This window comes from Genypterus blacodes, unplaced genomic scaffold (genome assembly GCF_046128005.1).
Source record: "Genypterus blacodes isolate CSIRO-AG114 ecotype Tasmania unplaced genomic scaffold, CSIRO-AGI_Gbla_v1 ptg000019l_1, whole genome shotgun sequence".
NCBI classification, from domain to species: Eukaryota; Metazoa; Chordata; class Actinopteri; order Ophidiiformes; family Ophidiidae; genus Genypterus; species Genypterus blacodes.
The window spans coordinates 1,850,086-2,125,935 of NW_027466832.1; the positions used below are offsets into that span (position 1 = coordinate 1,850,086).

At 41.3% G+C, this 275,850-nt stretch overlaps 12 protein-coding genes and 2 pseudogenes across 24 annotated transcripts; 8 read left to right on the top strand and 6 right to left on the bottom strand.

Moving 5' to 3' along the window:
- Positions 1–12,064: 12,064 nt before the first annotated feature.
- Positions 12,065–18,460, top strand: hyi (hydroxypyruvate isomerase). Its single transcript, XM_076141568.1, has 8 exons — positions 12,065–12,534; positions 13,000–13,111; positions 14,041–14,159; positions 14,893–14,967; positions 17,775–17,824; positions 17,912–17,981; positions 18,085–18,219; positions 18,308–18,460. Exons 1-8 carry the CDS (start codon positions 12,273–12,275, stop codon positions 18,361–18,363), a joined length of 879 nt encoding a protein of 292 aa, XP_075997683.1. The 5' UTR covers positions 12,065–12,272; the 3' UTR covers positions 18,364–18,460.
- Positions 18,461–19,078: 618 nt separating this feature from the next.
- On the bottom strand, positions 19,079–107,742 carry szt2 (SZT2 subunit of KICSTOR complex). 7 transcript variants are annotated; one of them, XM_076141562.1, is made up of 75 exons: positions 107,604–107,742; positions 106,589–106,714; positions 106,070–106,243; positions 103,473–103,643; positions 102,933–103,055; positions 102,447–102,609; positions 100,004–100,110; positions 96,944–97,154; positions 96,373–96,543; positions 95,299–95,530; positions 94,760–94,889; positions 94,331–94,476; positions 93,560–93,712; positions 92,980–93,094; positions 92,511–92,716; positions 91,697–91,933; positions 89,100–89,178; positions 88,904–88,992; positions 88,305–88,473; positions 86,905–87,022; positions 86,632–86,745; positions 85,624–85,824; positions 85,380–85,474; positions 82,722–82,860; positions 81,787–82,086; positions 81,108–81,318; positions 80,799–80,846; positions 78,347–78,474; positions 77,075–77,342; positions 76,396–76,549; positions 76,167–76,259; positions 75,160–75,235; positions 74,582–74,872; positions 74,169–74,304; positions 73,133–73,237; positions 72,989–73,058; positions 72,623–72,808; positions 70,926–71,141; positions 68,998–69,235; positions 68,189–68,263; positions 66,515–66,653; positions 65,189–65,324; positions 64,269–64,389; positions 63,221–63,373; positions 61,426–61,528; positions 60,276–60,390; positions 59,825–59,912; positions 58,365–58,483; positions 58,033–58,197; positions 57,684–57,768; positions 52,173–52,346; positions 51,337–51,537; positions 50,977–51,176; positions 49,599–49,759; positions 49,109–49,206; positions 48,839–48,971; positions 48,106–48,236; positions 46,879–46,926; positions 43,245–43,366; positions 42,513–42,698; positions 35,539–35,806; positions 35,317–35,396; positions 34,732–34,857; positions 34,029–34,231; positions 31,619–31,715; positions 30,507–30,587; positions 30,246–30,320; positions 27,755–27,820; positions 25,822–26,035; positions 24,110–24,287; positions 23,846–23,968; positions 23,209–23,728; positions 22,097–22,207; positions 21,470–21,538; positions 19,079–21,374 (listed from the first exon to the last, which is right to left on the bottom strand). In XM_076141562.1, the coding sequence occupies exons 1-75, from the start codon at positions 107,625–107,627 to the stop codon at positions 21,231–21,233; spliced, it is 11,121 nt and encodes a 3,706-aa protein (XP_075997677.1). In that variant the 5' UTR covers positions 107,628–107,742; the 3' UTR covers positions 19,079–21,230. The 7 variants fall into 7 exon arrangements, with proteins under 7 accessions (XP_075997677.1, XP_075997676.1, XP_075997678.1 ...); XM_076141561.1 differs by having other exon boundaries at positions 85,380–85,477; XM_076141563.1 differs by lacking the exon at positions 80,799–80,846 and having other exon boundaries at positions 85,380–85,477.
- Positions 90,661–91,524, bottom strand: LOC142991487 (general transcription factor II-I repeat domain-containing protein 2-like; annotated as a pseudogene).
- A 2,088-nt stretch (positions 107,743–109,830) lies between the features above and the next one.
- Positions 109,831–114,951, top strand: ddx10 (DEAD (Asp-Glu-Ala-Asp) box polypeptide 10). Its single transcript, XM_076141483.1, has 3 exons — positions 109,831–110,619; positions 111,298–111,965; positions 112,803–114,951. Exons 1-3 carry the CDS (start codon positions 109,938–109,940, stop codon positions 113,976–113,978), a joined length of 2,526 nt encoding a protein of 841 aa, XP_075997598.1. The 5' UTR covers positions 109,831–109,937; the 3' UTR covers positions 113,979–114,951.
- A 773-nt stretch (positions 114,952–115,724) lies between these two features.
- On the top strand, positions 115,725–129,274 carry LOC142991417 (transcription initiation factor TFIID subunit 4-like). Its single transcript, XM_076141549.1, has 17 exons — positions 115,725–115,751; positions 116,382–116,493; positions 117,041–117,538; positions 118,146–118,267; positions 118,613–118,714; positions 119,532–119,663; positions 121,609–121,731; positions 122,107–122,196; positions 122,747–122,896; positions 123,543–123,675; positions 123,888–123,972; positions 125,059–125,219; positions 125,842–125,972; positions 126,497–126,622; positions 126,865–126,921; positions 128,176–128,283; positions 128,641–129,274. The coding sequence occupies exons 1-17, from the start codon at positions 115,725–115,727 to the stop codon at positions 128,764–128,766; spliced, it is 2,283 nt and encodes a 760-aa protein (XP_075997664.1). The 3' UTR covers positions 128,767–129,274.
- Positions 129,275–129,974: 700 nt separating this feature from the next.
- gemin4 (gem (nuclear organelle) associated protein 4) lies at positions 129,975–135,080 on the bottom strand. The gene is made up of 6 exons (XM_076141617.1): positions 134,935–135,080; positions 132,024–134,081; positions 131,684–131,837; positions 131,267–131,537; positions 130,387–131,082; positions 129,975–130,294 (listed from the first exon to the last, which is right to left on the bottom strand). Exons 1-6 carry the CDS (start codon positions 134,942–134,944, stop codon positions 130,073–130,075), a joined length of 3,411 nt encoding a protein of 1,136 aa, XP_075997732.1. The 5' UTR covers positions 134,945–135,080; the 3' UTR covers positions 129,975–130,072.
- Positions 135,081–136,508: 1,428 nt separating this feature from the next.
- Positions 136,509–153,146, bottom strand: LOC142991485 (F-box-like/WD repeat-containing protein TBL1XR1). Its single transcript, XM_076141662.1, has 16 exons — positions 152,944–153,146; positions 150,956–151,224; positions 147,082–147,183; positions 145,879–146,024; positions 145,510–145,735; positions 145,248–145,380; positions 144,875–145,016; positions 143,628–143,691; positions 143,251–143,348; positions 143,117–143,177; positions 142,306–142,427; positions 141,552–141,626; positions 140,263–140,390; positions 139,866–140,031; positions 138,490–138,591; positions 136,509–138,393 (listed from the first exon to the last, which is right to left on the bottom strand). Exons 3-16 carry the CDS (start codon positions 147,137–147,139, stop codon positions 138,367–138,369), a joined length of 1,548 nt encoding a protein of 515 aa, XP_075997777.1. The 5' UTR covers positions 147,140–147,183; positions 150,956–151,224; positions 152,944–153,146; the 3' UTR covers positions 136,509–138,366.
- A 7,047-nt stretch (positions 153,147–160,193) lies between these two features.
- On the top strand, positions 160,194–162,933 carry LOC142991462 (calcium-activated potassium channel subunit beta-2 pseudogene; annotated as a pseudogene).
- Positions 162,934–165,476: 2,543 nt separating this feature from the next.
- On the top strand, positions 165,477–178,797 carry mep1ba (meprin A subunit beta a). Its single transcript, XM_076141551.1, has 14 exons — positions 165,477–165,645; positions 165,896–165,923; positions 168,536–168,586; positions 168,669–168,712; positions 168,977–169,055; positions 169,141–169,258; positions 169,467–169,645; positions 169,997–170,215; positions 172,409–172,558; positions 173,987–174,202; positions 174,474–174,730; positions 174,818–175,028; positions 177,248–177,424; positions 178,580–178,797. Exons 1-14 carry the CDS (start codon positions 165,604–165,606, stop codon positions 178,795–178,797), a joined length of 1,989 nt encoding a protein of 662 aa, XP_075997666.1. The 5' UTR covers positions 165,477–165,603.
- An 11,565-nt stretch (positions 178,798–190,362) lies between these two features.
- Positions 190,363–202,270, bottom strand: uhmk1 (U2AF homology motif (UHM) kinase 1). Its single transcript, XM_076141484.1, has 9 exons — positions 201,502–202,270; positions 198,028–198,157; positions 197,070–197,256; positions 193,124–193,321; positions 192,557–192,651; positions 192,105–192,181; positions 191,922–192,020; positions 191,679–191,767; positions 190,363–191,166 (listed from the first exon to the last, which is right to left on the bottom strand). Exons 1-9 carry the CDS (start codon positions 201,806–201,808, stop codon positions 191,020–191,022), a joined length of 1,329 nt encoding a protein of 442 aa, XP_075997599.1. The 5' UTR covers positions 201,809–202,270; the 3' UTR covers positions 190,363–191,019.
- Positions 202,271–209,167: 6,897 nt separating this feature from the next.
- akr1a1b (aldo-keto reductase family 1, member A1b (aldehyde reductase)) lies at positions 209,168–217,328 on the top strand. Of its 2 annotated transcripts, none has more exons than XM_076141627.1 (9): positions 209,168–209,262; positions 210,302–210,397; positions 210,913–211,032; positions 211,982–212,133; positions 213,548–213,743; positions 214,965–215,164; positions 215,517–215,589; positions 215,856–215,942; positions 216,306–217,326. In XM_076141627.1, exons 2-9 carry the CDS (start codon positions 210,317–210,319, stop codon positions 216,369–216,371), a joined length of 975 nt encoding a protein of 324 aa, XP_075997742.1. In that variant the 5' UTR covers positions 209,168–209,262; positions 210,302–210,316; the 3' UTR covers positions 216,372–217,326. The 2 variants fall into 2 exon arrangements, with proteins under 2 accessions (XP_075997742.1, XP_075997743.1); XM_076141628.1 differs by having other exon boundaries at positions 209,247–209,331; positions 216,306–217,328.
- A 1,310-nt stretch (positions 217,329–218,638) lies between these two features.
- On the bottom strand, positions 218,639–226,263 carry cunh19orf44 (chromosome unknown C19orf44 homolog). 4 transcript variants are annotated; one of them, XM_076141666.1, is made up of 10 exons: positions 226,053–226,263; positions 225,802–225,969; positions 225,513–225,625; positions 224,764–225,058; positions 224,333–224,663; positions 223,835–223,911; positions 222,891–223,026; positions 221,620–221,706; positions 221,217–221,383; positions 218,639–220,016 (listed from the first exon to the last, which is right to left on the bottom strand). In XM_076141666.1, exons 1-10 carry the CDS (start codon positions 226,176–226,178, stop codon positions 219,930–219,932), a joined length of 1,587 nt encoding a protein of 528 aa, XP_075997781.1. In that variant the 5' UTR covers positions 226,179–226,263; the 3' UTR covers positions 218,639–219,929. The 4 variants fall into 4 exon arrangements, with proteins under 4 accessions (XP_075997781.1, XP_075997778.1, XP_075997779.1 ...); XM_076141663.1 differs by having other exon boundaries at positions 218,646–220,016; positions 222,522–223,026; XM_076141664.1 differs by having other exon boundaries at positions 218,647–220,016; positions 222,522–223,026; positions 224,764–225,055.
- Positions 226,264–227,514: 1,251 nt separating this feature from the next.
- Positions 227,515–235,452, top strand: rfc4 (replication factor C (activator 1) 4). 3 transcript variants are annotated; one of them, XM_076141488.1, is made up of 12 exons: positions 227,515–227,792; positions 228,066–228,124; positions 228,367–228,523; positions 228,622–228,700; positions 229,533–229,612; positions 230,165–230,284; positions 230,450–230,593; positions 233,226–233,346; positions 233,677–233,802; positions 233,921–234,001; positions 234,377–234,490; positions 235,258–235,452. In XM_076141488.1, exons 3-12 carry the CDS (start codon positions 228,408–228,410, stop codon positions 235,348–235,350), a joined length of 1,074 nt encoding a protein of 357 aa, XP_075997603.1. In that variant the 5' UTR covers positions 227,515–227,792; positions 228,066–228,124; positions 228,367–228,407; the 3' UTR covers positions 235,351–235,452. The 3 variants fall into 3 exon arrangements, with proteins under 3 accessions (XP_075997603.1, XP_075997600.1, XP_075997602.1); XM_076141485.1 differs by lacking the exon at positions 228,066–228,124; XM_076141487.1 differs by lacking the exon at positions 228,066–228,124 and having other exon boundaries at positions 228,378–228,523.
- A 3,289-nt stretch (positions 235,453–238,741) lies between these two features.
- b4galt6 (UDP-Gal:betaGlcNAc beta 1,4- galactosyltransferase, polypeptide 6) lies at positions 238,742–262,917 on the top strand. The gene is made up of 9 exons (XM_076141655.1): positions 238,742–239,401; positions 242,457–242,573; positions 243,807–243,920; positions 246,998–247,122; positions 247,748–247,864; positions 252,693–252,880; positions 255,575–255,697; positions 256,345–256,446; positions 257,566–262,917. The coding sequence occupies exons 1-9, from the start codon at positions 239,287–239,289 to the stop codon at positions 257,711–257,713; spliced, it is 1,149 nt and encodes a 382-aa protein (XP_075997770.1). The 5' UTR covers positions 238,742–239,286; the 3' UTR covers positions 257,714–262,917.
- The last annotated feature ends 12,933 nt before the right edge of the window (positions 262,918–275,850 follow it).

Consider the following 275,850-nt stretch of genomic DNA (forward strand, 5'->3'; position numbering starts at 1 on the left):
CATTAAAGGCTTTGATGTCTGCTAGTGCCAGTCTCACTCCAACTGTGTTTTCTTCCAGTGCTGTTATCCATTAGTTGGCAATCTTTTAGCCAGACACTATGACGAGGGCACATAGTGAGGCTGTGCCTGCCCTTTGGTTACTAGAGAGCATATGAATTCCTCCTTTTCTTCTTCTTGTTCTGTCTGCCTCTGTTGGTCAGTCTCTTTCCAGTCCTTTTTCCTCCTCTGAGGGTTTCTCCAGTCAACTTTCTACCCTTGAGGGTCATGCCTCTATTTCCCTCTGGTACTGCTGTACCTTCCAATTGCTCTCACATTACACCTCTAAGGTTCTGACTAAATGCCCTGTGTGCTCCAACTTCTCCAGGCTTTTGTGGTTGTTCATTGGCCTTCCTGGCATTCTTCCCCTAAATCAGTGGTCTCCAACAGATCACTCGCGAGCTAACAGTATGTACCAGTACATACATTTGACAACACGTTACTTGGTAAAGCTGTTAAATTTCTATCCAATCAAGTTCACAGACATACCACCCCCTTTTGTGACAAAAACGATTATAAGCCAATCAGCTGTCAGTTCAACAAATGACACTGCTGTCACGTTTGGTTACGTGACACCCTAACATTCTGCTAGCAAGCGCACACCTTGGAGATGACCTTGGAAAATAGCCCTGATAAAAGGCAACAAATATACTATTTTCATGAGGAATTAAAAAAAACTATGAATGTGAATAACAAGTGTGTGCCGTGTTTCCCTGTGAGAAACATTTGTTAAGCAGCAGCTCCTGGAATTCATTTGAGTGAGCTTGACACTGAAAATGTATACAGTAAAAAACAAGCTCATGTTGCTGAATTGAAGTGCATTTTGCTACAATGTGAGAGTGTTGGATATCAACATTTTGTAAATGTTCACACAGAAGACGCTTATCCAGCTGGTTTCATGGTTTGGGTGGAGGATCAGCCATGTGGACAAATGTTACTAATAATGTAAAACATTAGTAGCTCTCGGACACTTTTATTTTGTCAAAGTAGCTCTCAGAGACAAAAAGGTTGGAGACCACTGCTAAATGATAAAGCGTGGTTTCCAATTCCTGTGTCTCTGTTTGCAACCTGCTTATGTTTTTTTCTCAAATTCTTTTGCATACATTGCTAATTCGTCATCCCACTCCATGGCTCGGTGTGGTTGTCTTTCACTCACGTCTGTGATAAACCAGCTTTGAGTTTGCCAGTGTTGTTCTTTGTCTGCATTGTCTGCACTTGTTCTTTGCCTGTTAATATTGTTCTGTCTCTTGATGCTTCTTGTTCAATTCATCCTCACTTGCACTTGACTGTTCTGTGGCAGTACTGCAGCTTTGTGTTGCTTCTTTTTTTTTAATGTATTTTTATTGCCATGTTCTCACAACCTTCGGCAGCCGTGGCTTCCTACTGTCTCTGTTTCAATTGACTTGTACTTCATATTGCCTATTTTACCTCAGGGTCTAAGTTCTCCTTTTTCTCTCTCCCTCTGGCTCTCTGCCTCTCTATGAAAAAAGTTAAACAACAACAATAATAACAATCACACAACTTTCTTTCCTTTTCTCTCTCTCTCCTTTCAGTCCTCTCTCATTCATTAGAGCGATGTCAAAAACAGGTGAACGGACTCTTTCTCTCACTCCCTTATCTAGAGCAAGTTTGAAGTATGCACCCAGAGAATGCACAGAACAATTTGTTTAAGTTTAATGCCCAAACTGATGCATTTAACGAAAGAATAATAAAGAAGAAAACAACTTAGTAGGTGCTGTTTTACACACAGATGTAACTATATTTAGTGAAACCCTTACGCAAACTATAATTTCAAATGCAATAACCTACATATGCATTTTAAAATTCCCTGCCTACATTTGTAGACCTGAGGTGGATGTTGTGTGAGCATTAGAAGAGCAGAAGCCTTTTAAAAGTACACAAACCTCCAAGATAACACCACTTTGAAAAGAAAAATATTCGAATAAATGGAGAAGACTTTTTCCATCAACTGCACTTGTCCACCCACACGGAGAGCGGGGTTTGAACGGAAAGCTCAGATCTATCTATCTACAAATAACTTTTAAGTTCTTAAATGAATCAAATCATCCAGTGTCTCGGATCGTCTCACCTAACGCATACAAACATGATTTCATTAAGCATTGGGGATCCAAACAAAGACAGGTCTTTGTCTGGACATTTGTCACATCCTCCAGCTCTTTTGTCATTCACGAAAGTAACATGAAGAACACATGTTACCGCTCCGACGCCGAATCTTGACGTCGACTTGCTGTGTGTGTGTGTGTGTTAGATGCTCAGTTTACAGGAGGCTCATCCGTGTCACCCAGGATCACAACTGACATGACAGTTAAAATTACAAACAAACGAGGGAACATTTAAACTGGCACACTCACCATTTCTGGGCTTTCCTCGGTGTTCGGAAAGGTGTGGAAGGGAAGAGCAGCGAGGTCGAGTCCACACTTTCACAGTTCCTTCAGTTGCTTCAGTCCTGCCACATTGCAATAAATCCCCTGGGGGAGAGTGTAAATCAGATATATTTCCGTGATTAGGTGGCCGGATTGTTGTCTCCCTCTTCCTCACTGTTGATAAGTGCGGTCTCAGTCTGCCCGCCTGTCAGTCCGCTGCGGCTCCTCTGACAGAGCAGCATCACACAGCGCTCCGTCCCCACACGGAGCCTCGGGACCTGTCGGCCATACTCGTGCTTTTCCGGCAAACACTGTCTAGTCAAGGTCGAATGACATATAAGGGGTGATGCTGGAATTAGGAATAAAGGCACAGTTTTAATTTATACGAGGTTCCATGCATTTACTGTATGAGCTAAATAAACATCGAACAAAAAGTTCGGAAATTTGTGTTTGGTAGATTATTTCTCTGTTGTAACAATGCTTCTTGGCAATACATGTTATACCGTTGGAAAGCCTGTTTAGTCCCCTTTTCAATGGTGCCCCATGTGTAAGGACATGCATTTGTGGGATGAGCAGCACAGCTGAGTATGTGGGTTGTGCTCATGAAAAATTCGCCGAATCTTCTCTGCCGATGCCAAACAGCTTATTCTGATGTTGCTATTGACCCTTGTTTGGTGTTGTTTGGTGGATTGGATGATTGAAGTCTATCAGTAACAAGGAAGAAACAAGACGTATTGGCAATTTTACAATGTATTCATTTAACAAGGAGGAGGAGCCTCAGTAGCGTGTGGAAGAACCATACACAGCCACAACAGCCTGGCACCTCCTCCTCATGCTGGTCACCAGCCTGGTCACACACTGCTGATATTGAGATGAGATTCTGCAACCAGTTGCAATCCCATATCTCCACAGTCTGGGACCGAACTCCATCCTCCAAGATGACAATGCTCACCCCCACAGAGCGGGGTTTATCAGAGACTGGTTGAGGAGTGGAATTCCATCCCACAGCAGTGTGTGACCAGGCTGGTGACCAGCATGAGGAGGAGGTGCCAGGCTGTTGTGGCTGTGTATGGTTTTTCCACACGCCACTTTGGCTCCTGACTGTTTGTTAAAATTGCAAAATAGCCAACATGTCTTTTTTCTTCTTTGTTACTGATAGACTTTAATCATCCAATCCACCAAACAAGAGTCAATAGCAACAGTAGAATAAGCTGAAATTTTTCATGAGTGCAACCCACATACTCAGCTGTGCTGCTCATCCCACAAATGCATGTTTCTTACAAATGGGGCACCATTGAAAAGGGGACTAAACAGGCTTTCCAACGGTATAAAATGTATTGCCAAGAAGCATTGTTACAACAGAGAAATAATCTACCAAACACAAATTTCCGAACTTTTTATTCGACGTTTATAAGCCTAAGCGTATTCATCTAACACACCACCTCCCGGTAGGCATGAGGGTATATTTGTTTAATTATTCACAAATAAACAGTTTTGAACATGTATTTTTCAATATCACAAAATAAATTATTGGTTCACAAATAGAGAGCTGGAGAGCTGACATATTCCATCACTAATTTATTTATTAGCATCACAAACATCAATCATCCATTTGTTCAATTCAAAGCTTCAAACACCAAATCCATGGTCTCGATACAATCAGTGCCCGTTTTACATTTATTGTCCACTTGATGGCACAGTAGAGCAAATGAACCATTGTGAAGCTTCGGCCCGCGTATCGAGCAATTGGGAGGAAAGCTTCAACGCTTCATGAGGCTTCATCTCGCCATCACTAATAATTACTAAACGCCAGGGCAAAACAGTCAAAGCACAGCGTCACATTTCTTTAGAACCATTTAGAACCATTTTAGATCCAAAGTCTGGCTTCTTACCGGCTGCCTCTCCAGTGTTCATAGACGTGACAATTTCGCACAACATCCCAGTGTTCTCGCAGCGTCCAGCGCGGTGTTTTTTAAAGCATGTCCATTTCATTTTGCGTGATTAGACAACGGTCCTCTAGGGGGCGCTCTCGGCCCAACATGGTTAAGAATCACTGATCTAGAGCATCCTGACTGATCCAGACTATTCAATCTGAACCTCTCCCAGTACCCCGGTCTAATGTGCAATATGTAACATATTCATCAATTTGCAATTTTTGTACTTAGTTGTATTGTTGTACTTCTGTTAGCCTCTTTCTTTGTTAGTCTCTTATTCTTATTTAATGCCCTTTATTGCTTTGCACTATCCACTTTGCTGCTGTAACAATGTGAATTTCCCCATTGTGGGACAAATAAAGGATTATGTTATCTTACAAAAAGAGGCATGCAAGGCAATACACACAAAAAGTCATAAATTAGGGAAATAGCATGCAAGACAGAGGCGACTGGGTTGAGATGACAGATGGAGCGGCAGAGTCCTGATGGTGGAGAACCCCAGCGTCCCTCTGGGAAAGCAGTCTGCTAGCACTGAGACAATCACAGAGCCACGGAGGTGAAAAACAGCTGACCCATGGACCCCACACTCAAGGGTGTGGGACCCATGGGCCAGAGAGCTGATAAGTATAGACAAGAGACGTAGGATGAGAGGGTAAAGGTAGGATGGAGAGAGTAAATCAGCTACTGTGCCCCATCCTCTTACTACACTCACACTATCACTGACCAACAGTGTACAGTCTATATCAGCCCTGAACAGGGAGGCAGTGGCTCAGTGGGTAGTGCTTCCGCTTGGGAACCGGAGGGTTGCCGGTTCGAGCCCCTGCCGAGGTGCCCCTGAGCAAGGCACCGAACCCTCAATTGCTCCCCCCTCTGCGTAGGGTGGTAATGTAATGTAAGTCGCTTTGGATAAAAGCGTCTGCCAAATGCTCGTAATGTAATGTAATGTAACTAAACCTGGGTTGGCTAATCACTCTTCTGCAAGTAAGAGACTGTGATTCCTGCCCATTTAGCAGTTATGGAAATGCACTGAAAAGTGGTGCATCTTTAAAAATGTCTAGGGACCCTGCCCTGAGTGCAGGAAGTGCGTTCGAGAAAAAAATTGCGAAAAATGCTCTATTTCCAAAGGACTTCGTCTTGACCTTTGGGATGACAAGCAGGCCTGCCTGCTGAGATCTCAAAGATCGCACTGGAACGTAGTGGCAATAAGGTCAGAAAGATACACTGGAGCTAGGCCATGTAGTATCTTTCAGGTAAGAAGTAAGACCTTAAAGTCAGTGATAGGAAGCCAATGTAGCCATTCTAGGACTGGTGTGATTCAAGCCAGAAAAGAGGACATTACAATAATGCAGTCTGGAGGTGATAAATGCATGAATAAGGATTTCAGCATCTGCTTTGCTACGGAACGGTCTGATTCAGGCGATATTTCAGATATGGAAGTAGCAACCCGTGTCACATTATTAATGTGGCTGCTGAATGTTATGTCCTTGAAAAAAGTTACGCCAAGATTCTTTGGTCAGTGATGGGACCTTCGTCAAAATTAAATAGTAGGTTTGGAAATTTCACTCTCGGCTTCTTTGTCCCTCAGATCAGCGTTTCAGTTTGATTGAAGTTAAGAAGCAGACATTTTTTTGTCATCCAGCCTTCAACAGCTAGAAGGCAGAGGATCAGAGGAGGGAGACTATGGGGGGAACTGCACTCCTTGTGACAGCCACAAAACTCCCTGAGGATGGGGATGGGCTAGCTGAGCTATCCCTAGCAGGTACAGTCTTGTTTGGGTTGATGGCTATCTCAACGGGACCTGCCACTTCTAGCAACTGGCTATCCTGACTACACTGCCTCTCTTCGAGCAAGAGGATCTGTCTCTCTAACTCAAAGAGCTTAGAACAGCAAGAACAAGAGTTGGAGCAGGAGCGAGAAGGAGGAGGGGCCATACTTAGGAGCAAATAAACGATTTATGCTGTCCGCTGCTAGTGCTGCTAATACTGCTTAACACATCTTACGGCCCACGGGCCACATCCAGGCCGGTTGGGCATCCCTGTCTGGCCCGCGTGAGGTTAACTCGAAATTCCAAAATAAACATATTTTCTAATTTACATTACATTTACATTACGATCATTTGGCAGACGCTTTTATCCAAAGCGACTTACATTACAGTTACCACCCTTCGCAGAGGGGGGAGCAATTGAGGGTTCACCTCGGCAGGTGCCCCTGAGGGGGCTCGGCAGGGGCTCGAACCGGCAACCCTCCGGTTCCCAAGCGGAAGCTCTACCCACTGAGCCACTGCCTCCCTCATGCCTCCCTCCCTGTCTTTTCCTCATGCATAGACAAATGCTGCATTGCTTTTATTTTGAAGTTGTTTTTTATTCACGTAAATAATGACCCTTTACGTATATCAAGACGTGCGCATGATTGGATAGTTGTCACAAGCAGGTAACAAGACGACCTAGCCCTCAAAAATGTCCGCTCGTGCTAAAAAAAGAAAGGTAGATGCTGAATGCAGGGTTTTTAACAAAAATTGGACTGCTAAGTATTTATTTACTGAAGTCGGAGGTAAAGCCGTGTGTTTAGTTTGCGGGGAGCAGATCGCTGTGTTTAAGGACTACAATTTCAGTCGGCATTACGAGACGAAACACGCGGAGAAATACAAAAACTTGACTGATGCTGAAAGGGCACAGCATCGGAAGCTTTGCTAGCTAAGCAGCAAAAGCAGCAAGGCTTTTTTACCAAGCTTCACACATCCAGTGATGCAGCAACCAATGCCAGCTTTGTGATATCTAGGGGTTGGGTGATGTGTCGACGTAAATCAATTAGCCGATTACGTAAATACGTCGATTAAAAAAAACGTGCGCCGACGCGTCAGAATGATGTAAGATGGCTGCGCCAGGTGGAAGCATGGACGCAACGGCAGAACAAGCTACTCGCCCACGGTCGTCAAAAGTTTGGGAATACTTTATAAGTTACTAATTAATAAAGTGCTCTGTAAGCTCTGTAAAACCAAAATGGCGTTTCACGGCAGTACAACTGCGATGATGGAACACTTGAAAAGAAAGCATCCGGGTGCACTCTGTGAAGACAGCGGCAAGACGGAACCGTAAGCCCTGTTTCCTTTTTGTCCCCACTCACCAAGCACGATAATATAAATGGATTATGTAAATATTCGTGTTGAAAGTAATTTCTACACCGCTTCTAACATAACATTAGTAAGGAAATTGCTTAAACTAGAAAAAGAATCTATGTGTCACAGCAGTACTATTGAATTTGAGTCTATAGAAAGATAGACAGATAGATATAATATGCTTTGTGTCTCTTTTCAGGACGAGTGTGATGGACTTTTTCCACAAAAAAAACTCAATTCCATGCACACCCCAAATGGCTGCTGAGCTTTCTGGAAGCATCTTACAGATGATCATCAAAGACATGAGACCCCTTGCTATCATGGAGGGTCAAGGCGATGAGATGATCAACACATTTCACCCAGGGTATACACTTCCCTCCAGACGCCACTTTACGGATTTGATGGAGAAGAAATTTGAGGCTACTCTAGAGAGAGTGAAAGCAGATCTCAAACACGTCACATCAAAAATCACACTCACCACAGATGCTTGGACAAGTATTGCCACGGAGGCATACTTAGGAGTCACCTTCCACTTCATTAATGAGGATTGGAAGCTGACTTCATACAGTCTGACCACGATGCCACTTGTGGAGCGCCACACAGCAGAAAATATTGCTGACTGGATCGAAAAGGCAGCAGAGAAGTTTGGATTCTCCCTCAGTAATGTACTGGCCGTTGTACATGTGACAACGCCCTGAAGAAGGATCCCCAGATAAACAAGACACTTGGGGCTGCAAGGTGCCTTGTTGAGCATTTCTAGAAGAGTGAGTTGGCCAGCAGCAAGCTCAAAGACAAACAAAAGCAATTGGGCACAGCTGAGCATAAATTGATCCAGGATGTATCTGTAAGATGGAACAGTTCTTACTATACTATACTATACTATACTACAAAGGAGGGGGGAAAGGCAGTGTTGGAGCAAAATGACTCACCCACTAGTGGCCAGCCACAAGATTTAAAGACGCGGCAAAAGTCTGTGCTGGACGCATTGCTGGGCTCAGACTCAGAGGAGCACAGCAATGGGGAAGACGGACAGGAACTAGATGGTGTTGACAGTGAAATGGTGAGAAATTAGGTAATGTTGTATTTTGGTGAGCCATGTATTGCAAGGGATAAGAGCCCACTCCAATGGTGGAAGGAAAATGCAGTCAGATTTCCCACCCTGGCTATTTTGGCCAAATCCTACCTGTCTGTTCCTGCAACATCAACTCCATCTGAACGCCTCTTTTCAGCTGCTGGGAACATTGTGACAAAAAAAGAGAAAGCCTGACCTCAGAGCATGTAGACATGCTCACATTCCTTCACTGCAATGCCTTACAATGTTCTTACAGTCTCCCAGATTGTGCCTGGCTGTATTCAGTTACAAGTTTTAGTTATTCCTGTAAGTCTGTGTTGCATTATTTTTACTGCACAATTATTCCATTATTTATAATTACTTGAATTTTAAGTTTGTTTTTGTTGGATTCCTAAATGCAGGTTGTACTTGAAGACTTAATTAATTAACTAAGCACTTTATTTATTTTAACAAGCAGTTTCTTTTTTGTTGTGGAATAATGTAGTGCATACGTTTGTTTTGTTATATTGGTTTATAAAGAGAAGTTGGTTAAATAAAATATTGAAAAATCAAAGTTTTTGTATATTTATTTTGGGAAAATTGTTACTTACTGTATATTGAGTAAGAGAAAAAAATGTTCGTTAGATTAGTCGACTAATCAAAAAAATAATCTGTAGATTAATCGCCAAAAAAATAATCGTTAGGTGCAGCCCTAGTGATATCCCAAAATCGCTAAAAACAGCAAGCCATTCTCGGAGGGGGAGTTTGTCAAAGAGTGCTTGGTGGACTCTGCAGCACTAATATGCCCTGAAAAAAAAGAAGCATTTGAGCAATTCCCGCTGTCCAGGCGAACCGTGACGAGAAGGATCGAGGACATTGCGGGAAATCTGGAGCTTCAGCTGCAACGTGAAGTGGCAAGTTTTGACTTTTTCTCCTTGGCTTTGGGCGAGAGCTGTGATGTCCACGACACAGCCCAGTTACTCGTATTTGTCCGTGGGATAACGCCAGACTTCAAGATTACGGAGGAGCTGTCAGCAATGCGGTCGATGAAAGGGACGACGACATGGACCGATCTGTTGACGGAGGTTAATGCGTGCATGGACATGCTGGGACTGAAATGGGACAGACTGGACGGTTGTCCAAATCTTACAGGGAAAAATGTCGGACTTTTGAAACGTATGCATGATAAAGTGACTGAAATCGACGCAGATCAGAAATTTGTATTTTTGCATTGTATTATACACCAACATGTGTTGTGCAAGTCAGTGCTAAAAATTAACCACGTTATTGATGTTGTTCATCAGGGCACGGGCATTAAATCACAGACAGTTTGTCGCACTTTTGAAGGAGCATGAGACTGAGCATAGTGACACCGGCTCTCAGATGAGGACTGGATGGCAGATTTTGCATTTGCTGTTGATGTGAATGAACTAAACACCAAACTGCAAGGCAAGGCCCTTTTTGTTTATGAAATGCACAGCCTGGTGAAGGCTTTCATGAGAAATATGCAGTTTCTTTTAAGCCAACTGGAGAGCAACACTCTCATTCACATGCAAACCCTGAAAGAAGTCACACCATCAGCCGATCACCTCCGCAGGTACTCATCCATGTTAGGAGCATTGCATGGTTCAAGGCAATCTGAAGATCTCAGAACAATCGAGGATGAAATGCACATGATTTCCTCTCCCTTTACCTGCAGTGTGGATAATGCACCCAGTGATGTTCAGCTGGAACTCATTGACCTGCAGTCTGATGCAGTACTGGCAGAGCACTTTAAGTCAGGATCTCTGCTGGATTTCTACTCTTCTCTCAAGGAGGAGAACTTTCCAAACATGAGGAGACATGCTCAGAAGATGTTGGTTCTCTTTGGCTCTACCTACATATGTGAACAAACATTTTCATTGATGAAGTTTACGAAATCCAGGTATAGATCCTCTCTCACTGATGATCATCTGTCAGCTGTGCCTCGCATCTCCACCTCAGACATTCAACCTGACTTCGATGCACTTGTTAAAGCCCAGCAGAGACTAGATTTCTCTCACTGAACAAGAAAGAATAACTTTTAAACACTAAATGAGGTGGTTAGACTACAAATGTATGCATGTAAAGGCACCAGCACTAGCAGTGAACTATGGGACACTTTCTTTGGAAGCCTTTTTCTCAAGATCACAGTTCAGGGTTAGATGTTCAGTGACAGTTCAATATGATGTATCTTGCTTAATGTTTGGAGCACAAAGACAATATTGTGATGTCTTTAGAATGCTAAGAACCTCTTTCCAACAGTATATGAAACTCAATGTGTTTTGGAGTGAATGTGACTGAAAATGTTCACTAATATGAGTCACAAATGGTAAAAAACGTTCACATTTTGTTTACCATTGTTTTGGGAAATTTGATTGAATAAATGACATTTTTTGTAAGGCAACCTCATTTTTTCATTGCTTAATTATAACATACGCTTACCAGCTTGTCAAAACAATGCTATTTACTGCTTTTTATAAAGAAATACAGTTAATATTATGCAGAATTTAGTTCAGCCTTTTGGCCCTGCCCTCCACAATATTTTCTGTTTTACATGTGGCCCCATGGAAAAAATAATTGCCCACCCCGGCTTAATCCTTCTCAGATGAAAATTACATGTCCTTCAAACCTTATCTTTTGACTTCCGGGTGTGATTTACCTTATTGAGGTTTTTTTTGCTTCTGGTTTACTTTTATGTCGTGGTGGTCTTGTGTTGAGATGAGCAAATAAGCAAGTCTTTAACGGTGAGCCAGATGCACTCTGTGCTCTGTTTTTTACATTTATCTATATTTATATTTCTGTAATGTCATGTGTCAAGGAAATGTATTTATCTGATGGTGATAAAGAATTCAAGTCGAGCTTTGTCATTCTTGTTGTTTATTTCTGAGAAGGAATCAAAGTTTGGAGGGTGAGTGAACTTATGAGCAGGTCCCAGAAAAGATGGGGGTTCAAAGCTGTGGGCATGGTTAGGGAGTGACAGAATGGATTGTTGGCCTGCAGTACCTAGTTTATGATAACGTTGTAACTGAAGACACCTGTGTGATAACTCATAAATTTCATATCAGTTTGAGAAGTTTCAGTTATACAGTTCATGCATTTTATAGATCGGAAGAATACACAATGTTATAATTTTCCATTACATCATATGTTGTATGTATATTCACTTAGTGATAGAAATCTGTGTTGTCTCATTAGATCGCATGATGTCGTCATGGTTTTCAACTTCTTCTTTGGTGTTTATTGCGGTGTTTTACTGTTGAATCAGCATGTTTCCACAGCCTTTCTTTGAAACCCAGACGAAGCCTACGGGCGAAACTTTGTTAAATAAATTACTTATTGTATCTAGTGCTGTTCAAGAATGTTCAAAAATATGCTCTTCATAAATACGTTTAAATTGACATCCGGAAAAGTTAAGTCAAAGCAAAATCATTACCGGAAGACCAGTAAGCGGAATTGCGCATGCGTGGCGTCTGAGCAGGCGGCGTGCATCAGTCACGTGATAAGGCGTTTCTGGTCGGCTCTCAGTCGAATCAATAACAATAAGAGTTAGAGGGAGAAATGCGTAAGTAGTTGGAACTATTTTACTATTTTTATTATTATTTAGTTATTTTGTCTCTCCCTACAATCACTTTGTGCGTGGTTTCCATATTTGTCCCATGCATGTACTATATTTCGGCCGTGTTCTAACAAGAGACAACTTAGTTTTGTTTTGGTGGACGCAGTAGTACCTAATGTCGGCTGGTCAAAGTCCGGCAGAGTCGGTGAACTCCGGGCTGTGTGCTCGTAAATCAGAGATGGCTCCGCTCAGGTTCTGTGCGAACATTTCGTGGCTCTTCACCGAGCTTCCAGATTTCAGTCAGAGGATGTTCGCCGCTGCCAGCGCCGGGTTTCAGGCTGTGGAAGCAGCTTGGCCCTACGACTCCGACCTGCTGGAGCTGCAGAGAGCAAAGGAGGCTACCGGATTGAGGTTTGCCCTCATCAATACCCCGCCAGGTGACTAGAAGGTGACTTTGTTTAGGTGACTAAACAAAGCTGTTTTGTTTTTTAATTTTCCTCAGGATGAAGTAATGAATGTAAAGTATATATATACAGTGTGTCTCTATGTAATACCATAATGTAAAATATTTTACATAGTGAGTTCTGATAATTCTATTAGTCAATGGGACTGTTAAGTTCTAATAATCAATGATTGATTAAATGACATTGGCAATGACATGGCATTGATAGATGATTCATAGATGGATAGAGAGAATGTATTTAGTAATTTATCAATTAGCAAAAAATGGCTGGTTATACTCTTTGACTGGTAGTTAAGTAGTAAACAGTTTTTTCATTAATTTTTTTAAATCTATTTTTTAATTTGTAATAAATGATTGCCACATGTTGTAAATCAAATAAAGTAAGGTTATGATGATGGTAGTAACAACAATGATGCTGAAGAAGATGTCTGTGTCACAGGAGATATGAAAGCAAGCGATCTGGGTCTAGGAGCAGTTCCTGGGAGAGAGGCAGAGTTCAGACAAGGTCTGGATTTGGCTGTAAAGTATGCAAGAGCTCTGGACTGCAAGAGGTGAAGAACCTGTTCAGAATTTTGACGTATAAAGTCAAACCTTTTATACATTCAAAGAGGAAACCACAGGTCTGGAAAAAATGACTAATTTGTTTCAGGGAATATTTATTGTCACTTATCTACAAAGCTACATCACATGAAGATGGAGACAGGAAAACACAAGGTGGAAAGTGTTAGACTGCTGGTGTGTGGCCCATAACAGCAATGGCATTTGCCTTGGGCCCCAAACCAAGATGGTCCCCAGTACCTATAAATCGTCAATTTTATTTACATCAAATCAATAATTTATTTGAACTTACTCCTCCTTTTGCCTGAAAACCTGTGAAAATGGCCCAAACTTGGCTGAAACTTAAAATGTTTTAAAAAGTCCATCCTCTGTAAAACAGCTGACATGTATGGACTTGAATGTTTTCATGACCATAGTATGATAAGGTTCTATCTGCACCCATATCCTTTTAAGTCTATTACATTACGACCATTTGGCAGACGCTTTTATCCAAAGCGACTTACATTACATTACCACCTTTCGCAGAGGGGGGAGCAACTGAGGGGTCGGTGCCTTGCTCAGGGGCACCTTGGCAGGGACTCGAACCGGCGACCCTCCGGTTTCCAAGCGGAAGCACTACCCACTGAGCCACTGCCTCTATCTGACCTCTTACAACTTTTTAAAATACTAAACCCAGAAATTTGAAAAATGAAAAAATAAAAGAATATAAAGTTTCTATCACTGACAAAGTTTCTGTGTTTAACTCATTTGCAACCAAATTCCAGATAGAAACATATAAGACTGAGATGGAACAAACATTTTACAGCATATTAATTCAATTTGTTTTGTGATGACATACCATAGACTTACAGATTGTAATACACTTTGCTTGCTGGCACAGAGCAGCCTTGCCTAATGCATCTTTTCCATGTTACATTATCAGTATCCACCTGATGGCAGGAAGGATTCCTGTGGGGTCAGACAGATCTTCTGTTGCCAAGGAGATGGAGGCCGTTTTTGTACAGAATCTTACCTACGCTGCTGAAATTCTCTCAAAGGCAGGTGACACTATTTACTCAGCATCACGTAGTTTGGAGAAGCAGTGTCCCATACAAGAATTGAGTGAATTAAATACAAAGGAGATGTCCTGCATTGCATGACGCAAATGGGTGTCACACAAGATACTGATCATGGCGCTCATTCTCCTGCAGCGAGACAAGAAGTATTGCCTCATTCATTTACCTGAAGCGGTACTTATTCATATCGCTCCTCTTCCTATCCCGCGCCGCGCCGCCCACTTTGGGAACCACTGATTTCATCCGTATTTTCTCTTTGAGAAAATACGGATGAAATCAATAGTTTGGGATGAAATCAATAGTTAAGTGCTTAACCTTTGATCTCAATAACCTCTTTAAAATTGTTGCATTTATGCTGTTGTTCAGTATTACTATGATTGTTTTTATTCATATAGTACACAGGAGAGGAACACTGACAGCTCAGAAGCTTGTCTGGCAACCTTTCGAAATAACAAATTAACAACTTCAAATAACGTTAAGCTAAATACAGATCACACATCCTTTGAACAGATTTAATGTTTTCCCAAATTACATTTGCGCTTATCTTGCACAGTATTTGATCTAAACTTCAGACCTGTAATCCAGTATACAAAGGAAAGATTCACAATGATTGTGTCTGTATTATTGTGATTTACTTTGTGCTATCATTCTCAGTGTGAACAGCTGGTTGAGTTTCGATTCATGGACAATGGTTTAATTTCATTGTTGCTCACAGGAAGGAATCACTGGTTTGATTGAACCAATCAACACAAGGATCACAGATCACAGATACTTTCTGCATTCTCCTCATCAGGGTAAGACACTGAGACCAGCCAGTCAATATACCAGCCCGTTATATCATGTCACATTTCACCAGGCTGACAAGTGTTAATCGCATTGACTAATTTTTCGTTGACAACCGTTTTTCACACATCATAGTTTTCGTCATCACAATTAATGTTTATTTAGTTATCATCTCGTTTTCTCAAGACGATAACTAAATAAAAATTAATTCTGGTGACGAAAACTATGATGTGTTGACATTGTACATGAATAAAAACGAGACGAAAATGTTCGGGAGAGAAAAATTGGGAAGAGTACCAATCATTTGCCCTTAACCACCAACGGAGATCAAGAATATCCAATCAGAAGTGTGTTTGCAGTGATTCTGACTCTATTTTACCGACCAGCATGCTCAGTCAGCAATTCCAAGATTTTTCAGAGGGAAATCAAGCTGTCCTCAACTCCCGATGGATCAAGAAGTGGAAGCTAGTCTGCAATTACAACTTATTGAAATGCAGTATGATAATTCTCTGCAGAATCAGCTTCACTCCCTACCCGACCTCTACAAGAGCTTAGAAAGGGACAAGTTTCCTCTGTTGAGGCGGCACGCAAAAAGAATGATGAGATGTTTGGCTGAATACACAAATGTGAGCAAACATATTCTCTGTTAACTCTGAAAAAAAGAGAACCAAAACGGCCGACAGCCATCTCTGTGACGTCCTTCGCATCTCAACCACCAAACTTACTCCTGACCTGCTAGCCATCCTTCAGTCCAAAGCGCAGCAAGGCATTACTGCTCCCACTGAGTGGAATGCTTGAAATATTCCCATCCCCTTGCCACCTTATTTTTCACCCTTTATAGAGGGCTGTGAAGGGGGATCACCATCCTGACTAAGGAGCAATCTGAGGCTGCTGTTATGAGAATGTGCTGCCAACCATTTTCATAACAAAATAAATGAAAAAGCATTTATGGAAAGCTGGGATTAAGGCTGTTTTGTTCTTTAGGCATATTAAATTGAGGCAACATACTCCGCCTCTAGTTTTTTCTGTATTTGGCCCTAAGTGAAAAAAGTTTGGACACCCCTGCCTTAAGGATATTAAGACCTGGATGTCCTTTAGTTTTCTACTGCTTAACTCTGACAAAACAGAAGTTATTGTGCTTGGCCCTAAACATCTTAGATATACACTATCTAATGAGGTAGCCATCATGGATGACTTTACCCTTGCCTCTTGCGCCATTGTAAGAAATCTAGGAGTCATCTTTGATCAGGATCTGTAATTTAATTCACATTCTTTCACCTATGCAACATTGCAAAAATCAGGCACATTCTGTCAATAATGCAGAAAAACCTGTCCATGCATTTGTTACCTCTAGGCTGGACTATTGTAATTCATTATTATCAGGCACCCCTAATAAGTCCCTACAGACTCTCAAGTTGGTCCAGAATGCAGCTTCATGTGTTCTGACCAAAACTAGGAAAAGGTTTAATGGTCAGGCTCCATCTTACCTTAAAGAGCTCATAGCACCATATTACCACCCTAGAACACTGAGCTCCCAGAATGCAAGCTTACTTGTGGTTCCTAGTACCTCCAAATGTAGATTCGGTCCGCGGGGATTTGGTCTCTACGCTTACAGTTAGGGCTGGTCAGGCTTGCCTTTGACTAGCCCCTATTTATGCTGCTACAGGCCTAGACTGCTGGGGGACCTCCCATTATGCACTGAGCTCCTCTCTCCTCCTCCCCTCTCTATCCGTGCATATCCATGTCATTGCATTTCCACTGCATTCTGCTAGCTCTACTTCTTCCCCGGAGTTTTCTGTGTTCTCTCGTCTCACAGGTTGCTGTAGAAGCAGCTATGAGTATTAATATCATTGGTCATATTTATTTATATTTATTATTATTTCACTTTATTTATATTTTTTTATTGTTACTGTTCTCCTCTCTCTCTCTCTCTCTTTTTCTCTCACCCCAACCGGTCAAGGCAGATGGCTGCCCACCTAGGGCCCGGTTGTGCCTGAGGTTTTTTTCCTGTTAAATGGGAGTTTTTCCTTCCTGCTGTTTCCTTCCTGCTGTTAAGTGCTCGCTCATGGGGGAATGTTGGGCTTCTTTAAATACTCTTTATGTAAAGTGCCTTGAGATAATGTTTGTTGTGATTGGCACTATACAAATAAAATTTAATTGAAGAGAAAGGTAAAGCACAATACACTGTAGTCCTATTGTTGAGAGTCTCTCTACTGGGGCGGCAGTTCATGCAGGTAGTCGGTTGAAATTATGTTTTGTGACCATTAACTAACCTTATAATACTGAACCGTCATTAGGTTCTTAAACAATCTTTAAGTGTGTCAGCATAGCATTGTGTCACTGTAACCTGACTGAACATTAATCATAACTATCCATTTAGTCTAATCATCTAGTCTAGCCTTTTCTGCCTTATCTTTATCTATGTTGTGTATAAAATGACTGGGCAGCGAATCTTGTGAGACTTGGAGCTCAATGATGTGCTGAAATCAAAATCACAAGATTGTGCTCTTCCTGAGTGTATTTACAGACTGCCACCACACAACCAATGGGAACCTGACCATAAGGGTCTTTGTTGATATGGATATTCTCTATCCTCCAAGGATTAAAGACATACGTGTTAAGTTTTTGGAAGTTGAAGGTTTAAGGTTAAGGTTGTTTTTTTACTTATATACTATACTTATATGTAAAATGCAGTAAACTAATCCAATCCAGGTTGTTGTGAAACCTCAGTTTTTATATTTATGAAATGCTTATTGTAACGTAGTAAAAGTGTCTGATTAAAAGAATTACTGATCCAATAATCATTGTTTATCTGTAGCGGCTGCTATACTGGAAAAGGTTGGAAAAGACAATATTCAGCTACAGATGGTGTGTGCTTCAATATTTGAAAATTTATCTACAAAATACAAAAGCATGGTGAGGTTTTGAACTGAACAGATGTGTGAACTGTTTCAGGATATCTTTCACTGGCAAATAATGGATGGAAACCTGACACAAAACATACAGAAGTATTTCCCCCTTATTGGTGAGTAATGTAATGTAATGAGTAAGATAACATGTTTACAACTTCCAGACTATACAGGAGTAAGCACAGTATGTGGAGCCTTGGTAATGCGAGTCTCTCTCAGGTCATATCCAGGTCGCTCAGGTTCCAGAACGGAATGAGCCTGACAGTGCTGGAGAGATCGACTACAATTACGTGTTCAGGACACTGGAGAAACAGGGATACCGGGGTTACATTGGCTGCGAGTATAAGCCACAAGGTGAGCATCACTTTGATTTCCTGTGGAAACACATCCACACATTTTGGTTCAAGAAAAACCTTTTAATGGTGATTTCTGTCCATGTTAGGATCCACAAATGACGGCCTGGGCTGGGTGAAAGATTATTGGACACACAACAAATGAAGACCACCATAGTGTACGAAGTGTTCTGTTCTTCATTTGTCAATTTCTTTAACAAATGAGGCACTACTAATAAATATCATTAAATATACTATAAGTATATGCGTCACTTTGTGTTTACAATGGGACATATATTGAAATTCATGCATTTCCTGTGATGGAAATCATTAGACGGTAGCAGAGTAAATGGCAGTGTGAAAAGGAGAAAAATGGAGCAAAGAAACAGCAGGCGAGAAACACTAATAGTGGACAGGCAGGGACCACAACCATCATTTCTGAAAACAACAAATTCCACTGACGGATTCAAGAAGCTACAGAATCCAGAACCAGGGCCCAGCAGACAGTAAACTGGGATGAAAAGACCTGTCAACTATCCCTCACATGGGATGATGTCCTAAAATCACCAGACATTGCCATTTTCCCTCTTTCAGCAAAGCAGGCTGATTACAGAAAAAACTAAGTAAGTAAGTCAAAGTAAGAGACTTCAACCAAAGAGAAAACATTTTACAACTAAGCGTCTGATAAAGCTTTTTCAAGCATTAGATTTCCACCTCCACACACACACGTTCTCTGAGGATGCATGTTTATTCTTTCTCTGGACTTCACTACAGAGGTTTGTTATTGTATCATTTAGCGCTTTATTGCCATGTAGTGTGCAAGAAACACACTGTGCAGGAAACACACCAGACATCTGTCATGCTGCTGGATAAACACACACTGTTTCAGATTGTCATGTAATTACACTGCTTTATTCAGCATCTCATACATACCGTAAAAACTGTTCTATATATACATAATGTACATTATACAGTTAATTACAGTTCTAACTTACAGTTTACATTCTGCATGAATATCCAAACATGATTCTCTGAGGCCTGCTGCACTGCTTTACTTTATATCAACTGTAAAACTGAAAATACACATTTGGTTTCCTTCCAGTGAAAATGTGTCATTACGCAACTTTTGGACATTAAATGTATTATTTAGGTATTGCAATGGATATCAAAACTCTATACTTGTGTGATGTATGGGTCCTGCCTAATGCCTTCATGTGAAATGAAGAATGATTAGCAGTGATGATGTAAGTGGAACACATCACTGAACTCATCACTTCATGGTCGTGAGCAGGCTTCAACACTGAGCTTTAACTCGACTCAGGCACTTTCATTGCATATCAGAGCTGTTACAATTAACTTTTGTTTAAGTTTTGGGTGGCACAAAAGAACAAAGCAAACCAAGAAAGGCACTTGAAGGCAGCAGAAATGACAATGGGCTTCAAGTGGGCCACAAGTTTGATGCTTTTGACAACAAACAATCATCCCACTCTCTCTGCAGAGAAACTTCTGAGCCCTCACATTCACAAAAACACTGATGTGGTATGAAAAGCAAGCAAAGGCTATCAGAAGGCACAATATTCAGATAATTTTGACCTTTTTATGAATTTATGGAGTATGGAAGTTGTGCATTTATGTGCCTGAAGAATCACTAAATCCAAACTGCTGATAAACTTTGGACAACTCTTGGCAGAAGGATAGCAAGAAAAAAAAAAAAAAGAGGCAGTGACCGCTCCCCAAGATGCTGACTCGGCACAAGTAACACAGTATCTGTCTAGATCCTGACCCATGATGATGATGATGATGATGTCTTCAGGAGGTGGCCAGGTCTCATGCACATGCTCACAAAAAAGGCTTTGTGCTTCAGGCTGACTGGGAACCCAGAGGACTCCAGCTGAGCAGGGTATATGGCTTGTGATTTGGGTCAAGAATTAAATTGTTCCTGGTCTCAGGAGTTTAAAACAAGTCTAGGAACCGCCAATGAGAATTTGAACGAACCAGTTAAGCGCTAACTGGTTTTCAATGACTGCTGGCTCAATGGCCCCCACTGTTCTCTTCTGTCTGAAAACACGATCTGGCTAATAACATCTGTCTGGACTTGTATAAACATGCCTTCTAATGGATTCGGCCTGCAATGAGATTGGACTTCAGTGGACCATTCATATGTCCTCCATTTTGAAATCACTACTTTTTAGAGTGTGTCACTATCCACATTGCCAGTTCAAATCCGTATGTGTTCTGACAGGTGATACATTCAGATTAGATCTTGATATCGTTCAGATAGATTCAGAACATCTTGCCGGATTGCCATTGTGCTTGTCCCTGACTGCAGCAGCGCAGGTTCCTTGTATTCACGGAGCTACACCAGTTTTATCATTGGTGTTTTGGTGCCTTTATGACTCCCGTGTACATTGAGAAATTAATTGGTAACCAATCAGAGTTGAGCAGCATCCATGTCTTCATTCTTGAAAACATTTAAAATGTAACAGTGATCGTTAGTGCTGCTGTGTTTACAATCAATGACTGGAGGACATCATTGGAACTTTAACTCCATTGACAGTAAGAGAAAGTTATTGTTAAGGCTTAGACATATTGTCAGTAGACAATGAGGAAATAACTAATTTTAGTTTAAGTGAAGTCATTTTAAGCATAAGGGATTACTGGATTCTTTATTGATATAAGGTGAATACTGATTTTGTTTATCCATTATGATGAACATATGCTGTTGTATGGGCTTGGTTAAAGTTGAGCTGGGATAGACAGGACATGGACACGACTTTGACAGAGGGCTCCGGCTCAAATACATCATGGTATGTGTTGTTTGAGTAGAATCGACTCTTGGGTCTGGCTCGGGGTAAAAAATGTCAGTTTGAATTGAATGAAGTGAATTAGTAATGTAATAGGGGCATTCAATGGGGAGAAACTTTGCTGTGCTTTAGCCAGGGAAGGCTTTTCTCTTTCCTCCTGCTTCCCATGTGTTAACCCTAATCGCACAGCCATATGTTAGAGGTTTATCCATCCACTGAAGCACTGAGCTCATAAGAGTCCGGTCCACAGGTTATAGCAGGCCGTGTTGATGACAGACTCCAGGTGATGGTACATAGACACCAGCTGAGGTGGAGGGCTGTTACTGGCCTGCGTTTGCAATGATAGAGGCTCCCGAAAAACAACTTTGAGGCTCTGGTGGAGGATTTGAAAAACGAAAACAGTATTACAGTTAAATTAGCACAGATTATTGTGTAAATTCAAAACTAAGATACAGTATATCAACTTACTGTTTTTCCTGCTTGGGTGTCCAGAAAAACCATTACAAAACAGTCAGTGAACTTCTGGTTCAGAACCGCCTGAAATGAGATGATGAGTGAAGATGTTAAAGTACCACAGCACACACAAACACTGCAACAGTATAAGAAATATAGATATAACAATACATAACAAGTAAAGCAGCTAAAACATGGCAATGTATATGTATTATTAAGTTACTTATTTTACAAGAATATTTAAAAATTCAAGTTCTCTGAAAATCAAAGATGAAAAACCCTTTATGTTCACCAGAGTGAACATAAAGCCACAACACGATGGAAACCATTGGTGAGCCTTAAAAACAGGAAGACCACACTAGAGTTAGCTATAAAAACATCTAAAAAAGCCTGTAGTTTTGGAACAACATCCTATTGACAGATGAGACAGAGACAGAGATCAACTTGTACCAGAATGATGGGAAGAGAAGGTCTTACTTACTGAAATAAATTAACTTTTCCACGATATTTTAATTTATTGAGCAGCCCCTGTATACAGTATATACAAGACCTAATCCAATAGTAATAGTAATAAACATGTACAATCCAATGCCACACTAACACTTTTGGTTCACTAAAGAGAAAAGCAGATCATGTTCTGACCAGATACTGAATGCCATTGTCGTCAAAGTGTCGGCAGCTCTGAGGGAAGCGATTCAGCAGGACTTTGATCAGACTCTGGTACCAGCCGGGACTCATCGACAGGAAACAGTCCTAGACAAAAAAAAAAGGACACCAATGTATTCCACTGTTCAGGAGGACAAAATGCAATACATCATACCATTCAGAACCTCCAATAGGCTACACAGCATTCTCCCAGAGGAGCTGCTGTGCCACATTTAAGACATAGTCAGGGCTGTGCTGTGAAAAACATTTGTTGTATGACCAGCAGACTCCATCTTTTGGTTTGAAGATAAGCTGGTGAACCGGTTCCCCTCCTCTCAAAGTGACTGCTTTGAGCCAATGCAACTTGTTGTCCCTCATCGAAAGCTCACAACTTACTCCTTTGTAAGGTGGAAGCTTGTAATCTGTTATATATTTACTGAAAATAATTTATTGTTGACAAATTAATTACAAACCAATATACTGCGCAAAATTGAAATAAACAGGTGATCAATGAGGAATTAAATTACAGAATCCCTCAGAGCACGGTGGACAAGAGCTACGTGCCGTTAATAAAGCAGTCTCACAGGATTTCACAATTATTTTGTGGGATCCTGTAGACGAGCAGGCACCCTGTCCACCCAGCAGTAACGGCCTCACTGCTCTCCCACTATTCTAATGTGAAAGTAAAGAAATAAAAGTGTTAATGTCTCTGATTTCCCTCTCTTCTCATGTTTCATATTCATACTTTGTACAAATATTTGTTACCAACTTTTAAATTAAGTGAAATTAAATTAAACAAGATCAGGACTACTTCACTACCGTCACTACCACTTCCATGTTACTCAGACTTTAATAAAGCAACACTACACATGGGATGACTTGATGCTGAAAGAAAAGAAAAAGCTGAATGGGCCTCGGGAGCAGCTGTGAACCAATGCTTCCTCACACACCATTTTGTTTATCTTTACAAATTATGTGTCAAATCTGCGGAAATTCTGGGAAACTGTGCAGCATTGTGGAATATTGTGGCTTTTTGTTAAATTGGCATAAAGCCCCTTTATCGTGAAAAGCTGGAGGGATTGATGAAGGTAAAGTAAAAGTAAACTCACCAGTTGTGGGTCGATTTGGGCCACGGAACAGCTTTGAACAGCATCCAGCAGCTCCTCCAGCTCGCTGAATGACAGCTTGGTCAGCTTCAGCTTGTCCAGGTGCTCCCCGTGGAACAGCCTCTTCCACAGGTTATCTCTGCGACAGTGGCCCATGGCCTGATCCACGCTGGCCTGGATCTGCCTCCGCGCTGATGCCACCTCATTGTTGAGCAAGGGGAACAGAGGGGTGGGGTAGAGCGGCCCCTGAGTCTCTGCTCCACCCCCTGCTACCCCTACCAGAGGGTAAAACTCGTTGCCATCTCTCAGAGCCGGGGTGGCTGGCACTTCCGAAGTCGATTCTTCCCAGAGGTCCCGCTCAACGCTGCGGGAAACGCCGGCCTCTACTCGATCTAGGGGAACCCGGCCACCCAGCTCAGGAGGATCACGGTGGATCTGAGTGAGCTTCTTAAAGCGCCGCATGTCAGCTGTGAGCCGTGGGAATAGCTCTCTCTGACTGGTCATGATCACGTAGAACCGCAACCTGCACACACATGTACACGGTTATTTACTGCAATAAAATAATGACTTCAAACAGATTTCAGTGTTCACTAACTTACATATTGTGTCTGCTTTAATCCATTTTTTCATACGTCCTTACCTTAGCAAATGCCTCTCTCCGTCTGACTGCTCCTCAAATGGAGCAGCATTATGACAAACCACTAGAGAAACGTCAAAGTCGTCATGGTGATGGAGACCCTCCAGATCCTTGTAAGTGCCTGAGCTACAGTAGAATAAAATACATCAGCCCTTGTGTATTTATTCAGTTATTTAGAGGTGCTTTATTATATATATATATATATATATATATATATATATATATATATATATATATATATATATAAGCAGTTTCCTTTAGTTGTACCTGTTCCAAAGGGCCACAAGTGCGTACTCATGGTGGTCAGGCGTCCCTTTCTTGTTGTCTGTGTTGACTGCAGCCTTGGACATTCGGAGGGGCTTCATGCCATACGTGCTGGCGTGATCGGTGATGTAACTGTAGAGCTGGTGAGCTGTTATCATTCCCGTGGAGATGGAGAAGCTCCCTTATGTACAAAAAGATCAGAAAATAAATGATCCCAGCTCTACCTGCCCCTAAAAGCCCCGATGCAGAGACTTAAAGACCTCCTGAACAGCATCAGAACAGCAAAGACCAAAGATATTGAAGTCTCTGATTAAACTTACCTCTGACTGTGACAATGATTTTCATGATATATTTTTTGTTTAAGGACGTGATTAACCTTTTTTTTTTTTTACTAATTCTTACTGTTGAAGTGCAGAAGATAATTTAATTTCTCAAAGGCGAGTGTGGTTTGTTTTAGTACATTAGCCATTAGCATGGCGAATCAGGTACTTCACTTAGTCCTTTTGAAATCCTAAGTCCCTGCAGGATTTCAAGATTATTTTGTGATTTTTGCGATCAAATCAATTGATTTGCAGATTTTAATCAACTTTGTAGGAAATGTAATGTTAAAGTTTTGCAGTGTAGATTGAACAAATTGAACTAGATAAATTGTCCGATACATTATAATAATCTTATACAATGGGGAAGAAACACTCCTGAATCACACTTCAACTTCACTGTAATATGAAAGTAAAGAAACAAAGAGAAACAAAAAGTTAACGCCTGTTATTTCCCACTCCTTTGGCTTGAACAGCTTGAAGTTTATACACATATTTATGTACCAACATTATCTTAAAAGTTGTCTTTATGTAGTAAAATTATACTAAACATCACATTTTCTTCACCTCTGTGTTATGATCGCAATCAGCACTTGATACACACCACCGCCTCCACGTTACTTAGATTTAAATGCCTACAGTTTGTGCAGGTGGATTGGGTAACTTAAATTGCTGAATGTGCTTCAGGAGCAACCACAAATGCGTCTGCTCTCTGAGGAATGAAGTCCTATTCACACATGCAGAATATGCCAGAGTTGGTTCCAGCATGGGATCATGTGTGAATGGGTGCATCACTGATATGTTGGCACATTTTGAGCCCTGCTCAAGTAGGAATGCTGAGATAATGCTGGCATGGGTCTGTGGTGAATGAGTGAAGGAAATGTGCCGGCACGGTTACGCCCCTCTGACTGTAGACACTTTCTTGAACGTAGTGTTCTGATTCAAGTAGATCACGAAAAACTGTGTTTTGTGTTGAAGATTAAATACATTATGAGAGCAACGGCAGACAGCATACAGCTTTTCTACCATCAACATGTGAATCAAGGATTACTCTTTAAAATGAGGAAATATGCTAAAACAAATGCAGCTCAAGCTTTCTTGGCAAATTGTGCGGTAGGAGGAGGGCTATGCTTACCCAGGAATCGGCAGAGGCTTCCCCGAATTATGAATACTCCGAGGCGAAATGTGGGTGTTATTGCTGATTCTGAAAGAACCTTCCAGGCACTTAAGGTGGACTAGCTAGAGCAGCATTCTATCATGCTGCCAAGTCTGCAGTACCCCCGACTATATGATTGATTTGATTTCAATCTATGTCTCTGGTAGAGGCCTTAGATCCCCACGCAACGTGATCTATCTAAAACTGTGTCATGTTAAATATGTCAATATGAAATACTTTACCTTGGAAGACATGGTTGCGTCCAAACTTTGGAATATCTGGATGATGTCCGATAAAGTCATCCAGGAAGTCAGTGAGCTGGTAGCCCTGGCGTAGCGTCATTTGAGAGCCAACCAGATATTGGTGAACCACTCTCAGGTGGAAGTCGTAGCTAAATGAGTGAACGTGCATCAGGTCCCGCACTTTATCACATTCCTCAGTGAAGAGCATGGAAAGCTACAACAGAGGCAAGGACACACTCATTAATAGCTCAGAATGATCTGACAACCACAGAAGTTAAAGAAGCCATTTCCCAAATCCTATCGACAACTTATTAAAAAAAATCTAACCTGCAAAGCAACACCTTCCCTAAATGTTTGTCCATCTAATAATCTATGAGTAAACCTGTAACATTGGGCTGTTAGAACAGTTCCAAACTTTGACTTTGTATTCTAGAGTCATGTCCCTTACGGGCCTGCTGCTCTCCTACTCCCATCGCTCTTTGGCGAGAGGCGTTTGTAAGAACTTTGATATCAATCAAATTCATAAAAGCATCTTACTTAATCAAAACCAACAACAAAGACAAACTAACTCAATGCAAATGGATACATTGAGAGGCTGCAGCAATTACTCAACAATAGGAGTTTAGTGGGGAGTGATGTGCTGTTCCTGCATTTACTTTCATCTTGACCATTCGCCTGGAACAAATACAAATAGGGTTTATTTAATCAAACAGTCAGGGAAAATAAATGCACTGATTTTTCACTGGGTGGAAACTTTGGCAGCCACAGTGTCAGAGACCTTTCCACTCCAGCCAAAAGACTTGTCCAGACTGGCTGATCACGAGCAAAACCGCAGGGGGTTTCATCACCTTCCACCATCCCTCTGTTAGGACAGCGGGAGGAAATGACGAGAGCTCAGGTTGTTTAATTTTCTCTCTGTCCGCCTTGATATTCCTCAGACTTGCAAACAAATTAAGCATGACCTTTTAGCCAGGAAGATATTGGAGAAGTGTAGATTTCTTTAAGTAACATTTTTCATGGCTATTCTCCTCACTATCATTCATTTTTCCCCAATTTGAAATCCCCTATGATTGAACTTTTAGAAGCAAATGAAGGTCAAGGGGAATAAAAATAACCCACATGCTCTTAAAAAAAACAAATAGTGAGCGTGAGTCACAGGTCCTGTCTGCTGTGTTCAGAAACAGAGGTGAAAATAAGACGAATTACAGTAACCACATTCACAGGTGAAGCTGGAAATCATTGGCAACATCCAGGAAGCAAAGAATACACAATGCAAGTTGATTAAAAAAAGGATAAGATAAGTGATCTCAACACCACTTAAGTAGAATGAAATACTGAAATAATGTTTTTGTCACATCCAAGGAAAAGGGCCCCAAGAGGAGATTTACTGAGGATCAAAATTTGACTCAATGCAGAAATTAACAGTTTAAGCAGCATTCTGTCTGCCCCAACCAAAAATGCAAGAGGAAAAGCCAAGCATCTGAGAAAGCAGGGGACCATGATGGCCATACATCGATTGGACACCCACATCACCCCATTCATAAACAGGGAGACAGGCAGCCTGTTGGAAATCAAGGAAGAAAGGAAAATAGAGTTTGGCAGAGCTCAATCCAGGCCTGCAACTCAAACAATAATGCACACAAAAATGAAACCAAGTGAGATCTTGAATCCAGCTTAAACTGGTATTTGCTATTAGCGGTTACAGTCAAGCTCTCAGCTGAAATGGCTGCAGCTTCCACAGGATGAGGAGAGGAGACAGCACAGTTCATTAGACACAGAAACCATCCAATCCTCACACACACACACAAACAGAAAGAGATATAGATTTAGGAAGAAAGAGACCAGGACTGATGGCAGCAAGCAGAGCACTGAGGAGGGGTGAATGCTGATTGGGGGTGAGACACCCCTCCCCTTAAGAATGGATGGGACATACCGCACTGTCAGATACTGGGGTGGCATCTGGAAACGGCTTGCAACGAGGTTTGGTGAGGAGGCTGCCCTGATGGAGAGATGACATGAGGTGGGACTTGGCAGACACAGACAGACACTTGGACAGACGGAAGAGAGGAAAACAGAAGGAATACTACAAAAATAAAACAGAACACAGGTACTCGCACCTTAGAGCCACAGATCTCCATTTGATAAAGGCTGTTACTTGTATGACTATTTAAATACAGATATCTCCCCTCTGTGAATAATGATTTCCATCCATCCAGTGGTTACCCAACCACACACCACATTTGGCTAATAGTGCTTTTCTCTCAGCGCTTCAACCTTTTGCTACCCCTATTAAGTCACCATATCTTTTTTGAATGTGATGTAAGAAACACATGACCTTTTAGCCAATTTGACAACAGCACAAGGAAACAAACACCATCAAAACAACATTGAAAAACATCCTCCCCTGTGTGCGCTCCTCTACCATTCTGAAAACAGTTCACAGTCACAAGTGGAACAAAAAGGAAACCATGAGTGATGTGCTCACTGAATAGAGAATGAGGGGGAAAAGCAGGAAATGATTATGTAGGGTGTTGGTGGTGTTAGATTTCTGTTTGAAATACTAAAGAAAACACATGAAAGAGGTGGAGGACCATGACTCTGATGATGCAAAGGCGACACATGCACACAAATGATACATCTCTTTGCACAGAACAGTGTTCCATTAATGACATACCTCCAGTATGCCCATTTATTTGATGGTGAGATTTATGACAACATCATTAATGGAGTTGTCCCACAAAGTGAATACCTGTGCAGGTCTCATATGCAGTACTAAACTCACTTCTTTAGAGAAGCTTACATGTTCTCTATTTAGAAATAGAGCACTTGTCCATTGATGATAGGTCACTTTCCTAATGTCAGTCTTGTCTGTAACCTGCTCTGTGTCAGTGTGTTAGGAACAGTTGTGCCAAGATGTGCCTGAGGACCACAGATATGTTTTTAATGGTATTATTACAAATGTTAACAATTTGAATGAGTTTTTATGACTAAATGTTTAATAAAGCTTTGCCCTTGCTCATAATAATGTTTGTGCTGTGTGCTTTATGACCTTTTGGGGTTTCTGCATATTAAATTCTATGACTTACACTGAATAAAACAAACTTAATTATGGAGGTCACTAAGAATAAAAATAACAACAAATAAATTGCAAAAACACATATAACTAAACTGAAAATGAAAGAAATTGAAAATATTAAAATAAAAACTAAATAGCCTAAAACTAATTGATGCCAACACACATACTGCAGCTCAGAATGAGTCTAAAGTAGAATTAGTCACCTCTAATCCTGCCTGCACCATTGGCCACCTAAACCTTAGACAAACGGCATTATGAATGAGTTTACATTACACTGACAATTATTAAGTGTGGCGCTGACTAGTTAGTGTGATTTTCTTTATGAATGACCCCAATGTGTTTTTAAAATGAAAGTGCCTACATATGGAACTGAATCAGTCTTAAACATTTCATACTGAGTAAGATGTTAACATGCTAACGTAGCATAGCAAACTATTGATATTGCTACAGTGTAAACACCGCTATTCTTCTGCATGACGTTCTGCATTAAACAGTGTATGGTGCAGCACAATTTCACAAGCTTTAATTTGATGAAATGAGCTTTGTAGCCTAGATTAATCTAAACACATTCATAGGCACACTCATTGTCTGTAACTGTGGCATCTCACTGAGTGCTAAGGTCAAACCTCGAGAAAATCCTCCATGACACGACAGAGCTGGAGAGTTGCTGCAATCGGTACGCCTTAATAATAGAAATAGATATGCTTTCAATGAGATACATCTAGACATCACATCTAGACATGCAAGGATGTCATGTTCACTGGGTCCAGTTTTAATATACTGAGGAGAGGAGGGAAAGAGTGAAAGGGGGAAGACAACAGAGAACGACAACTCTATTAGCTAGACCGTGGGAGGTTGTGAATGGGCTGCTCTCACAAAAGAAGCACAAAGGAAAGAAAAACAACTAAAAGAATCACTACAGTAATGATGAAAGTTAACTTTTTGATTTCACATGAGCATCAAAAGCCACCTTGGATAACAGAGCCCCACCAACAGAAGAATCATTAACAGAAAATGAAAGAAAGGAGACACCACATCGTATTAGCAGCAACATTTAACCTCTTAGGGAGCATGTTTAGAAGACCACCTAGCAAACGGATAAGGAGATGGGTACAGTGGCTAGAACACAAGTAGAATTGCGGCAATGGCATTTTCTGTATCACTGTCTGTTCTATTCTGATCATGATCTCAATTTGTTCAGTTTCATTTTCTCTCTCATCATTTCCCAAACGCTTGGTCTCTTAATCTCTTTGGTGCGACCAAACCATCAAGCAACATCAAGAAGCAAGGTGTGCCAAAATGTCTCAAAAGTATGCAGCCTGAGAAAATGATCTGACAAGTATTTTACCTGGGAATTGACCGTCTGGCCCATGGGAATGCGGGAACACTCCAGAGCATACTGCTTCACACAGAAGTAACACCCCTGAGGGAGGGAGATTATTTAAATAAATAGGTCACAATGACAGTGTGGTTAACCAATTAATGGAACTAAATCAGACAACATTATTGAACATGGCAGTCCATTCAATCCTGATAGTGGGACAGGTTTAGTCTGAATGTTTGGGGAATTTGAAGTTTTCATGAAGTCAGACATTTATTTTCATCTCACCTGAAAAGCGAGTTCCATCAGCACAATCCCCCCTGGCAACGCCCTCTGAAGGTGATATGCTGTGCTGCCAGATGCTGCAGTCTGTGAAGTTCACAAATCTCATCACAACCGGTGTTGTACTTAAATCTGACATCTAATAGACATTATTTGAGCTGAAAATTAATCTAAAAAACACAGCACCCAGCAACAATGCATGAGAATAAATCTGCAAACAACCAAGTCAAGTCTGTACGAACCTGTGCTGCCTTGTTTTTACTTGACTTGACAAATGGTGCAACCTCTCTATGGTCTGCTTGATCTCCACTTAAACCATCCTGTCTATTCCTTAATTATGGCAACACTTTATTCAGACCAAGCACCTGCTAAACCTACAATGTGGGTCATCCAGGAAAGTTATTCTAGTTAAACTTATTCTAACTTTACTGAAAAACAAAATCAGATGAAACCAAGTAATTGATAATCAAAATATTCTGGAAGCAAAAGGGAAAATATGGAATTCGTACTACGCTCCTGAGATTTTTAAATCCAGATAGATAGATAGATAGATAGATAGATAGATAGATAGATAGATAGATAGATAGATAGATAGATAGATAGATAGATAGATAGATAGATAGATAGATAGATAGATAGATAGGTAGATAGATAGATAGATAGGTAGATAGGTAGATAGGTAGATAGGTAGATAGGCTTAGATCAGTGATCGTGTGAGTGTAGTGAGAGGACAGGGCACCTCTCCCCACACTATCCTGACCCTGACCCCAAAGGCCAGCTGGTTTCCAACTCTGTGGCTCATGAGCTGTCTCAACATTAGCCAGCTTCACAACCAGAGGGACACCGGGTGTGTCTACTAGCAGGGCTCTGTCTTTCTCTCTGACATCTGCTTGGTTTTCTCTGGAGTTTTTCCTCATATTCCTAGAGAGTTTTGGACGGAGTCAGGAATTTTCTGATGTTTCGGGCCTGTAAAGCCCTTTGAGACATTGTATGTGATATTGGGGTTTACAAATAAAGCTGACTTGACTTTGCTTTAACAAGGCGTTGTATATTTGGGCAGGCCAATGTCACAGCTTGACTAAAACCCTGTATGTCTCATCTTTGAGGTGAACACACACCTTAGGGCTGTCCTCGCTCTTCTGCTTCACGTAAGAAAAGGACATCCTGCCTTCTGATGACATGGAGCTCAGCATGGCAGCACGAGCCCGGGCGATGCTGTAAGAGATGGGATTGGGGTAGGGGGATGGTATAGAGGACAGGGGTCAATCAGGGTCTGAACAAACCAGAGAGTTTGAGAATCATATGCAGCGCAGATTAATGAGCAAAAACACTTGCATGTCACATAAATTTCACATCAATGTTGAATTCTTTATTGTTATTCTGTGGTGGTTCTCAGTCAACCAGGTCATGGTACCCAAGCAAAGTTTACTCCCCAGACACCACACAGTGTGAGTGAGCTGAGAGTGGAGGTGAGGCTGTTTAAATGCACTGTGACATCCACCAAGAAGCCCTCTGTGCAAAGACAGCCCAGCTTGGTGATCTGAGAACACTGTTATGAAAAATGTCAACATAATTCCAGCAGGAGGGCCCTACAATCACAATTCTGATGTGTGCTGGATAAGTTGTGGCTCCGTGCTGCAGCGGTTTTATTCCCTGAGATCGGAAATCGACCGTTTTTTGAAAGAGAAGGATCGACCTCTTCATGAGCTGAGTGACCTTCTATGGTTGGCAGACTTGGCTTTTTTAGTTGATCTTCCTGATCAATCAAGGCAGCGCAGTGCACGGCCAGCGGTGTGTGTGGCTCGGATCGTTTATTGGGGACGCTGTCCTTGGAGCGGCAGGAAGAGGAGAGGAAAGAGGAAAGAGCTTTTTGAGCGCGAAGTGGAGATAGCTGTGTGTATGGCTAAAGGTCACTGTACTTAGAGCCTTCAGATCCACAATGCAAAGCAGCACGTTCAAGAAATCTGAACAAGCAGCTCATACTGCCCTGAACTTTGAATCTGATCCATTCGCGCCTCAGAAAATAGGTGGAATTCCAGCTTCGACCCAAGGAGTTCCTGTGTTTCATGTGACTGGCACTAAGCGACAGGAAAGAGACTCCTTGAGCAGAGGGACTTGCTTGTACTGCAAGGGTGAACAAGCACTGGAGATGTGATCTTTATTGGAAAAAAAGAGCACATAATGAGATTGCCCTCTTCATGGAACAGGGAGTTTGTTTTGGATGTATGTGCATAGGGCACATGAGACAGGACTGCAGGAGGCAACTGCCATGTAAGGTATGCATCTCCAAGCATCCCAGCCTGCTTCACATTCACTCAAAAGATAAAGAACCAGTCAGGCATCAGACCATTGCCAATTCGGAAGCCACAGTGAGCATTTCTCCAGTGGCTGTTGTGACATCGTGAGGGGCTGTTCCCCCCGGATGTCCCTTTCAGGCAGTGCACGGGGGTGTCCATGCATACAAATCACAGAGGTTTCCAGCATAACAAGGTGCTTTTAATTCGCTTAACAAAAGGTGTCCGTGTACACAATGTAAGGTCTGTCCATAAACATCAAAAGTATCACAAGTAACAGGCGTTTCTGTCACCATCGAGGACCGTCCCCAGCTCTGGCCTCGTTTCCTTTCTGCCAGCAGCGAGGCTTCTTGCCGGAGCTTGGCTTTCAGAGCTCTCTGATCAGCCCTCCGTGCTCTCTCTATCTCTCTCAGTCTCTGCCTCTTGCCGTCCGCCTTTATGCTCCTGGCGATTACTCTCTGATGCGCCACAGGTGTGGCACGCTGTCCAGCCTCCCTGTAGTGGAGGCAACTGTGAACAGCCTGAGATTGCTGCAAGTCGCATTTCGGTTGTAGAGATGGAGGAATTGTGGGGGAAGCTTTTTCAAGTGGACTTCCCTGAGTCCAGTCAGCATGGAGAGGCTTGGAGACAGTTATTGAAGAAGATTACTCTTGCAAACGAACTTTGTGCCTGAGCTTCTGGCCGAGAGAAGCTTGAAGATCATTGCTGAAGGACAATGAGATTGAACTGTTTTCATATATTTCATGGATTAATTATATGTAATTTGTGTCATAATAATTAGGGGCGCTGAAGGTGTTTGCATTCTGTGACTTGGTCACATGATGGTGGGCGTGTGTCTTTGTGATTGCGTGTCCATGTGGGCATGCGTCTGTGTGATTGTGAGTGATTATTTGAACGGACGTTTGATCCGGCCCGCGAGACAGAACGGCATGCGGCTCACAAGCTCTTTGCCGGCTGACGTGTGGAGGTGCAAACTGACCTTCGTCATATGCTGCCAACCATTTTCATAACAAAATAAATGAAAACGCATTAATTGAAAGCTGTGATGTAGGCTGTTTAAGCATTTTCAATTCTAAGGGAAAATTTACCTACATTTGAATGATTTTGCTAACTTAAATAGACCAGAGGTGAGGCAATCTACCTCGCCTCTAGTGAATGGCCCAGTCCTTCATATATTTGACAAGGGGGGACACCTGACTAGTCTTCCTTGCCACACACACACACATAAACTGACCTGCGAGCTGGGGACTGAGGCCGGACCTGGACCAGAATGAAGCCCATGCTCTGCAGGTACTGAACGTACTGCTGAAGGAAGACACTTGAAATCTCCAGCAGCCAAGGCTCTTCTTTCAGGCGGCTTGGCAGCATGTCTGCCGAATCAGTGCTGTAGCTTCTGTCCCGACCTGACGCCATGGAGTCACTGGAGCGATGCCGCTTCTGGAGTAACATAAATAGTTGAGCATGCAACAACTTTAATTTACTATTGCTTGTACAAAAAGTAAGACGTATGAAAATATTGTTTTTGAGTATCAATCTGTGGCACACAGATATGCCTATATATATATATATATAAGTGTTGCTATAGTACATTGCTAAGTACATTCTCTGTTGACAGTCTATGAGGTAAAAATGCAGCAACAATATTAACTGAAATCACAAAGGGGTGTCCAATTTTAATTGTGAGTATAAAATGTATTATTAATTTATTACCAACATAATAAATAATAAATGTAAAATATGTGATAATAAACAGTGCAAGGGCATGATATCTTCTGTGTGTAATTTAAGCTGCACTGTGGCATATTCAAATACTGAAATACAGAACTTTGGATCCTGAATCACATAATAGGTGAGAAAATAATTCCGTTTTTAATATTATTTTGAGGACACATTGTGATCTTCCTGTTGCCTGCCTTGAGGTCTGACCACAGGTTTACCTTCACCAGAGGCAGCATTATCTGTTCTTCCTGAATCTGTTTGCGAAAAATGGGGTCGAAGAGAAGAGGAGTGGCACAGTAGTGGACCAGTCTGGACGACTGCTTCAGAGTTTCCAAGTCTGCCACCTGAAAAAAACGGATTGTGGAAAAAAATTTGACATGTGGCTTTGGTTGGTGATGCTGCTAGACAACTTTGTTGGTTCAAGTTTTCTCCACTGCAACACTATAATCGGAATCAACATTCAAGATTTTAGAATAGGCTGCTGAAAAACCAAGCTGATCAACAAAATGACAATTACAGTAAAATGATATAATATATATCATTATAAACAACAAAGCATACCCATTACTTCTTATTTAGGGGGTTGTTCTATTGTGTTTATCAGATTAGTGCAAATGTTTCGTAGTACAAAGTGCCTCCCAATGTAGTGCATGGTGAGTCATCCATCTGACACAGGCGAGGAAAAACACTGACTGAGCCTTTTGAGATAAATGTCGCATTGTCACAACAATAATGATATTGATCATATGAATAAAGGTGATTTAGTTATGCCTGTGTGTTGACCTAAGCGCAGCAAAACTCACTGAGATAGGCATGTTGGACTGGGCTGACCTCTGCTGCCATGTCACAAAAAGGTTCTCAATCTTCATCTGTTTCTCCATTTCTGTTGGTACAGTTAAAGCCATTAGTTCTCCTTTGAGAGGGTTCATTAAACAAAAAGTATGTTGCAGTACTGACAAAGCTAAAACTTTGAATACTACTACAAATAATAAGTGCTATTATCTTCAATATTATTGTCCTCATACCTCTTCGCTCAGCAGCTTTGATTTCCAATAGCTGGCAACCATGTTGGGCCACCACATCGCCTCCATCAGGAGCTCCTGCCAGAGCGCGGATGGTGCAGACATCCCTCAGTGCTTCATCGAAGGGCAGCAGCTCAGAGGGGAAGTGGAGTGGAGCAAGGCTTCGACCAGAGCTACCCAACCTCCCCTGCTCTTTACTGGGCAAGGGAGGAACTGGGCTCCGTAGCAATGCATCAGGCTCCATGGAGGGACTGAGGAATGGATTAGGATCCTGAAAGGAACAGAGACAAGGGGACAGACAGAAGGAAATTATTCAAATATATTGTGTCATTATTAGACAACAACTGATTGCTATTTTATAGAGCAGTTTCTAGTCACAAAAAAATAAACAAATTGTCTGCTTATGCCTTAAGAACTTAAGATGCATATCTATATATATAGATATATCTATATAGATATCTATATATAGATGCATCTTAAGTTCTTAAGGTATAAGATACATATATATATGCATCTTAAGTTCTTAAAGCATAAGAAGACAATTACAGTAAACATTTGAATAATCACTATAAAGAGGACAGTATATAAGTGGCAATTCTTTCTCCCTCCTGCCTGTCTCCCACATGTTCAATTATAAGAAAATAATTGAGTTTGCAGTGGAATTCCACGCAACCTGGTCATGTTCACCAATCTTGCACGAATTAACCAGTTTGGAGAGTTGATACATCGTACTGCTTTAAGAGGCAACATGAGTTTTGGAAAACATAATATTTCTCAAATATAAGTGTGTGTAGGTCAGTAATCGTTTGAGTGTGCATGCTCACTTGTTTACGCAAAACAGGGCAGCAAAAACACAAAACAGAGAAATAAGCAGTGAGCAGAAATTTCTTTTCTAAATTATGACGTGTTGATGGAGGAAATGTATTACCTCACCTTCCTCACACTAGTAGGGGAAGCAGTAAATTGGCCAATGGAAAGTTTAAGCTCAACATTCAAGACATTCATTCCGATTCATGTGTTTCAACATATATTTACTGGTTCTCAGTTAGTACCACAATGAATGAATTGTGTGCATCCCTGACTATAAATGGAGACAAAAAAGGGAGGTGTGGCCATTTGCATTAATTCCAATGACTGGGTAGATAATACTCATTCATTAATCGCATTCATGTAGCCCAAGGGAGTTCAGATGAAATTATTTGAATGACTCTTCATTCTTTTGATTCTCTTCTTTTTCATTTGTGTCTTGTTTACTTTTCTTCTTTTCTTTCTTCTTATATAAAATAACCTCTAAAACACTCCTTTAAATGCTCATGCATCATGGTATAACATCATGCCTGATGTTTTATTCATCTTACATATACATATGTATATACAGTTGCATTCAGAAATGGTCAACCCCCCAAAGATTGAAAGAATTTATCAATTTAAGTAATTTCAAAAAGCAAAATTCTGCTTTGGGCGACTTCTTTACGAGTTGAGTGATACATCAAATCAACACAGAAAATGCACAATGTAGTATTTGTGTGTAACAGTATATTCTGTTAAGATAGACATGTCACAATTATTCAACCCCTATGTTGTATTGTTGTTGTTAAAGCTTTCTGTCAGTTTTAATGGCCTAAAGTAGAGTTGAAACATAGTTAAGCCTTTGGGAACTCTATTATGATCCTTCATTTGCTTCAGCTGTGACGCAAATATAAACCCCAACTGTTGAATGTATTCAATGTGAGTTGATGGTGGGAAAGACAAAGGAGTTTCCACAAAAGCTGAGAGAGAACATTATATTATCACACCTGAAGGGCCTTGGGACAGAGACAGAAAAACTTATGGAACAGCTGCAAACCTGTCTGGCCGTGGAAGAAAGCCCAAAATGTCATCATGGGTACTCAGCAACTTAGTCAGGACAACTAAGAAAAAAAACCCCGTCAGTGCAAGACACCTACAGGGTGACGTGATGAAGGCTGGTACGTGACTAAGTGCTTCAGTGGCAACTATATGACGTGCACTGAATAAACAAGGACTTCATGGCTGGACTCCAAGACGCACTCCACTCTTGACCACAAGGAACATTAAAAGTTGACTAGAAAACACCAGGAGAAATTTGGACAAGACTACAGAGTTTCGGTAGACAGTTCTATGGACTGATGAAACCAAACTGGAACTGTTTGGACATATGGACTAGCGGTATTTCTGCCGTGCGAAAGGCTAGGCTTACCACAAGAAGAATACCATCCTCGTGGTCAAGCATGAAAGTGGGTCATTGATGATGTGGGGCTGTTTTTCTTTGGCAGGAACTGGCAATCTTGATTGCGTACCTGGCATCATGGATTCCCACAAATACCAGGCCATTTTAAAGAGAAACTTGATGCCTTCTATTGACAAATTAAACCTTGGGGGTGGCAGTAGCTCAGTCCATAGGGATTCAGCTTGGGAACCGGAGGGTCGCCGGTTCGAGTCCCGTATGGACCAAGTAAGTGGACTGGTAGCTGGTGAGTTGCCAGTTTGCCTCCAGGGCACTGCCGAGGCGCCCCTGAGCAAGGCAACCAACTGCTCTTCGGGCGCCGAAAAATGGCTGCCCTGCACCCCCTCTGTAGTGCATGTGTTTGTGAAGTCTGAAGCTGCAGGTTGAGCACATCGAGATGGCTCGTGATGTCACAGAGAATGCACTCGCAGAGCATTCTGGGATGTGTAGTATTAGCGGTGTATGCGCTATAAATCGGCGGGCCGGCTCTAATAGACATTTGAAATTATCTCGGCCCGCGGGCCTGAGTTTGACACCCCTGTCATAGGGTAAATACAGTTTTTTTTTGTGTGTGTGTGTGTGTGTGTGTGTGTGTGTGTGTACATACTCAGTATATACAGTATTTTCATGTAGATGAAGTGGTAGATACATCATCTACCCTGGTTCATGCTGAGAGGAACTCTTGGCAGAGCAGTTCAGGGCCTAGATGCCTCAGTGTGGCTGCATCGCGTTCACAGGCTGGAGGGTCAAACTGTGTACTGGTGCTTATCAGATGATGACAGATGATGCTCTGTTCGGGCAAATTTTCTGCTGCTCTGATTCTGCCTTCTGTCCCCATTCATTAGTGCCACAGTGATTAAGAGTGCAGTCATCTGAGGGAAAGGAAAAGTTTGGTTGTGTTGTTTTTGCTTTCAGCCTGTATTTTGCTATAGGGGAAAGGATAAAACAGCATCCCCCATTATTCTATAATAAATCACTGCTGCTGCTCATATTTCTGTATCATTACTATACTATAATCTATTTCTTGCATCCAATGACGGCAAATACGTAAGATAAACTATAGTCAGAATTAAAAGCAATGATGCGTGCCCCTGCAGAACGAAGAGAGAAAAGAAGAGAGAAAACTATGGTGTGTGCCTCTTTTATCACTCTCATCCCACCCCAACACATGTTTTGTTGACTTTTTGTTCAGGGGTCCAAGTGCTCTCTGAGTTGTCAAGCAGCTACGTCACAAAAAATCTCCAGTCTGCCCTCACCAACTCCCTGGTCTCCGAATTTCTGAGCAACGAATTAACTACTACACGTGTCTTATTAAGCTGTTTTCCTGAGCCTGTGACCATAATGTTGTGTTAGTTACACTTTGCATGTACGCCGTCTATCTCTTTTTCTCTCTTTTGCGTGAAATGAGGGACTCCCCAGTTTCTGCTCGGATCAGACCGATGTGCATTTAAACTTTCCCCCATGTACTGCCAGTTCCTTTTTGTGTCCTCGCGTTCACAAGGCCTGCGCATCATTGGAATTTCTGGGAATACGTTTTTCTGTGCAGCAGGGAGGCCTACATTCTTTTTGTATCTAGACAGGACTAGATACATTTCTGTACAAATTCTGTCTCCACCTTGAGACGTGATATTATGTCACTACTGGGCCACCTAAAGTTCGCCATGCACATCATAACCCAGGGCAATTCCTTAATTTCTCATCTTCTCACCCTAGCCCCCTCCGTTGAGACCCTCAGTGACTCTGTAATGCTGGACGACGGATGCCAATCAGTGTCTGGGCACAGTTGTTAAAATTTGAACGGTATCTCTTTCTTTTAGAAGAAGAAGAAGAAAACCCTTTTTAATCGCAGCGTTGAGACATTTTTATATTCAGAATACATGCATTTTTTCAAATATTTCAAGCAGTTTTATACAACACACAATGCAAATCACACACACACACACACCTCCAACTGTGCACCCCTCGTACACACATGCACCGAGGGGGGCACCGCAGGCAACCCTTCGGTTCCCAAGCCGAGTACCCTATGGACTGAGCCACTGCCGTCCCAAAGGTTTTAGAACAGGGCTAGGCTTTAGCACCCTGTCGTTCTCACTGTTACGACTATATCCAATAGTCATAGACAGTGTCATTTGGGGCGCTTCCTGGTCATGCAAACACGTCAGTTTTTGCTACAATACAGGCACAGTCTCAATTATAAACACAGGGCACTCGATATCGTCCCTCACTACCTATTCTTTCCAACATCCATATTCCAGGTAATTCTAACTGCATTACCGACTCTGTCATGATTCCAGTTTCAGCAACTTCGCCTCTGCTCGTCCGCCAGCGACCCAGTGTGCATCCCTGTCAGCTCTCAACCTAGATTAAACTTGTTCAATTCCCTTTTCACTTCAGCACACCAGTATATGAGGGGAGGCAGTGGCTCAGTGGGTAGAGCTTCCGCTTGGGAACCGGAGGGTCGCTGGTTCGAGCCCCTGCCGAGGTGCCCCTGAGCAAGGCACCGAACCTTCAATTGCTCCCCCCTCTGCGAAGGGTGGTAATGTGATGTAAGTTGCTTTGGATAAAAGCGTCTGCCAAATGCTTGTAATGTAATGTAATGTAATATGAGAATGGGTCTAGTTGCATCGACCATCAAATCTTACGACTTCACAAGGTCTCTATTCTGCAATTTTTCTTCCTCTCACAACATTGTGTTTTTTCTGGTACACATCTCAGCCATCTGCGTATTCATAGGGCTGAATTATATTCCTGAGCGTACACGTTCACATACAGCTGCAGACATGTTCACTGACAGAGGACGCAAAAGAGTCTTCTTGGAGGATGCGTTCCACACATGCGCAGTAGATTTAATGTATTTCAACAGAATCAGACATATTCCGATTTTTTTTTATGGTAGGCTGTTTTAACATTTCATAGCTAGACTGGATATGTATTGCAGATATATGTACTTTAATTCTTCTAAGTCAAAAGGTCTAAGTCTAAGTCTAAGTCAGGAGCCTCAGTAGCGTGTGGAAGAACCATACACAGCCACAACAGCCTGGCACCATCCTCCAAGATGACAATGCTCACCCCCACAGAGTGGGGTTTATCAGAGACCACCTCCAGAATTTGGGAGTAGAGAGAATGGAATGGCCTGCCAACAGTCCTGACCTCAACCCAATTGAACACTTGTGGGATCAGCTGGGGCGTGCTGTTTGTGCTAGAGTGACCAACACAACCACGTTGGCTGACTTGCGACAAATCCTGGTTGAGGAGTGGAATGCCATCCCACAGCAGTGTGTGACCAGGCTGGTGACCAGCATGAGGAGCAGGCTGGTAAGGTTCTTCCACACGCTACTGAGGCTCCTGACTGTTTGTTAATTGAATAAATTGTAAAATTGCCAATATGTCTTCTTTCTTCCTTGTTACTGATAGACTTCAATCATCCAATCCACCAAACAACACCAAACAAGAGTCAATAGCAACAGCAGAATAAGCTGTTTGACATTGGCAGAGAAGATTTGGCAAATTTTTCATGAGCGCAACCCACATACTCAGCTGTGCTGCTCATCCCACAGATCCATGCTCCTTACAAATGGGGAACCATTTAAAAGGGAACTAAACAGGCTTTCCAACAGTATAAAATGTATTGCCAAGAAGCATTGTTACAACAGAGAAATAATCTACCAAACACAAACTTTTAGTTCGATGATTATATACAGTATATATAACCTATATTCATTCATTCAGAATCAGTGAATCCACAACAACCACAAACCGGGAGCTGCCTACTTCCACCATCAAACTAATGGGCAGATGGTCTCTGCAGCATTTGCCTTGCCATCTGCATAAGTACGGACGAATTGCTTGGGACAACCCAGTCTTCAAATGAAAAAAAGTCTTAATGTTGTTTTGTTACACGAGCAGCACGACAACTATACAATATATAAACCTGCCCCTCTTGCACTATGTAAAGAACATTACCTGTCAGTAAAGGTGTACATTGTATACAGGAGATTGGCTCTAGCTTCGTAATTTTAGTGAATTCTTGCTTTATTTTTATCATTATCTATTGTTCCTGTTTTGTGACTTGTTCTCTGACACGTTTCCTTTGTGATTCATACAGTATCCCATCTTCCTATCCATCCAGCCTAAACCAATCTATAGTAATCCCTGCTCCTTCCATATTTACACAAGAAACAGTGTGTTAAGCCAAGGGCAACACCATAATGTTCCTTATCCAGATAGCATATAAGGGTGGAGGTAATAATCTCTTAACGGTGGGACGGATACTGAAACTGCTGATGAGGAATACACTCAAATTTCTCTGTGGGATACAACAGCTGCATGAGAACAGCCCCGGGACCTGCTGCCTCTTACAGTGCTGCGAATCCAGATGGTCTTTCTCCACAACTGACCCAAATCCCAACCGTCATTTCTGACTAGCTCTATCAGATGGCGTGACATTTGTTGTTTATTGACAATAAGGATGTGTGCCACAGAAGAGCACAGTGTCTGAATGTCACAACAATCTATGATAAATTGCTTCTTTGAAATCTTTCCTCACGTTACTGCTAGGGCTACAAAAAAAAAAAACTATCCTTGTGACCTACGGCGGAATAAATTGAAAATGATGAATTTGAGCAAATCCCTATAAGACGTAGTTTTGAGGCCTTTCTCACCCTGTTCCATTATTGCTATGGTAGTGACTTATTGACCGGCTATGTCTTTTTTTGAAACTTTGTTTTACCTGTTTGGAGTCCATTTCATGCACAGGTGCATCAGCAAAGCAGTAGTGATGAAAGAGGCCCATCTTCTGGTTGAGTAAACAGTGCACAACATGAGCTCTTGCATTCTGCCACTTGACAAGGCGGACCAGTTCACGGTTCAGAGATGCTCCGAGGTCCACCGACCAGTTGTAGCTGTACAGCGTCACCTAGCGCATAGAGATCTTACATTAATTATCTATATAGTGAAAATAAGTGCAGAGTATTTATTAGCCAAGCTGATAAATTCCGACCCACAATGTTTGAATAGCAAACACTGAAAGACCTGGTTTTGATATAATATGAAACAAGTGCGACTGAACAGGCATGAATGTTGTGTAAAAGAACATTTTGTTCAGATGTTCAAAACGACATAAAATGTGAGCAATTAAAACTTCAAATTGATCATATACATTTAAAAAATTCTAGTCTACTGTAGGTCCACAGGCACCACTGTTGTAGTAATAAACACAGTTTGCCCTTTTTCAAATAACCAAATCCCTTGTTTGCCATTTAGATCTTAAATAAAAAAATGTAGTGCAATAAGTGAAGGAAGTTCTAAATCTGCAGTATTTAATATAACTAACTGGTGGTTACTGCTTCTGACACACTAGCTGAATAATTCTACATGTAGTCGTAATATTATCAGAACACCCTCTTGTTGTCTGAAAAGCCTGAGTCACTTCAAGGGTTAACGGCTTAGAGCACAGGCTCACCTTCTTGTCCAGGATGGTGAAGAAGACGAACCTTTGGCGGGGAGCCATTCCTGCCACAGCTGGGTTGGGACTAAACCCATCACTCTGCTCCAGGGCCTCAAAGCGCTGGAAGCCCTTATGAGCTGGACAGAGGAAGGGGGAACTTACTGAGATGACAAGTCAACCTCAACCAAAGATGCACAACATGCAGAACAATCCCTCTAACAAACACTCACACAAGTCAGGATAGGTTTATCATCTGTTCCGTGTCTTTACATTATGACTATGACTTATTTTGATGTATAATGTAAGATATGGAAGTATGTTAAAGAAGAAAAGGGAAAAGGAAATATACATCAACAAAAGATAAGCAGACAGAGGCAAGTTACTTTTTTGCATTCCTTCATAAATCACTAGATTGTTTTTGCACAGACACCTAAATGTCATACATATGAACTGAACCCTAATTCTGTTTAGGAGGCATATTCGTAGATTAGAGGCAGTGAAAGCTAAGTACTAATTTGATGTTCTGATGCCCAATGTGTGTGAATGGATGATGAAAGCAGAAGATGACAGTGAGGTATTGGTCAATATCAGACATGGGTCAAATACTTTGACAAACTATTTTTTGTCCTGCTTAAATTGTCTTTGTGGGTAATAACAATTAGAATCAGACAAAAAGTATCCAAATAGAGAATAAAAGCAGTTAGATCTTATAATGATAATGTAATATGATCTTAGATCTTATACTGATAATAATCTTTGCAGACTTTGTTGTTTAATTTTGACAACTTAAACATTTTTTTTCAGCACTTGGAGCAAAGAACACAAATACTGAATATCTACACTTGAGTATTTGCTATTATGTTTTATGTTCATTTAGTTTAGTAAATAGGCTCAACACGATGTTACATCTTTTCCAATCGCAATAAGATGGCGATTTTACAAAAACAAATGACTTTCAGAAACTTAAGGGCAGAACTAGGTCACTTACACTAGGCTGTAGTGTAGTCCATCAACAGCACAAAGATAAGAGTAATGGCTTGTAAAATCTTTCGTTAGGCACTAAAGGCTATAGGGCTACTTTCCCTTAAAAGGCCCTGTATATATTTCTGCAAGAAAGTTACTTCATGTTATAGTACATGCAGCGAACTGTACAGTAGCTTTAAGAGGCTTTAAGATGTGTTCCATGGATGCAGTCAATGGTCCATTAAAAGACCTATGGACCTTGTAATTGAATGCCATTTTCAAAATCCTACAATGCTAGTGCCATATACTTCATATATTTAAATGAGTATTGATGCATTTCTTTATAAACATTGAGTCACATTATATGATATTGAGATAACATTTGTTGTGACATGTTGTGAAATAAAGTTGAATTGAAAAAGTTTAGATTTAGATTCTCCAAAGAGCAAGTTAGTGGAACTCTAAACATTATTCCATGTTCGCCCTTTATTGTGATTCATACAAAAGGCACTAATTACACCCAGAATGTCTTTCTCCCAATCCATCCAAAGACATGAAAAAAAATTATTTCTTCAGTATCATGCTGGATTTGTTACTTATCTCTGTGTGTGTGTGTGTGCTTGTGTTCTCCCTTATTTGGACGTAAAAAATATTTTATTTTATTTCTATTACACGATTTGTTAAGTTAAGTTCAGATTTAGATTGGAATATTTTATTCTTAAGCATTTTAATTTACATAATGAAGTGACAAGTATGAGTTTTACACGTATACTTGTATTTGCTGGAACTAGTGTCATCGATCCTACAAGTCTGATCCATCAACTCCTCCCGTGTCAGAAGAACACACTACAAACAAACAAAAATGTTTTCAAGGGTGACCCATGTCACAGAATGATTGTTTGTGATCTCTACAGTTCCCTGGCTCCCTATATGGCAGAGCTACTTTTTCGGCCAGGGACATATTTATTCACTTTAGGTGACAGGAAAACCTTTAGTTTTTTACTTAATGCACAAGGTGGGCAAAGACACATGTGTAGGGAACCCAATGTTAAATCTTGGGCGGAATATTACAAAGAAAAGAATCAATGTTTAATTTTCCACACAGTGATGTTAAATAGATTATTGAGGTCAGTCTCCAAGGAAAGCAAATGGGGACAGGAACTAAATGTTACCGGCGTGTGATAATTTCATTACGATCAACTAGCAGACGCTTTTATCCAAAGCGACTTACATTACATTACCACCCATTACAGATGGGGGAGCAATTGAGAGTTTGGTGCCTTGCTCAGGGGCACCTCGGCAGGGACTTGAACTGGCGACCCTCCGGTTCCAAAGCGAATGCTCTACCCACTGAGCTACTGCCGCCCTCAATGGACCATAATCTCCTTGCTATGATAAAAACATCAACTCGTCTCTGGACAGAATTTATCCGAACATCCATTCACCTCCATCTTACCAAGAATTGGAATAACGATACCTTTATGGACATTTTTCCACTGAAAAATAATTCAGGATTCCAAATATTTCCAGTTTCCGTTTTTTGGAGCAAGACTATAATATTGCAAAAAGTGATGTCGTGAAAATATATCAATAAGACCAAGAGCAGTTGTGTTATCATATTCTCTCAATTTCTTGTCATTTTGTTCCACACACGAACATCCCTCTTCTTCCCCAGCACCTTCTCCACAGGGTACAGGGTACAGAAATCATGAAGAATGAAATCTGTCAATTTTTGAGAAATTTACAATAGATCAACACTGCCTCCTTTGGAATTTTCATGTCATGCTATGTGTCCTGCCATCTTCAGTGATTAACTTTGTGTATTCATACTGTATGTAGATAAATGAGTTTGTGTTACAATTAATTGTTTTTAGGAAGTGAGTGAATGACTGGCTGAATAATTTTATTCACATTGAGAATAGTCCATTTATCAAATAATTAGAAAGATTAACAGAGATCTTATCTATAATACAGACAATTTACGTCAAATAACTGTTTTGTAGTATTTGTAGTTATTACGTCGAATAAGTTGGTAACATCTGCAAACCTGATCAGCAGCAACTTTCAAGATCCCTTCTGAGAGCTCACCTGCATCTTGTGAACCACACCAGTTACCAAAACAAGCTTTGACAACCAACTCTTGTAACATCCATGGAAACCTTCGTCTTCTGGTTTTACCTGCAAATCTCGCTAGCTATTGATCCTTGCCGGGTCAGTAGAGTGAGAGAGTTCTGTCAACCCCCTCACCAGCTGTGCTGTGGTCAGAGGACAACATTTCAGCAATACAGGTTTTGTGACCAACTGCATGAAATACTGGACCTCCAGAGATGATCTAAGGCCGGGGTGGCAAACCAGTCCAGCTCCAGGAGCCACAATAATATCGAACACCATTATGAAGAGCCACACTGTTACCAGACCATCAATGGCATTAAATGTTTAAACACAACATAAGAGTCATAGAGAAGAGGTGACGGAGAATAAATCAGGAGAGCAAGGTGCCAATGGAGTGCATTCTTGAGACAAGGAAGGAGTTGATGGGTCAAACTTCAAGGATCGATTACACTGGTAAGATGGAGCAAAGAGGAGTTTTTGCGTAAAATTCCAAACTATACATTTATCACCAGAATAACAGCTAATTAAACATCCCATCAGCATCAATCAGTGTGCAGCTGAAAGACAAACTTACGTGTGAACCTATTTAGCACTGGCGTGTTTTCCTCATCTGAACTGTCTTCTGTAGGTAAACAGAGATGGTACAAACACAGAGCTTGACACAAACTGATCAAAGCCAGACACTTAGAAAAATAACAAGTATGTTAGACAGTTGATAGCATGGACAAAGAAACAAAGCGAGAAGGGGCATGTTGGAAGCTCAGACACACGCATCTTCCACTACATTTATCATTATCAAACAAGTGTTGATAATATGCTGCTCACATTTTATTCACTCAACAATAACTCATTTTAGCCAATGTCTTTTTTGTTTCACTCTTATTTCGACTAGTTGCCGCATGGAAACCTCATGCTATTATGGTGAAATGTATAATTTCCATCATCTACGTACATATTACCAAAACTGATTTTCTAACCCTGACAAAATGTCATCAAGGAATAAAATTCTATTAATTTTGATAATTGGAAATTCATAATGTTATGACTTTAAAAATAAATCAAAGTTTTCTTATCTAGGTATTAATTAAATGAAATGAAATTAAATTAAAATTGAATAAAATTAAATGCTAATTTTTTTTCCACACTTCGAGAAATCTTTCATTTAAAAAAGCAGGTGAAATTACAAATGTGTTAATATAAATAGTGATTAATAAAATGGAATAGCTAAAATACAATGAATCACAGTTAGTATAGTATTTTAGATTTTAATTTAATAGTTTTATATTATAAGCTCTTGTGCTATCACATGCAGAAAATGAATGGAAATCTGTTTAAGTTCTTTTTGTTTGTTTTTTTATCTGTTATTTTGGTGAAAACCCTCAAAATATTCCTTAGTTAATGAAAATCTCTTCTGGAACCCGCACTCTGTTAATTTATCCCACTGACAATGTAAGGGGAGTCACTGTGGAAGTATTTCTGACAAATGGAAAAGTGAAACAATGTGAATATCAGAACAAACGGTAATAAGAGAGTTGCAATTTCTGTTTCCTTGTGGACAATGACAGAGACATTAGATTAACATTTTTCGAATTCTTTGGATATATTAGTCACCAGACTCAATTTCAATTTTGGAAGGATTGTCACAATTGCGGATGTGGAGTTTAAATGCTGAATGTAATGATGAAGCAAGTTCACTGAGCTGGAAAATCATTTTGTCCCCATTACTGACTCCATACATACTGAATCCGCTAAGCAGGACCAGCAGTTCAACAGTAGTTGAATGTGAATGGTTTACAGTTACCTAGCTCTGTGCTGCAGTGCCATTGATGGAAATTCCGTCCAATGAGAATGAAGGTCCTTGCAGCGTCTGGAACTTGGCTGAGATTCTGGTTCAGTGGCACTGGTACAAAGATGTCTCCAGCTGGGGGGCAGCTACAAACATTAAACGGATAGTTAGTATTTAGACTGATGTTTCTGAATTGGTGTTATTGTGTTTTTTACCCTTTTGCACAACAGGACATTTTTCAGAATTTAAAGAGCTTTGGTCCAAGCTTGTTACAGAGAGATTCAGCATTTACCTAGAGCCTGGAATCACTCATAATGCAAAGCAATGTCAAAAAAAAAAGTTTAAAACTCCCAAAAAGGGAGAGGGGAAAAAAATCAACAATGGCAATTCATGTGTTGTACGGTATCATGGTTGAGTGTCCATAATGGTATACCAGCGCCATCCGTGCTGTTATACCATTATGGACACTCAACCATGATAGTAGCATGGTCCCTCAGGATGAGAATGCACGTTGTGTTGCATAAATGACACAGCAGTCACAGAGTACACCTCACTTGTGCAAACTTCCTTGATATTCCCTGTATTCAAAGTGTGTTGGAAATGTGAGCAAGGAAGTCCCTGAAGGAAAGGCACATCGTTCTTAATCCAGATAGTTTCATGTATAGTAGTTTGAAAGAGAAGAACTGAATAGATGAATGCATGACCATGGGAGTGAATGATCATTCCAGACTGAGCAGAAAGCACCCACCTTGTCTTTTCAAACACCTTCACTGTTGTATCACTTGCCAGAGAACTGACCAGATTGACAATCTCGGCCAAGATGGATGGCAGCAGGAACTGTGAGGCAATGTCAGCTGTGCACTGCTGAATGGAGGGGCAGCCTATTTAACCAGTAGTCCGGCCGTAACAGAAAAGCAGAGGCACAGTTAATATCAAAGATCTCATTATTTTCTCATTTCAAAAACTTTTTTTTTTAACCCTCTGACACAGCTGAGAAGAACACAGAGTATAAACTGACCAAGTTTAGCCATATAGGTGATCCATGACTGGTAAGTGAACTGGTAGACTGGGTGGAGAGTTCCAATATCTCCCTCCTCCAACTGAGACACCTGCCTTCTGTTCAGCCACAACACAAGACAACACCCTCATTAAAATCAAATAAGATATATATGTATAGCCCAATACCACATACCATGTCTCAAAGGCCAAGGCAAGGAAAACTCCCAAAAACCTAAATGCCTTGAGAGAAAACCCTGGGAGAGGCAATAAAAAGAGACCCTTCCTCTCCACAGGTTTGGGATACTTATAAATTACATTCAAAGTGTAGTGGGAAAAAAAGTCTTCATTTAAAGATGGCAATAGAATTTGCCTTTTTGATTCTGTCTTGGTTTTTGGGAAAGTGAGCAAGCAACAGATCTTGGAAGTGGGCAGGAACATTGTTAAATAGTTATACGATTAGAGTGGTGTCAATAATACAGTTTGATAATCTGGTAGGTTTTGTTCCAAACCTCTGGGCCTGCTCATGTTCCGCAGCCTTCTCTTGGCTCCACTGCTGTTTAACATTCTCTGTCTTGTGTCGCCTTCGAGCTGCTCGGCCCTCTTCCCCCTTTTCTTGAACTATGTCGTCCGTTGTCTTTGGGCTGCCCAGTTCAGATGAATCTGGTTTGCTCTGCAAAAACACAGAAGAAACCTTAGTCCCTTTTCAATCACAAATAACATCCATTTTGCTAATGACTCTGCTAATGGCTTCAGTCAGTAAATAGTTCAAAGGTCTGCCTGAAAGCATTCATATGTTTCCATAGTAACCCGTTTGATCCCCTTTCATCAGTAAAGTACAAATACTAACCAAACCAGAAATCCAAAACACTATAAAATATAAAAAGGTAAAAGACAAGGCAAAACTATCTAAAAATCTGAAAGTGTTTCGAATTTTGAGAATCAATTTGCTATCCTGATGTCCTCACTATTTCTTTCAGTCTGAGGGACATCATTGCAAAACCTCTACTTCATTTACTTAGACATGGGAACAAGCAGCAGGGCATCATCTGAAGATATTGCCCAACACACTGGCTTGTGATGACTTCTACTATTACCTCAAATGTAGCTTGAAGCCAGATCCAGACATGCCTTAGAAGTGATCCATAAAACCGTCAAGCGATGCCTGAGCTGAGATCATTTGTTGTGACCACAGCGCAAAGCAACTAAATTGGCATTTCCATGATCTTCCATTATAACATAATAATATCTTATCTTATCTGCAGGTCACGACAGAAGGATCTGAGGTTCGGACCCCATTTGGAATGTTTATGAGACAACAAGTTAGCCAACTGTGGGGTTTGGGGGTCACAGAATAAGCATGGCTGGTGATGAACGCCACAACAACAGATGGTTACAGAACATATCTGGAAATAGGGCCGGCTGCAAATAACAGATTATTCATTTGTACAATAAAGGGACAGATTGCGTTAAAACCAGTGTCAAAACTCTAGGGGTAATAATGGACAGGTATCTTAGTTTCAGTGACCACATCAAATCTGTAATAAAAAAAAAAAGAATCTTTAATTTTGCACTTTCATACAATTATCTATTCTATCTAGTCTTCTTTTTAGCTTGTATTTTTTTGAGCCCTTTTTTTTTTTTTCTTTTATGTCGGTTTAGATGCTTCTTTTATTTTATTTTCTGTGAAGCAACATTGGATGACCTCTCTGTATGATAATGTGCTATACATATAAATTCACCTAGACTTCTGTCCTCTGTGGTTAGCTAGGTCTTAACCTGTTCACCCCCAATAAAGAACCGTATTACAGTTTTCAAAACAAAAGGTAGATTTTAAGTAGTGTACCATTTACCATTATAAAAGTTTTATGAACCTTTGGTGGAACTCACCAGTATATCCCAGAAGCTCCGGCGGGTGCTCTTGCCTGTGGGTGTGGTGGACTCAGGAGTGCTGATTCCAATCATGGGGGTGCTCCCTAAAGCCTGGGTTAAGGTGATGGGAGTAGGGCTGGTTTTACTGATGCGTGAGCCACTGCGCTGCCAGGGGCTATCCTTCACTGCTTTCACCTCTGCCAGAGGAAGCAAAAGTCCTGGAGATCCATGTAAGAAGAGGTGATCACGATCAAAATTGGTGACTACAAACATGTCGCACAAATAAATAATTTTAAATCCCTACCGACACAAATTTGTGATTTATTAAAAATGTCAGTCGGTAAACAAAGGAGCCTACAAATTTGGTGTTTGGCTTACCATCTTCTATCAAAGCTTTTGCAGAAGAGCAGAGGCCCCTCACACAAAGGGGATTGGGTAGGACTCTCAGCTCCATTATGACATCACAGAGTGCGTGACGTAGCGCCCCCTGCAACTTATCACTGAGCTGTAGTGGGCTGACGTTGCCTTGCTCCCAGATGTCAAACCGGACACAAAGCTGTGGCTCTGTCAAAAGACCAGCTGATAGAGAGATATTGTGTTTTAGTGTATATAATCTTATATATGGGCAGTTATTAATGATCACAACAAATGTAAAGTTATGAAACAGGATGACAGCATTAGTGTGGCTATGGAACTATTTGATTTGAAAACAAATAGATAAAACAATAACAACAAAAGAAAGAAACTTCATACAATAATGAAATACTGTATGAAGGATGTTACTGGTATAACAATGGGCTTTCTAGTGGGGAAATATAAGCTATCAATAACTCGCATTTGAACAACAGGAGAAATTTGCGCAGCGGTTGAACCCAAACATTTTGTTGACGGCGGCGATTCAAAATTTGCATTGCGATCTGACGGGGGGATTAGAATCACAGTATAATTGTTAATGTGACATCATCGAAAGAGTGTCTCCCGGGCCAGATCAAACAGCCTCGCAGGCCTGAGGTTCCTCACCCCCTGCTCTAGGTGATGAATTGGTTGCAATTAACAGCAGTTTAGAAAATGGTGAATATGAAGTGGAGGAATGTGTGTGTTGCATTCCCACTACTGTACATAATACAGGGTTTTCTAAATAACTAGCACTGATCACTGGTGCTGGTTAGACTCTGGCTATATCTGCTCAGTGTTGTTGAGAAGAGTGTGTGTACCTGAGTAAAGATTCATGGTATCCACTTTGACCACATTTGTGAGCTCAGCAAAATGGTCTGGCTGAAGGGGAATGGTGCAGCTCTCCTGTCTGCTTAGAGCGGCAGAGTCCTGGGCAGGGACTTGAATGGGCCGACCTTGTTCATCCACAAATGACAGTGCAATGCAGGCAATACCTGAATACAGGGGAGGGAATTTCTTTGTTTGTTAAAAACTTTCTCCTGAGGCATAAATACTGCGACACATCAACATGAACATCATTAACAGTGTACCAATGAGGCAAACACATTGTGATCATATAATGATGGGGTTCCTTTCCAGCAGATCTATCACATTTGTCTTCTGAGATGGCAGTATAAATGCGAAGGCCTTGCAGATCCACACAGGCATTATCAATGATTTTGGCAGATTTCACCACTTTCCAAGCTGAAACTTATGCTGCTTTAGAGTGGTGTTGGGAATTGGGGAGTACCAATTTTGCGAACTGCAATTGAACAGTTGATGAAGTCGTATTTACAAGTCATGAACTCTGGATTCCTGATAATACAACAGTTAACTGGTAACTTATTTACTCTATGGGCTAAGAGAAAAATGGCATCCACATTGATTAATGTTAAGTTTTGTTATCAATATATGTATGGTATTTTTTAGATAAAATATTTAGCTGTCTTGTCCATTTGGTATATACCACTCTGTTGAGCACACGGATGCAGCATATCCAATAAAAGAGTCAGGATGATAACCACCGATCACTTTCTATAAACAAACAGTCAATGTTTTTTTCCCCATCTGAGATTTGGAACAGGAATGTGATGTCAATCAATATCACGTGACACTGAAAGGCTGCTACTACTGATACTTCTTAGGCTTTGCAAGGATATGGCCGTATAGTTGTAAATTAAGACTATATCCCTATCCCTAAAAATGCATACATTATGTCCTTCCCAGGAGGGTTCCTCGTACATTTCTGTATTGGCTTCAGATTTCAGAACTACACAGCTTTTTGTCAAATCTTGGGTGGAAACATAAATAAGGCAAGCAGTCCTGCGGTGCAAAGTAAGTTATGTGGAGCCACTTTATACAAAAGACAGTGAACAAATGAGGAAATTCATGAGATAGTGCTACTGAAAGAAAAGTCAGACAGATAAAACACCTAACCGAGGGAGATTCCAGTTACAGCTACATTCCGTCATTCTTTAAAATCAGAAGAGGTCTAATTTTGCCAAAAAAAACACCTGTGTGGACACACAATGGGTACATAAGTATGGGTGTTAAAATGAACAAAGTAGAACCAAAAAAGTTTTGAGTGGATCTTTATATTAACATTTGACTATTCTGTTTTGCTTAAGGTCCCCATTGGCGCTGTGTGGTTTAGTAAGCAGTGCTATGCTTACAGCAGGAACAATGGCTATAACAGGCAGGCTGGACCAAAACAAAGAGGCATTTCAGAAATTGCAAAGTAAGTCTTGCCCATGCAAAGATGCTACTTCTGCTGCAAAAACACGCACACATTATAACCTACATATACAGTAGATTGAAAAGGTGCCTGTAAATTGTACATATAGCTCACTCATTTCTTAAGTCAGGAAGATGCCCAAAGAAGGACTACACAGGATTAATTCATCAATTCATGTAGTTCTTTTTAGAGGGATTAGACGTGTCTGTCATGAATACTACAGGATGCAACATCCTCACCTACCAATCAGAGAAGGGAGAGGATTTCATGCTAGAAGTTCAGATCAGAACATGCCTGAATTGTGAAAAGGGGTCTTGAGATCCAGCCTTGAAAAGGTCTCTGGTCATGTCCACCCTACATTTGAAAGTGCATCTTGTTCTATTTACTTCAGCTTTTTCATCCACACAGCACAGCAAATCACTCAAAACTGTTGTTTTTTTTTTTTAAAAGGAGTCAGTCCAAAAATGTTCATGATGGTAGAAAGTTAGTAGTTATGCATCATATAACCATTGCCAATAAAAAATAGTTTGGCAAAAATAAGTTTCAGAAATCACACACATCCACCTGACAAAAGAGTAATTTAAACCAAATATATTACTAAATGGAGATAAAGCAGTAATTCCTAAAACATCCTGGTCTATTACGCCATTAAATACACTGGTAAACTAAGTCAAACATGCATAAGGCTCACTCAACTGCACCGAGTCTGAATCGCCTGAAAATATTGCTGCTTCAAGAAATTATACAAAATTACTTGAATTAGAAAGTTTTCAGTTTATTCAAAATAAGCATATACTGGCTCACACCACATTTCATGCAACTTGAAGGTCCATGCCGGATTAAAAAGCAAATCAATGTGTAATATGCTATACTGAAAGAAGCCTTAACAGAGGAAAGTACAAGGAAAAGTGATACCTTAAAAAATAAAAACAGACCAAGAGCACAGCACACAGGGCCAACAGCAATGGCTTCAGTGATGAGAAAAGGGATAGTAATGGGGATATAGAATAGATGGTAATACCTCTGAACTGAGAGGGTGGAAAGAGTTGGTGAACCAGCTCCGACATGGTACCTGAGCCAACATGAAAGACACCCAATATATAGTATTAGGACCACTAGCACCATTAGCAAAGTTTAAAATAGTTTCGAAAATAATTTTAAAGCATCCAGTATGAATGCCTTAATTTCAACCCTGAAGCTAGTTCTTTCTGATGACAGCAATGAATTGCAAAGATAAAGGTAGTTGTGCCTTGCACATTAGGCCTGTTAAATACTAGAAAGCGCCGCATACGTGTTGAACAATGTCAGCTCAGAACTGTCAGCCATAGGTGTCCGACCCCCTGGTTTAGATCCTAGATTTGTTAATTTGTTGTTGATTTGTTAATTTGTTAATTATTTGACAAGAGATGCTTACTTCCATATCCGAAATATCAAATCAGACCGTTCCTTAGCAAAGCAGATGCTGTAACTCACTGGACATTAAGTTTTTTCTTTAACTCGAGAAAATCAAGTACACTATCAAAACATGCAAATTGCAATAGTTAGTTGCCTTTCTCCCACCAAGACACCAGGTTGTATTGTTGAATGTATGGAGTTTTAATAACAGAATTTTAGTGTGCATTTTGCTGGCATTGTTCCAGGCCTTTGACCTTATGTATAATTCCTATGTAGACCTTCAATATAAAAGTTTTAACCAGCTTGTACAAGCAGGTTATCACCGAGGCAGCTCAACATGGAGCGTTAACACCTAAAATATTATGTTGCCTTTGAGTGGTCATCAGAAGGTGGTACATACCAAGTAACAAAGTGGTACATATGACTTCAGTGCTTTTCAAGTGCTTTCGTTGAAGAAATAACAACAATGCTGTAGTATATAGATGGAGGTGCAGCAAATTGTAATACAGTTTTTGCTCTTTTATGTTAAGAGTAACATAGAACTCTCAACATGATGACCTTTTGTGCCATAGTGAAGGTGAACAGAGCAGTAATGTTTTTTTTAATTCTGTCTCAACAGGACAAAATATATTACATCAATATGGCTGTGATTAAAAACACTCATACACTGTCCAATATTGAGGATAAATTGGCTGGTTGGCTAAACCCAATTTGATTTTGATTAGCACAAAAGCATGCAATTAAATATTTCAGAGCAGCAATCCGTTGTGTCAGCAAGTCACAGTCAGCCTTCAGAGACTGTCCACTCTGCTGATCCAATGTGCTTTAATCAATTCAAATTCCGTAAACCTCTCAAAAACAGCCATGAAGGGACACTCAAGTGAACTCATAAACAGAGAAAATAATTGATAAATACTGCAGTTGTGGGCCAAATAACAATATCAGTACTTTTTTAGTGAGCAAATATATAGTGACCCAATAGTTTACAGATGTGAAATTTGACATTGTTTTGTTTAAAAATTGATCAGACAATTCTGGAGAGACATTTTTTGTCGTATAGGCTATGGATGGGGCAAAAATGAACACTGAGCTTTGTATAATTGCACTGGAAGTTCCTATTGCACACCTAGCCATTCGTGAAGAGGGAATCTCTCATGGAATTGCTTCCCCCGAGGTTTCTTCCTTTTTCCCTTATACATTGAGGTTTTCTCGGGAGTTTTTCCTTGTCTTCCTTGAGAGCTTTGGGCTGGGTCGGGAATTGTCCCCATGTTGTGGGTTTGTAAAGCCCTTTGAGACATTTTATGTGATATTGGGCTATGCAAATAAACTTGACGTGACTTTGCATCTGGCATTAACCAAACCATGTATCAGACGGCAGATATGGTTTTTCATGGTCATCAGTTAAGACAAGGTGTTATAGTATATTTGTTATTATATAAATGGAACTTTTGCGGTGTAAAAAAGTCTGGGGAGTGCTCACCGAAAACAATTCTGACTCTGAAGGTGCTAGACTGAAGCTCCAGGTTGAGCTGTATGTGATACTGATTGCCAGAAAAAACAAATCATAAAAACTCAATTTATCCAATCCCTAGAAAACCCTTCTACCTTCTAGAGCTGGTTTTGGCAAACTACGGCCCGCGGGCCACATGTGGCCCACTGCGCTTTATAATGCGGCCCGTCTAATATTGGTTCAAATTTGGACGGATCGCTGAAAAAATACCAGCCTGCTTAAACGGATCCAGGATAAGGTGAAAAGAGGAAAACTCTGAGCTAGATGTAATTTTCCTACATTGCATAATCCAGTGAGAATACAGTATTCCAGAGATTGATGAAAATAAAGCAGCCAACTTCCCAAGAACATCAACATCTCCCCTGTGTTCGCGACCACAGTCTGGGAGCCGAACAGGATAATGTTAACACAACACTTAACTAGTGTGTGAAGCGGCGCAGATCAAAAACATCAACAAGGGCGACTTGTCTCGGTGAAAACAGACAGATAACATGGATACAAACACATGGGGCCGTATTGTTATCTGGACACTTATTCTGCTGCTGCGGTATGGAGAGGTATTGCCTCATTCATTTGCCTCGTGCTTTATCTAAAAAGCAATGGTTAGTGAGGAGGGGCATTATTCTAAATTGCAAAGAGTGAATACAGAAGAAGAGCAGTCTGTGTGGGTTTTAAAATGAGCACACAAACTTGTGTGTTCTGAATTTACTGTTGGAGTAAAAAATGGGAAACAGGTCTGTCAGCATTTTCCATAATAGCAACAATGGGACAGAAGTGCCAAAGAAAAGAGCTGCAACTAAGCTGAACACTCCACAAGTATCTACACTTTTATCTTCCAATATATCTACAGATGAGTACAGCTCACCTCAGCAACCAACTGCCACCTCTCGCAATTGCTGTTGTGACATTGTCTACTTTGAGAAGCAATCCTTTGGCACATGAATTTGGCCTAACTCATCACAACTAGTATTGAATAAAATCCCATTTGGAACAAGGGGATGCCTGGGTGGAGCCGAGTTGGGATTGGGGAATGGCAATCAACAAAGCAGATTGAGGGTGAGCTGGAGGAAATGCACCTTGAATCAGTTTACTCGTTCCTAGTCTCGATGGAACCATGATTCAAAACTGTTAAATGACTGCGACTGTGATTACCTTTTCCTCCTGTCCCCTGGCCCCCAGGTTTATTGTAGAGGTAGATATCACCGTCAGACAACTCACTGCTCAAATGGAAGTAGTGCTACAGAGAGAACAGAAGAGGTGATCACCCCCTGGAAACCAACCACACAAGCCAGAATTTATTTCATACAATTCAATGACACATGTCAAAATGACTTTGGTTTCTGCGGAGCTGGGAGCAACAGGTCTAGGATTTATTTGTAACAACTTAAGCACAGCTGTATGTACTTGTAATTTAGTATTCTGATGGATAGCCATGAAGCAGTTTCAGATTAACCAAAGGATACATTTTGCATTTCGAATATTTTTGTCTCCTGGATTATACCTTAAAGTGGTGCGCAATATTGCTGTCCGTGTACTTGGGATGATGCAGGAAGATGAGAAGGTTTTGCCTGAGGTAGTGAGCCACTGCAGACAGCCAGGGAAGACAATAGTAGGGCAGGCTGAATTCCATCACCTCAGTAGCTGGAGAGCCTGATGGCTGGATAAACTGAGGACAGAATATGTGGGAGTGACATGCATAATCATTCAATTGTAAGCACCTCAGAGACTAAGAGAATACTAATGCAAAAATAAACACCAACAAGTCAAAAATCACATTGAAAAACATTGCTCTAAAACAAGTTTTTTCCTTTTTGAGACAAGAAAGAAAGTTACCTCCACATCAGCTGGTGTTAGCTTACAATTTCTAACAAGCATGACAGTGATTATATCCAAAGTGGTCTCATCCAGGCGCTTGCGTAGGACCTTGACAAGCTCATCTTTGATCTCTGGACCTGAATAGAAAATGACAAAACCTGTGGTGAGGTTTAGGGTTCTTCCTTTCTTCTAATGGGAATCTGGCAGTTCATACAACTGATTGGTAAACAAAACAATTAAACCCCAGGAACCCTCCCGCCCAAACATTCACACACCCACCCTGGCTGAGTGAAAAGTACAACTACAAATAACAGAATATAATGGCATTTAACATATCAGTCAGTATGTGTAGTTTGTGTATGTTTGTGAAAGAATTTATCAGTATGCATCCTAGCTGTGTATTTAATTTGACAAGGTTGAGAAAGAAAGAATGTGTGTGAATTGGAAATTTTTCATCACAATCACAGTTCAATAAAAACAAATGCAGATACAATTAATAGAGTCAATAAACCATGCCCGTATGTAATTTTATCGATTTGAACAATGGGTTGTGGCGATGAGTATAATAATCTAGCCAAGGTCATGAATCTTTCTCCGACGCCAAATTTCTTTAACACTGCAAATAAGTACCCTCATTCCACCCTGCAACATGCATTTTCAGTATCAAGAGAGATTACAATCCCAGGTAAAGTATTGGAGTGTGATGAATGGATATATTTACAAGAGTGCCAAGTATTAAAAAATATCCTTAATGAAACATTTAGATTTTCAGAAATAATACAATTTCTAAGCGAACAGCAATGTTGTTTGCCAAAACGTTGACGGGATTTATGCAGATCAACCAAACCATGAAGCTGATTGGGATAAAGTGCAGGGGTAAGAACAATTCAAGATTCAGTCGAGTACACAGGTTAAATCCCCTCTGACAATTAGCTAATGGGTATTCAAATGATGTATATAAGATTCTAAGTCATCTATAAAAGAATTCAACATCATCAAAATTGGAATGGACATTTACTAGTAATACTGGTTGGAATTAGCATTTATGTTACTATGAAAAGGTGTCTACCATTTTTAACAAAATAACATTAGTCGGTTAAAATTTGATTCTAATATATAAAATGGAAAATGTTCTAGATTTAGAATTAAAGTGACCTGGCCAATACAAGAAGGCTGGAGCCTGTGATGATCTTTGAGTTTGAAGTGAGTTTCTTGTCAAAATACCAGAACCACATATGCAGGAATTTAGATTGGCAGCATATAGTTATGTGTGAGTGATGAAAACAAATGTTTTATTTTAGTTTAAGCTTTGTTAATAGCTTTGTCAAAGCCATTTAATTTATGTTGTTTTTATGTCGTAATTTTATATGTATGCCACTGTCTATATTTGATCTACTCAATGTAATGAACATATACAATTATAAGCAAAAGCCACAACTTGTATTTTTCCAAGCCCTGAATATTTTCTGATCTCTCACCTGCGTTTCCCACTCCATGGACCAGTAGCAGGATGTGTTTGTCTACTTGTCCAACCGGTCGAGAGCTATCCAGAGAAGGCCTGGAGCTCTAATGGGAGACACACACACCAAAGATGTCTACAAATGTTTCTACTTCTAGGTTTATTTTTTATCATCTGGGAGGGGACTACAGGTGAGAACAACCACGGTGACCAAGCCTTTACATTTGTTTTAAATGTTCAAAAAGTGCATTGTTCCTCCTTTAAATAAATAAATGTAAAAGCCGTTACACATACAGAAGCAACAAGTTGTTTATCTCCACATCAGTGAATCAGACAAGACACAGAGGAGCACAGGGGTCAGAATTACTGCAGGGACACCAAAAATCTTCCTGCAAATTGTCTTCCTAAACTGGCATTTTATGGCCTCGTCTTTACTTTGTAATAAGTATGTGGTGTTTTGTTCATCTTACCACCAGGTCCTCCGAAAACAAGGGTTCTTGACTCCGTGCAAGTGCAGCAGATCGTTTTACGGGAAGGCTGCAGTCCATGTCAGAGTACTGTCCTGTCAGTGATGTTTCACAAAGTCTGGAAAAAAGAAAGGAAAGGAGGAAGAAGGAAGTCATTGGGTATTTTCTGACTAATTTCCAGGTGAAGAATGTGAGATTAAAGTGTATTTCTTCAAATATTGCATCAACCATTTACTTGTTTCACATGACATATCTCCTTTTGTTTTTTTCAAGTGTGAATGAGACAACACTCATTTAAGTTGTCAGAGGATGACATCCGAGTTAATTATGTGATTTGCAAACTTTCCCAAAGCCACATCAGCGTCAGATCAGCGTTTAACGATGGTTATTTTCTGAGGATAGATCCTCTGATATTTTAGTAACTGATTCCTTCATGTAATCTGCGTCTGTCAGCGGCTTTCTGTGCATTACAATCTTCTCAAATCGTTTTTCTTGATAGCTCTTTTACGTTCATTTCCAGTTTGGTACTTTTAAGTAAATGCTGCGTGTTTGTTCTGGAAACGTCTTTGACCGTTTTGCCTTTTTCTTCTTTTATTTATTATCATTTCTCTTCTCTTTTTGGAGTTATCCACAGATAGTGAGTCAGTTCAGTTCACATTTCTACACAGATGTGGAAATGTACGTACAATTAAAATCATTTCTAGATCTTGACAAGTTGTTTTATATATACTGTATTACTGTATTATTGTTGAATTTGGACATGTTTTACTAAAGAAATTTCAGGTTGTTTATACTATGTTTTGAAAAAGGATAGTTAAATAAAAGTAAACATCTGCAACATGAACTTGTACTTCTTTGCACTAAAACAAAGGGAAAACTTGGAGTTGTCCATTTACAGGTTATTTTGCTATGATTTTACTTATCCGACCCAATTGAGTTTAAATTGGGCTGAATATGGCCCCGGACAAAAATGAGTTTGACACCCCTGAACTAGACGTTACATTTTCTGATGTGCGGCTGCAGAAAGAATGTCTCTGAGCGTTGTTCCCCGACAGGATAATCTCCTCAAAACTCACTGGGTCAGATGCTGAAACAAAGTTTCAAAAGATGAATTCTATTAAAGAAGCAGAAAAAAAACCCCAAAAAAGGCTACCTGAGGTAGAAGACTGATTTAGTTGTACGCTCCTGGTACACAAACACATTCTTCCTGTTCACCACACAGAAAGAGTTCAGCACAGAACGCAGGGCTTGAATAGCTACAGAAGGGAGAGAAAAACAAAACATGATGACATATTGTTAACAGCTTCTTCACTGAATAAATCTAGCTGTATTAATAAAAGACACATGAGACAAGCACTTACCATTCTTTACTAGAAAACAGAATAATACTAATAATAATAATTACCCTTATAATAGTAATAATTATTTCTTGATAATCCCTGTTGAGCAATAAGAGCAGCACTTGGGATTTGTTCAGACGGCTCTAAAAAGAATTAACCCCTTTTTGGCAAACCTTGCTTCATAGTGCAGTGCAACCCTCAGGGGAAATGCGCATGATCTTGGAGTTGTATTTTTTGTAAGCAACACAGAATCAATGTTCATGCAATGTGTCAGCTGAAATTCCTAAAGAGAATCAAGTATGAACTGCAGATTCACGTATGGCAGGACAGAAGAGAGCTCTTGGCAAAGTGAAGCTGTAAATGTCATTGGGTTGGAGATCAACCTGTATCTTGCTAAACACTCAGTTAAGGACCTCATGTGTTTTACAGGAGACCCCATTTGTGTCTTTTGCATGTTTGTGGCTATACAAAGAATATTTCAGTCTACGAAATTACACAGCTACAGGCATTAACAGAGAGAGGATTTCATTACACCCATAGTCCTTACAACTGTCAGTCTGTACCGAAATTCCAGCATGATACTTCACTCCAGGCAAGATCTTTAACCGTCACATATACAAGTAAGTGGTTTCATTTCAACGGGAGCAAACCTTGAGTTGTTTGAGGATCAAAGGCAGAATGAGAGATAGGCTAAAGCCATTTGAACAGCACAGCATCAAATAATTTCTGTGACAGGCTTATTTTGCTAGTACTCCGTGAAATTGTCAGTACTTGTCACCTAATGGCTTTGGTGTGAGTTCTTTAGAGTCTGCCACTAAGCACAGCTCATAACAATGTGCTAGAGCCATTTGAAACACAATGAAATTGAAATTGAATCTTGTACTGTATTGATTCTGTGCATTCTTTCAGCTATTACAAGAACTATACTGAATTAAATCAAAATAAAAAATAACACTCTGGGATTTATAACTCAAATTTTCAAATAAAATGCTATCAAATGTATCAATTTTTTGCCTTGTCGCAGCATCAGATTCTAATGGGATTATTTCTGAAGCCAACACAAATTAACCTCAGGGACTCTAAATTTGGGGTCCCCAATTTCATTCATTAAGCCTGTATTTACTAACCCTGGTGACGTATATGAGCTCAGTCGTATGCTGTCCTATTGAGTGAAGAAATATAAGATAAATATTGCTCCAGAAAGATCAACAAAAAAATAAGTAACTTGATATGCTGGAATTATAAAAGATCAATCTGGAAGATTTAGGTCAGTATGACAAGTTTAAACTTGTATTCTGACTATACATCTATTCATCTCTCTATCAAACTGTGAATAGATGAAAAGTCAGTAGTTCATTTGTTTATGATTGGCTGCTAACATGTAACACTGGATCAGGGTCAAATGCAAAATGCGCGGAAATTGTCAACCAGCATGATAAAAATGTAAACTAATATTCAAAATTTGTATTAAGTTTTGCCCTCGGCGCATCAACAAAACAAGTGATTGTCAGTAAGATTTACTCTGTATGAGGTTCACTAAAACAGCCCTGAGTAATCCTGGGGGGCATGCCACTGTAAAAGAAACAAGTTTGCATTTGTGTCACTCACCCCTTTGCACCCCCATGTTGGGCCCCATCTTGAGGCGTGGATGAATGTGAATGATTGTCTTCCACACCACATCACAAGCAAAATGTCCAGGGATGAACTGCATGGTGGCAGCCAAGTAGTCTCTGGGCTGGTAGCTCTCCTCTGTGGTGTAATCTGTGGCAGAACATAATACTGTAGGAGTGAGAAGATGTATTTATGTGACACAACTGATACTACAATTGATCCAGAAGCTTCCAGAACGTTACAAAGGTTCCTTTACTTAACATATACAGATAATGAGATATTAATGAAATGTGTTTAATGTATCCCTCCCCGGAGACTAAGCATCCATTCAGTCTCCAATGAATGTTACAGCAGAAAGGACAACCTCAATCGACTGTCATCACCATCCAGACCTGGCCACAGGGGACTCCAACCCCAGTGACTGTCGTCCACACTCCAACAATGATCGTTGCAGCAGCCAGGAGAATCAACAATCTAGGTTGTCAGTCTGCATGGCTGTCATGTGCTGGTGTAAAAAGCAGCACAACAACACTGCATTCCACAAACACTGATGACAAGCCACTAAATCCACAAGACTGAAAGAACAAATACAAATGCCTTTAGAAACTGAAATGAAGTTGATAGTTTCTTGTTCTAAACCTACTCAAGAGGATGTCCCTGTACTATATTTGCTTCTCCTTGTCCCTTTTGTTAAATGTTCATGCTGTATGGAAGCCTTAGATACTTTACAGAAAAATAATATATGGACCGTGTGCAAATTATTCATGCACGTTGCATAAATAATAAATACATGCATGTATGATAATACAACAAAATGCCTCAGATTCCACTGCATCAAGTCCAAATTTCACAGTTTGTCACTTCATGCCTTTACAAAACACTAAAATACATGCCAAATGTATGTATTTTAGTATGCTTTGTACTCCACAGAGACACAGCAGAGAAAAGGCATGAAAAATGCAACTTCTAAATTGATTGAAATTTGTCTCTTCAGGGATTTCTGTCTTCATTCATTCAGTTGTTTTTGTTTGAGTGTCAGACTTACCATCTGAAGTGTTCATCCTCTGTCTGTACAGAGACTCGTTCTTCCAGATTTCTTCCTCGCTCTCAGCCACAAGCAGAGAGTTACATACGAGACTGTCGTGCAGGTCTTGCAGCAGCATGCGCTAGAAAGTACACAGGTATCAACCCAGTGAGTAAGTAAGTGCAGGTGTAGTAAGTAAGATTAGCAATGCACAATGAACTACACCACACATATACAGGATTAGGGCTGAAGTCTGTATGTATGCCACAATACAGTATATATGCATGAGCTGAAAATGCCAGGTTAGATAATTGTGTGTGGGTTAGGATTAGGGTTAGGCTTTCCACTAGTCAAATTTGGATTGCAGTGTCAGCAAACTTGATTGACATGCGCCATATGCATCAACTTTCTCACAAATAAACAAATGAAGGTTTAAACATGCTTACTATTGAATTGTGATGCATTTATTTTTGATAATGCGTGTTCATGATCCACTCAGGTAGATCGTTTTCAACGTTAGGTGGCCTAACCAAACTTGTGCACTTTGAGTTACAGTTAGCTTCTGGTCCTTACCAACAGCCATGGTGACGGTCAAAACACTGTATGATCTACCTGAGCATGCAATAATAAAACAATAATCTAAAGGAAAGTTTATGTAATCTTAACAAACTGGGCTTTAGTTGATTATGAGGGTTTTCTTAATTTCTTCTTCAAATTAGTCTGTTAGAGCAGCAACGGCTTAGTTCACAAATTTCAGAAGTCAATTCAAATCAATATATAACTTTAATATAATGTGATTTTAATGTGTTTTTTGGTATTCTGTCTCTCACTGTTTAAATAAACCTCCCATTACAATTATAGACCATCCACTTCAAATTCAAATCCGCAAGTGATCAAATACTGGAAATGCTGTGGATCTCAGTGTCATAAGTGGTTTTTACCTGATTGACTATTCGGCAGATCTCCCCAATCTTCCTCACCACCATGTGATGCAGCTGCAGGTATTCAGGCGCCACCGGCTCTTCATCCTTCTTTTCCAAATCCTCAGTGCTGTTTTCTTTACCTTCTGTGATGCTCCTACACATAGAACAACTCAATTGTCAAATGGGGTCCATTCATAGCTTGTATTCATCTGCTCATACAAACCACAGCTAGGACTAACAGCTCTTTTTTTACTAGGATCAAAACTAACCCGACTTAAGATGAAAAACTTCACAGACACACTCCAGTGGTACAATATAAGTTCTCATTTCAAAATAAATGATGATGTCTTGTAAGTTGCATTTAAAACTTAATCATCTTATTATAATAGGGTTGTTTGTCTTTCAAAGAACATCCTTTCCGAATACATGTTGCTTGAGTTAAAGGTAATTCAGATGATCTAAATTTACATGCGACGGCCCTGAAGTACCAAACACAACATTAAGAAAACACAACACCAAGAAAATGTTGTTCTCCTATGTGTTGTGTTTTGTTTAGTGTTGTTTTTTCACATTCCAAATGTTTTGTCTTATATTAATGGTTGTGACTCACAACAATAGTAGTGATAATACAACCGTCCTTCTTTCTCTCTATCTCTCATCTTTCTATATAAAAAATGATCTCCAAAATATCCTACAACTATATGCGCAATGTCATGTACAATGTTTGCTTCAATGGTTGTGACTCTTCACAGTTGCAAAGTGCCACATTGCCGCCTGCGCCAGAGAAACTGCTGAACGAACTGAAAGGTATGCCAATAATATCAATATCTGTAAAGGCAGGATTCAACTCTCTATGTTCCTCCAAGACATTTTTGGAGTAAGCCACAGATAGTGAGTCAGTTCAGCTCACATTTCTACACAGATGTGGAAATGTACGCACATTTAAAATCATTTCTAGATCTTGACAAGATGTTTTATACATACTGTATTACTGTTTATTGTTGAATTTGGACTTGTGTGGTGCAATATCCCAATTGCACCACTTGCCATGTGTTTTTAAGAGCTTTGCTTTGAAGAGAGCACAGTAGCAGCTGTATCTAATTGCTACCACTTGTGAGTAAAATGCAAATAGTTTTCTACAGATTAGGAATAGTTTGTTAAAGGAACAAATACACCTAGTTAAAATAAGATGCAATTAGTATCACTTGAGGTACTTTGAGACAGGGAAATCAGGAGAGGAGCAGACAAATTTAAGTTAGTGTGGAAATGTATAATGTGGATGTGTTTTGATTTAATCTGTATGTGAGGACATAAGTGGACTTTTACTAAATCTTTAAGTCTGACCTAGAATGGGAGTAGACCTTCACTCTATCATGGTGAATCTGAATAATCAACCAGAAGTCTGGCATCAGTGGTGATTGACACTCCTGCTCATCCAAAGTGGGGCTTTCACACTCCGAGTCACTGCTGCCTCCATCATAACCTGCAAACAACAAAAATTATTACGTTAACATTTTGGCAGGTTATGACAATGTACATACTTATGAGTGCAGTGTTGAATTCCGTTACGATAGATTGGTTTTATACTATCCTATTACTATTTTCATCTTCACAAACCTTTTTCCTTCATTCCTTCAGAAATACTTCAGTCAATCTTCAAACTATTCACCTTTTACAGTCGAATTTGTCAAACTACTTAAGTGATCGGCACATGAATTCTTAAGCTCTGTACTAAGCTCCATAAATATAAATACAGTGGTCCTTCGAGCACTAGGCCCAACGCCTCTGTGTCACAAGTTTCCTTGGATCATGGTGACCAAACACCGACTTGGACTTGAAAGCAGACATGGTTAATATGAAAGCCGCCATCAGGAAGGTTTGTCAACATGGTCGTGTTAGGTCTCTGCACTACCGGAGACGGTTGCTGACCTTAAAACTTAGCTGGCTAATCTGAGAGATAAAAATGAAGAACTGGAATGAAGGATGAGGAGATGTAATGTTTATATAATATTGAGGGGGTTGCAGTGGAGGGAGGCAGTGGCTCAGTGGGTAGTGCTTCCGCTTGGGAACCGGAGGGCTGCCGGTTCAAGCCCCTGCCGAGGTGCCCCTGAGCAAGGCACCGAACCCTCAATTGCTCCCCCCTCTGCGTAGGGTGGTAATGTAATGTAAGTCGCTTTGGATAAAAGCGTCTGCCAAATGCTCGTAATGTAATGTAATGTTGCAGAGGAACCGGGGTCAAGCTCCACTGCTTCAGTTTTGAAAACTATATAAATTTTGCATTTGGAGAAAGAAATCCTGGTTGACTGCTCGCAAAGAGGCCTTGCACCGGGAAAGTCTAATGGAAAACCCCAGGAAAAACCTCATTACTACCAGGACTATGTTGATGTACTCCCCCGATGCCAAGGGCAAGACCCACTTCGATACAAGAAATTTCATGCTCAACTCTCCCCACTATTGTTTCCTCAGAATCTTTTCTGTCCAACTCCACCACCCACTACGCGCCAGGCAGTTTTCTTATTAAAAAAGGATAAATATTATAATGAACAATCTCACTTTTGAACACCAATGTAAAAATCCTAGCTGATCGCATCCTTCCATCGATCATCTCACCTGATCAATCAGGCATCTTGCAAATATTCTTTCTCAAATATTTTTCTCATCTAGAAATAATCCTTTCGCTGGGCACTGAAAAAGCCTTTGAACAGTAAAAATGGGTTTTTTAATTTTTATACTATTTATATAGCCCTGAGAACATCCATCAGTATTAAAGGAATCCAGGAGAGATCATAGATCATAAAGTGTCACTGTTTGCCGATAAAATGCTGCTGTATATCTTTGATCCATCTCCATGTCTACCAAACTTGTATGGTTAACTCAGTAGTACAGGTCTGGTGGGTGGGGTGGTATATTCGGGATTGGTTTGCTGTTTGTATTTTATTTGTGTTCTGTATATTGTGAAAGTCTTTAATAAACAAACCTTGATATCATTTTCTAATTGAATCCCCCATCAAAGCTTACCCTGCATGTCAGAGTCCAGGCTGCCTTGGCTGGACACGATGCTCTGGACTCGACTTGGTCTGAGTTTTCCACAGCCTGAGGAATGAACATATTTGACATGTGATTCGGGCCTTACTATACAATCACCACTACAAATCGAAGCTCAGAACACTGATGAGCTCCATAGGTCACACACCCACAGGGCTCTTTTCCTCCATATCCTGAGTCAATAATACATGAATTGTAGACAAATGCCCTAGAAAGTGCAGAGGGTGATCCTTTCATTAAAAGTTTGCCAGTCCTGATAGATGTATCACTTTGGACAGGGAAAGGACTTCAGAAGTTTAGAACGGGCCTAACCTGTTCATTCCAACTGAATTTTTACAGTTATCATATAATTTTAAATGTATAAACACTATGTTTATCAAATACCAGAGAACTAATGTCCTTAATTAGATTTAGACACTTTTTTGATCATAAAGATGATCCACATCACTTCCGGTGTTGATCTGCAGGCAGGGCTTAATTTGTATAGGACTGCCTGAGAAATCGGTCCCAGGATGGAGGACTAGGAGGACTTGGCTTAATCTGAAAGGGAGGCCTGTCATTGGTAATTTTCCATGATTGGCTGTTGAAAAGAGTGTCCAAAAAGTTTTTTTTAAAGGGTAATAGGTGTGTATACAAAAACTATGACATTACTACCCTAAATAGAATAGATTTTAAACAGTCTTTGTAGCTTAAAGCATGTCAAAGATGGGTAGTAACACGATAACATGGCTGTGATTGCTGGTCATTGCTGGATTGTGTGATCCTTGTGTGTGCAGACTTACTGGGAGGGACTGACTGCATGGACTCAGATGAGGTCTTGGGTGGTGAGTAAGGCTCTGTGCAGTGCTCAGTCTGCAAGCGGGGGGTGCTAGACTGACATCTGTCCCCCACCTGGCTGACTGATCTGTACAAGCCAGTGTCCTCTGCCTCAGGCTTCATGGCGCTGACAGACTCACCGATTTCTGTGATCGCATCTCCGTGTGCATTAGCAGCAACACTGATGGATTTCTTCTCCTCACCCTGCAGGAGAACAAAGTTGCATTGAAAATAAGCAATATCTAAATAAACTTTTGAGTTTTTTTGATTACTAAGCTGAAGATTTAGTTTTTGTTGCTATGACTGTCTGGAATAAAAAGAAGATAATAGGAAGCTACGATGCATGACAACAATCAAAAGGGCCATAGCCATTGACTCAGTGGTTCCTAAACTTCTTCTTCCGCGCCCCCCTTATAAAGATCAGAAGTTTTTCGCAATATAATTATGAAATTCTGTGTTAAATGATGTGATCTCACTCCCCCCCATAAATACATACTGCATTAACCCAAACATGTTTCTCAGCTGTGTTGCTATTCTGTTGCCATTTCTGTTGAACAACACAACTACCTATATCACCACATGTCCAACCATGAGCTCTATGAAACTCTCCAATCAGGTTTCAGAGCACACCACAGTGACGAGACCACCCTTATCAAAATCACCAATGACCTCATCACTGCTGACGCCGGACACATCCGTATACTCATCCTCCTGAACCTTTTCCTCCTCAACCGCTTATCTCACCACCTAGGCATCATTGGAACTGCTCTCACGTGCTTTCAATCTTACCTCAAACAGGAAACAGTCTGTCGACATCGGCAACTCCCACTGCCCCCCAGCCCCAGTCAACCAAGGCGTGCCTCAAGCCTCTGTGCTTGGGCACCTCCTTTTCATAAGTAAGATCATCCGCCGACACGTTCTCAGTTTCCATTCCTGTGACGATGACGCACAGCTTTACCTCAGCACCAAACCATCCACTCTGCTCCCGCCATCAAAACCTGGATGTCAGCCAATCTACTCAAAATGAACAATAACAAAACTGAGCCCATGGTTGTGGCCTCCAAGACGCAGCTCCAGAAGGTTGGAGATTTTGTCCTGGATATTGACGGCTGCTCCATCTGCCCATCCTCTGAAGTCCGCAACCTCGGCATCATCTAGGACTCCACCCTCTCCTTCCAGTCTCACATCAAGTCAATCATCAAATCCGCCTTCTTTCACCTCAAAAACATGCCCAGACACCGACCATCACTCTGTCGCTTGAACACTTATCCACGCCTTCATCATCACACACTGCAGATTTTCAGCAGCCCCATCTGGCTCACCCTATGAAAAATTTCTGGACGCACTAAGCCCTTACAACACATCACCCCAACCATTATCCACCTTCGCTGGCTTCCAATTCGGTTCCGCATCAACTATAAAATCAAAATCCTTACCTTTGAGTCCGTCCATACCCTTGCCCCACAGTACCTTTCCGACCTCCTTCTCCCATACACCCTGCGTCGGAACCTCTGGTCCACAGACATTGGCTTGCTCTCAATTCCCCACAGCAGACTCCGTACCTTCGGAGACCGGGCCTTGGGTACCCCTGCTCCCACCCTCTGAAAAGCTCTCCCCTCAGCCATCCAAAATGCTTTATCTCTGGACTCTTTCAAAAACTCCAAAAATGCCATCCACAGCCTACAACCTCCCCTAATTCTGCTCCATTTCTCTCCCTGCTTCAGCTTGTTTTTTGTTTTGTTTGTTGTTTTTATTATGCTATGTTATACAATTGCTATGTTCATACTGCTGTTGTTTTCAAGTCTGTACTTAACATTTTCTTTTGTAACATTGATTGTACCATTTTGTGAGTGGGACTTGAAAGAAATAAATTCAAAAATGGATGGTGACTGACCTCACTGTCTGCCTCCACTTCACTTTCTATCACACTGTCCTCCACCTGTGCTCCAGCAGTGCAGGGAGAGGTTTGTTGTGAAGGGTTTGAAACACTCTCAGGCAACCTCTTGTTGGCGTGAATCCTCTGTGGGTGCAGTCGACTCAGGGACACGTAGCAGAAGTTATCTTGTTCTCTATTTAGCATGTAACCAGACAAAGACATTCTTCGGAACTCCTGCGGAAAGTAGATAGGTGGTTATAATCAAATATACATCATTATGTACAACCATTCATGCTGTCGTGTATAAATTATTATTTGGCGAAGTGCTCTTATTTGAAAGGGAAACTGTTTAAAGAAGAGTTGTACCAGTAATAGATTAAACTAAAAAAGTCTGTTTAAAGCAATATTGTTTAAATTGTAGCATTCTGGAGATATTTGGCATTCACCATGTCCTGGTGAATTCCAAATATCTTTAAGATTTGACCTTGTGAAACCATATTTCTTCAAGGACACAGCTAGTAATGCATGTGACAACAATATGCAATAAAAAGCAAAAAGTACTTGTCCCAAATTGAAATGCTATTATGACATGAACAATTAGTAAAATATTTTCTTTAGGGTACATTTTTTTCTCACAACACCATGCATATAATATTGCCACACCATTCTCAGAACTAAATCATGTTATAGGGTGACATTTCGAAAGAATAAATAATAGACATAAACATTGCACAAAAAGTAATGCAATTTGTGTTTGGTAGATTTCTTTGTAACAATGCTTCTTCGCAATAGATCTCACACTGTTGGAAGCCTGTTTATTACCCGAGTATGTGAGCTACGCCCGTAAAAAATTTTGCGATTTGTGTTTATGCCCATGAAATATTTTCCAAATCTTCTCTTTCAATGCAAAACAGCTTTTTGCTGATGCTATTGTTTTGAGCTTCGAGATGAACTTCTGCAACGAGTGGCAATCCCATATCTCTACAGTCTGGGATCAAACTCTATCCTCCAAGATGACAACGCTCGTGCCCACAGAGCGGTGTTAATCAGAGACTACCTCCAGAATTTGGGAGTGGATGGAATGGCCTGCCAGCAGTCCTGACCTCAACCCCATTGAATACTTGTGGGATCATGGGCATGCTGTTCGTGCCAGAGTGACCAACACCAACACAACCACGTTCGCTGATTTTTGACAAATGCTGGTTGAAGAATGGGATGCCATCCCACAGCAGTGTGTGTCCAGGCTGGTGACCAACATGAGGAGGAGGCGCCAGGCTACTGTTTGTTAAATGAATAAATTGTTAAATTGCCCATATGTCTTGTTTCATCAGCCAATCCACCAAACAAGAGTCAACAGCACAAAAAAGCTGTTTGGCATTGTCAGAAAAGATTAGGCAATTTTTAATTTGGTGCAACCCACAGACTCAGCTCTGCTGCTCATCCCACAAATGCATGTCCCTCACAAATGTAGCACTTTTTAAAAGAGAAATAAACAGGCTAGGTGCACACACACACACACACACACACACACACACACACACACACACACACACACACACACACACACACACACACACACACACACACACACACACACACACACACACACACACACACACACACACACACACACACACACACACACACACACACACACACACACACACACACACACACACACACACACACACACACACACACACACGACTCCTTGCCTCTTTGAATTTTTCCAGAGACTGTTCAGGTCCAAAGACAAACTGAAGTGGGACATCTTCGCAGTGACAGTGCGATCTGCCGCTCGAGCGCAAAACATGGTCAGTTACTTTGTGCAGTGTGCTTGAGCTGATGACCCGAGAATGACGCAAGGCAGAAACTATTTCGTCCTCCAGCAGCCAGCGTATCTGAGATAAACACAGACAACTAAAAATTAGTCTCATCATTCAACGTCTTACTTGCTTCTTCACATTTTAGATAGACTGATTCAGAATATTTTATCAAATTTTGTGACTGATCATTCTCCATATTTCTGTTCTCATGCAATTGTTTTGTTGCTGCTTTGGCAACTCATGAAAAAGACTGACCTCATCCATTGTGGCCAGAATAGCCAACTTATGAGGAAGTGGGAGTTTGGACAACTGATCTCCAGAGACCCTGTATGAAGACAAGACAGGTATCAATACAGAAGCAGAGACCGTAGCTAAAAGTTCAATGTGATCCAAACTCACCCATCGACTCCCCTCAGAAACACTGTCATCAACTCCTCGTCGGATCGATAGGAGGAGGGTTGACCAGGGGAACGGTTTAGTGACATGCTGCTCTCTGAGGTGTACCTGAAAACACACACAATGTCATGTAATTCTGCTAAACTGTGAGTTCAAAAAGGCGTTACCTTTGTCCATGCAATAACAAACAATAACGGGTGAGCTGGTTTCCTCCCATCATGCAGCTTAGGTAAAATAGTCACACTCCTATTATATCTCAGGGCAATTAAGAGTTTCTGAGATCTCTGTCTGTGTGTATTTGCCCTACGATAGACTGGTGACCTATCCAGGGTGTACCCTGCCCCAATGACCGCTGGAATAGGCTCCAGCAAACCCACGACCCTAAGAGGATAAGCAGCGATGGAGAATGAATGAATGAATGAATGATGTTCGTTTCCTATTTAATAGTACTGTCACATGTGTCCTATAATCACAAGTATTTTGTTGTCCTTTCCGTTATTTACAGTATGTATGGACATTACACAAACACACTATGAAGAAGACTCATTTCATCAATGTGCCCCCCCAACTATAAGTTTAGTTTGACTGAGGTAAAACTGAATGAAACTTTAGACGGCTCTCTCCTGTAGCATCTTACCCCTGGCAGGTTGACTTGTTAAGTCTATTTAGGAAGACAGTGGGTGAGGCGCCGTCAGAGTGGATGCAACTCACATGTGTGGACTGGTCTGAACGTACTTTGGAGGGATGTTGACTTGCTCTCTCTCTCTCTCTCACTCATGACAACATGGTGCTATGTGTTTGTTCTTTAAGTATATTCAAGTCATTCTATCACACTCTACCCTCACACATTACACAACTGTTTAGACTAGCTAGCTAACCTAGTTATATTTGGGTTTTGATATATTTTCAGTAACTAAATTGAACCTGTGTGTGGACTTTACTCTTTTGATTCAAGTCTGAGCCAGTTTGTAATAAAAACAAGTAAACATTCGAAAAAAAGAATTGACCTTGAAAAAATATGTACTCATCTTTGACTCACCTGTTGTGATGGAAATCAGCCATGACTTCAATCTCTAGAGGTGGCGTCAGGACAAAAAGATCTAATGTTACAGAGAGCTCGTTCAAGTCCAAAGACTGTAAGACGTCAGCACTCTCAAGGCAGGAGATCACCTCACCTTCAGTTAGAAAGAAAAAGACAGTGACAAGATGCATCAACTCCAAGTGTCAAATGTAATCCAATTAAAAACAATAATGAATAAGTGACAAAACTTAATATTTCATTGATAAAAGACCAATTCTCCAGATATAGTGGATTGTACTGTAAACCAAGGAATTCTTGTTGATTTGACAGGATTAAATCAATGTATTGATGATTATTGACTTCAAAAAATAGCATGCAGATCTTATTTATCTTTAGTGTATGTTGCCGATGACCATTAACACTATACTCACCAAGACATGTAGGCAGTGTTTGAATAGGCATAGAACCATGGGCACTTTTCATATTGACAGAACAAGTGACATGAAGAAAGAGTGGTGGCATGTCCAACTGTGGCCCCTCAGGCTCCAGCAGGGAGATCCCTTCCAAGATGCTGAAGGAGTCTTGGTCCTGGTTGACAGTGTTAGAGTCTGAGAGAGATTGTTCTTCCCCGTCTCCCTGGGACCTGATGCCTGGATGTTCCTCGTATTCCACAACCAAGTCTGGGTCGCTCTCCGTCCCCAGGCAGCATCCTGGCACAAGTTCTACATGCAGGAAAGGCAAAGATCAAAAAAGGTCGGATTTACATTTATATCAATCGTTATACATTAATATCAATTGTCAACCTGCATGTTTGAATGATACTCATAAACTCAAAATTCACACCATAAGTATAATATATATGAGCAAGACATAACGATGAAAACAGTAATGTATTCTCCAACTCTACTGTTGAAATGAAATGAAAAATACAGACCAAAATTATGCTGAACATTTCAGTCCTCCTAATTCTTGCAATTAATTTGAGCAAAAGTAACGTATACAATGTTACCATCTTCAGTGGCTGGCTCGGCCTCTGACACACCCTCGTCACCGGATCTCCTCTCTTCCTCACCGTCAGAATCCTCCTGAGGAGGTCGACACATTACAGAGGTTTAAGCAAGTCAGCGCAATATTCAGTCAGTATTTATGTTAATGCAGGAGCCAATAGATACTATTTTGTTTATGGGATCTTCAATCCAACGTTCAATCAGGAATAAATGTTACATTTGATTTTTTTCAGAAGCTGAAGCAAACATTTGAATACATTTAAAATAAATAAAAAAGGGACATTTTGATGGATTTAGGCTGGAATGAGAAAGTGTTGAGGTCGTGCTTTTTGTAGAACGGATTTGAGAATAAACCTGTGTTCCCTAAACCATTTACAACAGAAACGTTCACATTAGAAAAACATTTTACCACATCATTTGTGTCTTCAGGTTTGTGAAAAGTTTTACTGGAGTATAGTAAACTTCATATTTGCCAGCCATTCAAAGTCAATTTTAGCAGATACTTGGAAAACAGCCATAAGCAAAAGGATAAAACTAAGTGTCACGGAGCAAGGTGATGAAATGCTGTGTCCACCCTTTATTTGTCAAATCATCAAAATTACTTTGTGACATGTCAGGTGCACTTGCAGAAGTTGTACTTTTTATCTACCTTTGTTGAATGCACTTATTGGAAGTCGCTTGGGTAAAAGCGTCTGCTAAATGACCGTAATGTAATGTAATGTAATGTAATACTTCATAAATGCAACTGGAGAATAAAAGAATGTTGTTTTTTAAAGTGGTTTGTTTGTACAGCAGCTGGATAAGGGCACACATCAAATGCATGGAAAAACTGGGGGGGAGGGGTGAGAGGGAGCACATTCCCATACTTGATATTAAAAGCGGGATTTGAATATTCAGAAGATTTTACAGATGAATGGTTTTGACATAATAGTGCAAATTCACCTAACATTTATAGGAGTGAGTGGTTAGACATTCAGGAATGCAAGTGGTGACATGAAAAACAGCTCACCTCTCTCTTGGGTGATGGTGGACAGTAGAAGAAGTAATGTGGACTAGATGGCACAGTTTTAAAATACTGGGATATAACTTCCATGAATTTATCCTGTTGAATTGAAAAAAGATCTATGTCTTAATGGCATTTGATTATTAATTTCCTAAACAGAATATGAAAGCTCAGTTAGAAATACAAGATAAATAGCAAAGCAGTGTAAGCAAACATTAACGTTTCAGAATGATACCTGTATGATTTTATGCAGATCTGTATACACTTCACACTTCTGTTGCGTCTGAAGCAGCATCATTGGAAACTCTGGGATTTTGGCAACATTGGGCTCATCCAAAATAAGCGGAGATGCAGGAGATTCAGCTTCACAGGTATCCTCCATTTCAATGCTGTTGAAAGAAATATGACAACATGAAGAACTGTATCTTAAGGCACACAATTTGTCAAATATGAGCAAAGATAACACAGGGAATTCAAGTATTCATGTCTTTGTTTGTTGTTTTCAACAGATATCTGTCATTATTGTTGGCAGCATAGAGTTGAGTGCATCTCATTTTGTGCAAATGAGATACATTCAAATTCAATTGTCACACAATTTACATGTAAAATGTCTGAACTAAGCCAAACGTTTAACTTTTGTTTTTTTATATTAGTCTACTCTAAGCAAACTTGATGGACATGTGCACAGTATCGATGCATAAAATGAAACCTCAATTGACCACAAGGTGGCACTATAACAACACTTTGTCAACAATAACTTGAGAACCAGACATGGTGGAATTATATTCTTTCCGTCTATTCCTTCAATAAATGCATCTATCCATGTAGACCATGTCCATGAAATACCTATAGGGTTCACGATACAAATGTTCAATGTAATTTAAGGTCACCATAAAATGGTTGGCTGTAGCTACCTGGAGGAGGAGGCCACACCGGCCCTGTCATGCAGTCGTTCCTCTTCAGCCTCTCCAATGTTGAAGCTGGCAGGGGCTCTTTTAGACCTCGGGTTGCGAGTACATCCTTGAGCTTCGCCTTGCTCCTTGAAGACTCTGACATGTCCACAGAGGGTGTGCAGGAAAGAGGTGATGTCTATCTCCTGCAGGGATTCCTCACAGTAATCCATTGCCATCAGAACATCCTGTGAGCTAATGTTGTGGGATTGCTGCAAGCTCCGATATACACCTGTGGGCCACAGTGAGAGAATGAGCTTTTCATGCTGTGATCCATAGTAAAAAAAGAAACGGCAACATATTACAGTGTTAGATCCAACAGCATGGCCATTTAATGTAGGAATTAAGTGTAAATTAATTGTCATGACAGACATACATAATTGTCAGAAGTGTTTTTGTTTTGTAAATACTTTGCACTAGAACATTGGACCCGTCGGGGCTATCCCTTGTCGCCACTTCTCGTTGCCTTGGCTACCCAGTGGCTCAATAGCCAAGGCCTCTGAAGTCATCCACTATTTTTAAAGTTATTGTAATGGTGTCAAATATAGATTATCTTTCTACACAGACTTGTTGCTGTATGTAACTGACCCTGCATCTTGTCTTCCACCATTCTGTCCAGGATCCCCAAGTTTATTTAAAGATTTGGTATCAATTTGGGAAACATTTCAAATCCGTAGCTGCATCTCCCTTAGGTCCAGGATGTTAACATCACCTGTTCCCTCCCTCATATTCGGATTCCTCTTTTTCGGTATGGCATAATAAAAGGTATACAATGCTTGTGTGAGTTGCATTTTAACAGCTTTAACAATCTTTCATCAAAGACTGCCCACAAATGCAATTATTTAAGTATTTCCAAATCAGACACGGCATCCATCAATTCCTTTTGTTGTTGTTTTTTCTTCTTGTCAGCTTGTTGTGCGCATGATGATCTCCCTTCCTTCTCCATGGATGTGGGGAGGGGCTTCATGTTATGAATCACGGCATGCACATTTTTGTTTCATTTTGTATTTTGTTTTCACGTCTACAACTAAATTATAATTATTGTCGTTTTTCCCTCTCAATGTATAAGAAATAAAATTCTCAAAAAATGTTCTATAATTGCATGCTCATTGTTATGTCTACAGATGCTATCTTGGATAAAAAATATTTGGCAAAAAAAGGCTTTTCTTAAAGGACTTCATGTAAACACACATAAACATAACTTTTAGTGAGTGTATGGTGTTGCTGTGAGGTCACCTTTTACATAGCTCTGGTGGTAATGCTCCTGCAGAAGGCTGCAGTAGTTAGCAAGCTCCTTCTGTTTGTGAGGCTGAGCCAAGAGATCAGTCCAAGAGAGGGGATTTGTGCGGTCCTGAGACAGTGACCTGTCAGATGACAACAACACAGCAAACTCAGCTCAGTTAGCAAGTCTAAGTAACTTTCTGTAGGTCCCGTAGCAGCAATGTGTACAGTTGATCGTACTCAGTCTGTTATAGAAAACACAATCTCTAATTGACTTGATTTCTGTTAATAGAGAAACAGAGAAACATACAGACACACTCGTTCCATATTATTCTTCATCAACATGTTAAATGTCTCTCAGTGCCACAACATAAAAGGTCACAGAAAGCAAGCATTTAGGGCCCGATTCAGAGTTGCTTACTTAACTGAAACAGCTTAAGTCAAAAGATCTGCAGGGCAAGTTACGCATGTGGAGTGTAACGCCATGTCTGGGTGGCATGCAATCTGCCACATTCAGCAGTAGCTCAGTGGCTCAGTCCATAGGGATTCAGCTTGGGAACCGGAGGGTCGCCGGTTCGAGTCCCGTATGGACCATGTAAGTGGACTGGTAGCTGGTGAGTGGGCAGTTTGCCGCCGAGGTGCCCCGAGGGCCGGTGCCATGGGCGCCGTAAATGGCAGCCCTGCACAAAGTATGAATGTCAGTATGAGTAGTAAATTATTATCATGTTTGAGTTTATTGAGAGCTTGTGAGAGAGAGAACTCCCACTAGGGAAAGCACATCCCACTTTCCATGTTATAGAGACATTCCTCAATGATGGCATATCAGCATGGCAGGCAGCTGAATACATTGAATATTAAGTATGTCCAAGAAGTAAAACTGAACTGTTGTTACTGGTATGTACTAAAAATCATGGTATCAACAACAGCAGGGAGGAGTAACAGGTAAGCTGCAGACACTCCTTTGTTTTGGGGAAAATTCATCCGAGAGGTGCATCAGTCCTCAGGTAAGTCTGAAAATGAGCTACACAAATTTGGTATTAAATCTGACAGGGTAACTCTGAACTGGGCCCTTGAAGTGTAAATGAGATGAAATTAAAAATAATTCAGTACAGAATGGAAGGAGGAGAGAGGAAAAAGGAAAAAGACTGCTCGCCAAAGACTGTGCTTTTTAAGCCAAACGTCTTTGTTTATGTTACAATCGGCAGGGGGCACTGCCGAGGTGCCCCTGAGCAAGGCACCGAACCCCCAACTGCTCAACGGGCGCCGTAGAATGGCTGCCCTGCACCCCCTCTGTAGTGCATGTGTTAGTTTGTGTGATATGTAGGGGGTGCAGGACAAATATCAATTGTGTGTGATTGCCGTGAATCGCATGCAAAATGACTAGAATACAGTATCTTAAATCAATCGCATAACAAAAGGTCTCTAAATCTAAAGAGAAACATTACATTACATTACATAATCACCTGCAAACCTGCCTCAAGCATAGTTGTACAAACTAAAACAATCAAGAGAGAACAGAGCTACAGCAATCTGTTTCAGATTTAACAATGGTGACCATCAACAATGACTGCACTCAGCTTTTATGCTCCCAGATTACACATTTAACAGTTTTCCACTTTGCCCACTCATTCCACATCCGTTCTTCCAATCAAAAAGTTCAAAAGACTGCCTTCAATAACACCATGGCCAGACTAACCTCATACTGTGATTATGCAATACCTCATGCTTTCTTTGACACTAGTGACCTCAAGTTGCATGTTTACATTTTAAAAGCATTTTGCCTTCCATTGCAGTAAAAAACTAACTATAGTATAGAGACCATGTAAATGTAATGACTACCCCCATAATGCTAAAATGCAGCCGATGATTTCTGTGGAAAAATAGAGCACACTTAAAGATAGTTAACAAAGAAAAGCTTACTAAGACCCAGAGTCATTGAAATTAAGCTAGGAGGGAAATCAAAACGTGTTTGTTACTTACTTAAATGAAACGTGTTTGTTACTTACTTAAATCTTCATTTACTGTGACAGACGTGCTAATTATGTTGTGGCACAATAAAGTGCAAAGGCAAATCCACAAATGCATCCTTGCATCCCAAAGTGTGTCCTTCTGCTGCCGACATGCTAGTGATGACCGATTGTCGTGACAACATTGCTTACAACCCAAGGAATTCAAGCTCTGTGATTCCAGCATTCTTCTCTACTGAACTGAACTCTACACACACTTGGGGAAATTTAGCATATTCAGCATATCCTTTCAAGAGTGCACCTGCATAAGACAAAAGCCATAGGAGGAAGCAAAGGGAAGAACCTGGGAAGGATATATTGTGTCCAAGCCCGTTTGATATGAAAAGCAACCATTCGATATAAAACAAGCTAATCTGAAGGTCTCAAAACCCTCCAGTGAAAGCTTAGCAGCACCTGACCAGAGAGACATTAAGAGGTAAGACGGCAACAAGTAAAACTACCTGAAGTTCACCTGCTGATACACCTCCCAGGATTCAGCTTCTTGATGTCTATTCTCACCCACGAGGACAACCAGAGATACACATGTTAACAAGTGGTGACAAACACATGACAGCAAGACACCTCTGGGAAAATCTAAGTGCTGGTTATGCAATGCAGTTATGGTAAAAGGACTCCAAAATAAAGTTGCACACTTTACACTCTGAATACCCTGAAGCTAGCCCACCTAATTAGCGGGCAGGTCTGTCCCAACTCTTGTCTTGTCTTCCAGTATTGTCTTGACAGAGAGAGAGGCAAGGAAACTACCGTACCTGAGGAAGATGTCCCTGGGTTGGCAGCTGGAGTTTGGGTGGACAAGTTGCTCCTTCAGATGGTCCAGGGAACAGTTGTAGATGTAGACTGGACACCTTAACTGGCTGCTGCCGTCACTGGAGCTCTGCTGGGAAACATGCCCTGGAAAGCCGATATGAAAGTCTGCCCTCTGTGGCTCCGAGAACTGGACTCCCTCTTTTCCCCTGGGATCTAGAACAGTTGTCAAGGTTGGGTAAACCAGAGACAATCAGTGCACTGCCTCATGCACATGATGATGATGCAAGTCAATTACACCAAAATCTGTTCAGTAATACAGAATCATTTACAATACGATGCTATTACAAACATATGAGAACTACGCACATTTTAGTGCCAGTGATTGGTTACATTTAGAGACAGTAGTATGATTACTGTAAATAAACAAGAGTACTGTCAAAAATAGTGGCCGTTTTTACACTGCATTTTAGTTTGCATGCCAGTTTTGAGAGGGTCAGATGTGGCATTCCTGCTTGGCATCTATCTCTACCTTACATCAATCCTTTTGATATGAGGACTTATTATTTTGGATTCTATTGCTATTTTCATTTTATTATCAATATCAATATGTTATCTTAGTTTTTTTATATTCCCACTGATGTGATAAAGCTTGTGTACTGTACAACTAAAAATTGGAAAAACCTGAAGTCTCAGTCTCCGTCTCAGAAGCCCTGCTGTCCCAGCTGTTCTGTTCCAGAGACAGGCATTCAGCGGTCCCACTCTGGCCCTCCGACTGTGGGGACCTGTAACAAAAATGTCCGATGCTGGAGCTCCTTTGTGGCTTGCTGGACAGACTCAGTCCAGATTCAGACCTCTCCAGTCCACTGGTTGAGCCAGACAGGGAGTCAACCTGTGATTTATTGCTAGGAGTCAGAGTGTCATCCTCCTGCAAGCTGCTCTGAGGTTCTGTCTCCAGTCCAGAACCCATCAACATTAGAACATCTGTACAAAAACAAATATTCTCATCTTTACTAGGGAGACTACCATGTTGATTTTGGAAGCAGCAGGACTGACAAAAGTGTTCGGCTTTCTTTTGAGGCAGTGTGTACTAAGTGTGTTTTTTCGTAGTGTTTGCACTATGTATGCCAAAAGGAAAACAAAAGACTGACTTCTTGAACAGGAAAGGACACACCTAATGTGAACTTCTTTCCAGCTACATGAGTTGTTGCATTATAATGCATGTTATTTTAATTATCTTTGTTTATTTGAGTGCTTGATTATGATTGTTGGATTTTAATTCAATGTAATTTGCTCCCTCAATGTGGCATTATTGTTGTTTATTAGATGAAAATACTGCTTAACAAATATTAAGACAACACAAGAAATAATACACAATACTCCTTAATTAGCAATGCATCAAGACAAACTTAGTTTACAGCCATGCCACTCTTTTTTCTCTCTTTTTTTTTTATCATTTTGCAGGCATGCAACCTCAGTGTGGATGTAATGTGGAGCCTTCCAAAGAAGCTCTGTGTGTGTGTGTGTGTGTGTGTGTGTGTGTGTGTGTGTGTGTGTGTGTGTGTGTGTGTGTGTGTGTGTGTGTGTGTGCACCCATGTATTGGAGTGGTTTACAGTACCTTGGAAAGCAGCAGGGAGGAAAGTGAGGAAGATCTGCAGGGGGTTGATATACTTGGCATAGCACCTCCACTGCGGCGTACAAGAGCTCCCCCCTCCCAGCAATGGCTCTTCCTCAACAAGGTCTGCATTACTGAAACTCTGCCACACAGACAACAGACAGAGAATACACATATGTACTGTACTTGTTTTTAGTAAATAAGAATAACCAAAAACAACCACACACATTTATTTCAGAACATTTATTTGGTTTTATAACACAATCTTTGCGAGTTAATACTTACTGCAATTGAAACAGACCCTACAAAACTTTGATTTAAAAAAAAAAAAAATGTTTGTCCAGATCTCTTCACTGGTTTGTGAGAAATTAGGCAAAATGTCAAAACACTTCACATCTCACAATGTTACAGAAAATGAAAAAAACTAATCCTAGATCCAGATCACCACCAAAATGTGATGGGTTTATGCCTGGATAAAGCTGCAATTTTCATGAAAATAACTTTTTTAAATATATATATATATTTTTTATAATTTTATCATATTTTTCGCTCTGTCTACTTGCTTGTTTAGCAGGATTACTCACAAACAACACAAATGAAAAACACAACCTCCTTGGCAGAGGTAATAAGTTTTTCAAAGCGAGTGCTTCCCCTCTACATTGTGAGGGTTTGGAATCAGTGTGGAACAGTGCATGAGGGGGGCTCCTCTGAAATCACAAATGAGTAAAATATTGATCTGTTGGCTCCAAAGACCCATTTACTGAAATGCTTACGTGTTCAAGTGTGAATCCCAAAAAAGATTTGTACCTTTGAAGTTGTCCAAATTTACACTGTCGGTCAGACTCAGGGTCATGTTTGTTATAAATGGGTCTCGGATAGAATTTTGGATTTGACATTTGGAATGGCACTTATGAGAATAAAAAAAATTCTCCTGTCAAGATTGTTTTTAGAAATGTTTTGTGGAAAGTGCTGTGCGCAACTTTCAAGCCCCATGATGTGGGTAACAGTTAAAAACAAGGCCTCTGAAGTCTTACTACTTACTACTACTTACTTAGCATCTCTATAAGGCAGACATTATAACTCCTAAAAGCTATCAACAAAGGTTTATTCAATAAAAGTAAACCATTCGAATTATCCTCCACTTGAAGGAGGATTCCAGACCCGACACCCGGACGCTTTCATTGCGATATCTGGGGACATCAACCACGTCTCTCTCCACACAGCCTCCCCCCATACCTCACAACACCTCTGCCTCCACCAACAAACACTGCACACCTATCTTCACAGCAGAGCAGGTCAGGAAAGAGCTGTGCAGACTCCGCCCAGGTAAGGCTGCAGGTCCCAACGGCGTCAGCCAAAGGGCCCTGAAAGCATGTGCTGCCAAACTGTGTGGAGTGCTGCAGTATATCTCCAACCTGAGCCTCAGTTTGGAGAAGGTCCCGGTGCTGTGGAAGACATCCTGCCTGGTTCCAGTCCCAAAGAAGTCACGCCCCAGCACCCTCAATGACTACAGACCGGTGGCACCGACGTCCCACCTGATGAAGTCCTTGGAGAGGCTGGTCCTGGCATTCCTCGGCCCTGGTCAAACTGTCACTGGACCCTCTCCAGTTTGCCTATCAGCCGAAACTGGGAGTAGAGGACGGCGTCATCTTCCTGCTTCACTGTGTCTATGCCCATCTGGACAGACCTGGCAGCACTGTGAGAGTCATGTTCTTTGACTTTCACAGAGGGGAAGGATGAGGAGTACAGGGACTCCTTCGTCAAGTGGTGTGAGCTGAATCACCTGCAGCTCAATACTGACAAAACTAAGGAGCTGGTGGTGGACCCCCACAAGAAGAAGTCACCCCCACACCTGTGTCCATGAATGGGGTGACAGTGGACTGGACCAGGTATACAAATACCTGGGAGTCCATTTGGACAACAAACTGGACTGGTCTAAGAACGCTGAGGCAGTGTACAAGAAAGGACAGAGTCGACTCTACTTCCTGAGGAGGCTCCGGTCCTTCAATGCAACACCATGCTGAGGATGTTCTAACAGTCTGTGGTTGCAAGTGCCATCTTCTTCGCGGTTATGTGCTGGGGTAGTCGTGCGAGGTCAGCAGACGCCAACAGGATCAACAAGATCGTCAGGAAGGCCGGCTCCGTCCTGGGGGTTGAACTTGACTCGTTGGAGCGTGTGTCGGAGAGGAGAATGCTGCCCAGCTACGTAGCATCATGAACAATGACTCTCACACTCTCCACCAGGTGCTGGCCTCATACAAGAGCACCTTCAGTAATAGATTCATTCCTCCCAGGTGTACTACTGAACGCCACAGGAAATCCTTTCTCCCTGTGGCCATTGGACTTTTGTAATAAATCTACCTCGGGTCGAGGAGGGACAGTGGGATCATTGGGATCCCACCGTCCCCTCAATGTCACTTTATAGTATGTCGCACTACATGCTGCTGTATTTCATATATTTACACGTGTATGCTGTAGTTATATTGCCAGATGCACATCTGCACCTGTACCCTTGTCCTCCTCATGTAATTCTACTGTCGTTCTAGTTTCATTCTACACTGTACTGTACCTGTTGCACAGTAATTTCCCTCGGGATAATAAACTTCCATCTTATCTTATCTTATGCAGTTATCATTGTATAATGCTTGTGGAGGAATTTACCTGTAAAGTGCTGGTGGATCCCATCACCTCTTTATTGCTGCCAGTGGTGTGGAATGACATCACAGTGTCCTGTCTATCTGGAGGCTTTAAGCATTCTTCTGAAATAAAAATCAGACTGTGGTCATTTTACATGATCAGCAATCCAATTTGAGACACTATACATACTAAGTTTTGTAGTTCAGCTGGAAGTAAACATTCAGACAAATTCATCATTCACAAGTGAAATATGATGAGATGTACTGACCTTTAATAACAGGGAAGGAGAAAGGAGCAACTTGACCATCCCGTTCCCGCTCTAAGATATGGTGCATGAAGGCTACCTGGTCACTGTCTGTTAATGGGATCTCTCTGTCACTGAGCTCTTGCTCCAGGCTGCAGTGGAATAGGCTGAGCAGCAGCTCATTGGGCAGACAAGAGGGCATGAGGACCCACTCCTCATTCTCCACTGTAGTAGGAAGAAAAGAATCAGCTATGCCAATCGCTTGTATTCTAAAATACATAAAAATATCGATCTCCTGAACACAGACCCCAATTTTCTTAGGAGGTTATCATTCATGTTGCTGTTTTAATTGTTAAATTGGATTCTTCCATCTTAAGCTGCTTCCAATTCTTCAAACGCATTCTACTTCCTCACAGCAATAAAAGATTGTTATGTTTAAACAAAACCAAAACCAAGGAAAAAATGACATCTCTTTTTCATTTTACTCCCCCTCCCTCCCTGTTCAACTCTAATAAAATGAATTCTATTTGTCTGGAAATGTTGCGTATGAAGCAATTGTGGAGAGCTGAGACACCTGCTGCAGGTACACAACAGCAGAAACACAAGTAGGAATATTCAGTGAGCTAAATTTCCAATGTTGAAGTAGAGTAGGACAAATTATTTCTTTACAATTTTTTGGAAGCTGATCATTTTTCAGTGCACATTTTGGACATCTTCGGTTCATTTCAGCAATTCATTCAGTGCCCAACCCAAACCGCTTGCTCAAATAAAATAAGATAAAGGTTCTATAACAAAAAAAAACTAAGCAAGTGTCCTTTTGCCCAGTAAAAATATTAAAAATGTAAAAATATTAGAAATGGTTTGATATTTTCATTAAATTTGAGTTCATTCAAAGATTCACAATATTCACAAAAATATATAAATAAAAAATAGGTGCTGTTTAAAAACTAAACAGGGTTATTTTGAGTAATGGTTTTTTTTTTTGTATTACTGATGTTAAACATTTTGGCTCAAAGAAAGACTTTAAAATACCTGTGCTGAATGTGAGGAAAAAGAGTTCAACCTGCTGGCATTTTGGGAGCAGATGAATGAGGTCAAACTGGAAAGGAACCATGTGAATGCTGTCCTCAGAGACCAGAGGTTCTCCTGTATAATGGGAAAAAAGCTTTGGTGTAGCTATGTCGTATTTTCAACATTCTATCCATCTGCCTGCATGACATTTAAGTCCATTAAAGTTCATTTTTGATTAAAAACATAATTGAATGTTGCATTCACATGTGATAAACAGTTGAGTGCTACCATTACCTCTAGCGTCATCGAGTCCAGCTGGCAGTGAGCATACCTGGCCCTTATTCTGACACAGCTGGCTCAAGTACTCAAAGGTCATCATAGTGGACATACAGGCCAGATCTCTTGGGAAGATCTATAATTACACAATAATCAAACAAAAAATGTTCAGTACATACAGATAACCTTGGAATCGATTAATCTACATATTACACATGCTCCATCCTTCCTGACTTGGTCCACTTGCTCTATGTCCTCCAGGGATGCTTTGTACCACCGACAAAGGAAGTTCACATTTCTCTGAGACTGTTGATATTGTGTCATCACCAGTGTAGAAGTGTTGGCCTGCCAGCTTCCCCTTGATGATGGAGATGCTTTTGGACTCGCACGGCTGCATCTTCATCCAAGCCAGCTCGATGTTCTCTTGAAACTTCCCTTACAGCTATACTATACTAGCCTTAGTCATAGTGAGTGATGTGAGGTCATCTATGTGTCCTCAGTCGCGTAGCAGCCTCAGGCCACGCGTCTAATCCGCTGTCCTCTGACCACCCACTGGGATGCCCTAATGATGCTGTGGTGTAGCCTGCTATTGTTACACAAAGCACACACCCTTGAACTATGCCGTGATAAGACATGTGCAAGTCAAAGCAGCCCAGAGGAGTTTGTGAGGGACAGAGCCCAAAGTGTTGGCAAGGTCCAGGAATGTCACATGGCGGTCAGTTCCCTGCTTTTTATGTCGGATGGTAATAGCCGGGGCAGCCTGGGACCCCTGCTTCTTAGATTGATGTTTCAATGAGATGGATTATCTCCAGGTATTGTGAGCCCCTGTGAGCTACCATAATAAAGAAGATTTTCCCTTAATAATAAGAAGGCTGATATGTGACAGTTGGCCAATTTTAGATGACTCCTTTCTTTTGGGTTCAGGATGTCTCCTGTTCTCCGCCAAGACGTTGGTACCTCCTGCTTACTATCTTAGGCGTGAGAAAAAAAGCAGGGCAGATGGTGCATTTTTACAGAGCCTATTAAAAACTCCATTGGCCCGGGAACAGATGAGGCCCTTACTCTCTGTATAGATGTGCTTGATAAATGGATTACTCTGTGAATATTCTGTATGTGCTGTTCCAGCACTGCACTGAAGCTTCCAGTATACAGTATGATGAAATAATCAATGTCATCGTGCTTTTATGGGTGTCCACTTTCATTCTGTTTTGTCTGGCTCCCCTAATGCGCTTTCTTGTTTTCTAAGCAATATTTCGTTTTGGTTGGACTGCATGTTAATGTAAAAACATTTTTTAAATGTTGGTGAAATTATTATTATTTTTTTTTAAACTTAAATAAAAAAGGTATACAACCATTAATTTTAACCATCTTATAGTGGAATATGGATGTGGTTGGAGCTATAAACTGGTTATACACACTGCTTGAGGGATCTCCTTATATGTGAGGCCCTGGAAGTGGCGATGCTGCTCCATGCAGCTCATCACTGTGCCACTTTGTGGTTCCACCCAGCACTCGGTCACCAGGTTCAGCTCTGTGTCCACATCAACCGCCTCCACCTCGGTGTCGTTATCATCATCAGTGGAAAAGCTGTCCCATGTCAAACAAAACACAACAGGTTGCCAAATGTACAAGCCCGATGTGTTTACCTGTGGTATGTGACTTTCATTATGCATCACATTCCCATCGCCTAAACCATACTTGTGTTGTCCATGGAATTATGAGCTAAAATCACATGCATGCTTGAATTCATTGTAACTCAGTAAAGCAGTAAAATGTTGAATGGAAATTTGCCACCAAAGCTTGGAGTTATAGACCCCAATGGCGTTTATGCTTTTCTGTATAGCCAATCAATTGAAAACACCAACCTCTGATGTCCATTGAAGCAACAGTGTAAGTGCATGGCTTATTTCTGTTAAGTGCTGGAGGCCAAAGCTCCATTGACCTAACACAAACACTTACTTACACATACTTTAGATTAAAAGACTTCTTCCATACATATGATCTCTCTCAGCCCTACCTGTCCTTGGTGGAGGTAGAGTGAGGTGGGAACAGGATGTACTGCACAATACATGAGTGACACTCTCCATCCATGTCCACTGAAATGCCCTAGGGACAGACACTGAGTTCATCAGAAACACATTGGACACTGCAGGAAAATGCATGTATAGCATGTTCCATTAATTTAAAACTGCTCATAGAAAAAACGTGTTTACCTTCATTGGGAGTTCAATCACCATGTTGACAATGCCATCTCCACTGGTAGCAAAATGAAAGCCTTCTGACAGGCGAATCCTAAAAGCAAAAGGAACAAATGATCACTCCACAAAACTGCCTCTCAATCTTCATGGTCTATGACCTCTGACAAATGTTGAAACCAGCTTATAACAATCCCTGGCTTAGTATTTGCAATAGTTACGTATTAGGCATAGCCACAACCAGAAAAACAACATACACTGTATCTAGGTTCTATTGCAGGGGTGTCAAACTCAAATACACAGGGGGCCAAAATAAGAAACTATGACCAAGTCGCGGGCCAGACTCCATATATACTGAAAGATTGACAACATCTTTTCCCTTCTCTACAGATATATAATGATAAACTTTTTCATATGGAAACAAACAAAGCTTAACATTATAAACACATGAATTTCAAGTAAGTGTGGCATTGGTTTCTTATTTCTACTTAAATAATATAGTAATAAATAATAATATAATATAAATGTTTATGCCTCTCTACCTTTCAAATAAACTTTCAATGGAAACCTTTTTTCCCAGAACCACATCAACAACAACCAAAATAAAATAATAATTTGAATGAACATCCAACAATTCAACTATTAACAGTCCAAGACAAAAGTGCATAATGAAAGCATTAATTCAAGTTTGCTCCACTCTACTCTGGTGCACGTTGGGCCAAGCCGGATACCTGGCATCTCTTCTTAGATGCTAGCTCATCAATGTTTGGGGTCAGGCTCTGAGCTGAGGAAATTTCCTCAGGAATCAGTGGAGGTGTTCATCAGTTAGACGACTCCTGTGAGATGTTTTGTTCATCTTCATCAAAGAAAATAGCTGTTCACATAGATATGTGCTGCCGAACATAGACAGCATTTGAGCAGCTTGGGTACGGAAATGGGGCATTGTGTGGGGGATATAATGAGGAAACTTTGTCTTGAGCATGTCACTGCACTGGAGTTCAATCAGCTCCATTTGGAGGTTGGTTGGTGCGTTTTGCACGTCCACAGCAAAAGGGTTACTAAGCAGTCCCAACCTAGATTTCACAGCTTCGAAGTTCGGCACTGAGGATGTTGAGTGTTTCACCAAACTGTGCACTTGGCAACACTGAGGTAGAGATCTGCTGCTGCATGGTTTGACAGCACGGAAAATGGCCCAAGTTTCCTTGCAGCATCTGGGTTTTCCACAGGCACAACTTTGTTTGAAAAGCCTTCACTGCAACGTACATGTCTGTGATGACACGGCCCCGCCCCTGAAGCTGCAGGTTGAGCACATCGAGATGGCTCGCGATGTCACAGAGAAATGTAAGCTCAAACAGAAATGTTTTATCCTGGAGCTCTGTTGTGTCTTTCCCTTTGCTTTCCATACACTGACAGATTTCCTTACGCATCTTGAAACATCTGTTCAGTACTTTTCCTCGGCTTAGCCATCTCACCTCCGAGTGATAGGGCATGTCTGCGTATTCTGAACCACACTCGTCCAGAAAAGACTTGAACTGGCGGTGATTCAAACCTTTGGCTCTTATAAAGGTAGCTACTCGTGTTATGGTACTTCCATTTTCAGGGCTTTGCCACACAACGATTCCTGGTGTATGATGCAGCGATAAACTGTTAGCTCACCTGCATGGTTCCCCACATCTTCTCTTGAATCCTGCCCACCAAGCCACCCTTCTAACCGCACATCGCGGGCGCACCATCTATCCTCAGTCCCACAATTAATGCCAAGGCAGCCTCATTCCATTCCACCTCTTCAAGGAGTTCTTGTCCTGTGGTTGATTTTTATCCCAAAAGTTCCCCTGTAACGCACAGACTTGAGTCCACTCCACGGATGAAGATTGACCGCTGTGCAGTGTCAGATGTGTCGCAAGCTCACATGCATGATCAGCCACAGTGTTTCTGCTCAGGCTCACATTTACCAATGCTTGCCTATTATCTGGGGACACAACGTCGCAAACTTTCATCGTGCACATTTTTGACAAACTCTCCCTCAGTAAAGGGCCGGGATGATTTAGCAATCTCTGTTGCCACAATAAAACTAGCATTTACAGCAGCCTCACTTTGTGATTTGGCGTTTGTGAACATAGACTGCAGTGAAACGAGACTTCTTTTCATCTCCTCTACTTTCTCGTCTCTGCTTCATGTCCAGGTCCTTATACTTCGTCGTGGTGTTTCCTTTCATAGTGTCTTCTCATGTTATATTCTTTCGCTACAGCCACGTCGGCTCCGCACACAAGACAAACAGGGCTGTCCTTAACATTCGTGAACAGAAAATCTGCCTCCCACCCGTCTTGAAAGCTCCTGTTTTCCCGAGTGTTAGCTTACATTTGTACAAGGTGACTGGTAACAGATTGAGGAGGAGGGGTCATTTGCGGTTCTTCATTGATGCGCCAACGCACTAGCAGAGCATTCTGAGATGTGTAGTATTAGCGATGCATGCACGATATATCGGCAGGCCAGCTCTAATAGACATTTGATATTATCTCACGAGGTCGAATCTAATTACACTGCGGGCCAACAAAAATAAGATTAATAATAGATAATATTGTTAACAACAAAATAAGCACATGTGATGAACTCACTCAGAGAGCATGGACAGGATGTGAGCAACAGACTGCATAGCCACAGTTGGACCTTGGCTGTTCTGAACGGCCCACACCCAGCGCTGGTGCAGGAAGTAGCGGGACAGCGATGCCAGTGTGGAAGAGGCCGTTCGGTTTGCCGCCACACTGAGGTGGTTGGCAGTGCTTGTTGGTTGTGGAAGGTTGTCCATGCTGAGAATGAAGGGGGTCCTGAAGTCCAGTGGCAGCTTCTCGTATCTGTGGGACATACAGGTTACATCTCATTAAGATTAATTAATTTGTGTTAAAATCCACATTCCTCTCTCACAAAGAGCAGGTAATCGCCAAACAATGTACCCAATATTTCAGGTGTAGAGCATTTCAAGGTATCTTATACACAGCATTCATGTTTGTAGTGGGAAGGCAGTAGCTCAGTGGGTAGTGCTTCCGCTTGGGAACTGGAGGGTTGCTTTGGATAAAAGCGTCTGCCAAATGCTCGTAATGTAATGTAATGTAATGTAGTTGAGCTGATTTCCTTTATGTGAAAGTGATACTGATCTTAGCTTTACTCCCTGCATTTCAGAGCCAACTCACTCACAGTAACTAAACCGGTGCCTTCTGCCTGTAAAGTTGCACGTACCTGTATCAGCTCAATTTAGGAATTCTAACAATGATAACAAGCAACTTTTCAGTAATGTATTATGCATCTCACAAGGGAAAAAACATCACAAATAGTTCAACATTAGCCACTTAAAACATCTGAAGCATCAAGGTAGGACATGTTCACTTGATTTCCTTAGCACAGGTGTGATGATCTGCCATCATATGATCTTACCGTATGAGCAGCTTCTCCAGAGGCTTATTGAGAATCACCACACAGGGTCTGTCCGATAAGGCCGGTTTAGGAGTGGGGATGGAGGAGGATTTCGATGGTGATGGATTACAGATAGTCTTGCTCTTTGTCTTTGGAATGGTCTCTTTGTTTTGAACACGATGTGGGAAGCGAAGTTTGAGGATCTGCTCTCGCAGCTCATCCACAATCTAAAAAAATTGAAATACCGATGTGAGTCTTCATTCGATAGTCATTGAGCTTCCGTATTTTAAGATTAGATAAGATTCAACTTTATTGTCATTGCATGTCACAGATAAAAGGCACGAAATGCAGAGTCTGTGTCTGTCTGTATTATGGTTGCTTGCTTGATTCCAGATCAACCATTCAGTCATGTATAAAGAAACATATGCTCCATCTGTAAACATTTTATGTGTGCTCTTGGTTTGGATTATACAAGTGTTGACATCATTACCTTGTTTCTGATGTGGGAAGGTGTACCAATGGGGAAGCCCAGACGGAGCACCATACAAGGTGCCTTGGAGATCAGACGGACCAGATAAAAGGAAGTAGGAGGTTGGTCAGATAAGCTGTAAAGACAGAACACAGTTAATGTTCCGCTACTCCAGAAACACTCAATCTGACCACTATGATGGTTTGCAGTTTTACAAACAAGCATATGCTGGTTAGCTGCTCAAACACTAACTATGTGTAATTGTGCGTTTTCATTGAAGAAGTTAGGTACGGTAGTTTTTTCTGATTAACCGCCCCAAAACTGTTCCAAAGACGACACACAAGATGAATCTGACGTAGTAAGCCATATACATACATTTCCTTGGTCTACCATTTCTTTGCTGCTTCATATAACGCTCTAAAATGTATATGCATTAACCCAAGCATGCAGATTTTAGTTCACATATGCTGATTTTCTCCGATTTTACAAGCGTGCACCCAGTCCATCATGCTCAATAGATCTGGCCCTGTATGTCTTTAAGGCTCCCGACGTGAACAAATTACAAATATTAAATCTATTTCTGCAGCAGCTGCTCTCTCACCTGTATATGAGTTTAACATATGAATATCCCTCAACCAGAACAAAGCTGCTCCAGTCTCTCAGCAGTGACGTGAGGGCAGTGTGGGAGATGCGACACTGGATGGTACTGTATCGGCCGTTATTTCCAGCAGTGTGGAGGTGTTTTGGTACGGGCCTGACCAGGGAATAAAAATGCAGAGAAACAGATTAATACAATTAAATCCAGAAAACACAACTGTCACAAATGAAAGCGCATGATCCAAAGTCTAAATCCTGGAAACATTAGGGTTTTGTGCACAAGTTGCAGGTTGGATCACTGTACAAACATCAACAAACATACCAGTGGGGAAAAACGTGTTGCAGTTAACAACAATACAGACTTAGGGGCTTTAGAAATGACATAGAACTGCTTTAAGTTTGAATGCTGCCACATAAATGGGTGAGTTGCCTAGATAATGACAAATAAGTCAAATCTACAAAAAGCTAAGCAACAAATTACAGGAAAACCATATGGAGGTAAAAAGAAACAAGTTACATTATAGACACAGGAAGAGTGATTAAAAAAACGTTAACTAGACATGCGCAAGAATTTGTTTTTAATTTGAAGAATTCAGGCGAATCATATTTGCCCTTTAGCCCACGGTCTAACTTTCCATAAAATTAAACCTGTTGAGTAGTTTCTGAGATATCAAGCAAAAATGCATGCCAATTATAATACAAATAATTGGGGGAAAAAAATCAATAACAGTTTTCTAAACAAGTAGAAAACCCCTATGGAAAGTGTAAATCTCACATGTCATGTTCCAGTATGATTGCAATGCGATGCATGTGTAGCCATCTCTGCCAGAAGTTGGCATCCATGGAAAGGATGGGCTTCCAATAGGAAGCAAACTGGGACTGAGAGGAGTCTTTGGATCCACTGTGCTGCAGGGACAGGACCTGGAGAAAATAGAACAACATAGGTGGAAATCACAAAAAAGAAATCTGTATTACAACAGTAAGAAAGAAGAGTGCCAACATTCTACAGTTTGGGAATTGAATATTGTATTTATGTATTGTTATTATGAGGCGGATCTGTAACACAATCAACAGCAGCGCCATTGAAAAGTATATAAGTTGTTCTCTTCTACTATGATATGAAAAATTCTGTTCTTTAAACATGTTTTCTGAATATGTGAGAAAAACATGTGGGTGCAAGCACAATTTGAGTACTACACTGTACCGGAGTTGTAGAGCCAGGGGGGATGTAGAAAAGAGGAACTCCATTTTTGGTGCTCTCAGGAATCATGTAGTTCTCAGGAATTGAATTGAATGACTGAAGGTGCACCAACATCTGATCAGTCTGGTTTATACTAAAATGACAGAGATCAGACATTTTTATGTAACAAAACATCAACATCAATATTGTTTTGCATATTTCATATTTTATTCTTAATAGTTAGTATTGCTAAGATGATTATATTTATATGTCTAATCTTTATGGGAGGGAGTGGCTCAGTGGGTAGAGCTTCCGCTTGGGAACCGGAGGGTCGCCGGTTCGAGCCCCTGCCCAGGTGCCCCTGAGCAAGGCACCGAACCCTCAATTGCTCCCCTCTCTGCGAAGGGTGGTAATGTAATGTAAGTCGCTTTGGATAAAAGCGTCTGCCAAATGATCGTTTCTTTTTTATTTATTTTTTTTATAAGAGCTAAAGGTAGCAGACAACTAAGATTATTACTCTTTCCTTATTCGCAGACATTGTCATTTTTTGACAGGTGTTTTACCTCTGTAGAGTGTTCCAGAAGCGGCGGATGACAGAGGTGCGGTACGGGCTGGTGATGGGTTTCCTCTGGGTGCAGCTGATGTCGTGCAGGATGTCATAGCTCCCCTCCATTGTCACCTCCACTCTAGTGGTTCGTTTGGCGGGGTCCAGCGGCCACGGGGCAGCTGCAAGGTACTCTATGTGCATGTTATGTTTCCATAACAGCACCAGCTTCACTTCCAGCTGAGTCCCACCTACAAAATAAGAAACACAAAGTGTCATCCTTAACAAGCCTGAATGTCTTAAGTCCTGTTAGTTCCTACATCCTTAGACCAATGATTAATAAATCAACATGGACTCATATAGGAACAGAAACTGCTACTCCTCTCCGTGAAACTTAAGCATGTTGTACTTCTGAGCAGACCCAAAGCAGTGACACCGGTGTAGCTACTAGCCTCTTTCCTTTATATTTTCATTAAAATTTACTTATTTAACAAGCCATGGTCAAAATAAGACTGGGATAGAGAGGAGGAAGCAAAACAAATTGGTTGTGTGCAGTTGTGTCACAGTCAGAGCAGGGTGATTTAGTTTACCTTACTTTGTTTTTATTTAATTGAGTAATAGTTAGCCCTCACTCATCTCACAGGGGCACACATTTGGTGGAATGATATATGAATCTATTCCTCCTGACCTGTATATTCACTGTGCATCAAACAAAGCATTTTTAGTGAAATTTAACATATTTCTAAAATTGCCCTTAGTCAGCACATTTGACTCAACTGGATGTTGAGTATAAGACATTGGGCTTCACAAATAGGGAACATTTGTTGAGAGCAAGCCAGGAAATAAGGAAGTACTTTGAACAGAAGTTAAAATTCACTTTTAAAACCCGTCAAATCTGAAAGCCCCCAGCCCACCCAAGCAATTTTTCAGAACAACAAACCAAACAATCCCATCCTGGGAAAAAACAGGACCAGCGTTTGATGCAAACCAATACATCAGCCTCTACCTAATAACAGGCCTAAAACAAACAAATTAATGGTCAAAGCAAAGTGGACTTCACGACTGACAGATTTGTGCGAAGATGGCTGTTTACCTTTGTTGAGACTGATCTCTCTGATGGTGTAGCCTTCCCTCAACCGAACAGAAACCACGCTGATGAGGTGAGCATGGACTTCCTTCTCTGCATGTTTTTTCCTTCGCATTACCAGAGCAGGGTTACCACTGGCTGAGACAAGGTGCTCATTGAACAGCTTGTGCTGAGAAACTACAATACAGTTAAGTAAGTAAGACATTTGGAGCATCACAATAATCATCATCACAATCACAACAATAACATTGTCCGTATTGCAGTGGCTAATTCTTTTCTAGAAAGTAAGAAGCAATTTAACCCATATATATATATATATATATATATATATATATATATATAAATAAATAAATAAATAAAGGTGTCAGGTCACTGAGTTCAAATTAATGCATCTGGCTTGCAAATTTAAAAAAAAACAGTTCTTGTCCACTTCCTGTTGAAAAGGTTGTATCAACATTACAACTCAAATCTAGAAATTTGTAACACAGAATTTGTGTGGAAAAAAACGAATTACTTTTTTAGGTTTTTACAGCCCGTTGGAATTGTTTTAAATGAACACTGCTGGAATAAGTCTTACCGCAGAAGTACTCTGAGTTCATTGATTCAGGGGACTTAAGAAAAGAGTAGGTCAAGAAGGCTTTGTGGTAGGCATTCATCTCCTGGGAATTCAGGTCTGGTTCAGGACAGCTAGGCAGATATGAGCCGAACGTGGCTAATGAAATGAACTTCATCAGCTCCACATTGGGGATGTAGCCAAAGCTGCAGTCATAGGAATAGGCCCCACCCACCTGGAAAAAGGCAAACAAAATACAAAGGGAGAAAATCAATGTAATTCAACTTTATTTATATCTCGCCTAATCACAAAAAAGGTGTGTGTGAGTGAGTGAGCGAGTGAGTGGGTCAACATGCAATAGGCACACAGAAGCAGTGCAATCTGTCTCAATTGTGGAGCAGCAATTTAATACAGAAAACTTTTTTTCTCAAAGCTACAGCTAAGACAACAAGACGACAACTATGCAAAGAAATTGAAATAAATTAGACAACACACAAAATTAAATAAATTAACTAAATTGAATAAGATTAAACGTGCAAGTTGCTAGGGAAATTATGTGGTCAGTGGCAGACCCGTTAATGAGGCCCACTGCAGCGGGGAAGAAACTGGATTTGTGGCGTGAGGTTTTGGTCATGATGGACCTCAGCCTCCTGCCAGAGGGGAGGGTTGCAAATAGTTTTTGACCAGGGTGGGAGGGGTCGGCCACAATCATGCCTGCTCGCCTCAGGGTCCGAGAGGCGTGCAAAACATGGAGGGACGGCAGATTGCAGCCGATCACCTTCTCCGCACAGCATATGGTCCCCATCAGAGATGAGTCCAATGAGAGTGGTGTCGTCTGCGAACTTCAGGAGCCGCACCGACTGATGACTGGAGGTGCAGTCATTGGTGTACACTGAGAAGAGCAGTGGGGAAAGAACGCAGCCCTGAGGGGAACCGGTGCTGATGGTGCGTGCATCCGAGACGTGTTTCCCCAGCTTCACGTCAGTCAGGAAGTCTGTGATCCACCTGCAGGTGGAGTCGGGCACGTGAAGCTGGGAGAGCTTGTCCTGCAGCAGTGATGGGATGATGGTATTGAAGGCAGAGCTGAAGTCCACAAACAGGATCCTGGCGTAGGCTCCTGCGGAGTCCAGGTGCTGGAGGGTGAAGTGGAGGCCCATGTTGACAGCAACGTCTGCAGACCTGTTGGTTTTGTAGGCAAACTGCAGGGGGTCAAGGAGGGGCTCGGTGAGGGATTTCAGGTAGGGCAGCACCAGGTGCTCAAAGGACTTCATGACTACAGAGGTCAGAGCAACTGGTCTGGAGTCATTAAGTCCAGTGGTCCTTGGCTTCTTAGGGATGGGGATGATAGTTGAAGTTTTGGAGCAGGCTGGTACATGGCAAAAGGCCTGAAGTCTAGAGAGCTGTCGGCGCGGAGGGATATTGGCACCACATCACTGCAAAATGGCGGAGGAAGCTTTTGGTAAAACTGCAAAGCAACTAAAGCAAGAAAGGACTTTGGCCAAAACTGCTTTTGCCAAACAGGCAAACTTCCTGAGCAGAGGTGCACAACACATGCTGGAAAGTGAGTTGCGATTGGAATTCAAAATGCTCACCTTCGAGGCAAAGAAGATAAGCGAGACGAATGAGGACTACAGAGCTGGACTGCAAGCGGAGATTAAGGCTGATGCAGTAGATGGTGGAGAAGCTACACTCAGCAGGGAACAGGAGGCTGATTTGGAAAAGACCATTGAGGACTGCGAGACGAGGCTGAATGAACTCAGAGGAACAGTCCAACAGAACTTGTGGTCGACGTATGGGCAGGAGGAGATGGAGACTGCCGTCCAAGAAGCCAGGAGAGCCTGTGATCAGGCTGCTGCAATGGCTGTATCAGCTATGAACCGAGATGGCTTCGAGCTACAGCTGACCATCATCAAGGAGTTGGTTCATGAGGCAGTGACCAGCTAGGCATTACGAGAGGCATGGATTCCACCTGTGGAGAACAGCACTGTGGAGGGCAGTGTACAAGAAGTAAGGACAATTAACAACAGGCTTGAAGGAAGAAGAGCTGAGTTACTTATCGCCCAGAAAGCTGCTGAGGAGGAAAAAGTTTTTAAAACCATGATCAGCCCACCACAAACACTGCAGTCAATAGTAAAGTTGAAACCGATCAGTCTGCCTAAATTTCATGGATGCAGAAGAAATTTTCATTGGTGGAAAAAAGACAGGGAGAGTCTGAAGAGACAAGGAGAACCAACCAGTTCAAGAGAAGTCAAGAAGATCCAACTGTTGGACAGCGTGGATGAAAGACCTGCTTTAAAGGCTGCTATTTGGAAAAATAAAGAAGTCAAAAGTAAAGCCAAGTTGTCCCAGCGTCCATCAGTGCAAACAAGGCCGTTTTCATGTTTGGGCAGGGGCTAAGCAACAAAAACACCATAACCTGAGTATCTGATCCGCGAGTGCGCTGCTGAGAGCAGTGCTGTAGGATTACTGTCACATCGTTGCACCAGCCACTGTTGGTGTAAAAACAGATACCTCCACCTTTCACTTTGCTGTAAAGTTCGGTTCAGCTGTATTGCGTCATCAGGCTTTAAACCGCCAAGCCAAGTCTCCGTGAAGCACAGAACTGAAGCTGTAGAGAAGTCTCTGTTTCTCCCCACCAGTGAATGGAGTTTGTCAAGTTTATTGCACAGTGAGCGCACATTAGAGAGAAATATCCCCGGTAGCGGTGTTCATAATCTGCGCCGTAGGAGAGGAACCAGCCCGTGGACTCGCTTTCCTCTCCTCCGCCGTTTCACTGCGTGGACAAGGGCCAGCGACCCCTTGACCAGAATGTTCAGTAAATCCACAGACGTAACAAGAAAAGTGGGACACAGATCCGCTGGAGTAGTTCCCCTAATGTTTAGGAGCTCCAAAGCACTTATTGGAAGTCGCTTTGGATAAAAGCGTCCGCTAAATGACCGTAATGTAATGTAAGAGGGGACAAGGACAGAATTCAACAACAAAACGACAAAAAGTAGCAGTATACACATTGGAGAGTATTACCCCAAAGCAACCATGCTGAATAATAAATATGTTCAATATTAATATTAAAATCACATTCTCTACCTGCACAAAGGAACAGGAAATGGTTCCACTCCTGAGCTGATTAAGCAGTGTTTCACACATCGCTACATCAGGAACACTGGTCACTCCATCTGTGATAATGATGATACCTGGAAAACATAGGCACATAACATTTAGTAAAGTTCAGTGAGCAAATAAAGAGCAAATAAAGAATGACAGCTGATGCATCAAAGCTGTCATTGTTCATTAGCATAATAAAACATTTCATGCATGTTAAATTTCTGATAAACACACATATTTGGCTTTAACAGATGAAGGAAACGGTGTACATATATTTTACACAGAATTGACTTGTATATACCACGTGGATACAATGGATGTGGATCCATGCGGATACAAAATTACTAATCAACATTGACACAATGGAGTCAGACATTGAGCAAAGCTGCTCAATTTGTCCTGCTTTTTTTGGTGAATATAAAATTGTGAAGAATACCATTAATCTACTGAAGGCATCTGACCTTGCTGTGACCATTTTGTGATCATATAATAGCTGTATCTATTATACTGGTATACCGGTACTGACTCACCAGATTCCTATAATGTACTTATACTTAAACTGTAACTGACTGAATCATCATTTCTATCTCAAAAATGTACTATTGATTAAGTCTAAGCACTATGTGATTTGTCTACCTTGAGCAGATGTCTTGTCGGCCTTGTCTTTATCTATGTAGTGTGTACAACGCTCCATGATGCGCTGAATTAAACCTACCAAATCAGTTTGTGCTTTTCATTAAAATGCACCACATAATATAAACAGAATGGCATCAATACACTGAAACTCAGGAATCATTTAAAAATAGTTTAAAGTCATAGTCATTACACTTCACAACACTGTATGTGAAACTGATTCATTATTTATTATGTATCAATAAACGTGATTTTGGGTAAGCTTTCACACCGATTGCTTCCCACTAGTAGACAAGCGGTCATAGTAAATGGATGGATAAATAAACTAAAAACATTAGCGATATCAGCAAATTCATGGATTTTAAACTGGTTACTGAGCCCCTGAGCAAGGCACCGAACCCTCAATTGCTCCCCCCTCTGCGAAGGGTGGTAATATAATGTAATGTAAGTCGCTTTGGATAAAAGTGTCTGCCAAATGATCGTAATGTAATGTATACCCCTTATGCTGTAAAAATGTAAAGTTGTTAGCAAGTTGTAGCAAGCCTAATACGTTGAAACTGATGTGGGAAATGGATGAAGTCCCTTTTAAAATAAAAATTAACAAAATTAACTGTAATTAAGAAATTGATACTTAAAATGAAAATAAAGCGGCAGCCATATTTGCCAGTTGTATGCATGGTGTAGATCAGGGGTGTCCAAACTTTTTTCACTGAGGGCCACATGCAGAAAAATATATGAAGGACTGGGCCACTCACGAGAGGCGGAGTATAGTTTCAACGTATTAGTCCATTTAAGTTAGCAAAATCATTAAAATGTAGGTCAATTATGCTTGAGATATTGAATATGCTTCAAGAAAAAAACAGCCTACATCACAGTTTTCCATTAATGTGTTTTCATATATTTTGTTATGAAAATGGTTGGCAGCATATTCTCATAACAGCGGCCTCAGATTGCTCCTTAGTCAGGATGGTGATTCCCCTTCACAGCCCTCTATAAAGGGTGAAAAATAAGGTGGCAAGGGGATGGGAATATTGATGCTGCGCTTTGGACTGAAGGATGGCTGGCAGGTCAGGAGATAGTTTGGTGGTTGAGATGCAAAGGACGTGACACAGATGGCTGTCGGTCCTTTCGGGTCTCAATCTACTTTTGTTCGGAATCAACAGATAAAATGTTTGCTCACATATGCATGCTCAGCCAAACATCTCATCATACTTTTTTGCGTGGCGCCTCAACAGAGGAAACGTAGAAGTCGGATAGGGAGGGAAGCTGATGTTGATTCTGCAGAGAATTATCAGAATGCATTTCTTGTTTTGGAATTGCAGAGTCGCTTCCACTTCTGGACCCATCTGGAAGGGAGTCGAGAACAGTGGGATTTCTTTCTCAAAAATCTTGGAATCCCCGACTGAATTTTGGTCACCCGTAGTAAAGATTTTCTTTGATTGCCCTTGTTTTGTGGTGAAGCTGCTCCAACTAGTGGTAAAACTAAGAAGTACAATACAGTCAAGCGCAAGTTTCACTGCGGGCCAATGAAAAATGGACCGCATTTGGCGCGCAGGTCAGGGTTTGGACTCCCTGGTTTTGATGAACCAGCAGACCAGGCTAAGACAAAACCAAAGCTGGTGTCAGAGGAGCCTGTAAGACTCGCAAAGTTGAACGCATAAAGCAAATCAAACGCTGGTCATAACTAATTATTTACTCATAAAGTTGAAGTAGTATTTTAATGAACTGCGAGAGAGAAAACCTGAAGCCAGTAGCAGAATTGTTGTACTCCAGTAAGTGTGGATAAACGTACCAGCGCTGGAGTTTGGGGGCAATAACTGAAGGGCCAAGATACCCTGGCGGACCATGCTGACCAATCCCATATCAGCAGATACCATGGAAACGCCCTGCTTCCTGTGGGGCTGCTCGTCTATGTTGCTGCTATGAAGATCTGAGCTTGGGATTGCCGCTTCACTCTAAAGACAAGGAGAAAGATGGTAAACACTGCTATATACTGCACATTACATCGACAAAGAAGAGAGCTAATACATAATAATAAGACATTTTTCAGTTAAAAACGAAAATCACATGGAACTTAGAATTAGCCTTCCATGAGCTTTGAGGCACTGAGAGAAATGTTTCAGTGATATGACAACAATCAAGTTCTCCTAAATTTAACAGGTAATAGCAAGCAAAAATCTCATGTTTAGAAAATAAAACTAACTGTTGACTTTTTATGTCAATGTTGGCTTCGATTGTGTTGCACTGCCATCATGAGAGAGAACTTGTGTGCACTTGCCAGTTGATGCTGCTGATGTAGGATTTCCGCAATGCTGTTCTCCACCGCTCTAAGCTGCTGATAGATGTGATGCAGGAACTCATCAAGGTCTGTTCTCTCCAGCTGACAGCCCTGGACCAGAACCTAAAGGGAGAAACCAGCCTGTCAGAGGACAGCATATACGCATACACGTTGCTACTTTCACATCACATGGACAGAAACATGACGCGTGTATAGTCATAATTCTAAACTTGTGTGGTAAGTTTAAAAAAACATGCATGTAAACTAACTCGATTGGACATGGCTCCAATCATTAAATTAAAAAAAAATCAAATAATGAATGAAGAGATGATTGCAAAATCTGTCTTTTTGATCAAACACACCGAATAGAACTTTGGAAACTCACAAAGACTATTGAAATGAATAAACTCTAGGTCAAGACAACACCGTATTAAAAATACTTAATGCATTTGTAATTTTCATTTCAATTGAGTTCTAAGACTTGGCTTGTTTTTCAAAAAGATTCTTACAGACAAATAGAGTGGTATATGTGCCAGTGACCTGATGTGAACGGAGTCCTATAATGGAGGAATATGCCAGGATGGTGATGAAGATTTTGGGCTCGAAAAGTTCATGAGTTCCTGGGACTCTGAATGGTTGTGCTAGACCAGCTAGACACCTCGACAAGGCATGAAAAACCTCATCAAAGATCATCTCCCCTGTGCCGTCGTCCTGCAAAACAGAATAAAAACACACCTTTTTATTTAATGTCCATTATAAGATACAGTTTGTAATGGCAATTCTGCCCTCTCACCCATATTTGTATGTAACCTTGTACTTTGCTTTGAATCTCTGTATTCTTATAATGAGCTGACCTTGGTTCGGTTTCTCCTGTGTGATTAACACCAACTGCATCTGTTTCGAAAAACCCACACTGTTTTTGCAACAGTTTGCAGTGCACAACAGGCCTTTCTTCTCTGTCCAGAGTATGTAATATCTGCCTAGATTGACCGTCTGGTGAATTGGTGCAGGCAGAACAATCCGGAGCTTAATGCTCTGGTAACAAAGGAGACGGTAGTGGATTTCCGATTGACCGCAGCCCCACCCGCCCCCATCATTCCGTGTGACTCCCCAGTTGACACTTTGGAGTCTTTTCGATTTCTGGGTGCCATCATCTCCCAGGACCTCAAGTGGGAGCTCAACATCAGCTCCCTTACCAAAAAAGCCAATGATGGTGCACTTCTACTGCCATCATTGAGTCCATCCTCACTTCCTCCATCACCGTCTGGTTCACCGTCTGGTTCGCGTATCATACGCTGCGCGGAGAACGTGATCGGCTGTAACCTGCCGTCCCTCCAGGACCTGTATGCCATGATTGTGGCCGACCCCTCCCACCCTGGTCACAATCTGTTTGCAACCCTCCCCTCTGGCAGGAGGCTGGACCAAAACCTCATGCTACAAATTCAGCTTCTTCCCTTCTGCAGTGGGCCTCATCAACAAGGCCGGGGTTTTCCACTGACCACATAATTACCTCAGTAACTTGCACGTTTCATATTATTCAATTTTGTTAATTTATCTAATTTTGTGTGTTTTAATTTAATTTTTTGCACAGTTGTTTTATATGTTGAATGCACCAACAACCATAACCAATTATTTTTAAGCGTAAACTTAATTGGCAATAAAGCTATTCCGATTCTGATTCTTCTAGCAACAGCGTCATATTGCGTGATCAGCAATGCAGGTTAGATACTGCGCTTGCGCTTGGTATTCACTCTATATCTATAGCTATCTAATTATTCAGAAACACTCCATACATTTTTACTGCTATGCGGACCACTCCAGCGCCACCGTAACAAATCCAGGAGTCATCTTTGATCAGGATCTGTTGTTAGCATTCTTTCACTTATGCAACATCGCAAAAATCAGGCACATTCTCTCACAGAATGATGCAGAAAACTTTGCGCATTTGTTACCTCTAGGCCGGACTACGTATTGTAATTCATTATTATCATGCTGCACTAATAAGTCCCCAAGGACTCTCAGGTTGGTCCATGCAGCTGCAAGTATTCTGACCAAAACTAGGAAAAGGGATTATATTTCCCCTAATTTAGCTATGCTGCTCCGGTTTACAGTAAAATCCAGAATACAATTTAAAATCCTCCTGCTCACTTTTAAAGCTCTTGATTGTCAGGCTCCAATTTACTGTAAAGAGCTCATAGTACCCTGTTAACCCCCTAGACCACTGCACTCCCAGAATGCAGGCTTACTTGCTTCTACTTCCTAGTATCTCCAAAAGCAGAACGGGAGGAAGAGCCTTCAGTAATCAGGCTCCTCTCTTCTGGAACCATCTTCCACTTATGCTGCTATAGGCCTAGACTGCTGGGCGACTTCCCATGATGCACTGAGTTCCTCTCTCCTACTCCCCTCTCTTTCTGTGCATATCCATGACATTGCATTACCACTGCATTCCACTAACTCTACTTCTTCCCAGAGTTTTCTGTGTTCTCTCGTCTCACAGGTTGCTGTGGAAGCCTGTCCTGTAGAGATGAAGACCCTGTCCTGCTAATAGTATTAATATCATGAGTCATATTTACACTTGTACTATCGTAATGGTTTCTGTGCTTCTCTGTGTGTCTTTCTGTGTGTCTCTCTCTTTCACTCTCCCTCTTTTTATACCCAAGCAGTCAAGGCAGATTGGCGCCCACCTAGAGTTTCTGCCTGAGGTTTCTTCCCCTTAAAAGGGAAGTTTTTCCTTACCGCTGTTGCCCAGTGCTTGCTCATTGGGGAATATTAGGCTTTTTAAATGCTCTGTATGTGAGCTGATAATGTATCTATAAGTGCCTTGAGAAAACGTTTGTTGTGATTTGGCTATATAAATATAGTTGAATGGAACCACATGAACAAACACAGAGACGGTTGTATAAAAGCTTTGACAGAAAGCACTGAGCAGGCAACACAGACATGTTGGTCACTGAGCAGGCAACACAGACATGTTGGTCACTGAGCAGGCAACACAGACATGTTGGTCTAATGCCGAAGTGCTTCAGATCTAGGTACCACTACTATGCCACAAAGAGCTTACAGTGCCTATTTTACATAGCTTATTTACTGTTTTCTCAAAAACTGACACCAAGATCAATGATTAAATAGCGTCTTACCACGATCCCAGTTGAGGGGCTTAGGTCCAACTCGATGATGAAGCGGTACCTGCGGGCTAAGAAGGTGGCTCGGGTGGATGGCATCATCCTGTACGGGGAGGTGGTCGGGAAGAAATCGGGCTGCCATCCCTTAGGTAAGATGCTTAGCAGATCTAACTCATTCTCCGAGTTTAGCTGCACATGAAAACAAAATCCAAATGGCATTTAATTATGTGACATTACATTCCTGTGGTTTAAGGCTTGCTGCAACTCAATTTGGTTTTCTTATTATGTGTGGCAATGTCTCATTTTTAGTTACCATGATATTATCCGTCAATGCATGTTATATCAGTTTCAGAAGGCATTACATATGGTGGTATGAGCATGCAGTCCTTAGTGCTTTGTATCTTGGAGCTGTAGGGGTTTTGACAGAAAACTCAGGAAACTGACTTCTCTGGAGCAGCAATTTGCACCAAAGATCTTCCAGGAACCTAGGGGATGCCTGACAAGTGAATTTGTAATTCATGAGGATGAACACACCAGTTCAGGTTTTGAAGCAGGCCAGATAACGTGGTTGAGTTTGCCAAGGAACCACGCCAGACGCACATTCCTGGAGATGCGATATACCTCCTTCATCAGCAGGTAAATCTGGTCAGCCTCCTCCACCTGATGAGGACAGAAAGGAAAAACATGAGCTTCTCACAGCCCGAAGTCTCCTCCAAACAACCTAGGACAGATGGCATCAGCAATGTTGCCCTTTCTTATTGTGACAGTTTTTCTTGAAAGTGGCCCTCTCTGCTGACACCAAAGTTAGAACAGGGATTTGTTTGTTTGTTGGTTAGGTTTCCAAAGATGACTCCATTTACAATATAAGCTGCACTGTAAACTTTAGGGGGTTAGTTAACATTAGATTTTACTGCTCAACTCGACCTGGCTTTATTCAATTTTCATTTTCATTTTTAAGGAAGCTAAACTGCTAGCAGAGCCTACAAGCGTGCTAAAGCTAACATTAGCTCAGTGTGAAACTCCAACCCGACAAGTACCGTTTGATTGACGCAAAGAGCTGCTGACCTGTATGCTGAATACACCACACGGCCTAAACGTTTTACTCATGCTCATTTATTTATTCTACAACTTTGGTGTTCGCTGTTAACAACGCAACATTAAAATGGTCCTTGGTATTATTAGAGTAGGGGCTGCTGGGTGCTCACAACAGGAAATTGAAATTGTATTCATGTTGTGAAATTTCCTTTCTTCAGCGTTCAGTCATCTGCAGTTCATTTGAACAAGAGGACTTTACCGACAGACCAAAAGCAACAATCTCACATTACGTTTATTTACAGGAGGGACAACTAGCTGAATAGCGACTATGGTCGACATTATCCTGAGATTATGGTGGAGCTGCATGTCGTGCTTCTTTTTGTAGCCTGTGTGGTTAACGGGACATCATTAAGTTCTAAAGTATTTTTATAGGGACAAACATAAAAGCAAACATAATCAGTGCAACATATTCCAATCCCCTGTGAGTATTAATGCGTGCAAAGGGTGAAGTTACCTCATTGTCCTGTTTCTCTGCCATGGCTGGGATGGCATATGGACTACAGGCTCTCAGAAAATGAAAGTTATGTCCTAATACATGTGTACTCGGCTGCTGTTTATCGATGAGGCACTTGCAGACAGTATCGCGTATTAAGGAGAAGAGAACAGGAATAGTTTCCGGCAACAGCTTTCACAATAAAGTTATTTCAGACGAGAAAATGGGCTGTAGACATGCTGCTTCCGATTGAAATTAAAACAGAAGCAACAGTACGCAGTACAAAACGCGTTAAAACATTAAACACGTGAATGGATATGTTCATAATGTTTCCACCCAACGTATCAACGTAAATGTCAAAAATTCGTCAAAACACTAGTATAGAATAAATGTTCAGATTTTTCTGTGATAATTCCGTTCGGTTAACATTTGAATATCTCACTTTTAGTGTGTTATGTTTGTTTGTTATCTGATATAATGGCACTCGCATTTTTCCTCCAATGTCATGTTTTCACAATTTTCTTTCCACATTTTCATTCGTTCCGCGTCCCAAATAATAAGCTTTTGTTTTGAAAGAAACGCTGAGCCGAACCGCTGGGCGCGTTCAGAAGCGGCACGTGACGCACCCAGAGCAGAAGAAACTACACGGTAAAGGAAGCTGCCAAGAGGTTAAAGGCCATTTTTTATTAAAATGAAGTATACCTTAAGGCTTACAGGCTCAGCAGAAGATATATTATCATGGAGGTTTTCATGACAGAATTTAGTCATATAATATAGTTCTATAGCCCTTGTGAAGACATGAGTTAAATTTGTGAGGATCAGTTGAAAATCGATATTGAAGGAGAGTGATGTATGTGCATACATCACTCTCCTTCAATATCGATTGTATTGAAATTGTATTATTGTATTGTATTATGTGCATAATACAATGCGGAGGTAATAGTTTTAAAAGAGCTGATGGATATAAAGGGCTGGTTTAAATGAGAGGATAGGATAGGATAGGAAAGCATAGGATAGCAGAGAAATACAAGATTAATACACACAATAAACAATATACCCACAACAAAACAGTATACACAATGTACAAATACACACAATTAAACAATATACGCACAAGAAAACAGTATACACAATATACATATATACACACTATACACAATACACCTTTTGTATGTATGAGAAGGAAGGAAGACTATTTTATTTTATCATTACTATATTTACTGTATAGTATGTGTGTGTGTGTGTGTGTATATACATAAATATTGCACGTCGAAGTATCATATATATCACGAAGTCAATCAGTTTGGGATTTTACTCCATCATCTATACCACAGGTGTCAAACTCAAGGCCCGCGGGCCAAATCCGGCCCGCCGAGTCATTTTATGTGGCCCGCGAGAGAGCGTACACTGTCCATACCCACAACGCATGTCGATTCTGTGACCCACCCGCGAAGTCATGGCATACCGCGATCAAAATGCAGCATTACCACATCAGCGCTAAACAAAGGTGATTTTCCGAGGACTGACAGCTGTCGGACTGACAGCTGCTCTGACCTATATTTTGTAAAGATCTGCAGCACAACGTTGAAGGCCACACCAGTCACTGAAAAGATGTGCTGGTAAAAAGTGTTCTTTTTTGCAAAGAATAGCTTAATTCATTCAATTTCATAATTCCACTGTAAAGATGATTTGTCACCTTACTTTTATGTGTGTGTGTGTGTGTGTGTGTGTGTGTGTGTGTGTGTGTGTGAGAGAGAGAGAGAGATAGTTAAATAAAAGTACATTTTCAATATGAACCTGTACTTTTTTGCACTAGAACAAAGGGAAGTTGTCCATTTATAGGTTATTAAGCTATGATTTTACTAATCCGGCCCACTTGAATCGAAATTGGGCCAAAAGTGTGGCCCCAAACTAAAATGAGTTTGACACCCCTGATCTATACATATGGAGTAAGTATGAAGGGGTGGGTATTTAGTAAGGGAAAACGGGATGAGTTTGAAAAGAAAGAGTTTAATATATGGAATATCGCAGGGAAAGGGTAAGGGTTAAGTTTAAATAAAATTCCCTCAAAATCATCAGTTGGTAGAACTTCAATGTTTTTACTGCAGTATTTAACATCAACTCGTCTGATAAATAGAACGAGGTTGTGTGTAAGTAACATAAAGTCTGTAAGGTTACGTATTATACACTCCAAACCACTGGGTGGTGGTAAATGCATTCTTTGCTGTTTGCAGACGGCCGGTAAACCACACAGAATAAGACACAACAGGAAGCAGCAACGAGAACGGTCTTTCCACGCTGACTGCCAAAACCCTCGTGAGACTGTTTCCTTTCCTCCTTTTTTTGCTTTCAGACATGGATAAACAAGACTCAGTGACCTCCAAGAAGACACCTAAAAATGCGAAGGTTGAAGGTACCGCCGATTATGTCAGAAACTTCGAGAAGTGGAAGAAAAAATATAACAGGACGAAAGCACGAGTTAAGCGAGAGAGAGCACAGACGAAGCAGCCGGAGTGGAAGGTGGAGCGCGAATACATAGACAGACTAGTCAGTAAGTACGGCGATATAAACACCACGGGGGCTGTCAAGTTCTCCGATTTCCCAATATCAAAGAAAACCCTGCTAGGTTTGCAGGCGTGTCAGTTCAGACAGCCCACGGAAATCCAGAGGCAGACCGTTGGCTTCGCTTTGCAGGGGAAAGACGTCCTGGGCGCGGCTAAGACCGGCTCCGGGAAGACTTTAGCCTTCCTCATCCCAGTGCTGGAGTGTCTGTACCGCCAGCAGTGGAGCGCTATGGACGGCCTGGGTGCTCTCATCATCTCCCCGACCAGAGAGCTCGCCTACCAGACATTTGAGTTGCTCCGCAAAGTGGGAAAGAACCATGAGTTTTCCGCGGGGCTTGTCATCGGTGGGAAGGAGCTGAAGACCGAATCGGAGAAGATTCACCGCACTAATATCGTCATCTGCACCCCAGGTCGCCTGCTGCAACACATGGACGAGACAGCCGCCTTCAGTGCCTCCAACCTCCGTGTGTTAGGTAGGTAGACGGAGAGAAACAGCTGATTGGAGCATTTGCATCCGATGTACACGTGTATATTACGTGGATTAATGGCTTCATACAGTCGTGTAATTCCTGAATTCCGAAACAGTATTTTGTTCCAGTCCTGGAAAAGTAATGTTTAATAAGTAAACTAGCTCAATTTTTTGTGAAAAGTCATGGAACTTTGAAGGATGTTGTTTTGATAGCCCTTATTCTGATGACAGAAGGTATTCATATGACCTGTGAACAATTCCATAGCATGAGAATCAAGATATAGGTCAAGGCCGATAAAGGCCAAGGCCAATCCTTGTTGGTCACCATGGCAACATAGTTTCACTGTCAGGCTTTAGATTTGCCCAACAGTAGCAAATATCAGCACCATATACAGATGGTTAGTAAATATGTCATGTAGGAATGGTATCAGTTCTCCATACTGCTAAACTAATCAGGAACCAATGTCCTGGGGATGCACACACAGATTAACTCGCATGCCCGGTTTCCTTTTTATTAGTTTATTCACTATTCATATCCCTAATTTAAATTATGATGCAAACTAAACTTAAAAATTGCGGCTAATTTTTGCTTTTGAGTTGTATCATGTAGGCGTGTTTATTGTCTTGTCATAGTGTGCCATGGACACATTGATGAAATGATTCTCCTGTATTCTTTTGCTAGTTCTGGATGAAGCTGATCGAATCCTAGACATGGGCTTTGCAGATACACTCAACGCCATCGTGGAAAATCTCCCCAAGTCCCGACAAACGCTGCTTTTCTCTGCCACACAGACCAAGTCGGTCAAAGACTTGGCACGGCTCAGCCTCAAAGACCCCGAGTACATTTGGGTTCACGAAAAAGCCAAGTTCAGCACACCAGCCACCCTGGAGCAAAGTTTTGTGGTTTGTGAGCTCCACCTGAAGGTCAACATGCTCTTCTCCTTCATTCGGAGCCACCTGAAGAAAAAGATTATAGTCTTCTTTGCCTGTTGTAAGGAAGTGCAGTACCTGTTTCGGACTTTCTGCCGACTCAGACCCGGCATACCGATGCTGGCTCTGCATGGTAAGCAGCAGCAGATGAAGAGGGTGGAGGTTTACAATGGCTTCCTCAGAAAGGAGAATGCTGTGCTCTTCGCCACCGACATAGCTGCCAGGGGCCTGGATTTCCCTGCTGTCAACTGGGTGGTGCAGTTTGACTGTCCAGAGGATGCAGACACCTACATCCACAGAGTGGGACGGACAGCCAGGTACAAGGAGGGAGGGGAGGCGCTGCTGCTGCTGCTGCCCTCAGAGGAGAAGGGCATGATCACTCAGCTTCAAGAGAAGAAGGTCCCCATCAATAAGATCCAGGTGAGACCTCATGCATAGGGTTCTGGCTGGTAAATACTATACTATACTACTATATTTCACTAAATATATGGATTAATGGATAGATATATATATTAGGATATTAGTAGTGCATCAGTCTGCATGATTTCTTCAAACTAATGAAATTGTGATACACACATTGCAATTAGAATTTGCACTTTATTCTCTCATAAATAGATGATGAGAGGAAAACACTCCAATAGTGAGTGAGTGAGTGAAATGATCTCAATTGCGATCTAATACTAACTGCAATACCTTTGTCCTACACACTTGCATGTTTTTGTGGTTACACTGCTCGACACATCTACAATCTCACCAGGAAAAACACAAAGTTTGCAGTACAGACAGAAATGTAACAGAAGAAACACATTGAGTGGCATTGCTCTCTGACTGGGGGAATGAAAAGCTCGTTTGTCTTTAGGCTCCATTGACAAATTCAAATGGTTCTATGAAGTTTCAGCATTCATTTGTGCCCATTGATACTTCACAGTAGTCATTGTGCGGGGGAGAACCTTCATTACCTTCAAACAAATAATTGGAGTCCAGCTTCTCCAGGCTTTATATACCTGAACTTTTCTCTCTTTCTTATATTCCCCTCTTAAAGTGGGGCGTTAATCACTGTTGTAATGATCCAAATTGTGCTTGGAATTAATAATTAATCGCTCATTTGTTGACTCCCCCGAGTGTCTTTCTTGATCACACGATACAGAAGTACCTGACATGCAGGCTATGATAAAACAAGCAAAGATGTTTGACACAACATTAACCATCTGCATTCATGGATTTCTTTTCATTTCTCTCTTTTTTATTGATTTATAGGTGAACCCGGATAAGTTGCAGAATGTCCAACAGAAACTGGAGGCATTTCTGGCGCAGGAGACGGAGCAAAAGAACAGAGCCCAGAGATGTTTTGTGTCCTACTTGCGTTCCGTCTTCCTCATGAAGAACAAAGATGTATTTGACGTTTTGAAACTCCGCCTTCAGGAGTACGCCGTTTCCCTTGGTCTTGCCGTTGCTCCTAGGGTGCGCTTCCTAAATAAAGCTCGAACGCAAAGAGCTGAGAAAGTAGGGCAACAAGAGGAAGAGCAGTCTGAAGAAGAGGTGGAATTGAGGAGCTTTAAGGAACAACTGAGTGGAAAAGTTCCAGACAAAAGCCAGAGCACACAAGTGGAAGATTCAGGCAGCGATGATGATGAAACAGATGATGAAAAGACACCATATCTTGCCATAGATGACAGCAGTGAGGATGAGAATGATGATGATGATGATCTAAGGGATTTTGACCTGCTGACAGTCAAGCGAAAGAATGTGTTCAGTCTGACCGAGGCCCAGGAGAGCGAAGAAGAAACTGCTGAGTTAAAAATCAATCCTGAAAAAGAAACAAAATTCAAAGAGGCCAAGAAGGTCCTCAAAAGAAAATTTCAAGTCAACACTAAAGTGACTTTCAGTGAAGAAGGGAGGGCTGTGCAGATATGGCCGCCAGCACAACAGTCAGGAAGACAAATGGCAGGTGAGGAGGAAGAAGAAGAGGAAGAGATTTCAGGCATTAATGTGGAGAAGGCTAAGGAGAGGCTGAAGCTTGAGGACCAACAGTTTGACAAGCAGGAGTACAGCCGCAAAGTGAAAGCCAAACACAGGGAGAAGAGGCTGAAGGCGAAGGCAGTGAGGAGGGAGGCCAGCAAGCAGCACGGCAAGAATTCGGAGGAGGAGGATGAAGTGGTTGCATACCTGGCTAACAGTAGTGACGATGAGTTTGACCCCAGCAGCCTGCCAGATCCTGACAAACTGGGCTCACATGTGGAAGAGGAGGAGGAGAGAAGCATTCAGGGAAAGCGTCACCACAGCAGTGAGAGCAGCGATGGCGAAGACGAGATCCCATCAGGAAAGATCAGGAAAGTGACGCAGCAAGAGGAGGAGAGCACAGCTTTGGACACTGGCCTTTCCCTGGCTGAAGATGAACAGTTAGTCATGCATCTGCTGACGGGCCAGAGGTAGAACAAAAGTTGAAGGCAGGTTTGCGGAATAGTTTTTATAGTTTTGTAATGCAGGATTTATAAAACTTTGTTCTCTGCCAACATTAAAATTCTAATTATACCAATTAGATGTCTGGAAAGTCTGACTGTACATTATCATTTTATTTTGGTGGGACGGCAGCTTCTAGGCCCTCTGTGGCACATGGTTGACATAAGCGATCCAAAACCCACTGCAGTGTGTGTGTGTGTGTGTAGTCCTTAAAATGTAAAGAATGAGCCCAGTTTGAAGTATTTGTTGTGATATAACAACCATGTTGTGATTGAACAGAAACAGCAATGAACAGGAAAGGCCATCTATTATTCTAATTATGTTGTTCATTTTACCACAGTGAAAATTGTAAAATACATTGTAAAATAAATAAAGAGCCTTTTGGTTTTAATCAGGTAATGAGCCAGCGTCATCGTGTTTACTGCTCTTCCTCTATCCCAGTTGTTCCCAAACGTTTTCTGTAAGGCCCCCCTTTTGTAGATAAGAAAATCTCTCTCACACACACACACACACACACACACACACACACACACACACACACACACACACACACACACACACACCTCTAGCTTCCAAACTCCACTGGAATTTATTTTAAGCATTGCAATTCATAAAACTACCACTTATTATTTAACAAAATAAATAATAAAGTGACAAATCCCCTTTACATTGGATTGATTAAAAGTGTAACAGTGTAATACTGTGTAACTTTAACTGTGTAACAGCATTTCTGCTTTCAACAAAGTTTCTCTCTTGTTGCGCCCCCCTGCATTAGCCACTTTGGGAGCCACTGCTCTTTCCTATTACAGGAGACCTCCTTGTATTGGAGCTGTATGAGGACTTTGCAGAGCAGTGACAGTGACATAGGACAAAACGTCTGCCCTCATGTTTTGATGTACGCAAAAGATTATTGTGCGTTGTTCCCAGCTGTTAAATTGTAAGTTATGTACTGTATATAGTCATGTTTGAGCCATTAAAGGTTTTCCACCCTACTGAAGTGTTAATGTACTGAACATTATTGTTAAATACAGGGAAAAAACAAAACTTTTCTGTTTGTGGTGAAGGATAGCGATACACACAGCATCCCTCCACTACAATGCTCCATTAGAGTTTAGATGCTCTTGTGTTCATTACATAAAACATCAGGGAGTCTTAATTCTCTCCTTGCTGCATCTGAGGTCCTACATGAAACACTGGTCGCTGGCAAAGGCCATGAATAAACCCTCTTCATGCTACAAATACATCTGCAAACTCTTGATATGTTTGTGAGACAATTCATGTTCATTTCAAACTAATGTATTGCCACATTGAGAAAGCAATCCTTAAGAAAACAAATCCCTGAGGATGAAGATGATGTCATTTATGTCAGAAATTACTACAGCAGTAACTAAGGTACACATATTGTTATATATGATCAATTATTACTTTAATTATGTATTATACTTATAGTATTAACAAAGGGTCTATTTCCAAAATCACAGTTTATTTACAAGCCACTAATAAGGTCACAGAGCTACACCTTTATTACCTTTACTAATGAAACAACAGGTGGACTAATGTAACTGTGTGTTTTTGTAATGTTTGTAACGTGTTTTTTTATATATATATTTGTCACTCTTGAAATTTGGCAGCTGCTACAGTCTCCCGGTCTTAAAGGAGCAATGAAGGATTCCAGAGGGTTTAATTGGCAATGTTTTTCCTACTTCTCTCTTTACCGGCATGTCGTCAAAGCTTGATAAGAATCAGGTGAGTTAGAACAGAAGCACTTCCGGCGTCCAAACAGCCACAGGTGAGCTGCGTAACTGGTCTGTGTGTCACTAATGTTTTGCTCTGTGAAAACGGTAGAGATGGAGCATGTTTGTGTTGTCAGATGATTGTTTTAGCGTGAAAGTAAACAGCACAGTGTAGTAATGAACGGATTTAACTGATGGCGAGATGAAGCTTCATGAAGCATTGAAGCTTTCCATCGAATTGCTTCACTCATGGGCCGAAGCGTCGCCGTGCTTCATTTGCTCTACTGTGCCATCAAGTGGACAATAAATGTAAAACAGTCAGCGTGGTTATGATGACGCGATGGCTTTGGTGTGTGAAGCTTTGAATTGAATACATCAGGAATGGTTAACTAGTCCAGCTCAGAGCCACAACACATCCCAACACCATTGTGAAGAGTCATGTTTCATGTTTGGAACATTAAAGTTATTTAAAGACATCTCTCAAGATCGCGTGATGACAAAATACGTATGAATAAATATGACATTACAATCGGACAGCTTTTTGTCTGTATTGCCAAATAAAGCCATATGCATTTTAGATGTTTATTTTACAATACTTAAAAAAAAAATATAAAATATGAATAAATAAATACTGTACACGAAGAGAAAAATCAGTGAGCACCCGAGCCAAGCCGCACGTCAGCCGGCAAAGAGCCGCAGGTTCGCCACCCCTGCTTTAGGGGATCCTCCAATCTTACAATGTTTGGTTCACCCAGGTACGTTTGGACCTCCACTGCTGCGTCAGTGACATTTTGGGTCCTCGCTAACAAACGCGCAAGTAAGTCCCAAGTCCACAAAATGTGAGAGCGGGGGATCGACTGCGTTTCAGTCGACACACGCTTCGAAGCCTCGACACGAAGCGTTAAACTAACCCAAAATGAAGACGTTGTGAAACATGGATACAAGCAGTAGTGTACTTTCACTCACTATGGGGACACAATGAAAACATTGTGTGCGCGCACACACACACACACACACACACACACACACACACACACACACACACACACACACACACACACACACACACACACACACACACACACACCCACCAAGAAAGTCAAACCAAAGTTATATACACACAATGAGTAAGTCAAAAAGAAAGTTGCACATGTTTCATTTCAGGACGATTATAAAGTACACAAATCACACCTGAAAGCACTTAGAAGTCCCCCCTAATACAGAACCTGAGCCTGTCACAACACAACTTATGTATATAACTGTTTATAGTGTGTGAAAATATCATTGTCATTTTATATCCAGAAATTGTAGAAATGGCCTCAAACTCAGCAGTTGTTGAAGCCCAAAGGTTGGAGTCCAGCAGGTGTGCGGCTGATGAAGACCACCCTGCTCCAATTGAGATGTCACGGGTTTCAGCCAAGTGTGGATCCAACACTGGTGTACAACCCTCACCCACAGTCTCAGGGAGGTCAGCTTGTGAAACCGCCTGTGCTCCAGTAAAGATGACCCTGACTGGCCAGGACCACAAACCTTGCTTCTCCACAGTGACTGTCCCAGGTGCTCAAACTACATCTTCCCTGGCCATAGTGGTACCTAAAGTGGCCACAGCGGGAGGAGTAAGTGGCAGTGAGCAACCACAGGTAATAAAAGCACCTCTGACCCAAGTGGCCTCCTTGAAACCAGCTGCCACCTCGAGCAGGACAGTGATGATACCAAGGGCTCCACTGCCGCCGTCTGTGGCCCCTCACAAGCTCCAAAGTGCCACTCCACGCTTCCCTGCCAATATCCAGATTCCAGCAGGTGAGTTTGAATAGGCCACTGTCTCTCTTCTCATGGTAGGTTTGCCTGTGGATTTATCTCGTCCCCTCTGTGGCATCCTGTCAGTGTTTTTTTTCTGTTCACCTATCATAACAAAAGTTGTAATGGAACTCCCTTTAACAGGAAATGGCCAAATCCATTCCTGTATTTCATGTTCAATGTTCAGTTCATGAGTTTATTTAAAGGCTTCCATCAAAGCCAAATGAGCTGAAATAACACAAACACTGTGATGTTCAGTATGAAATGTTAATTGTCAGAGCTACAGAGCAACATCTGACTATCCATACAGTAGCTGAGCTTTTTTACCTCAGGGTTCAGCACTAAACATTACATACAAACTTACCTTTTGAGTATATCTTGATTAGGTTGCACACATAGACTTTAGTCCATTAATAGAATGTTATACAGGTCTTTTACAAATATTTAAGCTCCCCTTGCAAGATGGTATTACCATTATAGTTTATCTGAAAGATATCCTGAAATGATTTCAAACTTTCAGATAGTCTTATTTTTCTTTTTGGTAGCTTCTTGTTAAAGAATAAATCATGTCAGTTACAGATGTAACCGTCTGTGGTATGTACTGTGGCAGGTATGGTTCTGATCCGCAGTGACAGTGGTCAGCTGATGCTGGTATCCCAGCAGGCTTTGGCCCAGGCTCAGCAGGGATCAAGAGCCAGCAGTGCTCAAGCACCCAGACCAGTGGTCCCCCAGGTGTGTTTACTGAATATATTTAATAATCCAGACCTGTGATCAACACCGCCGGGAAGCTGTAATGTGTTGGATGGAAGGATGGATTAAACATTAAACAAGCTCTAAGAAGCATTTCACAGCCACTGTTTCCAAACTGCACAAGCTAATAATCTCACTGTTTCCAAACTGCACTATCTTTATGCACTGGATCTATTCTTGCAGGGCAACTGATTGTAAATGATTTAGTTAATTGATTGACAAAATTAATAAGTAATGACACCTCATGTTGATCACTATTGAGCATATTGGATGTTGATTAGCTCTTCACTCCCTTGTCTATTGACTCCGATGTCATGTACCAAACAGGTCTCTGAAGCAGCTGCAAGGAAAAGCAAGGAGACATTGACGGTGATTAGAATGGCAGCCCCTCCCAATTTCCAACCCGGTTCAGTTCAGAAGACAGGTGTGGTAAAGGTACCTGTGCTGAATTCACCCTTGGCCTGTCTCATTGTCATAGCACATGAAACATGGGCATGTCCCAGTTCAAAACCCTGTTCTGTAAAATGACTGTTTCCAATTGCAGTTTGACCAGAAATACCATAAGCATAGCTATCATGTAATGTATTAGGTTAGGGTTAGATTATATGTTTACTCCGCTGCAGAGTGATCCTGGTACACATATAATGTGTATGTTAACACTGATAATCCATAAATTATGTTGTAAAATATACTTTGGTAAAGAGAGAGAGAGAGAGAAAGTGCTGCTTTGGGTTTGTGGACAGTAATGAACTATTACTGATGCAGGGAGTCTTAACCTTTTTTTCCATTTCTTTTCATTTTTTAAGTGATTCACAACCCTAACCCTAACCCTTCAAATGTCTTCAACAAAGCTGCTGACAAATGTGTTGTGATAAAGCTGAACTGGACAGATTAACTAGAAATCAAAGCAGAAAATCAACTTAAACGTTGCTCATTTTGTTACTTATTTCTGTCATTTATAGTTTGAACAAAAAACAGGAAAATGCCAGTTTGAGTACAGGGAATGGCTCTGTTCCAACATCAATTCAACCTTATTAAGATGTATTTTTTCGTTTTATTTTCATTGGAAAGATTTTTCACACTGCTTATAATTAAGAGATTAAGACCTATTTTTAAATGAACAGCTGGAGTCGTCCAAACTACCTGTGCACTGTAGCTTGAAAATGTACTGTGCTGCTTTCTTTTAGGCCTTTGTTGGTGTGACCTGTGATTTGCTGTGGTAATATGTGATGGTGTATGTTGTTAGGTAATTGGAGTAGCTCCTAAAGCCCCAGTTGTTCAGCCAGTGAGTGTTGCTGATGGAGGGGGCCTGCGGTGTCCTGAGACAGGCCTCACTGAAGGCAGCGCGCTGAAAGAGCCACCTGCCACATTTAGTCAGGTGAGTCCAAACACCTGCTAATTCTGCTTTTACCACCATAACAACTATCACTACTGTTACTGCAATGGCCACTAAGATATAAGTCAAATTTAAATATTAAAATATTAATTTAGTTAGTAAATGACAAGACTAGGTAAATAAACACCTTAGATACAGAAAGAGGAAATGAATGACTCAATACTTTTTCCCTGTTCTGCAGATGTGGCTCAGGTTCCCGGTGAGAACAGGGACAGATAACTCTGTATACTCTACTGTATTTGGCCCACCAGGGAGTGCCTTATAGTGTGTGTGTGTGTGTGTGTGTGTGTGTGTGTGTGTGTGTGTGTGTGTGTGTGTGTGTGTGTGTGTGTGTGTGTGTGTGTGTGTGTGTGTGTGTGTGTGTGTGTGTGTGTGTGTGTGTGTGTGTGTGTGTGTGTGTGTGTGTGTGTGTGTGTGTGTGTGTGTGTGTGTGTGTGTGTGTGTGTGTGTGTGTGTGTCCCAGCCTATGCAGCTTTTTTAAATGATTTTTGAGATCTCAGGTTTTAGTCTATCAAAAAGATGGTTTCAGTTGATTGTATGGGCTGTCATATTGTTTCATTTTTGCCCGTTGACTCGTCTGCCTTGACAGAGGGGCGTGGAGGGAGTCATAGTGGATATAATGATATTAACACCATTACGAATAACACCTTTCAAAAGAGTGGAGGACTTAAATGCAATGGCCAGTGGCACGATAGTAGAAGAGTAGATTTACATGTTTAGGGAGTAGATATATGTGCAGATAACTGAATATCTACAAGTAATGATGCATGATCAGATATTGGAATACTTGAATGATCAGAAGAAATTAGTTGAGACAATTTGATGAGGAATTTATCTGTTCTTGAATATGAATGATGTACCTGGGAGAAGAAGGCCCAGGGATTACAGGATTCAACCAAACCACCCTGGGTCTTGAATTTAGAGAAAGATTCAGACATGCTGTTTTTGATCGAATGTGGGGATAAGAATGGTATAACATTAACAAATGGGTATTTAGATTAGGTTTATTACTAACTACAGGCACTGCACATGTTACCAACAAGATTTTTCAGATTTAGACTTTAAATTGGAGTGAATGGACCTGATCAAGAAGACCAGAGCCTCCTGAGAGGAGTCTCCTGCAAAAACACTGGCAGGGTTAAATTGTTTCAGATGAGCTTTTAGTAGAATTGCTCATACTATGTTCCAACTGAGAAAAACTGAACCATTCAAATTAGCAGAATACAACTCAATACCACAGACGCACCAACAAGTCTCCAAAGGGGAGAAGGTAGTGTGAAAACAGGAAAACAACTGTCACTGTGGCACCAACTTGTAGAATGACCTGCTGAATTACTGTGTTAGTCACTTTTAAGTCTCAAACTTCACTGTCTGAAGTTGAAGATATGTTGATGTCAAAGTTAAGCCAACATTGACATCAATATGTCAAAGAAAAGGAACTGGGAATAGCAAATATAGAATACTGAATTATTGCTCCATTTCAACACACTATCAGTGGAAGGGAATGCTTCCATTCGGCACAGTGCTGCTGCATACTTTGACTTTGACAGTTCAAAACCTCAGTGTGAGCAAATCATAAATAGGAACAGACATGATTTGACTCATTTGAATCCATACATGATTTATTATCTACATGTGGGGAGGCAGTAGCTCAGTGGGTAGAGCTTCCGCTTGGGAATCGGAGCGTCGCCGGTTCGGGTCCCTGCCGAGGTGCCCCTGAGCAAGGCACCGAACCCTCAATTGCTCCCCCCTCTGCGAAGGGTGGTAGTGTAATGCAATGTAAGTCGCTTTGGATAAAAGCGTCTGCCAAATGCTGGTGATGATGATTATCGTTGTTCATCATCATGTAGTGGTGGAAAGTTGTCTGTTTGGAATCTAAACGGACAACTTTCCGATAGAACATCATTTCTTGTGTTTTTACCTGAAGGAGATCATGGAGAATGTGAAGAAGTGCAAGAATTTCTTGGTGACCCTCATCAAGTTGGCTTCCGGTGGCTCCCAGTATACCAACATGGCCAGTAACGTCAAAGGTCTAGTCAGGAGTTTGCTGGTATGCCTCCCCCATCATCTTCTACAGCTGTGGAAATATGAATGACGTGTCTGTTTCTGCATTTTGCCAGCAGGTCGTTGCATAAACCAATGTAGGCAAGCTGTCTATTCATTTCCGTTTATTCCATTCAAATTGTGGCCTTTGTAGTTGTACAACATTCATCAGCTGTTTTCCAATATACAGTGTGTGTGTGTGTGTATGTATATATATATATGTGTATATATATATGACATATATACTGTATATATATATATATATAAAATTTATTTAATATTTTATAATTTAATTCATTTTCATCATTGAAATGAAAAATGAATGTTTAAAATTCCATCTACAGAAAATGAGGTAACTGTACCCTCTTTCCCATTTCTCTAGGAAGGAAAACTAGAGGCAGAGGGCTTTACTGAGCAACTCTATTATGAGTTGAAATCAACTCCACAGCCCTGTTTGGTGCCTTTTCTCAAGGTGATTAGAGAGAAAAGGCTGTCTGCTCTTTGGATATTCAACTATGGATACTGAACTGCTCTCAGGCCAGTAACAGGGCATGGACCCATTTTTAGCCAGTAGAGTGCAGCTGATTTTGCTGGTCAGAAGATTCCAATCGGAACACTTTTTTTTTTTTTTATCTTACTTGGCGTAGTCTAGAGTTAAACTACTGTGCTGCTACTTTCCAGCACCCTTTCCTGAACCTGCATTAGGCTGTTCAGTTGGAAATACGCTTGTATCTTCTTGTTTTTGTGACATCTTTCTTTGAGTGGACTGGAAATCAACTTTGGATAATGCATACAAAAGGGCCTCAAACATACTTAGCATCATTATGCTATAAGACAAACATGACTTTTTTTATTGCTTGCTTCGCTTAATCTTATCTTAAATGTGTGCTCTTTGCATATGTGAGCATTAAGGCTATTACAATCCTTCAGTTGTTAGCACATTGAGCCTTTTGGAATTCATTTTAGACAGCTGAGGTTTTGATGCTTAACCTTTTGAACTCATCTTTTCCAATGCGCTGCAGAAAAGTCTCCCTGCAGTGCGCCGGCTTACATTAGACCCCCAGTTATTCATCCAATGGGCTTCAACCTCCACCTGTAATCTCAGCACACCCTCTGTTACCATGAAGCCTTCCAGACCAGACACAAGTCACATTCTTAAGCCCGGCCTACAGGTAATGATGGATTTATGCTCTATCTCAGATCTGGCACGGTTCCTTTGACCACATGGGTTAGTGTTTGCTGTGGCCTGCACTGTGTACTGTGTATGGCAACAGGTAGTTTCTCATTTCCCTTTGCACATGTCCAATCAGATAAATTTACCTCTGGAGAACTTTATGTTGTCAAAAAATTGACAATTTATGTGACATGCCCCTGAGCTCAAGTCACGCACTCATGGAGGATGGACATACTTTTGTAAAATAGTAGTTTTGTGATTTGATAGACATTTGGAAAATTGTATATTTTGCTTTAGCAATGTGGACCTTTGTGTTTAAATTTAATGTTTGAATTTAATGTTGAATTTAATTGCTGTAATGTGTCAAAATGAGCCAACGCAAAGGGTGAATACTTTCTCATTGCACTGTATATTTGCAGCACACTGGGTGATGGTACAACACAATAATTCACTGTGTTTGTTATTTGTTTTTGTGTGTAAAATTGTGTTCAAACTTAAAGCACTTTGATGAGATGCTATCTAATTTTAGCACTGCTGAGTGTGGGGCAGTGAGTTGTCCCCAATAGACATCGCTCACCTTTGATCTCAACATGAGTTTCTGGCTGTAAACATTTTAATTGGTTTTAAATTGCTGTAAACTCCAGGTGATCCAGCAGCCTAGAGGTGTGACAGTTAGATCTGCTGTGATGACCTCAGCCCAGACCCACTCACACATATACAAGAGTACCCGACCCACATCCAAACATGCAGCTGTCACTTCAGGGAGACTTCTCACAGGTAACAGCGTAAAAGCTAACTTCAGGCCTTATGATTACATAATTTCAATAGACTTGAATCTCTTACTTTCAAAAGTATTTTTGTTATGAAAAACACCTGAGCACGATGTTGTGGATGACCAACCTGCAAACATTTTAATATGTCATGAATTAAAAACTGTATGAAAATAATTTTGCCAAATGAAACATGTTGTAACGCTGCTACTCTTACAGGGTTTTATTCAGCGAAGCAGCCTCTCGCTCAGGATCCCCTACTTCCCTCCAAATTCGCACTCAAGACCAGTTCAGGATCCTACAAGTAACACAAAAGCACTCAGAATGCAAATCTCTGCCAAGGCTGAACATTTGTGTCTTTATTTGAGAAAACCTGAACATGAATAAATGCAGTAGCTCTAGACTAGAGGATGTGAAGCCATCTATAATCAGCTAGATCCCTACTCTCCCTAATTCCTAGTGTAGAGATTTACCTCTCCTCCTTGATATATAACCCCAACTTTTTGAGTTGTCCTGTAAAGTATATGTTTTCTTTTTTTACAGTGTGAAACAAGATTGATGGGTCTGAGAGCATTAAGTACCCTTTTTTTTCCAACACACTCTTAACACGTAACACATTCTCCTTACAGCACACACGTGAACAAAAAACAACGGACAAAAGACACAAAATATCAATATGGAAAGTTTATACCATTAGACAGCACAGGGGTCATCAGACAGATGGTGAGACACCGGCATGATTTACAAGGAGATACAGCTACTACAGCGCCTCTGTCCAAGCTAGAGACAACTAGGGCTAGTTTATTATCCCGAGTGAAATTACTATGTTACAGTACAGTGGAGAATGAAATGGAAGAATCACCTCTAGTGCAAAAAAATGTGCAAGAATGCATGCAAGATAATATTACATTACATTACATTACGATCATTTAGCAGACGCTTCCAAACCGACTTCCAATAAGTGCGTTTCAACATGGGTAGATGAAAGAACTTCAGGTCACAAGAAATATAGTAATATAGTCCAAGATATGGATATATAGTCCAATAATGGTGTGTGTGTGTGTGTGTGTGTGTGTGTGTGTGTGTGTGTGTGTGTGTGTGTGTGTGTGTGTGTGTGTGTGTGTGTGTGTGTGTGTGTGTGTGTGTGTGTGTGTGTGTGTGTGTGTGTGTGTGTGTGTGTGTGTGTGTGTGTGTGTGTGTGTGTGTGTGTGTGTGTGTGTGTGTGCGTTCAATTTGGTAACCTTGTATGGTTACAAAATTGTTAGTAGCAGTCATTGAGCGTGCATACAAATACCGGCACAGGTTTCATGGCTATTTTTCTGATCAGCACTCATTCACAGTGTCACGTTGACTGATAGTTGCCTTTGTGTGCATGTGTGTGTCTTCACAGAGAAGATGATGACATTAATGATGTAGCATCTATGGCTGGTGTCAACCTACGCGAGGAAAATGCTCAGATCTTGACGACCACGGTTGGGTCTGTTGTACAGTCGTGTCAGGATCAAGCCTTCTTGTCGCCAAGCCCAGTGCTTGCTCAAATCCTCCACACAGGTAAAACCAGATATAACTGTTGTTATAGTCCCTCCATCAGGTCAGTTGATGCACAAGTTCTAAATGTGCATATTCACAAAGTTTGTTTACAGCCGCTTCATTATTATCTCAGACAAATGTGACCCAACACATTGCCTCCTTGGCAGTGTGTTAGCAGGATATATATCAATTGTATTGATTTATGTCCATCCAAAGTCAGTGGGCAGGTCAGACATTATCCAGGGGGGAAAAGTCTGGACCAAGTTGGAACAAAGAACATTTTTGTTTTTTTGACAGTCCTCAGTTTTGCCATGATTGACCCCCACAGATGGGTCGACATGGTAGATTCATTTTTGAAGAATTACACCACACCAACCAAAATTTAAATGTGTTCTTCCCTGGATCATGTCCAACCTGCCTACCAAGTTTGACTGAACTCTGTCAATTCTTTTGAGTTATCCTGCTAGCAGACACACCAATGCAACCAAAATCTATACCTCCTGAGGTAAGGTGTGTAGGTATGACGACAAATGGCAACTGCCTAATGTTTGAAACTTGAAAATGCGATATTCATTTGGTTTTGAAACTGGTCTTCAGTCCTATGTGTGATTGACTCTCGGACCTTGTATCTGGCCTATGTTAGGGGAAGCACTGGGAGTGACAGATGTTGGTCCAGAGGTGGTGGCTCTGGTTTCTCACGCCACCCAAGAGTGTCTCCGTGGCCTTCTGCACAAGCTCACTATTATGGCAGAACACCGCAAGACAGCCCTGAAGGTACTGCTGCCTGAGCCTGAGCCCTGGCACCACCAACACACCATATGGACCTCAACAACAAGACTAATGGCTGCACCAGTGCTGCACAATTAACAGAACTGCAAATTGGAATTTGACCTTGTATCGTTACCAAATTGTTAGAAGCAGTCATTGTAGTGTGAGGATTGTCCTGCAGCTGCCCTATGGGGGCTTGTGAGGAAGTCAGTCGCTCCAAAATGTCTGATTTGCCTGAAGAGATAGAAGTGCTTTCAGTGTAACCAAAGAAACATACAGGTGAATGAGCCAGTCTGTTTTACGTTATGCACATTACAGTGCAGTCCTATTAGAGTCTCTCTCTTGGAGCAGCAGGTCATGCAGGTAGTTAGGGGAGTAGTCCAGGTAAGCTGCTGTATCTAAGCTGATGTCATGGCACAAGCAGTCATTGACACATTTCAGTCGTTTATTGAACATTAATATATATGGTCCTAGTCTGGTTATCAGTGTGTTGCAGCTCTGGACTGTCATCCCTCTCACTGTTTCAGCAGGATGACGTGTGTCAGACCAAACTCGGTGATGTGCGCTCCCAGCTTCGCTTCCTGGAGGAAGTGGAGAGTTTGAAGAAGAGAAGGAAGGATGAAGAGGAGAGAGAGATATTGATGCATTTGTCCAGGGTATGACTACACTAGAGAGTCAACTTGGAATAGGAAATGGGGATTTTCACATTTTTATAACCAAATTTATCAACAAAGTGTTTTGGCTAGAAATATTTTCATCAAAAGATTCCAGTCATATTAGACCATATGACATTTTATGTTTATCATTGAACTTGACTGTCTTCACCTCCTCAAAATGTTTTTCCTGTATTTGTATATAAACACACCACTAACTCAGCTAATCTCTTGTGTCATCACAGAGTCTCTCAAACACAGAAGATCCACAGCATCAGCAGCTCAGGCACAGAGCCAAACAGGTTCAACTCAACTTTATTTATATAGCGCCAAATCAGGGCACTAGGTGGGCAGTCATCTGCCTTGACCGGTTTGGGGGGGAGAGAGGCACAGGAACAATAAAAGTCAAGTTATAATAATAAAGTGATGTAAATTGAAATAATAATAAATATAACTAATGATATACTAATAGGACAGGCTTCCACAGCATCCTGTGAGACGAGAGAACACTGAAAACTCTGGGGAAGAAGTAGAGCTAGTGGAATGCAGTGTTAATGCCATGCCAATGACAGATAGAGAGGGGAGGAGGAGAGAGGAGCTCAGTGTATCATGGGAAGTCCCCCAGCAGTCTAGACCTATAGCAGCATAACTAGGGGCCGGTCGAAGGCAAGCATGGTTTTATCAAAGGAAAGTTTAAGACTACTCTTAAAAGAGTGTCTGCCACCCTGGACCAAATCTGGGAGATGGTTCCAAAAGAGGGAAGCCTGATAACAGAAGGCTGTTCCCTTTTCCTAGTTTTGGTCAGAACACGAGCAGCTGCATTCTGAACCAACTGGAGAGTCTTTAGGGACTTATTAGGGCAGCTTGATAATAATGAATTATAACAGTCCAGCCTGGAGGTGTCACATTGTCGCACTACAGGACACCCAGGTCTTAATGTCCCCAATGCATGGAGTTTATTTTTTTGACCGGACTCCTCTGGCTTCATTGATAAATAAAGTTGGGTATCATCGGCATAGCAGTCAAAATTTATGGAATGGAATTTACCTAGGTTATTTACCTACCTGAATAGTAATGGTCCAAACACTGAACCTTGAGGAACGGTGTGTCTATCTTTTATGTGCATGGAAGATTCATTTTTAACATGAACAAACTGAAATCGATCTGACAATTATGATCTAAATCAGTGTAATACGGTTCCTCTAATGCCAATTAGGTGTTCTAATCTCTGCAGGGCAAGAGGTGAGGAATTTTGTGAGGAGCTGTCATTTTTTACGGAGGTGTGTTGCTGCCATAATAACATAAGTTTGTATCACAGTGATGAGTTTGTATTACGCAGACTCCAGACAGTAGTATAATCACATATGCTGCGCTATTATACTGGATTATTATACTGGATTATACTCCCGAGCTCAATCCTGCTTCGTGCAGGCCCCTGATCTGCATATCCTTCTTGGTCCAGAATTTTGAAACCGTTTGAATGAGAAAATTCTGTGCTTTCCAGATGTTAAAAAGACATCATTTCATTCTCTCATCTCATGTCTGTGTTACCCAAGTTACAGCAAATAAAAGAATCTCAGCTGCAGCAAAGGGAGACAAACCTTGCTGCAATAGCTGCCATTGGACCTCGTAAGAAGCGGCCCCTGGAGCACACGGAGAGCCAGGTTTGCATGTGTTCACACTAGCTTTTATTTATGAAGTGACTAGTGGAGTTGTCTCATTTTCATTGGTTTTTGGTTGTTATTGACAGAAAGCCGAAGGGTCCACTTAGTGTATTTCATGGTCTTTATTCTGGGGGGGTATGCGCTTCGAACTTTGCGATGCGATCAGTCAGTCGCGGAAAAACCTTTGTTGACGGGGGGATGGGGGGGGGAATCAGGCTGGCCGAAATGGCCGGATCCGCTCGCGGGCCGGACCAAACCGTAGTATTAATTCTCCCAGAACAACTGAAATAAACTTAAGTACTGTAGTGCAGTATTTTGACTTTATGACTTAGGTTTCTCTTGCTCTCTCTCCCTCAGGTGTTGCTATTGCCCAGGCTGGGTGTTCAGAGGGTGACCCGGGTCATGCTGAGGGATCTCTTGGTGTGTATGGAACAAGATCACTTTCTCCGCCACTCTCTCACTTTGTACAAAGCAATGCTGTGACTATCACCAATCATCACCAACCTGTCCACATCCTTTATTCTCTGTTCAGAACATCCCATATGTCTTTTGTTATACTTTTGTTACCCCAAATGTCCTGGGTGGTTGTACAATGAATCTTTGGAAGAGAATAAAAAGATCAGAAGGATCCTTTTGACTGTTGGATTTGGTTTGGATTATCGAACATTTCGATCTTTCTATGCTTAAGTTTAGCAACTAAATGTTATCTTTGTCAAGTCAATTTTAATTGTACAGCCCAGTATCACATACACATACAATGCCTCATAGGGCTTTACAGACCCACATCAGGAAAAATCCCCGACCCTGCCCAAAGCTCTCTGGGGAAAAAAACTCCAGAGAAGGGAGGGAAGGAAGGGAAAAAGGAAGAACCCGCGGGAGAGGCAAGTCCATTGATGATGATGCTACGTGTTGGCAGTGTGGATGGTGTTATTGTTATATGTTGTCATAAATATCTCATCCAGACTTATCGCCTCTAAGACACAGACAGAATAGTAATGTTAGAGGGTAATGTTATTCACAAAATATTTCACTTTTTAGATGATGCTTGAGCAGCAGGGATTCCTTATTTTGCTCCACTTGTCATTTTCAGCTCCTTAGTCAAGTCACCCTTCCAGACTGATTTCGAGCACAAAACTAATCCTTAAATTGTTCCCATTTAATTAATTTGATAACTTAAATTGATAATTAAAATTTATGGTGAATCTTATAGGCTTAAGTCAATTATCGGCTATCTTTGCCCCTTTTAAATAAGGGGTGGTTCCCCGAGGACTTAATTTATTAGTCATTTTTATTTTAATCTTATTTTGATAGCAATATTTGGTAAAGTGAAAACAACAGCATAAGGGCCAGAACCACCAGGCTGCGAAACAGCTTCTTCCCAGAGGCGGAGACTCACCGACTCTTCACAGGGGTAATGCTGTTTACGCTGTACATGCTGTTCCAGTCTGTACACAGTTTTTAATACCACCTTAACAAAAACAAAAGCCATGTGCAATTTATGGTGCCCCACCCCTCACTTATGTCATTTATTGTCTATACTTATTTTAGGAACTTAGTTTATATTCTAGTGTTCTATTGTATTTTATCTTTGGTTCCCCACTGGGACTGCATTTCGTTCCCCCTCATCTACCAACATGTTTGATGCAATTTAAATCTGATGCAAGCGAAAGCAATAAATAGCTACAGAGACATGATGTGTACATTTTATGTGGTAGAAGAAAGCCCAATAATCATGTTAAAGTACAAACAAACCTACAATGACGTACACAAATGAAAGATCTCAATCATATCACACTGCCGTTGACATGAGCTGAGTGATCTTCTGCTGCAGCACAGCCTTCATCTCTTTGTTCTGTAGGTTGTCTGTGATTGAGGACAGGAATCGCCTGGTGATGTCGCTCTCCAGTGGGCTGCTGCTGTCTGGAAAAGCAGCCATTATGGCCTCGGAGTGGCTGAGGATCTCCAGGCTGGTTAAGAACAGAGGTTCACACTGCCCACATGGCATCATCACCTGAGATGAGAAAATGAAACTTAAGTTCACATATTGAACGTGTCCAATGTTTGAGAACTTAAAGAATACCATGTCATATTAATAATTCAAACCTGGACATGTTGGACGTGACAGAAAAGCTGTGAGAGCACAAAAAGGACCTCCTGGCTGGGGACTGTCTGCATCTCTTCATTTTGTGCCTCTGCGGAAGCTGTGGAGTTCTTTGATGAGCTAGACTGAGTGCTAGCACACTGCAACACCCTGTATGTTTTAGGAGATGGTAAACCAGAGTGTTTTGGAGATGCAGTAAATGTTCTAGATGAAGTAAGAGGCAGTTTGGCTCTCAGCGCGTCTACTATCTCTCTTAGAGCTTGAGCATACAGCCTGCCAACATGGGCCCAGCCATGCACCGACAGCCAGTCAGAGCAGCTACACCCACAAAGGAGCTGAAGGGCCCGAAGCAAGAGGACTGACAGCTGGAGCTCACAGGAAAAACCTCTTAGATCCAGAAGGGGCAAATAGTCCACATATTCTAGTGAGTAGGGAACATGTAGTAGATCTGCACTAAGCAGCTCTCTCAAGGCTCTCAGCAGCCTGCTCCACTGTGACATGGAGCACCAGGGTAGGGTCTGGGTCAGGGCCAACAGCAGACCTTTGCTAAACATGATCATGTGGTCAGGCTGCTGTCTATTCAGCGCAAGACGAGAAAGCATGGTGGACTGGAAGAAGTCCGAGATGGAACAGCATTCAATCCAGGCCAGAAGACCTGTTCCCTGGCCGTACTGAGGCAGGTCCAAACCCGACCACTCCTAGAGGAGGGGATGGAGAGAAGATCATGTACTGACCACATCAATGACCTGCTGTGGTTGCTGATGCTTTTTTATGAAATGCCATTCCAACTTTAGTTATATTGTATGTGTTTAATTTGGTTCAGTTAGTATTCATCTTCCATTAAAATCAAGAGTGTGATGCATGTGACGTGGGTGCTCCTACCTGCTCAGGCAGATCACAGACCGTCAACAGGGACGAGGGCACCTCATTTTTGAAGTGATCCCTCCATACAGGCTTCAGGTAAAAGCGAACACTCCAGTCAAGTTTCTCCATTTGGCTGTAGAGCCAGAACAGAGCTCTGGACCATCTGTGGGGGTTGGATGCAACCTCTGAACCCACCACCTTAACCAGGACGCTCAGCACAGACACCAGAAGCTCCTTCGTGTCCATGGACCATTGGTGAACAGTGGCCTCTGGTGGCTGCTCCCAACACCTTGTCCAAATGAATGTAAATAGAAATCAAAACATGCAACTGTAGTAGACATAATTATATAGGAATTAAAAGGATGGAATACTTAAACACAACTTGAGTCACCACACAAGCACACAACTTCTGTGGGTGTGGTCCACAGGCCCCACCTGAGAGACTGATGGAGGAGCTGTGCCAGGATGTAGAGAAGGGGGAAGGGAGAGCAGGCCAAAACCCAGGGAGCAGCAGAGGGATCCTGGAGGTCTACAAGCAGAGCGCTTTGGAGAAGCTGCAGACTCAGGTCCATATCGATGGAGTGGTGACCTGGAGGGAATACAGAAGAGTCATTTGGTCCCTTACACAATCTTTTGAAGCACTCAGCACTGGATTATAAAATACACAATCATATTGTGCTGCTTTAAATTAACACTTAAAAACTGTGTTAGCAGAGTGATGTAATGCATTTTCTCCAAGACCTTAAGTGAACCAGGAATAAGAAGCTCTACTCACTTTTGGTGAAGAGGTTAGGCAGGACAAAGGCATTCACCATCTCCTGGGGTGACAGAAAGCTTTGCCTCCTTTCACCTCCTTCATCTACCATGACTGGCTTCATCAACAGGCTCGTGAACTGAAGGAACTGCTCTTTATCAGTGTTTGACAACACTTTGGTCCTGATCAGCTCCTGTAGGCATTTGCAAAGTAAACTGCTCTTGGTTGGACAATCTCCTCTTCCATCTGCGTTTCCCTGTGCTTTCTTCACCCCATTTTCAATCGCAGTACTTTGTGCCTCATCATTTCCGACCATCCCTTTGAGTCCAGGTAGCTGCTGCAAAATGTTTGCCATAAAAGAAAACGCCCCTTTATTGAAGACAGCCGAGTGGCAGCAGGACGTTAAAGTGACCTCTGGGTTCTGAAAGGCTACTTTAGCCACCAGAGAGACGGCTGTATGTGCTGCAGAAGCTCCACCTTCAGGCTGAATGATGCTGTTGAAAACAAAATTGAGTTCTTGCTGAAAATCCTCAATTATGCTAGTGGGGACAGAGCACCCAAAGAACCCTTGACCAGATAATCCCAGCATGCCTGCCAAAGTTCTGTTCTTGTCTTCTAATGAAAGCTTTGAGAAGATCGCTACAATTACTTTCTTCATTCTTTCGCACTGACTCACATTTCCAAGGTGGAACTGACTCATGAGAGTGGAGGCTAGTGTGAGCAGCACGTCGGGTTGCTGGAAGGCTTCTTGGTTCTCTTCCAGACACTTAATCCAATTCTCATCACAATTGACCCAACTCATCTCACTGGCAAAGAACACTGCAAAGTCCTGATAGGCCTCCAGTTGGTGGTTTATGATCAGCATGGTGACCTTTGCATTGACCTCGGGGCTGCTCTCTGGGGCAGAGAAACCCAGTGACTCCACAACTTCTCTGAGTATGTTCTCCTCCACACTCAGAGTCTTCGGATCATCCCTTTCCGTCATGGTCTCAGAAACCTTTACAGCCTCTAGAGCTTCCAATACTCTCTGGACACTTTGTTCTAGTTTAAATGCCGAGTAGCTTGAAATTGAGCTGTCACACAGTTTAAGCAGCCCACAGCCACTCCAAAAATGTGCCAGTTCCATTATAACCCCCAAAGCTTGACTGAGATTCATCTTGCTGGGTTGAAATTGAGATGGGCTGTGAGAAGCACGTAGGTCCCTCTGGGCCTCCCTGATAAGCTCAGAACTCAGTTTTTCACCATTCTTTTTCCTGATGGCCACAACTTTAGACAAGATATCCATCTGCCTTTTTGTAGGTAGCGTGACTGCTCGGTCTATTAGGAAGGAGGTGTAGAGAGAATCAAGGGAAATGGAGAGGGCTTGGAGGCAGAGGTCCGTTGTGGATGTGTGATCTCTCATGTCTTTCAGCGAATGAAGTAGAACATGCAGTACATCGTGAGTTGCCAAGGACACAGAAGGCAAAACATCTGATGTGTCTAACTTGCGTCTCTTAGCAACTGGAAGGGACAGACCGGTAAGCTGTGGGAAGAGATGAACAATCTGGGTAGTGAACATGGTCTCTTGGTTATCCACTTGCTCATCTTTGCCCTTCCACAGTTCCCACCACACATCCAAAAAGAGTTGCACATCCTCTTGTGATGTGGGGCTCGACATCACATGATGGGCCAACCTTTCCACCTCAGTGCAGATCTGAGCTCCAGGAAGACAAAGAAGACATTGGGCAAAGATTTCAGCAGCACTCACGGACTTCACCAGTTCCAACAGGACGGCATAGTTTAAATCAGGAAAGCCACTCTGAATGGAAAAGAGTGGATTGGTCCTCCAGGTTGTCTCCATGTCCTCTCCGGCCTCCTGGCAGTTCAGCCTCAACCACAAAGCACAAACTAATTTCTTTTTCCAGCGGATGCCACTTGTGTTAGGTTGATCGCAGAATAGCTCCTGTCCACAAACCTCTCTGATGGCATCAAGTATTGGCTTCCTCACTCTGCTCCAGTCCCCCTTCGGAAGGGAGGACAGGGATAGGGGAGAGCACAGCTTATTAGCCAGGAGGAAGCCACCCTGAAGAACTGCAACACCTGAGGACAAGGAGGGGAGAGGGAGCAGGGATTAGGACATCACAATTCAAACATATACAGTACAAACTGAATGTCAGGCTGACACACCACACGCAGCATGTGAGAACATTAATAACAACTGCATTTCATTCACAAACATGCATACATACACACACACACACATACACGGCATGCGAGAACAAAAATAACAACTGCATTTCAGTCCAAACAACTGTACTTCAAACACACAGCATTTTGGCAACTATTTGTAACTCTTGTAGGCCTGACATTTGATTCCTCTGCGTTCCACTACAGTGGGCCACAGTTTGAGAACGGCCACAGTTTGAGAACGGCTGAAAAACGGCTGATCAAAATCTGTTAGATTCCTTCAAAATGTAATCTGTGCAAACTCAAGTTAATTTAAATAGTTTGACTTGATGAACTCTGGATTTAGGCCACTCTCTACCTTCGGTGATGGTTACTCTGTCCCCATCTCCAGGTTTAATAATCAATAGTCGCTTGGTAACAAAATGAGCCGGTGGAACATGACTAATGATATATATATATATTGTACTGAGCCAATCAATAATCCCGAAACATGCTACAATATGTTCGAGATAAATCCGGTCAAACACACATCACTTTGAATTCATATTGTTCACTAATATAATGAATCCTTGATTATCAGCGGGATAATATACATTATAGACGGGCCCACATGTTTACATTGTATGTATGTGTGTTGTGTATGTATTTTAGATTTCCACACTGAAGCTTTTAAAAGTATTTCCCTTGAACAAATGAATGTCATTTATGGCGTTGTTCATTAAATAACAAACGCGTGTTAGGCCTGGTTGTAAGTATATAATGTTACCTGAGTTCATCTTTAAATTGGCGTAGTCAGGTGTGTATGAATGTCTCGCAGATCAGCAGCACATCTCTCGGTCTCCTCGGTGTGAGTGTGTCTACAGGGAGTCAAATCCTTCAGATATCTGCACGCGCGTTTTCAAGCGTAGAGCGAGAACGCTTCCGTGTTTACCAGGGGCCAGATCCCGTCACAGCGCCACAGCTGGATAAACCGAATACTGCCGTGGAAACTCAAGCGGAAGTAAGAAAAAAGGCCACATGTTTTATTTTATTGACCTCCAAAGGACCATGGATATTTCCCATAATCCAAGTTGCGTCCTGAACCTCTTCCACTGGTGGACTTATTATTAGAGCCCTACAGATGTACCGATTATGCAGAGATTATCCAGCCAAAATGTTATATTTGTGTTAACTCTTGTTACGTCATCCTGAAAATGTTTATTTTTATTTTTATTATCTCATATTTTCACACAACTCTGAAACTGTTTTGTTTATCGTTTTGAGCACATTGTATTTGTTTTGACTCAGGGCCTTGTGGATAGGTGAAGAGCTAATGGACACACATATTGTGATAGGAAGGTTACAGTATTGTTCATCTCATTTACAGTTCAAATAGTAAATACAGAAAGTGTTAATTCAAGGTTATCTATGATACAAAGAGAAAGAAGCCAAAGATTATAGTTAAAAATCCTCTTTACACCCTTATAATTTATTCCTTTGCGATTCATGTGACCGTGGATGTTTAATTAAGAAACTGACTTGAATTCCATTCTTCCACACAGCCTATTCACCTGCACCTTAAAAAAAACGCAGTAAAGAAAAGAAGTATGTAAGTAATAAAATAATGGTAAGAACAATAAATAAATAAAAGAGTGAGAGAAGACATTTCATCTCCATGTCAAGTAATTAATAATATTAATAACTATAACACCTTGAGTAATTGCAAAAGCATTCAGATAAACACTAAAATACTAGTGTTGAATGAAAAAGGAAAAAACGTGAACTTCACCCGATAAACATTTTCAAGATAAAGAGGGAAAGGGGACTTAAGTCCTCTCAATCAAGTTTTCCAAAGGTAAAAGTGTTGACCATGAAATGACTTCTGTGAGAAATGTTTTTTTTTACTGAAATGTTAATTAATCATATAAATTAATTTCAAGTTAAAATGGTTGTAAATTATGATTGAAGTAATCACATTTGGCTACAGGTACCAAAGCAACAACATTCAGAAGTGACTGTAGGAATAATAATAATAAATCTACTGGCTCCCTGGTTTCCTTCACTTATGAGGTTGTGCCTGCAAAGTGGCTCTTGGGACCCTGCTCTTGTAGAGCAGGCAGAACATCTGTGGGCCCCTACTGCTTAAAGGTGTGATCGTTTCCAATAACATTGCCATAATGTTCTTCATTAAACTTATTTACGAGGGCATTTTTTCCATTTAACTTTATTTGCATCTGGTGTTCTAATAAAGCAATCCAACTCTAACCATATGTTCATATAATTTCATTTTCAAATCAGAATAACTCACACTTATTTCAACATTTTCATATCCAAAAGAAGAAAACTCTTCTTTTCAGACTCCTTATCAAAATATATTTTATTCTGGATTCTGTGTCACTTTTCCGGAATAAATGATGACAGACTGGTGTGATGTGAGTGGGAAAAAAACACTGAGGCTTTGAGACCCAATGAACCCGATGTTGCTAGACAAGACACAAACTGACTCAAGTTTGATCAAGTTCACATTAAAAAGGAAAAAAAACATCTGGCAATGACAATGAAAAAACTTCCGTCACTGAATCATTTCTTCAGCGCCTTAAGGAGGAGAAAATGCATATTACAAATCAGCACTCTCAACATAAATCCAGACCCATAAGCAGTTTATGATGTACACCATGAAAATCAGATGGAAGCAGGATGGAGTATTAGATTGTGGAGGAATCCGCAGCTCTGATTTTTTTAGGAGACAAAACTGTCAGAAATTAAAGCTATGGAGTTTGATGTTAAACTCAGATTTCCTTTCAGCAATCCCCTGCACACTAACTCCATCTCCGTCCAACAGTGTTGGCTTGACTGATATGACATGATGTGTTCTATTTAAGATCTTCTTAATAAAGATCTTATTCACAAGACGAGCACATTCCCAAAACATTTAACCAAAGCTCTTCATCATTTAGTGGAAATTGGTGACCTCACAGGGTTTACTGTTTGCAGTAACATCAGTGTAACAACCTTTATACAACATGTAAATTAACACTGCCAATCATTTCACATTTTGAATCCATCCATTCTGATCCATACCTGCATCTCCTTTCAGGGTGGCGGGGGTGCTGGAGGCTAACCCAGTGGTTAGGTTGCCAGCTTATCGTATGACAAACACACACAAACAGACAACTCAGTCACACTCCCACTGACGCCTCAGGTCAATTTACTGTTTCCAATTCACATGAGCTGCATGTCAAACTCCACACAGAAAGGTTGGAATTGAACGCAGGACCTTCTTGCTGTGAGGCGAGAGTGCTAGCCACTATGAGCCACCATGCTGCACAGTTTTTAATCTACAAAGTAATTATAATAATGTAACCTTTATTCTTCTTTTAAAACAGTATAAAATGTATCAGCCAGAACACAGAACGGCGACTGATGAAGGGCAATTTAGACATGAAAGGAGTAAAGGAGAGTTGCCTTTAGAATTTCACATTTTGGAGATAAAAAGCTTCAGTTGGTTTAAGGAACATTCTATTTCATACTGCCGGCTCGGAATTCATGGTCACCAGTTTTTGTTAATGCCAGTTATGTTCTGACATGAGAAATGTTTTTGTCAGACTGAAGCAGAAGCTGAACAGATAAAGTAGAGCTTCATGAGCTTCAAAGTTGGCGCATGAGTAACACAATTAGTCTAGATTATCTTTTTTTTGAGGCGCCTGTCTGATCCTCTGATTGCCGTCAGTCCAGTTCCACATCTGGACACACGTGCACCCCCCTCTGGGATACTCTACATGGCACAGTTGTAGGTGGAAATAGCTATCAGTGTATATTTGTTTTGTATGCAGTATAAATGCAGGTTGATGGCCTGGCACAATGGGTGACAACCACGAGAACCCTCACATATTGAAACGTTTGAAGGGTCATGGGTTTGGAAGATTAATAAAGCAAAAATAGCTTCCAGATTTTGGTACATATATGGATCTTTTCGTCTCTCAGTTTTTTCTTTTTGTCTGCATCTCTTCTTTCTAAGAGTGCACAGACAGAGGGAGGACTTCAGTCCAGCCATTTGTCCATCCTGTTTGTCCCTGTGTCGGGACAAACAGGGATTTGCTTTCCTTTTCCTGCTTCCTGTCTGCCTGGGGATGGATCCAGTCGTATGCAGGGTGGGCAGGGACGTCACTGGCTTTGTACACATTCACAGTCGGTCCACGGCGTCCAATAAACAGTAACACTACTTTCGAAGGTCCAGTACACATACCTGCCATAAACAGGACACTGTTAAATGTTGAACATTAAAAAAGTAAGTAAAAACACACGCTGTAACATTCGTCTAATCAGATAAGTGGAGACGTACTGAGCCATCTGATGCGCTGGCTCCCACTTTGTCCCCCGCTGCGTTCCAGCAAACCTCAAAGATTCCACCTGTCCCTCGATAACTGTGGACTAAGGAGCCTGTCTGCAGCACAAACAGCACAAACAAAAGACATAAAAGAGTACATGAAATAGTCAACCCTGTATGAAGCACTGGACTCTGTGGGTTGTAAAACATGCTGCACCAGAGACAGGGAAAAATGGACTTTCTGTATGCCAACACCAAGGAGGCATATAATTCATCACCCCTTTCTCCCCAGAGAAGATCTGACCACAACCATTCATCTCCTGCCTGCCTACACCTCTTTTACACAGGCAACCTGTGGTTACACGCACGGTGAAGCTGGTGGTGGACTTCTGGAGGCGAAAGCATTCTCCACCCACACAGGTGTACATCCAGGGAAAGGACATCAAGATTGTAAAATCGGTACCTGGGTGTTCATCTGAACGACAAACTGGACTGGTCGGGAATTGCACTGCTCTCTATAAGAAAGGACCGAGCAGACTCTTTCTTTTGGAGTGGAGGGGGCTCTCCTGAAGTCCTTCTTTGACTCTATGGTGGCATCAACCATCTTTTAAGGGGCAGTCTGCTGGAGCAGTGGCATCTCAGCCACTGATAGGAAGAGACTGAACAAGCTGGTGAAGAAGGCCAGCTCTGTCCTGAGCTGCCCTCTGGACTCTGTGGAGGTGGTGGGGGACAGGAGGATGATAGCCAACTGTCATCTTTGTTGGACAACTTGTCCCACCCCTTACAGGAGTTTCAAACACCCCTGTTTAGCTCATTCAGTGACAGGTCTTCCTTCCTGCAGCAGACTATTCAATCAGCACCTCTCCCAGTAAACCCTGTCGAATGATCACACTGCAATATCCCTGATGTGCAATTTGTAACGTATTGATTAATTCAGTGATCTATTCACTCACGAATTTGCAATTTTTTTGTTGTTAGTTGAATTGTTGTACTTTTGATAGGCTCTTTACTTTTGTGAGGCTCTTATTTTATCTTTATGCCCTTTATTGCTTTGTACTATCCACTTTGCTGCTGTAACTTGAAATTCCCGTTGTGGGACAAATAAAGGATTATCTTATCTTATCTTATCTTATAACCTAATAAGTGAAAGTAAAAAAAACAAAGAAAAGTCAGTAACCTTGTTCACATGCAAATCTAGTGGAATTTATGTATTTTTGTAAAATTGCTAATATTAGCTTTGCAGTGTGATCAGAAATGTGCATTTCATCTTACAAATGCTTGTACATGGGGGTCCTGAACATGTCTGCAGTGGAAACGGGATGTTTGAGCTGAGTGTCAGTCCCACGACTGTACCTTGTGGCAGTGACATAAACACAAATACACTTTCATACCTGTGTATTCCAGATATGGACACATTTATCAAAGGAGCCACTAGCCAGATGGCAGCCATCAGGGCTGAAAGCCACGCTGTAGACGGGCTCCTGATGCCTCGTCAGTGTGTCGATGCAGATTCCTCTCTCCACATCCCAAAGACGGACTGTGGAGTCAAACGATGCACTGTGGACATGAAAGATGATGACAGAAGTCCTTATCATATCAGCAGGATGTAAAACAACCAGGGCAGAAAAGCGGATATATCTCCAAATACATCTCCAATATGGAACACACACTAATGGTGTGAAAATGTTTTCTGCACTCGACTCAAGACCACAAATTCACTGCATGTAGGTCATCCCCATCCAGAAGTCAGAGGGGACCTGAGCTAAGATGTTGCAGCTGCACACGAACCTGGCCAGCATGAGGTTTGCACTGGGATTGTTGGTTCCAGGGCCTGTGGGACTCCATTTGATGGTGTAGATCTCTTTACTGTGGGCCTGCAGGTCATGGACACACAAGTCCTGTTTCATACTCCAGATCTAAAAACAAACCATCAGTCACTTGCATGAACCTGCAGCACACGTTACACACAGCACAATCTTCATGTCTGTCATCAACAGTTTGCCCTGCATCTCTTTGGGAAATTACGTCTCAACTTTATCACTTACAATGTTTGTTTTGTTGTAAGTTGGAACATTTTGGTGACATTTGCAATTCACTTACCAGGTATGGAGGCCTTTGAATGGACCCTTTGGATCCATGTTACTATTTCTTCAACAGCACAAAGACAGAAGTTATGCACACCACAACAGAAGGTAAACGTATCTTGTGGATTCCCAAATACAAATGTTATTCTATGAATAATGCCTTCCATTATCCCTGAGGAGTGTTTTTCCTTACACCAGCCTGTATGTACATCTCCGTAACACTCACAGCTACTTAAGGTTATAGGGCGACAACACGAAAGCGACAAACTGATGTGAGAAAGTGCCGGGAGGTCACTATCGGTTTGTAATCCATGAAAAAGAATACTGTCAAGGTAAAATGTCATAGGGAAAACTTTCTGAAGCGATGATGAACATATTCTGACTAAAAATAGAAATATAAAAACTTTGAGAAGCTTTTGGACGTGCGCCATAGATTGTTTCAGTGGTTTTCTGCTAGTCCATTCTACACTCTACACCACAAGACTACTGCAGACCTGGTAAGTGAACACCAAATATTACCAAAATGCTCCAACTTACACAAAATCAATGTCAGTGACCTAGTTCTAGTTCTAAGAACACAGAAGTATCACTTAAAACCTTGGAAAGTAATATGACTCAGGTAAAGTGTTTCTGTTATTTGCCATTTAAAACGTTGTCAGTCTGGACAATTGCTTGGGAGAAGGAGAAATCTTTGTATTGTGTATTGTTGATGAAGACCTCAGTGGTCTTTAATAAATCATTCTTTGGGAGTATAAAACTTAGTGAGCAAACAATGTCTTATTGTCTTCATGTAAATGCACTGATTTGCTAGATTTGCAGATCAACCCATATTTTCTGGGAAATAGCTAGCAATAGTCGGCAGTCACAGTGGATTTTTTTCATTAAGTAGGAAAATCAGTTCAAAAGCAGTCATGAGAGCATCAGTGCTCTACTGACACACAATCATGATCACAATGAGTTCAAGCATTTGAGCAGAATCCGTATCCAGCTCACCTTCAGCGTCATATCATCTGAGCAGGAGGCCAGCAGGTTCCCGGTGGGGTCCCACCTAATCGCATTCACTTCATTCTGCAGCGACAGAGGACACCGGAAGTGATCCACCACCCATAGTCTAGCCAGAACTAATAATAATCATCATAATCTTAATAATAATAATATTGTCACTGGCTCTGAGCTTGACCCCAAATACACTTGTTTGCTTGTATTGATGTCCATTGTAATTAATTACACTTATTTTCATTCCTAGCACACAAGACATGAACAGTTAGATTAAACATTCGACTATTCTCGGGAAATTTCTTTCAAACTTACATCTACAGTATAAGGAACATAAAATAGATAATAGTGCATATTAGACCTTAATCCTAGCGAGATGGTGAGCTCTTAGATGGTGAACACACTAAGCTAGACATAAAGAAGACAGTAAAGAGATTTTGACATTAAAAAAAACTCAGAATGGTGTTCTTGTTTCAACTTTTGCCCTACTAGAGGCAACGATCAGTTATATGTGTGTGCTATTTGCTAATTTGTGGAACAATTTTTAGTTTGTAGAACGATTCCTACATCAATAAGTTTTTCCCCAACTGCTAGTGTTGAAACAAATGGTGATGGTGCAAGTGGAGGACAGAATATGGCCCATGCAGCTCTCCAGCATGAACATTCTACCCAGTCTGGTTTCTGCAGGTAGCCACCAACACTGTCACTGAACACTGACACACACGCCCGCACACACTCAGTTCAAACTTACTGTATGTCCCTGGAATGTTTTGATGGGTCTGTCCTGGCCCAGTTTACACACATGAATGCACATGTCGGTGCTACACGAGGCAAAGGTGTTGTTGCTCTGCCAGTCCACGTCGAGTGCTGGAGCTGAGGACAGACATCGTAGCATAAACATAAACTGTTTCACACACTCACACACACTGACCTTTTCACTCCATGTTCTGCATTACAAATAGCTGATGAAAGATGATGATCAATTCCACAGCGACACAGAGGTGGGTTATGAGTGGAAATATTACTATGTATTATTTATATACCACACTATGCTTATTTCCCAAAATGTGCACAGTGTTGACACAATGCACCTGTTTGCAATCTGTGATACACCACCACAGCTATAACAATACCACATAACCAATTAGCCAAGTTGACTCTCACGCAACTGAACTTGGTAGTATGTACTTGAAGATGTTTGCTTTCTTATTTAAAGGGGCTTATTCAGTTCTGACTGACTGGCAGAAATTCCCAGGAACAACATTACACAGTTTCAGGTCAGTGTTTATACATGTGGTCCATGCACGTAAATCCCAAACATGCTCTATTTAATGACTTCATTCCTGAATTTGACTCAAATAAAGAACTGAAATATAGTCATTACAGTTTAAATATAGCACAGAATTAGAGCATGGTGTAGGAAAAACATACTGACCTCAGAATTCATTACAATCAGTTCAATTTGGACATTTGATTTCTCTTTGTTCTTTGTCTGTGACCATGCAACACATGTCCGTGAAAACCAGGTTAAAGTGTGTAAAGGATGTAAACAGACTTTTTACCTGAATGAAAAGGAAACTGTTGTTTGGCTTCTCCTGTGTGAGCGTCCCATATGATGGTTGTCTGTGAGGACAGACAAGGAGGAATGTTAAGTGGACAGTTGAGACACAGCTTTCTGCAGTAACAATGATATTACCTTGTCCACTCCTGCACTGAGGATGAAATTTCCTTTTTTATTCCACTTCAAGGCAAAAATAGGTCCTTTGTGCTGGCCTAGTGTACTCGCCAGGTTACCTACAACCCAAAACACACATACACACACACATATGTGCATACTTAACACAACAGGCACCTGAATTGATTACACGTCTTCCTCTGGGGGGCAGCATTGTTTTAAGAATTAATGAATTATACGGCGGGCCATGTAACATCAAACAGCCTTTTTCCTTCTTTCTTACAGACAGAACATACACCTATTTCCCTGTGAATTATTCTTGGAACACCACTGGGCTACTTCTTGTAGCATCGAATGGACAAATGACAGGCATCTTCTACAAACAAAAGTCCTCTTACCATCCTTTGTCCAGATTCTGGCAAAACCATCATAAGAGCCTGTTGCCAACAGAGTTCCCTCACTCTGTGTGTGTGTGTGTGAGAGAGAGCGAGAGAGAGAGAGAGAGAGAGAGAGATGCATTGTTGGCCTTATTTAAGATTAGTTGTCAAAACTAACTTTACGTTTGAACTGATCAGTCTGTATGTCAGTGTCAGTCGCCCCAAAATGTAGCACACTCTGCTAATAGAAATTGAAGATGTGTCATTGAGTGTAAGCACAAAAAAGATGTGGGTGTGTGAGCCAAATGCATTGCAGTTCAGGCTGTATTCAGACATAGCTTGTGTGGCTTTATTCAGAAATGGGGAACATTCCGCCCCTAGATCGGTTTGCCAGAGGATGTGTGACCACCATGTCACACTCGGGTCATCAAGCAGTCCTAGACCTTTGTATTGAGAAAGGTACCGATTCAATAAACTCAAACAACTCACTTGCTGAACTGTATATGCTCTGAAAAAGAGTTTGCTAATAATGCCTAGGCTACTAAATATTATACATATCTAACCAAGAAGTCAGTTCAGAAGAGACATTGTTTGTGAACATGTGGTTGCATGCCCCCGTCAGAGTGTATCTTCCCCTACGGAGGTGAAGCGCTGTATCTTCAGATAGAACATTGTTTTCAAATCGTAAACTTGATGCTCGCTCAAAACTAACATTGTTAAATCAACAAGACAATCGCAAGCAAAGTAATTATGCACACACACTACAGATGCTACATTTTGTTTGTGATTTTGCCGAGGCGAAGAATTAAACTTTTTCCAGGTAGGGTGGTCACTTCCTGGTCAATTCTGACCAATCACAAAACAGTTTGCAAGTATCTGGCATTTGATTACAATCAAGGATTGTTTGTAAATATCGTTCCCCGAATCTGAACAAAGCAAATTGACCACAGGTCTGAATACAGCCTATTTCCACCAAATTACTGATGTAGTGCTTTCATCTCATCTCTGCTGACACAAGCAATCATTTACTCATTTTCAATGGTATATTTATACAAAAAGAACTGGTATAACTACAGCTTGGATGTCCATCTGTTACAGTTAGAGATCGTCATAAGTGTAGTCCACATATGACTTACATACATATTTTTAGCAAACAACTTTTTTTTTTCATTTGTTGATATTGAACATTTTTACTGTGACCACACACAGTCCTCAAACATACTATGAGAAAGTATCCCTTGTAATCCCATAAAGAAATGTGACCCTACATTCCAGTCGAGTGATGTGACATCTTTGTTGCTGGGGACGTCCTGTCCACCCTCTCGTATGCAGTGTCTCAGGACGAGCTGTGTTGAGCTGCTAGTACTGTTCTCACTTAGATTCCAGATTCGAGCCGTCGAGTCACCAGAACTGGAACAGATGACAGATTGACACATTGGGCCAATTATCTGTTGAGCATGTTTGAACCTCCAGGAAGCTGTAGGCTCTGGAGCTGTCGCTCCTAAATCCTACAACTAAGCAGCTCACCTCACTGAAGCTGACAATCTGACTACTATCTATATACATAGAAGCATAGAGCACTAAAGCAGGTTTCACTGCTTTAGAGACACAGAAAATAAGAGGTAAGGGAAGGTTACTAACCCTGATGCCAGCAGATCACTAACAGGGTTCCAGGCACAGATGAAGACCTCTGATTCATGTCCCCTCAAGACCATGGCCTTGTTCTGGGGGATTTCCACATCCCCATCTACCTCCATAAGGTCTGCATCGTTGTCTTACAAAGATTTAATAGGAAATACACAAATACAAACAATTCTCCATGTCATTTTATAATGATTTTGAACCAGAAATTAAAACTTTAAGTTGTGCTCCTCCTCTCAGGTCATTCCATCGTGGTACTTACTTGCTAAGACATGGGCTCCATTCTCTTCTCCATTGGCAGTATTCTCTCCATTCTTGGCATTGCCAGCAATGCTGCCCCCAATGGCAGATGTCGGCGCTGATGCAGTGGCCTGCTGCTGGGCCATTTTGTCCCGGTATGCCTGCTGCCTAGTTTGAACCACGTCAGGCATAACGGCATCAATCAGGGACAGAGACTCAATGGGCCTCCCATCAAATAATGTGCCGTCCTACGCATCAGAAGACATTATCAGGGCGCCCATTAGAACAGCAAGAGAGTAAAAGAGCCAAGATGCATACTGCTCTATAACACATTACATCAAATGATTTTTGGTGAAGAGCGCATTGTGTGTATTTGTTTGTGTGGTCTAACCTCATTAATACTGACTTCAGCCTCAACATACTGCAGGCCCTTCTGGATGATACTGATGAGGGCAGCAGGGGGCACCAGAGCACCATTAATGTTAGACTGACTGATGTGACTCTCTATGCCAAAAGTAAATGCTGAGTGAGAGAACCCTGGAGAGGACAAGAAAGCATGACGGATGTTCAGGGGAAATGGAGAGGAGGGGAGAAGCCAACTTTACACTTCAACAATGTTTCATTTCATGTTTAGCTGTCTGGCATTTTTTTATTCAGTTGGCATTCCTTTGTAGTCTGATTTCTAACTACATTTAAATGTATTTATAACCCATTGCGTCTTACATTTCAAGTCTTTACACTCTTTAATCCAAAAGAAAGCTGAAGATAGCATTAATCTTGGCTCGTTTTGTTACCAATGTTACTAGTAAAGAGTTTACAGGAGAGTAAACAGAACAATGACATGACTCGTTTCTAATTTGATATGGATTGCAATGATTTTCTTTATTACAAAAATACATCATATCAAAAATATATAATATAAGGAGACAATTACTCAATCATGTGGCCCTCCAGGAAAACAAGTTGCCCACCGCTAATCATGGACGAAGCAATAACCTGTTAAATTTAATAATTCAAGAGACAGAGCAGTAATTCGAGCACTGTTGATCACTAACATCGGGATGTTCTCCAACCAAATTATGATGGTACAGTTGTAACTTAATAATTCGACACAACCAGATAGGCTGAAATTTGACTATTTTTCTTCCACATCAGAGGTTGGGTTGTTCTGTTTGCAGAGATCCCTCTAAAGAACCAAAGAAAAGGTTCCCAACAAGATGCTCAGCTTATCATTTGTGATGTAACAAGGTATCTGTTTTGAGGTACAGCGGTCCGCAAAGGTTTTGTTATCCACTGGTCGCAACTGAGCATTCCACCACCCTCAAAATCAAGAAATTCAATGGTTATGGGGTGTTATGGGTCCAGTCCAAATTGAAGACTTCTAATGGTAATAGTATTTATGCTGTATTTGAACAGTATACTGTATTGTTCAACAGCATATCCATTATTTTTGTCTATGGTAGATACAGTGTGTACTATGGTATAAACAGTATATAATTGTATAAATATGTAAATAATATTGTTCGGCAGTACATTGAGAATTTGGGTGTATGCAGAGCATCATGCAGGTTAACATGAATAACATGTCTGGTACCTGACTCTTGCAGATATCTGTAGACCAGGAAATTGACCTCATCACTGCTAATGCTCATCTTTAGTCCTGTTACACCATGAGGTCAGCATGTACACATCCAGCCTGGCGGACACACACACACACACACACACACACACACACACACACACACACACACACACACACATTAAGAAACTGTAAAAGACAATTTAATAATTACTGTGCCATACATAATAACCACGGAGGGCTTGTGAGAGTGTGATGGCAAAATGTATTAAGCAAAACACAAAGACCACCCTAGAAATAGAGAATAAACAAAATAACTGCTTCACTTCACAAGACTACAGTATAAATTAATGTCCAAGAAAGAGGTTGAAGGCCATGAGAATAACACATAGAGCCCGAGCTCCAAAGGAAAGTGTGCAGATACAGTGAAATATTTCCAGCAGTGAGCCAGTCTCACCCTAGGTGTACTGAAAAACAACAATCATAAAACAGTAACATTTTCGACATATGCTAGCAAGTAGGCCATTCTAGTTACACAAGTCCAATGATCACTTCAACCTTTTCTATGCGGCTTGTGTGAAAAACCACAGGTCACTGAGGGCAAATCAATCAACCAGGATTAGAACATGCAGCCTAAATCAGAATCCACTTTAGGTTCTAGAGTCTCTCCCACATATCACTGTTGTGAATGCTATTTTCCACAAACTGAACACAAGACATGTTCACCCAGTGGGAACAGATCTCATTGCAGTTCAAAGGGGTAGAAGTGGACAGAGGCTAACGGCACAGAAAAAAATAATCCTATGCTCAACAACTCCAGTCAGCGTTGTTATTGAGAAAATATGTTACAGAGCTGGTAAAACACCGGCACATATAACATTGACATCAAATAATATTTCAAACCAATTGTACACTCAACTATCGACCAGTCACATTCAGAAAGAGTGTGGGATGAAGTAGAGCACATAGTGATAATGTTACAGATCCCAAAGCCTCAGCTAAGGGAATCCTCTCATGCTGAGGTGGCACCCAAAGATAAAAGAAGAGGTGATACAAAGCAGCTTGTTCCATAACATGGCCTTGATCATTACAACTTTGGGGGTGGTGTGTCCCAGCCCAAATATGTGACGAACTCAAATGTTTAAACATTCAATGTCCTCCAGAGCACCACAGCTGAGACGTATGGGGGGGAGTTTGGGAACCACTGCGCTAGCTGTTTGGGTTTTGTGGCAAAGGTGCATGTGAGACCAAATAATCTGAATTGTGTGATTGTTTCAAACAACTGCATAACATTAGCTACTCAATAGTAACACTGTCTACAAAGTTCTGGTTCACACACGACCCAAGCAACATGAAATCAGATTTTACATCATTGTGACTTGATTTCGGCAGGTAGGCTGTTACGTTATCCAAGCCAATCCCTCCTACTTGATTCATGGATGACCTTCCTTCATTTTAAAAAAAAATATCCCCAATGCAATCTATGTACAATCTTGACAGCTAAATTCAATTGATAATTTCTATCTATCAACATTTCTATTGTTTTGCCAGTCGGTTTTCATTTAGAGGAAATCTTAGATAATCCATGACACCATACAAGTATAAGTAGATTAGAAGTAGAAACTGCTTCATTACAAGATTAATCTAAGTTTCCTAAATCAGCATTCTTGTAATCAGTCAATGATACATCTATTTTAAGCCAAGTCTGTACAAGTCACTTTATATTTTACCAGCTCAAAGGAGCATTTGAGTCTAAGCCTAGTTTTAAACTTCTGTGAAAACATCTTGTCTTTACTGTCTGTCACATTCTGTCACCTCATGTGCCACTTCCTGTCTTATTTTGAAACTCACTGTCTTGTCTCTGTTTCAGGTGTCTTCTCCCTCCTGTGCTTCTCCGTCAGTGTGATTACCCTCATGTCGTTCACCTGTGTCTCGTTGTCCCCTCCCCTGTCTGGTATAAATACACCTGTGGTTCATGTGCCCTTTGTCAGTTCGTTATCGTTCGTGGCTTCCCCTGCTTGTGATCCCGAGCTACCTGTGTACCGACCCCTGCCTGAACTAACAATGTCTGTTTCTCTAGCCCTTGTTACCAACCCACGCCTGAACCCGACCTCGCCGCCCGTCTCCTGCCCCTGACCCAGGCCTGAACCCGACCTCGCAGCCTGTCTCCTGCCCCTGACTCACGCCTTTTCCCGACGCCGCCTCTCGCCTACTCCACTGGACACTTTTGCTTGCATCATTAAAGTTTGGTTAGCTGAATCTGCACTTGGGTCTTCTGTTCTGTGAACTCTGACACTGTCTAACAATCTCAAAAATGACACCTTTAATTAACCCTCTGAAAGTGGTGCACTTATACAATTTGCACATTTCTGTAAAAACCCAAACCATCTCTAAAAACCAAAGCATAATTGCTCACATCATAATTTGCATCTGAATGGAATTTATATCACATGGGACCAAAATGTTGTACTTCTTTCTTAATTTTGCATGAATATGTAGTCACGAGTTCAGGCTGGGAAACAAATAAATGAATGCTGGCCTTGCAGTCCAGTAAAAAATGCCTTGAGATAACTTTTGTTGTGTGTTTGTTGGCGCTATACAGTATTTCTGTGACTCATAGCCTGGGGGGGGGGGGGCTCCATTCATCAGTCATGTGGCCTGGTTGCACGCTATTGGAAAGAATCATTACAATATTCGATTTGCACAAAACTTGACATGAAAGTTGAATAAAATACCAACTGTCCAAGTCTCAACTTGCAGTACAAAATATAAAGATTTTTATAGCGAATATTTTAGAATTGACCCTACAAACAAAAACCTGATTTTGACAGAAATGCTCTACATTTAATAGAATAGGATCTTTACTGTCAAGTCACACACGCAAACATGGCAATCTGAAATTTGTCTTGGGTGCCCCTCTTACACACACACGCTTTTTAAAGAGGGGTCAGCGCAGGGCAGCCATTATACGGCGCCCGCTGAGCAGTGTTAGGGGTTTGATGCCTTGCATCAAGGCTGTGCCCTGGAGGCAAACTGGCAACTCTCCAGCTGCCAGTCCACTTTCTTGGTCCATACAGGACTCGAACTGACAACCCTCTGGTGGTCCCCAAGCTGAGTCCCTATGAACTGAGCTATTGCCGCCCCCAACTGAGCAGTTGAGTCGCCCCCCAGTAAGTCCCCATCAAGGGACAGAGATAGCGGTAGGTGTCAAAGGCTCAAAAGAGTAAGACTTTCCCTGCAGTGAATCTTTAATATGGTTTGGAAGGAAGGTAAACTAGACAAATACTGAATATAGCCATTTGGTCCAAAAATATTGGACTTGTTTTAATTTCGATTACAGTTTGTAAATCAAATTATATAAATATCCACCTGGCTCAAGAGTCAAGCTATAATCATCCATCTATGCAGGCAAAAATAAATAAATAAAAATAAATTAACTACTTGTTAATTGTCTACTCTACAGCAACAGCTATATTAGTTTGAAATGTAAGAACTCAGGCTTGCCAGGGAAAATAATGGCTGAAAAATCCAACCAAGTTATTGTTGTTTACAACTGGTGGTAGTGCTGTTGGTTGTTTTGTTGAGTTTTTTTTTGTTCAGTTGTTTCGTTGTTAGTAGTGCAACGCTCTAACGTCGTGAACATATAGACATAATAACATTTAGTAAACATTAAAAAATGTATCATTTAGCTGGCCGCAGAGGCATGAAGGGAGCGCGCGCGCACCTACTCACGCGCTGAAGCTGCCCATCCCCCACCAAGAATAGAAAAAAATAAAAATAAACCACCTAAACTGGGCAATAAAGGGCTAAGATTAAATGTTTACAGTCATGCCTGTTCACTGTGTGTGTATAAATTTAATTATAATAACAAAGACAGGAAAACGCTCACCAAAAGCTTCAAATGACATTTGCTCCGCTCCTGTCTGTCTCTATTTCAAGCACAAGAAGCCGTTACACCGGCCCTCAGAGCCGGCCAGCCGTTGCTCGGAGTCCCAGGAGACCGACGTGCTGTGGGTCCCGGTCATATACGAAGGTAATTCCCGGTAAAAGAGTCGGATTGTAGCCCCCGCTCAATCGTAGAGAAAGAGCCAAACCGTTCAACAGCAGCCAGGCAGGCAAACACACAGGCCGACCCGGCACAAGAAAATGAGGGCCCCTCTGCAGGTGAGAGACAGACATAGAGAGTGAGACAGAGCATGTAAGCACTGTGTGTGTGTGTGTGTGTGTGTGTGTGTTTGTGTGTGTTTGTGTGTGTGTGTGTGGGCGCGTTTGTTAATTGCTACAATGTATTTCTGTGTACATTTCACTTTTATAATCTGACTGAATAATACTCTTTATTTGTAAAGGTCAAGCCTTATGTCATATACAATGTCTCAAAGTACTTAACAGGCCAACAACAACATACATTTCCCGACCAAGCCAAAAGCTCTGTGTAGTAAGGCAAGACAAAACTCCCCAAAAAACATAAATATATAAAATTGGGAGAGACAGTTCAATGCGAGATTTCCTCTCCTATTTTTTAAAATGGTATCTAATAATACATACAGTTAACGAGACGGGGGAGAGATTCTTCACGTGAAAACCTACCCATAGTAGCATGAATAATATCTCAAACTCTATGAGCTTTTTGCAGCTGCATTCTGACCCACTGGAGAGTATTTAGGGACTTATTAGGGCAGCCTGATAATAATGAATTATCCATCACTCCCCCGACCCCTGTGTATCCTGATGAAGCAGGATATGAGTGTGTCTGTACTCCTGTATCTCTGTCTGCATCTGCCAGTGGGCCATAACATAAAGAGATTAAAATGTACATTTGCCCTGGCAATGCATTTTTGGTTTTACATTTTAAGTTTTGGGTATACTGTGTATAACATATTTGGTGTTGTAAACTTGATCCCAGTAAATGTTTTTGTTCACTGTATCAATGTACTGTATATTTGTCTTTTTAAGGAAAAGGAATACTAGCCTATTTGAAAACAATGACACACATATACAGATACATAACATATTAAAACAGAATTGTATACCTATGCACATCAGACAATAAGTAATAATTAAACGTACATAAGAAACCAAAGTATATCAGTAGGCGATTCCTTTACCCTTTGTCATAGTTTAAATTAGCCTCTATACTACAAAAGAATCACAGAATTCCTGAAACTCAGTTATGGCTTTTGGTTTTCAAGTGCCATCCCAAGATTTTCAGTGGCCCCATCTAGCTCCACTCAAAGCTCTCTTTCTCTCTCTAGCTGCCAACATGTGTACCAGTGTGCCACTTACTGTATGTGCAACACTGCTTATAGCAAGTCTGCAGCATGAACACTGAAACCTGCTCATCTGATCCAGAATGCAGCCGGAAGGGTCACATGTTACAATACTTCTTATCGCACTTTCTTATCACCTCCAAATTAAATTGTGTGCCCCCATGGTAAGGGCCTCTTCATTTATCACCTCAACCCATCTATATAGTATACTCCGTTTAAATGAGACTGCACAGGCATTTAGGTGCTTTATAATACATGTTATTATATGTTAGTCTTAAGTATATTATGTCTGCAGAAACAAGGACTGCAGGATACCCCCCCCCCCAACCAAACACACACACACACACACACACACACAGACGCAACAGTACAGCGCCCATTTGTGCCTGGCTGGTCACCTCAATGCAAAATATAGATTTCACCTCTCCACTGCTCAGTCATTCAAAGCTGGAGGTGTCTATAACAAGCTTCACAACTGGTTTTATAGTAACAGTGCTCGTTTGATTGTTGCAGCCATATGAAAGAGAGATCGGATTCTTGGCTAACATTCAAAACACACATCGGAAATGACAGAAACAGAGACACGGAGGGGGGATCCGTCATACCTTACCTCAATGTGTTGGAGTGCGAACGAGAATCAAGTGAGAAGATAAAACTGTGTACCGTTCGTTCTTTGGATTGTTTGTTTTGAAACTACGACGAGGGAATGAGTTTACGAGCCGTTATCAGCTTTTTCACTTGTCAATCTCGAATCGCATTTACAATAGACCGGAAAGCGGTCTGGATTCGTTATTTGGTTTTCTTATTGTTTTGTTTTGGTATGCATCGGAAGTTACGTACAAAGAAGACAGAGAAGTGGCAGTATATTGACGTAGACGTAGAGTTGTTGATATCGTGACGTTGTCTGGACCGGAAGACTACAGTGAATTGATCACTACAATTTTGGAATGAGATTTGGAAACATTTCATGATGAAATTGATGCCACAGCGAACCAGGGTCCCGCGAAACCTGGAATATCTATATTGTTGGACAAACGCCTGAATAATTACTGTTTCCATTCTCTGTTTGTATACCCTGGTTTAACCTTTAAAAAAAAGAAAGAGAACAGAAAAAAACTGGATGATGGGAGTTCTTAACTCGAGAGAGTAGCAACCTGGCAAGAAAAACGTTGATGGTGAGGTGGAATTCATGTCCCCAATTGCTGTAAGTACTTGGGAACAATGACCCTCATTGTTGCATCATCAATCATGCATGCAAACTATTTGATCTTGATCCTCTGTGAAAGAGCATTTCAGAATGACCGCTGGTAAATGACACCAAAAAACAGCGTTAAGCATTCCTGAAGTTCTACGTTTTGAATTCACACAATATAAAAATAATGCTATAATTTCTAATAAACATTTTGCACAAAGCCATAAAATGTGCAGTCTTTTTCCCCCCTTTGTCTGTCACCAACTGATTATACATGCTTTAAGATCAGGTGGGATTCATTAAAAAGGGCGTCATTTGTATAGCCCAATATCACATACAATGTCTCAAAGGGCTTTACAGACCCACATCAGGACAATTCCCGACCCAGCCCAAAGCCAAGGAAGACGAGGAAAAACTCCCGAAAAAACAGAGATGTACAAGGAAAAAAGGAAGACACCTCGGGAGAGGCAATACCATGAGCGATTCCCTCTCCATGAATGGCTGGTTGTGCAATAGGAACTTCCAGTGGGATTATACAGAGGCATGCAGGGCATCCCATCTTGGCTTGATGGAGCTTCAAGCCACATGGGTTTCTGCAGACGTTACCACATATGCAAACTGCACGTATAGTCATGTTAGCTTGTCCTGAGGGATCAGAAACAAATATGAGAATTGACCACTAGATGGCAATAAAGGGAAAGATATGTGTAAACATGTAAAAATATCATTTTTCAATCATTTGACCTATTGTCAACCTCTTTTGGCTTTTGATTCAATTATGTGGTCAAATGTTCCAATGCACGTGACTTGACCAGTGAACAGTGGCTATTTAACTTAAAAGATTAAGATTTTACAAATTTTGTCTAGTTTCCTGAAACGTGTGTTGTATGATCTCCAGACCAATCCACACAAATGTTATGAAAGTGATCTTTAATATTTGGTTTCATTCACCCCTTAAGCACATTTAATGGTGAAGATGCCAATCTGGAAGTGAATGCATGCTTTAAACTTTGAAAGGTTGACATGAAGCATGAGTAGCATAATTGAGACTCAAGAAGTTTTCTGACATTTGAACACTAAGGGGTGCTGCAAAATACATATTTGTAATCATTCAAGTATGCCTCACTATATGTTCACTGTAGCAGCAGTATAATTGAAGTGATTTTCTGTATCAAACGATACAAATACAGTGTACTTGAGTAATATGTTACAGTTCAATTAACTTGAGACATTGAAGTCATTCGGATGTACTGGCATCTTTTGGCCCAGTCACTGCCACCCTGTTTCAGATGGTAGGGGGTACAACAATTCATGAAAATTGTTAGAAGGTGGGGCGAGGACAGCAGGGGCGAGGACCCAATTGCAGGGCACAAAATGTGAAGTGAATAGTCCAGGATGCAAACAGGGAAACACAAATACAAATAATCCAAATACAGGCCACGGGACATAAACAGTCCAAAACTAATAATCCAAGACCAAGCAAATAATAATCCAAAATCATCAATCCAAAAGACAAAAGGAATCATATGCTGTGCGGAGAAGGTGATCGGCTGCAACCTGCCGTCCTGCCAGGACCTGTACGCCTCCCGGACCCTGAAGCGGGCAGGCAAGATTCTGGCCGACCTCTCCCACCCTGGACACGAACAGTTTTTAACCCGCCCCTCTGGCAGGAGGCTGAGGTCCTTCAGGACCAAAACCTCACGCCACAAATCCAGCTTCTTTCCCTCTGCAGTGGGCCTTATCAACAAGGCCACTGACTCCACAACAAACCCCTGCACGTTCACTTTACTTTATTTAACAGTATTCAATTTAGTTAATTTATAACAATAAACCCCTGCACGGTTTTTTAACACTTTATTGAACAGTATTCATTTAGTTAATTTATTTCTTTTAGTGTGTTTTTTAATTAAATTATTCCTGAGCTGCTGTTCTTATGTGTTGTTTTATATGTTGTTTTAAATGTTGTTTCTTGTTGTCTTTTTATGTTATTTTTACGCCCCAAGGACCAGAGCAAATTCCTCTTAAGTGTTAACTTAACTGGCGAATAAAGCGATTCTGAATTCTGAATTCTGAATTCTGAATGGCTGTCTGAATAGTCACTGGACACAGTCAGGCGCTTCTCACACTCAATCAATAGGCCCTTACTGACACCAGAAGTGACCCATTGGCATCAGATTTCCCTAGCCCATACTTTATAATGAACCTAAAGTCTTTGAGCTCAGCAAGTTATCCAAGTGTAGTGGCATTCAGCTGTGCCGATCAATCGGCCAGAATGATGGTGGTAGGTGTTCTCTGGGGATGTCAATGTTTTGAAACCATATGTGGTATCTGTCAGATTTCCATTCAATATGTTGGCCTTCCTAATAAGATCAATAAACTGAGGAAGAATTAATCAATATTCTTCACTCCATTAAACAAATGGGAGGGAGGCTTGTTCCTCTCCTTTCTTTTCCTTTCTTGTCTTTTCTGTTTTCTTTTGACTTGAGGCTAACACTGGCTGACAAGCTCAGCATTTCATACAAGAGCTTGTGGCTATGTCATCATGTTTAGTAACAGTTCAGTCTTGTAGTGAAAGGCAATAGTTATACTTGTGATTTTAGTTGTTATTTCTGTTGGCTGCCATATAACACTTTTCAAGAGCTGATGTACCTGTAATGCCAGGTATATCTATAATTTGTTTGAGACAAAGCTCTGATGCCTTAACTTGGCTCAAATGAACATGGTGAACTTTTGAGTTCCACCTATTCGCACCTTAGTTTGTATTTATACTTTTGTACTTTATGCTCTCTGTAACAAAAAAAAAGCACTTGGCTCTTAACCAGACAGGCCTCAGATAAGTCAGATCGGTCGCATTCTTGCCTGCCCGCCTCAGGGTGGGGAGCCGTACAGGTCCTGGAGGGACGGCAGGTTGCAGCCGATCACCTTCTCTGCGGAGTGGATGATATGCCAGATGCTTATGGAGGAGGGTAGGATAGACTCTTTTGTTGTATGGACTTGATGGCAGAGTAGAAGTGCAGCATCATTGTCTTTGGCAGGTTGAACTTCTTCAGCTGCCACAGGAAGAACATCCTCTGCTGGGCTTTTTTGGTGAGGGAGCTGATGTTGAGCTCCCACTTGAGGTCCTGGGAGATGATGGATCAGTGTCTACTGGGGAGTCACACAGAATGATAGGGGCGGGTGCCTACAGGGAGGACCTCTCATGGAAAGGACATTAACTGACCCCACTCCCTATCCCTTCAATTTGTCCAGTGCATCATTGCCACTCAGTGATGCTAATGGAAAGATTTTGTTCAGTGTTTAATGTCTCGTCCTTGTCTCACGTTATGTTAAGTTACCGTCACTCTTGTCTTTTGTCGTCTTGCGTAGTCTTGCACTTCCTTTTTTGTTTTGAAACCTACCTTCCCTCTTCTTCCAGGTCACTTAACTTCCTGCATTTGTGTGTTTTCCCGCTTCTGTGATCGGCTGCCCCACCCTTGATTGTTGTCACCTGTGTGTCCTTACCTCATGTATAAGTAGTCCATGTCTCCCCTTGTCCTGTGCCAGTTTGTCTTGTAAAGTTATGTTATGTTGAGTGTCAAGTCCAAGTATAATGTCTAGTCTAGTTTTTGGTGTCATGTATATTTTTGTAAAGCCTTGTTTATTTTGAGTAAGGGATATTTTGTCATGGAGTCGTGCATTTGAATCCAGTGTTTTTGTGCCGTGGCCTTCTGACACCAATACAACCTCAGCCCTTCAACCCCATGTTTTTGGATTCATGTCTTTCATTCACCCATGTTTTTTAAATATTTTTGATATAGAAAGAGGGTGGAAAAAGAGAGAGTGGGAGAGAAAAGAAAGAAAGAAATGTTGAATTGGACCTCTGAATGTGATACACGTGGACAAAATGTATAAGGAGATGAGGGGGCGGTGACCCGGGCTGATGACCAGTGCAATCGGGTTGTTTATAACAGCATTGTTGGAGATAAATAAATTTAGTTGTGTCAGTGTCAAAGTAAAGCTAGCTATCCCATTTCTGCTCGTTTTACAGATTATTTATTTATCTTTATCATTATTATTATTTTACTTTTTTAAGTAGCATACAGCAGGGAAGAGGCCAAGAGTTAGAGAGAGAGAGAGAGAGAGAGAGAGAGAGAGAGAGAGAGAGAGGAGAACTGAAACCTTGGGGAGAAACAGGTTATGTAATGTACAAGTGTATTGTTGTTTATTGTTTAAGACAGTAGGGTGACAAACAGGGCAACAGCAGAAAGCCACAGTCGAAGGTTATGTAGAAATGACAGTAGAATGGATGCAGAGTTATAAGATAAGATAAGATAAAAGTTTATTATCCCAAGGGAAATTACTGTGCAACAGTTACAGTACAGTGCAGAATGAAACAAGAACGAGAAATCACCTATACTAGTGCAATAAAAAAACGTGCAAGAATGCATGCAGATAATAAAGTACACACAATAAGGGATAGGAAGTACATAACAGTACAAGTACATAAGGAGGACAAGGGTACAAAGTGCAAAATGTTCCGTGATTACTCAAAAAAATTACTCCGACTGTGTTTGTATCTGTTGATCTGCCCTCCAACCTCACTCTCTCTCTGCCCCACAAGGTGCCATGCTCAGTGACGACTGCTCTCACAAGAGCTTCTGGTGAATTCAGTTCCACACAGCCGACATACAAACTAGGTGAGCTCTGCTTCCTCATCAGTCTGTTTATGCTGAGCACACAGTTTAAGTGTTACATTAAGTTAGAAGCTACTGTATATTTCCAGCATGAGATCAGGCTGAGGCTCTTTAAAATCACTTGCCTAACATAAAGGAAGTAAAAGTGAACATTTTGTGAGCTCTTCTCTCCTGGACACAGATTTAATGCCTAAAATGCTCATTCAGGGAGGCATTTTGCTGTTTGCTGTTGCTGTGACAAAGATTATGATATTTCAAATAAATCCTTCTGTTTTGATGATTGATTACAGTCATGATGCATTATATAAAATTGTAATGATGCTGGTCCAACATAAAATCTTCACTGCCTTCTGATGCATGAAACACGACCAAGAGTATTGAAAAGAATCCGACAGTACTAAAATATTCCAGTTCTATTGTCTTATACTGTGTTTATTTGAATTGTTAAATCATGCATCAAGTCATCTCTGTCTTTTGAATAATAACTTTTATAACTATTCAAAAGTAAAATTCTACAAACATTAATATTAACATTAACCTTTTTATATCAAATCGCCAAACTCCAACTAACTAAGTGATTTTTAAGAAAAGGATTCCCGATAACTACATTTTGCAGTCGTCCTGAAATGTGACATCACAACTTTTGGTCTGTGCTGGTGTAGATGTGATGTAGATGGTGACAGTTGATAACCGATTCTTAACTTGCTGCATATAAAGATGAAAGGATTGAAAATATCTTAAAAAAAACGAAGCTGATAGATGAGTAAAAGTTGACTCTGGCAGGATGATTCAGTCCATCAGGTGATCCATCGCTCACCTATAGATTGGTAGTGTGTGTGTGTGTGTATGTGTTGACTTTTCCTTATTTAGTCACCATGTGCTGACAGGTTTCTCCACATAAAACGTAATTTTCCTGATGTTTTGCTCATGTGCTTGTCTATATATGTTTATTCCCCACATGTCCCTCATAAATAATGTGATGAATAGGTCACAGTGATTTATTAATGAAACACTGACTTAGATAGAAAATATATTTTTATACACATTTAAAAAGACAAGTTGAACCCAAAAGGCTGTACCAATTTCCTCCCATAGAAATTAGGCAGAAAGGTTTTGCCACATGTGTAGTTCCACAGGATCTCTTCCACTGTTATTAAGCTTGCTGAAATGTGGCGCGAGAGATGGTTCTCAGATTCAGGTGGTGCAGCATACTGCCCCATGCTTTAGTGCCAAATCACCAACTGTAATTCCATGGTGTGTGTGATTTTGTTCATTTAACTGGGCAGACATTACAGGTCAATGTTGGAATGTGTGGGTTTTAGCGAGCAGGATGTAAAGTGGCCATATGACAAAGGATAGCATAGCATCATAGATGCCAAAAGTTAAAACCCAGAGATCATAAAAATTGGTCGGTTGTTTGTGCTTTTAATGTTTGTTATTTTTGCAATTTGTAACATTGTACATACAGTTGTAGGATATTTTGGAGATCATTTTTTATATAGAAAGAGGGGAAAGAGGAGATAGAGAGAGATAGAGTGCTTTTAATGTTTAATGAGTCACATTTTCCCTTCACAACTTATGATGTGAGTGATGTTGCCTACAGTTTTCCAATTTATATCAGGAAAATGACAAAACACTTGTAAGTTCACTCTGCAAACTTTCACAGGACAGACAACCATTCCTCTTTTTATTTCCTCGACTCATTAACAACAGATCACAGGGAGCAATATGTACCTTAAGTATGATTATATAACTGCATTATAGTCCAACAAACGTATCATTACCATGTGGCCAGAAAGAAGAATTTATTATATAAAAAAACCAAAACACATATTTAGAAAAACATATTTCTGAGCATGTTCCAGATGTTGTGAATTACATTATTAATAACAAAATAGCCCTGATTAAATCTAGGCTTTTAACAGTTTCCTTTTCTTTTCTGTAGTGTGTGGGCAGAGAAGTTGCGCTGCACTGTGGAGCTCCCTTTAACCCTGCTTGCAGGTCTACGTCAGCCTCAACTCCTCGGGCAAGGTGGTGCAGCTGTTGTACAATGAAGAAACACAGGAACCCTTAAGTACTAATAGTGGCACGTGTACACATGAACCTGTGTGGATTTAACATTTCCCTTGGTCTTTCCCTCAATTTTTTTAAGTTGTGGCTCACTGAAATGACGTAAAATAAATCTGTATTCAGACCTGTGGTTTGTTTGCTTTGTTCTGATTTGGGGAATAATGTTTACAAACCATCCTTGATTAGATTTGTGATTAGATTTGTGTACTGTGTCCAGTAACATTTACAAGCACTCACCAAAGTGTGTCTCATTCATTTATCAAGCTTGTACACCTCTATATTGTTGTGGGTGTTCTCCAGCAATATATCCATCTGCCCAAATCTCTTCAAGGTATTGTACCTCGGCGCTGCTCCACGTTTGACCACGACTCATTGCAACTGCGTTATCTACCAAATATTTGGCAAACAGAATGTGCTGCCGGTTATTCAAAGCGAAAGTTTGCCATCATGCATCGTATATATAGTACAGCAAGTGAGTTGTGTCGAGTTGGTTGCTTACTCACTGCAAACAAACTGCTCCGTGGACCTTTTGCAAGCGTGCCGAGACCACCCTCTCTTGGCAGTCTTGGATCGGTTGATTTAGTCCGGACCCGAGTGCGGTGTTCACATATACCCAAATGAACCAATCTAGTGATGTAAACACTCACAATTTCGGAATAAGTGCTCCAAATGAGCTAAGTCAGAATACAGCCTAAGACAGATACAGACACACACCATCATCAGTTAGTACAAAAGCATCAGGGAAATCTTTTATTTTTATTTTTTAAACCAATTACTAAGTATCAAAACATGTATTACATGCTGGGAGTGTGCCAGGAGGGTGACCTTCACAGGTAAGCCAGACATTGGTAGTATATATTAATTCTTTATTATGGGGCATTGTTCAGTACAGGTCTTATTAATATAATTACTATATGAATATAACTTGTATTTTAATTGAGCCTGTTTGCACTACAGAGCCCGTCAGCATCTGCTCTGCGCTTGCTTATTTTGCCAGGTCTGGAGCTGGGTCTAGTGCTTCGGTTGGTAAAGGTGATATTGTATGGACTGTGCGGCGCATACTTGCGGGCTCAATCACCTCACACACACACACACACACACACACACACACACACACACACACACACACACACACACACACACACACACACACACACACACACACACCAACAGCTGCCGGACAGACACTTAAAGGAGAAGGTTATTGTTATATATATATATTATATATGATCAGTTATTATATTTATCTAAGACATGATTCTGCTTATTACTTAAGAAATAAATAATTTCACACGGTTTATTAATTTGGAATTCATTCATTAATTTTCAATAACCGCTGATCCTTTGTGTCACAGGGGTGCTGGAACCAATCCTCATCATTGGGTGAGAGCCAAGGTACACCCTGGATAGGTTGCCAGCCTATCATAGGAAACACTAACAGACAGACAACTCCCATTAACATCTCAGGGCAATTCAGAATTTCTTATTCACCTAAGCTGCATTTCTTTGAGGGTGGGAGGAAATAGGCCACCCAGAGGAAACCCACACCAACACGGGGAGAACATGCAAACTCCACACAAAATATAATATGACATAACTGCAATATAATAATGCTTCATATAGCAGTTTTTCCACTGTGCAATTTTTCAATATAGTATAATTTTCTACAGTGCAATATAGTATAGCTTTTTTTCCCTACCTCATGTTCATAAAGTGTATATTGTTTCTTGTGTGTATTTATTTGTATTTTGTTTCTATACTTTACGCTGCTGTAATGACCAAATTTCTCATTCGTGAGAGCAATAGTCATATCCTAGCCTCTCTAGAAAGGACCTGTCTGCTTAATGTACCCAGTACATTCTTGCTGTGTGGCACGAGTGCTAGCCAATATATTGAATGGCAATATGAAGTGCTGAAAATTTCAAGCTTCTGCCGAAAAAAATTGTCCACTACTGTTCCTCTGTACCAATTTGCTAAGGGATTTGAATCGAGTATTATGAGAGGTGTATAATAAGAATATATGATCTTCGGATGGTGGACAATGAAGATTTTCTATATAGATTGGGCTAATAACTGACAGACATGGGGATGTGCTGTAGAGGCAAATACTGTCCATAATGGAAATGACAACGCAAGCAATCATCTGGATATAAACAAAGCAAGTTCCACTGATGTCAGACTTTTACTCTTTTGCCATCATGTCCCCCAGTGCTTCTACATTCCAAAGTGCCATAAGGACTACACAGCGACACATGCTATGGTGCAACACATTGCTGATCGTCTCAGGTCTCAGCACACAGTGCAATGTTTTGTGGATCCTACTGACAGTGTGGACGGTGCCATCTTGACACAGTTCTATCGTCAGGTCGGTGTCTTCCATTCTCTGCTCTGGCCAACCTGCAGCTTGATAGGAGGGACTGTTACTATTGCTATGGTGAAGCTGACACAGCATCTGTTCATCATGTCTGACACCATCAAAAGGTGAAAAGATGGCAGATCATAATTTAAAAAAAAATTGTATAACAAATGTACAAAATGCAACTGTACCGTACAGACAAACAATACATTATACAACCCATTAACTATACACTACATATACACTCATTATTTATTGTTATTATTCCTTGTGTGCATTGCCAGTGCTGTCACACCAAAGAGGTCCTCACTGAAATCCTTCCTCTTTGCATTAATCAACAAAAGCTGGGCATTATGACATAAAACCATATGCATGGTGCACTCTTAATGGCAGCATCAAGCTGTGTTTGCACGTCCTCTGCTAATACGTCAGATCTTTTACAGGCCGTTGTTGCTGACAGAAGGATCTGCCTACGTAGATTTCGCCTAAGTTCATCTTTTGGTTTGACATCTCGCAAGTCTCCACAGCTGCATACATGCACTCCTTCACTATCTCACCACCAGTAAATTAAATTTATGAATTTCTCAAAACAAATTCTTTATGACAAAAGTTTCGATCTACATAGTGTGACATCGTAAGGGGCTGTTTCTCCTGGATGCCCGTTTCAGGCAGTGCTCTGGTGTCCAAACATTCAATTCACATAGGTTTTTCGGCATTAACAAGGTTTTAATTCACTTAACAAAAGGTGTCCTTGTACACAAGGTAAGGTCTGTCCATAAACATCAAAGTATAATATGTAACAGGCGTTCGTATCACCGTTGAGGACCGTCCCCAGCTCTGGCCTCTTTTCCTCTGTGGCCAGGGTCTTGGGAGGCAGTAGCTCAGTGGGTAGAGCTTCCGCTTGGGAACCGGACGGTCTCCGGTTCGAGCCCCTGCCGAGGTGCCCCTGAGCAAGGCACCGAACCCTCAATTGCTCCCCCCTCTGCGAAGGGTGGTAATGTAATGTAAGTCGCTTTGGATAAAAGCGTCTGCCAAATGCTCGTAATGTAATGTAATGTAATGTCTTCTTGCTGAATCTCGGTCCTCAGTCCTTGGTGCTCTCTCTGTCTTCTGCCTGACTTCTCCCTCTCAGGGATCTCCCAATCAGCCGTTGCCGTGTGCCTTTGTACTCTCCTTGTGATCATCCTCTGATGCGCCACAGGTGTGGCGCGCTGTCCAGGCGATTCCTCTGATGCGCCACAGGTGTAGCGCGCTGTGCAGCCTTCCTGTAGTTCTCCTGAGCCACCAACAGGGGGGAACATCTCTATCCTTCTAGGATCAGCCACTCATGATGTCACAATAGCTAGCATGTGATGTCGTTATTCAAAAATGTTTTTTGGTTATTTTTAACAACACATTCCAAATAATCATGACTTTGACTATGTAAGGCAAAAAAATCAGGGAATAGTTCAGTAAAGGACTAAATTTGTGAAAAAAGCATTTGGCAGAAATGGCCTATACCAACATATGTAGCTCTCTAAATTGGTTGCCTAATGCTTGTCAAGCATAATTTTCTTCAAATGGCAATATACACCAATTCTGGTTGAGGGGAAAAAAATACAAGCGAACATTATAACTATAAAGCGTGTCGGGTTTGGACTACTAAAAATCTGAGCAAAAACAATAGAGATCGAGCAACTTCGTGTTTGGACCCCTAATTATGAAAATCTGTGTGGCTAAAAGTATTTTGCCACACATGCTGCACAGTTGTCAAACGAACCATAAGCATGTCAGTAAGAAATGGTTCAAGCTGAGGATCAAAGTTAAAGGGAACCTTGCACGCCAAGACCTGAACAGGAATTCTTTAATATTCTGTAATTCAAGTACCATACACTAAATGTAAATAATGTATTGCATAAACAACAGGAAATCCGTGTTATTTCAAATAGTTTTCATAGTAATCATAATCCAGTTCACCATTTTGTTAGACGTGGGCTATTGAAGAAGAACCTTTTTATTAACCCATTCCTGGGAAATTCAGTTTCCAAACACGTGCAGCTACACACAAATGCAGTTACATGAGTTTTAAATTCATGCCTCACACACATGCACACACATGCACTACAGGGGGGGAAAACAGGGCAGCCAAGCACACCAAACTCTAAACTGGCAACTCTCCAGCTGCCAGCTGCCAGTCCACCTGGGACTCTAACTAGGGATTGCACTTTGTAGATGAGTGTAAGTAGTGACATAGGTTTTTACTGGTCCACAATGCAATAAAAAGCATGTGCATGTTGATTAGCTGCATTCAGAGGGAAGGGGAGGGGCAGCACATAAGAAAGGCAAAATATAAAACTAATCTGAAATCTTATTTGTGTGAACCATTTTTGATCACTAGACACTAGACACAGATCATAGAACTACAAAATGGAAATATTTCATGTTGGACATAAACAAAGTGTTTGATATAAAGTAATGGAAAAATTAAATGTCTATGTTTATTGATTGGTGCAGAAATGGATTCCTTCACCACAGTCGACCACAAGTTTTTGACAAGGTCATATCAAATAAATGATGGTATATTATAATTAGTGTCTTAATTGAATACCCAGATGATAGAATGTGATGACGCTGGTGAGTGACTTTGATTAAATTCTCTGTTGATGATGATGGTTTAGATTAGAAAAGAGTCTTTGTATTTCTCACCCTGTAAACCTTTTGTGGTTTTGTTTGCTCATCTGCCAACAGCTTAAAATAGATAATTTCATCTGAATTTGTCTGAGCTACCAAGTCAAGCTGCTCCCTCAACATGCTATCTTACAGTGACCACAGTACATACAGTAGATGAACTGATCACAGCTATTAAATTAATTATTAATATCACAATCTTGCAATGTCCTTCAACCTGAGTCATAAAAATGTTCAGATAATGTGTTTCTCTACCTGGACCCAAACAAAGCCAGCCACAGTGAGAGGTGAGGCATCACTGAGTGTGGAATCATGAGTCTCACCTGGATGATTCTGCTCTTTGGCCTAGGACTGGTGAGTGAACACATTAAAGACATATATATACATTTATATTTCATCATCAATGCAAAACAAAGTAGCAGATGAATTTTATTTTCTGATATAACGCTAATTTATAATTCGCTAACTAATCAAATATTAGAATTGCTCTAAACCATTTTATTTTAGTGTTGTTATAGCATGTATATTGTGTTACTTTTTACACTATTTTTGTCAGGATATAAATCACACCATTCTTCTTTTTCCAAACTATTTTCTTCCACAGACAGCAGCCAAGCTGACAGGTGAAACTGGTGAGTTTGATATTCATATTGGTTATTGTCAAACGTCACAGGATTTCAAATGCGGGTGTAAAACCCGGCGGTCCGGCCCTTGGTCCAATGACAGCAGCCAATCGTAGTGGGGAAGGCTGGTTGAATTTCCACTGCGGCAATGTGAACTTGTTGTTATTAGTAGTTTGCGTGATCAATTAAGCCATATGTTTTCCATAATGCAGAGGTTAAATTCACATTACCGTGCACACGTGCTTAACAAGGTTTTCCTTTTAACTCAGAGACGTGTGTGCGTAGCTGTCCTGAAAACGCGGTTAACCATATTCTTATCAATTCAGAGGCCGTTCATGCGTGTTTGGCGAGCTATATTCTTATCAAATCCTATTCTCACCAGCTCAGGGGCATGGTGCGCGTAAGGTTCTCCAAGTACAATTTATCGATTCTATTTTCTATTCAGTGTCCGGTTTTCACCCTGATGGGGAAAGCAAACCCGAAAAGTCAGTTTGAGGACGAGGAAACGCAGGTGTCTCGAAAATACTGAAATCATAACATAAATGGTAACCCGAGGTCATCAATCATCAATTTATTTAACATTTGAACATTTGAAAGTCTCAGAATTAAACAAACATCACTAGTCATTAACACTTGAATTCCCATCACAAAGTATACCACAATCCAACTATACTTTTTGTATACGTCAAGAAGCAATGAGCAGTTGAGGCACTTTCCCTGTGAGCCGGGGCTCCCATGTAGTAACATGATCCCATGTAGTAACATGGGAGCCCTGGCTTACAGGGAAAACTTACTGGGAAACTCCATAAAGTCGAACACGCAAGGATAGCCGTTCACAGACGGAGATTACATGTAATAATCATTTATTAAAATATCAGTGATTCTATCCTCGGAAAATCACCTTCGTTAAGCGCTGATCTGATAGTCACTTCGCGTTTCAGAAAATCGACATGTGTTGTGGGAAATGTAGTTTATGGACAATTTACACTTAAAAGCTCTTTGGGCTCTATGGTCTTTTCATAATGAGATGCCATCAGGAGGATGGTGTAATTGCAATTTGAGGAAATTCTACAAATAAAAAAGAAAAAATACAAAGTTAGAAATTGTACATTTAAATATCATATACAGTATATATATATATATATATATATATATATATATATATATATATATACAGTATATATATTAATTACACCCAAGTGGAGACGCGCATCGCTGCTTCAATGGCAGACATCTCGGGGTGGATGTCGAAGCACCACCTGAAGCTCAACCTAGACAAGACTGAGATGGTGGAAGGGCTGCCCGCACCGAGACCTGGCCATCACCATAGATGACTCCGTGGTGACGTCTACTCGGACCGCGAGGAATCTGGGTGTGACCCTGGACGACCAACTGTCGTTCTCGGCAAACATCGCTTCGGTGACGCGTTCCTGCAGATTCCTCCTCTACAACATCCGGAGGATTCGTCCCTTCCTCACCGACAAGGCAGCGCAGGTGCTGATCCAGGCTCTTGTCATCTCCCGACTGGACTACTGCAACTCCCTCCTTGCTGGCGCCCCGGCTTCCGCCATCAGACCTCTGGAGCTCGTCCAGAAAGCTGCTGCTCGTCTGGTGTTCAACCTTCCCAAGTTCTCCCACACAACTTGCCTTCTCCGTTCTCTACACTGGCTCCCTGTAGCTGCTCGCATCCAGTTTAAGACTCTGGTGCTAGCCTACAGGGCAGTGAAAGGAACAGCTCCTTCATACCTCCAGGCTATGGTCAAGCCCTACACCCCTGGCCGACCACTTCGCTCTGCTGCCTCCAGGCGGCTGGCTGTCCCGGCGCTCAGCGGCCCCTGCTTGCGATCGATGCGGTCACGGCTTTTCTCTGTCCTGGCACCTCAGTGGTGGAATGATCTTCCGACTGATGTCAGGACAGCGGAGTCGCTGCCCATCTTTCGCCGCAGGCTGAAGACCCATCTCTTCAAGAAACACTACCCGGATCCTCCCTCTTAGGACATCACCTACTCTGTCCTAGCTCTTCTGATGCTCTTGTTTTCTAATCTTTCATTTCTAATTTGTCCTTTTTTCTCATTCATCATAGTACCTAACTTATTGCACTTCTACTCTAGCTCTAGTTATGCTCTTAGCTGTTGGTTTAGGAAGGAAATGCGCTTACGATTTCTTGTGACCTGAAGTTCTTTTATCTACCTTTGTTGAACACACTTATTGTAAGTCGCTTTGGATAAAAGCGTCTGCTAAATGACCGTAAGTAATGTAATGTAATGTAATTAACATGACTAAACAACACATCCAACCAAAACTGAAGTTCAGCTTGATTCTTTATTAATAATAATTTCATAAATAATATCAGCAAAGCAAAGAAGAAACACCAATGAGTGTGTTTCATTTCTTTTTTGTTCTAATTTGATTGCATTATGAAAGTTTCAAAGTGTTTGCAACTTGGCTTTAATTATCATTTCAGATGGTCAGATTGTTCGTGTTGTTGAACTGAACCTGTTCAAGATGCTGCATCATCATGCCACAAACAAACTTTGGACCTTAAGCCCTTTTATCTTGTAATAACATACTTTTCATCTCAGCTTTTGATTGTGTTATTGCATTCTTTCTTACCTCTTTAGAAATCGATGTTGATCAAGGCCAGGACTGGGACATCTTTAGCATCAATGAAGGTTCGATTAACATTTTTAGTTATTAGTCCATATCCCGCTATAATGTAATAAGGTTATCACCCAAGACAATTTTCTTTTGCAGACACCGGACTGGACCTGTTAGAGGGAGATATAGAGTGGGATGATGTGAGTTTGGCTGTTGCATGAGTGTTGCGTGTGTTTGCTGCTACTCTGCAGTAATGTTCATATTCATGCAGCTATGTGGACAGAATGAATGTCACCACTGCAGCTCACTAAACATACAGATGAAATGGTGGAAAGCAGATGTGTTATTTTGAGATAGTATTACTTGATTATGAGTCTGGAAAACCTGTGATTTCACACTTTGCGGTACTTATTTCACACATGCAAATTGGTTCACTCTCTGTGTGTTTTCCTCATTCTAATTAGTCAGAGAGCAGAAACTCCATCATTGGAGATAAGTATCGCTGGCCATCAACCATTCCTTACTACCTAGAGGATAGTCTGGGTGAGACACTGTTATTTGAAAAGTCACATTCATTCTGGAGTTACCAAGTTGGGGTCTTGCTAATGTGTGTGTGTTAAATGTGTAGAGATGAATGCAAAAGGAGTGATCCTGAAGGCCTTTGACCAATACAGGCTGAAGAGCTGCATTGACTTCACACCATGGAAAGGAGAGGAGAACTACATTTCTGTGTTCAAAGGCAGTGGGTGAGCATTTGTTGAGTCAGGCTTCAGTATCAGGGTTTTATTCATTCATATACACTGGATCATTAACAACTGACAGCTTTTTTCATGGTACGAAAACAAACGGGTTTTGATGATTGTGTGATGTTTGTTGACGCTGTCTGTATGTCCAGGCCCCTAAAGTCCATATTCGAGAGATTTGCATCACACTCAACCCTCTTCCTCTCAACAGGTGTTTCTCCTCTGTAGGTAACCAGCACGTGGGAAAGCAGCGGCTCTCCATTGGTAGAAACTGTGACCGCCTAGGAACCGTTGAGCATGAGTTCTTGCACGCCCTCGGCTTCTGGCATGAGCAATCCAGATCTGATCGGGATGACTATGTAAACATCATGTGGGATCAAATTGAACCTGGTAAAATAATCAGTAACACTTCAAATTCGTTTTTTTATTAAGTCATCAAGTAATTTATGAAACATAAGCAAAACAGTATCAGAATCAGAATCAGATTCACTTTATTTGCCAATTAAGTTTGCACTTAAGAGGAATTTGCTGTGGTTCTGGGTGCGAACATATAACATATAGAAAAAGACAACAGAAAACAACATATAAAACAACATAAAACAACATGTACAAACAGCAGCTTGGTGAATACTTAAATTAAAAACACACTAAATTAAATTAAATAAGTTATATATATATATATACATTTTATATATATAATTTATAGAAAGTGGTAACGGTGTATGTGTGTGTGTTCCTCAGGCAAAGAGCACAACTTCAAGACATATGATGACACACTGTCCAGTACCCTGGGTATCCCTTATGACTACGGCTCTGTGATGCATTACAGTAAAACATCATTCAACATTGCCTCTGATCCCACAATCATGACCAAGATCCCTGAGTTCATAGATGTGATTGGTCAGAGGATGGGCTTCAGCGTCAGTGATCTAACCAAGCTTAACCGCCTCTACAACTGCAGTAAGTTATTGGTCACTCAAATCATCAATGGGTCAGCAGATGCAGTCAATAGTTAATTAATCAATCACCACATCAAACAAACTAACCGTGGCTCATGACATGCATCTAGTTAAAAATCAAAACAGGCCAGGCTAATTTAAATTCTCCCAGTTCGTCCTAGATCTATGTCTTTTTACTGTTCACTGTTCAGTTTTAATGGGACTCAGGGGAGCTGGGTTTCCACAAAATGTTGCTTGCTGTTAAATACTGGTTGCTAAGGAGCTGCAGCACTTTAATACAGTCCACAAATTCCTTGTTCTACTGAGCTCGTTCTGGCAGTCAGCATTGCATGTGATGTACATTGAAGTTATTCAGGAAACCTGTAGTAATAAATCTGGAACATTCAAGCATTTATGCCCACAGGGAGGCATGTTCTCTGAGTAAGGCGATTAAGTATTGTCCTTCCTATCCCTTCCATTTGCCAAGTGCTACAGTGCCACTCATTGGACATTATCAGCTTCAGTTTGTTTTTATTGTCTGTTCATGGCAATCGATTATATTTTAGACCCATCAAAATAAGTAATCAAAATCCTGGTATGGATTGTCTCAGGTGTACATCCATGAAATCCATTGTGGCGATAAGCTGCACAGACCTTGTCTGCGTTAGCTATCTTGACAAAACATTGTACACACATAATCACCGCATTTTGTTAACACCAGCTTTCATATTGTGACGACATGTGCACTTCAATAAAAGTTGAAGCAAGACAAGTCTATGCTTTAATAATGCTAAAGAATTTTTGTCTCAATTCAATGCTATCGCTGCTGTTATGTCCATCCTGTCACCTATCATGATAAAATAGGCCTTTAGGTCTTTTTCAGCTGTTCAAATAAATATTTGTTCACATGTATTTTTCAGTGGAACTAAAGAAACATCTGAAATACATACTGCATTAACCCAAACACAGTGAAAGTAAAGTAAAGAGAAGTGCTATTTGACTCATTGATGCCTAAAAAAAGGGCAGCATATTCTTCTATCTCTTTTTTTTACTATGTTTTATTGAAGCAAACATTTTACATGACATTGCGCGTACAATTAAAGGATATTTTGGAGATAATTTTTTATACAGAAAGAGGGGGAAAGGGAGAGAGAGAGGAAGAGAGACAGAAGGAAGGTTGTATTGTTATTACTGTTGTTGTTAAACTTTACACGTAGACCCTACGGTAAAATAGGCAATATGAGGTACAAATAGATTGAAATTAAAACAGCCGGCTGCGACAGCCGCTGGAGGTTGTGAGAACATGGCACAGTAGTGTGGGCGCAGAGTCCTGGATGGCATCAGTGATGTTGATGCGATGTTGATGCGATGATCTCATGAGGTAAATACAGTTTTTACAGGATGATGTCAAACAGCACTGTAGGCTACTACAAATCGCATCATAGGCTGTGGTAAAGAGAGAAACAAAAAAACCCCCAAAAAAAACAGGTCATCCCACCCAACCCATCCCCGCCTCACACAACCCCACATCCATACAACCCCGTCCTGGCCCGCCTAAGATGTAAAATGAAAAAATAAAAAGGAACTGTTGGGTGTTCAGCCTTACAGTCACTGGTCTGTCATAGCCTGTAGATCTGTGAAGTAAGAGAGAAATGGTTGCCATCTCTGATAGAATATCAGTGTGGCCCCTCATAGTGTACTTGGTTTTCTCGAGTTTAAGAAAATAAATTGTATCCTTCAGCCTTTGCGAAATAGAGGGAGGGGCAAGGGATTTCCAATGCAGGAGCAGGCTGCGTCTAGCAAGCAGGTGTAGGGATTAGGTGTTAAATTGGCGTGAGTCAGATAGGGTAGCGAAGATGGCAATATAAGGGGAGGGTTGAACTTGCATTCCCAATATGGTAGACAATGTGTTGAAGTAACCGGACTAGTAGTTGTGGAGGCTGGGGCAGAGAAAAAACATGTGGCTTAGGTTACAGTGAGGCTTCGAACCTCTATTACATTTGACCCTGTGTAAGACCTTAAACTGGATGAGAGCGAGACGAGCAAAGGATGACCCAATGACAGTATGACAGTATGTAGAATGCGTATGACTTCGTCCCATCAGTCTATGTCTAGATGGATATTCTTCTATCTCTGTCTGTCTCTATTTCTCTCTCTCACCCACTAACACAAACACCAAGGAATGTGAAAATATTCTCTCCAATTGTCTTCACAGCCACTTCCTCTGCCTTTGTGGACAGCTGTAACTTTGAAGAGCAAGATGTCTGTGGGATGATTCAGGGGCCTGGCAACGCTCAGTGGGAACGACACAACGCTGTGAGTGGAGGCCCTCAGAGTGACTTCACCAATATGGGAGAATGCAAAGGTGATCTTAAAAAGGTTTCAGCCACCCAATAGTGTGTACATTATTACATATGCATGTCTGGCAGCTTCTAGCCCAGAAAGTATTGAAAAATACCAATTATGACCTGGTAAATTAAATTAAAGTAGAGTACGACATGATGCACAAAATATGGACAAAAGCCAACATTCCTGATATAACTCAACACATTCCTAATCAACCCCCCCCCCCCCCACAAATTATAAAAACAAAAACAGCACAAACGTGACAGTCCCCGATATAAAACCAAAGCTCCTTTTCCTAGATGTGCCATTTGATCCCAACATCTGCTGCCTGATGTTCCCAGATAAGAATCAGAGGCTACCAAAAAAAAGGCCATATCCATATCCATATCCATATCCAAATCATCATAACAGCTTGCTTTGCATTCAGGAGGTAGTGGGAGATCTGTCACTCACTTGTTTTTGATTCAACATCTCCCTTGATTATTGACTCCCATTATTATTAACAATGGAACCGTATTCTCTTGGCTCCTATGATTACATTTCTCACATGTTGATTGAGTCTTTGAGTTGTACAGTCCTTAAACTGCATTTGACTTTGTCAAGCATTGGCAAAAAAGAGTTAACTAGTTTGAAAGCTTCATCCCAGTTCCTTCTGCCATTTGCCTCATGCCTCTACGGAGCCTGAAGGCATGCAAGTCTAAATAGTGAGTGTCCTGGGGATTACTGTGTAGAAGTTTGTTGTGAATTTCCCCTTATATGGATTTATCTGCTGAGAGGAAGAACAATTCAGACAGAGAAAGAGAGAGAGAGAGAGAGAGAGAGAGAGAATGAGCCACAGAAACATGTCAAATAATCCTATCATTGCCATTCGCTTATCTAGCTTCAAAGGTTGTCGCCTGAGCTGATTTACACCACCAACCTGTACAAAGTACCAGCTGGCACTCAGGGACAAATTAATTACAGAATAAAAATTATTAGGGGCATATAATTATTAATCTAACCTGGCAACAACATTAGTATTTAATTGCTTTAGAGGTGAAGAAATGTTGTGCTGTGGCCTTGCTCACATGGACTTGTTTGTGACCTACATGAACTGGGCAGTGGTGGTAAACATTTTTAGCTGCTGGAACTAGAAACCCTGGACAACTTAATTCATATCTAAAGCCCCAGGCAAAAACATTACAAACCATGTGATGCCTCATCCAAATGTAGCAGCCTTTCTGGGCCTTAAAGAGACAGCAGCTAAAACTGCATGTTGCCATTCATTGTGCACAGTGGTTGAGCAAGGTTGAGTAGAAATGGATCGTTGTTGTTTTGTACAATAGAGCATTATAAATGTAGACCCAAAATGAAAATTAGAAAATGGAAAACTGAATAATACATTCAATACAGTACACCCACATTAATATGATAACCATTACAATTTTGGGGTTCTTCTGGCTCTCAGGAAAAGGCTTCTACATGCACTTCAGCACAGCCACTGTTCAGGCCGGTGAGAGTGCATCACTTGAGACTCGGGTGCTATATCCTAAATCTGGATCCCAGTGTCTGCAGTTCTTCCTCTATAACACTGCTGCAACCGATGATGTTCTAAACATTTGGGTGCAAGAGTCTGACAAGGACAACACCAGAGGGAGACAGAAGCTCATCAAGACCATTTCAGGTAAAGAATTAAAGTATATTAACTCAAAAATGTGATTCTAAAATGTATTATGTACAGTCTACAACAGTGTAAGAGATCCTTCAGGGGAGCCTCCAAAATTGAGCTTTAGTAGTATGGCTTTCTATACAGAGATTTATTGACACATAAATGATGCACCAACCCAACGTGCATTTTTGAGGTACGCTGGTTTCTGTCACTTTGTGCCTAAGAAATGGTTGCAAATGATACTGTATGATATTATAAGTAAACTACTTCTGCTTACATGTTACAGGAGGTGCCATGGGCTCCTGGGAGTTGCACAATGTAAACCTGGATGTGAGACATAAAGCCCGTGTCATTTTTAGAGGAGTTAGGGGAACTAAACACTCCACAGGAGGTTTCTCTTTAGATGATATTAATCTGTCATCCACAAGCTGCCCTCAGCACATCTGGCACATCCGCAACATCTCTAACCTTCTGGCCACCACACCAGCAGGGACCAAAACATACAGCCCTCGTTTTCTGTCGCCAGCAGGCTACAGCTTCCAGGTGAAGGCTAGTAACTGTTAGACACTTGCAGATGCAGTCTCGGATCCAGAAAGTTGATTTCATACCTTATTTGTCTATGGTCCATAGGTAGGTGTGTACCTGAATGGAAGAAGTGACCGCCCAGGGTACATGGCTCTCTATTTCCACCTGACCTCAGGCCCCAATGACCACAATCTCAAGTGGCCTTGTCCGTGGCAGCAGGCAACCATGGCCCTGATGGATCAGCAGTCAGACATCAGGCAGCAAATGAACATGCACCGTATGGTCACCACTGACCCTTCCAAACTATCCTCTGATGGTAAGAGCAGGTGTGAGTGTGCATGAATTGGTAATTGTGTGAGTGGGGAGATGTTTGGAGATGATCAAAGAGGTGTTTCTCAACATCCAATGAATTTCTTTCCCATGTGCTCCCCAATTTCTATTGCCCTATTCCTTTACCCTTGCCTGCCTTGTCACAACTTGGCCCTCACTGTCTGCCAGGTGTAGATAGCCACAATCTACTTACGTGACATGGTTGTCACCACCCACCTATTTCAAGCCAAGTCAAGACATGTCAAATTTATTTCTAGAGCCCAATATCACATCAATATAATGTCTCAAAACGCTTTACAGAGCCACAACAAGAAGAAATTCACAACCCAGCCCAAAGCTATTTAGGACAGGGGTGTCCAAACTTTTTAGTGGCTCCAACAGTCTGTGTGTACTACAAAGGATTGAGAGAACTGATAGCTTTTCACCATTGGGGGTCCGAGTAAACATGTATGTGACAAGACATTTATGTAAATGTACAGTTGCGTATTGTCTGCATAAGAATGAAAATCTATGCCAAATCTAAGAAGGAAGGAAGCATGGGAATTGAAACAATTCAGAAACAGTACAGAAACCTGTGGAATCTTTACAAGGTAATGAGACGTATTGGTATTATGTAATGAAACAAAGAAACCATGACCAGTCATGAGAAGTTGCTGGTGCAGAACGGATCCCTCTGCCAGCTTCCCACCTTCAGACACAGCCAGTTGTAATAATCTTTAGTTTTGTGTTTTTCTTCATCTCTCGACGCTACCTTATTCTAGTTTCCCTTGCAGTTAACACCTGACTCTTGTTGATCTTTTCTTTTGTTGTTTGGCATTATCTTTGGTTTGTTTAACCTTCTTCTATAACGTTTTTTTTTAGTCTGCAGACTAGCTGACAAATGTATCAATTTGCTGAGAATGGTGGTCTGCCATGGTTTACCCAGAGATGCGTGCCAAAACAGCAAAAAAGAATCAGTGGTATGACGTATACCAGCGGTCTCCAAATTTTTTTTGTCTCTGAGAGCTACTTTGACAAAATAAAAGTGTCTGAGAGCTACTTATGTTTTACATTAATAGTAACATTTATCAACATGGCTGATTCTCCACCCAAACCAGCTGAATAAGTGTCTTTTGTGTGAACATTTACACACACACAAACAGTCACATTTTCTATCAAAATGCACTTCAATTCAGCAACATGAGCATGTTTTTTCTGTATACATTTTCAGTGTCAAGCTCACCCTAATAAATTCACATCATATTAATCTCATGGAAAAGAAAACATTTTTTGTCTGTCCACATATCACTGTCACAATTTCCCTTCACTTTCCCTGTAATTCAGGGAATTCCCTGTAGTTCCCATATCATCTGTACTTCACATGCATTCAGTCTGCTCTGATGTTAGTGAGATGACAGAGAGTATGGTACTATTTTCATGAGGAATTTAAATAGTTTTGGAATGTTCTTGCAGTGAAGCAGGTTCTCTGTCGTACAGTTTTGGAATGTTATCCTGTTTGGAAGAACATACACGGTATTGAGAGCCTGGGTGGAGCTTCTAAATCCCAACAGTTGTAGAAGCACTGACAGGCACGCTAGCCTGCCTTTTTTCTTCCAACTGAACTGTTGGATGCACAGTTCTCATGTCTGTAAAGGTTTTTTGTGGACCCTGTTGACATGACGGCTTAATTCTGCAAATTCTGCATTCTGCCTTTATGTTGTCACAATTGTTAAAATGCATCCAAATGCTGCTTTTTTACCAGCTGTCACTCATCTTTTCGCGCACTGCACTCACCGCACTTCTCTCTCTCTCTCTGCGTATCTCTGTCCTGCTCTGTACCTGTAGTAGACCAAGACCATCCTATCATTCTGTCTTGTATTAAGTTGCAGAAAAAATCAAAACTGCTCTTGGCTGGGAGCCGGCTCCCATCGTTCACCTAAAAGAGATCATGATGTGTTGATGTGGAACGACACATCATGCCCTGCTTGCAGCCAGAAAGTCCCGTGAAAAGTTGCTATGGACTTTGGTGAAGTGGCACTCCACAGACGCGTTCGCACCACCTCGCCAGCGACCTGTTGGAGATCACTGACGTATACAATACTAATGGAAAATTTGCATTAAATTTGATTGATTATCACTTTAATGAGAGAACTAGACTAACTACACGATAAATGCATTTAAAAACTATATTATTGAGATTATTCACAGTCCACCTGTTTGTTTTAGATACAGAGTTTTACTGGGACGATCCGAGGAAAGTGGGATCTAAAGTGACAGAGACTGACGGACAAGTCTACTATCGAGGACCAGGCACTGGAACGAGCACCTTCCTCACCCACAGCCGACTGAAGGGCCGAAAATTCATCAAAGGGGATGACGCCTTCTTCCTCTTCAGTTTGGATGGTATGAAATCATCTATACGTAATTGATGGTTAAGTATGGAAACGAGAGTGTGCTATCCTACATACACACTGCCGTTTCTTCCTGAAACATCACTGGTGAAAGCACCACTAATCAGCTGAGGCAGGCAGTCAGACAGACAATGTCATCGCAGTCTCCTCAGACTGTTTGTTTACAAACTTTGATTATGCAGCAATAAAGACAATAAATCAGCTACTTTAACATCATGTTTACACCTTAATGTGATTGAAACCAGCACAAACTGAAGAATATTTACACTGAGTAACATACCTAGATTATGAGACTGTAAATAGATTTGTTCAGGCAAGCAAACTTCTTCAGAGAACCCTGACTGAAACTCTGGTCGTAACACATCTCATTTTATACTCTCAATGACACCTTCCTGCTTTTGTGGTCCATCCCAAAAGCATACACCCAATTTAATTTTTTCCGGTTAATCACTATCTTATTTTTATTGGTGTCTCATTTCTACAGCTCTATAATGGTCATTCATTTATGTTTTTGTCTAGTCATCAGTTTTGTCTTCTTCTCTGCATTGTTCCAGGACACCTTCCTCCTCCTCCTTCCACCTTCTTGTTCTGGCATTTTATTCTGCCACTGTCATCTTTTATTTATATCTTAGATTTCTATATTTAGACTTTTTAAACCATAACATATATTGATATGATTTGTGTTTCATATATTTATATAATATTACAACCTCAGTGATATGTTATTATGAGATTAAGCAACTAGTCATTTGTACCTGGAGAACAACAGAATCCTATTGATTTCGTTCATGCCAATGCCTGAATTGAATTTGTGCCTTTGATGACAGTATGGACAATTGAGGCAAGCCATGTGCCCTCCTGTGCCATGGCAGTAATGCCAGCTGGTCAGAGAAACAGAGCTGTTTGCTAGTAATATATTATAGATATAATAAGGCAGAGATCAATTGCCAAGTGTTTAATGCTAAAACGCGCATCAGGCTTCTAATTTACAAGGAATGTATGTGTTTTGTATGACTGGTCATATTCTGGCTTATCAGAATACATTAACACATATTGTGCTGTATCTGAAATGTAGTTGTGAGATTAAGACACCTAATTATATATGATCTAATTATAAAATGATCTGATTTTGCTTTTTTTCCACCAGACATATCTGATCTGCTGATAACCCAGCCTTTACCTCGCTCAGCTGACCATGCTGATGCCATTTCGGTTAAGGCTGCAGTACAGGGGCCTGGTAATAACCTCTCAATGGTTACAGCCATCACTGTATCTGTGTCAGCAGCAACTGTGGCAATTGCTCTTGTAATTCTTATGAACGTCTGGAGAATGAAGAGGAGGAGACACCAGGAGAGTGACTCATGATTGGATACTTGGAACTGAAAGTGAGTGAAATGACATGTCTGTCTCTGTCGGCCGAATGTAAGATTTCCTCATTAGAAAATGAAAGTGTACTTGCTGTATGTATGGTGGGAGGAATTCCCAGATAAACCTACACTGATTGAAGAGTGAGTGAAAGCCACTGTGTGAAGCAAAAGCCACAAACTACTGGGATTGCTGTGTTTAAGTCCACCAAAAACATGTAGAGAATTAAAAAAAAAAATTATTAACCACAACAAACTGAAAATTAGTTTTTTATTATTAATTGGATTTTTCAAATGCAGATATCAATGCACACATACAAGGCTGGAAGAGATACTAGCTTTGTGCAGCTCAAGTGTTCATACACTCACCACAAACCACAAATGTAGATGCAGTTTGTCCCATTTATGAGATTTCGTACTGAGAGTTTTCTATCATTGCAGGTGGACCGACCTAAGGATTTCCTGATCACAATGTTTCCAGACAGCCTAAATTACTTCATAATCTGATAATCTTCAATAAAAAAATTTGACAGCATTAACCAGTAACTTGTTTGTTAATTTCATTATAACTGCCTGATAATCAGTAGTAGCTATAGTTAATCTCACCTGCATCAAAGCCACCAGAACATTTCAAACACGTGTCCAATACAACTAATTCCCCACAAAACACCAGTAAATGTTCCCCACCGACGCTTGAAAAACACTGAACTAACTTATTAAACAACTAAAAACATACATCCATTGCTTTCAATTTTGACAGAAAAAATGTCTTCCATCACTACTTGGAAAGGTTGATGTGATCAAAGCTATAGGCCACTCGTTCCGTGGTGTTTGACATCTCCCAATTTCAAGTTGTGATGTGTCCTGTGCCACCCCGCCTTGGATAAGGAGTGCTAATGTATTCGTTCCTCCAGCAATTCAAGAATTCAATTCAATTCAATTTTTTTATAGCGCCAAATCACAACAAACGTTATCCCAAGGCACTTTACATGCAGAGCATTTAAAGAAGTAGAGTTAGTAGAATGCAGTGGTAATGCAACGACATGGATATGCAGATAGAGAGGGGAGGAGGAGAGAGGGGCTCAGTGCATCATTGGAAAGTCCCACAGCAGTCTAGGCCTATAGCAGCATAACTAGGGGCTGGTCTAAGGCAAGCATGGCTGGCCCTAACTATAAGCTCTATCAAAAAGGAACGTTTTAAGCCTGCTCTGCCTCCCATTCTACTTTTGGAGATACTAGGAACCACAAGTAAGCCCGCATTTTGGGAGTGAAATTACTGGAAGACATTCAAGCGAAGCTAAACTTGATGATATGATCCCCTTTCCTAGTTTTGGTTAGGACAGGTGTAGCTGCATTCTGGACTAACTGGAGAGTCTTTAGAGACTTATTAATATAATTATATAATATATATATTATATCAGATTGGCCACGGCTTGATAAATTATATGGCCATCAGCATCATTGTCAGGGATGAAAGTGCAGCAGGACACGCCCACAAGCACACAAACGCCCCCCTGGGGAGCGGTGATTTGATTTAAAACAATGTGATTTTGGAGGCTCATCACTCTAAGTGCGGTCAGTTCAGATTTTCTAGTTCAGTTCACTAGCTATGGAAGGATTGAGGATGTCGTATTGAAGGCGGTACTCTTTCCAACCGTGACCCATGGGACCGGAGACAAGGTCACCTTCTGACGGACCATAATTTGTGATCAAGAGGGACAGCTGAACCCTACAGTCTGTCATTTTCTCGATAAGGGGGAGCAAAATGTTTGATCTGATCTGAACTAATGGCCCTCAGGCATGGTATTGTGTTTGCGGGTTGATATGTTCAGGTGAGGGTTGTTCTTTTGTGGCCTTTGGTCTCAAGTCAAACCCCTTGCATCTTAGACCTGGACCTGGACCTAAGTCATAACAAATTCCAAGGAATTAATCTGAAATACACAACCCAATAATTCCTGCACAGCCTCAAAACATTGTAGAGAAGAACGAAAAGTTTAATGTAACCTCATTTCCAAAAGACAGTATAATTCCTTGAGGCAAGATGTGATTACTGGTATCTGCTGATCCCCTAAGTAAATTCCATCTGATGTATAAAAACATGTTGCAAAAAGTGTTCTGAAAAATTGAAGGTTGTACTCAAAATGTAATTGTTACTCATCATGTATTGTGGTGTATTCCATGACTGATGATTAAAACACCTACACACGCTGTGAAGAAAACAAGCAGTTGTTTAATGAGACAGGACAAGACATATAAACTTTATTGCTGAAAATCATTCCTGTGCATGTATGAATTTTTGGACCTCTTTTTGGTGATCCAAAATTTCCTTCTCTTTTTTATCTTCAGTTATTCTTCAAGAATTACATACACAGAAGAAGCCGAACAATTCTCGACAGTGGGCTTCATTACATCAGCTGATGAGGGGTTCTTAACAAACATTGAAACTATCAGCAGCGTCCTGAAAAACCTTGTTTTTATCTTCCTTAACCGGCTCTTAATACCTCCCAGGACTTATCATCAACAATACTCATTTTCAACCCCCTTTTCTCTTTCACATGAAGGGTACTGACTGCAATGTCAGCTAATATCTATATGTAAATGTAGGAGACATGATTATTCTACCTGGAAGGTGTTTCTGTGTTACAATAATAAAATACGACTATACGATTGGTTGAGTTTCCTTTAACCAAATCCCATCATATGTATCTGTAAAGTTTCATGAGTTATGTTGATCAAACAGTGCTAGTAGAAAAGCTTTGTGTAGATCCTCAAAAAATTGGCAATTTTAACAAATCCATTATGTTGTCCATCATTAACCCACAAATATGCCATTAAGGCTGGAGGGAAAAATACTTCTTCACTATATGCACGTTTCATGTTCCTTCAGAAGTTGAATTGGTCATGGTCTAGCAGTCATGTTCCAAAGTAGAGCCTGTGAATGGTCATTTCCAGGTAAGGGTGAGCTACGTCCACCTCTCCTTTCATAGCTGCAGGCAGGGATTCTTTTTGTAAGACCCATATCTATCCCCAAGCCTATCCTCTCCATATGCACAGTGCTAGAGCGACAGGGCCTATGTTTGTGGTTTTTATTTCAGGGAATCTGGAAGTCCCTTTTATTATCTTTTTTTTTAAATCTGCTTTTTATAGTGACCATTTATATTTTAAAGACATGTACCAGGGTCAACTGGGGCCTGAGTGATTATTAAGTAAATAAATAACAAGGGACATCAGGTCATTCAAGCAGATTATTTATTGTGAGATTTTGAACCACAGTACCATGATTGTCACTCATGACTCTTGGAAGGCTGTAAAACGAACTGAGTGCATAGAGTCTGTGTCACCTGTGGGTCATTTCAACAAGCAGAACTCATTATGTAATATATTTCTAATATGAAATGCCTATTTGCATACTAGCGAGTAAGGTAAGTAAGTAAGATAAGTAAGTAAGGTAAGAATTTCTTAAGATGCTGAATTAGCATCACAGTAATTGAAATTAAGATGATAGCAGATACAGGGAATGGATGATGGATTGAAGGATGATCCAAACGTGTCTTAATAAAACGACCAACTGAGCGGGCTTATAAATCGAATTTATTGATTGCCAACACACAGCAAATACACTTTTTACATCACTCAAAATTCATAGCAATGAAATTTACTTTCATACCGAAACAGGTCTTACTTTCGAATGACAGTGATTTATGAGTAAAACAAATATGGTAGTAAAGCCTCAGATACAATTGATGCAAGAGGTTGTTACTCTGGTGTGTTTTAATGAGGGGCCATGACTGCGTGATGCCGTTCAAATTTAACACATCACACTGAGTCTGCTAATCCCAACATTTTTTAAGCTTTCATGTAGGTTCACTCTGCTATAATAATTTTGCCACCAACAATTACCATGACCTTTTATCCTGCTTTATTAAATATCTCAGTATTTAGTTAAGGTTTCACAGAAAGCCATTAGCAAGACCTTCACCAATAGCAGCAACTTCATACACATTAGGATCGTGTTTTGCTTAAACAAACAGTCTCATTGTGCTCATCAGATCCATATTTATTTTCATTGATTTAGTTTCAAAAGGCATATACAAAGTTCTTTCCCTTAGGGTATTGGTAGAATTAACGAGATGTGCGCAGATTTTAAGATCTGACCTGTGTTATATGCCTAAACATTCTGACCTCACTCTTCTTATAGTTTTTGTTCCTTTACAATAATTCGAGTACTTTAAGAGAGATTTTGAATGAACTTCAACTTCTTGAACACTTATACAACTATTTCAAGAAAATTTGTTTGTTGGAATTGCTGTTGGAGAATGGAATCAGCACCCTCGGAACAGATCTGGACGGTCCTTGTTGTGGGTTGGATCTGTTTGATGATGGGGGAGTAATTGGGGATCAGGAACAAACAGAGGTGATCAGAGTGACCAAGGTGGGGGAAGGGAGTGACTTTGTATGCCTTAGCTACACTGGTGTCAACATGGTCCAAAGTCCTTTGTCCGCTTGTGGAGCAGGAGACGTTCTACACTCCTGGTTGGATGCTAACTGCTTTTCATCGGCTTGTACCTGTACTTTGCTCAATGACAATAAAGTTGAATCTAATCTAATCTAATCTAATCTAATCTTGCATAGCAGCTGAATAGGGTAAACCCACGCTACTGTATTTTAACATCGGCCATAGTGGTGGTACTTGGAGAGCCAAATATTTTCTGAGGTGGTACCTGATGTAAAAAGTTTGAGAACCACTGGTCTACTTAATGATATGTAAAAGTTGACTGATTAATCTGAAGGTTAAGCGGTCAAAGTTTAAGATAACAAATATCAAAAGTGTAATTTAATTTCTCATCACTAAGTTTCATGAACTATTGGAAAGAAAACACAATGGAAATATCATAGGACCCCATGACTTCCCTTAAACGTTAAAAAAACAACAACAGTAGATCGTAGTCGTATATTATGTGCAGTTCGGGTGAGCTATTCTTCAATTATCTTTACACCAATTATCAGCTTGCAAAATAAAGGTCAACGTGTTGTAATGAACTGCAGATATCACTGTCATCAGCTGCAGCTGGATTTGAATGAGGAAGAAGCTGTCATACTTTCAGCAAAGTGCCTCCATGCAGACCATCTAGTATTGTCAAACTTCTCCAACTTTACAATCACTGCACATTTCTTTGTGTTGCTGACTCATTTTGCCTTCAGTACAAATCTCACTCTGTAATTTCACCAGAGATTCTAATCCCCCTGGATGCTGAAGAGCCTTCAACAGGGTAGAATGGGAATGCTTATTTGCAGTACTGAAGCAATTTGGCCTCGGAAACAAATTCAGCAGCTGGATTAGATTATTATACTCATCACCACAGGCCAGTGTCCACACAACGATAAACGTTCTTTTTAAGGCGTTATCCGTAATGGTGTCGAACACCGATTATCGCTATACGCGGATGACTTGATGCTCTGATTAACTGACCCCATATCTAGCCTTCCAGCTGTCCTGTCCATCCTTGATACATTCAGCAGTTTTTCTGGCTACAAAATCAATATTTCAAAGAACGAATGTTATGCCATTAATACTTTAAGTTTGCATCTACCGCAAACAGACTTCCCCTTTAATCTCAGTAGCACGGGGTTTAAGTATCTCGGCATCAATGTGACTTGGACATTCTCAGACCTCCTGCCTGCCAACTACACCACGCCCATAACAACCCTGAAAATTGACTTTCTTAGATAGAACAGTTTACCACTATCCTAAATTTGGGAAAATAAACGTGATCAAAATGAATGTTCTGCCTAGATTTCATTACCTGTTTCAATCTCTCCCTCTATTCCTACCAAAACTGGGTGAATTTCCCTGAGCTACCCTGGTGCAGGCTGGAAGCCCAATTGTGCTCCTTCTCCTCCTCTGCCACTGCCCTGATTTACTCCTCTCTCCAAACCAAGATCTCTCAGTTCACCAAGAACCCTGTTGTTCTTAATACTCTAATGATTTGGTACCAATTCAGGAAACACACCCCCCTGGGTCCAGTCCGCAACAACCACATGTTCCCCATCTCATTCTTGGACTCTTCCTTCTCAGCATGGCACCCAAAACGCATACAATGTTTCCTTGAACTGTACTCCGATGGCAGTTTTAACAGCTTCTCCAAGCTGTCAACTCAATATAGACTACCTGCTAACAAATTACTTCCAAATCAGACACTTTGCCTGCAGCAATTTCCGAAACTTCCCTTCCCCTCCCTCTCAACTCATGTGGGAAGACCTGCTAACGTTCAAGACACCACTAAGTGGGACCATCTCTGAGATTTATAGCCATATTCTGGACCTCGGGGACCTATCTAATTCTCAAACAGTGGCTGCCTGGGAGACTGAGCTTGAACTCCATCTAGACATAGACTGGTGGGACGAAGTCAAATGCAATCTACATACTGTCTCGTCCTGTGCTTGTCTCGCTCTCATCCAGTTTTAGGTCCATTTTTCTAAATCCAGATTGGCCGAAATGTACAGAGAAGTAGAGGACAAATGTAATAAATGTTCAAAGCCTCACTGTAACCTAAGCAACATGTTTTTTCTCTGCCCCAGGCTCCACAACTACTGGTCCGATTACTTCAACACATTGTCTACCATATTGGGAATGCAAATTCAACCCTGCCCTCATATTGCCATCTTCGGTACCCCATCTGACTCAAGCCAATTTAACACCTCACAAAAGGAAATGGTCATGTTCACCTCTCTGCTTGCTAGATGCAGCCTGCTCCTGCATTGGAAATCCCATGCCCCTCCCTCTATTTCGCAACGGCTGAAGGATACGATGTATTCTCTTCAACTCAAAAAAAAAACCAAGTACACTATGAGGGGCCACACTGATAAGTTCTATCAGAGATGGCAACAATTTCTCTCTTACTTCACAGATCTACAGGCTATGCCGACCAGTGACTGATTACCAGAACACCGAACAGTTCCTTTTTATTTTTTCATTTCATTTTACATCCCAGTCGGGCCAGGACGGGGTTGTATGGATGCAGGGTTGTGTGACTGTGGGGTTAGGTTGGGTTTCGGGCTGGGATGTCTCTTTTTCTCTTTTTTCTCTCTGCTCTCCTTCTCTTTACTACAGCCTATGATGCGATTTGTAGTAGCATACATTGCTGTTTGATATCATCCTGTAAAAACTGTATTTACCCTATGAGATCATTGCAATTTCAAGTTGTATTCTACCTCAGGGTCTATGTATAAAGTTTAACAACAATAGTAAGAATAATAATACAACCTTCCTTCTTTCTCTCTATCTCTCTCTCTCCTCTTCTCCCTCTTTCTGTATAAAAAATTATCTCCAAAATATCCTACAATTGTACTTTATGTCTTGTAAAATGTTTGCTTCAATAAAGACAAATAGCAAAGAAATACAGTTCAAATGAGTAGGGGCACCCAAATGCACACACAAGTCTGTGAGTAAACAGACAAGTGTACCTCAAACTCAGTTTAAGTGATACACCTGAGTGATAATAGTTTTCACTAATGCAGTCCCAATTAAACAGATGTATGCATGAATGCAGCTTTAGCTGTCAACACATCTTACAGCATGCAGTAATAACACTTGCATCAGCCTCAACTAAAATTGCACCAACGCCTCTCAGAGGCTGTTGTTTTCTGTGCAGCATCTGTACTTGTCTGTACGTGTTTCATTTCACTAGTAGTGCTGCAGTCAGTATACCACCTACGTGTATTCTTTTAATACACACCTAACTACTGTAGCCCGGGATTGCAGCAACTATGAGGCAGAGACTGAGCCATTTGAAGTCTATTCCACAGGCCAGAAATATAAACAATATGTAACCACAATCATAAAGTATGCAGCAGTTTTCCTATCAGAAGGGAAAACCATTTGTGTATCTCAGTTTACAGTATGTTTACAACATGAAAATATAAATTGAGTGGAAATTAGAGCCGTTCTCTCTACACCATGGTATTCAATGATAACATTTATAAATACATCTACATATTTATAGATGTTCTGGTGTTGACAGGATAAACACACACAAGTGTTTATTCTGTTAAGGTTAACTTTAATACCTGCAGTCAAAAGACATACAAAACAAAAACATGTAACTCTTCGTCACTATCTTCTTTGTAACATACCAAACAAACTGCTTCTCTCCATGTGCCTCAGAGCTTGTCTCTCTGCCTTTACACTGTTCACTGCAACTCTTGTTCCCTCACTGGGACAATCTGGTTCAGCTGGGCAGCAACCTATGCCTATGGGTTTTGTAGTCTCTTAGTGGATGCCATGATGGTTTGTAGTCCTTGCTGCGGCCACCAGGAGGGGATGTATCTCCCCTCTATGACACAACCTCTCATGACATCACAGTGTGCATATCAGTTTGGTAGGGTTTTGTATACATGTTATGACAAAAGGCAGTAACTTGATTCTGATTCTGTGCAGACACGTTGAACTGTAGTCTTGAATCTTTACGGCTCTGAATACCCGATAGCATGATGGCTTGTATAGCACATTATTAATGTGGGAGGATAAACATAAACATAGCAACACCAAAGTTCCATACTACTACAGTAAAACTGTGTGAACACAAATTCTCTCTATCCTTTTACTTGGACTTACAATAATTGTGTAAACACGAAACAGCTCCTTCGCATATTCAATTTGAGGGCAGGCGCATCAAGGGCTGAAATAAAATGGGACAACAGCAGCATCTGGCCTGCACCAGGCCATGTAACGCAGTGTTGTCCAAACACACAGAAATAAACATACGGTACCATTACAGACACTCACAGCTCACCGCAAGCTTTTGCTTGTGCTACAAAAGCTTGTTTTCTAACACTATGAATTCACATTATTTGTGAATTCACAAATAGGACTAAAACTAAATAACCCATGTCTGAGCAGAAACAGACCCAGACTTGGAGGAAACAATTATTGCCAGATGCTGAATTCATCACATTGCACATTCTCATCAATTCACAAAAACATCTTTCTTATCTTATCTTATTAAAATTGTGCATTTGTGTTGAGTTGCAACGAGTACTATTTGTCCAATCGCCTCCAAACTTGCCAAAAACATTATTCAGGGATCATGCATTTGAGTGCTTTTCATTTCATTTACATAGAATTATACTACCAAGCTGAATGATGTCAGAGTTGTTAATTATATCTTCTGCTTTCAGCTTGGAACTGCAACATAAACCCCATATTGACGTAATGCCCTGAATGCCCCCCCCCCCCCCCTTTTGTAGATAAGCACGCACGCACGCACGCACGCACGCACGCATCTTTAGCTTCCAAACTCCACTGGAATTTATTTTAAACATTGCAATACATAAAACTGCAACTTATTGTTTAACAAAACAAAATAAATGATAAAGTGAAAAATCACCTGTACAGTGGAATTATTAAAAGTCTGACGGTGTAATACTGTGTAACTTTTACCATGTAACAGCATTTCTGCTTTCAACAAATTTTAGCTGTTGTTCCCTGCCCCCCCCTCCTGCAATACCTCTGCGCCCCCCTGCGTCCACTTTGGGAACTACCGCCATAACCCCATCACGAATGGAACAAGATTACCCATTTGGATCATGTGGCTCCTTCTGCATGAGACATTAAGATTAGATATGATTAGATTAGATTAGATTCGACTTTATTGTCACTGAGCAGAGTACAGGTACAAGCCAAATTATTTATATAATTAGCGCACATACCTGACACAGGGATGGAGCCAGAGCTGTATAAGCTGGTGTCTCAGTTAATGCTGCCGTAACTGTCCCTGCATTGGTCAATGGTAATTGTTCCAATCACTTCTCTAAAACCTTCTGTCTAGAGACTTGACTTCCTAACAGTCGTCATTGGTACCCTGTGTACAGAAGACCCAACTACTGTAACACCACTGAAAAGAACAGCTTTGGATTTGACAGCAGGTGGATGGTGCCTTTACAACCCTTAGGTTGTAAGTAGTGCCAGTGTCATGAAGTGCCAATAATGAATTTGTCGGCTCCTTCCACCACCCAAGTCCCTCAACAAATATGTCTATTGAAGACAAGGATGAGATATTCAGGTTAATCAATGCCAGGACGATTGACACTAAGATGCTCACTGGAGAAAGGTGGAATACAAGATCCAGGACAGTTTCTGTGGTGACCAATCTTGCTATTCAAGTGCAAAGGCGGCCTTCGCTGCAGCCAAGGACTCTACTATTGCTTCTTTAAGCTAAACAGCAGTGACCCTGAGGCATGGCAATATCTGTACATTAAGATTCCAGAGCGCTACACGTGGAATGAGCGGGACTGGAAAAAGAGTGAGGATGCCCAAGCAGGAAAAATTCCCAAGATGATATGAAGGATGTGCAAAGTGTCAGTTGTCTAGGGAGAGCGTTGATAATTGAAGATGCTACTGGCTCATATCAGGAGCCCACAGAGGTATGAAACTTAAGATGTTCGAGGACAATAATTATAAAACTTTCAATGAGACAGCTCAGGCCATGGGCTTGCTTGCAGAAAAATGAGTATATTGCAAAAATAAATTACCTTTACCTTTATCCTCAAGAAGAGGGAGAGAAACCTTTGCTACCTTCCTCCCCTACTGCTAACACTGAGAGTTAAAGGATGTCTTTGAAAGAGTCTGGGACCAGCTCAGTGATGACGAAGTGGTCAATGCGCAGAAAGGCAATGGAGATGAAGTAGAGAGGGATCTTATCAAAACTCAGGTGCTGCTTGCCATTAAGGATGAACTGTCATAAATGATAGGCTCTCCAACTACAATGACAAGCCAGAGCCAAGAGAACCAACAGAAGATGAAAAGTTGACAAAACTTTCCACTGTGTAGCACAAGATAAATCATTTTAGATGGCACCAGTTTATGTTTGCCAATAGCTGTTCATAGTTCAGACAGAATCTGCAGCATAGTCTACTAGATCTGATGTGCATATTGCATAGTTTTCTGAATTTATTTTATATTCAGCACTGTGTGGTGGCCACCAATCTGTCCAAAGAGTTAAACTCTCTACATCACCCATCTACCTACTTTGTCAAAAATAACGAGCCTTATTAATATTACTGTAACTGACAGTTATAGAAAGTCAAATCTTGTCACTTTCCTCTGATGTAGTCCGTCCTCTTTATCAGGCATTTCAGAATTAGTTCTGAACCATTACTGTGATTAGTAGATGGATAATTGAGAATATGCATACAACATTAAATATGCTTGAAGGAGACACTGACTGATGCATAATGCAGTCATTATAACTGACTGAAACCAGCATTGTTTCAAGATGTAATTTCCCTCCTGAAACTAGGAATAGCATGAACAAAAAGGGCTGCAGCTCTGATATGGCTGAAACTGGCCATAAAACACAATTCTCATTGTATGTCCCTAACTAAATGAAAACAGTGCATTTATGACAAAAATATACTCACTCAGCAAGTAGACTTTTGTAAATAATACAATACAAATGCATACTACTACAGATCAGAGCAATTAGAGCCCTTGGAGTACTCAGATAATGGCAGTGAGAGTATAGAATACTCCCTGAAAGCAGTGGGAGGAGCAAGAATGTAAATCACCTTGTTCCATCATATTTTCTCATTTAGTGTTCAAGATAATAAATATAAACAAGACCACATAAATAGATAATTTAATGGTACCAACTGTTGCCACAGGAAATATTAAGTCCTTACGGATGTGATTTGTGGGGGTTTTCCATAGCAGCTTTGGGTTTGTTCATTTGCATTCATTACAACTGGAAGACCACCATCATCCTGCGACATGTCCCTAAATACATCCCAGACTGATTCATGTAACTATTTAGAGAAAATGGAGAGCAAGGATTTCCAACCATGATTCCTGGAATTTCAAAGAAAGACTACCATATTTCAGACTTTTGTTCTAACAACTAAAAGAATAGTTTTCTTGCATTCATTAATTCACATTGTCTCAGTTTCCAAACAGGTAGGATATTTGCAGGCCTCAGTGACCCATTGGATGGGTGCACATTAGGAAGAGTAGCTCCTCACTGTTGAATAATTTTTTTTACACTGCATGAACCACATATAATGACTTGAACTTCCTTATAAACTGCTTAGCAGTCATGGCTGTGTTTTGAATGACAGGCTTATATTAATGAGAAGGAAAATAACTAAAATAAAATAAAAATGCCCCACTTTAGTGTCATCTGTAGATAATCTTGAAACTCTGAATTGTATCGATAAAGTGAGAAAGCATTCACTGCACAGTCTGGTACAAGTAACCTCTTTTATAGGCACTAAGAGGGTAGAAGGTGGCAACGACAAACTTCCCATCAAAAGTGCGGCCTGTCAGCAGCCTCTGAGCCTCCTTGGAGTCACCGGAGTTGGCGTATTCAACAAAGACCTGGTGAATGCACAAAGGACAAAGGAAAACACTATATATTAGTGCAGTTTCTGTTTTTTACCATTAACGTAAATTAAAACATTTTGCACAGCTAAAGTGATGGGAGGACATTACCATCTTTTGCCATCACAAAAGTGTAATTCCGTTTGAAGTACAATGTTGTTGAATGTAGTACAATGGTTGAAATTAGAATATCTTTTGTCTTGGTTTGGTAAAACAGTTTCAAAACAGTAATAATAATTTCTGTGCTTGCCATATACTTTATTTATTTTATTTATCATTTATTTAACAGTGCTAATATTTACGACACTGATACTTTTGACATTGTCTCCAGGAGCTGAATCAGTAATCAATACGTTTGGTGTGATCAGAGTCTAAAGCAGTGGAATTGTTTTTCTTTCTTTCTTCTTTAAAAAATAAAATTGGTTATGAAAAAGAGATATGGGAAAAGAGGCGATTGAGACTTTCAAAAAATAAGTGGTCTCCATGGTTAAGTAAGAACAGAGCCTAACCTGTCCTTTCCCTGGGTTCTCTTTGGGGATGAGCAGAGAAACCACAGAGCCATATTTCTGGCACTCCTCTTTCATGTCGTCTAGGATGTCTGCAGAAAAACAATAACCAGTTTTATTTACTTCAACCACTATACACGTATCCATGGGAATCCAAGAGAACAGCAGTACAATCATTCACAAAAGTTACCTTGATACAATCAAGCTATAGCATGACTTGTGTCATGTGCATGTCGGTGTCTGTACCTTCATACTCTTCTTCATTATGCAGATGGCTGTCGTCAATCAAGTTGAGCAGACGCAGGACAGGAGAGGGCAGCAACACCAGGTCCTCAATGTGAGGTGCTGTCAGACGCACACACACATACGGTAAATAAACTGTACAGAGAAACCTCAAGTGTGATAAGTGTCTCAGATATTTACACGTACCAAAGGGAATGCTAAAGAAAGGACTCAACAGGGCAGTTTCAGCTGTGCATCTTTGTTTGGGACTGTTGTGAAGCATGCTGCAAGCACAAAGTGAAAAGATAAACAATAAAGGTAAACAGTATATACATAGTATAAGTATAGGGGTGTTACAGTTATTGGTAAAGGAAACATACCATAATCACCTAACCATTTCAAGTACAATTGAATTTTACTAAATAAAACTAGATGCCTTCAATAAATTAGGTTTTACTACTAAATATTTTGATAATCAAAAGAAAATGTACCAAAAACATTTCTTAGGTTATTTCCTCTGCCAAGTATGTTATTTTTTGGTAGTAGGAATTACATCTGATCACATTCACGTTGTGTTCATTGTTGAGTATCTGCCCTGAAGTAGGAACTAAAAGATGGTTTTCAAACCATAGTTCCTGGCTTAAACATTTGAGAAATACCTTTTAATAAGGTCTCTGAGGTGATAGACTGGGATGGCAGGGCACATCTGACTGTTGCTGACAAAGATGTGGTCTACAATGGCAGCGCTGTTGTCCTAAATGAAAGCAAAATTTAAGGTTTAAGCAAGAAGAAGAAGAAGAAAAATGAAGAATTCTGTATTGTTACAATTTTCCTCTCTCATAACAATCCACATCAAAATAAAACGTGTCTTTGATTCAGTTCAATTCTTTGTAGTCTGCAGTTTCAATTCTATCTCATTTGTTGTGGAATGTTTTGAACTGTTTTAAATAAATGTTTAGTTTCAAACCTACTAGGGGATAATAGTATAAAGTATATCACAATATAGTATTTTTCATAGCTTTCTTCTAAAAATTTATTTCAGAAATCATTTATCGAGGAAGAAATGCTCCAAACGGGCTTTTCATTATCACTAAACGCTTTCTATTCTAGAACACGCATTCCTGGGTGTGACACTCTATAATATCTGTTACTTCTTCATGTTATGTTGAATAGCTTTCCTGAACCTCTGCCACTTCCAAAGCTACACCACAACATTTTAAAACTACCTTCCATTCCTGGGAGCGGATGGTGTCTTTGAGTTTGATTCCTGAAAACATCTCCAACAGAATAATGCCGAGGCTCCACAGGTCCACCGCAGACGTGCAGCCAGAATCTCCTTCCAACTCAACCCCTGCCTGGGCCAGGCTGTTCTGAAGTTCAGCCTCTGGAGCACGGTACCCATCTGTCTGGATGTACTTGACATCCTGGAGAAAGAGAGGAATGGAGAAAGTTTGAAATGGGGGGAATGATACTAGACAATCAAAAAGACACTCAAAAAAGAGGAAATGGGAATGGATGGAACAAGATTGCAGGATGTAAGGATCAGAAAAGGAAATGGAATGGAAATGGAAATTTGGGAGGAAAAGGTTACACAGAATAATAATAATAAAGGTGATAAAATAATGTCATAAAAAAACACTTTTGCATTTCTTTATTCCCATTTATTTGTAATCTCCCTTCAAATTTCAGTTGCTAAGATGTTAAAAGGATATCACATAAAGTGATGAATTGACCACTGCAAACACTGTGACTGATCATTTGGCAAAAAAAAGATTGTTGGCCAGCAATATGAAAATGTGTGATTATTAAATCATGAAAGGTGCCGATTCATATATATATACTGTCTATAATGAAATGTCAACAATGTCTGGATGCACTGCAGGGGTCAGAGAAGAGGAGCTTGCCTGCTTTATCAACTCCACAAACATAGAATAATAGAATAGAATAAAATAATATATAGCATACAAAATGTTACAAATCCAGATATTTTAGCTTCGCTGCACTGGAGTCCAGTATAGTCAAGAATAGAACAAAAAATCCTCCTGCTCACTTTCAAAGCTCTTAATGGTCAGTCTCCATCATTCCTGAAAGAGCTCACAGTAACGTTTAACCCCCGTACCACACTCCGCTCCTAGAATGCAGGCTAACTTGTGGTTCCTAGTATCTCCAGAAGTAGAACAGGAGTTGAGTTATCAGGCTCTTCTCTTGTGGAGAGTGTCCAAGATTGGGTCCGGTGGACAGGCACCCTCTGTACGTTTCAGAGAAGGCTTAAAACTTTCCTTTTTGATAAAGCTTTTAGTTAGGGCCGGCCAGGATTGCCTTAGACCAGTCCCTAGTAATGCTTCTATAGGCCTAGACTGCTGGGGGACTTCCCATGATGCACTGAGCTCCTCCCTCTTTATCTGTATATCCATGTAATTGCATTATCAATGCATTTCACTAACTGAAGTTCCCCTGAGTTTTCTGTTCTCACAGGTTGTTGTGGAAGCCTGTCATGTAGAGATGAACACCTCATCCTGCAATTTGTATGGATATCATTAGTCATATTTACACTTCCATCAGTGTGGTTGCTGTGCCTCTCTGTGTGTGTCTCTCTCTCCTTTCTCAATCTTTCTCCCCCTTTCTCTCCCAAACCAACTGGTCAAGGCAGATGGTCACCCATCTAGTGCCCAGTTCTGCCTGAGGTTTCTTCCTGTTTTCCCTTGCCGCTGGTGCTTGCTCATCAGGGGATGTTGGGCTTCTTTAAATACTATGTAAAGTGGCTCTAGTAAAGTTTGTTGTGATTTGGTGCTATATAAATAAAGCTGAATTGCATTTTAATGTGATTAAGGTTAAGGCAAGAGTAACAACTACTTGCATTATTGAATCTATTGCCCGTTTATTGAAACTCCGATTTCAGATTGACAACAGAAAAACAGCTGTTTTACTCATTCATTGACAAGTGAAAAATAAATTCTTGTTAACTCAATTTCTGTTTTTTGTTTCAAAACGAAAGCTCAAAACAATGAACTACACACAGATTGCCGAGGTCAGTTGAGCTTCCTTCGTAGTACAGGGCCCTGCTTTAGTGGGCTATTCACCTACACTCTTTCTCCAATGAGGACAACAGGCTGCAGCATGTTTGTTCTTCAAGTATCTTGGTTAAGCACACGTCACACTCTACCCTCACCCATTCGTACATTACAACTGTTACATTAGACATTACATTTGGGCTTTGCAATATAATTTGGGTAAATAAATGAATAAAGCTTTTAATCTGTGTGAGATTCCCACTAAAAGAGAAGGGTTTGTGTTAAGCTTGCGATTGTTCTGTGATTTATTTTTGCTCTTCCTGAAAAACATTTTCTATTGTTTCAGAATTAAATTCAATAAATGGAAGGTACAGCGATCACATTTCATAAAGCCAATCATAACTAATCCTCTAAATGTCATACAAGGGTTTTCATGTACTTTATAATAAAATAGTAATTTAATCTTTTAGTACTGTCTAACACTGTTTGCAATGTTGGGAAATGTTGTTTTTTTACAGCCCTGCGTTACTGTGCTCTTGCGTTGGGTGAAGTAATTTCTCAATTTTATGATGGTGCCATACAGTTGTTGGGGCATACACGGGTTCTGGGGTTGTAATATGTACAGGCCTGAAGCCTGTCCCCACATGGCTAACTCTGATAAAGCATGGAATACTTTTGTACACAAAACAAGAAACTTACAGTCCTCAGAGTTGAGGTGGACCCACCCCTTCTTCACATCTTGATGTGAAGATGTCATAGACTCAGCTGCCGCGACATTGGTCAAAAGGTTAAGCCTTGGCTGTGAGGTCATATGGAGTATAAAAGAAAGACAAAAATCTAAATTCAGTCTCTCCAGCACAATCAAGCAGTAAGGAAGAGGAAGAAACCCAAGAATTTGCCCTGAATTTTCCAATTCAGTGAACCCACAAGCTAACTCTCTCCCGTCACTGCTCTGAAGTGATTTCCTCCGGTTTCTCCAATTCTCTGTCGACAAACTTCCAAATCACCCCACTTGGACCAGAAGACTTGAGGCCCTGCAAGCCTGTCCTTGTGATCAACTCACCAGCGCACAAATCTGCCCAAATCCGCCCGGACGGCCCAACTGAACTCGCAACGCAACAGACTGCTCGACCCATTCTATGGTGAATGCATTGAGGATGCATTCCACCAAGTAAGGCTTAGACGTCTGAGCAGAAACAGAGTTAGAAAGTGATATTTTATGCATTAGATGTGGGATACTGTGTGTTCCTAACTAAGCAAATTAATTTTTCACTGGTGTTAATCAACACCGGTTACATTTGCGCCATTCCTCTTCTTCTTTCCTTTCGCTCTCGCTCCTTTGTTCTTGGTAAACTGCGCTGTGTGTCTGACTAAAGGTTTTCTGTGTATTGCAAGATGCACCCAGCTACATCAGAACTGACTCCATCTCATCTCCTACTTCTCCGAAGGGTGGGACACTCAGTTTACCTTCACACACACGGCCACATACACACAGGGAAGCTAGGAGTGAACCCGCCATCTTAGTACTGAACTTTGGAACCCCACCTATACACATGTGCTTACTCACCATTTTGTATACCCTTGTTCTAACTAGACACCCCCCCATTTTACTTTGATCCATGTCCCACTAGTGGGTGTGTCTATAACTCAGTTACCTGCACACACACATATACATACTCACTTCAACAATCTTGCTATTGTTTTGTCTTTCCAGTTTATTATATTGATGGCGATGACTCTGTTATTATTGTGAGTTAATAAATCCTTTCATATCATAACAAGAAGTGTCTGAAATTGTTTGCCTTGAATATTGCATGATCAAGCCTCTGTATATGGCAAGTCTCACCCTTCCAAATTGATTTCGAGCACAAAACGAATCTTTAAATTATTCCCATTTAATTTATTAATTTGATAATTTTAATTGATAATTAAGCCTTTGAGGCTTAGGTCAATTAACTGCTATCTTTGTCCCCTTGCAAACAAGGGGTGGTTCCCCAGAGGACTTTAATTTATTAAAGTTATTTATTTTTTGATAGCAATATTTGATAAAGTAATTACACTAACAGTGTCAGGGATTGCCAGAGTTGACCAATAATTTGTTGGGGTCATCAAGCCAAGGAACCATAGTGTCAAACCTTGCGACACACAGACACACACTCACCTGGTTTCCTTCTTTGAAACTGAGACCAAAGTCAATGAGCTTGAAGCACTCATCATCAGCACTCCAAAGTATGTTACGTGGCTTGAGGTCAGCATGGACATAGCCCTCCCTGTGAAGAAAAGCAAGTCCCTCCAGGATGTCTTTGGCACAGTGCTGGACAAGCCACATGGAGTGGCCTTGCTGGGGTCTGCAAAGAAAATGGTATTTTTACCCAGGATTTGTCAGGATTTTAGGTTTTATGTATCTGTGTCTGGTTTTACCAAAAACAAATAAACCATTGTGGTTTCACTTGGTTATTATTCAGGGAAAGAATAGTTCTGCTGGTGCATGGTAATGGAGAGGAGTTGCATTTGAAATCATACATTGAGTACAAATAATGAGGGTTTATTAACAATACTTCACATGTTGCTGGAAGGATTTAAGACTTAACTAATTTAACTTCAGACGACTACTGCCCCCGACTCCAATAGTAGTCAGAGGCAAACACTTATTGAGGGTTGGTACAGACGTTTACATTGAGCAATTTCACCCTTAGGATATCAGCACTGACCAATAGAACAAATACTACTGAAATCTGAAGCATTCCAGTGCAGTGATTTCAAACATTAATGGGCCACCATAAGGTTATCAGACTTGCTTTAACTAATAAATAAAAAGGCTTTATGAAGCCTCCATATGTAATACAAATGCAGTGGATACAACACTGTGGTATAATATGAGTGTTCTAGTGTGAAGTTTCTATTTTTGCAGTTAGTTGTCTCTTGGGTTTGACATTATATTCAATGGAATCATATTTGTATCATATTGTTGTGCTGTGCATAAGTGAGGCTGAGGCAAAGCATTTGCTCATTAGCACATTGACATTACAATTTGGGGCCATTGTGTGTAGTGGAGTCTCTGCACAAAAAAAACATCACTGCAAGGGTTAGAGATGAAAACAACACACCACATTTCTTACCTACCACCTTGGGTATCACTTCTGCCTCTCACCAGCAACTCAGACACACTCACATCCAAAAGCTCCAATAGAAGACAACGGGTGACCACTCCCGTACAGCTGTGATTGGTGAAAACCCCATAAAGTGTCACTGAGGAACATAAGAATAAGCTGATCGTTACATACAGCCCATACATATGCATGTACTCATGTTCTAGAGCAGGGGTCTTCAACAGGGGTCCGCAAAATTTGTTTGTTGAACCATTTCCCCCCCCACAAATTTAAATGTCTTTAGATCAGTGGTCTCTAATGGTAGCTTGCCGGCCGTTTGTGAGTAGGTAGGTAGTAATAGTAGGTTCAAAGAATACGTACATTTGACAACACGTCACTTGGTAAAGGTGTTAAAATTTCTATCTAACCAAATTCACAGACATCCCGGCCCCTTTTGTCACAAAACGATTATAAGCCAATCAGCTGTCAGTCCAACAAATGACACTGCTGTCATGTTTGGTTACGTGACACCGTAACATTCGGCAAGCAAGCACACACCGGATTTGAGGATGACCGTGGCAAATAGCTCCCATAAAGAGCAACAAATATATTATTTAAATAAGGAATTAAAACATTTTTACGACTGAATGTTAAGTGTGTGAGTGTCTCGTTTGCTGTGCGAACGTGTCTGTGGAGCGCCACTTCACCAAAGTCCACAGCAACTGTTCACAGGACTTTCCAGCTGCCAGCAGGGCGTCATGTGCCGTTAGCGAACGCACCGGCTCAAAGAGCCGTTTTTATTTTTTCTGCAACTTAATACAAGACAGAATGATAGGATGGTCTTCCCCGTGCCATGAACACAGTTAAGACTGAATGTTTAAACTGATGTTGTGCCGTTCGACCAATTCACATGAAAACTGTTAAGGATCATAACATCAAGCAGGGAGGGGTGGGGCGTGCTGATGGTCTACTACAGGTACAGAGCAGGAGAGAGAGAAGCAGAGATGAGTGACAGTTGGAAAAAGCAGCATTTGGATGCATTTTAACAATTGTGACAACATAAAGGCAGAATTTGTAGAATTAAGCCATCATGTCCACTCAATCCAGTGTATGTTCTTCCAAACTGTACATTCCAAAACTGTAAACAGAGAACGTGCTTCACTGCAAGGACATTCTAAAACTATTTTAATTCCTTATGAAAACAGTACCACACTCTACATTAGAACAGACTGGATGCATGTGAAGTACAGATGATATGGGAACTACAGGGAATTCCCTGAATTACAGGGAATGTTAAGGGAAATTGTGACAGTGACAAATGTGAAATATGAAAGGTATTGCATTAGTAAAATCAGTAATAACATTGTTTTGCTTTCTTTGAGATTAATATGATGGAATTCATTAGTGTGAGCTTGACACTGAAAATGTATACATTAAGAAAAGAAGCTCATGTTGCTGAATTTAAGTGCATTTTGATACAAAATGTGAGCGTTGGATATCGAAATTCTTTGAAACAGAAGACGCTTATTTAGCTAGTTTGGGTGGAGAATCAGCCATGTGGACAAATGTTACTAATAATGTTAAACATGAGGGGACACTTTAATTTTGTCAAAGTAGCTCTGAGGCAAAAAGGTTGGAGACCACTGCTTTAAATACACAATAACACGAATCCAACATATTGTAGTGAACAGATAAATTACCAATGTGTGTCATTTGATCTACTGTGCTGTCAAACGAATCTATGAAGCCATCAAAGCTGCAGCGTCACTTGGAGACAACCTTCAGCCACTAAAAGACAAACTTGTTGAATACTTCCAAACTAGTCTAAAATCCCTCCAGGGTCAACAGACATTGGTGAGAAAATCTATGTTTAAACATGGCAATAGGCCCAGTTTGATATAAAACACAATTTTAGACAGTATAAACATCGAACAAAAAGTTCGGAAATTTGTGTTTGGTAGATTATTTCTCTGTTGTAACAATGCTTCTTGGCAATACATTTTATACCGTTGGAAAGCCTGTTTAGTTCCCTTTTAAATGGTGCCCCATTTGTAAGGAACATGCATTTGTGGGATGAGCAGCACAGCTGAGTATGTGGGTTGCGCTCATGAAAAATTTGCCAAATCTACCAATGCCAAACAGCTTATTCTGCTGTTGCTATTGACTCTTGTTTGGTGTTGTTGTTGTTGTTGTTGTTGAAAGGTTGATTGGATGATTGAAGTCTATCAGTAACCAGGAAGAAACAAGACGCATTGGCAATTTTACAATTTATTCATTTAACAAACAGTCAGGAGCCTCAGTAGCGTGTGGAAGAACCACACACAGCCACAACAGCCTGGCACCTCCTCCTCATGCTGGTCACCAGCCTGGTCTTGGTTTTAGAAGGTTTGTGTTTTAAGGTTTACAAGGTTTAAAAAGTGTTATGACCCATAGAACTGTGACCCAGCCTCCCTCTAACTGGGCTCTCAGAGGGACCAGCTGGACGCCAGGTAAGGTTCATGGGTTCAGGTTTATTGACTGTTTGTTAAATGAATAAATTGTAAAATTGCCAATATGTCTCGTTTCTTCCTTGTTACTGATAAACTTCAATCATCCAATCCACAAAACAACACCAAACAAGAGTCAAAAGCAACAGCAGAATAAGCTGTTTGGCATCGGCAGAGAAAATTTGGCAAATTTTTCATGAGCGCAACCCACATACCCAGCTGTGCTGCATTGTATGCTCCCTTGAGGTGGATAGATTAATTCTATAAAAACTGCCTTTTCTGTTTGGGACATAACTGTGACATAAGATAACATAATAAACCATAATATTAGACAGGAAACAGCAGTAGATTGCCTGCATTTAGCAAGAACAAAGGACTGCTATGTTGAGCATTTCCAGCATCATTAGAGGGTCTACTGGATTTCACATGTGTTCTTGTGGTGTGATGTAATGCAGTTCCATTAAACAAAAGAGCAAGCAGCACTTGCCCACTCATACTGTAGCTTACTTGAGCTAAAGTTCTAGTTTCAGCGTTTTCATTGATGTTTAAGGAACGTTGCTAGTGATTTTTAATCAACATTTTTCTTTGATGCAACACGATGGTGTGCCTTCCAATTTAAATTTTCTTTGAAGCTGCATGACAGTAACAGTGACATACTGTAATTTTCTCCAACACACCGGTGCAGTATCTTTCAGATTTTAATCTGTAGCGACAATGACTGAGCTATAGCTAGATGACCAAATACTGTTTGGTTAGAGTCTGAGGACGTTCACTTAGCAAATTATATTGGTAAGAGACTTATGAATATACATATACTTATATTAAAACAAATGAGATGCCGAATGTGGTGGGATGTGGAATATCCAATTAACTTTCGCAGCCATTTAACACCGACTACTAAGCAAGTTTTGTTTACTACTTCACTTCTATTTGCTTACTTTGACCTACAAGGGGCTACTGCAGACAATGAACATTCTGTCCAGATCTACGTAGTTTTACAAAAGAAAAGTAATATTACCTATATTTTTATGTCCTTGGATGTCTTCCAACACGGACCTCTCCTTGTGATATCCGTAATCTCCTCCCTGAGAGTCGGCCTGAAACTCCTTGACAGCGGCGTTGGTAGCTCTGCCTGAACTGACTCGGTACACTGAAGCCGAGACGCCCTGACCAAGCCGCGACTGGACGGTCCAGATCTCCCCGAAGATCTCGAAAAGCACCGGCTTCATACTCTGGTCCACGCTACTCTGTGATGGCACGATGTCTACGCCACTTTCGGGTGCTTGCAGCTTTCCGCTCGCCTCAGAGGAGCCGCAATGGGCCATTTGCGGCCGCCGCAAGCGAGAGATGGGTGCGAGAGCCAGCTAGTTGATCGTTGGAAGCAGCTGCAGGAGCATTGTGCACGAACCGGCTCCTTCAGAACATTAAAATGCAAACGTTTCAATGCCAGCAAGTAGACAAATTGGTTAGATCCACGCCCTTGTTAAAAATAAGTACCGAACGATAACAAGACATCTCAAAACCGAAATCAGTTCTATCGCGTCAGATGACTAAAAGTTAGCTAACTTAGTTAGCTCCTGTGTTTGGTAAAGCTAATCACTGAATTGAAAGGGCAAAATACATCTCTAACAGCGAAAATAATGCTTCGCCCATAACGATCCAGATTATATTGTACCAGATGTTACAATGAGATCCAAGTTTAGCGGCTTTACCACCCGAGAAGTTTTGCTACGAAACTTGTAACTCAAGTTGTTATTAATTTTTCTTCTCTTCCGTACTGGCAGACTTGCAAGACTGTGCTGCATTCTGCCCCTACAGGTAAGGAGTGTCATAACAACCCCCAAAACATTTACATTCCTTAACATACATTCAAATATGTATTTTCTACAGCGGCAGAGAGAGCTCAACACATGCAATTTTACAAAACGAACACCAAACGTTCATAAATGTGATCTCACACACACACACACACACACACACACACACACACACACACACACACACACACACACACACACACACACACACACACACACACACACACACACACACACACACACACACACACACACACACACAGAGAAGAACAAAAATGTATAGCAGCTCAGAGAGCATTTGCTCTGCTGCTGTGTGTTTTTAATTTGCCATCAGAATTCCACAATTTATACTCATATTGTACAGCAGTGAGTGTATGCATGTCTGACCTTTACTTGTAAATGAAGTCCATTCGCCTATCCTGCTGGACAAACATCTCTATGAATTTGGTGTAAAAGTCCTCTTTATCTTCTTTTAGTTTTAAAAGTCTCTGTCTCAATAGAGATAATTGCCATGAATGGAAGTCGTGATGCGGTGCACTTCACTTTCTCTACCTGACTTTTTTAGCTACCCACAATGCCATTTGTCTGTAACACCTGAAGGAGAACAATAGCAGAACAAGCCCGTGTGCTCACACAGACACACGCCCCCCTTCAATGAGGCAGAGGTACTGGCTGCCTCCCTTCCTGCTTTTTCACTGCAGCGTTATAGGACTTTTACACCAAAGTCATAGAGATGTTTGTCCAGAGGGATAGGCGAATGGACTTAATTTACAAGTAAAGGTAAGACATGCATACACTCACTGCTGTAGAGTCCATGACAAAAATGAAAGACCAGCCCTTTTTTAATAATAAAAAAAAAAATTATATAAAACAAAAATTGTTATTTCCAAGAATAAAACTACATTTGTCTTTTAGTTGTGGACTGTATATACCTTCATTTGTATTGGATGAGTATGAATTGTGGAATTCTCATGGCATATTAAGAACACACGGAGGGTGCAGCAGAGCAAATGCGCTCTCTGTGAGCCGCTATAAATTTAATGTTCTTCTTTGGCCAAATATATACCTATGTGTGTGTAAAGAATGCTGATATGGGATAGGAAACATAACCAGTAGTCAATGTGCAAGCAGCCAGTTGAATGGTGTGAATTTATGCTACTCTGTTGAATTCATATATTTGTAAATCTGACTTTGAAAGAGTCAGTGCCTCCCCAGCCACGAACCTCATGTCACTGCAGTGAGAACATTTTCAAAAGGACATGGTGCGTGTTTCGGCTGCTTGTACATTGGGCACATGAGCAAGGATTGTTAGAAGCGCCTCTTATGTAAAGTATGCAATCTGAAACACCCTTCTGTACTTCATGTTCACATAAAAGCAAAAGAAATGGATGTGATGCAAGCTATGGAAGGAGCTGGAAAAGAAAAGTGATTTGATCTCTGTTCAGTCCAGTGGTTTAACACAGGCCGGTGAGCAAGATTGCACACTTTCAATCGTACCGGTTCAAGTAAAGTCAAATAAAGGCAATGAAACATTGATCACTTACGCTTTCCTGGATCCTGGGAGCTCGGCATCGTTTTGTACAGAGCGTCTAATGAACAAGCTGAATATCAGGGGGAGAAGAACAAGGAGGTATTCTGCTTCTTCTTTCTGATAGAAACCAATGTGCCCAAAGCGTTCGAGCCATGGAAAGTTGTTTGGAGTGCGGATGGAGGCCACAGTGAAAACCATGCTGGACAATAATGGACCTCTTAGAGTAGCAAGACCGTTTGTGATATTACGGTCAATCGGATCTCTGTTGCTAATCTTGATGCTCCTAGTTGATTTTTCAGAATGCAGTCAGGATGAGCAGATTGGACTGTCAAGAGAGGACAATCAGTTGTGACACCGTGAGGGGCTGTTCCCCCCCGGATGTCCGTCTCAGGCCATGCTCTGGGGTCCAAACATACAAATCCCGGAGGTTTTCGGTATTAACAAGGTTTTAATTCACTTAACAAAAAGGTGTCCTGGTACACAAGTTAAGGTCTGTCCATAAACGTCAAAGTATAATAAGTAACAGGCATTCATATCACCGCTCAGACCATCCCCAGCTCTGGCCTCCTTTCCCTCCGGCCAGTAGCGGGTCTTCTCGCCGAATCTTGGTCCTCAGTCCTTGGTGTCTTCTGCCTGACTTCTCTCTCTCGGGGATCGCTCCAACTTCTCTCTGGGATCTCCCAATCAGCCGTCCTTTGTGCTCTCCTTGTGATTACCCTCTGATGCGTCCCAGGTGTGGCGCGCTGTCCTGCTGATTACTCTATGATGCGCCACAGGTGTGGCACCAACCGGGGGGGAACATCTCCATCCTCCAAGGATCAGCCCCTCATGATGTCACACACTCCCCCTCTTAAACCTGACATCCTCGGCAGTCCAAGGGCGGTGTACATGGCATCTCGTCGCGGGGGAGCATCGGCTCCCTTTCCCTGGCCCTGGCCAGACCTCTGAACAGTTACACAAATACATCCTCTGCTTGGGGACTCAACCCTCATCTGGTTGGCCTCCCGATTCTTCTGATCTTCAACTCCGGCCGTCAAGGAGCTGCACATCATAAAATCACGGGGTAACTTCCAACTAAGAAAATCACTGGCTGATGAACACCTTATTTATAACAAGTTATCACATTTTGGCCACAACTGAAAATAGTGCAGGTGCTAATCTTGTGTGACAAACCAACGCTACAAGGGCTCTGCACAACGTAACCTTTCTGACGAGTGTCATCGCTGCAGCATGGACTCTGGTTACCCCCCATGCTTGCTGAAACACTCCCACTCCGCCGTTCTGCCAGTCGGCCTATTCGGGACCTGCACCTTTTTCTTCTTCTTCCAATTGTGTGTTCGCTTCTTCTTCTTCCAATTCTTCGTCTCCACTTCCTTCTGCTTCTTCCGTCTTGGATGGAGACCGAACATGTTGTGTGTGAGCTTCTTCTTCTTCTTCCTCCAATTCTTTGTCTTCACCTCCTGCTTCTTCTTCCAATTCTTCGTCCCCGCCTTCTTCTGCCATCTTGTATTGAGACCGAGCACGTTGAGCGCGAGCCTCTTCTGCTGCTCTTTTCCTCGGTCCTCTGCAGATGGCGTCGTGGGAGCTGTTCCTCCTTCTCCATCGCTGTCTGCCTTTCGTTCCCTCCTTTCTGTGCCGTCACCTGACTCTTTCACCATGGGGACGCTGTAGTCTACGTAGTCTCTGGTCCAGGTGTCGGGCGTGTTCCCGTTGGGTTTCCCAGGCTTGTCCTTCTGGATCATCAACTTCTTCTTACTGGCTTCGGGGTCCAGGCCCCATTTCCCTGGATACGTGTCTTGCTCTATGATCACTCTCTTGATCACCACGCTGGGGTCACAGGTGGAGATGACGGCGGTCGTCATCTCGCAGCTCACCCAGACGACACCCAGCCTCTTCTCTGGGTCATACTCCTCCAGCTTGCTCTCGTCGCTCGTCCTCACTCTCAGCTGTCTCTTTTCGGCTGTGATGAACGGCAGCCTCTGGAACCGAGCGCCCGTCAGCGTCTCCAGGGCCCGGGCCAGTGTGTGCTCGCTCTCCGTGGCATTCTGCAGCCCAACGATCCAGCTCCCCACACCCGATTAGGCATCCTGTGCCCTCCATGCTGTCTTCGTACCGCAGCACGCCAGGCAGCATGATCTACGCCCTGGAACAGATGGCGTTCATAGCACTGTTCGTCATCATCAGGCGTCTGTAGGACACCAACGACTTCTCAAGGGGGAAGATGACCCTCCGCCGGTACGTCTCGTCTTTGTCCTGGTCAACCTGCCACTGACACGTGTCCAACAATGCAACCTTGGACTCCGGTGGGATAAAGAAGTCTCCACTCTGCTGGATCTCCCGAACCTCTTCCTCACTGGGCTTCTTCTCCGCATTCATTCTCATTCTTGTTCTCAATCTCATTCTCGTTCTCGTTCTCGTTCTCGTTCTCAATCTCGTTCTCGTTTTCGTTCTCAATCTCATTCTCATTCTAGATCTATGCCGATTTTTCTCCATGGCCTGTCTGGGAGGGGTGTTGACAGGAGAGGTTCTCTGTTCTGTGCTCTCCTATGCACCCAACAGTACATGCAGTTCTCCACTTTGTGTGTGATTTGTAAAGCTATGCCAGGCCACCACACTGAAGTGCTGACTCATTCTGCATTTGTTAAGTCCTTGATGACCATCATGTATTCTCTCTAATATTTCTGATCTCATTGACCCTGGTATCACTATCCTGCTCCCTCTAAGTACCAACCCATCATGCACAGTTACTTTCTCACAGGAAAATACTCTGTTGCACAGCTCTGTGTGTGTGTCATGTGTTCAGGCCACCCATTCTTAATGTACCTGATTACCATTTGGAGTTGCTCATCAGTGGCTGTCTCTGCTCGGATGCCATCCATTTTCGTCTGTGACGCCGGGATGCTGCTCATCACAGCAGCAACGTAACACTCAACATCTGTGTGGCTGTCTTTGCTGCGCCCCGTTCCCTGTTGTGGGCTCCTGGACAGCATGTCAGCCACAACCAGCGTTTCCCTGTTCATCATTACATTACATTACATTACGATCATTTAGCAGACGCTTTTATCCAAAGCGAGTTACATTACATTACCACCCATTACAGAGGGGGGAGCAGTTGGGGGTTTGGTGCCTTGCTCAGGGGCACCTCAGCAGGGACTCGAACCGGCGACCCTCTGGTTCCCAAGCGGAAGCCCTACCGACTGAGCTACTGCAAACCCCTTTTGCAAAATTCCACTTCCTCATCAGTGGAATGAGGGGTTTGTGGACTGTAATCAGTTTAAATGCAGGCAGTCCATAGAGTCTCTCCCATTTTCCTTTGAAACAATTTCTGGGGTGCTGGTGATCCCGAATGGAAGACATTTGAAGCAGTACCTTCCATAAGGTGTTATGAAGGTAGTTAGCCTCTGGCTATCCTTGTCCAGAGGGATTTGCCAGAATCCTGAAGCTGCGTCTAGAGAAGAGAAAACTGTGGACCCACTCAACTGGGCTATCATCTCTTCAGATGTAGGCAGAATGAACCTCTCTCTTTTGACAGCTTTAGTTGGTTCTGTCACAGCCTCAATGATGTCATTGGCCTCCATTCGGTCCAGCTCCCCCTTCACCGCATTTAACAGGGGTATGGGAACTCGGCGTGCTGTGGCTACTGCATAGGGCTGAACATTATCTTGCGGTGCGATTTTCACAGGCTGTGTTTTCAGTAGGCCAAACTCCTGTTCACTGGTACTGATCTCATACACTTGCTTTATTAGCCCCATTGCCAAAGATGTTGGCCTGCTGAACACGTTATTCACACTCTCATCTCGAATAACATAGAGCCTGAACGTGTATGTTTTGCCCTTGTATACCGTCTGTGTGATAAACTGCCCCAAACAGTGCAAAACACCCCCCCGGACCAATCAGTACTTTCTTTGCCTTGTGTTTGCCTCTTTTGGCTCAAGTGTTTCATACACAGTCTCACTCATAACACTGCAGACAGCTCCAGAGTTGATTTTAAACTTTACAGGTTTGTTTTCAATATCCAGTGTTACTGTCCACTCATCATCATCATCGGATGTGCTGTAAGGTAATAATGTTTATTATGACCATCATCCTCAGCCACTTCACTCACCAGCCTACTTCTGCATGCTCTTTCCCAGTGCCCCTTTTTCCTACATTTGTTGCATGTAGACTGTCTTGCTGGGCACTTATCATGCTGACTGAGTGGTGTTTTGCCGCACCGTCCGCATTTTCTGTCACTGTCTTTGTGTTTATATTTGTCCTGGCGCGACCTTCACTCTTTAGTCTGCGCGCCTCCATGTTTCTCTGCAACTTCTTGAACGGCACAGGCTCGCGAAATGCCTACCACGATCCGGTCTCTGATGTGTTCCTCTCGTTTTGCAACAAAGTCACAGTGTTCAGACAGTTCATACAGAGCGCGCTCGCGCTCGCCCGCATGCTGCACTCTCTGGTTGAAACAGGCAGGTTCGTGGATAACGTTACGTCTCGGGATAAAATAGGCATCAAACTTCACCATAACTACATCAAACTGGTCTTCACTTTCCCCCTCTTCATAGGTGAAAGAGCTCAGTATGTTCTCCGCTTCCTTGCCGAGTGCATACACCAGCGTGCTCACTTGAACCAAACCGTCTTCCTTGTCCAGTTTAGTAGCCGTCCTGTAGCGGGAAAATCGTTTTTTCCAGTCAGGCCACTCCGCCGGTTTCTCAAAACAAAAACTCTCCGGTGGTTGAAACTTCGCCATCCTCGACGACTTCTGACACCATGTAATAAACTTATGTGTTTATTCTAAAATGATGAGAGTTCGTTGTTGTTTCAGCTTCGGTCTTTTATTGATATAGGTGCTCTCATAACACACGTGTCGGCCATAGCATTGACTGCCGTAAAATCCCCCGCATCGCTGTACGACTCTAACTGTCGTAAAACATCTATCAACATATACATGTCGCAAAACACATTCTCTGACATCCACCATTTTTTTTACCTGAATCGGCCTAGATTTGCCTTCTATTGGAGCCGTGAAGGCAGCTGACCTTTGCAGTCCATAGACCTTGGCCTTGACACTGACACTGACTTCAGTGGTGGTAAAGACCACTTTGGTTTAGGCTGAAGAACTGCTTTTCTTTTTGGCCTACAGAAGAAAAGGACTCTTTAAATGACCTGTTTTGTCTTTGCCCGTTTTGTGCGGTCCCCAACCACCGGTCCGCGGACCGGCATCGGTCCATGGTCATTTAGTACTGGGTCGCACAGAAAGACTGATAATTGCTAAAATACTTTTTAAGAGTTTTATTTTGAAAAATGAGTGGAACCATCCATCTGTGCGGCTTTGTGTCTTGACACATGTTAAAATGTTGCAAAAATGCGCTGTGAAGAGCCACCATTCTCTGCGCTGATTGGGGAAGTGCCGGCTGATCTGAAGTCTCACTAAAACCTACAAACAGTAAGTTGGTGGACTCAAGCTTAGCTTTGTGGTTTCATAAATGACCGAACGAACGGCAGCCATTCTGAGGTGATTTTACTTTATTGACACCGACAAAAGGCTGAGTACTTGGTGTGTAACAAAGAAAACCGTCACTACGCTCAGAGCGTGTGTGTGGTTTGGACTCAGACTAGCTAGTGTGTGTTATTCAATGCAGCCCGGCAGTTTTCTCCGCTAGTTAATATCGCTACATTGTGTGACTTTGTGCACAGTGATTTGTACAAATGGCTTCGTGTAACATTATCCGTTTTGAAAGTTATGAGGATATGTTTTGGCTCACAAACATTCGTGTTGCTTCCTAGGAGATCAGCTGACTGACTTCAGTCACAACATATGACGGTTAGTTTTAGGAATGTCATGTGTTGAACAGATACATTCGAGTTTCGTACTAAACTACGTTAACATTTTGTTGTCATGCTCTGTAAGTCTGGGATTGGAATTTGACAATAATTAAACGCATTTCTCCTCTTTTTGTTTTCAAATGGTCAGGTTCGTGATTGTTAAGGGAAATTCCTATTGTCAGCGTGTGTTTTTCTTTTGTTCTTATTCTTTTATAATAATTAAACCAGTTCTATTAACCATGCCATCCAAATTATTTTATATTCCCTGCCTCATCCTCCCCTCTGATACATTATTTGAGTTAGGGTAGGTCGAGGCAAAACATAATTTATCTTCAAGTCTTTAAAGTCACACAAAGTCCCTCTTGACAGCAGCAATAAAGCTTTCAAACACAAAGATCAAATGATTACCTTTTCACTACAATGGTAATACTTAGGTTTTGTGCACTGGTGCATCTCTTAAGAGAACAGGTTGTTCCAAACAGCTTCATCCTCCCGATAGACACCCTTCCTCAGCTCCTACCTCAGCTGCCTGACCTTCACTGAAATGCGTTATCTTTCCCTCAAGTTTGCACTGAGATTCTGTATGTTCAGCTTTAGATCTATGAGTAAGCCAAGCAGCATACCTCACTGACTGAGTTGTGTTCTCTTTTTGTTTTAAGGTGCATCTGAGAGACATGAATAACTTTGCAGTTCTGAATACTGGGCAGAAGATGCACCGACTTGGACTTGGAACATGGAAGAGTGAGCCAGGAAAGGTCGATGCCTCTCTCTTAACTATTGAACCTGTTGAAAAGACGTCTCACCCGGTTCACGCCTTTTCTAATCAGAAAGAGAAATTAAAAGGCAAATAACATGGAATGCAAATTTCTTGAGATTAGATCTATTCAGGGGTTGGGCTCAGATGTGGTGCTCTTCCTTCCATTGAAGGCGCTTTAATAGTGGAATTTAGCCACATTTGCGAACGGGCAGGTAGATCTTTTGAATATTTCCTTCAGTAATCACTTTGTAATCAACCTGCAATGGACTGGTAGATTGCGATCAATAGGTTTGGCTGATACAATTTCAGTCACTGTCAGATTTAACAAAATCCTCTGCAGAAATTAAAGATTAAGTTATTTTGTCAAGACTGTGAGAAATACAAATACTTCATCTGTTTTCTTTCTCTTACTTTGATTAACATTGCAACACGATAGAAGTACCCAGGTAATGGGTCTGTCTGCAATGATCTGTGATTGTCTCAAACAGAGTACCTATTTTCCCCTTGTCACAGGTAAAACAAGCGGTCATTTGGGCCTTGCAGGCTGGTTATCGCCACATTGACTGTGCTGCCATCTATGGCAATGAGGCTGAGATTGGAGAAGCTCTACACAAGACACTGGGACCTGACAAGGTAAATCAAATAATCCCCCTAATTGAAGAAGAAGATATCACAGTAATTTGAGAAATGACTGACAGAATGAATAACCAATGTACATGTACATCGTCTTTGTGTGGCGAGTGTCTGAATACCTGAAATTCTATCAGGGCATTATAACTACAAACCACAATGAAACAGTGGAGGAAAAATTACAGATAACCACAAAGGTCATAACGCAATTGATCAACTTATCATTAATTTATATGTAATACCATGCACAATTACATGTTTTAGATATATTATTCAACAAATGTAAATTGTGATGAGTAAATGAAAAGTGAAATATCTGAGGTTTTCATTACAACACTCTATTTGAATCCCGTTACATCCATGCCATGGGTGTGCTACCATGTTGACTGGTGACAGAGCAGCTGCTTTTCAGGGAAGTCAGGTCAGATCAAATCTTGAGTGCCATTCCGCCGTACTGTGTTTATGTTAAAGGGGGAGAATTTCCCAGTTCAGGGATGTCTGTAATGCAGCATTAATTAGCAAAGTTAAGAACTCTTGGCTTGGTAGATGCAGATTTCCACTGCACCAATATCAACACATCTGTCAATTTGACCTGCCTATTACCTTCCTTCTCTTCAGACAGAATATTGGACTAAGGCATCTTCTTCATTCATCAGGTCCTTAGATCTCTGAAGTAAACAGTCCCCTGAAACATAAGGGGTTTTGTGATAATCAAGTGGTTTAATTGATCAAATGCAGTGCTGGCATCTACTCCCCTTATTAAAGACGATGCATCAGCTCATTGTGGGTTAAACTGTCTGAATAAGTCACCTGTGATACTAATTAAATGACAGTATTCATTCCTGCTGTATCGTAGGCAAGTTATTTCAATATTTTTTGTTGTCTATTCTACTTCAAATATACAATATGTGTTGTGTTTGTCTCTGACGTGTAATTTATGTATGTGTACAAGGCACTGAAACGAGAGGATGTGTTCATCACATCCAAACTGTGGAACACCCGACACCATCCAGAAGACGTGGAGCCGGCGCTCCTGAAGACGTTAAAAGAGCTGAAACTGGAATTCCTGGACCTCTACCTCATCCACTGGCCCTACGCCTTCCAGTGAGTTAACCCCCAGCAAGGTGTCCACACGATATTAAGGCCATCGCTGTGGACTACTTAATACGATACTCCATCAATCTACAGATTATTTTGGTTACTAACCAAGTAATTGATGTTTGTACAGGCACAGCATATTCTCTGAGTATGTCCATCAGAGTTTCTTATTATAAGGGAAACGTGGAGGAGAAAAAATTCCCAATACAAGTTCATAAGTTTAATACTGTTATGTCTCTGTTAAAGTAGACATGTAAATAAAAATATGGAATTATTGGTGAGGGGAAGAGGTTAAGGTTAGTGTGAGGGGGTTGGTAAGTAACAATCTCAGATATGGTAAAAGGAAAGCGGTGACTGGATGTAGATGTGTCCAAATTGGGTTGCGACTGTGCCTTTACGTCCCGCCATATTTGATGAGACCTCTTCCTCCTCTTCTTCTTTGTTTAATGTTTGGCAAGCTGAATTAATGGTGCATGATCAACATGCATGACCAACAGGGCAGGAGGTCATATTGCATACATATACACATAATGTTTTTTATAATTATAATTGAGAAGTCAATGATTGAAGAGTTGCAATACTTATGTGAATGTAAATCTTCTTGAAGAATTCAACTTAAAAAATGTGTTTTTGCTGTTGGTGTGTTTAGCTTGATGAGGATTAAATGAATTTAGTTTCTTTTACAGTGTGACAGTAACATATCAAACAGAAGAAAACATAAAGGGATGTGAATAATCTGAAAGCACTGTACATTTCATACAGGTACAACTACATGCAACACTGCCACGTGGAGAGAAATCGAAATGCTAGTTACTTCTTGCTATACTTAGCCTCTATACTCTAAACAGTCTTATGCTTCCCAAATGTTATGGTGGTAAGCTGTAACTTGTATTTACCAGTTCAGTTTCAAGTTTATTATCATTTGCACAGTAAAACACAGGGTCATACTGTACATTGAAATTCTTTGTGACAAGACATCGACTGCAGCATATAGAAATTGAATTTAGTGCAATTTGTGCAAAAGTACTAAGCATAAAAGAAAATGGAATAAGAGAGCAGACCAGACTAAATAACGGAATAAAATATATATACATACAGACTATTACCAATAAATAAATCTAAAGTGGCATGAGTGCCAATGATAATGTAGTGCAAAGTCACGGGTTAAGTCCAGGCGCTGTTTGTTACATTACATTACATTACGACAATTTAGCTGACGCTGTTATCGAGAGTGACTTACATTACATTACCACCCATTACAGAGGGGGGAGCAATTGAGGGGTTGGTGCCTTGCTCAGGGGCACCTCGGCACGGACTCGAACTAGCGACCCTCTGGTTCCCAAGCGAAAGCTCTACCCACTGAGCTACTGCGCCTTGTTACTTTTGGTCCTCACAGTAAATGACTCTTTGTTTCTCTTAGACGCGGAGATGTTCCTTTCCCCAAAAAGGAAGATGGCACCATGTTGTATGACGACATAGACTATAAAATTACCTGGGCTGCCATGGAGAAGCTGGTGGAGAGAGGCCTCACCCGAGCCATCGGCCTGTCCAACTTCAACACTCGGCAGATAGATGACATTCTGTCTGTTGCCAGCATCAAACCCGCTGTCCTTCAGGTACTAAGTGCAGCAATGTGGTGGTGAAAGAATGTGAAAAACATTTCACTCACACTATGAATACATTTTGCATTGCTAAAAAATACAAAAATAGTACAAAAAGTCTGTCAAACTACTTAAAGACGGCAACTTAAGCCAAAAATCTTGTGAACACTTTCCCATTTCCTTTACCAGAACCCATTTCTTGGACCAATGTTGTTATTCTGTTGAGCTACAGACAGTAGGTACACAGGACGAGGGGAAACAAGGGGAAATGGTCATATTATGTCCTGGAAATGCTCCTTCAGTCTGTGTGCACTATAAAGAATATATCATAACATCAACAATTCCTTTACAAATACTTAACCAATACTCTAACCCAGTGGTTCCTAAAGTGGGGGGCGCAGAGCTATTGCAGGTTTGGCGCGGCGCGGGATAGGAAGGGGAGCGATATGAATAAAAACCGCCTCAGGTAAATGAATGAGGGCGCCCCCCCTCCATTAAAGCCATCACCCATCCCATATTGTTTTTTATTGTCTCCCCCCCGTAAGACCGGGGAAGAGAGCGATGTATGGGGGGCGCAAAACAATTCTGATCTATATGAAGGCCCTTCCCAAACTTTTCCCATAAAAAGTTTGGGAACCACTGCTCTAAGCTGTTAACATGGCCCCCTAACAGAACAGCCAGAACTGCTGCATTAGCACATACTACACTGCTATTGTGAAAAGGGCTTAAAGAAAAGCTCCATCATTTCCTATGTCACATCTTTCATTGTTTTTGTCATTAACATTTGTAAATTGTTGTAAGCTGTCAGCAGAGTGCTTATGTCCATAGTCCCTCAGTGTTGAATACAATGTGCAGTATTTTAGCAAAAGTATGATAGAATTGTCAGTACAACAAATACATTACATTACATTACGATCATTTGGCAGACGCTTTTACCTAAAAGGGACTTACATTACATCACCACCCTTCGCAGAGGGGGGAGCAATTGAGGGTTCGGTGCCTTGCTCAGGGGCACCTCGGCAGGGGCTCGAACCGGCCACCCTCCGGTTCCCAAGCGGAAGCACTACCCACTGAGCCACTGCCTCTAACGATCGTGAAATGATTTCCAACTACTGTTCAAGAAGTACATTACAATTAAACATTGTAACAAACCATTTTCCTCCTCTCTTAAAGTAATGTAATCTAAAAAGTTTTAACTTTGATGTTCTGAAACTTTTCTTGGGGGGGGGGTTACAGGTAGAGAGCCACCCCTATTTGAACCAGGTGGAGCTATTTGCCAGCTGCCAGGACCGGGGCCTGGTGATGACAGCTTACAGTCCTCTAGGATCTCCTGACCGGGCTTGGAAACACCCAGATGAACCGGTCCTGCTTGATGAGCCTATGATCACCACTCTTGCAGGGAAATATAACAAGTCTCCTGCTCAGATTATTCTGAGGTGATTTGAATGTCTTGCCAGTTGTACAAATATAAGAAAGGTGCATTTTTATAACAAAATGACACCTTTTTCACAGGGTATGCTTACAAACGCATCTGAATATGAACTAGTTATTACGTATGATATTATAGTATATAGGATAATGTGTGTTAAATCCAGTTGATAGAGGTCTGTGTCTGTCCATAGATTTGTTCAGCAATGCTTTGTCAGAATGGCATGCATCCTATATGATTTAATATCAAATATAATGTTCCCATTTGATGTTTCACAACTAACATTTATAGAAGTTGGCTGGTTTTGTTTGTTTGACTTATGTGTTATTTGTTACAAATTGTTTGTTTTGCATTCCCAGGTGGCAGGTGCAGCGAGGAGTGGTAACAATCCCTAAGAGTGTGACAGAGTGTCGTATCAAAGAAAACATTCAGGTAGAGTAATATTTTTCTCAGCTATTAACACAATTCCTACATCACAAATACAGATGTGTTTGGGGGTTTTCTTTCAAGGTTGTGTGAGAATGTCCTGGCGCTGTAACTTCCAATTATGTTTTGATCTACTAGTCAATAGTAGATCAATAGTAATAATCAATAGTATCTACTGGATGGATTTTAAGGCAGAGCCCCTACAAATCTGTCTTATTACAAAGCACAGTATACTGTGTGGGTCAGAAGTGTTGATGTACACTTGTTCTCAGGTGTTTGACTTTACCATTGAAGAAGACGAAATGAAAGGTATCACAGCACTGAACAAAGGCTGGCGCTACATTGTACCAATGATCCAAGTAAGTAAACTTTTGTTCTGTCCACCTTAATTCATGTTTTCTGTGTGGAGCTAATACAATGTCATGGTCATTTGTCATTGGACAAACCAAAACCACTCAATACCACTCGATTTGGAGCCCCAAAAATGCATTTTCATATAGCTGCCATATTTATCCAATACTACGGTCGCACTTCAGTACAGAAGCCCAGACCAGCCCCCAAACCAAGGGAGGCTATGGTGAGTGTCAAATGAAAGAGTTAAGATTTCCTGTAGCATTGCAGCCCTCCATGGAGCCTGTTTGACCCAAGACTCAAAGCAACAACTCTGTCATTGTCAACTCAGGAGAAACATGAATGTTTTACTTTTGGTTTGGTTGTTGTAGGTGGAAGGAGAGCGGCTTCCCAGGGATGCAGGACATCCTTACTACCCTTTCAATGACCCCTACTGATTACTCACTCTAAGAGCTGAATTTGTGCCTTGGACATTCCAGCAACACAATCAAAAATCACCCACTCAAAACCATTTCTATAAGTTCTTAGACATCTTGAAATCAGTTTTTAATGTTGTTACTTTGGTTAATAAACTTGTTACTTCAGTTGTTCTTATTTGAGCGATTCACAATTAATTTGTATGATGGGATGTTTTGTCAATACTTGCATTTAATATTTTAAATGGAATGTTGATATTGCTTACATATGTCTGAGCAGATGATTGTGTTTTATGACATAAAATGTAGACTCTAGAGGAAGACTTTCACATTGTAGTGTGGCATCACTCAAAAACTTGTTTAGCCTTGGTGGAGGGATATGCTCTAACTCAGGGGTATCAAACTCAGGCCCACGGGCCAAATCTGGTCCGCAGTGCAATTATATTTGGCCCATGAGATAATATCAAATGTCTATTAGAGCTGGCCCGCCGGTATATAGCGCACGCGTCGCTAATACTACACATCCCAGAATGCTCTGCGAGTGGGTTCTCTATGACATCACAAGCCATCTTGATGTGCTCAACCTGCAGCTTCAGGGTCGGGGCTGTGTCACTGAAGACATGTACACTGCGGTGACGGCTTTTCAAACCAAGTTGTGCCTGTGGTAGACTAGGATGCTGTAAGGAAACTTCGGCAATTTTCCTGGCTTAGACCAATGTGCATCAGAGTAAACCAGAGTGTAGCAAACTGAGCCGGAATAATGCTTTCTTTATGCACTTTTTTGTTGCTACTCCAAGGCATGGACTGTTAAAAGTTTAATTGTTGGATTTCATTGAAGGAAATTATTATTTTATTGGTTGTTTTATAGTTCTGTGAAAAAAGGTTTCCATTGAAAATTTACTCTTATAATACTAATAATATTAACCTTTATAACAGGGGTCTCCAACCTTTTTGTCTCTGGCAGCTACTTTGACGAAATAAATGTGTCCGAGAGCTACTCATGTTTCACATTATTTGTAACATGTATATACATGGCTGATTCTCCACCCAAACCAGCTGAATGAGCGTCTTTAGAATCAGAATCAGAATCGCTTTATTCTCCAATTAAGTTTACCCTTAAGAGGAATTTGCTCTGGTCCTCGGTGCGTACATATAACATATAAAAAAGACAACAAGAAACAACATATAGGAACAGCAGCTCGGCAAATAATTAGATTAAAAACACAATAAATTAAATAAGTTAACTAAATGAATACTGATGAATAAAGTGTTAAAAAACGTGCAAGGGTTTATTGTAATAAATTAACTAAATTGAATACTGTTAAATAAAGTGAATGTGTAGGGGTTTATTATGAAGTCAACACCTGGGCCTTGTTGATAAGGCCCACTGCAGAGGGAAAGAAACTCGATTTGTCGCGTGAGGTTTTGGTCCTAGGCGAGGGTTAAAAAACAGTTTGTGTCCAGGGTGGGAATCTTGCCTGCCCGCTTCAGGGTCCGGGAGGCGTACAGGTCCTGGAGGGACGGCAGATTGCAGCAGATCACCTTCTCTGCACAGCGGATGATACGCAGCCTGCCCTTGTCCTTGGCAGTGGCTGCAGCGAACCAGACGGTGATGGAGGAGGTGAGGATGGACTCAATGATTGCAGAGAAGAAGCGTACCATGCATGAGTTTTCCTGTGTAGCAGGGTTTGTCGTTGTTGAAACACACCCTGGTGCGTGTCGGTACACAGCTGTCCTCACAGGAGCTGATGTATGACGTCACAGCCTCTGTGTACTCGTCCAGGCTGACGGTGTCAGACCTGAAAACGTCCCAGTCACTGCAGTCAAAGCACGCCTGAAGATTCTCTAGAGCCTCACTGGTCCACATCTTAGATGTCCTCACAACAGGTTTACACAGTTTGAGTTTCTGCCCTTATGCGGGAATCAGATGGACCACGCGGTGATAGGCCCCACTGACTGTGGTGTAACAATGATCCAAGGTGTTCTCCTCTCTGGTCGGACATTTAATGAATTGTCTGTATTTGGGGAGTTAATGGCTGAGATTTCCTTTGTTAAAGTCGCCGAGGACAATTACTAAGGAGTCCGGATTGGTTCGTTCTATACACAGAATCTGGTCGGCAAGTGCGCATTGAGCCTCTTGCGCATTGGCACTCGGTGGAATGTAAACACCGACCGGAATGAATGAAGCTAACTCATGGGGGGAATAAAAGGGTTTGCAGTTGAAAATGAATGTTTCCAGAGTAGGAGAGCAGTGCTGTAGGATCACTGTCACATCGTTGCACCAGCCACTGTTGGTGTAAAAACAGTATTTCTACAGATGAAATTAGAAAAGTGGGAAGCAGATCCACTGGAGTAGATCCCCTGATGTTTAGGAGCTCCTCTCTGCTGAGAGAGGCCTCAAGAGCGGAGTTTGACAAACAAGCAAATAACAAAAAACAAATCGCACCGAAACACCGATGCTGCCATACGCGGCACCATCTTGCATCGAATCAGAGAGTTAGTGTGAACATTTACTAAATGTTGATATCCAACTCTCAACACTCACATTTTGTGTCAAAATGCACTTCAATTCAGCAACATGAGCATGTTTTTTTCTGTATACATTTTCAGTGTCAATCTCATGAAAAACAAAACAATGATATTACTGATTTTACTATTTTACCAATACTATACCTTTCATATTTCAAATTTGTCTGTACACATATCACTGTCACAACTTCCCTTCACATTCCCTGTAATTCGGGGAATTCCCTGTAGTTCCCATATCATCTGTACTTCACATGCATTCAGTCTGTTCTGATGTTAGTGAGATGACAGAGTGTGTGGTAAGGTATAGTATTAGAAATATAGCAAAATCAGTAATAACATTGTTTTGTTTTCTATGAGATTAATATGATGTTAATTCATTTGTGTATGCTTGACACTAAAGATGTATACAGAAAAAAACAAGCTCATGTTGCTGAATTGAAGTCCTTTTTGCTACAAAATGTGAGTGTTGGATAACGACATTTTGTAAATGTTAACACAAAAGACGCTTATTCAGCTGGTTTGGGTGGAGAATCAGCCATGTGGACAAATGCTACTAATAATGTAAAACACTAGTAGCTCTCAGACACTTTTATTTTATCAAAGTAGCTCTCAGAGGCAATAAGGTTGGAGACCACTGTACCAGAGTATTTGCAAGCCAGTAACTAAACTGCTAGATTATAAACTGATTTTCAACTGCTGAACCCCTAATTTGCAGCCAATGCATCTACTACTTATCATGTAAAAATAGTGCTGCACAACAGTCTTGCAGAGGAAACATTATGGACACATTCACGCGCAACACATACAAAACATACAGTACCTGTATTGACGCAATGAATGTATCGCTAATGTGATCATTTACAAATTGGCGCCTTTTTTATCTAAAGAAATACATGATTTATCATGGCTTGTAGACCAAATTTCCTTGTATACAAATCTCCTTTAATAAGATGGCTACTGTGGTGCATTTGCAGATGCAGTAAATTCAGGGAATCTCCGCCACTTTTCACACACTGAGTAGGCGATCAAATTTTTCAGCAGTGGCAGTGTTCAGACATAGTGGTCTCTCATCTCTTGTTGCACCTCTTCTAAGGCTTTTTCCATGGTCAACTTAGGAGCTCTGTGCTTCCTGATGTGCTGTGGAAAGAATAAAGGTGAGGTGAAGGTCAACTTACACTTTAAAAAAAGGATAAAAGTATTTTTATTGAAGAAAGCATTTGACATAACAATGTCGTAAGCATACAGTTACGGCGCATTTTGGAGACTGTTTTGTGATTTTTTTGTGAAAGAGAAAAAGAGAGAGGGAGAGAGAAGAAAGAAATGTTGGCTGAGACCTGTGGAATGTGATACACACGTGGACAAAATGTACAAGGAGACGAGGGGACGTGACTTGGGCTGATGACCTGTTCAGTTGGGTTGTTTATAACACCGTTGTTGGAGATAAATAGTTGGGTTCAGTGTCAAAACAGCGATAAAAACAATACGGGGCGGCTGATCGGTGTAACGTGGGAGGAAGATACTATATGAAACGTATCGCCTCATTCATTTACCTGAGGCTGTACTTATTCATATCACTCCTCTTTCTATCCTGCGCCCCACACTTTGGGAACCACTGCTCTATGGGGTTGAAGTCAGGCGAGTTTGCTGGCCAATCAAGCGCAGTAAAACCATGGCAGTTAAACCACTTATTGGTACTTTTGGCAGTGTGGGCAGGTGCCAAGTCCTGCTGGAAAATGAAATCAGCATCTCCATAAAGTAAAATATTTATTTTCTGAGATACTGAATTTGGGGTTTTCATGAGCTGTAAGCCACACTTATCAAAATGATAATAAATAAAGGCTTAAAATATTTCACTTTGTGTGTAATGAATCTAAAATATATGAGTTTAACTTTTTGAATTGAATTACTGAAAAAAATAAATATAATAATTAATTTTCCACGATATTCTAATTTATTGAGCTGCACCTGTATGTTCACAGTGGTGATCATGACAGAATATGAGTTCAAATGCCAGAAATTAAACCCTCCCATACTTATCTTTCACAATTCCTGGAAGTGTTACAGAATTTTGTTAGATCTGTCAAAAGCAAATATTTTATTATGTCCTCGGTCAAAGAGACAGCATTGTGAAGAAAGAATTTTACACTCCATTGACTTCCACACTTAACTGTGGCTGTGCTCATTTACAACATCAGTTGTCAGTTAAAACTCAATAAATGGAAGAAATGTGGCATCACAAAATGTATTGGTGCTGACTAATTTGCAGTAGATTGAGTAAATTGTGTTCAATTTAACAAACTTGATGTGAAACGATTATCTGGCCCGTTCACAGCTTACCTGCATGGTCTCTTCCAGATTAGTGTATTTGTAGTCTGGATGTCCCATGCTCTCTACCAGGCAGAAGTGAAGATACCGGCTCCTTTCAATGAACTGCCTCGTCAAGGCAAGCTGCTGTCTCAGCATTTCATTGAGGGCAAACATAGCTGGATTGTATGCCCTGAGAGCTGATAAACATAGATATAGCCATATAAACAATTAGATCAGCAGTCATCCATGCATATTAATTCATGGGTGTTTTCTTCTAGGGGACACCTGCAGTAGCAGGTGCAGTAACTATATGTGTTGTACCTAGGTGCTTTGTACTTTTACAGTATTTCCATAGATATCCACTCAATGTTTGTTGAATCGTATTTTTCAATATCTCTTATTTCTGCAGTAGTGTTGTGTCTTTGTGCCTTACCCTCCACAGTTTCTGCATTGACATACGTGGCTATAGGACTGGGATCCACATATTTTTGGCGTACTTCAGGAGCCAGCTTCGGTATACCTGTAGAGAGGGGATAGCTGATCTTATCTCTAGTAATTTTACACGTACACCAATCTTAAAGCCAATACTAAGACATATGATGATGCTGATGATGGAAGACGTCTGTGGACCAAAGCATGTGATGAAATTAACAAGAGACATTGTGGATCTTCAGTTTGACTTAAGCATGTAAAGAGGTGGCCATTCAACTGTATCTATCTGAAACATTAAAAATCAACCATTCTTTTGGGAATATTCAAATAAAAATTAATCATGCTTGAAACGTCCCTCCACCTTGAAACATACTCCAGGATATTTTGTTTGTACTAAACCCATGGTGTAATTAAGTTTCCGTACTCCTATTTGTAAATTCAGTTCAAGAACATTTGAGCAAAAAAATCATTATGTATTATGTATTATTATAATTGAATCAAGGTGAAGATTTTAGACTCCTAAATCATCAAATTGTTACCTAAAGAATTGCACAGGCAGTCCCCAGGTTTCAAGTTCTGTTTTTCAAGTCTGTCTTTCAGTCAAATGAGAAAGTCGTAACAGTTATGTGCGGTTCACATTTAACGTCAAGTAGTCAAACACAACAGTGTTTATGCATAGTGTTTTAGGTGTAATTCACATGGACACAAAATAGTCCGTCCATTGTCAGTACGTAGTGTTGTATGTATCTAAACTTTTTATAATTATAGGCTTCATGGAGGTCGGTACATAAGTACAGGATGTTTGTAAATTAGGCGATAGTAGCTCAGGGACTGCCTGTAATCAAACTGAATTGCCTTGGGGCCAAAGATTTACGCCCCTACTTTGACATACAGTAAATGCACCTATGGCAGGCTCACCAGCTGACCAGGCCTGAGCCAGTGGATGAGGATGAGTCTGTACTGCTGCCTCTTTTCTCTGTACTCCTCTGCCCAGCTGCCTGCTGGGCAATGAACATGAGGACTGGCTGGCATGTGACGCAGAGGCTCTGGGGACCCTAATTCTGCTGAACAATGTTGGGCTGCGGTTGGAGGTCCGTGTCGCAGATGAGCACCGAATGTCCGAGAACCTGCTGGAATAATCATCATCTGTCTTTCCATGTGACTCCTGTGCCTCTTCACCGACCTCAGAGACGTCCTCCTCTTCCTCCGTGTCGCCAACAAGGCACTCCAAAACCTGACTGGCATTGTAATCTGCCTCTGTTCTGCTCTTACTTTCAAAGTCACTCTGATAGTCTAGCACATCCTCCTCCTGCTGTTCCTCCTTAACCTCCTCAAGACCGGACAGCTGCTGATAACCATTCAGGGATGCTGGAACAATGGCTCTGTGTTTGGAGTTTTTGGATTCTCCCTGAGGAAACAGTAGAGATATTAGTTTAAGCCAGTGTTTTTCAACCGGTGTGCTGTGGGATATTATCCAACTTCATTTAATTAGTCCGCGAGCCGATCCAGGCGATCCAGGCCAGGCTGGCCAGACCCGCAGCTCGAGCGAGACAGACCGGCAGATCGGAAATTTCGAAGCACGCACCCACCCCACCCGTCCGCAAAATTGTTGTGTTCAATCGCAAATTTCGAACAGGGGTTAAACCACATGCGAACATGTCAATCTGAAATTGCGTGCCCCTCTTACACACACACACGCATTACAGAGGGGTCAACGCAGGGCAGCCATGATACAGCGCCGGTGGAGCAGTTTTGGGGGTTTGGTGCCTTCCTCAAGGGCACCTCGGCAGTGCCCTGTAGGTAAACTGGCAACTCTCCAGCTGCCAGTCCACTTTCTTAGTCAAGTCAAGTCAAGTCAAGTCAAGTCAAGTCAAGTTTTGTACAGCCCAATGTCACACACAATGTCTCAAGGGGCTTGACAGACCCAAAACATCAGGAAATTTCCCAACCCAGCCCAAAGCTCTCAAGGAAGACGAGGAAAAACTCCCCAGAAAACCTAAATGGATAAGGAAAAAAAAGGAAGAAACCTCTGGAGAGGCAATTCCATGAGAGATTCCCTCTCCAACACAACTCAAACTCAACTGCCTTCTTCAATGCACAGAAGGAAACAGAAAGAACAAAAATACATATTATTATGGTATAACCAAAAACAGCAACAATAATCCATTATTGGGCAGTTACTGCCAGTTCATACACACACACACACACACACACACCTCAGTTTGTGTTTCATCAGTAAGTCCAGCAGTGGCAGGTTCAAGGTCATCGAGTGTCAGGATGTTGATCCTGAAATCTGCAGACACAACCATGCATTTGATGCAAGACAATAGAGCCATGGTTAGGTGGCACCTGTCTATATACAAGCATGAGTACACAACATATTTTCATGATTCAACTGATTATTCAGAAAGTTAAACTTTTATAGTTCTATGTAGGCTGTCTATCTCACATGATAGATGATAGATAGATAGATAAATAGATAGATAGATAGATAGATAGATAGATAAATAGATAGATAGATAGATAGATAGATAGATAGATAGATAGATAGATAGATAGATAGATAGATAGATAGATAGATAGATAGATAGATAGATAGATGCTGAGGAGACTAGTGATAGTGAGAATATTACATATTTCTCTTGACCTTTTAAATCAAACAATGAAATTCATTCTTTATTGAAGCACTTGATGTGCTGATAAACATCTCTCACCTTCAGAGGTAGATAAGCTCATCTCATTGTGGGAATCTTCTGAGCCAGGACCCGCAACAAACAGCTCATCCAGAGACAGAGCCTCATTATAGTCCAAAAGGGAGGACAAAGAGCTCTGTGGACTACCTGCCCTAGATGGGGAGCCGATAGGAGGAGTAGAGGAGACACAAGGAGGAGGTGGCAATGGAGAAAGCACAAAGGGGCTCAGGTGGGCTTGAGCCGAGGCAACGAGGTTAGAAGGAGAACCACACTGAGAAGAGCAGGACGATGAGGGATGGACAGCAGCCAAACAAGGTGTGGAGGAGACAGTCGGACTCTTTTTGCTCATTATCTATTGGGTAGAAAGCATACAAATATCATGTCAATCAAAAGGCTACAGTCATTAAAATAAAAGCTGTTTTCCCCGTGTATAGAGCTGTAAGCATATGAACCTTTCCTGATGTTCTCATTGCAGAGGGTCTCTCGTGTGGTAACAAGCTTTTCTTAAATGAAACTGACTTTCCAAGCAGCCGGTTCATCATTTTTTCCTCATCTGTTTTCAAACTGGTAGCACTACTGCTGTCAACAGTTAAAGCTGCCTTAGTCTTGATGAAACGCTTCTCTCTCAGGCTTGGCTCACTGCTGAACTGAGCCTTAAAAGACTGGCTGGATGATGTTTGCGATACGACACCCATGTCAGGCCTTGTTTCCGGAGCCTTCTCCTGGGAGTCTTTGTGGCTGCTGCTGCTTTTGGTAAAGAAAAGGAATTTTTATTGGGTCAAATCACAAGCAAACACGTCACCATGCAAACACGTCAATCCGTGCCCCTCTTACACACACGCTTAGGGGCACCTTGGCAGTGCCCTGGAGGCAAACTGGCAACCCTCTAGCTGCCAGTCCACTTCACTTATTTTCAAAAGAGAAAGATTAGTAAAGAAAGACAGACCGACAATGAGACAGAGAGAAAGAGAAGAAAAGCTTGAAAGACACAGAGCACATACACATTCCATGACCGCACCAAAGAGAGCATAGAAGGTAACTACTAACCTTATTTGGCATCATGTAATTCAGAGTAAAACTATAGTTTTGAAGTACAGCAGATAGTGTAGACTGGAGTGTACTTGGACACTCCTGTGAGATGTGGGTTGCACTTGCATTTCATCTCCTGTCTCAAAGGGAAGATATTTCCAAAGAAATTTACCTGGATTCAGGCATTTGACTCTTGCTGATGGTTGTGCCATTTGTTGCAGCCGGAGGCATGTTCTTCTTCAAGAACCTGATACCTTCTCCAATAGAGCTCTGAGTGTTAGGATCCTAGCAAAGGAAAATAAGGGAGGCTCAGGCAGCTTGACAAGAGGAAGCTTGACCTGTCTGCAAGCAATTACAGGTTTCCCAAAACCAAAAACATGGTAGATGGTAAAATCCCCCGCCCCTTCCAGAAAGGGGGGGGGGGGCAGCAACCATTGACAATACTGCCTTGAATTGATTACCTTGAAAGATTCCACACCAAGTCCCTGGATCATGTTAGCAGGAGAATCCAAAACGCCAGCCCCATTATCAGCAGCTGAGCTGGATGAGGACAGGTCACTCAGATCAGAGAGGAAGTCGTGTGTATGTAGGGGGGCAGATCTGGTTTTAAGAGCCCCCCGCACAGGTCCCTAAGAGGAACAGGACAGAGAGAAGTCTACTACCGTGTTATTAGCTCCAAACTCTTATCAGCTCTTTGCCTTAGTGAACTCACGGTACTTCTTGCCGTTTTGACTGCTGGTCTCCCTGTGGACTCCGCGTCGCCCCCTCGGTTTCTTCTCGCAGACAGCAGCGCCTGTGCGCGATCCAAAGCGGAGCTTCGACGGCCTTCGCTCCACATCTTTAGCCCAGTCTCAGGTGGCGTCCCACTTTGGCATGTTGCTGTGACAACCCGGTAGCGACAGTTTTATATGGCTGCGTCTGATTTGGACCACGCATGCGCAAAACCGCGATAGACCACGCATGCGCAAACTCTCCTTTATTTATTTAGAATTGTTGTTTATTTGGTTATTGTTGTTATGACATCATCATTTATCATTTTGTGACCATGAGAAACAATGGAATCAATTAATATTTAATACAAAGACATAAAAATAAGTTTTCATGATCATGTCCTGTGTTCAAGAGTTTTTGTTTTGTTTCGCAAGAAACAACATGCTGCTGTATTTACTTGTGTAGAAGTCAGTGCTTCTCAAACATTTCCTTCCTGGGGACCTTAAGTATTGCTTAAACTAATATCTGTACTGTCTCCTCAGGGAGAATCCAAAAACTCAAGACACAAAGCCATTGTTCCAGCAACCCTGAATGGTTATCAGCAGCTGTCCGGTCTGGAGGAGGTTGAGGAGGAACAGCAGGAGGAGGATGTGCTAGACTATCAGAGTGACTTTGAAAGTACTTTGTGGGCGACACAAAGGAAGAGAAAGACGTCTCTGAGGTCAGTGAAGAGGCACAGGAGTCACATGGAAAGACAGATGCCTATTATTATAATGTTTTTAGTTACATACAACTATTGACTATTTTGTGCCCATGTAAATTACACTGCCCGTGGAGCAGGTTTGCTCAACTGCACCGAAACCCCAGTGCCCGGGAGGCAAAGCTGCCAGTCCACGCTTCTTTGGTCCACATGGACTGAGCCACTGCCACCCCAAATCTGGATGTTACTGTGATACCTATCAATATATTCTTCTACTGTGTGTGAATTGAAACTAAACTCTTACTTCTTGTTCTTCCTTTGCCACAGTAGATTGTAAAATCTATTGTGGCATTTGGTGATGGCATTGTTGTTGGTACTGTTGGACTAATATGTAATTGCTGTTGGACTCATATGTAATCACAAATGCTGTGTGAACACAAATACACAAATGCTGTGTGAACACAAATACAATCAAGGATTGTCTCTGTTCATAATGTTTCAAAGTATACGTGTAAATAACAATCCATAATTGCTACTGTGCATATAGATGATATTACTAATATTAATACTAATAAATCCAGCAGTAATATATTAGTCTGCTTCATCAAAATTCATATTCCTAGTGCACCACTGGGTTTTACTGGATGAAGTAAGTTTATTTATTTGTTTATTATTTTATTTATGATGCAGTGCTTTTAATAAGAGAACCTGATTCACACTCCGTACAGGTTGGTGGCGGTAATGCACCAATACGTTAAAGACGAAGAAGAAGAGGAGGAGGAAGAAGAAGAAGGAGGAGGAGAAGGAGAAGGAGAAGGAGAAGAAGCAGAAGAAGAAGAAGCAGCAGCAGAAGAAGAAGAAGAAGAAGAAGCAGAATTAGCGCAAGCGCACACATAACCGGAAATGAACTTCTTCACCAGGGCGGGAAAATAGTTTGCTGTTGTTAGTACCGCTGCACCGTATGAGTCTGTGTCAGAAGGGTCTCTTCAGCTCGCAGGGAGTGAGCTTTGTGAACCTGGTTCACAGCGGTAGCTTCCTACGGTAAGTGAGGCTCTTTTCATTTGCAATATAGCTAAAAGTTATAAAATATATAAAAATATATTTCTCACATTTACACTCACGAGTCTAATCACCCGAAAACACAGCCACAGAGACTTATTATTTGGTGCTTGAACTTTGCAATTCCATTACAAAAATAATGATTTCTTGTATTTATGAAATTATAGAACTACAATAAGGAAAACGTTTTTTTTTTGGGAGATGTTATTACCAACAATACTGAAGTGGAGATCTCTGTTATGTTTGGTCCAATAGAGTTCATACACTTGCACAGCAGCTCTGTCTTCCCAGTATCATTCACATCGTCTTCACAGGTAACTGAATCTACTGGATCTGAGCTGATGTCCTTGATTTACAGGCTGATAAACTAATGTTTGTTGCCAGTTTCATGTCTTGTATAGATATGTTTGTAGTGCAGAGAGCAATGGGAAGTATTCTATGCTGTGGTACTCGATCACCAAGTTGTTGAACATAATTGCAAAACAAATTGCAAAAAAAGAACATAACCTGTGTCATTTATAACCTAATGGTAGTTTGTGTTTTCTTTATGTGTAAGTGTCTGTGTAGATTTCACCTCGCGCACCAGCAGCCGCAGCCATGCAGGCCTTTTTGAAAGGAGCATCACTTCAGGCTACCAAGCCCCAGAAGGACAAGGCAGCAGTAGGAGCCGGCACAGAGAAGAAAGCCAAACCTGTCCCTTGGGTGGAGAAATAGTAAGTATTGACCACAGCGAGCTGTACCATATATCTGATTGTTTGGCACAAACTTGAGCAACCATGCTGAATACGGGCTTTACTTCTGCAAATCCCAGCAGGCCAAAATGTGTAGATGATATTGCCTATCAGGAGGAAGTGGTAGCAGTACTGAAAAAATCTCTGGAAGGAGCAGATGTAAGTATTTTCCTCTCATAAAATCAGTATAACAGTATAGTTAATTGGTTTTAAGGTCAGATTTAATATGAATTGTATCCTCAAATGTGTTTCCTGCAGACCGAGTGGGAGGGCTATGAGAGAACTAACTGTAGGTTAATGATGACACAATGTTGTTCTAAGCCCATTTGACCAAAAATGTATTGCGCCAATTTTAGCTGAAGTGTCGCCAACAGAGCTGAGTGAAATAACTCTAGGCTGCTGTCCCAATATATCCTGCCTCAGCTCCCTTTTTATAATACTTTCCATTTGAATGCCACAGTTTGTGTCCCGGTTCCTCTTGCAGCTCCTGAGGAGTTCTAGTATTTGCGTTGTTGCTTTCTGTCGAGTATAGTTCTGACTTCTTTTTCTCTGATTAAATTAAGATAAATCCCATTCTCTTCTTCAGTCCATATAGAATGCGATGTTCTGCATCATGCAACATCTCTCATGCCCAACCAGGGAATACAATATACATCATGTCCTATGCAAACACTTGGTTTCCATTATGTCTTGGGAATTACTTCTATCAATTTACCCCAAAATCTACCTCAAGCGAGTGTAAAGGCTTTCATATTCCGCAGTTCAGGTCAGTGGAAACACGGTCTGTGAAAGTGCTTAGTCATCCATGTCATGGTATCCAAGGAAGTTGCTTTTACAAAGTCCAGTTGCCTGAGAATGAACCTTCCTTGGAGCTAGTGACACTTTTTACTATGAATCCATCCTCTGTTACATAGTGGTGTGTAAGATGTTTCTCAGAATGTGGTGTTGGAACTGACCGTCCATAACAACAATGTGTGTATTTCTAATGCAGCTTCCGAACTTGCTTTTCTATGGGCCCCCTGGAACCGGAAAGACCTCCACCATCTTGGCTGCTACAAGAGAGCTTTTCGGGTGAGGAGTCAGTGGAGTGGCTCATTTTGCTAATGGTGTCGTAGTAGAGAGGCAGTGGTTTATAGCTGGTTTTAAGTCTGTTATGTTTGTAATTATAATTTCTTTTCAAAAAGATTGTTGTGAAAATCTGGACATTTCTGACAAAATTGTTTTAAAAGCTAGTGTGAAATCAAATGATATATTTTCCCCATTTTTATGTAGGATTCATTCATAGGATTCTAACATTCTATAATCGAGGACGTGGTTTAAATCTTAACAATCAACAACAACAAATCAACACGTTTATTTAAATTTTCTTCCCTCTTTTTTCAAAAAAATTGAATAAAGATTTATTTCTACATGTAATTTCCCAGATTTTTTATAATTTTAAATTTGACCCACCTACCAAAAACCACCCAAAAAAGTTTACCTGACCTCAGGATTTCTTACAGTGCTACAAATGACAGACGAATCAAATGAAAAGTTATACTGTGATAAAAAGTACTTTAGACTCCACTAGTCTAAAGAGTGTCAGTAATCTGCTGTAGTTTGATGATTCTGTTTCTCCTGCAGTCCTGAGCTGTACAAGCAGAGGGTGCTGGAGTTAAATGCCTCGGACGAACGAGGTATCCAGGTCGTCAGGGAGAAAGTCAAGCGTTTTGCTCAGCTAACTGTAGCTGGGACTCGCCACGAGTGAGTCAGTACTCATGCTTGATTTTCACTTTATAGAGTCTAATGATTTTCATTATTGTGTGTGTTCCTGTGATGGCAACATTATCAAATTGATTATTGTTTTATTTTGAATGACTTAAATTGATTGCAATTAATTCTTTGTGTTGTGCGGCTGTCATCCTGTAGTGGAAAGCCATGTCCTCCCTTTAAGGTCATCATTCTGGATGAGGCCGATTCCATGACGGCTCCAGCCCAAGCTGCTCTGAGACGCACAATGGAGAAAGAGTCACGAACCACTCGCTTTTGTCTCATCTGTAACTACATAAGCAGGTAAATGGCTGATTAGATGTCCAACACAGCTGTTTGAGCTGTACTCTCGAAGGCAGTAGTATAAGAATCAAACAAGAAATCACTCTTGGTAGTGCATGTGTGTTGTGTGCATACAGTTAGGTGCATAAATATTTGGACATTGACACCATTTTCACAATTTTGGGTCTGTATACCACCACCACAATGGACTTGAAGTTAAACTCTTAAGATGTGCTTTAAGTACTTTCAGCTTTAATTTGAGGGTATTTACATCCAAATCAGGTGAGCCGTGTAGGAATTACAACAATTTCTATATATGCCTTCCCATTTTCAAGGGACCTAAAGTAATTGGACAAACTAACTAAGGATGAAAACACTCACACCCTATGGACAGAGATAGTTAACCGTGTTTTATCTGACTATTAATAAATAAGACTGGCACTATGATTTAGTGAGGCTAATTTAGCTTAACATAGAGGCATGGCACGATAGAAGTGAGATGAATGGTGGATAGTTTACTAACATGAGCTGATAGCTGACATTACAGTTACAGTTGTAATAGCTGAGAGAATGTAAAACAAGATCTAAAGGATCTAAATGACAAAATAAACCAGATAAACAAATCAGGTAATGATGGTCATAAATAAGAAAAGAATGGAAAAGGAAGTAAAGAGAAAGAAAGAGCAAGAGAAGGAAAGAATCGGGGAGAAAGAGAAGAGCCAGGGAGACAGAGCCCCAGGTAGATGAGAATATAGAAGAGAGCAGAAGGTAGCACAGCGCAGATAGAGGAGAGAGAGCCCTTTTCCACAATGGCCTTTTAAATACCCTTTTCCTGGACATTTACATACTTTTGCCTCAACCAATGAAAGACTGTCACATCAGTTCTTTGGAACACCCACTGACAACAGAATGCGATGTGTGAATGTATCTACTACTTTGTCCCCTCGCCTAGAGGTCAGTGGATTGAGACAACATTCCTTCACCATTTGCGTATTATATGGCCCTCCATGTCACACCAAGGTATGAGGTGTGATCTGAGAACATTGTGAGACCGTGCAGGATTCCTTTCTGTGGTTAAAGCATCATCCTTGGCCTTTAATGTTGAAGTTAAGATGAGGTTAGTTTTGAGATTCCTTTGCCGTCTCTGTGTAAACACTTATTAGAAAGTGGACAACAACAGACCCAAGCACAGTTACATTAACACAGGAACACAAGAAAATAATGGCTAAACAGACCAACTTCTGTCTTGTGTGCAACAATTTGAATGTCCATTTTGGTCTTGCGTAACAATCATAGATCAAATTGTCACTTTTAATAATTGGTTGCAAATCCTTTCAGTAAATGACAGCCTGGACAGTTTCCCTTCAGTTTTGTCTTCGGCAAGTTAAATTAATGCTCACTTCTTTGCCTTAAAAAACTCTTTGGTTGCTTTCACAGTATGCTTCAGGTCATTGTCCATCTGCACTGTGAAGCCCCGTCCAATGAGTTCTGAAGCATTTGGCTGAATATGAGCAGATAATATTGCCCCAAACACTCTAGAATTCATCCTGATGCTTTTGTCAGCAGTCACATCATCAATTAATACAGGGGAACCAGTTCCATTGGCAGCCATACATGCCCACGCCATAACACTACCACCATCATGCTTCACTGATGAGGTGATATGCTTTGGATCAAGTGCAGTTCCTTTCATTCTCTATACTCTTCTCTTCCCATCATTCTGGTACAAGTTGATCTTTGTCTCATCTGTCCATAGGATGTTGTTCCAAAACTCTACAGGCTTTTTTTAGATGTTTTTTGGCCAACTCTCGTCTGGTCTTCCTGTTATTGAGGCTCACCCATGGTTAACATCGTGTGGTGAACCCTCTATATTCACTCTGGTGAAGTCTTCTCTTGATTGTTGACTTTGACACAGATACACCTACCTCATGGAGAGTGTTCTTGATCTGGCCAACTGTTGTGAAGAGGTTTTCTTCACCAGGGAAATGATTCCTCCGTCATCCACCTCAGTTGTTTTTTTTACGAAGTATTCCAGGTCGTTTGGTGTTGCTGAGCTCACCAGTGCTTTCTTTCTTTTTAAGAATGTACCCAACATTGATTTTGCCACACCTAATGTTTTGGCTTTCTCTCTGATGGGTTTGTTTAGATTTTTCATCCTAATGGTGTCAACTCTCATGTTGAGAGTTGACAGCAACAGATTACAAATGCAAATGCCACACTTGAAACGAACTCCAGACCTTTTATCTGCTCCTTGTGAATGAAAAAAAATGATGGAATAACACACACCGGGCCATGGAACAGCTGAGCAGCCAATTGTTATTACTTTTGGTCCCTTGAAAATGGGGAGGCACACATAGAAATTGTTGTAATTCCTACACCGTTCACCAGATTTTTTTTCAGGTTTCATTTCAAATCCATTGTGGTGGTGTACAGAGCCAACAATGTGAAAATTGTGTCAATGTCCAAACACTTATGGACCTAACTGTATGTGTGTTAAAGGATGCCTGTTCTTCCACAACCACACACGCAAACAATCAAAGGACCAGCCAGTTTGTGTGGAACTCTGTTACGCTTGCCAAGCAGGAGAAGGCGACAAAGCTTTTCACTACCTGTTTTTTGAAATGAACCAGGCTTGTTTGCTGTTTGTGTGTAGGATCATTGAGCCCTTGACCTCCAGATGTTCAAAGTTTCGGTTCAAACCATTAGCCAATGACATCCAAGAGGAACGGCTGCTGGAGATATGTGACAAAGAGCGACTGAAGTACACAAAAGAGGTACAAAAAAAATGTAGGATTTGTGACTTGAACCCTAAAACAAATTTCGAGAAAATGGTAGCCTTATGGATGCATCATGACCTCATGACTTACTAGTAGGACAAAGTTCTTTATGGGGATAAACATAAATCCCATGTACTGTATTCAATTCTATTCAAGCATTGATGACCATGTATAGACAGCAATTCTTAATTTATGCTTGGAAACCTATTATTATCACTCTCCAAATTAGTTTGTTAAATTTCCTATTTATGTTTCACATTGTTAATAAATTTGTTAATGTTGGCATTTTTAGTATGTTAAATCCTTCTGTGTTTTTTCTTGATTTAGAGTATAGCAGCATTGGTGAGAGTGTCTGACGGTGACCTGCGTAAAGCAATAACCTTCCTCCAGAGTGCTGCTCGCCTTAATGTGGACAAGGAAATCACTGAGCGCACCATTGTTGACATAGCTGGGGTGAGAAACACTCGGTCCTCTGGTTTGAGCAACTGTGCTCATCTTATATTAAGAGCTTGTACACTTATATACTTAATGGCACTGATGTGACATTATTATTGCACTCTCTCTGGCACAGGTCATCCCAACTAAAATGATTGACAACCTGCTGCAGATCTGCTTCAAAGGAACATTTGAGAAACTAGAGATTACCATGAAGGTCTTTGTTGTGACACATTTCTTCAGATTAATCCAGATGTTTTGCCTAAGTTTATTTACATGATTTTAGCTCAGATTTTCCTCTCTCGAACAAACTTTTCTGATCTGTGACAGAAACCCCAGTTCAGGGCCAAATTCTTGAACTTATGTAAAACATGCCTCCTCATTCTGTGTAGTTTAACTTCTTACGTGATGGTATTTCTTCCCAGGTGAGAGAGCTTGTTTTGTCCACCTTGTCCTTACTTGGTTGTGATTTATTGTTTATCATAGCGTCATTAAGACAAGAGATTTTTTAAATGTCAGAACTTGGTTCTGCTTTGCTCCTCGTACTCCAGACTGTGATGCTGAACCTGATCCTTGTCTCTTCCTCTGTCAGAATATGGTGGATGAAGGCTATGCAGCCACACAGATCCTGAGTCAACTACATGAGTCCATTATGGTGTACAACCTGAGTGACCAGCAGAAATCAGCCATCACAGAGAAAATGGCAGTAAGTTATCTGATACATTACTCCTAGGACAGAAGCCCCACAGCAGATGTTTAACTAAAATATAGGGATTTACAGTGAAGTTGTTATATTACTGAAATGGTGCAACTACTAACAACAGTGATACAGCACTATCAATTTCCCATGAACGTCATAGGAATGAAGTTTCAAAACTGCAGCTACACCCTTTGTAAAGGTGTATTAAAAAAAAAAAAAGATAAATTTACAAAACAAAATAACCTACAAGCCGTGTGTGTGTGTGTGTGTGTGTGTGTGTGTGTGTGTGTGTGTGTGTGTGTGTGTGTGTGTGTGTGTGTGTGTGTGTGTGTGTGTGTGTGTGTGTGTGTGTGTGTGTGTGTGTGTGTGTGTGTGTGTGTGTGTGTGTGTGTGTGTGTGTGTGTGTGTGTGTGTGTGTGTGTGTGTGTGTGTGTGTGTGTGTGTGTGTGTGTGTGTGCTGCTCAAACCGACCCATTCGACACACCTAATGTCGGTTGTGATTTGTAAAGGGACTTCTTTTCTTTTTGTTATTGCCATATGCCATTTTTAGCTTATGCTTCATTCATTTGCCTACTTTGGATGTTATTTAGAATTATTGGACAAAAATCATTTAGAAAAATGATATCACAGGGGGGTCTGGGCTATTGTTATGCTAACATGAACTATTGTAGTAAAATTAACTCTGATGATGATGTGTCAGACTGATGATGATGTGTCAGACTGATGATGATGTGTCAGACTGTGGCTTAGTGTGTGCTTGTTTCCTGTGTCAGGTGGTGGATAAGTGCTTGTCTGATGGAGCAGACGAGTACCTGCAGATGTTGAGTCTATGTTCCATCATCATGCAGCAGGCCTCCCGCAGTTGAACAGGCAAAAGAAAATCATGTCTTATTTGTTTTCGTGTTCACCATTTTCCAACAAATGTTTGTCCACTTGGATTGTGGACAGTAATAAACTGTTCTTTTTAACTTGTCAGTGTTTGTCTCGTTTTTTTCATCATTAGGATACACAAAATTAGGACATCTGGAGCTTTCAAATATTTCTTCTAACCCAGTGGTTCCCAAAATAGGGGGGGGGGGGTTAACTCTGTGCGAGGGGGGTGCGAAAAGCTTCTGATCTAAAAAAGGAGGGCACGAGAGAAAAACTTAGGGGACCACTGATCTAAAGGTTGTTGTCTCTGTGCTCTGAATTAATAGGAAAATCTTGATTAAAAAATAAAAGCTTGATAGTCCCAGAAAGTGTTTAACTGTTTCCGAAAAGCTAATTTTTCCTTTGTCATGCGCCATGGCTAATTTATCACTTGTAATCTTCCATTAAATTCCATTTTAACACAATTTGTTGATTCATACACATTCATTTTATTATTGCATTCATTAATTTGTTAGTATACAGTACCAATGATCAATGTGACGGAATTAACTGTTTCTGATATGAGATTGTATTTAATAATTTGGTATGATTAATTTCCTTTGAAATTTATCACTTAATTTACCCATTAGGAGGTGATGCCCTAACAACAAGTGCAAACGTAGAAGGTATACCTTTTCTCCTACACAGAACAACTCCACTGGATTTATGTCGAACTTCTCTTGTGTCTTCCTTTGAATAAATGGACATGCTGTACTGGTCAAAGGTGCCCTCACCATTGTTCTTGTAGTGAGGAGGAAAATGGGCTGGAGTATCTGCGCCACCGCCAACATTGCACTTGAATTTTTCTCTCCGTTGTGCATTTATTGAACACAAACTGGATCAACAAAAAACAGATTTCTTCTTGTTTAATGCTTCACTGGCTGTGTGGATCTATACCAGACTGTGCTGCAGACGCCACAGTCAGGTTGAGCGTCTGTCCCGTCCCCCCTCAGTCAGTGAGTGAGACAGCGGTGAGGTGGAGAGTGTGAGTGTGTCGGAAGAACACGTATATATGAGTGACACCCGTAAACGAAGCAGCATCTGGCTGTATTTAAAAAAATATAGGAAAGAGCAGAGTGCCTTCACTATAAAATGAAAATAACAGTAAGAGCAGGTTCCACCACACTCCAGACTTCCTCATACAGTACCACAGTTCCTCTCTCGGTACCCTGTCATAAGCTTTTTAGAGATCTACAAAGACACAATGAAGCTCCCTCTGTCTTTCTCTGTACTTTTCCATCAACATCCTCAAAGCGAATACTGCACCTGTGGTACTCTTTCTTGGCATGAAGCCATATTGCTGTTCACAAATGCTCACTTTTGTCCGTAGCCTAGTTTCTATTACTCTTTCCCACAGCTTCATTGCATGGCACATCAACTTTATTCCCCTGTAGTTGCCACAACAACAAATTTGGTGGCCAAGCAGTGATGATCTGGGGGTGATTCAGCAAGGCTGGAATAGGGCAGATTTGTCTTTGCTCTGCATGAATCAAACAACGTACAAGGTTATCCTGGAAGAAATCTTGCTTCCTTCTGCTCTGACAATGTTCCCTAACTCTGAGGAATGTTTTTTTCCAGCAGGACAATGCTCCATGCCACACAGCCAGGTCCCTCAAGGTGTGGATGGAGTATCACCAGATCAATACCCTGTCATGGTCAACCCATTCTACAGACCTGAACCCCATTGAAAACCTCTGGAATGTGATCAAGAGGAAGATGGATGGTCACAAGTCATCAAACAAAGCCAAACTGCTTGCATTTTTGTGCCTGGTGTGGCATTAAGTCCCCCACCATCAATATGAAATAGTGGTGGAGAGCATGAAGAGATGCATGAAAGCTGTGATAAAAATCAGGATTATTCCACAAAATATTGATTTCTAAACTCAGTTAAGAATAGTTAGTTAAAGTTAAAAGTTAAAAATCATTAGTACTGTGTTGTTGATAAATATGAGCTTGTTTTCTCTGCATTATTCGAGGTCTGAAAACACAGCATCTTTTTTGTGATCTTGACCAGTTATAACTGTCTGCAAATAAATGCTCTAAATGACAATATTTTGATTTAGAATTTTGGAGAAATGGTGTCAGGGGTTCATAGGATACATCAAAAATGTACTGAAACATACACCTATAAATAGTAAAACCGGAGACACTGATTATTATGCAGTGTCTCTTCATTTTTTCCAGAGCTGTATGTAGGCTTATTATATTTGTTGCTCTGCTTCTCCGAAAAGAGATCCAGTTTGAGGATGAAGAGACCTTAAGCAACCTCTTGTAATGTCTCTATAGTGAACCAAATCAACCACTTCACAAAATTGAGTTCACCATATGACTTCATAAGTTGCATGCAACATTGCCTACACTGCCTTAATCTCTTTGGTCTGAAGGTAGCAGGAAAGGGTGCTTCGTACCCTGGATTCAACTTCCTCTGGCATTATAAGACTGTTCTGGGTAGCACTTGCTTTACCTTGGTTGATCACATCTGCTACAAAGGTATCAACTCTCCTCCTCCTCCTCTCCTGCACTGTCCATCAGCAGGTTCACACACCCAATGGTACCAAGAGCAAATGCCTTTATGCGCTGTAGCTTCTTCCCCACTGGCCAAATAGAGCTTTGAAGCCACAAGGCTGTTAAGAGTTTTGTTTCTGAGTGATTGTTCATGAAGTCCAGCTATTTTGGCCAGTACTGAATGAACAGTACTGAATTGCTCTCATTTGCACACACCATCTTGTTGGGCACAAGCCCAAAATGGTGATGATGATGTGAAGCGATTGAAAGAGAAAAAAGAGTCTTTAATAAGGACAGCACCACCTTGTACAACATTCAGTCCCCCTGCTATTACACTCGCCTCACATGCAACTTCCTGAAGTAGAATTAATTATTATTACATTTTCTAATAGTCCACAATGGTGGTTATCACGTGTGTCAGGATTTAAATATCATTTATGAAACGCTCTCTGTAAAGTAGACCCCATTGTTTTGCAAATGGCTTTTAGTAAAATGTGACAATAAACCATCCATATTACCCAAATGTAATCTAAATGTGAAAAATAACAAATCAAACTGTGATGTGTGTTCGTTTGTTATGTCAGGTTTATCTTTTTTCTGAGTCTGTCTGTCTGTCTGTCTGTCTGCCTGTCTGTCTGTCTACACTCCCCTTGTTTGTGTCGTCGCCTCCTGCTGGTGGAAAACATTCTTGATTCCTTGCAGTATCCGAACTTCGGTTTCCATGGCGATGCGAGAAGGTATTACGCCCACCGGAAACGGTGTTTGTGGTGCCAGCAGAAAATGAAAAGGAGCCAAACATCTTTTTTTTTTATATTGGAGATTTCAATCAAATTCCATCACGTGCAGATGTCTGGTGTGTGGCACTGCGGTCCGCAATCACTGCAGGGCCCCCCGCGTACTCTGATGGACACCGGGATCCGTGCTTAGATGAAGTAGAGCGCCGACCCGACCGGCTGTGAGCAGACTGGCAGCAGGCACACCGGTCCCCTCCACCAGCAGCCTTCAGTGTTATCGATAAAAAAGCCTCAGTGGCGACACGCACACCATGGAAGATTCACCAAGACCGTTCTGAAGTAACTAAGTATTATAGCTTAGTATTTGGCCGTATGGTGACGTTTGTGAACATGGCAGGCCGGCGGTGGTCCGCGGGGCTCGCTGCTGCCTGATATTAACGCCACGCGCCTGCTTTTTCCATTTGGACCTTTCTTGGCAGGGGAAGCGGTCCGGCTACTCCCGCTAGCAGTAGCGCACATCCAGGGGCTTGACGGTGCACTTTTTCCAGGACCGCAACATTCACGCTGTTGGGAACCAAAACGAGGACCTTTTTTTAAAACCAAAGGGCATTTTATGGGATTCATATCGGCAAAGAGAAGAGGGCCTAAGCCAAAATGGTGAATTGGAGGCGACTGCTGCGAAGGTCCAACCGATCATTTTTGGCCTTCATATTTTTCTTCTCCATGTCCACCACTTGTCTCTACTTCATTTATGCGTCTCCTGGAATTGGTTAGTTAAAATTGATTTAAGGTAAAACCTTTACGCCAACTTATTTACAGGGTAACGGCTAAAGTGATTATGGTAGGATTTTCTCTCACTCCAGCCTCTGTCACAGCCCACACTAAGATCATGTGGATAGCTAATGTGAACCTGCAGGCTAAGTAGCCCCACAGCCACTTAAACCTTCCCCATGTCATTTTTCTGGCTTAACTTGATTGGATATGCGCTGCTTGGTTGGCCAAGAGTAAACGGAGTATTGCCGTGTGTGCATATATAACAACCTCATTCGGTTAGTTTGATGTTGCTTTTCAGGCTTTGCTTGCTTGTGAATGAATGAGCCACTTGGAAAGGAAAGGTGGGCATACACTGCACCAGTGCAGTATCCATCTAGTGAGGCGCATTTAAGTTTTCAGTGTTTATCCCATACAATGTGTTGTATGAAACAATGATATGGCATGCATGGGACACAGGATACACATTTATAGGCTCCCAGGATTACAAAATCATATTCATTAGATAGAGATAGATAGATACTTTAATGATCCCAAACTGAGAAACTGGTACATCTATTCATCCTAAAAAAATTTGTACAATTTGGTCATTCCCTTACCATTGGCTGACAGACTTGCAGTAGTTAATTCTACACACTGGTAATATTAAATAAAACCACATAGTGTGTCTGGTGTGAGAAGTCACTAGATTCTTGCCATGAAGACAATACAGGTCTGATGGTATAATATTTGAATACCCTTCCTGCGCTATGACCAGACTGTTGAAATGTGGAAGGAACACCGCAATCAGCATTGTGTAGATATAAAATACATGTCAAAATTTGATTGAGTCCTTTCAAAGCAGAATATGTATTCCAAGACTCTTTAGTGGTGCTTACTGTTTGTGTTGATGCTTTGCCAGGTTGGTATTTATGGATTTCAGGTTTTGTTGCCACATTGCTGTGATGATTACATGCTATTTTGGAATGGTTGTTTGGTGACAGGTACAGCACAGTGGCTTGAAGGGTGTCCCAGCACAATCTGATCCAGACTTTTATTGGCCTGCATGTTATGTTGGATAATGGGTGTAAAGTGATTTAGGGTTAGATTAATTGATTTAACATTCTTTTGCGTCTGCTTTGTATTGTTTGGTCTGGGTTGTACCCGATGCTGCATCCTAACCAAAGGTGTTCATCATGGTGCTGAAACAGTCCATTGTAATAATCAATCATTTTAATCAGGTGTAGGTACCACCCTCTGCAGCTTTTTCAGTATGATGGTCTGCTTTTTTTCTCTTTTAAATATTGAAATCAGTATAATGAAAACATTTTTTAAGATCACCTGGAAATCTCTAGAGTTTGTGTTGAATTTATCTACCATTATGAAATAACAAAAAAAGCAATCACTATTTAAAACATTAATGAAGACAATAATTACTTGTAGCCTGACCTGGCAAAAGTACAAAAGTGTGCCCACACCCCCCTCCTTCACTGTCTGGAATGGAGATAAGAGAGAAAAGAAAGTGAACATGTGTGGTGTAAAACATTACATGTACATTTGTAATTGTGTGGGAAAGTGCAAAAAGATGAAGTAACATCTGTTATTGTTAATCATTTATCTCTGTTTTCATAATCAATGGCTGTGAATGGTCAATGAAAAATGAAACTCCCCTCCTCATGATGGTAATACTGGTAGGATTAAGCCTCGCCTTCCAGAGACCACTGAAGCACACTGTGGGCTTAAGATAAGACTTATCATGTTTGAGCGCTGTCCTGTTTACCGATTCACATCCCCTCTGAAGTTGGTGTGACTTAGGCTACATACTTTTGCAAACTCTGTTCAAGTGTCTTTTCAAAATGTATCTGTGTTGTTGTGGATGTGGTCTTAGTTGCCAAGATAGAGAATTCTGTTGGGATGGGATTTAAAAAACAAAACTGACTCATTGAAAATAGTCAGAAATATTATCCTAGTAATCGAGTCAACAAAACATGCTTTTGTGTAGACTGTGCATTATTAATGTTCAGAAATTAGCCCAGGTCCCTGAGGGATGTCCTGCTCTGTGATAATAGCGAGGAGGGCCAGTGTTACATGGCTGCTTTGTCCTGAATGCACTTTTAGCTGCTCCAGTCAGTGACGACAATCAATTTAACTCCTCATGTAACTAACTTCTTTGATTTGATATACAGAGATGTGAAAAGGTTATTTTACTCCCTCCTGATTTCTACTATTTGTGTATTCCATAATAAACTACATTATGTCAGACGTTCAACTAAATCTAACAACCATAGAACAAAGGCAAGTAACAGCAATATAAGTTTTAAATGATAATTGTATTTACAGAAACAAACAGGATATGTAACACAGCTAGGCCTGTGTGAAAAAGTACTTGTGCCACCCTTTAGCAGCTCCAACTCCACCCAAACATATTAGCTGGTATGGTGACTGGTGAAGGTTCTGGATATCAACATGGCTACATTTTCATTTTTATGAGCCCAAGCATTGTATATGTTAGTAAAATGGTTGGAAAACACAAAATACATGGAAAGTCAAAGGAAATTGTCTTGTTTAAATGCAATGAATACATTAAAATAGACTTCATATATTGTTGTGTAATTCTTAACACATTGCAAGCAAATGATTGATTCCACAAACCAACAGAATACTGGTACCAGAATGTGTATTACACAGCCTTGAGTCAGTCTATGTATAAACTACAGCAAGCAGGCTACAGGCTAAAATAAAAATGAATATTTTCTTTAATCGTATCATGATCGCCAACCACGTCAGACTGTGTTGATTGAAGCATACTGTGGCCATTAGCCTACAATCTCACGTACAGCTGGTGTGCTTTTCTTCTTTTTCACAGAACTCTTTTTTACAGAACTATAATAGAGCCTGTATGTGAGATTTTGCAACAGTATTGCTAATTTATACTTCTCAGTGTTAGTAACTGCCGAGTAGAGTAGTTAGTAGTTGTCATGATTTAACGACAATGTCAGAGTTTGATCTCTGCATGAAGCTTGACTTGTCTACATTTTCTCACCTATGTTTCTTTCTTTCCATTATTCTTTCAGCCAACACATACTTCTTCATGGTGCAGGCTCAGGGCATCATGTTAAGGGACAATGTCAGGACCATTGGCCAAATGATCCGATTGTACACCAACAAGAACAGTACGATCAATGGCACAGGTGAGTGCTATAGTAGTGGATACACACGCGCAAGCCACTAGTTTCATAGCAGTGTTGCTAAATGTTATTGGCATGCTTGTCTCTGGTGGTGTTGCTATATCAATGGACTTTGTTGGTGGAGCAACTTGAGCAGGGCCTGCCTGCTGAGATCTTGGAGTTTCTTGGCAGAAACGGTTATAAGATGAGTTGCAATTGTGGTTAAAAGTTTACATACACTTATTAAGAACATGTATGTCATGGCAGTATTGAGTTTCCAACAGTTTCTACAACTCTTATTTTTCTGTGATGGATTGATTGAAGCACATAGTTCTTTTTCACAAAAAAACATTCATGAAGTTAGGTTCTTTTATGACTTTATTATGGGTCTACTGAAAATCTGCTGGGTCAAAAGTATACATACAGCAATGCTAATATTTGGTTACATGTCCTATGGCCAGTTTCACCTCAGTTATGCACTTTTGGTAGCCATCCACAAGCTTCTGGCAAGCTTCTGGTAAAACCTTTGACAACTGCTCTTGATAGAATTGGTGTAGTTTAGCTAAATCTGTTGGCTTTCTGACATGAACTTGTTTCTTCAGCGTTGTACACATGTTTGAGTCAGGACTTTGGGAAGGCCATTCTAAAACCTTCATTTGAGCCTGATTTAGCCATTCCTCCACCGCTTTTGACGTGTGTTTGAGGTCATTGTCCTGTTGGAACTCTCAACTTCGTCCAAACACCCAACCTTCTGGCTGATGATTTTAGGTTCTCGTGAAGAATTCGGAGGTAATCCTCCTTCCTCATTATTCCATTTACTTTCTGTAATGCACCAGTTCCATTTGCAGCAAAACAGGCCCAGAGCATATTACTACCACCCCAATGCTTGACTGTAGGCTTGGTGTTTTTGGGTTAAAGGCCTCACCTTCTTCTGCTATACACACATTTCTGGTCATTGTGGCCAAACAACTCAATTCTTGTTTCATCTGACCACAGAACTTTCCTCCAGAAGGCCTTTCTTTGTCCATGTGACAGCAACAAACCTCAGTCGAGCCATAAAGTACCGCTTCCGGAGCAAGGGCTTCCGCCTTGCACGGCAGCTTCTAACTGCCTGTGTTTTTTTTTGGTAGTGGTTCTTCAACTCGGCAAGACTGAATGGTGTTAAGATGGCATCAAGTACAACTTGTCGACCAATTATCCACACCCACGCTGTCCTGCTTTTTGTAGCACGTCTGATGTCTGTTGTGTTTGCTGCAGACTATCCTGATGGGAGTAACTCCAGTGAATTCTTGGTCCAGCCAACCACATACCTCCCTGAGAACTTCACCTACACTCAGAACCTCCCCTGCCCTGAGCGATTACCTTCTATGAGTAAGTAAACACACAAAAACGCATAGCCTGTTTCAAATAGAGCTTAATATTATATCTTATAACCAATAATTCAATAACTTTATATTGGTTATATGGTGATTAAGGTCAGGACCATGTCACAGTAAATGTTTGCTTTAGTTTGTTCACATCTATTTTTTTTGTTTGCAATTTGTTTTTATTGAAGCAGATATTGTACATGACATTGTGCATACAGGTGTAGGGAATTTTGGAGATCATTTTTTATATAGAAAGAGAAGAGGGAGAGAAAGAGAGAGGGGAGGAAGGTTGTGAAATGCAAAATAAAATGATAAAATAAAAAGGAACTGATTTGTGTTCTGGTAATCAGTCACTGGTCTGGCATAGCCTGTAGATCTGTGAAATAGGAGAGGAAAGGTTGCCATCTCTGATAGAATTTATCAGTGTGGTTCCTCATAGTGCATTTGATTTTCTCGAGTCTAAGAAAGTACATTGTATCCTTAAGCCATTGTGAAATAGAGGGAGGGGTGAGGGATTTCCAATGTAGGAGCAGGCGTCGCCTGGCAAGCAAAGAGGTAAACATGATGATTTCCTTTTGTGGGGTGTTAAAACGGTGTAGGTCATACGGAGTACCGAAGATGGCAATATAAGGGGAGGGTTGAATTTGTATTCCCAATATGGTGGACAGTGTGTTGAAGTAACCCGCCCAGTAGTTGAAGAGCCTGGGGCAAAGAAAAAACATGTGGCTTTAGTTACAGTGAGGCATCGAACATCTATTACATCTACGTCTGTGTACATTTCGGCCAATCTGGATTTAGAGAAGTGGACCCTGTGCACGACCTTGAACTGGATGAGAGCGAGATGGGCACTGGATGAGGCAGAATGCAGATTGCGTATGATATCGTCCCACCAGTCTATGTCCAGATGGAGTTTGAGTTCAGTCTCCCAAGCAGCCCGTGTTTCGGGTTAGATAGGTCCCGAGGTCCAGAATACGGCTGTAAATCTCAGATATGGTCCCACTTGGGGGAGTCCTGAACGATAGCAGGTCTTCCCACATGAGTTGAGGGGGAGGGGAGGGGAAGTTTTGGAATTGGCTGCAGGCAAAGTGTCCTAAGCAAGTACTTAAATAATTGGTTAGCAGGTAGTCTGTGTTGGGTTGACAGCTTGGAGAAGCTGTTGAAACTGCCATCAAAGTACAGGTCAAGGAAACATTGTATGCCTTGGAGTTGCCATGCTGAGAAGGAAGAGTCCAAGAATGAAGGCGGGAACAGGTGGTTGTTGCGTACTGGACCCAGGGGGGAGGCGTTTACGAATTTAAAGTGTTTCCTGAATTGGTACCAAATCATTAGAGTATAACGAACAACGGGGTTCTTAGTGTATTGGGAGATCTTGGTTGGGAGGGACGAGTAGATCAGGGCAGTGGCGGAGGAGGGGAAGGAGCACGATTGGGCTTCAAGCCTGCACCAAGGTAGCTCAGGGGAATTCACCCAGTAGCGGAGTTTGTCAATGTGGAATGCCCAGTAATAGGATTGGAGATTTGGCAGGGCGAGACCCCCACTGAACTTACATCTTTGTAGTAGTGGTTTGCGGATCCTTGGAGGCTTCGCACCCCAGGTGAAGGCGCTGATCATTTTGTCTAAAGAGTCAAAGAAGAGTTTCGTAAGGAATAGAGGAAGCGATTGAAACAGGAATATTTTCACCCTTACCACCTCCAATCCAATCTACACAGAGATCAGAGTTCAGCTGGTCTCATACTGAACACATACTGGTCTGACTAAGAGAAATGTTGAACAGCAGACCAATCATTTCCCATGAACTTGATTCTCTCTTCTAGGCGTTTTGATCGACGTTTGTTTCATACAATACCTAGTGGCGCTCCTGCGCTTTTAAATGCTGTCTCGCACACCCAGATCAGATGTTGTTTGAGATAGCTATGAGGCATGACATCCGGTTCCTGCCTGAGATTTCAAGGTTCAGCAGTCAGGCTTGTAATCGACACTCTAGAGATCTAGTGTAATGCGTTCTATCTTGAAAAGTAAGTTTTGAATTAAGGTTTTGTCCAATTAATCGGTAGAAATATGAATTATAAAACACATCTTAGCCTTCCAAAAGAGGATTGACCACTACTGACCACTTGGGACCCTCCGGTTCCTAGCTGAGTCCACTATGGACTGAGCTGCTGCCACCCCAGCTACTGCCCGTCATACCCAGCTGGAGACCAGGACCAAGACAGGATAAACAATAACTTCACAGGATAAATAGTTTCATTTCACGTTTAATTTACGACCACCTGCTCAGCTTCTATTTAAGTCAAACCAACGAACAATTCAAGGAGTCACTCGTTAAAGGATGCTCCCGCGTAGTAACGTTGCGTTAATCTGCTCGTTGCTTCCTGACATATACGAAGGGTATATTGTGATTCTGGTATACTCTGGTGGGAATTCATTCAATTAGAATGAATAGAATATTTGTGGGTCTAACTTATTAAACACGCTTGTTGTTATTAAGTAGATAGTAGATAGCTATTAAACACACATGTACAATATATACAGTCATGTCACTGAGTGTTACGTCAATCAGTTTACACTATCCAACCGCTCTCAGTATGTGCCGTAGAATGCGTGTAATCTGGCCAGTGGTTATTCTTAAGCAATATAGCGCCCTGTTTGTGTAATCTAGCCTGGTATAATTTAAGAACGTATACTTAATGCCAAATTAATCACAAATTCCCACACTGATATAATGATAAACTAAAAACTTCTTATTTTAAGCAGATAATTGGCAATCTGTTTAAAGCACAGGTGTCAAACTCAAGGCCATGTCATTTTATGCGGCCTGCAAGAGCAAAATAAACGTCTATGCCGCTTTTAAGCGTGCGTTGTCCATAAACTACATTTCCCTCAATGCATGACGATTTTGTGACCTGCGAAGTGAAGGCATCCCGCCACTTAAATGCAGCGTTTCCACATCAGCAGTGTTCTTATTATATAAGGTATTTTACATTCCTGTACTGAAGTGATTTAATTAATCAGATGTTTAGAAAAACATTTGCAGCAAGACTCTTTATGGGCCTCTCTCTCTCTCTCTTTCTCTCTCTTCAGAGGGTGTAATGGAAGTTAACATGACAGAGATCCCCATGGAGGAGATGGAGCTGAAGTTCTCTAAGTTGTTTGACATCGAGTTTGGAGGCCATTGGAAACCTAAGGACTGCAGACCTCGCTGGAAGGTGTGTTTGGCTATTTTATTAGTTTTAGGTGTTATATATTGCACAAACCAATGTGAGCACACTCTTCGTTACAGATGTGAATTCATTATTATATTATATTATTATATAGACGTTTATACACCATAGAGAAGGTGCTATGAAATAACTCACAATCACAACCTTTTCATATCTCTGATTTACTGTTTTTATTGATAACTTATCGATAATTACACTTAAATCCCTTAGTGACAGCTGCTTTCCTCATGTGCTCTCATTTGTAATTTCACTCAATTTTTTTTTTTTCCAATTCCATTCTGCTGCTTTGTCCAACAAAAACTTTTTTTTTCTCATGTCCATCTTGCCCATATACTTGAATTTCTTTTACATCTTGGGATCAGACGACGCCATTCTGTATTGGGGCCTACAGACCTGGCAAATGAATGACTATTAACCCCGAGAATGCTTTCAACTGACGAGCAATGTCAGTCATGAAGTTCAGATGTAAATTACCTGACAATCATTTGAAAACAAAATGTATGCCTAGGATGAAAATAAAATAATATAACAAAGATATAGACAAAGAAACCAAACAGACCATGTGTGGCTACACTCCATTCTTATTGTAGTGTTTTTGCTGCTGGTGTAGGTGGCCATCCTGATTCCATTTAGAAACCGGCATGAACATCTACCAATCCTCTTCCAACACCTCATCCCAATGCTGCAGAGACAACGTCTACGTTTTGCCTTCTACGTCATTGAACAGGTACTCATTGTTTGTGAGTGTGTGTGTGTGTGTGTGTGTTACTTAAAATTGTATTCCAACCTCATTCTATGGTGGTTGTTGAAAAGCATTATGTACAATGTAGGAAATTGCTAATTTACCTTAACACCTTTGTACGGTGGCTGAGAGAGCTCCCCGTATGCATAGGAAAACCGAGACCGTACATACCTGAATCTGAAGAGACACACCCAACATTAATTGAAACTCTGCAAATCAAAGAAACACAAAGGAAATGACAACAACGCAACAGAAATGTATGACAGCCCAACGGAACTTTGTCGGCGGGATACAGCGCACCTGTGGGAAAAGAAAACACTTGAAGTAAGTATGTTTTAGCTTAAGCTATGATTGAATTTGTATGCAATCGGATATATTTGTATTTGTAGTGTCAGGGTTGCTAACTGTCCAATATAGCTGTTATATAGAAATGTAACTTGTTGTAGTCAATATGAAGCCCAGCGGAAGTAAAAACCGGGAGGGATTTGCTCAGTGGGTAGTGCTTCCGCTTGGGAACCGGAGGGTCGCCGGTTCGAACCCCTGCCGAGTTGCCCCTGAGCAAGGCACCGAACCCTCAATTGCTCCCCCCTCTGCGAAGGGTGGTAATGTAATGTAAGTCGCTTTGGATAAAAGCGTCTGCCAAATGATCGTAATGTAATGTAATGTAATGATTTCTATTTTCTAATGTAAATGAAGTATTAGGCAAGTGTGAACAAGAGTAGTAGTGATTATTTACAAGTTGATATATAGTTCTAATATTTTCATTGATGGGACGATATACTGTGATGTTAGGATCAGCACTTCAACTCTCTATTAATTTGCACAATTTGTATCATTACTAACCATAGTGGAACGGTGTAAACAGTCAACAATGTTATGAGTTTACCGGAGACAAATATTTGTGTGCTGAATAGATGTGTTTTTTGTTGAATTGTTGCCAAAAATTGCCCTGTGTTACTTGGACTTTAATTATGGTTATAATTTGTCATAATCTGCTGTTGAGAACATTTTGGGTTATTCAAGTGTTCCGTTTAGGTATGTTTATGTGGTTCTGGTGCCTGCCTATATATTGATTGCCCATGTGAGCTACATGTCAAGCATGTCTGCATTTCCAGTGTCTGCAGATGCCCGCCACCAGTTTGATGACCTCATAATTGCAGTTGATGAACTCTGTTCTGTTTTTCTAAAATGAAGAACTGAGACAGCATTTCTTTTGTCTGTTTTCTGTCAAGTGCTTGGACGGCATTTTTTGGCATGTGAATTGGGCTTGTAAAAATATGTGTTTGGTTGCAGCCAAAAAAAGGGAAATTTGGCAGACTCATCAATCAAATTCATCAACTGATTCATCATCTGGCACTGCTCCTGGGCCTGAAGAACGATGAAAAGAGGTCATCTACAATACATATGACGAATATGATGTAGTTAACTGCATCATGGCTGCGTTTAGGAATTACAGTTAGACAAAGCCATTATTTTGGTTGTCCACACAGCACAGAATGTTGTTTATCTTTAATTTGAGGGCATTTACATCTAACCAGTGTAGGAATCACATCCATTATTGGACAAAGCGACCCAATTTTAGAAGCTGAAATGTAATTGAACAATTAGCAGCGCAGCTGTACCATGGTCAGCTTTGGGTTGTTCTATCATGAGTTGCATATAATCTGATAAAGGGTAAGGGGTTTATGTCAAATTTGGCATTTGCATTTGGAGACATACCATGTTGTTAAAAATGTGCCAAAATCTGAAAGCAGTTTCAAGAGGAGGCGCAAACTTGTCCAAAATCGATCCATGATTGGCTCCACAATATTGACAATACATGCCTTAAAAAACAAATGTGAGTTGTCTTGTATTATAAAAAAAAATTAAAAAAACGTAGGCTACAACATTTTTTGTTCTGCCAATAGAAATATTAAAACTACAGTATATCAACTTAAAAGAAAAAAAAAAAGCATACTTAATTTACATTGCAAAACATCTTCCCTGTTTTTAGGACCGCTTGGCTTCATATTAACTACAAGTTCAATTTTGATGTAACTGTATAATGGATGGTTAGGATTTGTCTGCCTGGGGGTATGTAAACAGCTGTGTTTATGGCGCAGCTGAATTCGCGAAGGACCGCCTTCTACCTCCTGCGGGAATTCAGCTGCGCTTTTATTGTTGTGGGCCGCTACAAAGGAAAGTTTTGCCCAAATATTACCAGCACATCAACTTTCCTTCCCGTGTTGATCAGACTCGACCATTGCTACTCCCAATTGCGGAACAGCTACAAACCCCTCCCCCGTGCTAAGCACTTGGCACGGTCGTCTGCCTACAACTCAGGGGACCTGGAGGCCTTGAGGAGATCCAGATACGACCTCCAGAGGGCCATCAGGAATGCCAAAAGGTCCTACAGGGAAAAGCTGGAGTCTGTTTACCACAGCCCTGACTCCAGACGCATGTGGAATGGTTACGTTCCATCACAGGCTACGAGGGGAGGAATAGCAGTGATGCCCCACCCGCCGCCTCTCTCCCAGATGAGCTCAACACCTTCTACGCACGGTTTCAGGCGAGCAACAACACTCCTGCAGTGAGGCTAGCTGAGGACCAGGACGACTGCACTCTGTCCCTAACCATGACTGTCGGATGAGAGCTTTCAAAAAGGTAAACCCACGGAAGTCTCCAGGGCCAGACGGCATTCCAGGCCGTGTCCTCAGAGCGTGTGCCGACGAGCTAGGGAGGGTATTCACTGCTATCCTCAACCTGTCTGTAGTTCCCACCAGCTTCAAACAGACCACCATAGTCCCTGTACCCAAAAAAAACGCCATTACCTGCCTGAATGACTACCGCCCTGTAGCACTGACATCCACCATCATGAAGTGCTTTGAACCGCTAGTCAGAACCCACATCTGCTCCACCCTTCCTGACACCCTGGACCCCCTTCAATTCGCCTACCGGCGAAAGGGATCCACCGACGATGCCGTTGCCCTGACTGTGCACACCACCCTTCCCACCTGGATAAGGTGGACACACGTTAGGATGCTGTTTGTAGACTACAGCTCAGCATTCAACACAATTGTGGGCGCCAAGCTAGTCTCAAAGCTCAGGATCCTGGGCCTCAGCGTCCCTTTGCAACTGGATCCTGGACTTCCTGACGGGCAGGCCCCAAGTGGTGAGAATGGGTTACTTAACCTCTTCCGAACTGACCCTGAGCACTGGAGCCCCCCAAGGCTGCGTACTCAGCCCCCTGCTATACGCCCTGTTCACATATGACTGTGTGGCCACAAGAAGTTCCGATGTCATCAATAATTTTGCTGATGACACCACCATCCTGGGTCTCATCTCCAACAACGATGAGACCGCCTACAGAGAGGAGGTCGGTGCCTTGACAACCTGGTGCCAGGAAAACAACCTCTCTCTCCACGTTGGCAAGACTAAGGAGATGATTGTGGACTACAGGAAACGGCAGGAGGGGCACGCCCCCATTCACTTCAATTGGGCTGAGGTGGAGAGAGTTTCCCATTTTAAATTCCTCTGTGTACACATCAGCGACGATCTCACCTGGTCTAGACATTCTGTCACGGCTGTGAAAACTGCCCAGAAGCGCCTATACTTCCTAAGGAGACTCAAGAAGTTTGGCATGTCTACCAAAACTCTCTAAGAGGTGTACCAACTTCTACAGGTGTGCCGTCAAGAGCATCCTCAAGTGCAAGGCATCTATCACACAAGATGCCTTAGGAAAGCACGGAAAAAGACCACAGCCACCCATTACATGGACTGTTTACCCTTCTGCCATCTGGTAGGCGCTACCAAAGCATCCGGGCACGGACTACCAGACTCAAAAACAGCTTCTTCCCCCAGGCCATCATGCTCCTCAACCAGTGACTTTGCACTCCGTCATCATCTGGTCTGGTCTTATTCCATTTTTCTTTTTTGCTTACTACTTTTTCACAAATGAACAATTTGCACTAAATTCAATTTCTATATGCTGCTGTCGATGTCTCGTCACAAAGAATTTCAATGTACAGCATGACCCTGTGTTTTACTGTGCAACTGACAATAAACTTGAAACTTGAAACCCTGACACTACAAATACAAATACATTTGATTGTATATGAATTCAATCATCAAAATAATATAGCTTCTACTAACTTTATTTGTTTTCCATTCCTCCATGTGCGCTGTATCCTGCAGTTTAAGTTCTGTTGCGTTGTCATACAACTACATTGTGTTGTGGACTGCTTTTGTTGTGTTTGGTTGTTAGATGTTGACGTGCGGCCTCGGTTTTCTAATGTTAATGCGGTGAGCTCTCTCGACCTTTGTTTGGTGTGCATGAGACAAACTATTTCAGTACTTCATTTCGACAGGATAAACGTTCACTCACACCAAACAAGTGAACCCTAGTCTGCCATAACTTGGTGGGCCCGGTCTGCTTCCAAATTAACCTTGGTTTAGTCTATTACCGGTAAGAACACATTTTACTATAGACTAGTCTATTTTAGCCTTAGTAAACATTTGGCATATTATCTGTTTGAGTGATTTGAACCCTGACATTCAGCTAACAAAAGCATTGCAGTTTGATGCACTTCCTTTTAATGCAATCTGAAACAAAATCTAATAAAATAGATGCAATGTAACAAGAGTGAACTCTGTTGCCTGAAGTACAAGTATATAAATAAAGAGAAAAGGGTTCATCACTATGCTCATCAATACCTGGATCACAGTATGATGGTATACCCATATATCTGGTGTGTGTATGTGTATATATATATATATATATATCTAAGCTCATTTGCATTATTAGTCACTGGATAATGTATGTGTTTGCTGTTAGAGTGGGAGCCAACCCTTCAACAGAGCCATGCTCTTTAATGTGGGTTTCCTGGAGGCTATGAAGGACTTGGACTGGGATTGCTTGATCTTCCATGATGTTGACCACATACCTGAGAACGATCGCAACTACTATGGCTGTGGTCAGATGCCGCGCCACTTTGCTGCCAAGCTGGACAAATACATGTACATGTGAGTCTGTCCGCGGCTGGGGTTACTGGGTACCAGAAATGAGCATTAATCACTATCTATATAAATTGTACATTATCTGTGTCTCAGAAGATGACGTTTACAAAAACTAATTGTAGTTTCAAAATATGCAACACTGCCCTTTAACATTGTTTTTTACAAGTGTTTTTAAGCAGCACAAATCAGTTCATTCCTTTTGTCATGGTTCCATATAAAGCATTTCAGATCAGGCATTTTTTATGTTTGCATAGATCATCCTTAAATTGGCAAGTAGGAACAAGTAGATTGACTCACGGCCGCTGGAGGTTGTGAGAACATAGCGCAGTAGTGTGAGCGCAGAGTCCAGGATGGCATCAGTGATGTTGATGTGTGATCGCATAGGGTAAATACAGTTTTTACAGGATAATGTCAAACAGCATTGTAGGCTTCTACAAATCACATCATAGGCTGTGGTAAAGAGAAGGAGAGAAGAGTAAAACAAAAAAAAAACAGAGAGGTCATCCCACCCGCAGACCCAACCCAACCCTGCAGTCACACAACCCCGCATCCATACAACCCCGTTCTGGCCCGCCTGGGATGTCAAATAAAATGAAAAGATAAAAAGGAACTGTTCGGTGTTCAGGTTTTCTGCAATATGAGATTTAAGATAAGATTGTCTGATCACATGAAGTCACACACAGTCACACATCATTTGAAATTGGTCTTGGGCCCCATTTACACACACACTCACTGACTCACTCACTCACTCACGCATTACAGAGGGCAGGGCAGCCATGATGCGGCGCCCCTGGAGCTTTTTTTTGGGGCCTTGCAAGTCAGTCAGTCAGTCAGTCTTAGATGCATGCTTTTAAAGAGACATAACTGTCTTCAGTAGAGTCATGTTTCCCAAAATGGTTAGTTTGGGGACAATGTTGCTCAAGATGGTAGAGCAGTCATCTTGGAATCAGAAGATTCTTTGTTCGATTTTGGGCTCCACCTAGAGAAATCATGATGCTCCTGCCACACCAGCCACATGCATTGCAAACAAGGTGTCAAATCCACCTCCATTAATAACACAAAATAGATCTATATTAAGGTATTCACCAGTGAGGACTTGGATGCTGCTTTACAGATGAAGCGTGATTTGGAAAACACCAAAGCATTCTACACTGCACTTGTACACACAGCCCTTTCTTTTTTTTCTTTTATTTACATATGTCCATGTTTTTAATAATTTTACATCAATATCCTTCCACATGAGTTATTTGCTTTGGTTGTGGAACATGGGACAGTTATCAAAATTTATTAAGATGTTCTGAAGTGACAGTCAACCTGAGATTAACATATCAACGTTTAGGAGCAGAAAGTTCTTTGTCATCCACCTTGAACAGATAGAAGACAGGATTCCAGGTCAGAGAGCCCTGAATAATCATCGTGTTTTATGGAGACTTGTGTCATCCGCATAAGAAGGGAAATATATGCCAAAACAGGATCAGATTTCCAAGTGGAAGCGTGTAAATTGAAAAGAGTATTGGAGTGCCACACTTTACCTGATAGAGAGATCTAGACCAAGAAACACCCAAGCTTTGATCGAGAAGGATGACAACAGAGGCTACACCACAGTCAGAAGTAAGGAGTAGATCACTTAAGTCAAAGTGGTTTCGGTGCTATGATATGGCCTAAAACTGGATTTATATGGCTCAAATAACAGTGTGCTAAGATGAACGTCAACTGGCCAGATGAACGTCAACTGGCCAGCTATGAAACGCTCAAGGTTTTTGGAAAGGGAAAGAAGGTTTGAGATGGGTGCTTCTGTGGGCCTGGTCTAGTAAGGCAAGGCAAGGCAAGGCAAATTTATTTGTATAGCGCATTTCATACACAAGGCAATTCAATGTGCTTTACATGATTAAAACATTAAACAGTTTAAAAATCAACATTATAACATAAAAACATTTAACAGAATTTGAGGCTTTTTATCCAGATTGAACATGTCCTTGAGCCGGTGGCTACAGCAGTGACGTTAACGGCTGTGGCCTTGGGAACACCCACTATTCTTATGTTGTTGCGATGCGAACTGGATTGAAGGTCTTAACATCTAACTTAGGCCTTTTTCAAACCTGTAGTTAATTTGCTTTGTTCTGATTCTTAGAATAATGTTAACCAGCAATCTTTGATTGCATTTGTGTTCACAAATCAAGATTTAGGGGTGGTCCAAGATTTATAAACAAACTCCACACAGAATTGACAATTACCTGGAAAATATTTTGTCTGTTGCCGAGGCAAAATCACAAAAAAAAAAATCGAAAATGTTGCATCAGTATTTAGCTATGGTACATTTTTAAGATCATTTTATACATACAGAAGGGACGACAAGAGAACTAGAGACAAAAGAAATATAAGAGATGAAAACGGTGAAGAGAAAGGATGTGTGATGTACATATGAATTAAGGCAAAGGGATAATAAATAGAGTGACAGCAACCAACCATAGCCATCAAAGATATGTTGAAATGACAAGAGAATAGAACTGTCTATACTCAAATGACAGCTAGTGGGATGATCTCATAAGCGCAGTTGTGTTGACACTTCTGATCAGAAGATGCACCGCTTCAAGTCACTTTCTGTGTGTTGTTACTCATTAGCATACAATCCATGTCATTGGGGTATTATAGCTTCTTGTTCTGGGGTTACATTTTTACACGTGTTTACTTTTTCCCCAGTGTTCCATACAGCGAGTTCTTTGGTGGCGTCAGTGGACTCACTGTGGAGCAGTTCCGTAAGATTAATGGATTTCCGAATGCATTCTGGGGCTGGGGAGGAGAGGATGACGACTTATGGAACAGGTTAGCTTGTTAAAGGAGAATTTACAGGGAACTCAGAAATTGCCTTTAAAAGGCCTTTAGTGTGGCTAAAATTGTTGCCACTATTCAAGAATGCGTTTTCAAGAATGAAAAAGCAATTTTCTCTGGAAAAAAGTTTCAACTGACAAAAGTCATTGTCAGTTCTATTAAATATTGAATAAAGACTGGTGGATGCCACTTTGGTTTGGATTTTTCGATGTAACATAAAAACATACCATAATTAAACTGTAAATTATATTAATATGTTACACAAATCAAAAGCAAAGTGTCAGTTGTATTCAATATTAAATAAAGAATGGTAGATGGCAATTACATTTGTCAGTTCCAATTTATTTCAGAGATTGGGTTTTTTGAAGGGGTGTTTGGATTGGTAGAAATTATGCATTTGTGTGTTCTAGGCTGTATAATGATGATGCTTACAAAAATGTATAGGTTGTTCAAACCATATTTGAGAACCTAACACAGTTCTTTGTCTCCTCTCATTTGCCTCTGTCTCTATGTGTAATCCCAAATTGGCTTGAAGATTAATTTTAGCTGCACAGTACATTCCCTTTCTCCCTCCTTTAAGTTATGCGTTTAGGTTAAATAGAATATTGAATCTGAACAGAAATTGCATTATTGTCTTCCAGGGTTCATTATGCTGGTCTGAATGTCACACGCCCAGAAGGCGAGATCGGCAAGTACAAGTCAATTCCTCACCACCACAGAGGAGAGGTGCAGTTCCTGGGCAGGTATGAACAAACCACAGTACTTGAGAATCAGTTATTTGAACTAAACTGTCTGTGCAAGATGAATATATTCATAAATAAACGATTACCAAGAGGGAAACGTCACACCTTGCATTTCATTGTTTAATCCATCAGTTCAACCTCCTTTTTTTAAATGCAGTCTTTCAGGAAAGATCGCTGTGCCTAGATTAAGGTTTTTGATAGTCAAGGAGGGAAATCAAACTAAATGTGTTTAAGGAAGGATCTTTAATTAAACTACATCAACGCCTACTCGTACTGTCTTTTAAAGCACATTTGTGAAATGAACTAAGCAATTGTTTTGTTGTTTTATTCAGAGTAAAGACTAGTTAATTCTTCTTAATTGATTGGTTGCGGATATCATCCGTGTCATCAGTGCTGATATCCTGTTTTTGTGGGCTGGAACCTTCAACTTCTAGTATTAGATCATCCTGTCATAGGGATTCAACACACAGACAAACGTGTTCACATCCACACTCCCACTTAAAGTAATGCAGAGTTTCCAATTCACCTTCAGTACATACTATATGTTTGGACTGTATGGGGGGAAACCAGTGAACATGGAAGAAATTAAATGCGTTGCAAGCGCAGCTGAGAAAATACACACTCCCATTTGCAATTCTGATTTTCTTCTTTAACTTTTTCAATATTTACATATCTTATACACATCTGTGTACACACAGTTTAATCTCTACCCAGTCAGGGTAGATTCTCTCCACAAGGTTGATTTGAGTTGACTGTTTGAGGATGTGGGAAAAGCCCTCGACTGACCTGTCCTCAGAGTATCCTTTCTGCTTTTGTTTGTTAGTAGGCTTTGGTGTGGTGAAATCCACACTGACAACCACTGATGCAAGAACATTAAAATTACTTCACCCACACGCTGATATGTGTTTGCCGCTCAACGCAAGTGGCAAGTACAAACTAGTGAATGCTGCACTGGTAGCAAAAGTAGTCCCGACAAGTAATACACCTTGTTGGTTGCCTTTAAAATGCTACATCATGGCAATGTTATCAAGGGTGGCCAGCGGGAGATGTGCTGATCTGGATTGAGATGATTGTTGTATATGATGTTGTACATAATGTTATGAAATGTTTCATTTATAGGTATAAGCTTCTGAGGTATTCCAAAGAGCGGCAACACCTGGACGGCCTCAACAACCTCCACTACAGCCCACTTATCTCCCTGAGCGGCCTCTACAAGAACATCACAGTGAACCTGTACCCTGAGCTGGCCCCCATTGCAGACTATTGAACTGCCCAGCCCCCCCCCCCCCAGGCTTTCAGAGGCAGCGTTGTTTCGGAGGGGTGGAGGTATAGGCTGGTGGGGGAAGCGCACCGTCTAATGCTGACAAGAAAAGAAATCCAAATGATCTTAAAATTACAAGGCAGTGGCAGTTTTCTTAAGTGTGTGTGTGTGTGTGTGTGTGTGTGTGTGTGTGTGTGTGTGTGTGTGTGTGTGTGTGTGTGTGTGTGTGTGTGTGTGTGTGTGTGTAATGCTGCATGTCTTTTTGTCAGCTGGCTTATTAAGTAAATTTCCATTCCTCTTGGTTTAGATCAGAGGAAACAGCATCTCAGCTCTGATGTTTACTGCAAAGCCTTAATGTGGCAGAACCATGGCCCGGCCCGGCCCGGCCTGGCTCAGCCCTGCTTTTCTTCTGGTGTACCAGTGTTATCTTTGAAGCCAACAGTATTTGTATAATTTTTTAATACCATATCATTTTGTTATGTGACAGTATGCCTTTTTATAGAAAGGGATTGGAGGTTGACACATTTGTTAGTGATAGACATCTTTATTTAAATATTTATTTGCTCTGATTCAGGATGTTTTGAAGCACTCCTGTCACTCAAGTGTTTGCTGTTTGTTTTGCTGCACTGCTGCTGAATCCGCATGAACATGTATATACTGGCCTCATGAAGCTCAAACACAGATCTGTACATACCGGCCTTTTAATGCTGGGGCATATTACAGTGATATTCCAGTTGGTTTGAATTTTATTTTGGCAGCTACCTTCTTTCATAAGAATAAATAGGAGTGAGTGTTCCCTGCAGGTAGAAGTTCAAACAAAAATACGCATAGGACCTTTGGCGTTAAAAAACCTAACCAAATTTCAAGATTGGACAGCATCTTTTGCATGCCTTAATTTTATTTTGTTTATCCGATTTCCTAATAAGCTTAACTTATTTCATCAGTTGAAGATGTGTATGTTTTATTTTGCCTTCAGGCGTCTTAAGGAGAGGCATTTCTCTCTGAGGTGCACTGTGTGAAGAGAGGAGGCTTCTCCTCGCTCATAAGAGGTCGTGATGGAACGTTCTGATGGTTCTGCTGCTGGCAGAACTGTGTTTAGAGAACATGCTTTCAGTACATGGCACCGGTCTAATGTGAGTTTATTTGGATGTATATTTTTGTCTTAGATGTATTTTTATTTTTTTACTCTGTTCTGTGCTGGACCATAAGACGAAGCTCTTCATTGTACTGTACCATGCACTAAAGCATGGGAATCCGGCTGGACGCTGTGTGTGTCTGATGTTTTTTTCTAACCTTGAGGCGTCGGAATGAGAGAACCTTTGCTGATGCTGCACTCAGCTGAAGCTAAAGCTGTTCTTGAATGGCACTATTTGAATCTTGGGCAGTGATAACTTTAATATCTTAAAGCTTAGAGCACTGAAAACATAGACACAAAAGCACATTTCTGACCAGTTCTCTACATAGCTTCTAGTTATGCCAATGTGTTTTATGTATGAATGTTCCTTTGATTGTATGTTAACTATAGCCGTTTTACACCTGGACCATATTTTCTCTTATTCTCTGTCATGGCCATCAATTTGATCTTGTCTGTTGCTCTTTGGTGTGGCGCTCTGGTCCAGACTTTAAGGCTCAAAATAAAACCTGACAGTAGCATAAACATGTTTGTCAAAAGACAGACATGATACACATGCTTAAATTCCTGTTCACACATGGGGCCATCTCAAGTATCATTTTTTCTTTTCACAAGACTTACACTGATGTTGGTTAGAGCAAACAATGTGTTGAAACGGCATGGTTTCTGTGTGTGTTTTTTGTTTGCGCTCATAAATACCTTGTCTGGCAGTTTATGCGATTTTGCTCACAGTCAATGGGTATTGGGGAACAAAAATGATCATAGTGTCCTGGTCTTGAATGACCAAAGTGTTAATAGTCAGACAAGCACTGCAAAAGCATTTTAAGCCACTGTGAATGAATCCTCCTGTGATCTGGATCCCTCTGCAGGGTCCTGTGTAGCAGTTAAGGCCACAGTTTGCTTCATCTGACACACCAGTTTGGCAGGTGATGGAGTTGGACACCTCTTTTCCACCAGCCAATTCGGGGAGGGGGAGGGGGAGGGGTCTGTGCACAACAAAATTTGTCATTGACTGCACATCTGCCATTTGAGAAAAGTAAGAAGGGCCAAATTTTTCTCTTTAAGCGCCCCTACCCCCCCAGTATATGCTGTTTCCCACATTTATATGATTAATAGTGTTGAGACACACAATATGTACACATACACTTGATTATACTGCAAGTATCTTTTTTCTATGCTTTGTCAGAGTAACCGACCTGTGTAGATTTTTGACTGCAGACCAGATTAATAGGGCATGTAAACATCTTAATGGGAGTGTGCCGTCTCCACGTACATTTCGCAATTACACAGCATTTCATGTATACTCAATGTGACGGAATCCTGTTGAGTCCTTGTATATGTATGGCTTTATCACAGCCACACTATCACCTCCTTCCCTCTCTTTGACAGCAGGTTTCTCTCCACCTCCTGAGGTTTGCAATTGGAAAGAGGAGAATGGCATTTACCTTCAGATACTGTCAGATGGGCTGCATTGGTGAAAGCATACTGTGTCCTTAAGAAAACCTGTTTTTTTTTAATGTTTATTTTTTTCTGAACACCTAAATATTGCACAAGTATCAAGGTCCCTAAAAAATGTAAGTAAAAGGTTTTGTCATGGCTGGTCAAGTTTGTTTTCCAAGAAAAACACAACAACTTCATTTTGCATGAGTTTACCTGTACACACATGTGTAGGAGGTTAACAAGAATCTAAATGTCAGACATGAGTTGCTCTCACCTGTCGTCATTGCCCTCTTTCCTATGTCCAAGCCCACAATTCCTTCCTAAATACTTCAAAATGCTCTTTGAATGATAACGGACATCGTGATGTTTCAGCCATGACTTTGCAGTGCAGCACTTCTGCAATGATGTTTGATAGCAGAAAGTATATGATGTATGTAATAATTGACAGATTTTACTTTCAGGCTCAGATTGAGAACGCAAGTATTGTCTGTGGCTTTGGAAAGGTTCTCTATAAGATAGAGGAAGTCGGTAACTATTGCTGACGAGGCAGAGTGGGTACCAGAGACTGAATTGGCCCTGAAAATGTAACCTGATGCAAACCTGCCATCTTGTGTATTGGGCTGAATCTTACAAAACCATAATTGGTAACATTTGAATGCTAGTGTAGTTGGATGATTTCATATTAGCGTCCGACCTGCCTCAACACAGAGCATAGAGTTCTAAATCTGAACCCAGCTAACCCGTCAAAATTCTATTTTGACAAAACAGAACCTGAAACAACCAGTAGGCAACCGGGAAAAAACTCCTCTTTCTTACAACAGCGTGTTTCATCAACTCACTTCAGTTTCCCTTCACCAACTTCAAATACAGTCACATTTTCCTTTTGACTCTACCAATTTATATTTGCCTTGTACATACTGGGGAGGTCGGCTCTTTCCTTCTCGTTCCCTCAGTTTCTTGCCATACACTAGAGACTTAAAGCAGTGACAGCTGTGGAGCGCTTCAGTGACTGGAAATTAGATCTGGATTCTTTTGTGCATGTGGTAACTTGACCTCTCGGCATAGTGTGTAGATCTACTATCTATTGTATGTTTGTTTGTTTTTGTTAATCTGCATGAAACATGCAGTTCTGATGACTTCTACACAAATCAAACTAAAGCGCACAGATCTATGTGATGGTCACTGTTTCAGTCTCACACCTGTGGCTGCATGAGGTTCCACAGAATCTGAAATTTTTAACCAAACCTACGGCAACAAAGTAAGGGACCATCACAAATGAAAGAAATCTAGCAGGTTAAGAGGTTAGGAAGTTTTAACGGACTGGTTTGTCAACCGACAGTGGAGGAGATGCGGAGGCCAGAACATGCTGCATGTAGCACTTTAGGTCAGGCAGTGTGAGGTTCTTAATCTGTCTGGTCTCTTTTATGTGATTCTGTGTTTCATGATGCTGAGTCTCTGGCTGTGATCGTTCTTCCACAGTTTTCGGAGTCAGATTCTCGAAGCAGTTTGATGGGTGGTCCATAGTATCCGGTGAGGCATGTACTGAACCGTATTCATTGTTTGATTTGCCAGGACTTTTATCATGACATTTGAGTATTACAGTTTTTATTTGTGCCTTGAGTTCTTTCTTTTTACCTACATTATAATAATAATATAGATTATTATTATTATTACTATTTATTGAAATGTTTTACCCGCTAATCAAGTCAGACTGAAATATTTGATGACACCTGGCTGAATGTGTATGCAAAAGTTGACAGTTTCTTTCCATTGTGTATGGTTGCCATAATATGTAGAGTCAGTTGCAATTCTTTGGGCCACATTTTTCATGTGTACTGTATATGTCCACTAACTTGTGGGTGCCACCTGCACATTTTTACAGGGCACTAGTCGTTGAAGGTTTATTTAATTTGCTAAGAATTTCCCGCACAAGATTTAGTGCGTACAACAACTCGGAGCACAAATTGCTGACGCTGTAAGGCCAGTTCATAAAGCAATTTGTCACAGAGAAGCTTTACTGCAGCCAGCTCAAATTATTTCTATTATCATTCTTCTCTTTGCATTTTAGTCAAACTAAGTTCCTCAGTGTGCAAATGTTGCAAAATTCTTTTTGTGAAAAGACTTTTTTCTCCTTTGACTTTGCTTAAAAAGTAAATAAACGTACTTGTTTGTTCCTCCAAACCATTTGTACCATTTGCTGTATGTTGGCCTCAGTATTAGCCCCTGATAGTCCCTGTTCTGCTGATGCGTGAGATTTATGAGTGGTGCAGGTCATATTTTACCCAGAGTGCTGTGTTCTGTTAATGTGATCACTGGGTTCTGACTCAAACCCTTTTTTTTTTTTTTTCAAATCCTTTAAAGAAAAAGGCTGAACAACCTTATGAAGAGGGTACTGTAGCACCCACTCCCATGCTCAACTACTTGATTCCTTTCTTGTCTGCCTCAATGGCTTGAGAAGCATGTGCCAGAGCCCCATTCCACTTCCACGCTCAGACATCACTGACTCTTCATGTCTAAACGTCTGCAGTCTTTGCTCAGCCAGTATACAAGTTGGAGTCTGCTGCTGAATGTTGAATGTTAATTTGTAATTATTTTTTTCTTTTACACAGAAAACAAAATAAACATTTCATTGCCATATTCTGGAAAAAACAACCCATATGTACGTCTCATTCATCCCCCCCCCCCCATTATTAAAGCAATATGTATTTATGCAAATGATTGCAGGGTTTATGTTGCTCATACCTGAGTGATTTAGGCACAAGGCAGTACAAATCTGAATTCACTGGGCTGACCCGCACAGTGTTTGTGATGATAATTTGATGGTTTTTCGTATATGTGACTCTGCGGTCGCATTGAGTAAAAAATGTGAATAAGGGGATTGCGAAATAAGTACAAATGTGGGAAATACTTGCATAAGAGCTGCAGATAAAAAGTTTTTGCTAGCATTTTTCTCCTTACACATTCCCTAATCTAGTTATTATGACAGATGATAATGGACACAAACTTGTTGTCAACACTTACATTGAAGGGATACTACAAATGGCAAGTATGCTGGTAAAACATCAAGCTCTGTACATGTGTCAATTGATCATTGTTGTAATCCTTCCAGCATACTGTGTTAATATGAACAGCAACTTGTCTATCACTCTAGTGCAGGGGTGTCAGGGGTGTCAAACTCAAATACACAGTGGGCCAAAATAAAAAACTGGGAGTCAGTCCATTTTTCTAGAAAAATGGACTTCAATTGGACTTTCCCTTCTCTCCAGATATATAATGATTAATTTTTTTCATATGGAAAGATACTACATTACATTACATTACATTACGATCATTTGGCAGACGCTTTTATCCAAAGCGACTTACATTACACTACCACCCTTCGCAGAGGGGGGAGCAATTGAGGGTTCGGTGCCTTGCTCAGGGGCACCTCGGCAGGGGCTCGAACCGTCAAACCTCCGGTTCGAGTACTAATGTAGTACTAATGTTTAGCTTAAACATTACATCTGGAACAAGCACAGCTTAATATTATAAACACATCGAAAAATGGATTTTCAAATAGATACATCAGTGGCATTTGTTTCTTTTATTTATATAAATAAAATAATTATTATGCCTCTCTATCTGTAACCTTTCAAGTTAATTTTCAATGGAAACCTTTTTTTCACAGAACAACAGAACGACCCAAATAAAATAATTTCCCTTGATGAAAATCCAGCAATTCAACTATTCTAGGTCAGGCAAGCCAAAAGTGCATAAAGAAAGGCTCAGTTTGCTACACACATACGCTGATGCACATAGATATGTGCTGCCAAACATAGAGAGCATTTGAGCAGCTAGGGGACGGAGTTGGGGGATTGTATCGGGGATAAAACTAGGAAAGTCATACTTAGACTTGAGCGTGTCACCACACTGGAGTTCAATCAGCTCCATTTGGACTCCAAACCGCGCACCACGTGCACGTTCCACGTCAATGGCAAACGGATTACTAAGCACTCCAAACCTACATTTCTGGGCTTCAAAGTCGGCCAATCGCCAGGTAAACTTGGCGCTGAGTACAAGTTTCCTCGCAGCATCCGAGTCTACCACAGGCACAACTTGGTTTGAAAAGCCCTCACCACAGCATACATGTCTGTGATGACACGGCCCCGTCCCTGAAGCTGCAGGTTGAGCATGTCACACAGAACGCACTCGTAGAGCATTCGGGGATGTGTTGTATTAGCGGTGCATGGCCGGCCAGATTTCTCCCGATATGACCAAGAGCAAGCCCTAAAGTCATTGAAACCAATGAGGCCTCATTGGATATGTTAATAGAAAACATGAATTCCTTATTATCTGATACTTTGGAGTCTATTGCTCCTCTAAAGTAAATGTCTCACAAGCTGGACAAATTGGCTCCCTGGTTCAAAAGTGAGATCCGTTTGCTTAAACAGGCCTACAGACGGCTAGAATGGAAGTGACTTCCGACCAATCTTGAAGTTTTTCAACTTTGTACCAAACGACTTCATGGAGGTTTTTATGAACAAGGTTGAGGATATAAAAGCATTAATTGACAATTCTACAATTCTACACTAGGAAAGCACTTTCAGATGTTGCCACTATGAGTCCTGTCCTGTACCTTAAAACTCAGACACATATAGTTGCCTCCTTCAAACCCACTACCTGTTGCTTGATCCTCTTCCTGCTAAAATTGTAAGGGATCTATGCCTGGTGCTTGGGGCCTCTTTTGCTTAACATTATAAATAAGTCACTCACCACGGGGGTTGTGCCTGCTGCTTTTAAAACAACGGTCATTAAACCTCTGTCAAACCCAAACACTCAATACAATTATAACCCCATGTCAAATCTTCCTTTCCTCACCAAAATTCTTGAGCGTCAAGTAGCAGATCAGCTTCACGGACTACCTGAGTCAAATTACCTATTTGAGCCGTACCAATATGGCTTCAGGCCCCTACATACCGTAGCACTGAAACCGCTCTGACCAAGGTTTCAGACTACCTACTTCTTACCTCTGATTCTGGTGCTATTTCAGTTCGAATTCTCCCTGATCTAAGTGTAGCCTGTAAGATTGTGGATCATAATATTCTACTTGATGTCTTAAGAACCACATTAGCATCTGTGGTCTTGCACTTTCTTGGTTTGGATCCTACCTTACATATACAGTAGATTTTCACTTTTCACTGTCTCACTAAATAATACTTATTTACCTTGCTACCCTGTAAAGCTTGGTGTTGGGCTAATATTAAGTTTTTACTTCTTACCTATCTAGACAAAGTGGAACACTTGACATGTGCTTGTCAGTAACAATTCCCATGTGGTTTTACTGGTCGAGCTGGTTTTAACGTGACACTGCAGTGTAAGCACTCATATCTGGAAGCCTTGAGGGCAAAATGGTTCATATTCATTTTGACATCTGTGAGAAAGCAACACCACTCACATTCTCAACTTTCAATCTAAACAGTATAATAATAAGCCCTTTGTCACGGGGAGGGGGGGGGGGGGGGTGGTGGTGGTGAAGGCTTTGATTGTAAAAGGCAAAAGGCCTGTGTTACGTTAACACTCACTCCCACATTGTCTATATGTAAGACATGCTTCTTAAGTGACAAAAGGGTGTTTGAATTCTCTACATTTTGATGCTGCATAAGAAAGTCTTGGTCTTATTTTAAACTTGGATTCATTAAAGATGTGTAAACAATGTGTATTATAATTAGTGTATATTCATTTGGTGTAAAATATTTCCATACTCAAGACAACTGTAAAACAGATTCCTCTATGATCGTCCTATTTAGGGCTCCAGTTTCCCCACCACAAGGTTTTTCTCTTCCCAAGATGCTTCAAAAGAAGTAAATCTGTCTCTGTCTCAGTCCTCAATAGGCGGCTTCCAGTTTACATTAAAGATACATTGTCATCATTAAGTCTTTCACTCTAATCTCACTGCTCATCCGCCTCAGCAGATATCTCAACATTTCCAAGAGGTGGATGCCTAGCATCAGCCTAACAGTTTGCAGGAAATATTGGCGGTGACTAATGATCTGACAACAGAGAACAGAACGTGGGTGCAAAAAAACCCAACGGTTTTCAAAATACTTCCACATGGTGCATTTTGAGATTTTACTAATTTGATTACAAGACATTTGCTCAATGGGATTTTTCTCCCTTACCATCACACATGCCTGATGGACATCTGTTGGAGATTGGTTCCAAAATTTCACTCAGGCGGATGTGAGGGACTAAAGTTAATTTCACAGCATAATGACCATAGGGAGAAGGCTGCTTTAGCTCACTGACAGAAAAATGTTGAGCAATCCTCCCTGTTTCTGGCCTGAACTTTGACATCTAATGGTTCAACAAAACAATGCTGAGTGTCCTCGCCTGATATTTACTGTATGAGTTACCGCACAGTGTCCAGGCACCATAATGTATATGAGCGTGATATACTGTATGGCGTAATAGTGTACATTATTGATTTGTGACAGTAAAAGCTATGAACATCCTCAACACTATTAAGGCCGAGGGTGCTCTATTTTGGCAGTTAGTGATGCTAGTTCTGGGCTTTCGGGAAATATTCAATCATTTGTGTCTGTGGAGGAGTTACAGTTTCATATCTTAGAACTTCAACAAATACCAAGAAGGAACATTTTAGCAAGATTTTATGACTTTACACTTTATGAGCTGTGGCCAGAGCTGTCACGCAAGCATCCAAAAGTTTTCCATTTTTGTTCCAGCCATGTCTAGCTCCTCCATTTCCGTTTGGAACTGCACCGTGGGACAAAAGCACGATAAACTTCAGCTTGTCTCGTGGGCGGACAGTTTGAAATGTCTTTGATAATTTTTCCACCATACAAATGACTTTAGATACGTTTGTAATTAGACCCAGTTACAGTTAAATTACTACACTGGTTTGAAATTTGGGTTAGTACATGATCCCCTAATCAGACCAGTTCCAGTGATTACAGTGACATTAGGCATAAAATGGTCAGATGTTATTGTTCTTATTAAGCGGGAGTTAGCACTGGGAGATCCACCTATTCTTTGTTTGCATATATCAAATGCACATGTTGCATTCCTTGACCATTCATTATATAACTGTATTTGTTCCTATATATGAGTATGAAAAGAAATAATGAGACAATATAATATAAACATTGAACAAAAAATTTGTAAATTTCTGTTTGGTAGATTATTTCTCTGTTGTAACAATGCTTCTTGGCAATACATTTTATTCCGTTGGAAAGCCTATTTAGTTTCCTTTTAAATGGTTCCTTATTTGTAAGGAACATGCATTTGTGGGATGAGCAGCACAGCTGAGTATGTGGGTTGCGCTCATGAAAAATTTGCCAAATCTTCTCTGCCGATGCCAAACAGCTTATTCTGCTGTTGCCATTGACCTTTGTTTGGTGTTGTTTGGTGGATTGGATGAAGTTTCTGATCTCTATTTGCAAATAACTTTAACACATAGAATATTAAATTAGACTAAACCAAACTAAATTAAAAGGAACACAGAAGTTTAAGGATTCTACTGTCTGCAAGCTACAGTGCAGTGGATACTAGTTACCAAAACCACATTCTCTTTACTTTACGAGCATTTGGCAGACGCTTTTATCCAAAGCGACTTACATTACATTACCACCCTTCGCAGAGGGGGGAGCAATTAAAGGTTCGGTGCCTTGCTCAGGGGCACCTCGGCAGGGGCGCGAACCGGCGACCCTCCAGTTCCCAAGCGGAAGCACTACCCACTGAGCCACTGCCTCCCATTCTCACTCCAATTATCACTTTGGTGCAACAACAAATGTGCAATTTGTAACTTGTAAGTGCTAATCTAATACCAAAATAAGTCAATACCAAAAAGAACAAGCAGCTACATTGAAGTATGGAACAAGTGTCCTACAGAGGTAGAGGGACAAATGACCAAAGCTAGGAAGGTACAGAGACACTCCCACTGCCGCTCTGTGACATCATATTACCCACTGCTCATGTCCAGACCAAACAGGGCCATGTGTCTGGTTCTCATTTAGGACTTTCTTTTCTTTTTTTCACCCCCTCTTCTCTCCCTTTATTTTAAGAAAAAGTGGGAGGAGGAGAGAGAGGTGGCAAAGCTCCAACATTTTGGAAGTTTGTCCCATCTCAGCCTTGAACTCAGCCCCATAGCTCCTCTGGTTAGAGACCAAGAGGGTGTCTGTCTCTTTCTGTCTCAAACATATTCCCCTTCACTCAGGACTCTCTCTCTCCCACGCTGCACGACCCCTATCAGTGACCACATCACCGTCTCGCTCATCCGCCTTCCTTCGGGAGGAGCTGGACAAGCCAGCCAGGGGAATTAACCAGGAGGATAATGGCCTCGCAGTAACTTTGCATAACGGTCTTTTTTTATACAAAAGCAAATACTGTGGATTAAATCTACTTCAGCTCAGGGTAAGTAATACATCTGATTTATAGCTGTAAATGTGAAACTATTTGATGTTTGCAAATGAGCAGCAGGATTTTATCTCTCACCATTTCCATTTTTTAAAGGTTACCTGTTTGGTAGAGGGAACATGCACAGTACACTGACCTTGAATGTTGTTTCTCGTCTTAACATGCAAGCTCACAATGGCTGTATCATTATAAGGCAGCACAGACAACTTGGCTAAAAGCTCATAAATATCCAATGACAAGCATTTAACTTTATGAGAGAAACCCGGAGTTTGCTGGTGAAAGTGCTGCAAGGGCAAGAGGTGAGCAGTGGTTTAAGCGACGTCACCCTTTGCAATGTTAAGGTATGTGGAGAACCAACGCAGGTGATTGGAGTAAGTGAGCTGTCCTGAAATGCAGTTTTGAGATGTTGGCTCTCTGTAGCGTTTTACTTTATTGCATATATCAACTATTGATTATGTGAAATACATAATGAAAATCAGAATTTCAGACCTGGTGCCCTAAAGCTGTGAAGCTGTCAGGGCTTTCCTACCACAAAGCGACACATGCTCCATCAACCATGAACATCTGCACACTTACCCACTTCTTTCATAATTAAAGGGTAGAGTAATATTAACAGATTTTGTATCAAATTCTAATGTTACATTTCTACATTTTGTTATCATTTAGTTTAGTCTGTGACGCAAGAGAGAAGGTGATAAGAAAAAGGCATTCAATGAAATCTGAGCAGGAGGAATCTGTTGTCAATTGTACAGTGGAATCCCAAATCCCAAATCTCCACACCCGCAAGTGAAGCTGAGCACCAGAGAACAGTGGTTGAATGGGGAGATGTGTCCACTGCAGCGATAGTCCAAAACCGCACCCTCTTTGAAACCAATGCAACAGTGGAAAATGTGAACAGAGTGTTTTCCACACTGCTGGCCAGATGAACCAGGAGAACCAGGAGGGGTTTGGGAGTTTGGTCCATTGGACAAAAGAGGGGTGTTGTGAGGGGGGGTGAAGGGGGACCAGGTGTGAGCCGTAAATCTTCAGCCTCTTTTGCAACATTTGCAAAGTGGAGAGTTCAGATTCAGCAGCGTTTTAACACAGTGTGTCATTGTGACGAAGTATAGATTAATGCAAAGATTATACATCAACCTTACATGTGAGAAATTGTCATGAATCATTACCATGAGACCCGACCTCCACTCTGCATGGTGCATGATAGGGTCATGTCACCTCTCACTATGACACTGAAGAAGAAATTGATCATTGATCAAAGCAGTAAAACACTTAGTATGCAGGCCAGACTGGGAATTTAGTGAGTATTTCCACAGATTGTTCTTATCTACAACCGTTACTGGCACAGCAGCAACAGGATAATCTTCAACAAAGGAATTTCCAGATATATAAATCAGCGCGACAATGTTTTATGGCTCCTCCAGTCGCTCTTGCATTCTCTCTTTTTTTCTTCTTCTGCTATGATGCAGCACAGATGTCTGGAGAGTAAGAGTAAATTTTTCAGAAATGCTTTGCATCTCCCTGAACAACAGCTTCAGCCATGTTCATGCTTTCAGGAATGATCCATGACTGTTAGCTGTAACCACAGTGCAGACTTGAGGGACCATTAGGTTTCTCAAAAGGTCTTTAAGGGCCAACTCCTCTTACAAATTGATCTCACTCAGCTCCTCACAATGAACATTTCGTCCCGGGCTATGAGCTGGTTCGCCTCTCGTCCTTTCCAATCCTGTGTCACGTCTAATACTCGACTCGCCTGAAGGGTTAGACTGACCATGGGGCTGCGAGCTCACATCTGCTGGGTGTCAGACGGGCTAATGTAGAGCAGCTGTGGTCAAAACGACTGCCAAGCCTTTTTCTTTTAACATTATCATTGATCCTCCTCTCTTATCTGTGCTGCACATGTCATCTTCTGCCTGCCTATGAAGATCCACGTAACCTTATGATTGACTTGAGTGGAGACTTAAAGTGTTCACATTGTACGCACAGCATGTTGGAGTGGCATTTTCTCCAACGCCGCCTGTGAGTGGCAGTGTTGTTCCACTCTGTAGCTGTGTCATATCCCATATGACCTCATTTGCCCCATTGCTTTATGAGCTTCCTGTTTGTAAACCGGTTATGAGTGAACAAGGCAGGCACATGCATGAGTTAGGATGTTATACTGTGAGCTTGCTTAAAGCTGCAAATTATCTTTGACAATTGAACAGTGTGCAATTACTTAGTGGAAAGTGGGAAATGCAGCAGTTTCCTCTGCTCTGCAATTGTGTGCATGCATACATCTTTGTGTGTGTGTGTGCTTCTTAAATACTATGCGGTATTACTGATGGAATTTTTTACATCACAAACATGAAGTCATGACACGACATGACATCCAGCATCCGTCGGCCTGCGTGGCAGCCATTCCTCACCATCTGTATTTTTCAATGACAACCTTTTGAATACTGCAGCAGCTTATTTGTCTCAAGACAGCAACGATTAGAATTTCAACTCAGCTCTGAAAACTTTCTGTTTTATCTGCTTCGTTCAAGAGGTTATGGTTACATAGCAGATGCCACAGGGTTAAAGTAAGTGAGCATATGAGGGAAATGTGGAGCCAGGTTGAGCCATGTTCTCAGAAAACGTATATTGGGGGGAAGTGGCGTTTCTGCGTACCATATGGAAAGTGTCTCGTATAGTGCGGCTTGAGGCCTGTCATGAAAACTGCAATTTAATGGCACACTGGGATTAATGACACTGGTGTAAAAACTATCCCACTGTGACAAATTACTTAATCACTGCTGTCAGAATCTAGGACCTATGTAGTTTTTTACATAGCAGGAATCCAGCGTTAATCTTCTATTTCGCCCACCCGCTCGTAAGTATGGCCCTTCCCTCCTCTCCCTCCTGCTCCAACTCTTGCTGTTGCTGCTCTAAGCTTTCTGAGTTAGAAAGACGGATCCTTCTGCTAGAGGAGAAACAGAGTAGCCTGAATAGTCAACTGTAAGGTGCAGCAGGTCCTGTTAAGACAGTCAGCAACGTAGGTAAGAACGCAGCTGCTAGGAATAGCTCAGCTAGCCAGTCCCCATCCACCGGGGAGCTTGCTACGGTCCTTACATACACGGTCATGCTTGCGGACACTAGGGCTAAGGCTAATGTTGTTAATACACACTCACACACACATAGCTCCCACAGCGTAACAAACTTTGATAATGTAGTAATCCACGTCGGCACCAATGAAACTAGGATGAGGCAATCTGAGGTCACCAAATCAAGTTTGGCTAGGGTGTGTGACCTCGCTAGAAAGGTGTGTCAGCATCGAGTTATTGTCTCTGGCCCCCTCGGAACCGGTGGCTGGCAAATTGCTGTAAAGAGCAGAACTTAGTCTATGTTGACAACTGGGCCTCCTTCTGGGGCAAACCTGGCTTGCTAAAGTGAGACGGCATCCACCCTAATGCACCCGGAGCCCATCTACTTTCAAAAATATTAACCATGCACTAAAATGACTCACTAGTTTAGAGCTTGCCAGGTCGCAGGCTCTTGGAGAACCTGTTAGGCACTCGTCTGTTGTGGTTGGAGAGTCTCCCAATAGTTTAATTCACACCATGGAAACTGTGCTTCCTTGCTCTAAAATTTTGCATATAAGGTCTCCTACTAACAGCCCACAAACAATTTACTGTGTATTGCCAGTACGTCACACTCGTCACACCCCTGTGAATGTGGCTGGCATTAATATTGGCCTGATTAACATCAGATCCCTAGCTAGCAAATCACTCTTAGTTAATGATCTGATCCAAGAGCATAGCCTGGACATGTTGAGCCTCTGCGAGACATGTCTCAAGGATGATGTTCACATGCCTTTGAATGAAGCATCTCCCCCCTGCTTCACCCATGCTCATGCTGGACGCTCCTCCAAAAGGGGTGGTGGCGTAGGCAGTATTTTTAGCCTGTCTCTCTCTCTCCTTGTCTCCAGGAAATGCATTAACTCTGTTTTCTCCTCATTTGAGCTACTAACTCTCATCATCAACTCTCCTTCCAAGGCAGGAAATCAACCCTCCTTCTGTTCTGTGGTCATCTACCGCCCTCCAGGTCCTTATACTTAGTTACTGGATGAATTCTCCACTTTTATTACAGATACGGCAACCCATGTGATCAATATCATAGTTCTGGGAGATTTCAATATCCACTTCGAAAATGGAAACGATTCCTTTTGCAAAGCTTTTACCAACCTCATCGACTCAGTGGGTTTCTCCCAATACGTCCAGGAGCCAACCCACAGAGGTGGCCACACACTCGATCTAGTCCTGGCACGTGGGCTAGGCGTAACTAGTGTAAGAATATTCCCGATCCTGCCCACATTATCGGACCATTCTCTTATCACCTTCCGTGTGGAGGGAGTGACCTGTGACAAAGGCAAGCCACATGCGTTCTTCAGCCGCACTATAGGTCCTAGTGTCATCAACCAGCTTGCTGTGGAACTACCGCAAGCCCTGGAGGTATTAAAACCTAACAGGATTGGATACTCTAACAGACAACATGAACTTCCTCCTGGCCAGCACCTTGGAGTCCATAGCCTTGCTAAAGCAAAGGTCCTGCAAACGGGACAAAGTGGCCCCCTAGTTCTCTAGTCACAGCCGGTCACTTAAACAAGCATGCAGACGGCTTCAACGGAAATGGCGTCTGAACAAACTGGAAATGTTTCGACTCGCCTGGTCTGATAGCCTTCTGGACTATAAACGAGCACTCCGCTCTGCACATGTTGGCAATTATTCGAAACTAATAAATGACAATAAGATCAATCAGAAGTTCCTCTTTGACACAGTGGCACAGCTTTTGAGTAAACCTGCAGCCGCAGTCGGCTCTGAGCTGGCACCAAATGACTTCATGGAGTTCTTTACGAACAAAATTGATGATATAAAAACATCAATTATTAACTCTTCTCCTACTACGATGACACCTGCTGATGTCCCCCATACGAGGAACCCTCCGACCTGCAGATTGAGCCTTCTTGAGACGATCTCACTGGCTAGTTTCGACAAGATGGTTGCCTCCTCCAAGCCTACTACCTGGCAGTACTCGGGGCCTCTTTTCTTCAGGTTATAAACATGTCTCTCTCATCGGGGGTTGTGCCTGCTGCTTTTAAAACAGCTGTCATTAAACCCCTCCTAAAAAAGCCTACCTTGGACCCGGATGGCTTACATAACTATAGACCTATCTCAAATCTCCTCTTCCTCTAGAATTTGGGAGGGTCTGGTGGCAAACCAGCTTACTGACTATCTTGACGCAAAATACCTACTGGAGCCGCACCAATCTGGATTTAGGATGCTACACAGCACAGAAACTGTGTTAACAAAGGTCTCAAGCGACCTACTTCTCACCGCTGACTCTGGTACCTCGTCGGTGCTGGTTCTCCTGGATCTAAGTGCGGCCTTCGACACTGTCGATCATGGACTCCTACTAGATCGCCTTGAGACCCACGTTGGAATCTGTGGTCTCGCACTCTCCTGGTTCAGATCCTACCTAACAGACAAAACTCATTTTGTTTCATTAAACAATGTCAATTCTTCCTGCCAGCCTGTAAAATGTGGCGTTCCACAGGGCTCTGTACTTGGCCCATTGTTATTCTCTGTCTATATGCTTCCTCTTGGTAACATTATTGGCTAGTTTGGTATTGATTTTCACTCGTATGCTGATGACACCCAACTGTTTGTCTCCATAAACCCTAATGATCACCCTCTGGGATCTCCAATATGGAGTCCTGTCTTCTAGCTGTTTAAGACTGGATGACTAACAACTTTTTACTTCTTTATGTTGATAAGACAGAAATGCTGATCCTGGGACCAAAGAAACAGAAGCAGAAACTGCAGAATTTAATCCGGCGCTCCACAGTGGCTAGGAACCTTGGTGTAACATTTGATAAGGATCTAACTTTTAGCAGCCATATCAACAATGTTACAAGAGTTGCTTACTTTCATATCCGTACCATAGCCAGAATCAGACCATTTCTTAGCAAAGCGGATGCTGAAACCCTAATTAATGCCTTTGTCACCTCCAGGCTGGACTACTGTAATGTTCTCTTCTCAGGTTTGGACTCCTCTGCCCTTAAGAAACTGCAGCTTGTTCAAAACACTGCAGCAAAACTACTAACAAGAAGAAGGAGATTCAACCATATTACACCGGTTCTAGCGTTGCTACACTGGCTTCCCGTCAGTGCCAGGGCTGACTTCAAGGTATTACTTCTTACTTACAAAATACTGCATAACTTAACCCCTGTGTATCTGTCTAACCTTCTCTCCAGGTACACTCCCGCCCGACCTTTGAGATCCCAGCAAGCAGGCCTACTTGTTATTCCAAAGATCAAGACAAAACCTTTGGTAGTAGAGCGTTTTCGTATCGCGCTCCTTTGCTCCGGAATGCACTTGCTGCACTCGTCAAAGAGGCAGGCTCTCTAGAAGCTTTCAAATCCTGCTTGAAAACGCACCTGTTTTCAGTAAACTTTGATAACTGCTAAATGGGCAGGTGGCACAGTCTCCTACCTGCAGGAAAGTGACTAGCTAACCCAGGTTAAAGTCAGGGCCCAGTTAGACTTAGTGCACTCTTGTTAGTGACAGTGTCAGTGTAGTAAGAGGATGGGGCACATTAGTTGATCTTCTCTCTCCATTATTCTCACCTTACTCCCTGTGTCTCCTGATGTCTACTGATCACCTCTCTGGCTCTGGGTCCACGGGCCAGCTGTTTTTTAGTTCCATGGCCGTTTCAGTGACGGACGGCCGCATCCATGGGAGACCCCTCCCACTCTGCCTTCCATCCCATCCCTCATGGCAATCTCCACGGGAATTGTCCTAATGTTGTGGGTCTGTAAAGCCCTTTAAGACATTGTATGTGATATTGGGCTATACAAATAAACTTGACTTGACTTGACTTCTGTTGTGCCATGAACTCGTGTATGTACTTTCATGTCTGTGTATGTCTGTGTGTGTGTGTGTGTGTGTGTGTGTGTGTGGTCTTGGCTATTACGGTGAGCTGCGACTTTGCAGAGGAGTTTTCATCCAAGGGGATGCTGCTTCCAGTTTCATTTTCCTTACATGCAAACTGATGGCGTCAAGCATGAACAACACTGCTGAGGGACACATACAGTGCTTGTTGGCGTAAAGGTCTATGGAGCAGGACTTGTGGTTAAACACAACGC

Coding starts and splice junctions, on each gene's coding strand:
- hyi (XM_076141568.1), top strand. CDS start 12,273: ATGTCGGCTGGTCAAAGTCCGGCAGAGTCGGTGAACTCCGGGCTGTGT. Junction 12,535..12,999: donor CCTCATCAATACCCCGCCAG/GTGACTAGAAGG, acceptor TCTGTGTCACAG/GAGATATGAAAGCAAGCGAT. Junction 17,825..17,911: donor ACAATATTCAGCTACAGATG/GTGTGTGCTTCA, acceptor GAACTGTTTCAG/GATATCTTTCACTGGCAAAT.
- szt2 (XM_076141561.1), bottom strand. CDS start 107,627: ATGGCAGAGAAACAGGACAATGAG. Junction 89,179..91,696: donor ATCCTGTCCATGCTCTCTGA/GTGAGTTCATCA, acceptor TTTTGCTTTTAG/GATTCGCCTGTCAGAAGGCT. Junction 68,264..68,997: donor CATGCAGTCAGTCCCTCCCA/GTAAGTCTGCAC, acceptor TTCATTCCTCAG/GCTGTGGAAAACTCAGACCA.
- ddx10 (XM_076141483.1), top strand. CDS start 109,938: ATGGATAAACAAGACTCAGTGACCTCCAAGAAGACACCTAAAAATGCG. Junction 110,620..111,297: donor CTCCAACCTCCGTGTGTTAG/GTAGGTAGACGG, acceptor TTCTTTTGCTAG/TTCTGGATGAAGCTGATCGA. Junction 111,966..112,802: donor TCCCCATCAATAAGATCCAG/GTGAGACCTCAT, acceptor ATTGATTTATAG/GTGAACCCGGATAAGTTGCA.
- LOC142991417 (XM_076141549.1), top strand. CDS start 115,725: ATGTCGTCAAAGCTTGATAAGAATCAG. Junction 116,494..117,040: donor ACAATGTTTGGTTCACCCAG/GTACGTTTGGAC, acceptor TTTTATATCCAG/AAATTGTAGAAATGGCCTCA. Junction 125,220..125,841: donor TGCTCAAATCCTCCACACAG/GTAAAACCAGAT, acceptor GGCCTATGTTAG/GGGAAGCACTGGGAGTGACA.
- gemin4 (XM_076141617.1), bottom strand. Junction 131,538..131,683: donor CTCCTCCATCAGTCTCTCAG/GTGGGGCCTGTG, acceptor CATTTGGACAAG/GTGTTGGGAGCAGCCACCAG. Junction 131,083..131,266: donor TCTGTGATCTGCCTGAGCAG/GTAGGAGCACCC, acceptor CCCCTCCTCTAG/GAGTGGTCGGGTTTGGACCT.
- LOC142991485 (XM_076141662.1), bottom strand. CDS start 147,139: ATGAGCATTAGCAGTGATGAGGTCAATTTCCTGGTCTACAGATATCTG. Junction 145,017..145,247: donor AGTGATCTGCTGGCATCAGG/GTTAGTAACCTT, acceptor CATCTGTTCCAG/TTCTGGTGACTCGACGGCTC. Junction 138,592..139,865: donor TCCATATCTGGAATACACAG/GTATGAAAGTGT, acceptor TTTGTGCTGCAG/ACAGGCTCCTTAGTCCACAG.
- mep1ba (XM_076141551.1), top strand. CDS start 165,604: ATGAGTCTCACCTGGATGATTCTGCTCTTTGGCCTAGGACTG. Junction 174,203..174,473: donor GCTCATCAAGACCATTTCAG/GTAAAGAATTAA, acceptor TACATGTTACAG/GAGGTGCCATGGGCTCCTGG. Junction 174,731..174,817: donor CAGCAGGCTACAGCTTCCAG/GTGAAGGCTAGT, acceptor TATGGTCCATAG/GTAGGTGTGTACCTGAATGG.
- uhmk1 (XM_076141484.1), bottom strand. CDS start 201,808: ATGGCCCATTGCGGCTCCTCTGAGGCGAGCGGAAAGCTGCAAGCACCC. Junction 198,158..201,501: donor CCAAGGACATAAAAATATAG/GTAATATTACTT, acceptor TATGTTCCTCAG/TGACACTTTATGGGGTTTTC. Junction 192,021..192,104: donor TTTCTTTAGCATTCCCTTTG/GTACGTGTAAAT, acceptor TGCGTCTGACAG/CACCTCACATTGAGGACCTG.
- akr1a1b (XM_076141627.1), top strand. CDS start 210,317: ATGAATAACTTTGCAGTTCTGAATACTGGGCAGAAGATGCACCGACTT. Junction 212,134..213,547: donor CACTGGCCCTACGCCTTCCA/GTGAGTTAACCC, acceptor TGTTTCTCTTAG/ACGCGGAGATGTTCCTTTCC. Junction 213,744..214,964: donor TCAAACCCGCTGTCCTTCAG/GTACTAAGTGCA, acceptor GGGGGGTTACAG/GTAGAGAGCCACCCCTATTT.
- cunh19orf44 (XM_076141663.1), bottom strand. CDS start 226,178: ATGTGGAGCGAAGGCCGTCGAAGCTCCGCTTTGGATCGCGCACAGGCG. Junction 225,970..226,052: donor TCAAAACGGCAAGAAGTACC/GTGAGTTCACTA, acceptor TGTTCCTCTTAG/GGACCTGTGCGGGGGGCTCT. Junction 225,626..225,801: donor TTGGTGTGGAATCTTTCAAG/GTAATCAATTCA, acceptor TTCCTTTGCTAG/GATCCTAACACTCAGAGCTC.
- rfc4 (XM_076141488.1), top strand. CDS start 228,408: ATGCAGGCCTTTTTGAAAGGAGCATCACTTCAGGCTACCAAGCCCCAG. Junction 233,803..233,920: donor CCATTGTTGACATAGCTGGG/GTGAGAAACACT, acceptor TCTCTGGCACAG/GTCATCCCAACTAAAATGAT. Junction 234,491..235,257: donor CCATCACAGAGAAAATGGCA/GTAAGTTATCTG, acceptor TTCCTGTGTCAG/GTGGTGGATAAGTGCTTGTC.
- b4galt6 (XM_076141655.1), top strand. CDS start 239,287: ATGGTGAATTGGAGGCGACTGCTGCGAAGGTCCAACCGATCATTTTTG. Junction 247,865..252,692: donor CCTTCTACGTCATTGAACAG/GTACTCATTGTT, acceptor GTTTGCTGTTAG/AGTGGGAGCCAACCCTTCAA. Junction 255,698..256,344: donor GATGACGACTTATGGAACAG/GTTAGCTTGTTA, acceptor ATTGTCTTCCAG/GGTTCATTATGCTGGTCTGA.